Source organism: Pleurodeles waltl, chromosome 4_1 (assembly GCF_031143425.1).
Source record: "Pleurodeles waltl isolate 20211129_DDA chromosome 4_1, aPleWal1.hap1.20221129, whole genome shotgun sequence".
In the NCBI taxonomy this organism is placed as follows: domain Eukaryota; kingdom Metazoa; phylum Chordata; class Amphibia; order Caudata; family Salamandridae; genus Pleurodeles; species Pleurodeles waltl.
The window spans coordinates 134,426,143-134,714,500 of record NC_090442.1 but is presented as its reverse complement, the minus strand read 5'-3'; the positions used below and the strand labels follow the sequence as shown (position 1 = coordinate 134,714,500).

At 47.0% G+C, this 288,358-nt stretch overlaps 1 protein-coding gene across 7 annotated transcripts; it reads left to right on the top strand.

Annotated features, from left to right (window-relative positions):
- The first annotated feature begins 76,874 nt into the window (after positions 1-76,874).
- SLC37A3 (solute carrier family 37 member 3) lies at positions 76,875-218,001 on the top strand. 7 transcript variants are annotated; one of them, XM_069227890.1, is made up of 15 exons: positions 76,875-76,990; positions 80,642-80,935; positions 83,072-83,186; positions 90,604-90,696; positions 94,104-94,187; positions 95,237-95,382; positions 108,623-108,719; positions 109,217-109,301; positions 118,073-118,257; positions 159,739-159,880; positions 160,645-160,746; positions 165,180-165,227; positions 188,508-188,659; positions 190,272-190,337; positions 217,112-218,001. In XM_069227890.1, the coding sequence occupies exons 2-15, from the start codon at positions 80,856-80,858 to the stop codon at positions 217,202-217,204; spliced, it is 1,488 nt and encodes a 495-aa protein (XP_069083991.1). In that variant the 5' UTR covers positions 76,875-76,990; positions 80,642-80,855; the 3' UTR covers positions 217,205-218,001. The 7 variants fall into 7 exon arrangements, with proteins under 7 accessions (XP_069083991.1, XP_069083988.1, XP_069083989.1 ...); XM_069227887.1 differs by having other exon boundaries at positions 76,935-77,067; XM_069227888.1 differs by having other exon boundaries at positions 76,950-77,067; positions 80,655-80,935.
- The last annotated feature ends 70,357 nt before the right edge of the window (positions 218,002-288,358 follow it).

Sequence of the window (288,358 nt, the reverse complement as noted above, 5' to 3'; positions counted from 1 at the left end):
CTACTATTAAGTTAATCCCCCACAAAGAAACTCAAGTGAATGCATGGAAATATTTGCATGAACACACAAGACTTACCCCAATAACACTGGGCTAACCACAAACCTTGGGTTTTAAAGCAGCGCTCCCCAGGTGTACAGCGCTTCAACAACTTATCAGGGTTTTCAAGCACAATAGAAATGCATTAATGTTCCCCCACTAGTGCCTTGCTCATCGGCAGCCATTGCTGCAAAATATTCTTGTGAACCCTTCAGCTTCTGCACTGAGAATTATTTATAGTATGCCTTGACTTTGTACCTAATTGGGAACATGCCGCGTTCATGCTACGTTGCAACAAAAGGAGTACCTGGCAATCCCATGCCTTATCTTGGCCTCAAAAACTGCCAACCTTGGGAGCATTGACAAGTTAAAACCCCACAGCTCTGCTTCATATTAATGATGTAAATTTACTTTAAAATACTTTCTCTTGGCCATTTGTTTGGCATGTTTTGAGCAATATTAGCCTTGGTCCTAAAATAAGTAGGAAGATTGAAGCTCTCCATGAAGATCTCATGTCTGAAGCAATCTGCAGTGGCATGTTACCATAAAGCCGTCCAATTATGATAGGTTCTCGCTAGGGCTGTCCTCTCTCGCCTCTATTTTTATTATATTTAGGTGAATAGAAAATTAGCCACACCTTTTGTGGGTTGAATTACTTCAGGGCCAACCTCCTATTGGATGGCACCACAGTGGTTGTACGACATAATCAGTGATGTCACTAATTATGTGATTTGAGATGTCATTAGTGCCATTTTTTGATCATTTCCTTCTACTCCCTCACTGAGCAGAAAGTTTGATGGTACAATGGCCTGGCTCCACGTCCAACTCTCCGGGCAGACTCGCAACGCTCAACCTTTTGTGAGCTTCTGAAAATAAACATCCAAACTTCATAAATGTCCTCCATAAATAGAATTTTTCTAAAGCAGAGTATTAACACTATTTAATATGGGCACATGCCCAAATATTCACTCATCATGGATAATTGTGGATGATCTATTGCTAACAGAAGATCTGGCCTTTTGTACAGATTTTCCAGGATAGCCTGCGGCTTTAAGCCTCAACCCACTTTCAAATATATGTCTGTGACTCACAGTAGGTGTGCCCAGTCTTTATCTTGTGTAGCAGGGGGTAATACTTGCATCCCAACTTTAGAGATTTGTAAACAGTGCACCACATAATCTTCAACATGCACAAACATTCTTGCCTCCAGGGCTTAGACTATTTCCATGCTGTGGGCCCACACATGTACACCCAATAACTCTATGCTGTATATGGCTACAGTGTTATCAGTGAGGTCATCGATTATGTAATTTGAGATGTCACCAATGATGTCATTTAACATGTCCTGGGTGATGTAAGGTGAGGTCATAAGCATTGCAAGGTGAGGGTGCAAGTTATAGTTAGCTCAGTAAACTTTAACTGGTGAATTTCAGTGTTTTTTGTTTAAAAGAAATAGTTATTATATTATTACAATGCCCAACTATACCATCTCTTTAACCTTTTCAGTGAATTCAGCGAATTTCCAGGATTTTTGTTTTTAATATAAGCTAAAAGCTTAGTACCATATCTAACAATAACGTCACTGTAACCCTTGTTTTTTCAGTGAATATATATGTATTTGAATTGCCTCTAGAGACCTTCTGGATTTTATCCGAAGAACTGCATCACCTGCATGGTGTAAAATATAGCTATTCTTCAACTCTTAATTTAGGTTTGCATCTGCATTTTCCAGAAAGCCCTCCATGTCAGCAACCAACAAATTAATAAAATGGGTAGAAGAGAATGGAAAGACTTGCTCCAGGCCCCTATACACTTCAATTCTGCACCTTGCCGATTAAAGTGAGTGTTTTTAGCACAGTTATCCATCGAGAGGCGCATTAGCAGGCTTATCAGCAGATGAAAGAAACCTGCATTAAGACACTGTGCTACTATCTAATGCAACAACAAATCTATGTCAATAAAGTCAAAAGTAGACATAAGTGTAGACATATGTCAAATTACTCTTATATTCCTTTAAATACTGGAATTTAGCCAAGAAATCATACCACTGTGGTCCACAGTGCACATCAGTGGTTTGTACCTATTTGGGTATGTGATGAGTTTATGGATGACTCAATACGGGAGTGGATCAAATTTATCCATAATTTTACTGGTATCAATGTTAATTTGCTGAATTATCCCTAGAGCCTTTCTGAGACACAAACTGGCATACACTACAGAAACTTTGATGAGGTTTATGCCACATTTTATAAGTGTTTTTAAGATAAAAGTCTTTCCAGCTGTACATGCTCTTTTAGTTATGGCTGTGGTTTTGTTTCCTGCCTGTTTGTACAGCCGTTTTTTTCCAAATATGAAGTCTGTAATATTCTTTTTACTGAATGTACATGCCATGGGGTGTTGGCAGTCGATGCCTGTAACTCTTGGAAAAATTTGAATAAATAACTGATTGAAAACATTTATAAAAGTCTTTCTGGGGCACAAGACAGACATGCCCTCCTGAAATCTCTATACATTGTGTGCCACATTTTATAAGTGTATTTAAAATACAAGCCTTTCTGAAGACAGGACCGACAAACTCTTCCAGAAATATCTATAGATTGAATTTGAATTTGTATCAGTGTATTTAAAATAAGAGCATTTCTGGGGCACAAGACCAACATACTCTCCCGAAATCTCGACAGAGTGTATGCCACATGTTACAAGTGTATTTAAAATAAGACATAGGTGCCTGTAGGTAGAAGCGGGATGTAGTATGGTTGGAGAACTATATGAAGGAGAATTATTTCACTCCTGAGATAATATAAGGGAAATATATAGCATATCACCAGGCCACTCTATGACAGAGCCAGGATACCCTCCTGGGCGAGTTGTGCGCTATACAAGGACTCATGACATAACACATACCGCACTGATCCAAGAAGCGCAGTTGACCTGAGACATTAATGAACCTCAAAAGTCAAACTTTATACAGCACTAATGACACCTGGATCAGGTAGTCGGACAATCGCCCTGCTTTACCAAGAGCTGTTGTGCCAGACCCATGATGATGGAACTCAAACCAGAAAATAAAGTGGAAAATAAAGGCAGAGAGATAATGGATAACGGATGTGGGGTGTTGAAAAACACATATGAAAAGTGGCAAGATTAAAATGAACACAATTCAATGCAGATTTATTAGAGTATTGCATTGCTCTTGTGTCCCACATGGTGTCGCAAGGGCAACTCAATGCTAAAGTCAGATTTACCAAGCAACGCACGGTCACCTTGCATGGCCTTGCGTTGCTTGGTAGATCTGGAGTAATGCAAGTCGGTGCAAGTCGCTGCCTTGCGTTAATCTGCTCTGGGAAGGAGTTCCATGGATTTTGATGCATTCCCAGATTTACCAAGACTCGTAAACCTGGGGATGCGTCAAAATGCTACGCCTTCCCAGGAAAGGCACAATGAGAAGAAATACCTTTATTTCTCTTTGTTGTTTCCTCTTCCTAAGTTTGCTGCATTTTTCAGCATACTTAGAAAGAGGAAAAGGCCTCGGAAGTAACCCTTCCTGCACAAAAACAATCCTGCCTGCAACACAAGCACCACTGGGAAGGGTCCCTGCATTGGCTTTAGGCACCAGATTGTACGCAGCGCAGGCAGAGAGCAGGAATGTGCTACTTAGAGTACATGTTGACCAAAAGGAAAATAAGCATGGGCTAGAAAGCTCCACCAATCAACAAATGGAGAAGAGATTTGCAGAGATTTGGAGTTGCAGGGTCAGCAGCACTACGTAAACTGCAAGCACGAGGAGAAAAACAATGAAAGTCGGAACAAGCACAGGAAACATATGAGAGACTGCTGTGAAGGGGTCAATATTCTTAAAAAAAAAAAAAAAAAAACACTTTGACAACTTAAGGTGATAAGGCGGCTTCCAAAGATGAACATCAGAATATATACAGCTACCACTCTAAGACACATAAAATGTTTACTATGATTATAATGGTTTAACGGTTATAAGGGTTCTAAAGAACATTAGAAACTTGTACAAACTGAGATCTGTAATATGAAGTTGTTGAAAGATACTGCAAAGTTTGAACCAAATTGTAATAGGGAAAAATGGATAAAGAATGATTAGGAAAAGCCCTACAGTCTTTACTGTGGATGGGACATATTTACCTGGAACACCTGTGGCAAAACTTTCATCTAAACAATTGGTGAAAACAGTGTTGATAACGTATAACTCCATTGATCAAAAAGAGCAAAATAAGCCTCATCGGTTGCCCTTTTAAGGCCACCTGCCTTCTATCAAGTTCTTTAGGATTGTCATAACTTCTTAATGACCATCTGAAAACACCTTTGTTCAAATCTGTCCTGCATGTAAAGTTCCCTCTGTGTAAAGACCAGGTCAGCAAGATAGTCAGTTGCATGTCCTAACCTTGCAGGGATGCCCTGCTACCTTCCCTGTGAACTTTGAAGACCAAAAATCTTTTACTTTTATTATGATTTCTTTTATTGATAGATTTTTTAGATCAAGCTTTTGCATTTTCCATAAACTTCATTTTTTTACTTACTCTATAACATGATGATTTAAGGGAGATTTCATTTTTTTTTCTCTCTTCAAGACTTGTAAAACCTCAGCCGCGTGTGAATGCACAGTTTTCACTTCTTGCATTTTTTTTCATGCACTATGTTGCTATGCTTTCGAATGGGTAAACTATCTGTATTCTGTTTGAATGTAAACCTATGAAGACTGCTTCCAGTTTTAAAAAATCTGCTTCCATTCCTGACTTTTTGGAGCATTCTCCCTGTCATATTCTCTACCTTATCTTCGTAACTGTGTAGGAGGCTGGCCTGGTTTGTAGTGAGTACCAAGGGGTACTTACACCTTGCACCAGGTCCAGGTATCCCTTATTAGTGTAGAGGGGTGTCTAGCATCTTAGGCTGATAGAAAATGGTAGCTTAGCAGAGCAGCTTAGGCTGAACTAGGAGACGTGTGAAGCTCCTACTATACCACTGGTGTCATATGCACAATATCATAAGAAAACACAATACACAGTTATACTAAAAATAAAGGTACTTTATTTTTATGACAATATGCCAAAGTATCTCAGTGAGTACCCTCAGTATGAGGATAGCAAATATACACAAGATATATGTACACAGTACCAAAATATGCAGTAATAGCAATAGAAAACAGTGCAAACAATGTATAGTCACAATAGAATGCAATGGGAGCACATAGGGATAGGGGCAACACAAACCATATACTCTAGAAGTGGAATGCGAACCACAAATGGACCCCAAACCTATGTGACCTTGTAGAGGGTCGCTGGGACTGTAAGAAAACAGTGATGGTTAGAAAAATAGCCCACCCCAAGACCCTGAAAAGTGGGTGCAAAGTGCACCTAAGTTCCCCAGAGAGCACAGAAGTCGTGATAGGGGAATTCTGCAAGAAAGACCAACACCAGCAATGCAACAACGATGGATTTCCAGACGAGAGTACCTGTGGAACAAGGGGACCAAGTCCAAAAAGTCACGATCAAGTCGGGAGTGGGCAGATGCCCAGGAAATGCCAGCTGTGGGTGCAAAGAAGCTGCCACTGGATGGTAGAAGCTGTGGATTCTGCAAGAACGAAGAGGGCTAGAAACTTCCCCTTTGGAGGATGGATGGATGTCCACGTCGTGAAGAAGCTTGCAGAGGCATTTTCGTGCAGAAAGACTGCAAACAAGCCTTGCTAGCTGCAAGGGTCGCGGTTAGGGTTTTTGGATGCTGCTGTGGCCCAGAAGGGACCAGGATGTCGCCAATTGCGTGAGGAGACAGAGGGGGCGTCCTGCAAGACAAGGAGCCCACTCAGAAGCAAGCAGCACCTGCAGAAGTGCCGGAACAGGCACTATGAAGTGGAGTGAACCAGAGCTCACCCGAAGTCACAAAGGAAGGTCCCACGACGCCGGAGGACAACTCAGGAGGTCGTGCACTGCAGGTTAGAGTGCCGGGGACCCAGGCTTGGCTGTGCACAAAGGAAATCCTGGAAGAGTGCAAAGGAGCCGGAGCAGCTGCGAAACACGCGGTTCACAGCAATGCAGTCTAGCGTGGGGAGGCAAGGACTTACCTCCACCAAACTTGGACTGAAGAGTCACTGGACTGTGGGAGTCACTTGGACAGGGTTGCTGAGTTCAAGGGACCTCGCTCGTCGTGCTGAGAGGAGACCCACAGGACCGGTGAAGCAGGTTTTTAGTGCCTGCGGTTGCGGGGGGAATATTCCGTCGACCCACGGGAGATTTCTTCGGAGCTTCTAGTGCAGAGAGGAGGCAGACTACCCCCACAGCATGCACCACCAGGAAAACAGTTGAGAAGGCGGCAGGATCAGCGTTACAAGGTTGCAGTAGTCGTCTTTGCTACTTTGTTGCGGTTTTGCAGGCTTCCAGCGCAGTCAGCAGTGGATTCCTTGGCAGAAGGTGAAGAGAGAGATGCAGAGGAACTCTGATGAGCTCTTGCATTCGTTATCTAAGGAATTCCCCAAAGCAGAGACTCTAAATAGCCAGAAAAGGAGGTTTGGCTACCTAGGAGAGAGGATAGGCTAGCAACACCTGAAGGAGCCTATCAGAAGGAGTCTCTGACGTCACCTGCTGGCCCTGGCCACTCAGAGCAGTCCAGTGTGCCAGTAGCACCTCTGTTTCCAAGATGGCAGAGGTCTGGAGCACACTGGAGGAGCTCTGGGCACCTCCCAGGGGAGGTGCAGGTCAGGGGAGTGGTCACTCCCCTTTCCTTTGTCCAGTTTCGCGCCAGAGCAGGGCTGAGGGATCCCTGAACCGGTGTAGACTGGCTTATGCAGAGATGGGCACCATCTGTGCCCATCAAAGCATTTCCAGAGGCTGGGGGAGGCTACTCCTCCCCAGCCCTGACACCTTATTCCAAAGGGAGAGGGTGTAACACCCTCTCTCTGAGGAAGTCCTTTGTTCTGCCTTCCTGGGCCAAGCCTGGCTGGACCCCAGGATGGCAGAAACCTGTCTGAGGGGTTGGCAGCAGCAGCATCTGCAGTGAAACCCCTGAAAAGGCAGTTTGGCAGTACCCGGGTCTGTGCTAGAGACCCGGGGAATCATGGGATTGTCTCCCCAATACCAGGATGGCATTGGGGGGGCAATTCCATGATCTTAGACATGTTACATGGCCATGTTCGGAGTTACCATTGTGAAGCTACACATAGGTAGTGACCTATGTGTAGTGCACGCGTGTAATGGTGTCCCCGCACTCACAAAGTCCGGGGAATTGGCCCTGAACAATGTGTGGGCACCTTGGCTAGTGCCAGGGTGCCCACACACTAAGTAACTTAGCACCCAACCTTTACCAGGTAAAGGTTAGACATCTAGGTGACTTATAAGTTACTTAAGTGCAGTGAAAAATGGCTGTGAAATAACATGGACGTTATTTCACTCAGGCTGCAGTGGCAGGCCTGTGTAAGAATTGTCAGAGCTCCCTATGGGTGGCAAAAGAAATGCTGCAGCCCATAGGGATCTCCTGGAACCCCAATACCCTGGGTACCTCAGTACCATATACTAGGGAATTATAAGGGTGTTCCAGTATGCCAATGTAAATTGGTAAAATTGGTCACTAGCCTGTTAGTGACAATTTGGAAAGAAATGAGAGAGCATAACCACTGAGGTTCTGATTAGCAGAGCCTCAGTGAGACAGTTAGTCAGAACACAGGTAACACATACAGGGCACACTTAAGAGCACTGGGGCCCTGGCTGGCAGGGTCCCAGTGACACATACAACTAAAACAACATATATACAGTGAAATATGGGGGTAACATGCCAGGCAAGATGGTACTTTCCTACACAACCCCCCCCCCCCAAACGAAGGACAATAAGACTAGCCATGACCTGATGAGTCTTCATTGTCTATGTGGAAATATCTGGAGAGTCCATCTGCATTGGAGTGGGTACTCCCAGGTCTATGTTCCACTGTATAATCCATTCCCTGTAGGGATATGGACCCCCTCAACAATTTAGGGTTTTCACCTTTCATTTGTTTTAGCCAAAGTAGAGGTTTGTGGTCTGTCTGAACAATGAAGTGAGTGCCAAACAGGTATGGCCTCAACTTCTTCAGTGCCCAGACCACAGCAAAGGCCTCCCTCTCTATGGCAGACCAACGCTTTTCTCTAGGGGTCAACCCTCTGCTGATAAAAGCAACAGGTTGATCCTGGCCCTCAGAATTAAGTTGTGATAAGACTGCCCCTACCCCTAATTCAGATGCATCAGTTTGGACAATGAATTTTTTGGAGTAACAGGGGCTTTTCAGGACAGGTGCAGAGCACATGGCCTGCTTCAGCTCCTCAAAAGCGTTCTGACAGCTAGCTGTCCACAATACCTTTTTAGGCATTTTCTTAGATGTGAGGTCATTAAGAGGGGCTGCAATGGAGCCATAGTTCTTTATGAACCTCCTGTAATACCCAGTGAGGCCTAAGAAGGCTCTCACCTGAGTCTGAGTTGTAGGGGGAACCCAATCTATAATAGTTTGGATTTTCCCCTCAAGTGGTGCAATCTGTTCTCCACCTACCAGGTGTCCCAGATAAACCACTTTCCCCTGCCCTATCTGGCACTTTGAAGCCTTGATAGTGAGGCCTGCCTTCTGCAGGGCCTCCAAAACTTTCCATAGGTGGACCAGGTGATCATCCCAGCTGGAGCTAAAGACAGCTATATAATCTAGATATGCTGCACTAAAAGCTTCCAGCCCTTGCAGGACTGTGTTCACCAACCTTTGAAAAGTGGCAGGTGCATTTTTCAATCCAAAATGCATTACTGTGAATTTTTAATGGCCTCCAATGGTTGAAAATGCAGTTTTTGCTTTTGCATCCTCTGATAACTTGATCTGCCAATACCCTGCAGTCAAATCAAAGGTGCTCAGATACTTGGCAGATGCCAGTGTATCTATTAGCTCATCTGCCCTGGGTATAGGGTGAGCATCAGTTTTGGTTACCTGGTTGAGACCTCTATAGTCTACACAAAACCGCATTTCCTTCTTTCCATCCTTGGAATGAGGTTTTGGTACAAGTACCACAGGAGAGGCCCATGGACTTTCAGAGTGCTCAACCACTCCCAGTTCAAGCATTTTCTGTACTTCTTGCTTTATGCAGTCTCTGACATGGTCAGGCTGCCTATAGATCTTACTTTTGATAGGCAAGCTGTCTCCAGTATCTATAGTGTGCTCACACCAAGAAGTGGTGCCTGGCACAGTAGAGAAGAGTTCAGAAAACTGACCCAGGAGATTTATGCAGTGGTCTTTCTGCTCAGCAGTAAGACAATCTGCCAAAACTACACCTTCCACTAGAGCATCTTGTTCTGTGGAAGAGAAGAGGTCAGGGAGAGGGTCACTCTCTTCTTCCTGTCCCTCATCTGTTGCCATGAGCAGGGTGAGATCAGCCTTGTCATAGTAGGGTTTCAGGCGATTGACATGGAGCACCCTAAGGGGATTCCTGGCAGTGCCTAAGTCAAATAAGTAGGTGACTTCACCCTTTTTCTCAACAATAATGTGGGGTCCACTCCATTTGTCTTGGAGTGCTCTTGGGGCCACAGGCTCCAAGACCCACACTTTCTGCCCTGGTTGGTACTGAACCAAAACAGCCTTCTGGTCATGCCATTGCTTTTGGAGCTCTTGGCTGGCCTGAAGGTTTTTACTGGCCTTTTTCATGTACTCAGCCATTCTAGATCTTAGGCCAAGTACATAGTCCACTATGTCTTGCTTAGGAGCTTTTAAAGGTTGTTCCCAACCCTCCTTCACAAGTGTCAGAGGACCTCTCACAGGGTGTCCAAATAGGAGTTCAAAGGGGCTGAAGCCCACTCCTTTTTGGGGTACCTCCCTGTAAGCAAAAAGGAGGCAAGGTAACAGGATATCCCATCTCCTGCTGAGTTTTTCAGGGAGTCCCATTATCATTCCTTTGAGAGTTTTATTAAACCTCTCAACCAGTCCATTTGTTGTGGATGATAGGGTGTAGTGAACTTGTATGTCACACCACATTCCTTCCACATGGCCTTTAAGTAAGCAGACATGAAATTGCTTCCCCTGTCTGATACCACCTCTTTTGGGAAGCCCACCCTGGAAAAGATTCCCAGGAGGGCCTTTGCCACTGCAGGAGCTGTAGTGGTCCTTAGAGGAATTGCTTCAGGATATCTGGTGGCGTGGTCCACTACCACCAAGATAAACCTATTGCCTGAAGCAGTAGGAGGGTCAAGGGGGCCAACTATGTCAACCCCTACCCTTTCAAAGGGAACCCCAACCACAGGCAGTGGAATAAGGGGTGCCTTTGGAGTGCCACCTGTCTTGCCACTGGCTTGACAGGTTTCACAGGACATACAAAATTCCTTTGTGTCCTCTGACATTCTAGGCCAGTGAAACAAGGGGACAAACCTGTCCCAAGTTTTCATTTGCCCCAAATGTCCAGCTAAGGGAATGTCGTGGGCTAGAGTTAGGAGGAACCTTCTGTACTCCTGAGGAATCACCAATCTCCTGGCAGTTCCAGGTTTTGGATCCCTTGCTTCAGTGTACAAAAGGTTATCCTCCCAGTAAACTCTGTGAGAGTCACTGACATCCCCATTTGCTTGTTTGACAGCTTGCTGCCTTAGACCCTCTAGTGTGGGACAGGTATGCTGTGCCACACTCAGCATCTCCCTGGCAGGCCCCCCTTCACCCAAAAGCTCAGCAGTGTCTGCTTCCAGCTCCTCTGGTGTAGGTTCTGCACAGGGTGGAAATTCTTCTTCCTCAGAAGTTGAATTCACTGTAGAGGGAGGGATAGTAGGTAGTGTTTTACCTTTACTAACCCTAGCTTTAGGGGGCACTTGGTCCATTCTTCCAGGATCCAAGTCACCCTGTCCTTTTTGCTTTTTGGCCTGAGCCCTGGTTAAAGCAAAAATATGCCCTGGAATGCCCAACATTGCTGCATGGGCCTCCAACTCCACATCTGACCAAGCTGATGTCTCTAAATCATTCCCTAGTAGACAGTCTACAGGTAAATCTGAGGCAACCACAACTTTCTTTGGACCAGTAACCCCCCAAGTTGAGATTTACAACAGCCATGGGGTGGCTAAGTGTGTTGTTATGAGCATATGATACTTGGTACTGGTGACCAAGTAGGTGTTGTTCAGGGTGGACCAGTTTCTCTATTACCATGGTAACACTGGCACCTGTGTCCCTGTAGGCCTGAACCTCAACACCATTTATTAGGGGTAGTTGCTTGTACTTATCCATGTTAAGGGGACAAGCAACCAAGGTAGCTAAATCAATAGCCCCCTCAGAGACTAACACAGCCTCTGTGGTCTCCCTAACAAGACCAACCCCAACTAAATTACCAAACGTGAGCCCAGCTACTCCCTTGGATTGGCTATTAGTAGGTTTGCTCCCACCACCACTGCTATTACTAGGGGCACTAGGTGTAGCAGCAGGGGTTGTAGTGGTAGGAGGCTTGGTGCTTTTCTTTGGACAACTGGGATCTGTTGTCCAATGGCCTTTTATTTTACATAAATAGCACCATGGTTTCTTTTCTTTGTTTTGATTTGAAGAGGATTTGGACCCACCACCCCCACCAGAGTGTTTTTGTGGGCCTGATGAAGACTCATTTTTAGATTTGTCCCCACCCTTGTCAGAAGACTTACCATCCTTCTTCTTGCCATCCTTGTCACCCCTGTATGAACTTTTCTGTTCACCCTTGTTCTGACCCATTTGTCTGCCTTTTTTCCCAATTCTTGGGGAGAGGTCGCATCTGAGTCTACCAGGTACTGGTGTAACAAATCAGACAAAGAATTATTAAGTATATGCTCTCTCAGGATTTAAGTTATACAGGCTTTCATAGTCAGAAACTTTACTGCCATGTAACCACCCCTCCAAGGCCTTCACTGAATGGTCAACAAAGTCTACCCAGTCTTGTGAAGACTCCTTTTTGGTTTCTCTGAACTTCATCCTGTACTGTTCAGTGGTTAAGCCATAACCATCTAGGAGTGCATCCTTAAGAACTGTAAAATTATTGGCATCACTTTCCTTTACAGTAAGGAGCCTATCCCTACCCTTTCCACTGAAAGATAGCCATAGGATAGCAGCCCACTGCCTTTGAGGGACCTCCTGTACAACACAGGCCCTCTCAAGTGCAGCAAACCACTTGTTAATGTCATCCCCCTCCTTGTAAGGGGGAACTATCTTATGCAGATTCCTAGAATCATGCTCTTTTGCAGGATGACTATTTGGAATACTGCTGCTGCCACCATGGGGTCCTAACCCCAACCTCTGTCTTTCTTTTTCTAAATCTAAGGTTTGCCTATCTAAATCCAGCTGTTGCTTTTTGAGCTTCAGCCTGGATTCTTCCACTCTCAATCTATTGAGCTCCCTTTCTAACACTCTGTCATCAGGGTGGGTGGGTGGGGCATGCCTTGAAACAGAAGAATGGTGAGAATGAACGGTGGGAGACCTGGCCCTAACAGATGGCACTCTAACATTCTGGCCTACAGAAGTGACACTTCTACTGTGATGAGAAGCAACACTATTACTGTGATGTGAAGCAACACTCTTACTGTGACGTGAATTCACATCAGTACCAGCTATGCTAGGTGGCCTGCTAAGGGGCAGGTTGGAAAGATTCCCTCCCACATCTTTTGCTAGGGGTGCCCCAGAATCAGAGTGGGAACCATCAGCTAATTTCTCACCAGAAGTGCCAACTAAGGTCTTATCTTGTTCAATGAGCATATTAACCAACAGCTGTCTTGAGGGATTATTCCCTACCCCTAAACCTCTATCTATGCAGAGACTCCTTGCTTCCTTCCAGCTAAGGTTGTCATAAGCTACGCTGGACAGATCAAGAGTTTGGCCTGTACCCGACATGATAGACAAGAGTTTAAGGGACAGAAAAAGAAGAAAAAAAGTTTCAGTACTTTTTAAAGAACAGAAAAAACTTTTAAAACTTTTTAATAACTTTTTGAAAGTTTAGTGGTACTTTTCAGCACTTAGCAAAAAGAGTAAGAGAAGAAAAGCAAAACTTTTTGGTTAGGTGTACATACACTGAACTTGTTTTGTATATTTTTCTCTTATGAAAAGTACAAAATGACAAAGTGGTAAGTAGTTGCAAGTACTTATCCCACCGCTGCACAACCAATGTAGGAGGCTGGCCTGGTTTGTAGTGAGTACCAAGGGGTACTTACACCTTGCACCAGGTCCAGGTATCCCTTATTAGTGTAGAGGGGTGTCTAGCAGCTTAGGCTGATAGAAAATGGTAGCTTAGCAGAGCAGCTTAGGCTGAACTAGGAGACGTGTGAAGCTCCTACTATACCACTGGTGTCATATGCACAATATCATAAGAAAACACAATACACAGTTATACTAAAAATAAAGGTACTTTATTTTTATGACAATATGCCAAAGTATCTCAGTGAGTACCCTCAGTATGAGGATAGCAAATATACACAAGATGTATGTACACAATACCAAAATATGCAGTAATAGCAATAGAAAACAGTGCAAACAATGTATAGTCACAATAGAATGCAATGGGAGCACATAGGGATAGGGGCAACACAAACCATATACTCTAGAAGTGGAATGCGAACCACGAATGGACCCCAAACCTCATTGACCTTGTAGAGGGTCGCTGGGACTGTAAGAAAACAGTGAGGGTTAGAAAAATAGCCCACCCCAAGACCCTGAAAAGTGGGTGCAAAGTGCACCTAAGTTCCCCAGAGAGCACAGAAGTCGTGATAGGGGAATTCTGCAAGAAAGAACAATACCAGCAATGCAACAACAATGGATTTCCAGACGAGAGTACCTGTGGAATAAGGGGACCAAGTCCAAAAGTCACGATCAAGTCGGGAGTGGGCAGATGCCCAGGAAATGCCAGCTGTGGGTGCAAAGAAGCTGCCACTGGATGGTAGAAGCTGTGGATTCTGCAAGAACGAAGAGGGCTAGAAACTTCCCCTTTGGAGGATGGATGTCCCTCGTCGTGAAGAAGCTTGCAGAGGCATTTTCGTGCAGAAAGACCGCAAACAAGCCTTGCTAGCTGCAAGGGTCGCCGTTAGGGTTTTTGGATGCTGCTGTGGCCCAGAAGCGACCAGGATGTTGCCAATTGCGTGAGGAGACAGAGGGGACGTCCAGCAAGACAAGGAGCCAACTCAGAAGCAAGCAGCACCCGCAGAAGTGCCGGAACAGGCACTACGAAGTGGAGTGAACCAGAGCTCACCCGAAGTCACAAAGGAAGGTCCCACGACGTCGGAGGACAACTCAGGAGGTCGTGCACTGCAGGTTAGAGTGCTGGGGACCCAGGCTTGGCTGTGCACAAAGGAAATCCTGGAAGAGTGCACAGGAGCCGGAGCAGCTGCGAAACACGCGGTTCCCAGCAATGCAGTCTCGCGTGGGGAGGCAAGGACTTACCTCCACCAAACTTGGACTGAAGAGTCACTGGACTGTGGGAGTCACTTGGACAGGGTTGCTGAGTTCAAGGGACCTCGCTCGTCGTGCTGAGAGGAGACCCAGAGGACCGGTGAAGCAGTTTTTTGGTGCCTGCGGTTGCAGGGGGAAGATTCTGTCGACCCACGGGAGATTTCTTCGGAACTTCTAGTGCAGAGAGGAGGCAGACTACCCCCACAGCATGCACCACCAGGAAAACAGTCGAGAAGGTGGCAGGATCAGCGTTACAAGGTTGCAGTAGTCGTCTTTGCTACTTTGTTGCGGTTTTGCAGGCTTCCAGCGTGGTCAGCAGTCGATTCCTTGGCAGAAGGTGAAGAGAGTGATGCAGAGGAACTCTGATGAGCTCTTGCATTCGTTATCTAAGGAAGTCCCCAAAGCAGAGACTCTAAATAGCCAGAAAAGGAGGTTTGGCTACCTAGGAGAGAGGATAGGCTAGCAACACCTGAAGGAGCCTATCAGAAGGAGTCTCTGACGTCACCTGCTGGCCCTGGCCACTCAGAGCAGTCCAGTGTGCCAGCAGCACCTCTGTTTCCAAGATGGCAGAGGTCTGGAGCACACTGGAGGAGCTCTGGGCACCTCCCAGGGGAGGTGCAGGTCAGGGGAGTGGTCACTCCCCTTTCCTTTGTCCAGTTTCGCGCCAGAGCAGGGCTGAGGGATCCCTGAACCGGTGTAGACTGGCTTATGCAGAGATGGGCACCATCTGTGCCCATCAAAGCATTTCCAGAGGCTGGGGGAGGCTACTCCTCCCCAGCCCTGACACCTTATTCCAAAGGGAGAGGGTGTAACACCCTCTCTCTGAGGAAGTCCTTTGTTCTGCCTTCCTGGGCCAAGCCTGGCTGGACCCCAGGAGGGCAGAAACCTGTCTGAGGGGTTGGCAGCAGCAGCAGCTGCAGTGAACCCCCTGAAAAGGCAGTTTGGCCGTACCCGGGTCTGTGCTAGAGACCCAGGGAATCATGGGATTGTCTCCCCAATACCAGGATGGCATTGGGGGGGCAATTCCATGATCTTAGACATGTTACATGGCCATGTTCTGAGTTACCATTGTGAAGCTACACATAGGTAGTGACCTATGTGTAGTGCACGCGTGTAATGGTGTCCCCGCACTCACAAAGTCCAGGGAATTGGCCCTGAACAATGTGGGGGCACCTTGGCTAGTGCCAGGGTGCCCACACACTAAGTAACTTAGCACCCAACCTTTACCAGGTAAAGGTTAGACATATAGGTGACTTATAAGTTACTTAAGTGCAGTGAAAAATGGCTGTGAAATAACGTGGACGTTATTTCACTCAGGCTGCAGTGGCAGGCCTGTGTAAGAATTGTCAGAGCTCCCTATGGGTGGCAAAAGAAATGCTGCAGCCCATAGGGATCTCCTGGAACCCCAATACCCTGGGTACCTCAGTACCATATACTAGGGAATTATAAGGGTGTTCCAGTATGCCAATGTAAATTGGTAAAATTGGTCACTAGCCTGTTAGTGACAATTTGGAAAGAAATGAGAGAGCATAACCACTGAGGTTCTGATTAGCAGAGCCTCAGTGAGACAGTTAGTCATAACACAGGTAACACATACAGGGCACACTTATGAGCACTGGGGCCCTGGCTGGCAGGGTCCCAGTGACACATACAACTAAAACAACATATATACAGTGAAATATGGGGATAACATGCCAGGCAAGATGGTACTTTCCTACAAACTGTTGCTACAAAACTCTATAATTTGCTATAGACCAGCTCAGTACTTACTTCTTGTACTAGCAAAAGGATCTGAGGGCAATGGACACACACCAGATAGGTAACAATCTGGGAATCTTACGATACTTCAGGAATGTGCACCAACAAAGGTAAAATCAATCACTAAAGGTGTGCTATGCCCAAGCTTGGGGATTTGGTTGGGCTATCACTTGGAAAATGGCTATTTAGCATTATCAAGGTGCCTGACCTGGGCACATCCCCCATTAACATCAGGTTGCTTGGCTAAGGGGTATATCCCATGCTCCTATTCATGACAATTACACTTCTAGCCTCATCACCTTTTGTTCAAGCACAATTGGCCACAGTGGCAAGAAAATGGATTAATCAGTGACATTTTATATGCAGATTGCAGATTCTGGTAAAGCAATGCCTTGGGGAGGAAAGTAGAGTTCTTATTTAGATCCTTTCTTTTTGCTCACATTAAACCCCTCTTAGCCTTTCCACATCTCCCCAGTTTTAGGACCCCAAAACATAAAATCCAAGTAACAGAGGATCCAGTCACTACGTCTTCTGGAGTAGTGTGACATTAAGGGGGTCATTACGACCCCGGCGGTTGGCGCTAATGTGGCGGTAAGTACCGCCAACAGGCTGGTGGTACTTACCGCCATATTATGACATTGGAGGGTTGGCTGAAGCCAACCCGCCAATGTACCACTCCGACCGCCAGATATCCATCTCCAGGCCGGCGGCCGCCATTGTTCCACCTGCGGGATTATGACCCCGCCTACCACCATGGTTTTCGTGGCCTTATGAAAACCATGGCAGTAGGACATATCAGTGACAGGGAATTCCTTCCCTGTCACTGATAGGGGTCGCCCCCTTCCTTTCCAGTAACCCCCCCAATTCCCTACCGCTCCAGACCCCTCAACCCCCCCAACATTCACGCCCCCTTCACACACACACACACACATGCATACACACACCCATTCCCACATGCTCACACAAATGCATACATCCATTCACACACACATCCGCACACACTTTCCAACATACACGCAGACACTCATTCACATAACACAACATACACGCACTCGCACCTCCATACATGCACATACACATTCTACACGCAACACACACCCGCATCCACGCACACACAAACATTCACACCCCCCACACACACACACAACACCCCCAATCCCCTGTTGGAAACCCAACTCACCTGGATCCTGGGGTTCCTCCGGCAGGGAACGGGACGCGGCGCTGCTACCGCCAGCAGCACCTGCCAGCAGAACACCGCCAAGCCATATTATTGGTCATAATACAGCTGGCGGCGGTCTACTGGCGTGGCGCTACTGGCGGCAGCAGCACCACCTTACCGCCATCCACCCCCATTGCCACAGCAGGTTTTCCGCCCTTCTTGTGGTGGAAATCCGGCTGTGGTTAAAATATGGCGGACGGCTGGTAGCCGCAGCGACGGTCTTTTGGCGGCCATCGCAGTGGAGGTAGGCGCTTTTTACCGCCAATGTTAAAATAAGGGCCTAAATATGCTAAATATGTCATAAATTCATCATCCTACTGTTTTGACACCCATCTTGCAATATTTTAGGAAACTAACCTGCCCTATTCAACATACTTCCTTTGCTCCTCCCTTCACGTCTGTACCTTATAAATGTTGTAACTATACACTTTAGAGTTGTTCCTTAATTTACCCCAACAAATCAGCACCTATTTTTTGCCTAGATTCCCATAACCCTTCTCTTACTGTACAGTCATCAATGGTTGTGATTTAATGCAGACTTGCGGTGGATATTAGACAGATCAAGAACATATTCTTACGGGTGTGGCTTGGATGTTGTATAAGATGGCTAGCGTTTGAATAGGCTCCATTGCTGATGATTTAATGCAGAACAGTAGGTGACTCAGACATCGTCTGATGATTTAATGTAGATGCAGGATCCTTTTCAGAGGCTAGAGATGATGTCCCAACTGAAAGTGATGAGCATGATGCAGGGGTTTATCTCCACACCTATGCTTTTTCTGGCAGATTCACACCCAAGCTAACTTTGCCTTCGACCGCACCCATCATTTTGTGAGTCCTACAGTTAGTTTCTCCCCAATTGAAAGTTCCTCAGCATGGTTCTACTTCATGCCCACCTTACACACTTGTGTTAAAGCCAAGCACTCATCTATTTGAAATGCTTAATCTTCAACAGTGGCTCAGTGTTCGAATGGTCACACCCTTAGTGTTAAAGCGAGATGCAGCTATTGTAAAGCAACTCACTTTAAAATATACATGCAAATAAATGCTGCTGTTTAACACTGAACTGTGACCATTTTGCTATGCAACTTCCCTGTTTAGTTTAACTGTGAAGCAAGTGCGGAATATATTTATCACTCTGATTTAATCTTCACATGTTGGTGACTTTTAAAGACTTGTGACACAACATATAAGCTATCTGTTATGTAATTAGCTACTGGAAGAACCCCCTTTTGGTGATCATCAACTAGCTTTTCAACTTCTCAGAATTATTCTGGGGTTAATATCCTAATTTACAAGGCAATTCAAATGCTTTCTCTCATTGCAAATTGTACACGTATTGTTAGTTTGTTTGTTTGAGTTATTGCATGGAGAAAACAAGAAAAGTGAAATTAACAATTACGCCTTTAACCATCTTTCCAACTACCATTGCATTGCTCTCTGATTTCAACCTACACGACACATAAGAAGAATTCCGAAACAAGAATCTTCACCTTGGGTGACTCCTTCCAAAATGTCCTTGAGAAAAAGATAAAAAAGGCCTAAGAAAGACCCATCACCTCCAGTAAAACCATTTACACCTCTCTCTACGGAACTACCACTAGAAGAGGTCAGACCCCCGAGACCTTACCTGAAAGAAAAAACCTGATATTTACAGGAGCTTGGTGAAAAAATGTTTTTTATGGACCAAAGAATCTCAGAGATAGATCAGAAAGTAAGTGATTTACAGGACACAGCTACAAAAGTGGATAATATACAAACTGAAGTTGAAGCTCTTAAGAGGCATGCCGCAGAGAGCTCAAAAACATAAATCATAGAAACCATCTTCATTCCACTGTTTTAAATATCCAGATAAAAATCTTCCACAAAGACCAGAGGAGTAATTATTCTATTTCTGGAGTACACTATGGCCCTCATTCTGACCTTGGCGGGCGGCGGAGGCCGCCCGCCAAAGTCCCGCCGTCAGGTTACCGTTCCGCGGTCGAAAGACCGCGGCGGTAATTCTGACTTTCCCGCTGGGCTGGCGGGCGGTCTCCTTCAGACCGCCAGCCAGCCCAGCGGGAAAGAGGCTTCCACGATGAAGCCGGCTCGGAATCGAGCCGGCGGAGTGGAAGCTGTGCGACGGGTGCAGTTGCACCCGTCGCGTATTTCACTGTCTGCGCAGCAGACAGTGAAATACATGTAGGGGCCCTCTTACGGGGGCCCCTGCAATGCCCATGCCAGTGGCATGGGCACTGCAGGGGCCCCCAGGGGCCCCGCGACCCCCCCTACCGCCATCCGGATCTCGGCGGTCCGACCGCCGGGATCTGGATGGCGGTAGGGGGGGTCAGAATCCCCGCGGCGGTGCAGCAAGCTGCGCCGCCGCGGAGGATTCAATGGGGCCGCGGTACACTGGCGGGACCCCGCCAGTGGTGCCGGTCCGACCGCGGCTTTACCGCCGCGGTCGGAATCCCCATTGGAGCACCGCCGGCTTGTCGGCGGTGCTCCCGCGGTCCTCCGCCCTGGCGGTCAAAGACCGCCAGGGTCAGAATGAGGGCCTAAGTTACTGAAAGTAAGTAACACATAAAAGTTGAAGATGCACATACTCTGGTTTGGCAATAAACTCTTCTTTCTCCAAAATGTTGCTAAAGTGACAGGTGACAGAATCTAGCAATTTTTAGATTCAAGTCCAGCATGGAGAGCAATAAATCAAGACTTATCTTCATTCTCCCTTGCTACTTTACGATTACCTGCAAAGACATGACAACTACTTATGATGCTCCATCTAAGCTCATAAATTCCTACATGAAAGTAGGGTAGAGGTAATAAAACAATACGTCAGGAGACCCAAGCCTAAAATGCGTTTAATGAAAAAAAATAGAAAAGGCACAGCACATAATAATGTGACAATTGTCATTTAAGCTGACAAGAGCTCTCGCTCAAAAAGCCAGTTGGAGCATGCAATACTAAAATGCACGCAACTTTGAATGGGTATTATACACTTTTCTCTCAGTACAAGTCTATGGAGCATAAAAAGACAAAGGGCCTGATTTTGAACTTGGCGGATGATATACTCCGTCACAAATATGACGGATATCCCGCCCGCCATATTACAAGTTCCATTATATTCTAAGGAACTTGTAAAATGGCCGGCGGGATATCCGTCACATTTGTGACAGAGTATCCCATCCGCTGAGGTTGTAATCAGGCCCAAAAGTTCTACTTCAACAAAAATAGATAATGAGCAGGAGTCAGGGTCTTCTCACAGAGAGAATGTGAGTATTCCTAAAATTAATATAAAGATACATAAACATACTGCTGAATTCATTGTTTACCTAAAACTGTGTTTCTGTTTGCCAACACTGAAAGTGAAGCTACGCTTTACTTTAAGATGCAGGAAATACGCAGAAGTGCTGCCACAATAAAATGCCTTCTAGGCCTACAAGAGTCATCAAACTTACCATGCGTGTTAAGACTGATGAACAATTCAGGTTGGTATAAAAACAATATCTAGATTTCAATATGTAATATATCACTGCATGTTAAGTTATGCATGTGCAACAAGACATTAACATTCATGACAGCAATACATGGCTATGTTTTCTTACCTCAAAAACTTAATTTTTTCCATGCTGGTTAACCTTAAATTAAGACCTTCATGAGTATTACTGTTTTCTTATTGTTGTTTTTTCTTTCCACAGGATCTCTTCTTTGTTGTATATCATATCCCTGCATCATTATGCACACTCTTGATCTACCGGTCATCTAAAAGTAGGATGTGGCATCTTTGCATTTGTGTCCTCTCCAACTCCTCCACCCTCCTAACTATGCTTTTAGGTGGTCATATGTGTGACCTGCACTTTTATTTTTCATTTGTCTCTTTTATTGTCTATAGCATCATCCTTTCCCCCAATTGCAACTTTCTCTTTATTTCTAGCTCTTTGTTCTTTTTTCGTTTATTCTATTTACTTTTTAAAGTATTTTATACTTATGAGTATTTTGGTGTACACTTATGTCTTTAGTATGTCTAAGTGTAGGCATGTGTATTTTATTTATTTGTTAATGATTTTCCTTCAGAGTTTTTTCATGGAACGTTAAAGGATTAGGAAGCTCTTTTAAGAGTTTTTTTCACATTTATCCACACTTCAAATAGATATCACATTATTACAGGAATTCCATCTTTCAGAAGTTGCAAATTCATTTTTCACTTTTTATATTCCTCATGACAGCTGTTATCTGAAACTTACGCAAAGTAACTACATGAGGTTTTGTTATTAATCACATGGCCAAAAAAACAGAAGACAGAAAAAATGTAGAGTACATTTTGACAAAATTAAGAAACATTAATATCTTATAATTAAAAATATGAAGTATTATTAAATAACCACATAAAAACCAAATTACACTGCAATAGCATTTCTACTGGGGATACGTCTGCCTATCTTCCAGAGAGCTGTGCAAGGTATCATGGCAGACAGAACAAATCAGGAAAATTATTAGCAAGTTAACAAAAAGTAAAAAAATAAAAAATAAGGAAAATTGATTCTAAATAAAATAAAGATTGCCTTCCCCTACATAAGCATATTGTCAATGAGTTTGTAAGCTCTTACAAATATGTACACACTCAGAAAGCATCCGCTCAGAAAGTACTCATAACTTACAATTCATTGATCCAGACTAATTAAATTGGGTTTTCTTCCTTAGAAAAGCATATTCTAAGTGAATCAATAATCAAGACAGTTCAGTTAATAAATAGAGGAAAAGCCTGATGGTTTCACAGTTTACTTTTACTCCACTTTTTCTAGCTTTTATTCTATAAAAATTGATTTTAATAATTTTTCAAAGATTCTAGCTCTACATATCAACCCAATGTTACAGAAACATATTGGGATAGAAAAATCTGGTTTTGTGAAAGGTCGTCTATCTTCAGAAAACTCTAGAGCATTCTTCGATTTTTTAAGTAAAAGCTCTAAATTATCATACCACATAGCGGCAATTACGTTAGATGCAAAAAAAGTGTTTGAATGAATAGGATGGGATCTAATTTAAAAATGGTTTATTTTTGCTCATAAAATGATAGATCTCATTTCATTGCTATACAAATCTCTAAGAGCACATTTAATTTGAGGCAGTGGCTGCAGATGGGACTTACCAGCACTTATTCTTGGGGACCAGCACATATTTTTACCCATTAGGCTTACCTCGAGATCAATAGAGGGACAGGCACACATGGGGTGGAAAAGAGAGACAGAAAAACAGTGACAAAGGGAGAAAGAAGGAAGGAACCTCCATGAATGAGAAGTGGGCAGGGAGTGAGTGGTGGTGAATGAGGGATGCATGAGGAGGCAAGACTACTCAATTTTGGTATTCATCACTCTGACCATTGATAGTGCCGGCCACAAGCTTTTGAACAAAATTTTGGGCCTCAGCCCTTATTCTTTTACAAAGGTACTTCCTTTGCAAACTGTACTAAGTCTGACTTCTTTCCTCTGCAAGGGGAAGTCAGGCAGGGATGTACTTGATCCTCTTGTTTTTGTTATTGCCGTTGAATCCTTTCTCATTATGACATTGATTAATTTAAGTATACGGCTGATCATCTAAATATGTCAGTGCATGTGGAGGATATCCTTATTTACATTTCTGTTCACACCTGCACCCATCTCTTGATCTCCCTCTATGACTATTATTTTAGAGACCAGTTTGAATTTGGAAAACTAACATTTGCCTCTATACACAAGTACACTGAAAGTATACACATGGCGGGTTTTCAAATATGCATGTTGTTGTGAGTTTTTACATGGATCAAGTTCCATCATGATCAACTGAATCTCTTTCTACTTTCAATCATAAGTCGTGATCATGGATTCCTTTTTTCTGTCTCTCTGCTTTCTATTCTGTTTTCCAATGATTCTATTCTCTGATCTTTTTTCAAATATTCTAGTATTGGGACATAAAGAGGTATTCTAAAAAATAGATCTAGATATTTATCAATATAAATTTCAACATATAAATATTTATGAGAAAGATTGCAATGGTCTCATAATATAGGAAGTACAGTATTGTCATTAGGTACTTACTGAGTAAGTTTCAACTAATGCTGATTTAATAATACAAGTATACTACGATACTTGCTGAATATTAAAGATGCATGTAGAAAAATGCGGATTAAACAAAACATTAATGTCAAAATTGTGATTGTTTGATAATTGTCAGGTAATTCATTTTTGAACAGTTTGTCTGAGCTCAAGATTGTTAAAGTTTTACAATGGTTTTATAATTGTATTTTATCATCCTTGCGAAAGCGGAGATTGCACAAAATGTGTTAGCTGTTGAAAATTAAAAATTCATGTTTTTGATGTAGATGAATTATCATGACTTATCTTTCCTTGTCTGAATTGTTGATGAACTTAATGAATTCAAAAATAAATTTGGCTGGTCAATGCTATGATATAGTGCTTCTCTTATCACCTCCTGAACATAAATGTTGTTGGTTTGAGCATATGTGACATAGAGGGTGACTAGGTGTTTTGCTACACTGCTGACCGAGCTGAAATACACAAACACGGAAAGAATCTCTGGAATGCAACTCCTAGTCTAGGAAATACATTTAATAAATTACACATATTCTTGTAACCACAAGAAAGGTCAGGACACTTCCAGATGAATGTAAAAAAGTTTTACTATCACACCGATTCTTCCTCCCAACGCGTTTCAGCTGTAGCCTTGTTCACTGAAGTGTCCTGACCTTTCTTGTGGTTACAAGAATATGTGTTGATTTATTTGATGGTTATTCCTGAATCCATGGTCGGACCGCCACTTTTTGGAGCCTCAGTATTTCGGGATTTGTTTTTGGTTTCATATATATATATATACTGGAAGATGCAGGATCACAAGAAAACAACAGCCAGCCAGGGCAAAAATCTGGATCCCAAAGGATACAATGAGTCACAAGAAAATGTAATATCCAAGAAAGAAGTGACTCAAACAGATGGTCTCACTAAAGAACAAAAATATATATATTCATACGCAAAGCAAATTATTAGTTAAAATTTATCACCATGGACACAGTTGCTTCTTCATCTTTCTCTCAGTAGCATCAAGTCATAGACCTCCAAGATCGACTGACAGGAGAAAGAGAGATCTACCTTCATGGGAGATGTCAGGCATTGACATCTCAATCCTGAGGTCTCTGAATCACCCCACCGTCAATCCTGGGTCTCTTATATACCTCAAACGAGCCAGAGAGGAGATTTCTAGAAGAAAAAAAAATACTCCACAATTGATTGTTCACAAATGCTGGCTACTTCTGGTCAGTTTTGAAAGGATCACGTTGGACTTGGCCAAGATCCCAAGGTGCCCTCTCTCGAAACCAAACCGTTCCCTGCCGTACCATATACATCATCCTAGCACACTCTTATCAGCCTAAGCCCTTGGTGAGAAAGAACACGCAGACATGCAGAATAAAAACATGAGCAAAAAGCACATTGACAACATGAGCATGGAAAAATACTTGCAGCCTCTGCATTTCTAACATCTGAACCTCTAACGTGGCAGTGGCTAATGGTAAAATAAAGTCAATAGGCAAAGTGAAGCTGGTGGTCACTAATGTGACGGTGTGCTGCTAAGTGCAACGTGGAGTCATTGGTCAAAACACAAATATCATTACACTAGGGTGATAAGATGGTGTACCACTGGGCAACTTTCTTAGTTTACCCATATTTGTATATTTCACTATATTTATAATTAAACATTTATTACTAACACTTGTGCTATTGACAAATTGAATTTTGATATACAGGCTAATTGTTGGTCTTCTAATGAAATAAAAAGTTATTCCAAACCAGTGCCTAATTTGTGCTGGTTGTTTCCGGTGCTGAGCACCGGCACTTATTTTTGAGGGCCGGGGCTTATTCTTTTGCCTCAAGCATTTGCTGCAAATAAAAGACACATATGGGAAAGACAGAGAAAGGGAAAAACGAAAAAGCGTCACAAAGGGAGAAAGTAGAAAGCTGCTAGAGTCAGCTGAAGGGGCAGAGAGTGGCTTTATATGGATTGAAGAGGCCCGAGATGGTTTCAGGATTACGCCGCCTCAGTATTCCGTGTTCCCACATTTAATTGCAGAAGCTGCGTGTTTAAGAGGAGGGCTTTGGGCACCGGCACCTTTTTATTTACAAATTAAGCACTGTTCCAAACATATGTTATTATAGGCCCTTCTATAATAATTTTTGGAGAATGGTTTGCAAACAGATGACTGAAGTGTTTCTTTTTAACATACAATTTAATTTCATAAGTATTTTCTTAAGACGTTTATCTGTCGCTTGGATTAACCAGGCTCAGTGTAGCAAGTTGACCAACTTGTTACTAATAGGGCTTTTCAGCAGATCACTACTGCTGATTGGAAAAAAGCAGCAAATGTTAATTTCAAATTTCGGTGGTATGCTGTCTGTTTTAACCATAGATTACACAGAGCATTATAAAACCTTTATAACTTGCTGTAAAAAGAGAACATTTATGGCTTCCAGTTACAATATCTCTTAATAACACTAGTGTTTTTGATTAATTGATATGCCATTATTTATTAAGTAGCAGTTAAACCTTTGGATTTTTATTCTCTGTTTTTGATGCGTTCTCCCCAGAAATTTGCTAAATCAAATGTCTACACAGTGTTTGTGACTATTACTTTGTTAATATCGCCATTAGGCACTATATTTATCTATAATATTAAAAGAGTTTGTTTTCCCCTTTCTCTTCTTTCTTCCCTCTGCCTTAGCTTCATGCTTGAACCTCTATTTAAGCTTTGTTTTTGTACATTGTTCCTTCAGCAGCATATTCCATGGTTTACGTTTTTTGTTTAGATATGAACATTCTTATATATATGCCTTTGTTTGAAATTATCTTTATTAACTCATAGCCAGATCTTTAATGCAAACTTGTATTTATATAAATTACTTTTGTCTTCTTTGCATAAAGCTTTACACTTTAAAACAATCAGATTATTTACTGTTAATAATTCACTTAAACTTGCATTACTTTTGAACATCACATTTTAGTACATAGTATATGTTATGCAGCTTTTTAGAGCACACTATCACCTGGGAGGGATTAGCTAAATCTAGGGCTTAGTGTGACTACTCGAAAAGCCATATCTTCAGTTTCTTGCAGAATTCAGGAAGGGAGGAAGAGACTCTTGTGTAACTGCAGGTCCTTACACACTGTAGGAGCAATGGAGGAAAAGGCTCAACCACCGGATCTGGTTTTCCATATGCATGGGATATGTGCAAGTAGGAGTCCGGCTGAGCGGAGGTGTGTGGAAGTTTGTGAGAACAAATGAGATTGTTGAGATAAGCTGGGTCAGTGTTGTGTAGTGCCCTGAAAGCATGGCTGAGGAATCTGAATTGTGTTTGTTTGTGTATGGAAAGCCAGTGGAGCTCATCAGGTGTGGTGTAATGTGAGTGTGGAGTGAGAGGTTGAGATCGATTCTGGCCGTCGAGTATAGTATTCTTTTACATCATTACCAATGATCCCCAGCTGATCTGCCTAACATGAAACAAGATCTCATATTTTAGCTATCTTCAAGATACTCGTTGGAAATTACCCTTGCAGCAGGGTCACCCACAAATGTTTTGCCTTTTACCCTCCATTTTTTGCTGTATTTTCTTGTTCGCTTTAGGACTCTAGGCACTTTACCACTGCTGACCAGTGCTAAAGTGCATGTGCTTTCTTCTCTAAACATGGTAACATTGGTTTACACCTGCTTGGCCTATTTAGTTTACTTGTAAGTCCCTTGTAAAGTGGTATACCATATACCCAGGGCCTGTAAATGAAATGCTACTAGTGGACCTACCACCCACCTAGGTAGGCCAGCAAACATGTCTCGGGCCTGTCACTGCGTAGCCTGTGTGTGCAGTTTCGCTGCCACTTCGACTTGGCATGTAAAACCTCTTGCCAAGCCTTAAACTCGCCTTTTATTACATATGCCACCCCTAATGTAGGCCCCACGTAGCCCTAAGGGCAGGGTGCTATGTAAGTGAAGGATCAGACACATATTTTTAAGTTTTACATGTGCTGGTAGTGAAAAACTTCCAAAGTTGTTTTTCTCTACTGTGAGGCCTACTCCTCTCAAAGGTTAGCATTGGGAATTCCTTTATATACCTTAAAACTGTAATTCCTGATCAGAATGGAATAGCTTCCCCATGTTTCATATAATTTGAATGGTAATGATAAATTCTCTTTAACGGTAAAGTCAGATTTAACATTACTATTTTAGAATTGCAACTTTTAGAAAGTGGGTACTTCTCTGCTTTTACTGCTCTGAGTGCCTTGCAGCCTGTTTCCAATATGCATCGGGCTAGGTGACAAGTACACTTTGTGCATTCCCTCTAGACAGCCACAAACACAGGAAGGGTGGGTGTAACAAAGGATTCATCTGATAGGCATTCCTGGGCAAGAAAGGTGGAGGGGAGCTGACACTTGCACTTAAATAGAAAAGTGCCTGCCCCACACAAAGAGATGATTACCCCCTACTGTAAGTCTGGAGCCATGGAAGCGACGTATTGCCCTTTAACACCGATGCAGAAGCTGTTTGACAACAGCGGATCCATAGCCTGCACAGCCTGCAACGCATTGCATTCATCTGAACGGAGCTCGACGCCAATGCAGGACCGGACTGCAGGGAAAATATTGACGCGTTGCACTCAGCTTAATGGTGTTCAATGCTGACACAGGACCTGACTGCGAGACTCGGCAGCGAAGCAGTAATCAAACTGTGTGGGAAATTCCAACGCATCGCCTTCGCATCTGTTCCTTGACATCAACACTTGCTCCATCCAAGGTACTCCTTCAGCGGACTGTGCATGGGTTCTGTAGCCGGCCTACTCTCCATCGTGGTTGGTCTGAACTCTGGCTTTGCGCCGGACCCTTGCATCTTCAAGTAACTTTTTATACCGCTAGTGACTTCTAAGCACTATTTTTAGTTTATTCTTTAAAAATTCATCTCAACTTCTACCCATTAGATTTTTGGTGTTTTGGTCTCATTTTACTCAGATAAATATTGTCTATTTTCCTAAACCTGTGTGGCGTTTGCTTGTAGTATTTTCATTGTGTTACTGTGTGTGTGTTGCACAAATACTTTACACATTGCCTCTTAAGTTAAGCCTGACTGCTCTGTGCCAAGCTACCAGAGGATGAGCACAGGTTCATTTAGGGTCTGTATCTGACATACCTGACTGGGATTGTGGTCCCTACTTGGACAGGGTGCATACCTCTGCCATCTAGAGACTCAATTTCTAACAATACTCAACATACCCAGAGCTAATATTACCCTATTTAATATTATGAATGCACCTCTTTTCACCCAATTAGTCTTAAAGCACATAATTTGTGTTTGCTGAGTGCCTGAATGAACCATTCCTTATTTTACCTTCTCTATATATTTAATCCATTAAAGGTATAGTTCTTAACTTCCCCCAACACATGTCTTACAAATGCCCATAATGTGCCAATCTAATGTCCCATAATATGCAAAAGTCTGAATAACTGTATTTTAGTTAAGTGGAATACGCTTTGAATAAAATGCTGGTCAGGTAGGATGCTAATATTCAGTATCATGGTAGTAGTGACACCGTGCAAAATGACACCCCCTGGCCCTCTGTGAAATTGAATCAGGGGCCCAAAAAATATTGCTTAGCCAGGGCCCATAAGTTCTATAGTTTTCCGTAGGCTTGGGTGTAATTTTACCATGAGATGAGAGAGAAAGTATAAACGATCTGCTAGCCTGTCTCCCTTATTTTGAGTTGCTAATGATGCCGTTTTTCACAATTTATTAGTTAATGAATATGTATAATTATGTTTGACTTTTTGATTTAACTGTTGGGAAATAGACTTGCCGCTCAATAAAGTATTCACCATATGAGTAGAAACATGGATCGTGGCACCCCGACGCCCCTGACAATCATAGTGTTGCTCTCTATGAAACATTTCTCTATAGTTCTCTCGTGCTGTGCAGGATTTTAGGTTTAAATATTTTTGTCTGTTTAATACTGAAAATCACAAAGATCCATGTTATTTTCTGTTTGAGTTGGATCCATTGAGGGCTTTTTCAGCAAGGGTGTAATAATTGCCCTCTAAAAGGAGATATTGTTAATGCCTGTGCATAAGTACAGATTAAGGACCTTGGCTACAAATGGGGTCAGGATCTCTGAAGGAGGCTGGATTGGCTTGTAGTGAGTACCTAGGGGTATTTGCACCTTGCACCAGGCCCAGTTATCCCTTATTAGTGTATAGGGTGTCTAGCAGCATAGGCTGATAGATAATGGTAGCTTAGCAGAGCAGCTTAGGCTGAACTAGGAGACGAGTGAAGCTCCTACAGTACCACTTAGTGTCATATGCACAATATCATAAGAAAACACAATACACAGATATACTAAAAATAAAGGTACTTTATTTTTATGACAATATGCCAAAAGTATCTCAGTGAGTATCCTCAGTATGAGGATAGCAAATATACACAAGATATATGTACACAATGCCAAAATATGCAGTAATAGTATTAGAAAACAGTGCAAACAATGTATAGTTACAATAGGATGCAATGGAGACACATAGGGATAGGGGCAACACAAACCATATACTCCAAAAGTGGAATGCGAACCACGAATGGACCCCAAACCTATGTGACCTTGTAGAGGGTCGCTGGGACTATTAGAAAATAGTAAGGGTTAGAAAAATAGCCCACCCCAAGACCCTGAAAAGTGAGTGCAAAGTGCACTAAAGTTCCCCAAAGGACATAGAAGTCGTGATAGGGGAATTCTGCAGGAAAGACACAAACCAACAATGCAACAATGATGGATTTCCAGTCGAGGGTACCTCTGGAACAAGGGGACCAAGTCCAAAAGTCACAAGCAAGTCGGAGATGGGCAGATGCCCAGGAAATGCCAGCTGTGGGTGCAAAGGAGCTGCTACTGGACAGTAGAAGCGTAGGTTTCTGCAAGAACGACAAGGGCTAGAGACTTCCCCTTTGGAGGACAGATCCCTCACGCCGTGGAGAGTCGTGCAGAAGTGTTTTCCCGCCGAAAGACCGCCAACAAGCCTTGCTAGCTGCAAATCGTGCGGTAAGGGCTTTTGGATGCTGCTGTGGCCCAGGAGGGACAAGGATGTCGCAAATTGCGTCAGGGGACAGAGGGGACGTCGAGCAAGACAAGGAGCCCTCTCAGCAGCAGGTAGCACCCGGAGAAGTGCCAGAAACAGGCACTACGAGGATGCGTGAAACGGTGCTCACCCGAAGTCGCACAAAGGAGTCCCACGTCGCCGGAGAACAACTTAGGAGGTCGTGCAATGCAGGTTAGAGTGCCGTGGACCCAGGCTGGACTGTGCACAAAGGATTTCCGCCGGAAGTGCACGGAGGCCGGAGTAGCTGCAAAAGTCGCGGTTTCCAACAATGCAGTCTGGCGTGGGGAGGCAAGGACTTACCTCCACCAAACTTGGACTGAAGAGTCACTGGACTGTGGGAGTCACTTGGACAGAGTTGCTGGATTCAAGGGACCTCGCTCGTCGTGCTGAGAGGAGACCCAAGGTACGGGTGATGCAGTTCTTTGGTGCCTGCGGTTGCAGGGGGACGATTCCGATGCCTGTCTGAGGGGTTGGCAGCAGCAGCAGCTGCAGTGAAACCCCGGAAAAGGCAGTTTGGCAGTACCAGGGTCTGTGCTACAGACCACTGGGATCATGGGATTGTGCCAACTATGCCAGGATGGCATAGAGGGGGCAATTCCATGATCATAGACATATTACATGGCCATATTCGGAGTTACCATTGTGAAGCTACATATAGGTAGTGACCTATATGTAGTGCACGCGTGTAATGGTGTCCCCGCACTCACAAAGTCCGGGGAATTGGCCCTGAACAATGTGGGGGCACCTTGGCTAGTGCCAGGGTGCCCTCACACTAAGTAACTTAGCACCCAACCTTTACCAGGTAAAGGTTAGACATATAGGTGACTTATAAGTTACTTAAGTGCAGTGTAAAATGGCTGTGAAATAACGTGGACGTTATTTCACTCAGGCTGCAGTGGCAGGCCTGTGTAAGAATTGTCAGAGCTCCCTATGGGTGGCAAAAGAAATGCTGCAGCCCATAGGGATCTTCTGGAACCCCAATACCCTGGGTACCTCAGTACCATATACTAGGGAATTATAAGGGTGTTCCAGTAAGCCAATGTAAATTGGTAAAATTGGTCACTAGCCTGTTAGTGACAATTTGAAAGAAATGAGAGAGCATAACCACTGAGGTTCTGATTAGCAGAGCCTCAGTGAGACAGTTAGTCATAACACAGGTAACACATTCAGGCACACTTATGAGCACTGGGGCCCTGACTAGCAGGGTCCCAGTGACACATACAACTAAAACAACATATATACAGTGAAAAATGGGGGTAACATGCCAGGCAAGATGGTACTTTCCTACACAACCCCCCCCCCCAAACGAAGGACAATAAGACTAGCCATGACCTGATGAGTCTTCATTGTCTAAGTGGAAATATCTGGAGAGTCCATCTGCATTGGAGTGGCTACTCCCAGGTCTATGTTCCACTGTATAGTCCATTCCCTGTAGGGATATGGACCACCTCAATAATTTAGGATTTTCACCTTTCATTTGTTTTAGCCAAAGTAGAGGTTTGTGGTCTGTCTGAACAATGAAGTGAGTGCCAAACAAGTATGGCCTCAACTTCTTCAGTGCCCAGACCACAGCAAAGGCCTCCCTCTCAATGGCAGACCAACGCTTTTCTCTAGGGGTCAACCTCCTACTAATAAAAGCAACAGGTTGATCCTGGCCCTCAGAATTAAGTTGTGATAGGACTGCCCCTACTCCTAATTCAGATGCATCAGTTTGGACATAGAATTTTTTAGAGTAACAAGGGCTTTTCAGGACAGGTGCAGAGCACATGGCCTGCTTCAGCTCCTCAAAAGCTTTCTGACAGCTAGCTGTCCACAATACCTTTTTAGGCATCTTTTTGGATGTGAGGTCATTAAGAGGGGCTGCAATGGAGCCATAGTTCTTAATGAACCTCCTGTAATACCCAGTGAGGCCTAGGAAGGCTCTCACCTGGGTCTGAGTAGTAAGGGGAACCCAATCAACAATAGTTTGGATTTTCCCCTGAAGTGGTGCAATCTGTTCCCCACCAACAAGGTGTCCCAGATAAACCACCTTCCCCTGCCCTATCTGGCACTTTGAAGCCTTGATAGTGAGGCCTGCCTTTTGCAGGGCCTCTAAAACTTTCCATAGGTGGACCAGGTGATCATCCCAACTGGAGCTAAAGACAGCTAAATCGTCCAAATATGCTGCACTAAAAGCTTCCAGCCCTTGCAGGACTGTGTTCACCAACCTCTGAAAAGTGGCAGGCGCATTTTTCAACCCAAAAGGCATTACTGTGAATTGGAAATGGCCTCCAATGGTTGAGAATGCAGTTTTAGGTTTAGCATCTTCTGATAATTTGATCTGCCAATACCCTGCAGTCAAATCAAAAGTGCTTAGATACTTGGCAGATGCCAGTGTATCTATGAGCTCATCTGCCCTGGGTATAGGGTGAGCATCAGTTTTGGTTACCTGGTTGAGACCTCTATAATCTACACAAAACCGCATTTCCTTCTTTCCATCTTTGGAATGAGGTTTTGGTACAAGTACCACAGGAGAGGCCCATGGACTTTCAGAGTGCTCAACCACTCCCAGTTCTAACATTTTCTGCACCTCTTGCTTTATGCAGTCTCTGACATGGTCAGGCTGCCTATAGATCTTACTTTTGACAGGCAAGCTGTCTCCAGTATCTATAGTGTGCTCACACCAAGAAGTGGTACCTGGCACAGTAGAGAAGAGTTCCGAAAACTGACCCAGGAGATTTTTGCAATGGTCTTCCTGCTCAGCAGTAAGACAATCAGCCAAAACTACACCTTCCACAAGAGCATCTTGTTCTGTGGAAGAGAAGAGATCAGGTAGAGGATCACTGTCTTCTTCCTGTCCCTCATCAGTTGCCATGAGCAGGGTGAGATCAGCCCTGTCATAGTAGGGTTTCAGGCGATTGGCATGGAGCACCCTAAGGGGACTCCTGGCAGTGCCTAAGTCAACTAAGTAGGTGACTTCACCCTTCTTTTCAACAATTATGTGGGGTCCACTCCATTTATCTTGGAGTGCTCTTGGGGCCACAGGCTCCAAGACCCACACTTTCTGCCCTGGTTGGTACTGAACCAAAACAGCCTACTGATCATGCCATTGCTTCTGGAGCTCTTGGCTGGCCTGAAGGTTTTTACTGGCCTTTTTCATATACTCAGCCATCCTTGATCTGAGGCCAAGTACATAATCCACAATATCTTGCTTTGGAGCTTTTAAAGGTTGTTCCCAACCCTCCTTGACAAGTGTTAGTGGACCCCTAACAGGGTGTCCAAAGAGGAGTTCAAAGGGGCTGAAGCCCACTCCTTTCTGGGGTACCTCCCTGTAGGCAAAAAGGAGGCATGGTAAAAGGATATCCCATCTCCTGCGGAGTTTTTCAGGGAGTCCCATAATCATGCCTTTGAGAGTTTTGTTAAATCTCTCTACCAGTCCATTAGTTTGTGGATGATAGGGTGTAGTGAACTTGTAAGTCACACCACACTCCTTCCACATGGCCTTTAAGTAAGCAGACATGAAATTGCTTCCCCTGTCTGATACTACTTCCTTTGGGAAGCCCACCCTGGAAAATAGGAGGGCCTTTGCCACTGCAGGTGCTGTAGTGGTCCTTAAAGGAATTGCTTCAGGATATCTTGTGGCATGGTCCACTACCACCAAGATAAACCTATTGCCTGAAGCAGTAGGAGGGTCAAGGGGGCCAACTATGTCAACCCCTACCCTTTCAAAGGGAACCCCAACCACAGGCAGTGGAATAAGGGGTGCCTTTGGGGTGCCACCTGTCTTGCCACTGGCTTGACAGGTTTCACAGGACTTACAAAATTCTTTTGTGTCCTCAGACATTCTAGGCCAATGAAACAAGGGAACAAGCCTGTCCCAAGTTTTCATTTGTCCTAGATGCCCAGCTAGGGGAATGTCGTGGGCTAGAGTTAGGAGGAACTTTCTGTACTCCTGAGGAATCACTAACCTCCTGGCAGTTCCAGGTTTAGGATCCCTTGCTTCAGTGTACAAGAGGTTGTCCTCCCAGTAAACTCTGTGAGAGTCACTGACATCCCCTTTAGCTTGTTTGACAGCTTGCTGTCTTAGACCCTCTAGTGTGGGACAGGTATGCTGTGCCACACTCAGCTCCTCCCTGGCAGGCCCCCCTTCACCCAAAAGCTCAGCAGTGTCTGCTTCCAGCTCCTCTGGTGTAGGTTCTGCACAGGGTGGAAATTCTTCTTCCTCAGAAGTAGAATCCACTGTAGAGGGAGGGATAGTAGGCAGTGCTTTACTTCTACTGGCCATAGCTTTAGGGAGAACTTGGTCCATTGTTCCAGGATCCAAGCTTCCCTGTCCTTTTTGCTTTTTGGCCTGAGCCCTTGTTAAAGCAAAAATATGCCCTGGGATGCCCAGCATTGCTGCATGGGCCTCCAACTCCACATCTGACCAAGCTGATGTCTCCAAATCATTCCCTAATAGACAGTCTACAGGTAACTCTGAAGCTACCACAACTTTCTTTGGACCAGTAACCCCCCCCAGTTAAGATTTACAACAGCCATGGGGTGGCTAAGTGTGTTGTTGTGAGCATCGGTTACTTGGTACTGGTGACCAAGTAGGTGTTGTTCAGGGTGGACCAGTTTCTCTATGACCATAGTCACACTGGCTCCAGTGTCCCTGTAGGCCTGAACCTCAACACCATTTATTAGGGGTAGTTGCTTGTACTTATCCATGTTAAGGGGACAAGCAACCAAGGTGGCTAAATCAATAGCCCCCTCAGAGACTAACACAGCCTCTGTGGTCTCCCTAATCAGACCAACCCCAACTAAGTTACCAAAAGTGAGCCCAGCTACTCCCTTGGATTGGCTATTGGTAGGTTTGCTCCCACCACCACTGCTATTAGTAGGGACACTAGGTGTAGCAGTAGGGGTTGTAGTGGTAGGAGGCTTGGTGCTTTTCTTTGGACAACTGGGATCTGTTGTCCAATGGCCTTTTATTTTACATAAATAGCACCATGGTTTCTTTTCTTTGTTTTGATTTGAAGAGGATTTGGGCCCACCACCCCCACCAGAGTGTTTTTGTGGGCCTGATGAAGACTCATTTTTAGATTTGTCCCCACCCTTGTCAGAAGACTTACCATCCTTCTTCTTGTTGCCATCTTTGTCACCCCCTGTATGAACTGTTCTGTTCACCCTTGTTCTGACCCATTTGTCTGCCTTCTTTCCCAATTCTTGGGGAGAGGTCAGATCAGAGTCCACCAAGTACTGGTGCAACAAATCAGACACACAATTATTAAGAATATGCTCTCTCAGGATCAAGTTATACAGGCTGTCATAATCAGTAACTTTACTGCCATGTAACCACCCCTCCAAGGCCTTCACTGAATGGTCAATGAAATCAACCCAGTCTTGTGAAGACTCCTTTTTGGTCTCTCTGAACTTTATCCTGTATTGTTCAGTGGTTAAGCCATAACCATCCAGGAGTGCATTCTTAAGAACTTTGTAATCATTAGCTTCATTTTCTTTCACAGTAAGGAGCCTATCCCTACCTTTTCCACTAAATGATAGCCATAGGATAGCAGCCCACTGCCTTTGAGGGACATCCTGTACAACACAGGCCCTCTCAAGTGCAGCAAACCACTTCCTTATAAGGGGGAACTATCTTGTGCAGATTCCTAGAATCATGCTCTTTTGCAGGATGACTATTGGGAATACTGCTGTTGCCACCATGGGTTTCTAAACCCAGTTTCTGTCTCTCCTTCTCTACTTCTAAGGACTGTCTATCCAAATCCAGCTGTTGCTTCTTGAGCTTCAGTCTGGTTTGTTCCACTCTCAATCTATTGCGCTCCCTTTCTAACAATCTGTCATCAGGGTGGGTGGGAGGGACATTCCTAGACACAGAAGTATGATGAGAATGAACAGAAGGAGACCTGTCCCTTACAGAGGGCACCCTAACAGCTTGGCTGACAGTGTAATGTGAGAGCACACCATCTGTATGATGTGACTCCACCTCAGTACCAACTATGCTAGACTGTCTAGTAATGGCAAGGCTAAGAAGTTTCTTTCCTGAATCTTTTCCTGGGGGAGATTGGGAACCATTAGCTACTTTTTCAACAGATGGGGCACTTTTAGCCTTATCTTGTTCTCTAAGCATGTTAAGTAACAATTCCAAGGAAGGATTCTTCCCTACACTCAAACCTCTCTCTATGCAGAGACTCCTTGCTCCTTTCCAGCTAAGGTGATCATATGCAAGTTTGGACAGATCAACATTTTGGCCTGTGCCAGACATTTTTTAGAGAGAGTTAAAGTGATAGAAAAAGAGAAAAAAGTTTGTCAGAGCTTTTTAGAAAGACAGAGAAAAAAAAACTTTTAAAACTTTTTAGAACTTTTTGAAAGTTTAGAAGTACTTTTCAGTACTTTAGAAAAGAGTGAAAAGAGGAAATGCAAAACTTTTTAGTTATGTGTACACACACTGAACTTGTTTTGTATATTTTTCTCTTATGAAAAGTACAATGACAAGAGTGGTAAGTAGTCTCAAAACACTAATCCCACCGCTGCACAACCAATGTAGGAGGCTGGACTGGCTTGTAGTGAGTACCTAGGGGTACTTGCACCTTGCACCAGGCCCAGTTATCCCTTATTAGTGTATAGGGTGTCTAGCAGCATAGGCTGATAGATAATGGTAGCTTAGCAGAGCAGCTCAGGCTGAACTAGGAGACGAGTGAAGCTCCTACAGTACCACTTAGTGTCATATGCACAATATCATAAGAAAACACAATACACAGATATACTAAAAATAAAGGTACTTTATTTTTATGACAATATGCCAAAAGTATCTCAGTGAGTACCCTCAGTATGAGGATAGCAAATATACACAAGATATATGTACACAATACCAAAATATGCAGTAATAGTATTAGAAAACAGTGCAAACAATGTATAGTTACAATAGGATGCAATGGAGACACATAGGGATAGGGGCTACACAAACCATATACTCCAAAAGTGGAATGCGAACCACGAATGGACCCCAAACCTATGTGACCTTGTAGAGGGTCGCTGGGACTATTAGAAAATAGTAAGGGTTAGAAAAATAGCCCACCCCAAGACCCTGAAAAGTGAGTGCAAAGTGCACTAAAGTTCCCCAAAGGACATAGAAGTCGTGATAGGGGAATTCTGCAGGAAAGACACAAACCAACAATGCAACAACTATGGATTTCCAGTCGAGGGTACCTGTGGAACAAGGGGACCAAGTCCAAAAGTCACAAGCAAGTCGGAGATGGGCAGATGCCCAGGAAATGCCAGCTGTGGGTGCAAAGGAGCTGCTACTGGACAGTAGAAGCGTAGGTTTCTGCAAGAACGACAAGGGCTAGAGACTTCCCCTTTGGAGGACGGATCCCTCACGCCGTGGAGAGTCGTGCAGAAGTGTTTTCCCGCCGAAAGACCGCCAACAAGCCTTGCTAGCTGCAAATCGTGCGATAAGGGTTTTTGGATGCTGCTGTGGCCCAGGAGGGACCAGGATGTCGCAAATTGCGTCAGGGGACAGAGGGGACGTCGAGCAAGACAAGGAGCCCTCTCAGCAGCAGGTAGCACCCGGAGAAGTGCCAGAAACAGGCACTACGAGGATGCGTGAAACAGTGCTCACCCGAAGTCGCACAAAGGAGTCCCACGTCGCCGGAGAACAACTTAGGAGGTCGTGCAATGCAGGTTAGAGTGCCGTGGACCCAGGCTGGACTGTGCACAAAGGATTTCTGCCGGAAGTGCACGGAGGCCGGAGTAGCTGCAAAAGTCGCGGTTTCCAACAATGCAGTCTGGCGTGGGGAGGCAAGGACTTACCTCCACCAAACTTGGACTGAAGAGTCACTGGACTGTGGGAGTCACTTGGACAGAGTTGCTGGATTCAAGGGACCTCGCTCGTCATGCTGAGAGGAGACCCAAGGTACCGGTGATGCAGTTCTTTGGTGCCTGCGGTTGCAGGGGGACGATTCCGTCGACCCACGGGAGATTTCTTCGGAGCTTCTAGTGCAGAGAGGAGGCAGACTACCCCCACAGCATGCACCACCACGAAAACAGTCGAGAAAGCGGCAGGATCAGCGTTACAGAGTTGCAGTAGTCGTCTTTGCTACTATGTTGCAGTTTTGCAGGCTTCCAGCGCGGTCAGCAGTCGATTCCTTGGCAGAAGGTGAAGAGAGAGATGCAGAGGAACTCGGATGAGCTCTTGCATTCGTTATCTAAGGAATCCCAAGAGACAGAGACCCTAAATAGCCAGAAAAGAGGGTTTGGCTACCTAGGAGAGAGGATAGGCTAGCAACACCTGAAGGAGCCTATCAGGAGGAGTCTCTGACATCACCTGATGGCACTGGCCACTCAGAGCAGTCCAGTGTGCCAGCAGCACCTCTGTTTCCAAGATGGCAGAGGTCTGGAGCACACTGGAGGAGCTCTGGGCACCTCCCAGGGGAGGTACAGGTCAGGGGAGTGGTCACTCCCCTTTCCTTTGTCCAGTTTCGTGCCAGAGCAGGGCTAAGGGGTCCCTGAACCGGTGTAGACTGGCTTATGCAGAAATGGGCACCAAATGTGCCCATGAAAGCATTTCCAGAGGCTGGGGGAGGCTACTCCTCCCCTGCCTTCACACCATTTTCCAAAGGGAGAGGGTGTAACATCCTCTCTCAGAGGAAGTCCTTTGTTCTGCCATCCCGGGCCAGGCCTGGCTGGACCCCAGGAGGGCAGATGCCTGTCTGAGGGGTTGGCAGCAGCAGCAGCTGCAGTGAAACCCCGGAAAAGGCAGTTTGGCAGTACCAGGGTCTGTGCTACAGACCACTGGGATCATGGGATTGTGCCAACTATGCCAGGATGGCATAGAGGGGGCAATTCCATGATCATAGACATATTACATGGCCATATTCGGAGTTACCATTGTGAAGCTACATATAGGTAGTGACCTATATGTAGTGCACGCGTGTAATGGTGTCCCCGCACTCACAAAGTCCGGGGAATTGGCCCTGAACAATGTGGGGGCACCTTGGCTAGTGCCAGGGTGCCCTCACACTAAGTAACTTAGCACCCAACCTTTACCAGGTAAAGGTTAGACATATAGGTGACTTATAAGTTACTTAAGTGCAGTGTAAAATGGCTGTGAAATAACGTGGACGTTATTTCACTCAGGCTGCAGTGGCAGGCCTGTGTAAGAATTGTCAGAGCTCCCTATGGGTGGCAAAAGAAATGCTGCAGCCCATAGGGATCTCCTGGAACCCCAATACCCTGGGTACCTCAGTACCGTATACTAGGGAATTATAAGGGTGTTCCAGTAAGCCAATGTAAATTGGTAAAATTGGTCACTAGCCTGTTAGTGACAATTTGAAAGAAATGAGAGAAAATAACCACTGAGGTTCTGATTATCAGAGCCTCAGTGAGACAGTTAGTCACTACACAGGTAACACATTCAGGCACACTTATGAGCACTGGGGCCCTGACTAGCAGGGTCCCAGTGACACATACAACTAAAACAACATATATACAGTGAAAAATGGGGGTAACATGCCAGGCAAGATGATACTTTCCTACAATCTCCATGTGGGATTTGGCTGCTAAAGGTTAGCAGATACTCCTTACATTTATTAACATACATTTCTTAAATCGGCTGTAGAGGAACGTTATTTGTAGTCTCATAAGCAGTCATCCAATGTGATATTAATATTAATATACTTCTGAATGTCATTTACCATACTAACTTTAAAAATATCTAAATCTGATCATGAGAATCTTCATTCTCTGCCTGCAGTGTAGATGGGGAAAATATCTTAAATTTTCTTTCAAAGTTTGTTGATGGCAGCAAGATTTTACTGGAAAGAAAATGTTTGTTTTTGTATTTGGACACAACTTTTTATAGGCAGTGGAGGCCCACATTTGTAAGGTTCAGTCTTAAGAAGTCCCAGATGGTGCACTCTTTTCAAACTGTGTTCCAACATTAATGACACTATGGGACATTCTTCAACTTGCAAGCCATGATCTGTTAGAGACATGCAGATTACAGAATCCAGTTGACAGACCTGAACTGATTATGTTGCACAATTAAAGGAGCTATGAAAGTGGCTCAGAGTCAGAAACGTTTTTTTTTTGGGGGGGGGATCATTATTGGACAGAGGGGCCCTGCTGACTGCGAGCAAACCACAAAGTGTACTTCAAAGTCATCAGACCAAGATTGACGTAAACATTTTTGAAAAACATCAGACCTAAGCAATGGCTTAAATTCTGTACAGGTGGTCTTGAAAGTCCAGTTAGGTTTACTGCATTAGTTATCGAACAGTGTGGTAAAGAGGGGGGATGAGTGGGGAGGTCAACTAAACATTAACCAACCAAAAGGCTATGGGTGGCACCAAGAACCCAGGATGAGGTCAAGCCAGGGAATGGATCCATAAAGAGAGGCAAAACCAGACATTCTGACCATGCAGCACCCAATGAAAGGTAAAAGAAAAGTCTTAGGATAGCTAAAGCTGGGGAAATGGCAAACAGTGGGGTAGGTGGAAATGTTCAGCGAAAGCATCTACATTACACTCTTCTGCTAGTCCTGTTATAAACAAATTAACAATTAATCTCTTCTTTATCTACTGCAAGGGATTAAAAAAAGTTCTGGACAAGTGTTTATTTTTTTTATTTAGAGACCTATAAAGAGAACATGGCCAAAATGTGACGGAAGCTAAATAAAGAAAACAGCACGGGTAAATATGAAAAAAAATATTTAATTTTATTTACAAATTTTTGTAGCACTTGGGCAGGGCCTTCATTGTTTCAGTGCGTTGTACATCAAAGAGAAACATAGCAATGGACCAATAAAAAAGAAAACTGCATTTGAAAATAAGAAATACATGAGCATAATAGTAACGTGCAGAGGGATTGAAGAGAGAGAGATTCATGTCCATTAGCACATGATGGAGAATATGATAACAATTTCTGCAGGTGAATTTATCATACAAATTTCATGTAATGGAAGTACTCATGCAATTTGTCTTCACAATACAAAACATACAATCAAAAATGAGAAAAACAGAAAAATATTTATTTGACAAATACTGTAGCGGGTTTAAAAACAACTCTTCAAAGTGCAGCAAAAGGTTGGAAAATACTGAATGAAAAAGTATAATGGAAGCAAATTCCACAAATGTTGAACAGCTGCAGTGAGGGCCTGTTTTTTTAAAGCAATGAATTTCTAAACATTTGGTCCAGTCACCAATATGCATTTTACAACACAGTTTAGGTTAATGGTTGGCGCTGATTCTGTTGACTGTGAAGTAGCATCGTAGTGAGGGGAGGAGCATCAGAGCGCCAGGATGAAGGATCTCTGGAGGAGAGAGCGGGTGCGTGTAGCATCCTGCTGGACCACACGTGTCCTCTCGCATGTAGTTTGTCTCCAGCCACTCCCTGACAGCTGGCCTTTTTCACTCACCCACACACATCCACCAAAGGCTTCACAAGTGATGTGGGCCTGACAATAAAAGAGCCTGAGTGCACATGCTCTTGACCACCCGTGTCCATGTGATCATTTACTCTGCGTGAGGGCCTAGGTCCCGCAACCCTACAGCGCCTGGAGGGAAAAGTGCAGAAGCAGAGATTGGGGACCGGGCTTTGGTGAAGCGGGCAGGCTGGCAGCTGGTTGGATGGACAGTGGGCCATCTGCCCTGAGAGTAAGGAAGGACTTTTTTGTCCGGCTGTGCTGCCTATGACCCTGTGAGCCCCGGGTCACGGTTGGGGACTTGGGGTCTCGCCAGCTTGGTGCAGCAGTGGCCTTTGACAAAGTATCAAGGTCAGTCCTTCCATTTAGCCGCAACCTCTCCAGTTGCAGCCACTGTGCCCTTGCTGGCTCCCCCTCTGGTCCAGGCCCCCGATCACCCAAGAGCCATTTTCACTTGTGGGTGGGAGCCCTGGGGGCCTCTCTCCCAGCTCTAGTGCCTTGCTTCAGCTAGGGAACTGAAGAGGCAGAAAGGAGGCGGTGGAATTTTGGACTTCCGGATTCCCCTTCAGGAGTGCGGACGTCTGAGAGGTACCTGGCAGCTGGTCCTCTGGCCTGGAGAGAGGGAGAGTATTAGTGGTCTCATCTGCAGAAAGGGGAGATTGTTTTTAGTAACTAATTTTAAAACTTCGGGACCTCTGGACCGAGAACAGTCTTTAAATATAGTGTGGGAGACACCAGCGAGGTCACAGAATAAATGCAAATTGTATCTGTAAGTGTCGCTCACAATCATAACTATTTACAATGCTTGGGGGAAATAATAAATGCTGGTTGTAGGCACAAAGCTCACTCCAAGCAAGCCCTGTATGATCAGTGGAAAATAAGATCCGGGACGCAAAGAAGAGCCTGGGAACTACACATAGAACGCTCAGAGCACAAAGTGTACAAAGCTCATTCAAAGCAAATAAAAGTTCTGAGCTGAGTCAAAGAGTGCCAAGGCCTCTAAGGAAGCCTTCAAGGCTGGCAAAGCTGGCAGAGTTGAAAAAGCAGACGCCAACAATTTTCAACATCTTCATAAGCAAGGAGATTCAAGATGGAAAGGTTCCAGAAATGTCTGACAAGGCAGCCAATAAAAAACCTAAGCCCAAGCCCATCAGGAACCTCGGGTATTGTAAGGAAATGCCTCCTTGGCATGGTTGCCCCCTGACTTTTTGCCTTTGCTGATGCTATGTTTACAATTGAAAGTGTGCTGAGGCCTGCTAACCAGGCCCCAGCACCAGTGTTCTTTCCCTAACCTGTACTTTTGTATCCACAATTGGCAGACCCTGGCATCCAGATAAGTCCCTTGTAACTGGTACTTCTAGTACCAAGGGCCCTGATGCCAAGGAAGGTCTCTAAGGGCTGCAGCATGTCTTATGCCACCCTGGAGACCTCTCACTCAGCACAGACACCCTGCTTGCCAGCTTGTGTGTGCTAGTGAGAACAAAACGAGTAAGTCGACATGGCACTCCCCTCAGGATGCCATGCCAACCTCTCACTGCCTATGCAAGTATAGGTCAGTCACCCCTCTAGCAGGCCTTACAGCCCTAAGGCAGGGTGCACTATACCATAGGTGAGGGTACCAGTGCATGAGCATGGTACCCCTACAGTGTCTAAACAAAACCTTAGACATTGTAAGTGCAGGGTAGCCATAAGAGTATATGGTCTGGGAGTTTGTCAAACACGAACTCCACAGCACCATAATGGCTACACTGAAAACTGGGAAGTTTGGTATCAAACTTCTCAGCACAATAAATGCACACTGATGCCAGTGTACATATTATTGCAAAATACACCCCAGAGGGCACCTTAGAGGTGCCCCCTGAAACTTAACCGACTGTCTGTGTAGGCTGACTAGTTCCAGCAGCCTGCCACACTAGAGACATGTTGCTGGCCCCATGGGGAGAGTGCCTTTGTCACTCTGAGGCCAGTAACAAAGCCTGCACTGGGTGGAGATGCTAACACCTCCCCCAGGCAGGAGCTGTAACACCTGGCGGTGAGCCTCAAAGGCTCACCCCTTTGTCACAGCCCAGCAGGGCACTCCAGCTTAGTGGAGTTGCCCGCCCCCTCCGGCCACGGCCCCCACTTTTGGCGGCAAGGCTGGAGGGAACAAAGAAAGCAACAAGGAGGAGTCACTGGCCAGTCAGGACAGCCCCTAAGGTGTCCTGAGCTGAGGTGACTCTAACTTTTAGAAATCCTCCATCTTGCAGATGGAGGATTCCCCCAATAGGGTTAGGATTGTGACCCCCTCCCCTTGGGAGGAGGCACAAAGAGGGTGTACCCACCCTCAGGGCTAGTAGCCATTGGCTACTAACCCCCCAGACCTAAACACGCCCTTAAATTTAGTATTTAAGGGCTACCCTGAACCCTAGAAAATTAGATTCCTGCAAACAACAAGAAGAAGGACTGCCTAGCTGAAAACCCCTGCAGAGGAAGACCAGAAGACAACAACTGCCTTGGCTCCAGAAACTCACCGGCCTGTCTCCTGCCTTCCAAAGAACTCTGCTCCAGCGACGCCTTCCAAAGGGACCAGCGACCTCTGAATCCTCTGAGGACTGCCCTGCTTCGACGACGACAAGAAACTCCCGAGGACAGCGGACCTGCTCCAAAAAGACTGCAACTTTGTTTCAAGAAGCAGCTTTAAAGAACCCTGCAACTCCCCGCAAGAAGCGTGAGACTTGCAACACTGCACCCGGCGACCCCGACTCGGCTGGTGGAGAACCAACACCTCAGGGAGGACCCCCGGACTACTCTACGACTGTGAGTACCAAAACCTGTCCCCCCTGAGCCCCCACAGCGCCGCCTGCAGAGGGAATCCCGAGGCTTCCCCTGACCGCGACTCTCTGAAACCTAAGTCCCGACGCCTGGAAAAGACCCTGCACCCGCAGCCCCCAGGACCTGAAGGACCGGACTTTCACTGGAAAAGTGACCCCCAGGAGTCCCTCTCCCTTGCCCAAGTGGAGGTTTCCCCGAGGAAGCCCCCCCTTGCCTGCCTGCAGCGCTAAAGAGATCCCTTGATCTCTCATAGACTAACATTGAAAACCCGACGCTTGTTTCTACACTGCACCCGGCCGCCCCCGCGCTGCTGAGGGTGAAATTTCTGTGTGGGCTTGTGTCCCCCCCGGTGCCCTACAAAACCCCCCTGGTCTGCCCTCCGAAGACGCGGGTACTTACCTGCAAGCAGACCGGAACCGGGGCACCCCCTTCTCTCCATTATAGCCTATGCGTTTTGGGCACCACTTTGAACTCTGCACCTGACCGGCCCTGAGCTGCTGGTGTGGTAACTTTGGGGTTGCTCTGAACCCCCAACGGTGGGCTACCTTGGACCAAGAACTGAACCCTGTAAGTGTCTTACTTACCTGGTAAAACTAACAAAAACTTACCTCCCCCAGGAACTGTGAAAATTGCACTGTGTCCACTTTTGAAATAGCTATTTGTGAATAACTTGAAAAGTATACATGCAATTGAAATGATTCAAAGTTCCTAATGTACTTACCTGCAATACCTTTCAAACAAGATATTACATGTTAAATTTGAACCTGTGGTTCTTAAAATAAACTAAGAAAATATATTTTTCTATAACAAAACCTATTGGCTAGATTTGTCTCTGAGTGTGTGTACCTCATTTATTGTCTATGTGTATGTACAACAAATGCTTAACACTACTCCTTGGATAAGCCTACTGCTCGACCACACTACCACAAAATAGAGCATTAGTATTATCTCTTTTTACCACTATTTTACCTCTAAGGGGAACCCTTTGACTCTGTGCATGCTATTCCTTACTTTGAAATAGCACATACAGAGCCAACTTCCTACATTGGTGGATCAGCGGTGGGGTACAAGACTTTGCATTTGCTGGACTACTCAGCCAATACCTGATCACACGACAAATTCCAAAATTGTCATTAGAAATTGATTTTTGCAATTTGAAAAGTTTTCTAAATTCTTAAAAGACCTGCTAGGGCCTTGTGTTAGATCCTGTTTAGCATTTCTTTTAGAGTTTAAAAGTTTGTAAAAGTTTGAATTAGATTCTAGAACCAGTTTTAGATTCTTAAAAAGTATTCCAACTTTTAGAAGCAAAATGTCTAGCACAGATGTGGCTGTGGTGGAACTCGACACCACACCTTACCTCCATCTACAGATGAGAGAGCTAAGGTCAATCTGTAAACTAAAGAAAATAGCAATGGGCCCCAAACCTACCAAAGTACAGCTCCAGGAGCTTTTGGCAGAGTTTGAAAAGGCCAACCCCTCTGAGGGTGGCAACTCAGAGGATGAAGATAGTGACTTGGAGGGAAATTCCCCCCCTCCAGTCCTACTTAGGGAGAGCAGGGCTTCTCCAGCCCTGACTCCACAAATAATAGTCAGAGATGCTGGTTCCCTCACAGGAGGGACCAACAACTCTGAAATCACTGAGGATAACCCCAGTGAAGAGGACATCCAGTTAGCCAGGATGGCCAAAAGATTGGCTTTGGAAAGACAGATCCTAGCCATAGAGAGGGAAAGACAAGAGATGGGCCTAGGACCCATCAATGGTGGCAGCAACATAAATAGGGTCAGAGATTCTCCTGACATGTTGAAAATCCCTAAAGGGATTGTAACTAAATATGAAGATGGTGATGACATCACCAAATGGTTCACAGCTTTTGAGAGGGCTTGTGTAACCAGAAAAGTGAACAGATCTCACTGGGGTGCTCTCCTTTGGGAAATGTTCACAGGAAAGTGTAGGGATAGACTCCTCACACTCTCTGGAAAAGATGCAGAATCTTATGACCTCATGAAGGGTACCCTGATTGAGGGCTTTGGATTCTCCACTGAGGAGTATAGGATTAGATTCAGGGGGGCTCAAAAATCCTCGAGCCAGACCTGGGTTGACTTTGTAGACTACTCAGTAAAAACACTAGATGGTTGGATTCAAGGCAGTGGTGTAAGTAATTATGATGGGCTGTACAATTTATTTGTGAAAGAACACCTGTTAAGTAATTGTTTCCATGATAAACTGCATCAGCATCTGGTAGACCTAGGACCAATTTCTCCCCAAGAATTGGGAAAGAAGGCGGACCATTGGGTCAAGACTAGGGTGTCCAAAACTTCCACAGGGGGTGACCAAAAGAAAGGGGTCACAAAACCTCCCCAGGGGAAAGGTGGTGAGACAGCCAAAAATAAAAATAGTAAAGAGTCTTCTACAGGCCCCCAAAAACCTGCACAGGAGGGTGGGCCCAGAGCCTCTTCACAAAACAATCCTGGGTACAAGGGTAAAAACTTTGATCCCAAAAAGGCCTGGTGTCGAAACTGTAGTCAGTCTGGACACCAAACTGGAGACAAGGCCTGTCCCAAGAAAAGTTCCACTCCAAGCTCCAATCCAGGTAACACTGGAAAGGCTAGTCTCCAAGTGGGATCAACAGTGTGCCCAGAGCAAATCAGGGTCCACACTGAAGCTACTCTAGTCTCTGAGGGTGGGGTGGATTTAGCCACACTAGCTGCCTGGCCGCCTAACATGCAAAAATACAGGCAGCAGCTCTTTATTAATGGGACAAGTGTAGAGGGCCTGAGGGATACAGGTGCCAGTGTCACCATGGTGACAGAGAAACTGGTTTCCCCTGGCCAATACCTGACTGGAAAAACATATACAGTCACCAATGCTGACAATCAAACTAAAGCACATCCCATGGCAATGGTAACTTTAGAATGGGGAGGGGTCAATGGCCTGAAACAGGTGGTGGTCTCCTCAAACATCCCAGTAGACTGTCTGCTTGGAAATGACCTGGAGTCCTCAGCATGGGCTGAGGTAGAGCTAAAAACCCATGCAGCCATGCTGGGTATCCCTGAACTGGTGTGTGTAAAAACAAGAGCACAATGCAAGGCACAGGGTGAAAAAGTAGAGCTGGAGTCTGGAAAAATGGCCCAGCCTACCAAGAGAAAAGGAAAGTCAGTTGGGAAACCAACTGCAACACAGTCAGAAAAAGAGAACCTCTCTTCTCAGGAAGAAGTTCTGCCCTCTGAGGGAACTGAGCCTTTGGAGCTTGAACCTTATCAGGTTGAGCTCTTAGGCCCAGGGGGACCCTCAAGGGAGGAGCTGTGTAAGGGACAAGAAGCCTGTCCCTCTCTTGAAGGCCTTAGGCAACAAGCTGCTGAAGAGTCCAAGGGCAAGAAAAATGGAACACATAGGGTCTATTGGGAAGATGGACTCCTGTACACTGAGGCCAGAGACCCCAAACCTGGTGCCACTAGGAGAGTGGTAGTGCCTCAGTCGTTCAGAGAGTTTATTCTGACCTTAGCCCATGATATTCCCCTTGCTGGGCATTTGGGACAAACCAAGACGTGGGAGAGGTTAGTCAACCACTTCTACTGGCCCAATATGTCCCAGAAGGTTAAGGAGTTTTGCCTCTCCTGCCCCACCTGTCAATCCAGTGGTAAGACAGGTGGGCACCCAAAGGCCCCCCTCATTCCACTTCCAGTGGTGGGGGTCCCCTTTGAAAGAGTGGGTGTGGACATAGTTGGTCCACTGGAACCTCCCACAGCCTCAGGAAATATGTACATCCTAGTAGTAGTGGATCATGCTACTAGGTATCCTGAAGCTATTCCCCTTAGGTCGACTACTGCCCCTGCAGTAGCCAAGGCCCTCATTGGTATCTTTACCAGAGTGGGTTTCCCTAAGGAGGTGGTGTCTGACCGAGGTACCAACTTCATGTCAGCATACCTAAAACACATGTGGAATGAGTGTGGAGTGACTTACAAATTCACTACACCATACCATCCACAAACTAATGGCTTAGTTGAGAGATTCAACAAGACATTAAAAGGCATGATCATGGGGCTCCCAGAAAAACTCAAAAGGAGATGGGATGTCCTCTTGCCATGTCTGCTTTTTGCTTACAGAGAGGTGCCACAGAAGGGAGTAGGATTCTCACCCTTTGAACTTCTGTTTGGTCATCCTGTAAGGGGACCACTTGCTCTTGTTAAAGAAGGCTGGGAGAGACCTCTTCATGAGCCTAAACAAGACTTAGTGGACTATGTACTTGGCCTTCGCTCTAGAATGGCAGAGTACATGGAAAAGGCAACCAAAAACCTTGAGGCCAGCCAACAGCTCCAGAAGTTTTGGTATGACCAAAAGGCTGCAATGGTTGAGTTCCAACCAGGGCAGAAAGTCTGGGTTCTGGAGCCTGTGGCTCCCAGGGCACTCCAGGACAAATGGAGTGGCCCTTACCCAGTGCTAGAAAGGAAGAGTCAGGTCACCTACCTGGTGGACCTGGGCACAAGCAGGAGCCCCAAGAGGGTGATCCATGTGAACCGCCTTAAGCTCTTCCATGACAGGGCTGATGTAAATCTGTTGATGGTAACAGATGAGGATCAGGAGGCAGAGAGTGAACCTCTCCCTGATCTTCTGTCATCAGACCCAAAAGATGGCTCAGTAGATGGAGTGATCTACTCAGACACCCTCTCTGGCCAACAGCAAGCTGATTGTAGGAGAGTCCTACAACAGTTTCCTGAACTCTTCTCCCTAACCCCTGGTCAGACACACCTGTGTACCCATGATGTGGACACAGGAGACAGCATGCCTGTCAAAAACAAAATTTTTAGACAGTCTGACCATGTTAAGGAAAGCATCAAGGTGGAAGTCCACAAGATGCTGGAATTGGGAGTAATTGAGCGCTCTGACAGCCCCTGGGCTAGCCCAGTGGTCTTAGTCCCCAAACCTCACACCAAAGATGGAAAGAAAGAGATGAGGTTTTGTGTGGACTACAGAGGGCTCAACTCTGTCACCAAGACAGATGCTCATCCAATTCCTAGAGCTGATGAGCTCATAGATAAATTAGGTGCTGCCAAATTCTTAAGTACCTTTGACTTGACAGCAGGGTACTGGCAAATAAAAATGGCACCTGGAGCAAAAGAGAAAACAGCATTCTCCACACCTGATGGGCATTATCAGTTTACTGTTATGCCCTTTGGTTTAAAGAATGCCCCTGCCACCTTCCAAATGTTGGTGAATCAAGTCCTTGCTGGCTTGGAGTCCTTTAGCACAGCTTATCTTGATGATATTGCTGTCTTCAGCTCCACCTGGCAGGATCACCTGGTCCACCTGAAGAAGGTTTTGAAGGCTCTGCAATCTGCAGGCCTCTCTATCAAGGCATCCAAATGCCAGATAGGGCAGGGAACTGTGGTTTACTTGGGCCACCTTGTAGGTGGAGGCCAAGTTCAGCCACTCCAACCCAAGATCCAGACTATTCTGGACTGGGTAGCTCCAAAAACCCAGACTCAAGTCAGGGCATTCCTTGGCTTGACTGGGTATTACAAGAGGTTTGTGAAGGGATATGGATCCATTGTGACAGCCCTCACTGAACTCACCTCCAAGAAAATGCCCAAGAAAGTGAACTGGACTGTGGAATGCCAACAGGCCTTTGACACCCTGAAACAAGCAATGTGCTCAGCACCAGTTCTAAAAGCTCCAGATTATTCTAAGCAGTTCATTGTGCAGACAGATGCCTCTGAACATGGGATAGGGGCAGTTTTGTCCCAAACAAATGATGATGGCCTTGACCAGCCTGTTGCTTTCATTAGCAGGAGGTTACTCCCCAGGGAGCAGCGTTGGAGTGCCATTGAGAGGGAGGCCTTTGCTGTGGTTTGGTCCCTGAAGAAGCTGAGACCATACCTCTTTGGGACTCACTTCCTAGTTCAAACTGACCACAGACCTCTCAAATGGCTGATGCAAATGAAAGGTGAAAATCCTAAACTGTTGAGGTGGTCCATCTCCCTACAGGGAATGGACTTTATAGTGGAACACAGACCTGGGACTGCCCATGCCAATGCAGATGGCCTTTCCAGGTTCTTCCACTTAGAAAATGAAGACTCTCTTGGGAAAGGTTAGTCTCATCCTCTTTTGTTTGGGGGGGGGTTGTGTAAGGAAATGCCTCCTTGGCATGGTTGCCCCCTGACTTTTTGCCTTTGCTGATGCTATGTTTACAATTGAAAGTGTGCTGAGGCCTGCTAACCAGGCCCCAGCACCAGTGTTCTTTCCCTAACCTGTACTTTTGTATCCACAATTGGCAGACCCTGGCATCCAGATAAGTCCCTGGTAACTGGTACTTCTAGTACCAAGGGCCCTGATGCCAAGGAAGGTCTCTAAGGGCTGCAGCATGTCTTATGCCACCCTGGAGACCTCTCACTCAGCACAGACACCCTGCTTGCCAGCTTGTGTGTGCTAGTGAGAACAAAACGAGTAAGTCGACATGGCACTCCCCTCAGGGTGCCATGCCAACCTCTCACTGCCTATGCAAGTATAGGTCAGTCACCCCTCTAGCAGGCCTTACAGCCCTAAGGCAGGGTGCACTATACCATAGGTGAGGGTACCAGTGCATGAGCATGGTACCCCTACAGTGTCTAAACAAAACCTTAGACATTGTAAGTGCAGGGTAGCCATAAGAGTATATGGTCTGGGAGTTTGTCAAACACGAACTCCACAGCACCATAATGGCTACACTGAAAACTGGGAAGTTTGGTATCAAACTTCTCAGCACAATAAATGCACACTGATGCCAGTGTACATATTATTGCAAAATACACCCCAGAGGGCACCTTAGAGGTGCCCCCTGAAACTTAACCGACTGTCTGTGTAGGCTGACTAGTTCCAGCAGCCTGCCACACTAGAGACATGTTGCTGGCCCCATGGGGAGAGTGCCTTTGTCACTCTGAGGCCAGTAACAAAGCCTGCACTGGGTGGAGATGCTAACACCTCCCCCAGGCAGGAGCTGTAACACCTGGCGGTGAGCCTCAAAGGCTCACCCCTTTGTCACAGCCCAGCAGGGCACTCCAGCTTAGTGGAGTTGCCCGCCCCCTCCGGCCACGGCCCCCACTTTTGGCGGCAAGGCTGGAGGGAACAAAGAAAGCAACAAGGAGGAGTCACTGGCCAGTCAGGACAGCCCCTAAGGTGTCCTGAGCTGAGGTGACTCTAACTTTTAGGAATCCTCCATCTTGCAGATGGAGGATTCCCCCAATAGGGTTAGGATTGTGACCCCCTCCCCTTGGGAGGAGGCACAAAGAGGGTGTACCCACCCTCAGGGCTAGTAGCCATTGGCTACTAACCCCCCAGACCTAAACACGCCCTTAAATTTAGTATTTAAGGGCTACCCTGAACCCTAGAAAATTAGATTCCTGCAAACAACAAGAAGAAGGACTGCCTAGCTGAAAACCCCTGCAGAGGAAGACCAGAAGACAACAACTGCCTTGGCTCCAGAAACTCACCGGCCTGTCTCCTGCCTTCCAAAGAACTCTGCTCCAGCGACGCCTTCCAAAGGGACCAGCGACCTCTGAATCCTCTGAGGACTGCCCTGCTTCGACGACGACAAGAAACTCCCGAGGACAGCGGACCTGCTCCAAAAAGACTGCAACTTTGTTTCAAGAAGCAGCTTTAAAGAACCCTGCAACTCCCCGCAAGAAGCGTGAGACTTGCAACACTGCACCCGGCGACCCCGACTCGGCTGGTGGAGAACCAACACCTCAGGGAGGACCCCCGGACTACTCTACGACTGTGAGTACCAAAACCTGTCCCCCCTGAGCCCCCACAGCGCCGCCTGCAGAGGGAATCCCGAGGCTTCCCCTGACCGCGACTCTCTGAAACCTAAGTCCCGACGCCTGGAAAAGACCCTGCACCCGCAGCCCCCAGGACCTGAAGGACCGGACTTTCACTGGAAAAGTGACCCCCAGGAGTCCCTCTCCCTTGCCCAAGTGGAGGTTTCCCCGAGGAAGCCCCCCCTTGCCTGCCTGCAGCGCTAAAGAGATCCCTTGATCTCTCATAGACTAACATTGAAAACCCAACGCTTGTTTCTACACTGCACCCGGCCGCCCCCGCGCTGCTGAGGGTGAAATTTCTGTGTGGGCTTGTGTGTCCCCCGGTGCCCTACAAAACCCCCCTGGTCTGCCCTCCGAAGACGCGGGTACTTACCTGCAAGCAGACCGGAACCGGGGCACCCCCTTCTCTCCATTATAGCCTATGCGTTTTGGGCACCACTTTGAACTCTGCACCTGACCGGCCCTGAGCTGCTGGTGTGGTAACTTTGGGGTTGCTCTGAACCCCCAACGGTGGGCTACCTTGGACCAAGAACTGAACCCTGTAAGTGTCTTACTTACCTGGTAAAACTAACAAAAACTTACCTCCCCCAGGAACTGTGAAAATTGCACTGTGTCCACTTTTGAAATAGCTATTTGTGAATAACTTGAAAAGTATACATGCAATTGAAATGATTCAAAGTTCCTAATGTACTTACCTGCAATACCTTTCAAACAAGATATTACATGTTAAATTTGAACCTGTGGTTCTTAAAATAAACTAAGAAAAGATATTTTTCTATAACAAAACCTATTGGCTGGATTTGTCTCTGAGTGTGTGTACCTCATTTATTGTCTATGTGTATGTACAACAAATGCTTAACACTACTCCTTGGATAAGCCTACTGCTCGACCACACTACCACAAAATAGAGCATTAGTATTATCTCTTTTTACCACTATTTTACCTCTAAGGGGAACCCTTGGACTCTCTGCATGCTATTCCTTACTTTGAAATAGCACATACAGAGCCAACTTCCTACAGGTATGTTGATCCTCTTGGGACATCAAGACAGTGAGGCAACGAAGGATCAATTGGCAGATCCTGAGGCAACAAACAATCCAACCCTGAAACAACTACGCGGCTCTCAGACCCTTGGTCACCATTATAAGGTGACTAGCCATTTGAACAATTCCAATAGGCGTTTGTCGAATGAGAACAGTGCTCAGAGCACAAAGGCTGAGGCACATAGAAGCTGGCTAGTTGTTGGCCCCTTTGGGCGCAGACACAAGTAAAGACGAGAGATTAAAAGTGGTATTAGAAGAAACAAAGAGAGGTTAGACAGACGGTAGAAACGACAAGAAGAAGGATAAATATTGGCTGATGCTACTTTCTACTCTTGAAGCAATGGCAAATCCATTAAACATATCATTCCGATAAACTAGAGGTACAAGTTGACCTTTTGAACACTTCAGCAATGTTCGGCTCAGGGACCGACGCCAAGATAAGGAGCCTCCAACAAGTTGATTAACCGAGTCCAGGGGCACCAAACAGAGAAATGTGGACCTAAGAAACTCAATGTTCTTGCTCTACTGCTATAGAGCAAATTAGGACACTACCAGAGACATGTCTAAAATAACTGTAGACTTAAAACAACAAATTACTGTGCACTCCTCTAAAACATCTTTCCTCAAAGAACAACTAGGGCCTTCTTTCAAGACGGATGCATCAACGAAAACGTGTGCGTCCCTTGTTAATCATAGGGTGGCTGTGTTAAGCAAGACATTTACTCAAAAACAAAAACTCATTGAGCATATTGCACCCGAAATAACAATCAAACAAATATTGCAACAAACTGGCCCAATCCTCCCAATAGATAAAGATCAGCAAGACCAAGAGAGAAGGCATCCACTGCCTGAAAAACCTCTTCCAAAATGCAAGTGAAAGAGACAAAGAAAGTCGAAAAACAAGCGCATTAAACAACCAAGCATAATGGTAAATAAACCTAGAAAAGTCCACCCTACCTTTGGATCAAGAAAGGAGCAGCTGGAAGAGCCAGTAAGCACTCAAATCATCTACAACCTTGAGGAGGGAGAAATGCAGACTGGGATTGCTGCAAACTGGGTTGTAAGTTTGGAAACAACCATATTATCCCCTAAAGAAAATCTGAGTGCCATCTCAGTGATTGATGTGCACTATGAACTCTTGCCAGACAGGCTGATAGAAAGAAAGTAGGGCACAGATATAGAGGTAGAAGAAAGGCCTTGCTGTCAAAGTCCAGCAGAAAGGGCAAACAAAGGCATTGCTGGAAATGCGTGCCCAATAAAGATTGGCCAAGAGGTTGAATATACGGACAGGGCTTTTTTAAGACCTAGCCAACCCTCTGCAAACTCAATTGGAAATTGTACCTAGGTAAACAGGCACACAAAGGCTTAAAACTTCCATAGCTGCACAGGAGCATGCCACAGTATCAAGGAGGCACGCTCATGCAAAACACCAAAGTCCCAAGTATAGAAGAATGATGACATTGGAAACTCTAACGAATATAAATCTAAACCGTGTACTCGCAGAAAGACACAAGGAGAACAGTAATACCCCCAGGACAATAAGTTATTATTTTGTCCTGAATGCGCCTCCAAAGTATTGACTATTTAAACAGGGGCAACATACTAAATTTGCAGACTATTTTCCCAATATTGGCACATTTGACAAATGGGGACTTAGAAATAATAGAGCTCCTTGCCCCACAGGCTATGCAAATAAACCAGCCAACACTAACAACATGGCATAGGACTAAGAAAGCAGCCCAAATCCTTCACGAAACAGAAACTTTCAGAAAGTGGGGAATCAAGGACACAGTTTACAGGCAAGATGCAAATCCAAAGCAGTTACTGGAAGATCTCTCTATGGAGTGAAAACAAACAAGTGACCAGTGGAATCTACTCAATATTGAAAAACCTCATTGGAGGAAATTTAACCCAAAGAAATGTAAGTGGTCAAGCATCAGAGATTTAGGGAACACAAACAAATTATGAGGAGCCTCAAGGAGTTCAACAAGGAAACAAGCAAACAAAATATCAAAGGTCTGACTGGTCGCGGTAACCATCAGTCTTAGGAACCAGGTCTGGAACTTGATACATAAAGGAGCAAAAGTTGCAATCTCATGCTATGGGATTAAAAGTATGCTCTTGGAATGTGAATGGCTTAAATACCATAATAAACGATTTGGATGGAATAAGCTACTGGCGTGACTTCAAAATCATGTTTTTTGCAAGACACCTGAGCTTGGGTCCCGATACCACTTATCGGCTACATTGAATTAAAAACTTTGGCGCAGAAAATGACAACAAGGGGCAAGCTAAAAGGGGGAGCTGGCAATCTATATTGCATCAGACTTAGGCACCAAGGCAAATCGAATTGACTTGGAAGAATCATGGGCCTTAGCGATAAACTTGGAAAACTCGTCACAGGGATACCAGGAGCCCCTTGTCATAGTAAATATTTGTATTAATCCACGCCCAAAAAGACAAGTGCAAGATCCTACTGTAGTTGGAAGAATTCATCCTAAATTTAGTTCAAAATATGAATTTATTTTATGCTCCTCGCAAAGACCAGCTCAGAATGCTACAGGACGACCAGTGGAACATCTAAGAACAACAAAAGCCACCCCTTAAGAAAAGCAACTTATTAGGTGAAAGGGCCCTAAGCCTATACATTAAAGCAGGCCTACGTGTTTTAACCGGGAGCGTGAAAGAGGACAATCTGCCAGCCGGTACACAAATCTCAATAAAATCCAAATCCATCATAGATTACACGTTACTCAGCCTTTCCTTATTTAGTTGCATAAAAGTTTCAAAGATAGACCAACGCTAAGAAAGTGCCAGTTTCCAACAGCACTTAGAGTCAGATAACAAAGGAAGCACCAATGAAAGCAAAGGCTCCTGGAGATATAATTAATACCTATAATCTAAAAGAGTTGAAGTGGAGTGGACAGATTGACGAAGGTATTATGGAGAACAGCCAAAAGCTTCTGGATAGCCCGGCTGGAGGTCTGGATTGCCCAATAAAGGTGTGGGAGGCGGCAACAGAAAGAATAGTAAATGAATTGATACCCAAGTTGAAGCAGGTCGCGCCCCGGCCGCCAAGGGTAATCGTCCTGGTTGGTTTAGCAAAGAATTAAGTGGAATGAGAAAGGAATGTGGTAGACATTTGCGACTTCTGAACAGCTCACCAAGGGACCTTACCTTGTGTGGTGTCATTAAGAACCTAAGGAAAAAGTACAAAAATCAGATATGGACTGCAAGGCAAGAAGAGAATGGCAATTTCTGAGCCCGACTGCTCCACACCACTAAAGCCAGGAACTCGAAGGCATTCTGAGGTATAACAAACAACCAGAACGTAGGTAACAACGCAAACATCTCAGGGGCCTAATGGGTGGCCTTCCTGGCTGTTAATCACAAGGAGGGATAACAATTCCCCAAAAGACTATGGAGATGTACAGGAAAATAAAGCAGTCCATCCAATTTCGCATACAGGAGAAAACCCATTTATACAAAAAAGAAGACTCAAGGTCATTACCAACTCTTGGCAGAGGGCAAACATTCATCATGTCTACAAAGGGGGAGGCCTGCAAACCCAGCAAATTACTGCCTTACTTCACTTTTAGATAATGAAGCTAAATACTTTGCATGGCTGTGCCTGAAAGATTTGGAGAAATAAGCAAATGAACCACTGATTGTTCCTTCATATCAAACTGGCTTCAGAGAAGGGAGTGGAACTGCAGCCTGTTTTTGACACCACTCACACTTATGGACTCGGCAATCTCAGCCAAATCAATGCTCTACTTTTGCTTTTTGTACTTAAAAGCTGATTTTCACTTCGTAACCTGAGTGCATTATTGGCAGAAACCCAGCACAAGGAGGAATTCTGTCAGTGCTCCTAAAAAACATAATGCTGCTTCACGCTGGCACTTTCCACCGGGTAAGATTGGGGATAGTAGCACAGTTACACGCTAAATCTATACATCTATTGGGGTGAAGCAGGGTTGTGTCTTGGCGCCAACACATTTAACATCTATGGTTCACATTTATGTATGGATCTGGAAAGCATCCGAAGCTTGGCTCGGAAATTCATTTTCGGGTAATTTTTGTGCAGATAATGCTTTGTTGATATCACGTACGAGGACTGAGTTACAAAAGCTTCCAAACAAGATCCATGACTACAATGAACTTAATGGATTAACTATGAATATAGACAGAACTAAAATCATGGTCACGAGATGGAAAATTCCGAAGCCAGGTGCTTGGAATATAAATGGTACACCAGTTAAAAGAGTGACATAATACAAGCACTTGAGTTGGAGGACTTGGGGGGTGTTTGACAGTCGTGGAACGTTCTTGCCACAGAAACAGCTGACAAAATCAAAGGCTTCTGCCTGGTTCCTTGCATTCCTAACACTTCACAAAGGACTTCAGGACCAACATTAGATGCAATGATAAAATTCATCCACGCCAAACTATTGCCAACCATTGCATATGGGTCAGAAGCATTTTTGGGAGTCCGCGCTCCTAGATCAACTTGTCATCAACATCTATAGGCTAATCGTTTGGCTTCTGAAGCATATGCCAGATGCCCAGATTACGCTGGAATTCGGCCTAACAGAACTAGCTATTGAAAGCCAAGGAAGGTTAATAAAACGAGCAGCCAAGGAGAATATGTTACAACATCAATTATGGTCAGAAATTTCGAACTCAAGCAAGAAGACAGCTGCACGTACCTACCCGAATAGGACTCTCATCAACCTGAAGATGGAGAACTTGTGGTCTACCCCAATGTCCTTTCAGACCTTCAAAAGGTATTCAGTGATAATCCTGGGCAGGGGACAAGCAGCTGTTGGCAAAATGCATACTCGACTGGATGATCTTGAATGACTATATGAAGATAGACTCCCACCCAATCCGCAGCTGTACTTTCCTAAAACAAAATGAAATATAAACGGTTGCCTTTCCAGGTGGGAGGGCTGCCAATACATGACTGCATCCCAAGAGGGCTGCAGACCAGCACGTTGGGGTCATGAAGACCTTGGAATAGCTACAAGGAAACTGTTGTTTACATAGTTTATTTTTTTGTACCCAGAGTTACTACTTGAAAGGTGTGCCCTTTTGAAACCACTTTTAAAAAAACCTGGGGCTCGGCTCACGTAGACAAGCAGTGATTACATGTCTACAGGTCACACAACTACCCTTGGCAGTGCGCTTTGTGAAGTCCACGAGTCTTAGAAAGAAAGATGTCGACGTCCTCTGCCTCAAATGTATCATGGCTCTTTAAAGGACCTGGCACTCTCTTACCGCACTGACTTTTTCAGATAGGATCACAGTTGAACTATAAGTGGATACTGTATTTTTTAGATAAAGGCACAATTAATTTTCCACCACACACTTTGGACGTTTTTTTGTAGTCTCCAGTTTTTTTATTCAAGCATGTCGATAATAATACATTTTATATATGAATTTGTTATGGTGGGTCATTCTCATTCTTAACAATGTTAACTTTGCACAGATTGCTCTCTTTTGACGTAAACCTATGTTTTGATTTTGTCATCATCACTAAAAATCCTTCATTGTCTGCAGATTGATTAAAACGTTTTAGTCGCCTCTCCTCCTTACTGTGGCCATACTAAGGTCAAGTAGCTCTTTGCTGGTCGACAACTAGCATTTGCATTTTTTTAATATGAGGGTTTGGTTCTATCTGTGTTTTGGATAGAGAGTTATGTGATTTTAACATTTTATTCATATACAGGTTTAATTAACGATGTCATGATATAAATAATAAAAAAGAAGACATTCTTATAGAATTTTAAAACAATCATTTGTAGTTTACTGGTATATGCAACAAATAATTGTGCAGCAGGGTTATTTAATGAAGCATACAATAAAACGAGGCACCAACTAAACTAAACTAAAAAGTATTGGATTAATACAATATTTCGGTAAGGGAGAAGATGACTTTAAGTTTGGGGTCAGTTTAATAGTGTAACACTCTTTCCTCATAAGTGAAGAACAAATTAAAATGTAAAAGAGCAATGAGCCCCAGCGTAGACAACCAGTGCTGTGATGTACAAGTAAGGCCTAAGTCCAACAAAGTTTTGCCATAATACTAGTAAGTGTGGATTTAGAAACTAGAGATCTTCCAAAGCCACTTATGTGCGTCAATGTTTCAACCTGGCAGGTTGAGGGTCATCATCAGGATTGTTATCTAGTTAAGAGTGCAGCTCAGAGATTACTCTGGAAAAATATGGTGATACGGGTGAGGTTCTGAAAAATTACCACAGTGGTTCATGTCAGAAAAACTTAACCAGGACTTACTTCTAAGATAAACAAAGGGGTCAAAGAGGTCCCGGAGAACTGAGCTTGGTGTATTCATATGGTAAGGTAACCAGTTGGTGACATACTAGGAAGGCAAACAAAAAAGCAATAAGCACTGGCAAAGCAAATAGGTCTGACTTGCTTTTTCAGTTGTAAGATGGCTCTATTAACTTTGCCATAGCTGCTAGGCTACGAGCATCCCTCGTAGGATGCTCTGGCTTTCACCCAGGGAGGTGGCATGCTTCATCATCAGGCCATACTCCTCATTGGGCAGTCCTTGCAATGTCCAACAGGCCCTGCAAGGGGGCTCTTTTCCGGAGATGTTTCAATCCATCTAAATGACCTTCAGTCGTCTGACATGAGCCCTACGTAATTCCCTGGCTGAACTAGAGAAGACGGGAAGAAAAACTAAAATTAACTAAGGATATCCACATTTATTTTAATATCAGTGGATGCCCTTGTTAAGATTAACATTCTCGGTGTGTGAGGACTAGTGCATCCTAAGAGGGATACTCATGAGGCCAATGACAAGTCCTGAGGCCCAACTAGGTTCCTTTATTATTCTTTTTCAGAACTTCACACCTTACTGTTTTGATGTTGTTTAGGGAGGATGTGTGCTGAACCGATCTCTCCTCTAATACCCCTTTTTTAGTATCAATTGTCCTTGAGAGGTTCCAGTGTGGAGTCTCATAGGCTATGGAGCAGGGCATAACCACCATCCAGAAGCAATACACAAGGACTTGAACATCAGTACTGAAGTTGCTTTCTGGAAGGAAATGTTTCACTTTTTTTCTAAGAGAAAGCAGGTCTTCTTTGTTTTTTTTTGGGCAATGCGTTCCTTGAGGGTGAGGTTGGTGTCCAGGGTGAATCCAAGTGACATAGCACTGGGTGATTGTTAGAGTTAGAAGGCGCCATGGTTCCTGTCATTGAGTCAGTCTATTTTTTCTTTTTCTTGGCATATTACAGGAATTCTGTCTTAGTTGGGTTGAGCTTCGGGCAGAAGTGGGACATCCATGTTTGGATGATGTTCAGGCAGTGTTTGGATGTCTTAGGTAGAGAAAACCTCCAAGTAGAGTTGTGCATCTTCAACATATTGGTGAATCTTTTTGATGTTGTCTGTGAGTAGAGCACCAAGCACCTTCATGTATAGGCTGAAGATGAGAGATTACAGTACAGCACCCTGGGGCACTCCGAGGTTTCCATCTGAACTAGCTGGTGTTGGTTGGAAAGGTAGGACGAAAACCAGTGAAGGACACTGCTGGTGAAACCCATTCTAGACATCAGGGTGCATAAGAAGGTGGGATGGGCGAATGTGTTTATGGTAGTCGAGAGGTCTAGCAATATCAAGAGGCAGGGGTCATCTTTGTTTGTGGTCAGGAGTCCGTCATCTACAATGTGTAAGGTAGCAGTCTCCGTGCTAAAGTGTGAACTGACGCCAGCCTGGTAGGCTTGTAGCATTAATTCTCTTGATGCCAACTCTGCAAGATTAAATGATACTTAAAGTATGGACTTCATACTCTTATAGCCTCATTTTGTGACTTCTGCATGGTTGCAATAACAAATATTTTCACAGAACTGACTGCATATGCAGTCACATTCACAACAATCTTTGAATTGTGCACTCTAATTCAAGAGTTGTAAGTACCTGCAATCCCTGTACCAAAGCATTTCTATAATTTCCTTATATTACAGTCAAATTGTGATATCTCAAGGACCTGTAATAAGAAAATTCTGTAGCTGCTCAACTGTAATACAATATTATAGATGAGATGTAACATCACAATGCTTGCTGCCAGACAACAGCTGCGAAGGTGAAAGGCAGGTCATAGAACATCATTGCAATAGCATTTTAAACATTAAAAATGAGAACTGGATTTTAGTTTTTATGATCGATTTTCCTAAAATGAAAAGTGATCAACAGAAAGGAGATATTTGTGGTGACAAGTTTATTTTTTGCACTGTAGGTCTTTACATCAAAAACTGAAATACCACTGTATGTGTCTACACATTCTGAGCTACAGTGTTCATGTAATTGGATTTACATTAAACGGATTCCAGTATCTTCTTGCAAAAAATTATTAACCGCTTATTGGTGTGTTTCGCCTACAGATTTCACTTTTATTCTTTATGTTTGAAACCATACAGAATCTTTTACATAAAAGTGATAGTATAACCATGTGCTATAGGAAATAAAATACTGCCTGCTGTATGTTAAAATGATATTTCTAGACACCTTGGAGTTCCTTTACCTTTTAAAGAAACTCTGCCTTAAGCCTCAATGCGCTATATCATCATGGAACTACTCAGTAACTTGCAATATCCGCATAATGTATGGCAAGTGTACTTTATCACACATATATTATAAAGGAACTATAGGTACCTGTTTTGCTCTCATTTGGACTTATTATTAATTCATCTATTATTGACTTTACCAGAAGCCTACGCAGTTCTTAAACTTCAGTGACTTATATGAGTGTTTTGTTTATCCTAAAAGTAAGTCAGCTTCAATTTTTCTGTGATGCAAACCACACTAGTACTGTTTCATTCAGAGAAGCAGTCTGATGGCACGTCTCCTTATGAGATGCACCCTGCCGATCTAACAATCCTGATGATGGACCCAGGATTAACACCCCCAGGGTGGAATGTTAACTCACAACAAGGGGCTTAACAAGACACTAGGATCTAAATGCTGACCTACTATTATCACAACAAGATTTTGTGTTGCTAAGCCCCTTACAAATATGTATGGCCAATTATTGTTCACATTCAGGAGTGTGAAATGTTTTTAATAATCCACTTGTCCCTGGGACAAATGTAACAGAAATCTTCGTGTCCTGTAAGTCAATCAATGTATCCCACCTATTCTCAAATCAATTATGTGGGCGGAAACATTAATGGATTTTTGTTTGATCTTTGTTTTAGTAAAACTGACCGGCGATATCAATGATTTGCGAAAATGTGAAAAACTTGACTTTATTGTTCGGAAAAGAGATGTTTTCCTTAAGTACTGAAACACAACAATAAGTGATAGTGGATAAGTGACTTCAGGTGCGGTAGTTTGGATATACTGGTCCAAAAAGCAAGCTGCAGCATATTTACACACCCTTTCATTTTGGCTATACTGTATGTGGAAATATCTACTATAGAAAAATCATGCTGCCAAAATACTCAGGACCAAAATATAGAGTCTGGAGTTAAGACTAGTAAACCTTTACTTACCAATTAACTTCTCAATATTTCGGTCTCCAATATTTTGTATATAATACTCTGGTAGCATGATATTCTGAACTCAAAATTAAGGGGGAGTATATTACTGTTTCAGTAAAAAATAAATTCTGTGCAGTTGGGGAGGTGCGGTCTGTCATGAGTTGCCTGGCCTGCTTCCAGCCTAATTGGTTCTTCCTCTTTTGTCTTGCCTTACTGACATACTCACTGTACATACACCCAATTCAAGGGTAAGGACACACACTCCTGGGACAGGCAAACACATCCACTGCACACTCAAACAGCCCCATTGCACAGACACATCACTACACTGCAAATGCATAGACTGATATATCTCTTACTGCACATACACACAACTCCATGCAGGCACACATCCATAGAAACATACCCCCCACGCAGACATGAACACACTCACTTTAGATAGACCCAAACACTCTCTATTGACAGGTACCCCTCCCCTCCCAAAAAACACACCCTGGGTATACAGAGACAAACGCTTGGCAGACACACAACCTCTGTGCAGACACCCACCCACTGCAGATACACATGCCCTGCACAGACACACAAACATCCTGCAGAGGCATGTCTACACCATGCACAGACACAGAACTCCTGTAGACACACAACACATCCCTTTTAGACTGACAGAGAGAGAGCCACCCCAAGCACAGAGATTCTTCCCTCACATAAACATGCTTGCACACACTGGTGAGACTCACGTGCTCTGCACACAAACACACTCCACCCCATGAGCAGCAATTACCTGCACCAGGTTCACTCTCAAGCAAACCAACCCCCTATACACTTCCCAAACAGTAGAGTTGGTGCCAGGCTTAGGGGATGGCATGACACAGTTGCACAAAGTGCTGTTACAAGGATGGGCTGGCCTGCCAGAATGTGGATGAACATTTAAGAAAAAGAGGAAGGGTCTGTCAGGGTCAATCTCTGCAGGTGGTGGACTGACCAATACCTCAAACCAGCTAATGTGGGATGGACCAGGCTGCACCAGAGGTTTTGGGGCCAGTACACAGCTGGCTGATAGTCGGGCCATTGCTAGTGTGGGGGGTGAGGGCTGCTATACTATGCATTCCTCCTTTTTAACAGCTTAAAAATAAAACAAATTTGCTTCTAAAACTGCTTTGAGCAAAACATCTCCTGTGATTCATCTCTTCACCCCCATATACATTGTAAACAAACCCAGCCCCATCACAGATGCTACTGCACAGTTCACAGTTCCTGTAGAAAGTTTGCAGTGTTGCAGGGAACATCTCACTTGCCAATTCCCATTGTGTCACAGTCTGCTCTGGCCAGTTCCTGATGCTGTTTTATACCAAAGTAGGCAGAGATGACTGTGCTAATTGAATAGTCACAAAGCTTACTGACAGGCTGGTGTCCTTTATCTTCTCGACAGCATGGGCAAAGTCATTTCTGCATTAGGCAGTCCTAACAGGAAAGGTTTGCATAACGTGCCTAACTAGGCCTTGACTAGAGCACAGATACTGCCTGCAAAGAAACCCACAGATTTCCAAAAAGGCTGGATGAAGCCACTCATTTTCTATTCTAAGGAGGGACATTTACAAATGCATGAGAAATACAAATGTATGTTGCACAAGGGGAAGGCTTCCAAGGAAGTTTTGGATTATGTGGCAGAGATGTCTAGTGTGGGACCATGAGGCCAGGTAAGATTCCATGGCAAGACTTAGAATTACCACTGACTATCCAAATGAGTACCAAAGAGATTAAATGAGTATTTGTTTATTTTATGTGATAATCTGTAAACTCTAGTATGGGCTTGTCCCTCCTTGGCACACATTAGACACCCCTAGTCTTTGTTTGTTTAAGGCTCGGTAGTTTGCCAATGCTTGTTTCAACCTCAGTTTACAAACGGCACAGCTTTTCAGTTTGTTAGCCTCAAAGTGTAGATGTGCACTTGTAAAAAGATAAACTTACAACTAGTTTTTCTTATGAGTAAATATTTTCTGAAGTGTGAGAAAGGGGTGTTTCAGGGTAGGAATGCCCTAGGAAGTTTGTTCACACCCACAAAATAATGCATTTGGGAGTATTCACAAATCTGCCCAAGCCCATTTTCAACATGGACATGGCCAAATATTTACTCATATCAAAGGTCAGACTAAATCTGTGTCCAGTGGGGGCAGTGGGCGAGAAAACACCACCTACTATGGTGGTATTGTATGGAAAGATATTTTTCCACGTGGCTAAAGAAGAAATAAGTTTTAAAGTGCAGCTGCCTTTAATTTACACTAGTCATCGAAGAGCAAAAGTGGGGGTAGGCATCAATACAGGTGCAACGGCCAAGTTATTTGTGACTCTGATTATAGAAAAAAGCAGAGCATTCTTTACTCAGATTTTAGGTGTATTGTCAGAGCTGTTTGTGGTTTCCAGTACTTCAATATGTGAGTACAGGACTGAGGTGCGTTGGAAGAGCTCTTGTCAATATTCGCCTTCATATTTGTTAGTGCATTTTTCTGAACTGCTGACTTTCGGTTAGGCCAACCACTTTTTGTTCAATCCATACATGTGCAATTCATTACAAAAGTATTTTCCATACTTGGAAAATGCATGGAATTTGCCTACTTTCACACAGGAATTCTGTCCGATCTCTTACTAGGCAGCCTACGTGTGTGGGCAAATATACCCATTTCCTGTTTTTGGCTGTGAGCACAAAGGTGTTGCAACTTTGTACCAGTTTACTTTGATTTAATGTCTAGATGTAAGTTGGACAAAACAGACTTTAAATCTTCTAGCCCCTGACAGATATCAAGATGTCTCAGGGCGACAGGAATTCCCTAGCCCTGGCATTGCAGTTCACTGTCTTTTTTTATTATAATATGTTCCTTGCGTTTCACAAAAGTATGTTACACTATTGCACTGAGCACTGTGCCACCCACGCTTGTGGTCACCAAATACTGCACCAAAAGACTATGGGAATCTAACACATTGTTGATTTTTCAAATGGGTCTAAGTCTCTTTGGGCCAGATGTACGAAATTCCGGGTTTGCGACTCACAATTTGCGAGTCGCAAACCCAGATGCAGGATGGTGTCCCTGACACCATCTGCGAGTCGCAAAGGGGTCGCAAAGACCCACCTCATTAATATTAATGAGGTGGGTCGCAGTTTGCGACCCCATTGCGAGTCGCAGCACTCACAGGGATGGTGGCCTGCTGGAGACAGCAGACCACCATGTCTGTGACTGCTTTTAAATAAAGCAGTTTTTTTTTTTTGTAATGCAGCCCGTTTTCCTTAAAGGAAAACGAGTTGCAATACACACGAAAAAATGAAACGTTTTTGTTTCATTTTTTCAGAGCAGGCAGTGGTCCATAGGACCACTGCCTGCTCTGAATAAATGTTTTCTGGTTCCCTTCCCTTTTGTGAATGGGTTACCACCAGTATGACACTGGTGGTAACTGCGAATTGCTTTGCGACCGCATTCGCAGTCACAAAGCAATTCTGCATTGCGATGCGAATCGCAAATAGGAAGGGGAACACCCCTTCCTATTTGCGACTCGCATTCCCATTTTGCGAGTCGGTAACCAGGTTACCGACTCGCAAAATGGGAATGGGCATCGCGATGTGCTTTTTGCATGTCACAAACAGCGAAATTCGCTGTTTGCGCCAAGCAAAAAGTTTCCTACATCTGGCCCTTGATCTAGTAAACTTAATTTATTGGGCTTGCTCATCAATTATGTGTTGCTTATATTCCCAAACACTGTTAAGTTGACCCAATGTTTTTTTGTTTATTGCAACAATGCTCAGGTTCTGCTAGGATTAGAGTTACCTCTTGCTTTTTGAGTGGGTAGAGATACCGTGCATCTTCTAGATGGTGACCCACTTTACTTCTAGCCTCCAGTGAGCCACCTTTGATCCTCTCGTAGCTGCTAATATGGCTCATCTATTTAAATGTTTGCATGCAGTGATCTCTAGGGTAGGGCTTTGATTCAGCCTTCTATTTGTCCGAGTTCAGTAAATGGCATATGGGGACAAGAATGTTGCCTGCATCAGAAATGGGTGTGTACTTCTGCCTGTGATGAAAGAGGTATTGGCCCATTTAAAGTGCTAGTCCACCATGTGTGCTGTAGACTAGGCTTGCCCATGGTGTTTCGCCGTTCAGAACCCATTCTGTGCTGTGCCCCCTATCCTGGTGTAGGACTACTACCCATGTTCTGGCTTGTCGGCATAAAGCAGTGGTGGCAGGATACTGGTTTTTGTGCAATGTAGTGCTGAAGATACCTTTTCTCTAGTTCAGGTGGACTGCCATGCCTACTGGTCCCACTTATGTAAAGAACGTCCTACCTGTGACACCCTGAACTTAGATATTCTATGCCTTGAGTGTGTCAATAGACAGTGTGTATTTGTGGTATGGTATGATTGATAGTACAAATGTGTGTTGCTAATGGTTGCTAATACTGGAAGGATCCTTTATGGATTGCCGCTGGTATCACACAGCCCAAGATGGAGGTGGTAGTAGAGCTTCCCTAGACAGTGGATGTGGATTGCCTGCATTCCTGGAGTTGAAGGTGGGCACCCAGACACTGAAGTATTAGAGAATGGAGACAGGGCATCTTTAGGACCTGTTAGCAGAGGTGTGCTAATTAGTCCTTCCTGAGCATTGCCATTAAGTGTATGGTATGCAAATACAAGTGAGTCAGCAGAGTCTTTTGTTAGGAAGATAGGGATGTTATTGTCTTTCCCCAAGGGCTATTTCGGAAAGGCTGATGGCAACCAAGTGCAGATTGTTCCCGCTCCATTTGGTTCATGCCTTGGATACTTGTGATGGAAGCCAGTATGGTTACTGCCTGCTGCGAGAGGTCACCTTTCACAAAGACAATGTCTGCACTGCAGCCAGAAAATGAACTATGAAAAGGAACCACTGCAAACTGGGTCCTAAGCTTTTGACAGTGGCCCACCACCAAATTAATATAAAGGTTGGACCCAAACCAACCCACTTTAATCTGTTTCCAAGTTCTTTTGCACCAAGAACGGGAGGGCACCACTGTGTATTCAGAAAGCTACTGGGAGCCAGGGCTGGTGTCCATTCAAAAGCCGGTCTCCCAGAGGAGAGGGGAAAGAGCCTGAAGTCTGTGCAAGCTGAGCGTCTGACGCCTGTGCAAACCGCTGGAGAGCTGTAGGTTATCCTAGTGCCTAGAAGCCAGCCTGCTTAAAGAAGGAAGGAATGTGCTTGGGCCTGCACCAGAAAAGACTGCGAAGGGAAGCAGCCCAGTCATGCTCTCAGAATATGGTGATCCCAGAAAAGAGGATTTGTTACTGGGACTGTAATCAGTGCTGACTCGAGCTGTGAGGGGTCCATCAAGTCTCCCTTGAGGTTCATATAGCAAAGTATGTTATGTATTGATAAATCACCAAGCAGCAGCATGGCAACCGGCATCACCACAACGTGACCAGTGGGACTCGCCTACTGCTGCCCTGACAGGTTGCAAGCCCTTACAACAACGTTATAGACGAGAACCCCCATCGGCCTGGATACTGCAACCGCCAAAGATGCACGACCACAGCTGAGGGTCGCCACACTGTTCTTCCCCAGCAGCGGGGTCCAAGAGGGTGGCCACGGCCCACTATCCTGCAACCGAAGTGTAAGCCGGGATTGAATCCTGAATATTAACTACGGTAAATTGTGGAACACAAATACTGCAGACAGAATATCGAGGGACAAAATATCAAAAGCTAAATATGCATAGATTTTCTATACTGAACTCCACATCTGTGTTCCTTGAGGTTAATGTATATTGTCAAGGTACATAAATGTAGAGTTAAGAATAGTGATATATGTCTCTATGTGCTCTCATCTTTGGTATTTTGTCCACAATATTAGTGGCACAATATTCTTGTACTTGATATTCCAGAGTCCAATCGGTTGAGGCACAGACTGTAACATAACATAAAATGGGTACTTGTAAAGTGCATGTTCACCCATGGCATCTTGGCACTGAATTACAGATGTTTATTGTTACCCAATTCAATGGTACTAATTTTACTGACCTCAGATCGATGAAAGGCTGAGTGGACCCACCAGGATTTGAACCTGTGACCATGAGGTCAAACACAGAACATTACAGTGGATGCATTAGTCCACTAAGCCACCACAATTGGTGCACAACCATTCTCCACTCCAAACTGTATCTCAGCGAACAGGTAACATGAGGCTTGAAGTGAGAGACTGTGTCTTGGACTCAAAGATAATCCTACATAATATGGAGACTAACGATTGCCGGTGTGAACTCCTGTTCAAGATGCATAATAAAATAAATTATGGGTTACCAGGCAGAATCACTGCTCGCCTGGGCCTAATTGAGAGTTTGCACTTGTGTCTGCTTCATGCTTATAATCTTTTTGTCACTACTAGATCTCCATAGTTGGTGTGAGAACTTAGATACAACCCGGTACCCCTGAAGCTGAACCACCAATATTGAGCATTTCATTTTTCTGTGTTATTAAAGTATTTCTTTGTTTACTAAGACAAGCACTGGGCTTAGCAGTGAATCATGTCAGCTGGCTGACTGCTGGATTCTGTGTCCTTAACCCCCCACGTCCCACAATACCGCCCTGAGAATCCTTTGATTGTTTGCCTTTGCAACCATGACAGTCAAGTGTGGAAGGTGTGTACTTGGTGTAGTTTGCACAGCAAGTGTATAATGGACACCCAGGCACCAGAGGCAAATGGCCCCAACCATAACGGATGTGGCCCAGTATCCCCTGCCATCCTCTTAACCCCCACTGAATGTGATCTCACAAGTACCATTAAGCTGGCTAAAAGTGACACCTGTTATTTACAATGCTTAGAAACATCTGACCCAGCCACACACCCTTAAGGTTCAGTAAATTGAGTACTGTTGCGCCACGGCTGCGCTCATGTGGCTATGAGGCATGCATGCTGGTAACAGCAGTTTGAGGCTGCAGCACCCGTGCCATTTGTCTATACAGGATCTTCCGCCATGTTGGAGATTAACTTCTCTGTGGAAGGGAGTGACAATGTCAGGCAAAGAAGTTCTGAGGTATGGGAGGCAGACCTCAAAGAATTGTGAGTGGCCACCGACAGCAGACCCTGGTTGGCCATGAAACCCTGCACCAGCTGTCGCATTCTGATATGTGTGGGTTTGGGGATGTCTACCCAAAGGTACCATGCTGTACTGTGCTGCACTGTGCCTGGCTGCACAGTGCGAGACCCCTCCCACACCCCCCGAGCTACCCAATGAGCAGTTTGACATGCATGGGGCAAGAGAAGCCCAAGGGGAACAATGACAGATTCAACAATGTGCTGTCCCATCCCAGAGAGCCGCTGCGACTCACTAAGTGTGAACTTTGGCAACACCAGAATGCTCAGCCAGCAAGCACCACCCACATGTGGTGCTTCACTGTTTCCCATCCCACGACATCTTACTGTGATGTGTTTGTGACTCCACAGCTTCAACAAACCTCCTTTGTGCCCTGCATTTTGCCTTCACCTGTTGTGACCCTTCCCAGTCCTTGTGCAGCAGCAATAACTGAACAGCCCACACTTAGTAGCTCATCTTATCCACACTCTTCACTCTGGAGCAAAAGGGGAATAAAGACACAAAACAACAGGGGCAGGAAGCAGTGATGGAGGTCCTGGCTACCTTGTCTCCTGGCCTAGATACTTGTGGCCCCTAAAGGGCACAAAATAACAAGGGGGAGAACCAATGGGACCCAATGGGCACAAAATACCAAGAGAGAGAACCAATGGGACCACCATCAGCACCACTAAAAGCTTTGCGACTCCGGTTTCACAAATCCTACACCAGCAAGCCGCGCCACATTTACTGCCAATTGTTTTTCCAGAAAAGCAGTCCCACTGGGTCTAACACAAAATGTATCCCAAATCGAATTTATTGCAGAATCACAAAGCAAGAGATACTACTATGACTACTACTAAATACATTGACATAGCACCTAAAACCATAAGGTCTCTAGGCGCTGTTCACCATGTCCTTAAGTAAGAAGCCAGAGTAGGAGAACAGAGGCAGGAAGGTTTTGTATTTCATCTTACATTTCTCCAGATTCGTCCTTCTTGAGATCCGCGGGAAGACTGCTTCACAATTTAGGGGTCAGGACAGAAAAGCGCAGATCACCCGCAGACGACTCTTCAAGGCGTGGGGTGGTTTATAAAGACAAAGTGCTGAGATCAGATTGGCTGGGTGGTGTTTTTGTATGCACGTGCGCACCAAGTAGCAGAGCTCTAAGAGGGCACGCGGCTTACTAAGGCGCTAACGTAGGGCTGTGAGATGAAAGATGTTATGGTTTGTTTTCTCAAACAGAAATCTCTGTTGAACTGCAGCATCCTGCATTGTGGTCAAATTCCACATTCCCCTACCTGGAGCCAGCAAAGCAGGAGAAAAGGCCGGCGAAACATCCAGCCCCAAAGGAGACAAAAGTGTCAGAGGGGAACCTCTGCATTCAGGGGGAAGTGACATCACCCACGTGCAGTGGGTGGTTAGCGAACACCGGCAGCTGCGCTCAAGAGGACATCGGTAACGCAGCTGCACCCACAAGCCTTAAAAACTCTAGATTTGCCACCTCGTCAGCATTTTAATGGCATGGCCTGTATTTTTAAGTCAGTTTTGGTCAAATATTGGGGGAATTATTAAAGGCAGAAACGGATTACCTTGTGAAATATAAACTTAAGACAACAAATATAAACAAGCATTTACAATGCAACGGGTCTCGCGTTTGCTCATGTTAGAGCTGATCGCGTTGTAAACTCCTAACCCGACTTTTCACCTATCGGGCAAAAGTGCATTTATATACGTAACTGAAAAAGTGCAATTAACTATGTAAAGCGCTCGACTTCTGCCAAGCGAGATCGCGCTCGTAAATTAGAGAAAAAGAAGTCCACGAGCCCGATGGAAAACAGCGAGCCTCGCATGTTTTCTGTTCTTGGTCGCTGCGCTCGAGGAGGGCTAGCCACCGGAAAAGGCATGACATATGCGTGCCTTCGACTAATGAAAGCAAGCAGATTTTATTAGGCAAGCCCACAAACCAATACAAAACACTGACGTGATGTTGACAGGGCTCCGAGCCCTTTTCTAAACACTAAAGAGTCTCGCTGCGATACGCATGCGCGAGCGCATGCAACACAGGCTCGACCCTAAAAAACAAATCACATCAAAAGTAATTTAGATCTCTCCAAACTGCTCGATTATTAAAGCAGACTGGGGCAGGGGAGCCACACTAAAACAGAACCCGGTGGATTCGCTGCTCAAGAACACGATCCCTGCCCTTACGGAATCCCAAGACATGAACAAATGGCTGATCTGTTTCTCTCAGCTTCGAGGCAGCCCAGAGGTCACATAGCACGAATGTGACTCCCACCGGGTCCCCGATGAAAATCGTAAAATGAATAAGACTGGATAGCCGAAGGGAAGTATATGTCTACTGAAAAAACTAAACTCCTGTGTCTGAACCCGCACTAAGGATGCGGGCGCAGGTCAGAGTTGCCTAACTGTGAGCTGCAGAAAGAAATGCTTGGAATGAAAATAATTCCAGAGGCAGAAAGTGAGGTGTGAGGTACACGGAAGAGCGACACAGTCCACACCCAAAGAGAATCTGACCCTAACCTGCAGGACGAGCCTCCTCCTGCTGCAACCGATCCAGACTGTGTCACCGTGCAGGACCCAGGCCCGGCAGCTACCACCCCAGACAACCACACCAAGTCACCGAGAACGAAGGGTGCTTTACCCCCCCCGTGGCGCAGTGCCAGTAAGTTACGGAGTGATACTGTGAAGCCTAGGGTGGCAATGCCCCAGTAATGTGCAGCAGGTGCAGCAGGGTGCCTTCCCTGGTCGAGGGTGAGACATCAGAATCATAAAGCATTAACGAGATGCCCTGGTAAACAAGGGTGGCACCATACTTTCACGTACTACCTCATGACTTTGATTCCCAATTCTTCGACCCAGAGTCTGCTTTTTGGGTGCAGTAGGCCTGGCATTTGTATGCAGCTATGTTACCCCATAGGTAATGTAGGAAGCTGGCCTGGTGTGTGGTGAGCACCTATGGTGTTATCACCTTATACCAGATCCAGGTATCCCCTATTAGTGAGGTGTAGGCAGTGTCTAGGAAGCCAGGGCTCTCTAGAGGTAGCTGTGGATGAGCAGCCAAGACTTATCTAGGAGACATGCAAAGCTCATGCAGTACCACTGTAATCACACAGCACTTACACACATGATGGATCCACACAGTGTTACAAAAATAAAGGTACTTTAATATGGTAACACAAATACTAAAATACTGTATAGGCAATACTCCACTAGCAGGTGAGTAAACACACAATTCTATGCACATTAGAAACCATTAATTAGCATAAAAGGCAATAGAAAACAGTGAAAGCAATAGCAAGTACTGAAGGCCCTGGGGGGACCAAAACATATACTAAAAAAGTGCAATGAGAAAGTCGGGCCCCCACCCAAGGAAGTGGAATTGATAGAGGGGAGCTGGAGGAACTAAGAACACCAAAAGGTAAGAACCAGAGTGCCCCCCAACGACCAGGAGAAAAGAGGTAAGCACCTGGTTCTCCACAAAACCACCAAAAGGACTTCAGAAGGGTATTTTGAAAGACTCAGACAAGACTACAAGAAACCAGAGGTGGATCCTGGTAGAGGAAGACCTGTAAAGGAAGGGGACCAAGTCCAGTTCATGTTGGAGTGTATGATCGTGACAAGAGCCACACATCTGTGGATGAAGGGCCAGGTCGATGGTGAATGAAGACAGTCAGCAGTGCAGCACTGGAGCAGCTAAAGACTTCCTGAAGTGATGCAGTCGATGTCCCATGCCGGAAGGAATATTGCAGTTGGTCAGTGGTGTGGAAAACCACCGACAAGCCTTTGCAAAGGCAAATGTAGTTGGAGAAGAAATGCGGAGCTGCCGGGGACCAGCAAGGTCCAGGGGGACTCAACCCACAGAGGGAAGACCCGGGTGACACTCAGCAGTGAGCACAGTCACAGGAAGAGGAGGCAGCCCCCACAGGTGAACTACAGGCAGCAAGCAGGGGAGTTGTGGTGAGGCCCACGCAGCACACTTAGAAAGGAGTCCCACATCGCTTGAAAAGCATGTAGAGGGCTATGTGTCCTAGGGAAGAGTGCTGGGGGCTGGGGCTACATGTAGCCTGAAGATCCTTTGGAGGAGATGTCAATAAGCCTTGGTAGCTGCAAGAGACCCAGTGCAGAGGGTACTGTCCTGCGTGGGGAGGCAGGGGTTTACCATTTCCCAAGTTGGTCAGTTGGTAGAAAAGGACCAAGGGGACCACTCCAGACTACCACCCGTGATACATGATCCACGCAGCTCTGGAGGAGAGAAGATCCATGCAGCTAGTCGTCGTTGCAGTTGGTGCCTGCGGATGCAGGGGAGTGACTCTTTCACTCCAAGGTAGATTCCTTCTTGTGCAGACTAAAGACACATCGCTCTCAGAGTATGCACAGCTGGGGAAATGTTGCAGTTGCTGGAAGGAGCCGGAGAAACAATGTTACAGAGCAGAGTCGTTGCTGTAGATGCAGATTGTCGGTTCATGGAGGGCCCAGTTCCAGTTGCCAGAAGGTTAAGTAAACATTATAGAGGAATCCTGCTGGAATCTTGCACGTCGAATCTGAGGCCCCACCAAAGAGGGAGACCCTAATAGCCCAGAAAGCGGGATTGGTCACCTAGCAGGGTAACCACCTATCAGGAGGAAGGGGGGGTGAAGTCACCAGCCTGACCTGGCCACTCAGATGATCCCAGGGGCCTCTGCCCACCTTGGATTCAAGATGGCAGAATCAAGTTGCAACGTGAAGGAGCCCTGGGCACCACCTTTGGGGTGGTGATGGACAGGGGAGTGGTTACCCGCCTTTCCATTGTCCAGTTTTGCACCAGAACAGGGTACTGGGGTCCCTGGACTGGTGCAAACTGGTTTATGCAAGGAGGGCACCAAATGTGCCCTTCAAAGCATACCAGTGGCTTGGGGAAGCTACCCCTCCCAAGCCATGAAACACCTATTTCCAAAGAGGAGGATGTTGCCTCCCTCCCCCAAAGGAAATCCTTTGTTCTGCCTTATTGGGCTTAAGCTGGTCAAGCAGCAGGAGGGCAGAAACCTGTCTGCAGGATGGCAGCAACGCAGGCTGCCTGGGAAAACCCTGCAAACTGGAAGGAGCAATGCTGGGGGTCCTCTAATGAGCTCCCAGAGTGCATGGAATAATACAACCAATACTGGCAACAGTAATTTGGTATGATTCCGATATGTTTGATACCAAACGTGCCTAGGTTCGGAGTTACCATTATGTAGTTGGACAAACCTGTGTCCAATACATGGGTAAAATGGTTTCCTCACACTTACGAAGTCCGGGAAAATGGAGCTAGAGTTGGTAGGGGCACCTCTGCTCATGCAGGGGTGCCCTTACAAACAAGTACTTGCACCTTGCCCTCTGGCCTGCCATAGAAATGACTTATCACTATAACCTGCAGTAACCTGTAGTGAAAGGGTGCATGCACCTTTTCAAGCAAGCTGCAATGACAGACCTGCAGACACATTTTGCATGGGCTCCACGGGCGGCATAATACATCCTGCATCCCATGGGGAACCCCTGGTGCCCCAATTCCCTGGGTACCCAGTTACCATATACTAGGGACTTACATGGGGGTACCAGTATGAAAATTGTGGGGTGTACAAGTCAGGAACAACTAAATTTAGGGGGACAAAGCACAGTCGCTGGGGTCTTGGTTAGCAGGATCCCAGTGAACACAGTCAAAACACACTGACAGCAGGCAAAAAGGAGGTACCTTACCTACAGGTAATACCCATTGCATACATCATGGTTCACCAGATATGGGAAACCACACTCGCATCGTTCATGTTTTTTGCTCCTACAGATGTCCCATCTCATCGGTTTTAATATCAGCTCCTTTAGTCACATTGCTTTGTTGAGTGAAAGCACTTCTTTTTAATACTTCCAACGCGTGACTTTTTAATTGTTGCAATTTTCTATAGCGCAAACTCAAGCCGAAGACAATTGAGCTCGTGACACATGAGCACTCTGTCGCAATCATTAAGTCAGGCGAGTGAAGAACAACTGATTCCCTCAGAATCACAAGATGCCGAGCCGCCGCCACCCAAACCTGCTTCCCTGAGTTACAAAGTCGGCAGCTCTGTTCGTTAACACCACTTTCTCTCCCGTTTATTAGGTTTGTACAATTGTATAACAATATACTGGTTAATATGAACGTATGTAGTTCATGGTGTCTAGAAACACCAATGCAGTGCGAGGCGCTATATAAAAAACAATGTATTATTATAACATAAGCAGCTTGAAAAACACGAATGAGCTTCGCTACTGTGTACAAAAAATTGGAAGATAGCGATTTAAACAAAGTGCAACCGCAAACCACAGTGTTACACAACGTAACAGTGATTCAAGCCACTTGCCACGCTCAGAACAGTAAGTCTTAAAGGTCCACTATTCTTTACATGTAGGAATCCTAACTCCTGGTGGGACCGCAGCAGCTGCTGGGGTTGGCTGCGTGTTTTGTTCGCTGAACACTGGTTCACGAGAGGTCGTGCGGTGATGGCCTGCGGGCCAGTCACGCTCTTGTGCACGCTGCTTGGTTTCTGAGACTTGCAATTGTGTCACCGAGACTTTTTTTAAAGCTGGACCGCGCGATAAATATTACAGGCTGCCATGTTGGGTGTGGGGTTCGATAGGGGATTGACGTAGATTAACGTTTAAGGCCCCTGCTCGCTCAGCCATTCTTGTTACTTGGAATGAACAGGTCACTCCGCTCAGGAATCTACCACCGGCCGCTTGGTGACTACGACCCCCAGCGTGCAATGGGGTGAACCGGAAGTACTCGGCTCGAAACCAGGTAGCCGGTTACGTGGCTGGGAATGTTATTTTATTTGGATGGTGCCGGAGGGAGGAACGGAGCAGGAGGAAGGGACGGTGAGTAGGACAAGGGGGTTCGTCTCCGCCGGGAGAGCAGTGACAGCTGGAGGAGAAGGTGCGAAGGGGGCAGCTGTGGAGGCACGTGATACCAAGCAGCGCTCAGCAGCTGGGCGGCCGCCAACATTAAGGTTCCTGCGGCAAATGCTACATTTTGATGGGCGTTTTGGAGTCAGGTTAAGGAGTGGTCGATCAGGGCCGGGGTTGATGAGGAAGAGGTAAACAGAGACAGGGTTGAGAAGAGGTGGGAATAGCCATCAAGTTCGGACGGTCGAGCCGAGCCAGCTGTTCTGGCTTGGCTCCTGGAGCCCTGAACTAACCGAGCCCTGAGCATGTTTGCCATGGGAATTAGCATCACGTAAGATATGGTAAAGTCTCTTCAAAACAAGAAAATATATGTTTTTAACATATGGAAGCTTTGGCATTAATACATAGCATTTTATCAGTGCACTACGAGGTACTTATTAAAACTGATTTTTTGAACAGGAACTTGGAGCCGTTCCTGGCCCCGCTCTGGCGACAATGGATGTGATGACCTAAGAGGCAAAACAGCTGTCATGTAAACCCCTTATGTGGCTTAGGTTCTTATTGATACAGCCACATTATAGTCTGTTAAATCAGGCAATAGGTTCTATACAGCTGGTAGTCTGAACTCATGTATTTGAAAGTGCTTTTATTGCGATTATGAGGAAAAAGGAGATCGCTCAGTTTGGTTAAGCAGGGAAGCAGAAATAAATCCAGGTTTTCCTGTTTCACTTTCTGTGTCTCTCCTTTTTACCTGTTAATCCTTTGCTTTTTACCTCTTTGTCTATGAGGGTAGAAGGAGGATGGCAGGCAGAAGCCACAAGAAAGCTTGGCTTGTTATGGGCTTAAGGTTCCAACAGGATCTCGAGCTGAGCCTAGAGCCAGGCTTCACCCTCGAGCCTGGCTCGATCTTGGAGTTGCTCGCCCACCTCTCCGGTTGATGAATGGGCTAATTGGAGGCAGGGTTGAGAAACGGGGCAACTAAAAGACTTGATTTATTTATTTATGCATTTTTATTAGCGCAGACATCACTCAAAGGTGCTAGAGTTACAAGAATAGTTACATAGAGTTCAAAATTACCAAATATAGTAATATAATGCCAATAACTACAACAACAAAAAGAATAGGAGGCCTAGGAGCCACTGCCTGTAAGAGCCAGAGTTCACCATAGAGCATTACTTAATCGGAAATGGGAACTTAAGGACAGGGATGAAGAGGGATGTTTTGGGCAGCAGAAGTGGACAGCTCTGACTGGGCAGGTAGTTTGAGGAAGGGCTCAGACATGTCAAATAGTTAGAAGCTGGGGCTATTTATAGGTAAGGAGAGGGCAGTTCAAGGCAGAACTTTTCCAGTTAGGATTAGCTATAGCGAACTGATGCTTAAGTAAGAGAAATCCTTTTTAAATATTTGTTTGAGCGAGATTGTAATTGGAGTGTGGTGGAAAATGGGTGTAGTACTTGGGAGCTGGTATAAGAAAGAGGGAGTAGCTGCTAGGTTCAAAACGGGGGGTAGTTGAGGGATAGATTAGGGTGCCATAAAGGTGGAAAGGGCGTTGCAGGAGTTGTTTTTTGAATTGTAGGTGGCGAAAGTAAGGGGACAAGGTGATGCAACTTAAACCGGCATGTCTATCTCTCTGACTCTTTCCCTGTCCCCCCTTTCCCCCCCACACCATATCACTAAGCTCTGGGTCCCAAGACAAGAAAAGATGACCTCTCTGGTCACTTCCACATGACAAAACAACAATTACCACCTAGGCTCACAACTAAGGGCCTGATAATTATCTTGGCAGATGGCATACTCCGTCACAAACTTGACTAATATCCTGTCCGCCGTATTACAAGTTACATTATATCCTGTGGAACTTGCAATACTGGGGATGGGATACCCGTCGCGTTTGTGACTGAATACCCTCTCTGCCAAGATCGTACTCAGTCCCTAAGACACCACTTTCCCCACTATTGTTGAACACACAAGTAGCTTGTTGCTAGTCTGGGAAGGTGCTTTGGCACCCCACAGAGGGGAATGAAGCAGCTTGTAAATTCCTCAGTCAATCACCTGTTGGAGATAAAACAAAAAAGGCACAACGGGTGAGGCAGCCCCAAGTTGGCGTAAACAGCATAACTGTTGAGCGACTCAATATTTATGAAACCTTTAGCTATTAATGACTTTCTAATTATCAGGGGTATGCATGCTAGGACATTAAAAGCGAAACTTCAGGTTGCCAAACACTGTGTGTTCTACACATAGGTCAGTTCAAGATGAAAATGTGACGTGGGGCCGATTGTCAGCTGTAAGACAATTGATAGACTATAGATAGAGAAAGAGGTGAATATTGAATTTTGGTGGTTAGTGAGTACCAGTGTTTGGGTGGTAAAGTGCAGGAGCTAAAAGGCTGTGGTACTTGGTAATATTTACATTTCATGGTGATGGCGGACTGATATGTGATTAATTTGACTGTACGCTGCCTAGGATGTGTTCAGTAGTAGGCCAATTCTTACCCACCCAATATCAAAATTTGCAAGTGTTTACAAAAAGAAAAGGGGGTACCTTTGTGAGGACTTGGAGGTATCTGTCCTTTTACAGATCTGACTGCGGTGACACCACTCTTCTATCAAGAAGGCCCAATATTCCGGATCACTGGGAGGCTAAGCAGACTTGAAATTTCTGCTGTAAAGAATTCCATCAAATGCACTCACATGCTCTTTTCAAAGTGTTTGCTTTGATGTTTATATATCATTAAAATTACAGTAGAAATGTTACTAGCAAAAATAGTACAAATAATCAGTAAAATACTGTGTTCGCTGCACAAATATTGTCTAAAGAAACATGCCAGCCACATTAATAGGGCCTTTTTAAATAGCCAGATCATTAGATGGAGCAATAGAGTTCCCAAGGTGTACAAAATGTACCCATGAAGTTCAAATATTCTTTTCTAAATTGAGCTGCTTGTCAATAAATCAGAGTCTTTAATAGGTTTTTGAACAATACGAGCAATTCATGTATACAGAACTAAAAATATTTGTCACTCATTTAATATATATTATTGTCGGGAACAGAAACCGAAATGTTAGTTGTCAATAAACTTTTTCCATTGCTTTTCATTCGGACATTTGTAACTTTCTAAAATCCCATATTTTGCATTATGATTTTTCTGCGCAGGCTTTCTTTATATTCAGGTAACTTTCCACCAGAAGGATAACATAATTGAGATACCTTTCACTAATTTAATTCTTTGCACAACATTTTAGTGTGCATTCTTGTGCTTGGAAGTAAAGATCACATAAAATAAAACATGAAAACTTTTCACTTCTACCAAAACACACTGCAGCGTCGTCCTTGTACTTCTACATTTGAAATATACAACAGTCCAGCAAGACAGAAAAATATCATGGATTAGTTGAAACTGCCTATTTTATAGAGAAAAAAACTGTGCATATTTATTTGTCCTGCACATTTACGTCCTACTGTGTTAGCAACTATAAAACAATGACACCTACGTTTTTGATTTGTTAATTGACTTTCTCATGTGTAACTAACGAACCATTTTAAGTTCCCGTTTTTAGCCCACATTGTGAATGCTGACCCCTACGCCATACAGATGAGGACAGCTGTGGTCCGGTAATGGCGCTGACTGAAGAATCCCCGTGGTATTAGTAGCAGGTGAGGACCTGCCCAGCGCTGATCCGGGCTGACGAAGGACTAGCCTCTGTGAGGCTCTGCCGGATGGTGCGCGTTGATGACACGAAGCGGCCTCTCCTTGGAAGATGGCAAATCCTGATGTGCGCGGCTTCCTGGCGACCTATTCCCACCATCACATAGCAGTTTTCCTTCTTACTTTCTTCAGGTATCTTGAATGTACTGTTGTTTTGTTGTTGCAGAGGGTGTATAACACGTTGTGCACTTGTATGGCTTTGCAGTGAGAGCTGGGGTGCCTTCATGGCCTGGTATTAAAGACCGCAGTTTCATTTCGGTTGTTGGGAGTGGGCAATCAGTACTGTGGCTTTGAATCGAACAGTGTTTTTTAGCATATGGGTGGTCATAGGTGCCTTATAGTGCTTAGTAGTGATTGGTTTGTGTATTGGAGGACTTTGCTAATTCAGGTGTGTTTCACATGAGTACATTGGGCCTGTTGCAACTGAGAGTTTGGTGTCTTATTAGGATTGACAGCATTCCTTCATCCACAGTACCTCTGGGTCGTGGGCTAATATGTTATGACTATGGGGTGTGGTTCATTGATTACGGAGAGTGAGGTGATCGTGCAAATTCAGTGAGTTCCAACTACTGTTAGTGCCTCTAAACTGTGTTGGATGGACGTGTACTGTTGGTTGCAGGCTGTGATTGGCCATTATGGTTAGTACAGTTCCAGACTCACTGATTTTAAAAAAAATAATACAATAAAAAAAAAAAAAAAAAAAAATACTGCATTCAGTGTCAGAACTTTGTTTGTTTGGTACGTTGTCAGGATTCACATTTATGTGTGATGTTGGGTGTTGTTTCATAGTGAAAGCAGCGACCTTGCTAACTGGTTATCCAAGAGTGTATTTGGAGGTTAGAGCATGCCTCAGGTATGAGAGTACCACCAAAAGTGGCAGGCGTGAAAGAATATCCTTGTTCAGGAGCTTGGCATGTGTCTGAATTGAAAAATAAATCATTAATGGTGGGGGGGGGGGGGAAGCTTGGGGAGCTACATGCAGTATCCTTCCAGACTGGATTGACCTGCATTTCCTTACTCTATACAGCCTGCCTTGCGGTGTTTCGTGTTAATTTCCAAAGCTTTAGTGTGTGTGTGTGGGGGGGGGGGGGGAAGTCCGATACAGTATGTGGAGAGTGTTGGGAATCGCCGTTCATTTCAGATCATGAGCTCTTCCTTCTGACTACTGTGCTTGCATCCCTCATATGAGCTCCAGTTCAAGTCTCTTCCACTGCGTGGAGACGAAAACTGACTTCTGTCTTATTCTACTAAATGTTGTTCTTTGGTGTCCTTTAAAGGAAATGGGGTATTCTCTTTTATTTCTTGATTGGTTTAGGCCATATTGCACTAGTGCTTGTTCTGAAGTCAGCGTAAGGTTACAAAAGTGTTCTATATTATGAACTTTGTGTTTTATTCACATTGATAAATTAACATGCAAATGTATGAAAATAAAATCAACGCTCAGAGAAGCATTTGTAAAATGCATAAGCTAGTGAAGGCTTGGGTTGTGGTTACTGGAGGTACAGACCGCGCAGAAGAGCCGAATGCATAGCTGCCACCACTGAGGACTGCCTTTTAGTGGCCCTGTGGAAGGACCTACGAAGTAGGTTGTGGTTCCTTCACCACACTCGCCTTATTCCCCAGCACTTGCCTGTTGTGCCTCTGAAATCTTAGGTGTTCGCACATGGATAATATAAGTACAGTTCATGGCCGCACGCCAGAAAGTGTAGACATATGCATGATTTTAGTTCATTGATGTGCTTTGTTGTACATTAATTTATTAGACATATATCACCAGTTGTACTGTGCTTGTTCATGATTAAAATATAAACTAGTACTGAATATGTTCACAACAGGAAACACTTGCGTTTGTAAAATAACATTGTTATCTTAATGCAAAATATTTGTTAATTGAAGAGATTAATGGTTTCCACAAGTTTGCTATTGTGTTACACGTGGCATACGCATGTTCACATGTTTTAGATTGTAAGAGATGTGGAGGGTTAAGGGATGAGAGGAAAGTGGAACTGTGAGTCAAACTGACGCCCTTTTAATTGTTAACCATGACTTCGCAGAGGAGCTGATTTTCAGTGGTTGTACCCTTTCCCCCTGTTTTTACTCTTCTGTTGGTGTTTGCATGCTTGTTTCTATTGCTGAATATAATGTTTCACTGCTCTACTGCTTGTTTGTGGTGCTGAGTGCACGGTTTCACTTCCCTACTGCTTCTTTGCGTTTTCAAATAATTTTTTGTATGTGAGTTGTGTGACTTATTTTGCTTCTTTGTTTTAGTTACGCATTGCTTCATGCGTCCAGGAAAACATTTAGTAATGTGAAGGTCAGCATCTCTAGCCAGTGGACTCCTTCGTGCCTAAATACCTCAGTCTTCGTTCTTCAACCAAATGACGTAAGTATAGTTTACTACAGTTAAACACTAATGTTGTCTATTACCAAGGTTGAGAGCCCTCCTGCTTCAGGTGCAGGCTTCGTTGAATCGCAGCCAGAGCCTACAGTGCATAAAGTGTGGAGCCCTCTTGACACCACTGTTACTTGAGTTGAGGTAATGCCAGAGCATTTATCAGGCTAGTTTTATTTAAAGTGGCTTAGGTCTGAAGTCTTACTTGGATTGCATTTGGTTGCATGCCCTCTTGCAGCCAGTGGTATCTAGCTTAGATTAGAATAGGAGTATCCTTCATGATGCCATTTTTAACTGGCTTGGGATAGCAAGATAGCGAACATCTGGTGGCAGATGTTACTATAGAAGGATGTAGTCATCTTTGTGCCATCGTTACCTAGATTTAGCCTGAGTCAAGGCGGCGCTAGCGTTTCCTGTGTTTGGTTAGGGAAGCTGTTCTTAAGGTTGTCAGTACTATTGCTTCAGGGTTGTGACTTCACAAGGTGCTCGATGTTGATTGCCTTCATCTGACTCGTGGCTGAAACCCTCAGACTAATTTTGTTTTTCAAATTACAGTCTGTAATTTCCCAGGTTAACAGTGATTTTGGAAACCTCGCTTTGTATTGTCACCTGCCAGATTTATGAGAGGCTAATATACTACATTGTTTTAATCTGGTTGCTGCATCGATCCAATTGTGCGCACACTTCATGTATGATGTAGGTCCAGTATAAAGTATGTGGTAATAATTATGTATTTGTTCTGACTGAAATCTGGCACCCCATATTGAAGGTTGCTTCTTGTTTTTTTTTATTGTTGAAACAGTGCCGTCCCTGAGCAGCACTGAGGTTAAGGTGGTAGCCCTTTAATTTGTTTCTTTCTTTTCTTTTAATGTCTATCACTAGATCGATTTTCATGTATACTCACAGCTCTGAATCATGTTTAGATTTTTCAAAACCACATGGTCCTCTCTAAATCTTTCAGGGTTTCAAAAGGATAGATCAGAAGACCTCACTCCCCCTGAAGGCCTACCAATATAAACTCGTGCTAAGAGACATCTTTTCCTTTTATGGCAGAGACCAGATGTCTTAAAATATTCCTAGCAAAGATTGGCAATTCACGTATATTTCTGTTAACCTCTCTTCTCTCAGATACCTGCCAGATTTTTAGGATTCCGTACAAGATAGATTTACTAACTATAAATCTAAACGCAAATGAATTATATAGTCAGTGTTTACCATGCAAAAACAATAAGTTGTCCCATCTGTACACTCATGCATCATTTCTTAAAATGAGACATCACTTGTCAGCATCATCTCAGGAGTCTAATATCTACAAATCAGATAATGTCATATGGAATAAAGCTGGAATCTGTTGTTGAGTTGGAGGTAGTACCCGTTTGGCTTTTTGTTTTGAAGCTCTACAGCCCTGACCTCTGGCTTGGTCGGGAGATCCCCATTGAATTTAAAAAGTCATATGCCACAAATTAGAGGAATGGCTAGAACGCGAAAATCCTTCTTTCATGACAAATGTAAGGCGAACCTGAACGCTGTGTTGCTGGAATAGGAGCTGTGGAAAGGAAATCATTTTATGTGGAGAAAACTGCAGTAAATGGAAAAAAGAAGCATTACTGTTTGCCATAGAAATGATTGGTGCTGCACAAAGCTAAAATGAGGGCACATTCACAAATATCTTCCTTATCCATATGGAATAGAAATTGTTGAATTTGAAGCCTTTCTTATGGTGCAGGTTGAAATAGAAGAGCATTGAGGTGTTAAGTATATATCAAACTAGATGGTTTAAAAAAGGAGGCATCGTATTTTGTTTTAGTAATTTATGGCATAATATGTTTTTCAGTGGCTAGAAATAGTGAGATCTCTACCCTAGTCCCACATCCTCTTTCCACTTCTGTTTCTTGAGATTATCCATACTCTGTTGCATACTTTTAAAATAGACATAGAATGTTTTTTCTTTGTCCATCTGAATGAATGGTAGTAGATGTTTTTATTGGTGGAGTAATCTATTTGCCCGCTGATCTCACTTTAAAAATGAATAGACTTGTGCTCTGGTGGGTAGTGAGACCCTTTAAATGAGTTGCTGTTCGGACATTTAATATTTCTTTTGACTTTTTCCCCCTTCTCTGTTTGTCAATAGTTGCATCTCCTTGCATCAATACACAGTGGCTGCAAATTCATTTTTAAAGTGAATTAAATATAGGATGTGGTGAGCACATTACAAATATATTTATTTTTCTTTAAATGTAGTTCTGAATACACCCTGAATGACTGCACTCCAAGGCAATCAAACATTTTAAAGTAACGTTGTAAATCAGACCGAACAATGAAGGTACTATTTTAAAACTCGCTCAAAAAGTCATACATAGACTACACATTTTTCCGAGACTAGGAATATTTTAAATGTACAACTAAAGCGAGTGGAAAGGAATGTTTTCAGGGACTCGCTTGTTTCCGGAACTTGTAGCAGTGCAGGTGAGAACCATTTTTCATGTACATTGTACAGGAAAGTGAATGATTCTAACGCTGCTTCTCCAGCAGTATGTTTTTCGATTGCAAGCACATTCTGAGTGAAGTCGACGTTCTAGTTCTTTATTAATGGTTTGTGATGTTCACCAGCAGCTGTTCTGAAAATAAAGCATGGTGATATATTGCTCGAAATACTACCTGTCAATCTCCTGGGTAGACATCGACTAGCTAAAGCCAATCGTAGTGCAGTATTTCTGTAGTTTTGTTACATGGTAGACAAACCCTCCCAACTCAAATAAACAAGCAGACTCTTCTTGGCAATCCAAAGACCATATTTACTAACTGTCGCGACAGGGAGAAAAACACTGCAGAGGGCACGTCAGCCCTGCTCAAGCTTCCTCTGTGGTTTTTCTCCAATGCCTGTCCACAGACAGGCCTTTTAATACAAATCAATACAATGCTTTATTACACATAGTAAATAATAGTTAATTTGCAAGTTACAGATTTAAGATGGAAAAACACTTAGACATGGGACCCCATAATCCTAAATTCCTGAACTAAACCATTACACATTCTTCATTTGACAATGCTTTATGGCAGGTCATTCGTTGGCCTAAGAATGCGCGGGCGTTTCATGGTTTCCTTAGAGTGTGTGCTGGGAGCATTGTGTGCCCGAGGCCTTCATGTGCTCAGAATTTAGTTTCTTCCCTGCACCCATTGTTAAAGCAAGCACCTGTGTGCTGTGGGCTAATTTGATTATGAACCTATTGTCTAAATCAGCCCACAGTCTGTTTGAAGGCGCGGAGTGTGGCTTTTAACTAAGAACAGCTGTGTGATTTCTGCTTCGGCTTGATGTTGCACAATATTTTTGTGTTTCATATTTTCTACATTGTGTTTATTTTTTACATTTCCTACAACAGTTTACAGCTGTCTGATAAACAGTTATGAATAATACATTTGAGTTTAGATTTGAATTAAAACTATCTGGTATGCAGTCATTCTGTTATCTGCCTGTTTGGACCTCCGCTCTTTCAAAAGAAGCCGTCTCAGCTCACACATAACTATGGTAGTTACGTGATGGGTGACTTGAAATTTTGCTCCCTAGGTGGGTGCAGTCTTACCTGTCCGGTGTGCCTGGCACATGATTATATTGGACTTTCACTCGTTCTTGAGGTCTTTGGTTCTAGGGTAGATTAAGTAACTCCACCAGTGTGGAGCAGTCCTTCAGGACGCTGCAGCGTAAGCCGGGCACTGAATGCCTCCATTCATTCGCTTCTTGGAATCTTTCTGCTGAATGCTTCTTTATCAGCGCTGCTAGACTGCTAGACAGCATTACTTGCAGATCTGTCAGAAGGTTCTAGCCTGGATAATGTATGTGAACATAGGGCACTGATTAGCTTCCTTTCGGGCAAGTACTCCTACAGTGTTGTTGTGAAGGTTTGACACTACCCAATGTCCCTTATTGTTAGGCATGTCTCCCACATTTTTCCTCGGTTCCTAATATGTGTAGAATATAAATGATTACGCATTCACTGCTGTACATTATAAGGATATTTCAAGTCACAGAGGAGGTCAAGAGGAGTGCAAGTCACAGAGGAGTTCCATAACCATATAGATGAACGAGGCAAAAGGCAGAGTTCCTTTATAAGGCTATGGAACTCCAAGATGACTTGCAGTATCTTTATCATGTATGCCAGGGGTTCTTTATACCCTATAACGTGTGGTCACACAATCACCTTTCCCACTTGAAACCTTGATGGGAAGCTCTTTCGTATGAAAGAGCAAGCATGTCTGCAAGAATGAAGAATAACAATATAACCCCTGTTGCAAAATTAAAGACATCAAAAACCTGTTAGATATTTGTTGCGAACCTATATTAGAAACAGTTTAATACAAGTCCATTTTTTAAAACAAAAAATGGACGCTGTAGCTTGGAATGTGTAGAAACATGCAGATTCCCGCTTGTTATATCTAAGAAGTGAGAAAAATAAATAGGTTATTTCTGTTTGTCACTGTAAACTATTGAAATACAGCAGAAGAAGGAAAAGCAGCGTTCGCTTGTTTCTTGAAGCAGCTGCTTCAGCTAGGCTCCTTGACCTAGCCGGACTGTCACCCGGCTGCTGGCTCTGGCAGCAAGCATTGTTACAGCAGAACTTGACACTCATAACTTACAGTACTTGAACTCTAATGTCTTTTCTTTATAATCCGTGACTGAGTGCATCACAACTCGATGATTATCAAGAAATTAGAACTTTATACAGGGATTACAGAATTGTATGGATTATATAAACATTGTAGCATATTGCACCAGTTAGTATGCTTGCACAGGAATGCACAGTGTTTCACGAGGTGTATTTGAATGTGAGCCACTCTTTTCATTGTTCCTGATTATCTTCTTACAGAGTCTCTCAATGCATTGTTGCTTGATACATTCTGGAAATCATTCCTTTGGTTCACGAACAATCCCCAAATTCGGTATGTGTGAGAGTGTGGCAGTATGTATTGTTCTGGATACAAATCTCCTCTCTGAAGATAATGTATTTCTAAAGCATTTAAGAACCAGCTAAATCTAGTATAGAGTATGGAAATGGATGGCATTTGTATTTGAGCCAAGGGTACCCATACCAACATTCAATTTAAAGGCACTAAATGTGTTGACCTCCAAAGCATGAAACGTATGTGTGCTACGATTCATACTCTGTTGTAACATGTGAAACCTTGGAGTCTTGAACTTCTCCTGTTCCGTGGCTGTCCCAGCCACTAGGAAGACTTGACAGCGACCCGCTGTTTTGGATATCTGGGCATCCAAAATTCAGTACAATCTGTGGACCTCAGAGTAAAAGCTCAGTCCTCGATTAGTCCTCACTGGAATATGGCAAGACCAGTTAGGCCCCGAGCTGGTCTTCAAAAGTGTAACTGGCTCCCTCAGTTATCTTCCTATATTCCAATTTTACCTGCCTTTTTACTTTACCTGTAAACGAAATGTGTTTTGTCTGGATACATAGTACTGGCTGGATACTGAACGTGGTACTTTTTTTATGTTCCATTTATTTACTTTTTGTATGGAATCTGTAATGAAAACGTTGCCCATCATAGGTAAATTAGCACTGAAGAGAGTATTTGCAAACTACATGCGTATCACAGCGACATCATTGTTTATATTCCACTGGTTCTACAAGGAAATAAATTGACCCAAATTAATTTGCAAAAATCAGCCATAGTTCTGGGTGACTCTGATTAAAATCGTGTAATCCATTTTTTTCATGCAAATACGCTGACCTACAGCTAGAACCTGACATGCGTTATTTTTGCTCACAGCTGTTGTACTGGCTACAGTGCGAATAGCGCTGGGTATTTATTCACTTTCAGACTGCTACGTTTTTTGACTGTGCTATGTTTTCGGTCTTTAATAATATCAGCCACCTTTTGACCCTCCACTTTATTTTTTAGTTTGCTACTCCGTTTAATCTCTACCCTCTTTAGTGATTTAACCAACACCTCCACACCATTAATGTTTTGAAGAAGACTTTTTGTTATACTGCTTCATGCAGATGAAAAGTGTTTGATGACATGCTTAGGTAGCCTACTGATTCTTACTGTGATGGTTGCTTGATGTTTCAGAAGTAGATCAAAGTTGGAACAAAAGCCAATGTTTATCACTTTGTCCATCATTTTCTGAGAAATGTCACAAAATAGAGTGACAGGGAATGTCATTGTTATGTGTTTCTGCTTGAGCTTTCAAGGAGATATGTGCTGTTTCAGTGTAGGCTGAATCTTTTTGAATACACCTATTTTTTTTTGTCAATTGATAGTGTGTAATTGAAATGGCATTTGTGTACAAATGAAATCGGGTGACCAGACATTCAAGATAATATGAGCAATGATTGAACTATCTGTTTGAAAGAACCAGTGATAGAGGTGGCTGACTTGCAAGCATTGGCTTCAATATTGGGCCCAGGCCAAGGCACTTCTAATTTATTGAGATGCTACATCAATGTAATAAGCTATGCAGGCAGAGCAGTTTTTGGTTGGTTGCTGTTCTTGTAGTGGTCTTAATTTTGCCCCTGAAAGATATTAGAGAGGTGCTAATTGGTGAAACATGGGCCTAGGGGCAGTCCTGTGGATCTGAGCTCCTCACGCTGAACTCCTTTCCTTCTGTCCAAATGAGGCTTACAATTTACAGATTGTAACGCTAAGTAAGTTTTGATTCGGACTAGCAGCCTAATGAATGTGGTGCCCAGTACTTCCAGGATTACATAAAGAAGTTTACAATCACAGGATCTTGGATAAAGTTTGGTGTAGAACCCTCATGCTGTCCAGGGTTTTGGGTCAAACAGAACACTACATTGTACCTGTGTTATCTGGACTGTTTTCTAGCTCCTAGTGGTGCTTGGAGAGTGCCTACGACACTGGATAGTGTCAGGATTAGAGACCACATGATACCCCACTGAAACTGGATTTGGTCTAGAACATTGTAAATTTGAGATTTTTGTAAAGCGCTGTTGATTTTTTGTGGTCTCTGTGCGCTCTCCGGATTTGACTTGATACTGGAAGTTTGCAACCATTTGTAACCTGAATTTCGTCAGGCTTTGGGATTTGCTTAGATTGCATCATACGTCTGCAGTGCCTACGCTGCTTGCTTTGCTAAGCTATAAAAAAACATGGCATTCAGTTTATCTGGAGAGTGTAACTGTGGTTGCCTTCAGTCATATATAGGTGATGCATGTCTGTATCTGCAATTTTCTTCTCTAAGTGCTAAGGTGGCTGGTCGTTTTGTTGAGGGATTCATATTCCAACTAACTAATTTTATGAGTCATTTTAGCCCATGCAACTTCTGAAGATGTGAAGCATCGTTGTTGCACCCCGATGCATGATACGTCAAAGTGTTTGTCCATTAGTTGGGTGAAGGGCAGAAACTATGCTTAAACTTCTGTTTTTTCTGTTCTAGGTCTGGAATAGTAGCCATTTGTTTCCAGATGCCGATGCTGCTACCCTCTTCTTGGGGCTGTTGGACACCATCTTTCTGTTTTCCTACGCTGTGGTGAGTCAAAAAAGTGAGACGGTATTCTACGTATGGATCGCTGTATGTGTATGAGATCACGTTAGAAGGAGGCTCTGTTTTATAGGCATACCCTTGTTCGTTCTGATCCTGGATTACTCCATTCAGTAGTGACCATTTTGTCTTCTCATGGGTATTGTAATGGTGAAATCCTTCTCTTCTGAGTATCTGTATCTTTGAGGGAGGGAGACTGATTGCTTGTGAAGTCAGCTCTGTGTGACTGGTGTCGTTACCCCCAAACGTACATCCACTCCAGCACGGATGACCTCATAATCTTTTTTTCCAATATAATCGGGGTCACTGGAATTATGTGGTGAGAGAACACCAAACTATGTGGAAGGGTTTCCTAAATTATGCAGCAAGAAAAGACAAATAATGTGGCATAATGCAGCACATTTTTAGATAGTAATTCTTATTTTGTAATTTGTACACATAGTAATACTGTTTGGAGAAAGATTAGATTTCACCTAACTAGTAACAGTTTAACAACCAAATACAGAAATAAGCAACTGAAGGATGACCAGTTAACCTTTGTGAAGGGCCTTCCACTACGCACACATACATGCCACTACATTTAGTACTTTTGGTCCGTTTGAGCTAGAAATATTTTTTTGTTGAAATGTGCAGATTATGTGGCAAATGCGGCAAATTCATAATTGTGCAAAAAAAGCCGTGGCCGCATAATCTCATAATTCCTGAGGCCCTGTGTAAAAATGAAGGCCTGTGTGGTGAAGGGTTTTCGCCAGTTTGGGTGAGCAAAGTGAGTATTTTCACTGAGGTTCTCAGATAGTGTAGTTTGTTTGGTGGAGAGATGGAAGGAAACCAAGACAAGATTCTTTTCTCTTTTTGCCTATGAAGCCACTTGTGTACTGAGGTGTCCCCACTTTAATAACCTGATTAAGCCCCAAATTTTGCTTTGAGCCTGTAACACATGGGCAGTTCAGGCATGGCTGGTGGAATTATGCTCATCTATGGACATAGTTTGTGGTGCTGCTCCGTTTTCTTACAGCTGCAGCTCACCCAGGACAATTCAAATGGATGTTGCACATTTTTACTGTGTTTTAAAATGTGTTCTTTCTAGAGTCCTGCTATTTTAAACTTTGTGGATAAATGGATTAATGCACCTTAATTTTTAGGACCAGCATTTCCGTTTTTAGGAATATATTTAACTGAGACTGATTGCAGGCCATTTTTTGTTGTATATTTTCTTTGCTTATTTATTCATTTTCTGTTTTTCATATTGTTGTGTGATATAGGACAAAAGCTAGCAGCCTGGGACTAGGTACAGGAAGGTGGGATTTACATGTATGTTACCTATGTAGCATATATGAAATATGCTGGCAATCAACCTTTGCCCGGCTGCTGTCCATTCATGGCCATAGTATGAGATGGGTTTTTTATATGCTGAATACTGGAGTGATCTCATGCAGGCTTCTATGTTTATTTTTGGGTTGCTTTAAATGGCTATGACGTTATTTTTCTGAAGTGGCCCATTGGTTACTACTCTACATTCCTCTAAACTCCCCTAAATTGACCCCAGGAACTCAGAGCTGACCAGCGCAAGAACCGAGGACCAGCTAAGGACTTTAGCTCCAAACCCTGCCTACCTGTTCTAGTCCTTACAATTGCAAAGACCCGACTTGTCCTGCAGCTGTGCATCCTCCAAAAGCCTCAGAGGCCTGCAAGAACTTTGCCAACCAGCCAGTATCTCCCTTGGAGTGGACGATCCACTTCCCTGCAGCAGCAGACACCAACCACCACTGTTCGGTTCGCCATTTTGCTGACCATCGGGTCCACCGAGGGAGCATCTCGCCAGAAAGAGAATCTTGAGTAACCAGGAGCGCAGCCCCGTTGACCCATCCAATCTTCAATGTGCTGAGCCTGCCCAGAGCCTCCCTGCACCAATACCTGGAGAACCACCGCCAGTTGCAAACACCAACACCGCCAAAACGTACCTGCACATCAAGGGACTTCAACGGAGGCCAGCTCCATGCCAGAAGTCGTTCTGCTGTATTTCTTTCCTCTCTTCTGCAAGTGATCCAAGAACTGTGAGAGCCTCTAACTTGTTGACCCGCTGGACAAAACCCCCTATGCACCCGATTTTCCACCCAAGCCCAAGGTCATTGAAACCAACGGTGTCTCTGCGGAGCTGAGACCCTAAAGAACCAAGCCCCCCCCTTTGGGTTCAACCGGACTGGTCACCCAGTCCCCACTTGAAGATCTTTTCCTCCATTGTGTGTGTGTCTCATTTGACTGTGTTCAACAAATGCTTAGCACTACCCTCTGATAAACCTAAACTGCTCACCCACACTACCACAAAAGAGAGCATTTAGGGTTATTACTTTAACCTTGGCCAGCCAGTAAAGGCCACCTTACTATCTGCATAGTGTGCAGCTGCATAGGTACACTGTCTAAGTAGCCACTTTCCTAAAGAGTAGCCCTGTGGAGGAGCTGAACTTGGGTGGTACTGGGATTAGAGCAAATACAGTTTTTAGGCAGTGGCATGAAAGTGTTTGAGTAATGTTACCTGCTCTAAGAGACTTGTCCTGGAATCAGTATTAAAAGCTCTCTTTTACAGTTTACTCATACAGCACCCAATTCACAAACTGTTTCCTATGACCAGTTTTGCCTTATTCCTGCCCTGGGTATAAGTTACTGGTGTCCTTTAGGAAAATTAGTCAAACATCTTTTTCTTCATGAAGCTACGTGAGTAAGTTGTACCTAACCATGGAGGTAAGACACATTTACTTGCAGGAAATGGTTTGTGAATCCGTGCTGCATTTTCAGGAGATCAAAACTACCCATAGAAAAAAACTTTGCCAATTGCCTCAGTGATGGAATGGTGATGAAAGCATTCCGATTTCTTGTTTGCCTGGGCACACTGGGTTGAGAGTGGTGTTGTGAGCATGTATGTTTTTCCTTTTTTATAGTCTCAATGTGAGCGAAGGCAAGAACATGGGGTGTCAAGTGCACCAACCTTTGTTTTATTTTGAATTTCAACATGCTAAAAAGTAAGCTCTGTTTTACATATTCCAACCCTGGGGACTGACCACTGTGGCAACTAGCAAGCCCTTATTTGTAAGCTGCAACCCTGACCTGCAGGGGGCAATTGCAAGCCCATTCTTAGGAAGCTTAGGTGCCTGCAGACATCAGATGTGACTACAACAAGGATAAGTACAAACAGAGACTAGAATATATGCATTATTTATAATGGATTAAAATTCATAGGCTTTGTACTCCTCTCCCCAAAACCACTCTGACCGCATTCCGATTACCAGACTAGTTATGTGATGGCATAATTATTGTACAGGAGAATGTTGACCTGCTTCAAGCTGTATTTGTTTGGCAGATAATCTAACCACTGTTTTTTGTTCTTATGCTTATTCTAGGGGCTGTTTATCAGTGGCATTGTTGGCGATCGATTGAACATGCGCTGCGTGCTGTCATTTGGCATGTGCTCCTCTGCTGTCGTGGTGAGGCCGGTGTAGCAAGGGTTGGGGCTGGTCAACCACTGTGGGCTGAAACTATGAAGGATGAATCAAGGATGTCTGTGTGTGGTTTGCTTCCGCTTTCTGTGCTTTCCTCTATTTTTCATAATTCTTGCCATTTTGTTTTATTTTTCCTTTTCTCTTCCCTCTCTTAATTCTTATGTCAGTCTCTGTTCTTCTGTCTGTCAAACTGCACTATTTTTGGGGTTGAGCGCAAAGCGCTCTGTCCCTGGTGTAATCTCCCTGTGGGCTTCTAACAACACCCATGTCACTGACATCAGTTTGGTTGGTTCGTGGGCTTTCCTTCTAAAATTTGCTTGATTTCATTAGTGAAAGGCATGCATACATTATGCTTTTTCTGGTGTTTAGCCCTCCTCGAGCACTCCAACCAACTACTGAAAATATACGAGGCTCTATTTTCCGTATGGTTTCTGGATTACTTCTCTATTTCGCAGCGTGAGCTCTCTGGGCAGTAGTTGAGCGCATTGCATGACATCGACCCTGCTACATGGATATTTGCACTTTTGCCGGTTACATGGATAATTGCACTTTTGCTGATAAGTTTCACTGCGAGCAAACTTGTTTCCTTTTGTATGTCTGTTTTGTGCTGATGGCGGCTGTCGGGTCGCTTATGTGAAACTCTCACTTCTCAGTTTATGTGGCAAGAAAAGTCTGGTTAGTTATGTGAAACTGTTATACTTCTCATTTTCAATTTATGTGGCAAGAAAAGTCTGGTTCGGAGTTTAAAATACTTGTAGCTAACTCGAGCAATTGCAAGACCCATTGCATTGCAAATGCTTGTTAACGTTTGCCACTGTTTCTGTTTAACTTAGTCTTTCTGTATCTGCCAATTGAACCTGTCACCCTTTTCCCCACTAATTTTCCTTGCTACCTTTTGTGCCACTTTTCTCATCCTGTTTCTTATTACGTTTTTCACTGTGTATTTTGTCTGTTTCTTCCCACCTTTGTTCTTGCACCTTTATTTCGCTTTAATTTGTCCAGAGCTCACCCTTTTTCTCATAATGTCATTTCAGGTATTTTTGTTTGGCACTCTGACAGAATGGCTGCATTTTTATAACAAGATTTACTACTGTGCTCTCTGGATCTTGAATGGTTTGCTGCAGTCCACTGGCTGGCCCTGTGTGGTTGCAGTCATGGGAAATTGGTTTGGAAAAGCTGGGTGAGTCATTCTGTTATATTCTGTATATTTCCTGGTACGTGAGCAGTGACAACTCCAATAATGAGTGAGAAGAGGCTGCAACTTCTCTTTTTTTTTTTTTTAACTTTCATATGAAATATTCACATTCCCAATCCCTCCAAAGCCCCTTTACGAATGGGAGTTTTTTTCTTCCTTTGGTCTTGGAGGAAAACTTTTTCATAATGATTGCCACGGTCCTTCACTATATGCTGCCATTCAGTCTTGTAATACACCTCACCTTGACAGGCGCTGCAAGAGAATCCTGCACTGTCTTTCACTGCTACCAGTGTCCCTGGGTTTAAAATCTATGTGTAGCATGATCAGTGATGTGTCTGAGCACTCCCCATACATTACTTACCGGTGTCACACGAGGTAGGCAGACTATAGTTAACTATCCTGCAAAGATCTGTGTGATTTAATTTGTACCAAGCTTATTTGTTCCCTTAGCTGCTCTTTACCTTGTCCAGTTTCCATTGGAATCCTGAGTCCCATCCAGCGTGACCAGGGTAGAATTCTGATCTAAGGATTAACGATCAACTAGTTTTTTTGTTTTGTTTTGTTGTTAAATTGCTGTTGATGTACTTTGTGAATAACACACCCAAAAGTGCTGTACAGAGGACAGTTAAAATGCTGCGTAGGATTCTTGCTTGATGTAGGAAGCTGGCCTGGTGTGTGGTGGTTACCTATGGTACTTACACCTGATACCGGGTCCAGGTATTCCCTCTTAGCGAAGTGTAGGCAGTGTCTAGAAGCCAGGCTCTCTAGAGGTAGCTGTGGATGAGTAGCCAAGACTTATCTAGGAGACATGCAAAGCCCATGCAATACCACTGTAATCACACAGCCCTTACACACACATGAAAGAAAATACTCAGTTGTACAAAAATAAAAGTACTTTTATTTTTGGCACAAATCACCACAAAATACTAGAAAGGTGATTTACCCTAAGGAGGTAAGTAATACACTAAATATATACACTAGCAATCAGAGATAGGCATAGAAAAGATTAGAAAACAGTGCAACTAGTAATAACTAATAGCGACCCTAGGGGGAGCACAAACCATATACTAAAAAAATGGAATGCGAACAAGGTACCCCCCACCTAGTTAAGTAAACTGTGTAGAGGGGAGCTCAGGGTATTAGAAAACCACAAAGGTAAGTAGCACAGTATCCCCTAGCGACCAGGAATGCAGGAGTAAATCACTGGATTTTCCCCAAACCACCCAAAAGGAGGAAAAGAAGAAAAAGACACCCAGAGAAGACGGCAAGAAAACCATCGGTGGATTTCTGAAGAAAGAAGCCCTGTGGAGAGAGGGGACCAAGTCCAAGAGACACAGTTGGTCGACGGTACTGAAGAACAGGTCAGCACTGCAGCCTTGGAGCCGGAGAAGAGTTCCTGATGGATGCAGAAGATGTCCCACGCCGGAAGGAAGATTGCAGACGGTTGTCGGTGCAGGATTTCCACCAACAAGCCTTAGCAAAGGCAAAATCGCGGTTAGTGGAAAAGAGATGCTGCAGGGGACAGCAAGGTCTAGGAGGAATCAAACCAGGAGGGAGAGTGTAAGGAAATGCCCCTTGGCATGGTTGCCCCCTGACTTTTTGCCTTTGCTGATGCTATGTTTACAATTGAAAGTGTGCTGAGGCCTGCTAACCAGGCCCCAGCACCAGTGTTCTTTCCCTAACCTGTACTTTTGTATCCACAATTGGCAGACCCTGGCATCCAGATAAGTCCCTTGTAACTGGTACTTCTAGTACCGAGGGCCCTGATGCCAAGGAAGGTCTCTAAGGGCTGCAGCATGTCTTATGCCACCCTGGAGACCTCTCACCCAGCACAGACACACTGCTTGCCAGCTTGTGTGTGCTGGTGAGAACAAAACGAGTAAGTCGACATGGCACTCCCCTCAGGGTGCCATGCCAGCCTCTCACTGCCTATGCAAGTATAGGTCAGTCACCCCTCTAGCAGGCCTTACAGCCCTAAGGCAGGGTGCACTATACCATAGGTGAGGGTACCAGTGCATGAGCATGGTACCCCTACAGTGTCTAAACAAAACCTTAGACATTGTAAGTGCAGGGTAGCCATAAGAGTATATGGTCTGGGAGTTTGTCAAACACGAACTCCACAGCACCATAATGGCTACACTGAAAACTGGGAAGTTTGGTATCAAACTTCTCAGCACAATAAATGCACACTGATGCCAGTGTACATTTTATTGCAAAATACACCCCAGAGGGCACCTTAGAGGTGCCCCCTGAAACTTAACCAACTATCTGTGTAGGCTGACTGGTTCCAGCAGCCTGCCACACTAGAGACATGTTGCTGGCCCCATGGGGAGAGTGCCTTTGTCACTCTGAGGCCAGTAACAAAGCCTGCACTGGGTGGAGATGCTAACACCTCCCCCAGGCAGGAGCTGTAACACCTGGCGGTGAGCCTCAAAGGCTCACCCCTTTGTCACAGCCCAGCAGGGCACTCCAGCTTAGTGGAGTTGCCCACCCCCTCCGGCCACGGCCCCCACTTTTGGCGGCAAGGCTGGAGGGAACAAAGAAAGCAACAAGGAGGAGTCACTGGCCAGTCAGGACAGCCCCTAAGGTGTCCTGAGCTGAGGTGACTCTGACTTTTAGAAATCCTCCATCTTGCAGATGGAGGATTCCCCCAATAGGGTTAGGATTGTGACCCCCTCCCCTTGGGAGGAGGCACAAAGAGGGTGTACCCACCCTCAGGGCTAGTAGCCATTGGCTACTAACCCCCCAGACCTAAACACGCCCTTAAATTTAGTATTTAAGGGCTACCCTGAACCCTAGAAAATTAGATTCCTGCAACAACAAGAAGGACTGCCCAGCTGAAAACCCCTGCAGAGGAAGACCAGAAGACAACAACTGCCTTGGCTCCAGAAACTCACCGGCCTGTCTCCTGCCTTCCAAAGAACTCTGCTCCAGCGACGCCTTCCAAAGGGACCAGCGACCTCTGAATCCTCTGAGGACTGCCCTGCTTCGACGACGACAAGAAACTCCCGAGGACAGCGGACCTGCTCCAAAAAGACTGCAACTTTGTTTCAAGAAGCAGCTTTAAAGAACCCTGCAACTCCCCGCAAGAAGCGTGAGACTTGCAACACTGCACCCGGCGACCCCGACTTGGCTGGTGGAGAACCAACACCTCAGGGAGGACCCCCGGACTACTCTACGACTGTGAGTACCAAAACCTGTCTCCCCTGAGCCCCCACAGCGCCGCCTGCAGAGGGAATCCCGAGGCTTCCCCTGACCGCGACTCTCTGAAACCTAAGTCCCGACGCCTGGAAAAGACCCTGCACCCGCAGCCCCCAGGACCTGAAGGACCGGACTTTCACTGGAGAAGTGACCCCCAGGAGTCCCTCTCCCTTGCCCAAGTGGAGGTTTCCCCGAGGAAGCCCCCCCTTGCCTGCCTGCAGCGCTGAAGAGATCCCTTGATCTCTCATAGACTAACATTGCAAACCCGACGCTTGTTTCTACACTGCACCCGGCCGCCCCCGCGCCGCTGAGGGTGAAATTTCTGTGTGGGCTTGTGTCCCCCCCGGTGCCCTACAAAACCCCCCTGGTCTGCCCTCCGAAGACGCGGGTACTTACCTGCAAGCAGACCGGAACCGGGGCACCCCTTTCTCTCCATTATAGCCTATGCGTTTTGGGCACCACTTTGAACTCTGCACCTGACCGGCCCTGAGCTGCTGGTGTGGTGACTTTGGGGTTGCTTTGAACCCCCAACGGTGGGCTACCTTGGACCAAGAACTGAACCCTGTAAGTGTCTTACTTACCTGGTAAAACTAACAAAAACTTACCTCCCCCAGGAACTGTGAAAATTGCACTAAGTGTCCACTTTTAAAGTAACTATTTGTCAATAACTTGAAAAGTATACATGCAATTGAAATGATTCAAAGTTCCTAATGTACTTACCTGCAATACCTTTCAAACAAGATATTACATGTTAAAATTGAACCTGTGGTTCTTAAAATAAACTAAGAAAAGATATTTTTCTATAACAAAACCTATTGGCTGGATTTGTCTGTGAGTGTGTGTACCTCATTTATTGTCTATGTGTATGTACAACAAATGCTTAACACTACTCCTTGGATAAGCCTACTGCTCGACCACACTACCACAAAATAGAGCATTAGTATTATCTATTTTTACCACTATTTTACCTCTAAGGGGAACCCTTGGACTCTGTGCATGCTATTCCTTACTTTGAAATAGCACATACAGAGCCAACTTCCTACAGAGAGTCACAGGGGACCCTCAGCGTCGCGGAGTGTCCATAGGAGCAGAGGCAGCACCCGCAAGAGTCCCACAGGACGGGGACACAGGAGTCTCAGAAGGAGCCCACTCAGCACTACAAAAGTGGATTCTGTGCCGCAGGAGAACCACGCAGGAGGCTGTGCTTTGCAGGGTGGAGTGCTGGGGGTTGGAGCTACATGTCGCCCGAAGATTCCTTGAAGGAGATGCACACAAGTCTTGGCTGCTGCAAGAGACGCAGTGCATGGGGGTACTGTCCTGTGTGGGAAGGCAAAGGCTTACCTCCACCAGAGTTGGACAGCTGGCAGAGGGAACTACTCTGGACCACCACACGTGAAGCAGGATCCATGCAGTTCAGCAGGAGGGGGATCCACACAGCCGGTCGTTGCTTGTCGTCTGTGTCTGCGGTTGCAGGGGAGTGACACCTTCACTCCAAGGGAGATTCCTTCTTCTTGTGCAGGCTGAAGAGTTGCAACAGTATTGGGGAATGATTCAGACATGTTTGATACCAAACATGCCCAGGTTCGGAGTTATCATTATGTAGCTGGACATATGTAGTGACATATGCCCAGTGCACAGATAAAATGGCATACTCGCACTCACAAAGTCCAGGAAAATGGATCTTGAGTTTGTGGGGACAACTCTGCTAGTGCAGGGGTGCCCTCACACACAGGTACCTGCACCCTGCCCTCTGGGCTGAGAGGGCCTACCATAGGGGTGACTTGTGACCTGGTGTAGTGCCCTGCAGTGAAAACAGGTGCATGCACCTGTTTCATGCAGGCTGCAGTGGCAGGCCTGCAGAACTCTTTGCATGGGCTCACTATGGGTGGCAGAATAACTGCTGCAGCCCATAGGAATCCCTTGGAACACCAATGGCCTAGGTACCATATACTACGGACTTACATGGTGGGACCAATATGCCAATTGTGGGAAGAAAAGGTTAGTAGCAACCAAATTTAGAGAGAGCATAATCACTGGGTTCCTGGTTAGCAGGATCCCAGTGAACACAGCCAAACACACTGACAACAGGCAGAAAATAGGGGTAACCATACCAAGAAAGAGGGCACTTTCCTACACTTGATTACAAAAAATACGTGGAGATGGTGACTAGTGAGATAATGGAAGGTCATTTTTCTATTTTTCAAGGTAATCCTATTGAATGGATCTAGCTCCAGGTAGCAATCTTTCTTTAAAGAGACAGAAATAACACAAAATGTCTGACACCTGGTACAGGAGCATAGGGGATACATTTATACACAGGAATTGACTTTGTAGTAACTGTTAAGATAATTGTGACTTATTTTAATCAGTTGATGCCAGCTTTGGGGCTAGAGTGGGGAGGAGGAAGAGTTGACAGTCTGTTCCTTCAGGTTGAAGGAGTTTGGATCAACAGTTGTTGGACTGTCTTAAGTTTGCCCTTGGGGGTCTGGTGGAAGAAGAAGGGTGATAGTTTTGGTGAGTTAGTACATGACCTGTTTAAGCTGTTTAAAGATTGGGCAGTCTCGGCAACTGAATTGTAGAAGGCCAGCAGGTTTATTTTGTTGAGGGATTATGTGCTCAAGTGATTTGGATTTGAGTCTGGCAGTGGTGGTAAAAATGGACTTGGGGAGGTTGTGCCCAGTCCACATTTTCATTCTTTTTATTCTTTCTTTGTAATTGGTGCTGGTAGAGTGGGGCGAGTGTACAGTTGGTGTGAAGAATTGCTGGTGTTGCCATATTATTCGGTTAGATCCACGTTCCAGTGCTCGTGATAAATTCACATAAGGGAACAGTTGAGTGACCAGTGATGTAAGGAGGCCTGTTACAGATTTTTGGAGAGTATTCTGGTGTTCTTGGTCTTGGAGATCACCATTTTATTAACGAATTAGGATGAATAGGCGCATGGTGTCTTAGGCATGTGGTATAATGAAGTCATTGATGTTGATGGCAGGAGAGAGGGGCACAATTGGTATATGGGCAATAAGAGGCAGGGGTTTGGAATTCCCATAACCCCCAACTACCAGGACCTATTGTTTTGGGTCAAGGACAACAAGATTTATAGTACATTTTGCCCTTCTGACAAGTAGGCCCAACCCCCGGCAGCACAAACCCTTTGGCTGCCAGTTTACTGTAACACATTATGGAGCAGGGAAGGGCATTGTCTGCAGTTAAGGTAATATTTGTGTTCACATGTTAATGCTGTTTGAACTTGTGTTTCTGGTTCATTAACTCAAAGCCTTTATTATTAGTGTGAATGTTCTAAGGAAATGTTATAAGCTCCGACTGCATTACTGACAGGGGTTCCAGTAAACAAATGTGTACACGTTTCCAAAGTTTATATGTAGCCTCATATTTTTAATGTTCCCAGAAAACACTCTCATTATATGCAAATATTTGCAGATGCTGTTACATGGCAAGTAGATTTATGAAGCAACCTGTCCCATGGACATGTAGCTATTTTATGAAGTTCCACACCCCTGAAAAGGAGCGTGAGTAAGGCAGTAGAGAATGTTATAAGGCTGAACACATCGTCCAAAGATTGTATCCAAGGTACCCAAGCTACTTTGAAGAGGGGACTCCTGCTAACCTACGAAGGAGTGCATGCAAATTTAGCCATGGTTATTAGGTCAGCTTCTGGGGGCAAACATGAGATGCTATGTGGAAAGAGAAGAAATAAGGATGCTGGTTAAGTAGAATATGGGGGGATGATTCTGTGCCATGGATACGGTTGATGATGTGTGTAAGAAGTTGGCTCTGTATGCACTATTTCAAAGTAAGGAATAGTATGCACAGAGTCCAAGGGTTCCCCTTAGAGGTAAGATAGTGGCAAAAAGAGATAATACTAATGCTCTATTTTGTGGTAGTGTGGTCGAGCAGTAGGCTTATCAAAGGAGTAGTGTTAAGCATTTTTTGTACATACACACAGGCAATAAATGAGGAACACACACTCAGAGACAATTCCAGGCCAATAGGTTTTTGTATAGAAAAATATCTTTTCTTAGTTTATTTTAAGAACCACAGGTTCAAATTCTACATGTAATACTTTGCATGAAAGGTATTGCAGGTAAGTACTTTAGGAACTTTGAATAATCACAATAGCATATATACTTTTTACATAAAACACATATAGCTGTTTTAAAAGTGGACACTTAGTGCAATTTTCACCGTTCCTGGGGGAGGTAAAGTATTGTTAGTTCTTGCAGGTAAGTAAACCACCTACGGGGTTCAAATTGGGGTCCAAGGTAGCCCACTGTTGGGGGTTCAGAGCAACCCCAAAGTCACCACACCAGCAGCTCAGAACCGGTCAGGTGCAGAGTTCAAAGTGGTGCCCAAAACGCATAGGCTTCAATGGAGAGAAGGGGGTGCCCCGGTTCCAGTCTGCCAGCAGGTAAGTACCTGCGTCTTCGGAGGGCAGACCAGGGGGGTTTTGTAGGGCACCGGGGGGGACACAAGTCCACACAAAAAGTACACCCTCAGCAGCGCGGGGGCGGGCGGGTGCAGTGTGCAAACAAGCGTCGGGTTCGCAATGTAAATCAATGGGAGACCAAGGGGTCTCTTCAGCGGTGCAGGCAAGGGGGGGGGGGGCTCCTCAGGGTAGCCATCACCTGGGCAAGGGAGAGGGCCTCCTGGGGGTCACTCCTGCACTGAAGTTCCGATCCTTCAGGTCCTGGGGGCTGCGGGTGCAGGGTCTTTTCCAGCCGTCGGGATTTTAGAGTCCGGCAGTCGCGGTCAGGGGGAGCCTCGGGATTCCCTCTGCAGGCGTCGCTGTGGGGGCTCAGGGGGGACAACTTTAGTTACTCACAGTCTCGGAGTCGCCGGAGGGTCCTCCCTGAGGTGTTGTTTCTCCACCAGTCGAGTCTGGGTCGCCGGGTGCAGTGTTGCAAGTCTCACGCTTCTTGCGGGGATTGCAGGGGTCTTTAAATCTGCTCCTCTGGATACAAAGTTGCAGTCTTTGTTGAAGAGGGCTGCTGTTCTCTGGAGTTTCTTGGCCTCTTGGAAGCAGGGCAGTCCTCTGAGGGTTCAGAGGTCGCTGGTCCTGGAGAAAGCGTCGCTAGAGCAGGTTTCTTTAGAAGGCAGGAGACAGGCTGGTAGGACTGGGGCCAAAGCAGTTGGTGTCTTCTTTCTTCTTCTGCAGGGGTTTTTCAGCTCAGCAGTCTTCTTCTTCGGTAAGTTGCAGGAATCTGTCTTGCTGGGTTCTGGGAGCCCCTAAATACTCGATTTAGGGGTGTGTTTAGGTCTGGGAGGGCAGTAGCCAATGGCTACTGTCCTGGAGGGTGGCTACACCCTCCTTGTGCCTCCTCCCTGAGGGGAGGGGGGCACATCCGTATTCCTATTGGGGGAATCCTCCTTCTACAAGATGGAGGATTTCTAAAAGTCAGAGTCACCTCAGCTCAGGACACCTTAGGGGCTGTCCTGACTGGCCAGTGACTCCTCCTTGTTTTTCTCATTATCTCTCCTGGACTTGCTGCCAAAAGTGGGGGCTGTGTCCAGGGGGCGGGCATCTCCACTAGCTGGAGTGCCCTGGGGCATTGTAACACGAAGCCTGAGCCTTTGAAGCTCACTGCTAGGTGATACAGTTCCTGCAGGGGGGAGGTGTGAAGCACCTCCACCCAGAGCAGGCTTTGTTTCTGTCCTCAGAGAGCACAAAGGCTCTCACCGCATGGGGTCAGAAACTCGTCTCTCAGCAGCAGGCTGGCACAGACCAGTCAGTCCTGCACTGAACAATTGGGTAAAATACAGGGGGCATCTCTAAGATGCCCTCTGTGTGCATTTTTTTAATAAATCCAACACTGGCATTAGTGTGGGTTTATTATTCTGAGAAGTTTGGTACCAAACTTCCCAGTATTCAGTGTAGCCATTATGGAGCTGTGGAGTTCGTTTTTGACAGACTCCCAGCCCATATACTCTTATGGCTACCCTGCACTTACAATGTCTAAGGTTTTGTTTAGACACTGTAGGGGCATAGTGCTCATGCACCTATGCCCTCACCTGTGGTATAGTGCACCCTGCCTTAGGGCTGTAAGGCCTGTTAGAGGGGTGACTTACCTATGCCATAGGCAGTGTGAGGTTGGCATGGCACCCTGAGGGGAGTGCCATGTCGACTTAGTCTTTTTCTCCCCACCAGCACACACAAGCTGGCAAGCAGTGTGTCTGTGCTGAGTGAAGGGTCCCTAGGGTGGCATAAGAAATGCTGCAGCCCTTAGAGACCTTCCTTGGCATCAGGGCCCTTGGTACCAGGGGTACCAGTTACAAGGGACTTACCTGGGTGCCAGGGTTGTGCCAATTGTGGAAACAATGGTACATTTTAGGTGAAAGAACACTGGTGCTGGGGCCTGGTTAGCAGGGTCCCAGCACACTTCTCAGTCAAGTCAGCATCAGTATCGGGCAAAAAGTGGGGGGTAACTGCAACAGGGAGCCATTTCTTTACAATGTGTGAATGGGAGAGAGAGTCTCTGGCTGCACATGAGTGGTATGCAGCATATGTGGTCCTATGGTCTTGGAAAATAGTGATTCTTTTTCTTCTTAGTTGCTGGAGAGCTGTTGGAAATTGTGATTTTGGTATATCTGTAGGATGGTTTTGCAGTGCTACACAGATATAATATTGATCTTTGCTTAAACTTGGCTTGGAACATGCACATTTGTCATTGAACAAGGAACTTGCAGGATGCCGTTTTTTTTATTTTTTTTTTATTTTTTTTTTTTTAACTACGGAGCGTCCTTTTATCACCTTTTAGGAAGCCTGGTTTCATTTTTAACATTGTTTGTGTCTAAGATTCAGCTAGAATTTGTTGGACGCTGTGCCATGGGGCCTCTCCAGGCTTTAGTTCATATGTATTGTTGTAAGTTGCTGAGAGCTGAATAGTGTGTAAAGTCCAGACTGTGTCTTTGGAGATCAGATTCTTTAGTGTTCTAACTATAGTGTTTGTGGGAGTTGCAGTGTTATTTTAAAAGTAGCGCATGACCTGTTAAACAAAGAAGTTACAATGTGTCAAATTTTCTAACAAAAGATGACATAGAGAGCAGAACTGAATCGAAACTTCAGCCCTTCAGCCCAGAGCCTCATTAAGACACCCTGCTGTTTCAGTTACCCCACATTTTTATTTGATTTATCTACATCAGTGCTCTTCATCACTTGATGGCCCGTTAGATTGACCACTTTGAAGACAGGCCAGTTCTTCAGCTTCCTTTTTGCTTGTCGGTGGCATTACTTAGTTTGAGTTGGCACTGTTTTTTGGTTTGACTGGACCCTATTATTTTATTTATTTATGGAATAGCTAGAGTGCTATCAGCCAGAATGCTTTAAAAATTAATCTGACAGTACAATTTTAAGATGGAAAAAGAACAAATGTAGAGAAAAGAAAAGACTGTGAACACCAGGGGAAAATCCAAGGTGAAAACACTGGAAATGACAACATATTCAAATCTCTGTCTGTCCATACTTTTGCCATATGTCAAAACAATCATAAGCAATGGGTCTCACATTTACTCAAGTTAGAGCTATTAGCGTGGTTAACTCCTAACCGAACTTTTCTTGCCACATAAATTAAAAATGAAAAGTAATACAGTCTCATATATGTGAGCAGATTCATAGCGTCAAGGCATCAGCGTGAAGCAGCACACAAAAGGAAAAAGATGTTCACTCACAGGCAAACGTATTGGCAAAAGTGCAATTAGCCATGTAACAGGGGCAATGCCCAACGCGATAACTAGACTGCCCGAGGTGGGACGAACGTCAAGTATTTACCAGCAAAAATACAGGATTTTTGAAGCGCAAGCCCATGAACGAGTGATAGTGATGGGTGGGCGTGGGTAAAGCCCAGATACATACCAACACTTTGGAAAAGCAGAGCGTGTGCACTGCTGTGCTCTACTTAATGAATGCCCCTTTTAGAAGAACAAGCGCCAAGAGCACAGGGAACCCTGAGGTCCTGTATCCAGAGGCGTGCTTTGTCTGGTGAAGAAAATTGCTGGATGAAATAGCCAGCTTAAGGCGCCCACAGGAGCTGTCGGAGTGCCATTTGAGAACTATGACAAACCCCAAGAAATGTCACATAAACCGAGGGCAGTAAAAGGAGCATATACTTGTGACCCACTTCCCTGTTCCCTATGATGGAGCCAAAGGGTAGAGGAGGGGCAGCCCCATTGGGTAGGTGAAGCAGCTCCCTTCCCAGCGGAAGCATGAGGTATGAGCCGCTAAGCGGCTGAAGCTGATTACCCCCTCGCCGGAGGTGATGAGCTGCAAGTGCCTCGGCAGTGACGCCACTGCAGAGTCCGTCTCACTGCAGGAATAGCTTTAGGTATGCTTTCATTACCAGTATCCGACATTGCACCTGTAGTTTTTAGTTGTGTTCAGTTTTAACTGAACTGTATGAAACTGCAGTTGTCTCAAGGCCGTTGTAACTATGAAGAAACCTTTTAATGTCACAATAGCATTTGCCACAGCTATGAACAGGCCCTAGTTTTAAAGCCATAAGTGAAGTGCTTAAGCAAAGTATAAATAATGTTATAACAATTAAAAGACAAACACAATTGTTGCCACTCGTGTTTTGGTTCTCTGATTACTTGTAGCTTGTTAGAGGGACATGTTCAGCCTTCAAGTCATACATAAAACATTTTTTTTTTAAGGCATTATGAAAGGAAAGATGCATATTGGTATTACAGCTATGCAGCCTGAATAAAAACTGCAACATTTGTGTGTAGTCCCTGAAACAGAGAATATCCAGGGATCACTGGCGATAGGCCTTAAGGTATGGGTCACAATCAACCTGGTGAGTTTTTGGCTTGAAGAACCGTTGACCACAGCCATTAGCAGCCTGGTCGGCTGCAGGCGATTCTGAAGCAGTGCTCGGTGAATCCTGCTGCCATTTGAGAGCGGAGGGAGATCATGAAACAAAGCTCTGGCTAACCAAACGTGGGTTGCTAAGAAAACCTCTGCCATATAAGTTCCACCTGCTGAAAGAAGGTGGACGACTTCAGCCTGGTCTTTTTCGAGACAAAGTTGCAAAATCTGTGTTTGCATTGGAATTCCCTCATGAACAAACCTAGAAACATTCAGTAAAAGAATGGCTGTATTACTAGAGATTGGTGTGTGAGTTCCATGAGAGGGAAGCCCATGAGCAATGACAGGGAATACTATTTGTGAGAAGGTACACATGAATAAAACAACTTCTTAGAAAGAATGCTGCAGGCACACATGCCGTGACCTGAAAACTGGTCTGTGTGCCAAGAACACACCAGAACGTGGATGACTAAGTAGGTTGGTAGCTTATAAGATATCAGCGTGGAGGTTTCAGTGTTGCTGTAAGTGGCAGTCAATTTGAGCCTGCACTTACAATCTCTCCCCATTGCTGCTGTTGAGTCACCATCCAATTATTTGAAAGATACATGCCCATCTTAATTAGTTTCGATTTTCGTGCCATCCAGTGTGAGCACTTGCATCACCATTCAGTATCAAGATGGAGATATTCAACACTGCCTGTTGGAGGGGTCAAAGCTTCCACATGGTTGTGTGGCAAGTGAGAGATCAACGCCCCCTTGCCATCTTCCAGGTTACTTAGAGGTTAGAGGGGCACTCTAATGTCACATGTCCGGCAAGTGAAGCCGCCTCTTGAGTGAATTTGGACTGGCTTGTCTCCACAAGTGAGAGGGAGAGGTGCAGCATTGTTATTGGTCGCAGAAGTGGTGGGTGCCTTATTGCTGTCTTTTGGGTGATTTGAAGTTGCTTGATTAATCCTCTGCTACTAGTGGGCATTAGTATCATCTACCTGGATGCTGCAGTCAGGTGATGTGCTGCAGCTCAGGCTCCACCTTTTTGAGCAAAGCAAGGTTGACTTGTGGCCAACTTTGATCACCATTTGAATCATGATTTAGAATATTTTTTAAATTGAAATATATCTATTTACCGTTTGTATTCATAACTGTGTGGTCAAGAATTTGACAGCCCACTTGTGATATTTATTTTTTTGTATGCCCTCACTGTTTTTAGGAGAGGATTTGTATTTGGACTCTGGAGTGCCTGTGCATCAGTGGGGAACATTTTGGGTGCCTTCCTGGCTTCATCTGTACTAGAGTATGGCTATGAGGTGAATGTATCAACATCATCATTACCTTTTACAAAGCAAACGATCCCTTCACAGTGCAGAAGCATGTGCCTTCCTTCCAGTCCATCCACACACCATTCTTCCACTTGGCTATTGTTCTGGTCTTCCGTTAAAGACAGCCCGTGAAATCTGCTCTTCTTTGCTTTTCTGTCCTTCCCTATAGCTATTATTCACTAACTTTTTCTCCTTTCTCATCTTATCTAAGTGACGTGTGCTGTTTCCAAAACTAGTCCAGTACTTTTACATCTTCTGCCACCATTCCACTAGGTCATCTTTTCTTTGCTCCCACTAAACACCTCTTTTTCTCAAATGTATTACTTTAATGATTTCTGGCCCCACTTTTTTTTTTTTTTTTTTGTCTGTAACCTCGTCTGTTTTTCTTGTCTGCCCCTATTCACTTTGTTTCAGTCCTTTTTCAGGCTCTGCTTGTGTTTATATTACTAAGTGCTGATGGTAGACTCTTGTGCTCTTGCTTTCAGTATGCTTTCCTGGTGACATCATCTGTGCAGTTTGCTGGTGGGATAATTATCTTCTTCGGACTTGTGACTTCTCCCAAAGAACTGGGTATGTGCTTTGTCTACCACTATTAAATGATGCTCGAGCAACATCAGCAGTCTCTGGCAATGTCAAGTCTTTCTCAGTAACGTTTACAAAGAGGATATTTTGGATTAGCACTCATGTATTTTGTTTGTTTTGTGAGTATTATCCTGGATTGTTTAGTTGTAGTGAAATGTTTAGTTTTTGCAGGTCTTAAAAGCGAAGGGTCATGTTGGTATTGGGCACAAAGACTGACTGTTGAAGTACCATCCCACATGATACCCGGTTGTTTTTCCTTTCGATTACAAACTAGCAAATATTTTTGCACGCCGTATTTATCCCCCCCCGCCCCCCCCCCCCCACATTATTTTGCATGTCCAGTTTTCTCCAGGTAGAGCCTGTAGCAAATTGCCCAGGCAAAACCCGTGTTTCTGATGTTGTGCCCAATTCAGAAAGAGAGTTGTAAAGTTATGTAGCAGCCATCAAATTCCCATTGACATGGTGCGTGGTAAAGAGAATTCCTGTTCTGCGTTCTTCATGTAACAGTCCTCTGACTAGGATTAGGACAAGGATTGATGTCCCTTTTAGAGGCTCAGTCCCCATCTTTGCATATGGAATGAAGTACTCCTTGACAGTAGAGGTGGAGAGGACCCTGAGTCGGTGTCCTGGTTTATGACAGTGTTAGGACACCCCCAGCTGTGTGGTGGGGCTCATGTCACCAAAGTATTTTGTGAGATTAGCCATTTTGCTGACAAACAGAAGCATCATAAGAAGTGCAGGAACATGCCCTTTTTTTACATGGTCACCCCCACATTTTACCTGTTATCTGATGCAATTTTGACAGAAGTGCACTGGGGTCCTGCCAACCAGGTTCCCCATGCCAGATCTCTTTCCCTAAAACTGTACAATTGTTCCCCATCTGGCAAGACCTCTAGCACCTTTGTAAGTACTTATTAGATGGTATGCGTGGTACGTTCCTAAGGACTGCAGCATATATTGTGCCACCCTAAGGGACCCGCACCACAAGCTGTGTGAAAAAGGGGTAGATAAAAGTGAAAACACAACATGGCACACACTGTGTGTGCCATGCCTGCAAACACTTCATGCAAGATATGTAAGACACCCCTACAGCCGGCCTTACAGCCCTAAGGCAGGGTGCATTATGCTACATGTATGGACATGAGCAGATATGCCCCTGCGATGTCAGACAGGATTATACATAAGATGGCTTCCCTGTTCTGTGTACTGGGTACTTGTGACTAAGAGTTCCCCAACTACATGATGGCTTCACTGAAACCAAAGGGGTTTGGTATCAAACACCTTATATTAATAAACCCTCACTGATTCCAGTGATGTATTTATTAGTGCATGCACCCAAAGGGTACCTTAGAGGTATCCCCTGAAACATATTAGTCCTCTACTGTGCTGGCTGACTGGTACAATCCAACCTGCCACCACAGATGAGTCTGTGACCCCCCTGGAGGTGGCAGCCCTTGCTCTCAGAGGCCAGAAACTATGCCTGCCCTGAGGAAGGTGTTATCACCTCCTGTAGAAGGATGGCTAGTGAGTCTGCATATCAAGGCCAGGGACTTCAAAGTCCCTGCCACCTTTGATATGAGATCCCTGGCTTCCAGCAGACCTGGGAGATGCCATCCCCTGCCCTGATGCTCATTTGGCACCAGGACAGGTGGGAATGAGTTGGGCAGTAGGCATATTGCACCTTCAGGCCAGCCACATCCCTAAGGTGGGTATCCTGGTGTGCTCTACGAAAGATGGGTTCGACCATCTTGTTTTTGGTAAAATTAGGATTTCTGGGACAAGGTTATGCCCACTCCCACGTGAAGCAGTGGAGTGACCCCAAGGGTTCATTGCCAATTGGCAACTACCCTTCAGACCCCCTAAAACCCCTAAATTTAGTATTTAAGAGACCCCTGGCACCAGGAACTCGGATTCGACTAACTTAAGAAGGAAAAAGGACACCAAAGAGCCGCAAGAACTGAGGAGCTGCAACTGACTTGGCACCAGCCCTGCCGACTTTCCTGCTGTCCCCGACAGTTGCAACAAAGACGACTCGTCCTGAAAGGGCTGCCAGCACTTCACAAACAGCCAGCATCTCCTGTGGAGTAGCAGAGTTACTTTCCTGCAGGCACCGAGACGCAAGCTCCAGCTCACCAAACTGCTGACCTCCCAACCTCATTGATGCAGCAGCCACCCAGGAACAGGTGTTCCGTGCTCACTAATGTCTCCAGAGCGAGTCACTAGACCTGCCAGGAGCACCCTAGCACCAATATTTGGGGTACTGGTCTCCTTGCAGCAGCCAAGACTTGTCGGTGGTCCAGTCTGGACACTGACCCCACAGAGATCAAACAACCGAAGAGGGACGTCAGCACTGCAGAAGCTATCATCCAGAGTGGCCCAGCTGCCCTATTGTGTCCCCAGCTCCAGGTCGTCCCCTGAGACAAGTGTCTCTGACTGCCGTGGCCCAACACGTCAAAGCACCTCTGTACCCGAGCCCCACATCCTGAGTCCAAGGGTATAAGCAGTGTCTCTAGCACCCAGAGACCCCCGAGACTTGAGCTGACCCTTTATTTCTGCAAGACAGACTCCAGTCCCTGCCTGGAGCCTTTTTCTGTTGGCTCACAAAACCGAGTGCCTCTTACTGCCGCAACCCGCTGGACCAAGGACCACTGCCCTCGAGCCCCACTGCCCAGGTCCAGATCAACCGACAGTGCATCCCAGCTCCCTTCACAGACACTAAGAACTCGAGCCCCACTTTGAGTTTGAACATGTAAGGGTTGCCTGAACTCTCTTCTTGGTGTACCTCATTTTAGTGCAGCATATCGCGAGCCAGCTTCCCACAAGAAGCGCTTGCAAAATAATGTAGAAATGTAAACTGGTGTGATAATTTAGATTACAAGGTTTGTAGTATTGCACATTCTTAGTTGCAGAGGTTCCATGTACCACTATTTGTATCAAGAGACTGTGTAGTTTTTGATTATTTCATCAAGATCAAGGAAAATATGTACTATGACTTTACTAATATCTTGACTAGTTCCTAAACAAGTGAGAGCCCTCTGAATACAATACTGGGTCTACAGCAAAAATAGAATGCCAATAAACACCAGAATACTTATTGGCCAGAGCTCCCAAGGGCAAGTGGGGAATTCTTAAAAACCAAACTTTCCCAAAACCGCTTCCTAATTTGTAAATGCTGCTATGGTATATTTAGATAGCTACAATTTAAGGGAGCACCGTTTCTCATGGCACTATTTTTTAACAGAAACACTCTGCTCAATGAGCTGGTTGTTTCCCTACTGGAGCTATTGATCAGTTTATTTATTTATTTTTTGTCATTGACTTATTCTCTCTGGAGCCAGCAAGGAGGCTAGTTGGAACCACCTATTAAAAATGCTACACAAATTTACCTTTTTCTGTATGGTCACCCCAGATTTTGTCATTTTTCTTTTTTATTGGCTTTCAAGGTGCCTGTGCTTTCTCTCTAAAACATGTGCACAGAAAAATACATTCTTGGCATGGTAGTTGGATATGGGAGCCATGAGTTGGGTCTGCTTTATTTGTATTTTTCTCAGCATTCTCATTTCACTAATGGAAGGGTGTAACTTGTCCTTTTTTTATTTTTTATTAGAAACTTGAAGATATATGAGGACTGATTTAAAATTTGGTAGAGAGGGTAATACGTCGCAAAGGCAATGGAGTACTGTAGGAGACTGGGCTTTTGTTGCAGTAGTCCGCCTACTTTTTTGCCTGGTATTTGATGTAACACAGGCCCAGCCTACCTCAATGACAGACTCACCTTCCACACCCCCACCCGCAATCTTCGCTCCGCCAGCTTCGCCCTCGCCTCCATCCGCCGCACCACCGCAGGAGGAAGATCCTTCTCTCACCTGGCCGCCAAGACCTGGAACTCCTAACCGCTCCACCTTCGCCAGACCCAAGACCTCTTGACATTCAATAAATGCCACAAGACATGGCTCTACGACCAGTAGCCCCCCCTCCCCCCCCCCCCACCCCCCCCAGCGCCTTGAGACCCTAACGGGTGATTAGTGCACTCTATAAATCCTTGATTGATTGATGCGACTTTGACTGAAGTGCAGTGGGTTCTTGCTAACCAGGTACCCAGTGCCAGTGTTCTCTCCCCAAAACTGCGCTATTGGTCACCAATTGGCAATACTTTTGACACCTGTTTAAGTCCCTAGTAAATGGTACCCCATGTCTCTGAGGGCTGCAGCACATATTGTGCCACCCTAAGGGACCCTTCACCTAGCTCATGCAGACTGCTGCTGCAGGCTGGGTGTCTTGGTGCAGATAAATATGAAAACATGACATGGCACACTGCCTGCATGCAATATATGTGAGTCACCCCTACAGCAGGCCTTCCAATCTAAAGGCAGGGTGCATTATATTAAAAGTGTGGACGTTTTTGCAAGAGCAGATATGCCCCTGCTATGTCTTTGTCAATTCTTAGACCTAGTAAGTGATCAGGGGAGCCATTCTAAGTACATGTGGTGAACACTGGTCAGTATGAGTTCCCCAGCTACATGATGGCTTCACTGAAAATAGGGATGTTTGGTATCAAACATATTGTATTAATAAACCCTCTCTGATTCCGGTGATGGATTTATTAATACTTGCACTCAGAGGGCACCTTAGAAGCTCCCCCTGAAAAAACCTACCAACTACTAGTGTGCTGGTTAACAGGTCTTAAATACAGAATTTAGGGGTGTGTTAAGGTCTGGGAGGGCAGTAGCCAATGGCTACTAGCCCTGAGGGTGGCTACACCCTCTTTGTGCCTCCTCCCAAGGGGAGGGGGTCACATTCCTATCCCTATTGGGGGAATCCTCCATCCAACACTGGCATCAGTGTGGGTTTATTATTCTGAGAAGTTTGATACCAAACTTCCCAGTATTCAGTGTAGCCATTATGGAGCTGTGGAGTTCGTTTTTGACAGACTCCCAGACCATATACTCATATGGCTACCCTGCACTTACAATGTCTAAGGGTTTGCTTAGACACTGTAGGGGCATTGTGCTCATGCACATATGCCCTCACCTGTGGTATAGTGCACCCTGCCTTAGGGTTGTAAGGCCTGCAAGAGGGGTGACTTACCTATGCCACAGGCAGTGTGAGGCTGGCATGGCACCCTGAGGGGAGTGCCATGTCGACTTAGTCATTTTCTCCCCACCAGCACACACACGCTGGCAAGCAGTGTGTCTGTGCTGAGTGAGGGGTCCCTAGGGTGGCATCGGGGCCCTTGGAACAAGGGGTACCAGTTACAAGGGACTTATCTGGATGCCAGGGTTGTGCCAATTGTGGAGACAATGGTACATTTTAGGTGAAAAAACACTGGTGCTGGGTCCTGGTTAGCAGGGTCCCAACACACTTCTCAGTCAAGTCAGCATCAGTATCAGGCAAAAAGTGGGGGGGTAACTGCAACAGGGAGCCATTTCTTTACAACCAGCCTTCGCCAACAGACCTAGTTTCTGACCCCAGGTGCTAGTGCCTTCGCTCTCGGGCAGTCAGGAATAAAACCTGCTCTGGCAGGGGTGTTACACAACTTTCCCAACAGGATGACCTGTGAATTAGCATTTCAAGGCAGAGGCTTTCAAAGAGCCCACTGCCTTTGGTATGCAAATCTGGCTTTCCTCAGAGGTGGGGAGATGCTGACCCCCATACCCTATGGGCCTATTCTGCACCTGGACAGGTGGGAAAATTAGGTCTGTTCGAACCCTAAGGTGAACTACCTGATGTCGACACGGAATTTGAAAGTGATCTTGATGATGGCAGAACAGGAGCTCTCGGACAAGGTTATGCTTACTTCCCACAGGAAGTGATCATATAAAAGGCATAGTGACCCCAGTGGTAAGTAGCCCAGTAGCTACATCCGTGTTCATGGTGGGGACCGGGATGCTGGCAGCTGACATGGCTTTGACGGCCACAACGCAGGTAGCGGATGTAGCTTCAACAGCCCTGCTCAGCTCGTTTCCTCCATTAGCTCTGCCCACCCTCTTTACTCTCTGTGGCCAAGTGAAATCCAGATCTCCGGTTGATTTACTTGAGCCAGATATTTTAGTTAAACTTCAGGAACAGCTTTTTACCCCTAGTCCTGACGTGATTAATCTTTGTTCATCTCCTTCGAACCAGGCTCTTAAAAACATGCTCAAGTAATTCCGCTACTTAAACAGTCTCTAGATGCTTCTAAGCCTAAAAATGTTGTCCTATTTCTCTTCTTCCCTTTCTTGCAAAAGTTAGAGCGACATTCTAACTAGCTTTGTAGAGGAGAGTTGCATCTTGGATACCTCTCAAAATGGCTTCCAACCTGTGCACAGCATGGAATCTGCACTTTCTCTGGGCTTCTTCGTAGTGCCCTGAATGAACGCAGATCAGCCTTGATTATACTCTATCATGGCGCTGCATTTGTTACAATGTCCCATCAAATCTTACTCGCTTGGTTTCAAAACATTGGCATAGGAGTCGTTGGCTTTCTTGGTTTGCCTCCTTTCTCTCTGAGCACTTTTTCCAGGTTGTTTCCCCTCCGTACAGTTCTCAATCCCATGTGCTCCGGTATGGCGTCCCTCAGGCTCATTGTTAAACCCCACATTGTTTAACATATATGTTCAGCCTCTATCTCAGGCGGTGAAATCTGCTGGGCTCACACTGATTTCAAATGCAGACGATACTCTGCTTGCACTTTCTATGTCAAGCAATCCTTCTCCAGACAAGGCAAGGCCAAATTGCAATGGCTCAGTGGATGACTGACAACTGCCTTTGCCTTAACGACAATAAGACTGAGATTCTTCTCCTAGGCAAGCACTCTCTCTTGGGACGATCACTGGTGGCCCTCTTTTCTAAGGCCTCCAACTAAACCCAAGACTTGTATTAAAAAAACCTTGGTGTATGGATGGACAACACCCTGGCTTTTGAGGCTCAAACCAAATCGGTGTCTGGCTCTTGTTTCGGTCCCCTGAGATGCCTCAGACCAATTCTTTTTATTTTTTTTATTTATTTATTTATTTATTTATTTTTACTTTCTATCCCGCCAAACCATCGTCCAGGCTGTCATACTGTCCTGCCTGAAGTATTGTAATATTCTTTATTTGGTTGCCAATAAATCCGTCATAAAAAAATTACAGCTTTCTCAAAATGCAGCTGCCAGACTGCTCTCCCGCCCTGAATCATGCTCTGCGTCTGGTCTTTGGTGCAGGTTCACTGGCTACCGTTGAAGTGCATCCAGTTTAAAACCCTGACGCTGAAAAGCGCCTCTGCACCCGGATCCCCAGTACTTCCTGAGGTGATCTCTTGGTGCTGCCTTGGACCCTGCCCCATTCTCACCCTAAGTCCAGAAGATTGGTCCTGTAAGTTGCTGTAAAGTCCCTCTATGTAGTATATGCCTTTCCTCCATGGGATAACATTACCACTTCAGAAATTGTACTGGTTATTTTTCAAACCTGTAAAAATTCTTAACTCGAAATGTACTTAAACCTGATCGTGATCTTGGTGCCTAAAATTATATAAAGAAAAGTGTTATATTTATAAATTGGTGTGGATCTCCTTATTGACTTGTGTGTATCATTTATTGACTTCATGCAGCAAATGCCTAATACTCCTCCTTGACAAGCCTAAGGATGCGCCACCACACTACCCCCTAAGAGCACCTTGGGATCGCTAGAACAAGCGTCTGTCCACTTACAAGGGAATCCCTGGACTCTTGCATAGTATGCCTCATTTTGGTACACCATATCAAAAAGCCATCTTCCTAGAAGTATCCTCCTGGCCAACTCCAGGTCTGCCTGCCCAATTTAGAGGTGGGCAGACCGCTAGTTTGATACTGACTAAGTAAAATTCACTCTGTCAGCGCAGACCTTCCTCCAGGTAAGGGACTGGGTTGTATCAGCAGCAAAACTATGAAACAGATTTGCGGATTAGCAGTTTATTTGATCGCACAATTTCCCAAAATATTTATTGGATTAAAATCCACGTGTCCAAATTTTAAAAAATAAATAAAATAAAATTCAGAGAGATGCACCATCAAGGTTTTAACCTCTCATGGGTGCTGTGCCACATAGTCATCAATCCCCTCCAAGTCCAAGACCCAAGTCTCGCTGATTAAGCTGCACCCCTGCACAGGTTGAGCTTTGGGCCACCCTAGTCAACATATTTAACTTCCCTATAAGTTCCTTATAAATAGTGTCTAAAGTGCACATATCAACAAAGAAGAAAAATGAGCCAAAGCTGAAACCAATTTCATAACAATTTTTTTTTTTTTTTAACATTTGTGGTAGCGCAAATGGATTACCGTTCCCACCATTTAATTATCAAATGTCATGAGAATTCAATCAAATATTTACATCAAATTGTCAAACATAAAAAGACTAACAGATGTTGTACAAAAGAACAATTTGAATGGTTGCCACCACCTAAACCCTTTTTGTGACGCATATCACATACATAAAATGACACACAATAATAAAATGACACACAATAATAAAATATTGCATCCAGGTTCTGAAAATTTTAGGGGGCAAGGGGTGAGGAGCTGGAGTCGACTCAAGTCTATAGCAGCTTTTAGTTCTAGAGCCTAGCCCAGAGGCGCACAGCCTGAGTCCTACGTGTGGCCAGAACAGGGATGATGTACATTCAGAAACATAAATTTTAATTATCCTTGTTTGGCCATCCCGCTTTACATGCGCTTTCTGGGTGCTGTATGTATGCCTCTTCACTTTCAGTATTTGTAAGAAGACTTATTCCTGCTGTTGAGTAATAGTGGTTGTCTTCAAAAGGTCTCGCTGTACCAGGAGAGGAGGAAAATACCAGTCCTGATGAGGATGCTCACAGACCGCTAATCAGCAACTCCGATATAGAAGATGAAGATGACAGAAGTTACTCCATTCAGGCACAGGATCATGTCCGAGAACCACGGGCAATTGGCTTCTTCCAGGCTTTCTGTTTACCAGGAGTGATTCCAGTGAGTATTGTCTGAAAGAAGATGTGTGATGTTGTACTCTTCAAAATGCTTGCAGAGGAAATGCAAACCCTGTGAATGTAATGGTGTGATATTTGTCGGTGGGGAGGTCTAAACATATTAGCCTGCCTACTCTGTGGCTGACTGTTGTGGCTGTTCTCAGTGTTCAATTGTAGGTAGTGTTGTTTGTAGCATTTCCCTCAACATGTGGAAGTGAGATTATTTGATTGTGATAAGAAACTCTCAGTGCAGTGTTTGTCTATTCTTTTTCTATGCCCTCGTTAAGGGATTTTGGCTCGAGTGTTGGTGTGAGACCTACAGGTTTGGCAAATGAAAAAGATTACCCAAGGTAAACATAGTATTGATTGTGTAAATTCCAAAAAGGTGACCACTCATTGTTTCTCTCCTATGGGAGCCTTACAATAAGTAAAACCTTGAACCCAGTTGTCTGTACCCATAATGGATGAAGAGTTGAATCATACTGTGTAAAACCAGGCTTATCATTTGTCCAGAGAATCCATCTAAATCAACTGAATATTGGTGCTGGCTTCAGAAATGGGGAATAGTTAAACATATTGGCATGGTTTTCAGATGAACCTATTTGCTTAAAGTTAATACAGGGCATGTGTTTCATTCGTAAACTGTCAAACTCTAGTACCTTTCATTACCTAGCTTTCCAAAACACTTTTTCCAATTAAGAAAGTACGAATAACAGGAACTCCAGAGTTGATAAGATTTGTTTTGATTTGTTTTTTTTTTTACATTTCAGAATCTTAGCAGTAAACCTCTTAACACAGATCCTACTACTTTCTTTCATAAACGTCTGGTATTGGTCCTTCGTGATGTACTACTCCTGTTACTGTGCCATGTACTGGGCTTCCCAAACAGTCTTTTAGTGTTGATGTTCAATTGCAGTGTTTGTTGGCCTGTGATGACACACACACACACACACACACACACACACACCAGCTGACTTTGCCAACAAGTGCCCTATACTTCTGCATGTAATGACCGACAGCTATGCTGACTGTCCCATGACAGTATGAAATAGCGTGTGCAGGCCCATGTTGAGTAATTCTACTTACTCCGTACCATGACCGTACTCTCTAATCTCTGCATGCCCATACCTGTATGAGTAGTTAAACAATCTCCACATGTACCTGTTCGAGTAATTCTGCTGACATTTCGTTACTCACTGATCCCTGTATACATATATGTAAATTCACTGAAAAAACTGAAAGTTACACGGACGTTACAGTTAAGATTTTAATCACAAAAAACTGTAGAAATTCAACAGTTATCTCAAGAAACTAAAACTTGTGGCCTAAGGTAGCTATAACTTGCGCCCCGCCATGCAGTTTTCTCATCAATGTCATAGAAGATGTCATGGCTGATGTAATATGTGGGGTGATAAAGCAGTGCATGGCGAGGGCAGGAGTTAGTTTCTTGATATAAGGGTAACTAACTGCTGAATTTCTATGGTTTTGTGTGTAAAACTTGAACCTAAGTAACATCCTTGTAACTTGTTTTGTTCAGTGAATTTCTAGTTTTTTTTTTTTTTTCTATTTTAAACATTATGTAATATTTAATTGCCATATGTTAATCCAACCACCGCCAATCACTGTCTTTGGCCGTGAGCAGCAGGGGGTTGACCGCAGGGACTGGTGACATGCCAAGCCTCTGCATGCAGCCAACCTCATACTACACATAACCTTCTGCTTGTGTGGCGTAGGGCTGGCCGCATGGCCTGACCAGCTGCCAAGCCCTGCGGCCAATCTTTCCCTGCAGCCAAACCTCCTTCTCTCTCCCCCCCCCCCCCCCCCCCCCAAACACCCTCTTCCCACCCCCCACCTCCTAGTCCTATGCTGTGGGTCTGTGATTGTGTGTGAATGGGTTTGTCAGTGGGGGTGCGAGTGGCTATGTGGGTGGATGAGTGGGTCAGTAGGGGTAAAAGTGGGTATGTGATCAGCCGAGCGGGTCTGTCTTGGTATGGTAGTGGTTTTGTGGGTCTGTGAGTGGGTGTATTTTTAATTGGGGTCTGGATTTGCGGATCTGTCACGTATTCACACAGTTGCCACACTGAGTACTGTTGAGGATCCACAGATCCGGCACCTTTTTTCTCTCCTCTGATGCCGTTGCCCACCTCCCTACCTGCAGTTTGGTGCAGGGAGCACAATCTGCTGACCATGAGGTTTAGGACGAGTTCTGCTTCCCTGCAGCTATCAACTTCACGGATACAGAGCTCCAGATTGAAGGTCGATGTGAAATTTTGTAGGATGATGGGACACTATAGGAGTGTACATCATGCTGGCCATCAAAACCACAGTATCCAGTGCAGAATGCAAAAGATTCAAGAATCTGAACAAATTGGGCTACAGAGAGCCTAAATAGGTTGGGAATCAAGTAGCTAAGAGGAAGAGTGCTGCCAAATATACATATCAAATGTCGGTTCCTGTTTAGTAAGCATGGATTGGTACATTTCTCCTGGTTCCCCTTGCTTCTCAGTATAGGAAAGTGCCCCTTGTTGACCTGGTCACCCCCACCTTTTGACTGGTACACGATGCAATTTTGACTGAAAGTGCATTGGGTTCCGGCTAACCAGGTTCTCAGTGCCAGATCTCTTTCCCTAAAACTGTACAATTGTTCTCATGTTTGCAAAGCCTGTGCCCCCCCTAAGTCCTTAGTAAATGGTATCCCTGGTACCTAGGGCATGGGTACCAAAGAGGGTCCCAAGGGCTGCAGCACGTATTGTGTTACCCTCAGGGACCCCTCACATAGCACATGCGGACTACCATTGCAGGCTGCAAGTCTTGGTGCAGCTAAAAGTGAAAACACTGTGTGCCCTGTCACCTATCACTGCGTGGATTATATGTCAGTTACCCCTACAGCAGGCCTTGCAGCCCTAAGGCAGGGAGCATTATATTACATGTGTAGACATGTCTGCCCTAGCAGATATGCCCCTGTGATGTCAAGGGTCGATTCTTAGACATTACGAGTAAACTGGGAAGCTATCGTATGTATATGTACTGGGTATTGATGATTAAGAGTTCCTCATCTTCGTGATGGCTTCACTGAAACCAAAGGGGGTTGATATCAAACCCCTCATATTAATAAACCCTCACTGATTCCAGTGATGGATTTATTAATGCATGCACCCGGTGGGCATCTTAGAGGTACCCCTTAAAACCTAGTAGTCGTCTGCTGCACTAGCTGACTGGTAGAGTCCAGCCTGCCACCACAGACGAGTCTTTGATCCCCCTGGAGGTGAGAGCCCGTGTTCTCAGAGAGCAGAAACTATGCCTTTTCTAGAAGAAGGTGTTATCACCTCGTCCAGCAGAATGGCTAGTAAGTCTGCATATCAATGCCAGGCACTTCAAAGTCCCTGCCGCCTTTTGATATGCGATCTCTGGTTTCCAGCAAACCTGGAAGATGCCGCCCACCGCCCTGAGGCCCATTTGGCACCAGGGCAGCCAGAACATTAGTTGGGAAGTAGAGGTGTTGCACCTTCAGGCCAGCCAAACCCCTAAGGTGGGCAGTCTGATGTGCTCCATGAAAGAAGGATTCCACCATCTTGTTTTTGGTGAAACTAGGCACTCTGGGACAGGTTATGCCCAGTCCTTCAGGACGTGGTCATATAGGGGTGTAGTGACCCAAAGGTTAGTAGTACATTGGCTACTACCCTTCACTCCTCTTAACTCCTCCAAGTTTGGTATTTAGGTGGCCCCCCTGGCACCAGGAACTCCGATTCAACTGACTCGAGAAGAAAAAGGACACTAAAGAGCTGCAAAAACTGAGGAGCAGCAACTGATTTGGCACCAGCCCTGCCAGCCTGCCAGATGTCCCCAACAACTGCGACAGAGACTACTCGTCCTGGAGCTGTTAATCCTCCAAAAGCCTTGAAGTAGCAGAGCTACTTTCCTGCAGGCACAGAGATGCATGCTTCAGTTCACCAAAATACTGCCCACCCCAGCCAGGAGGAGGTGTTCCATGCACTCAGAGGTCATCCCTGTCTCCCCAACGAAACACTAAACCTGCCAGGAGCACCCCAACACCAATATCTGGGGTACCGGACCCCTTGCAGCAGTGAAGACTTGGCAGTGGTCCAATCGGGACACTGAACCCACAGAGATTGACCAACCGGCAAGGGACGTCAGCACTGCAGAAGCATCATCCAGAGTGGCACAGCACCACATTTAGAAATCTGTAATCTTGGTGTTGGCAGAATTAGGAACTCTGGGACAGGGTTATGCCCACTTCCCACAGGAAGTGGTCATATAGGGGTGTAGTGATACCCAAGAGTAAATAGCCCATTGGCTACTACCCTACACTCCCCTAACATCCCTAAGTTCAGTATTTAAGGGAGCTCCTGGCACCAGTACAGCAGATTCCTGCTGACCTACGAAGGAGGAGGGCACTTGAGAGCTTCAAAAGCAAAGATTGAGTAAGAAGGGCATATCCTGGACCCAGCCCTGCTGGCCTGTCTGCTGCTCCTGTCAAACTGTGCGAAAGTCTTCTCATTCTGCAAGCTGTTGTGCATCCAATAGCCTGGGAGGACTGCCTGCCTTCAACAAACACCCAGGAACTCCCATGGAGCAGTGGAGCTGGTTCCCTGCATCTTGCAGGCACCTCAAGAGAACTACGAGAACTCCGGACCGCTGGAAACCTACAATTGAAAGCACCACTACACCCGTGCTGCTTAGCCTGAGCTCCAGTGGGCCAACAGTGCCTGCTTGGTTCCTCGGCCCTCCAGAGACAAAGCCCACCTTGGACTTGCCCACTGTGGACTCACCGACCCACCTGCAGCATCTGCCTGCAGGCCCCCTCAACCCTGAGTGCTCCCAGTTAAGAAAATACAATGCCTCAAGATCTTGCATCTGTCACCCCTGGCCTGTGGAGAAGTGGACCCAAGGTGTCCCCACTTCCCCAAACATCTCAAGATTGAAACCCACTTGTTGGTTCACCTTGACTGGACTCCCAGTCCAACCCTGCAGCCTTTTTTCAACCGGACAGATCCCCTTTGACTTGCATTAGGCACCTGAAGCCGTTCTACGCCTCTGCACCCAGCCGCCCGGTGTGACCTGTTGGTGTGGCCTTGACCCTTGCTCAATACTTACCTTAAGTCCAGGAGATTGGTCTCGTAAGTCGCTGTACTATGTCTGTATGCAGTACTTGTTTTTCCTTCATAGGATAACATTGCCACATCTGAAAAATGCACTGTGACTGGTTTTGAGACATGTAAAGATTTTTTCCTGCAAAATGTACTTACCTGGTCATATTTATTCTGGTGCCTAAACATATATAAAAATTCAGGTCTGGTCGTGAATCAATCAATCAATTTGTAAAGCGCGCTACATACCGGTGAGGGTTTCAAGGCGCTGGAGGGGGGAGGGTGCTGCTACTGCTCGAAGAGCTAGGTCTTGAGGAGTTTTCTGAACGAAAGAAGGTCTTGGGTCTGTCGTAGACCCGGCGGGAGGATGTTCCAGGTCTTGGCGGCGAAGTACGAGAATGATCTGCTGCCGGAAGATTTGCGTCGGATGCGGGGGAAAGGGGAGAGGTTAGCGGAGCGGAGATGCCGAGTGGGGGTGTAGAAGCTGAATCTGCTGTTCAGGTATGATGGTCCGGTGTTGTGGAGTGTGAGAAAGTAGCCTCTTTCTAGCCTTGTTACCCCCACTTTTGGCCTGTTTGTGAGTGTATGTCAGAATGTTTGTCACTGTTTTCACTGTCTCACTGGGATCCTGATGGCTAGGCCCCAGTGCTCATGGTGAAAACACTATGTTTTCAGTATGTTTGTTATGTGTCACTGGGACCCTGCTGGTCAGGACCCCAGTGCTCATAAGGTTGTGGCCTATATGTATGTGTCACTGGGACCCTGTCACACAGGGCCCCAGTGCTCATAGGTGTGCATGTATGTGTTCCCTGTGTGGTGCCTAACTGTCTCACTGAGGCTCTGCTAACCAGAACCTCAGTGGTTATGCTCTCTCATTTATTTAAAATTGTCACTAACAGGCTAGTGACGAATTTTACCAATTTACATTGGCTTACTGGAACACCCTTATAATTCCCTAGTATATGGTACTGAGGTACTGTAGGAAGTTGGCTCTGTATGTGCTATTTCAAAGTAAGGAATAGCATGCACAGAGTCCAAGGGTTCCCCTTAGAGGTAAAATAGTGGTAAAAGAGATAATACTAATGCTCTATTTTGTGGTAGTGTGGTCGAGCAGTAGGCTTATCCAAGGAGTAGTGTTAAGCATTTGTTGTACATACACATAGACAATAAATGAGATACACACACTCAGAGACAAATCCAGCCAATAGGTTTTTGTATAGAAAAATATCTTTTCTTAGTTTATTTTAAGAACCACAGGTTCAAATTCTACATGTAATATCTCATTCGGAAGGTATTGCAGGTAAGTACTTTAGGAACTTTAAATCATAAAAATTGCATGTATACTTCAAGTTATTGACAAATAGCTACTTTAAAAGTGGACACTTAGTGCAATTTTCACAGTTCCTGGGGGAGGTAAGTTTTTGTTAGTTTTACCAGGTAAGTAAGACACTTACAGGGTTCAGTTCTTGGTCCAAGGTAGCCCACCGTTGGGGGTTCAGAGCAACCCCAAAGTCACCACACCAGCAGCTCAGGGCCGGTCAGGTGCAGAGTTCAAAGTGGTGCCCAAAACACATAGGCTAGAATGGAGAGAAGGGGGTGCCCCGGTTCCGGTCTGCTTGCAGGTAAGTACCCGCGTCTTCGGAGGGCAGACCAGGGGGGTTTTGTAGGGCACCGGGGGGGACACAAGCCCACACAGAAATTTCACCCTCAGCAGCGCGGGGGCGGCCGGGTGCAGTGTAGAAACAGGCGTCGGGTTCGCAATGTTAGTCTATGAGAGATCTCGGGATCTCTTTAGCGCTGCAGGCAGGCAAGGGGGGGATTCCTCGGGGAAACCTCCACTTGGGCAAGGGAGAGGGACTCCTGGGGGTCACTTCTCCAGTGAAAGTCCGGTCCTTCAGGTCCTGGGGGCTGCGGGTGCAGGGTCTCTCCCAGGCGTCGGGACTTTGGATTCAAAGAGTCGCGGTCAGGGGATCCTCGGGATTCCCTCTGCAGGCGGCGCTGTGGGGGCTCAGGGGGGACAGGTTTTGGTACTCACAGTATCAGAGTAGTCCTGGGGTCCCTCCTGAGGTGTTGGATCTCCACCAGCCGAGTCGGGGTCGCCGGGTGCAGTGTTGCAAGTCTCACGCTTCTTGCGGGGAGCTTGCAGGGTTCTTTCAAAGCTGCTGGAAACAAAGTTGCAGCCTTTCTTGGAGCAGGTCCGCTGTCCTCAGGAGTTTCTTGTCTTTTCGAAGCAGGGGCAGTCCTCAGAGGATGTCGAGGTCGCTGGTCCCTTTGGAAGGCGTCGCTGGAGCAGGATCTTTGGAAGGCAGGAGACAGGCCGGTGAGTTTCTGGAGCCAAGGCAGTTGTCGTCTTCTGGTCTTCCTCTGCAGGGGGTTTTCAGCTAGGTAGTCCTTCTTCTTGTAGTTGCAGGAATCTGATTTTCTAGGGTTCAGGGTAGCCCTTAAATACTAAATTTAAGGGCGTGTTTAGGTCTGGGGGGTTAGTAGCCAATGGCTACTAGCCCTGAGGGTGGGTACACCCTCTTTGTGCCTCCTCCCAAGGGGAGGGGGTCACAATCCTAACCCTATTGGGGGAATCCTCCATCTGCAAGATGGAGGATTTCTAAAAGTCAGAGTCACCTCAGCTCAGGACACCTTAGGGGCTGTCCTGACTGGCCAGTGACTCCTCCTTGTTGCTTTCTTTGTTCCCTCCAGCCTTGCCGCCAAAAGTGGGGGCCGTGGCCGGAGGGGGCGGGCAACTCCACTAAGCTGGAGTGCCCTGCTGGGCTGTGACAAAGGGGTGAGCCTTTGAGGCTCACCGCCAGGTGTCACAGCTCCTGCCTGGGGGAGGTGTTAGCATCTCCACCCAGTGCAGGCTTTGTTACTGGCCTCAGAGTGACAAAGGCACTCTCCCCATGGGGCCAGCAACATGTCTCTGGTGTGGCAGGCTGCTGGAACTAGTCAGCCTACACAGACAGTCGGTTAAGTTTCAGGGGGCACCTCTAAGGTGCCCTCTGTGGTGTATTTTACAATAAAATGTACACTGGCATCAGTGTGCATTTATTGTGCTGAGAAGTTTGATACCAAACTTCCCAGTTTTCAGTGTAGCCATTATGGTGCTGTGGAGTTCGTGTTTGACAGACTCCCAGACCATATACTCTTATGGCTACCCTGCACTTACAATGTCTAAGGTTTTGTTTAGACACTGTAGGGGTACCATGCTCATGCACTGGTACCCTCACCTATGGTATAGTGCACCCTGCCTTAGGGCTGTAAGGCCTGCTAGAGGGGTGTCTTACCTATACTGCATAGGCAGTGAGAGGCTGGCATGGCACCCTGAGGGGAGTGCCATGTCGACTTACTCGTTTTGTCCTCACTAGCACACACAAGCTGGCAAGCAGTGTGTCTGTGCTGAGTGAGAGGTCTCCAGGGTGGCATAAGACATGCTGCAGCCCTTAGAGACCTTCCTTGGCATCAGGGCCCTTGGTACTAGAAGTACCAGTTACAAGGGACTTATCTGGATGCCAGGGTCTGCCAATTGTGGATACAAAAGTACAGGTTAGGGAAAGAACACTGGTGCTGGGGCCTGGTTAGCAGGCCTCAGCACACTTTCAATTGTAAACATAGCATCAGCAAAGGCAAAAAGTCAGGGGGCAACCATGCCAAGGAGGCATTTCCTTACAGGTACCCAGGGTATTGGGGTTCCAGGAGATCCCTATGGGCTGCAGCATTTCTTTTGCCACCCATAGGGAGCTCTGACAATTCTTACACAGGCCTGCCACTGCAGCCTGAGTGAAATAACGTCCACGTTATTTCACAGCCATTTTACACTGCACTTAAGTAACTTATAAGTCACCTATATGTCTAACCTTTACCTGGTAAAGGTTAGGTGCAAAGTTACTTAGTGTGTGGGCACCCTGGCACTAGCCAAGGTGCCCCCACATTGTTCAGAGCCAATTCACTGAACTTTGTGAGTGCGGGGACACCATTACACGCGTGCACTACATATAGGTCACTACCTATATGTAGCTTCACCATGGTAACTCCGAATATGGCCATGTAACATGTCTATGATCATGGAATTGCCCCCTCTATGCCATCCTGGCATAGTTGGCACAATCCCATGATCCCAGTGGTCTGTAGCACAGACCCTGGTACTGCCAAACTGCCCTTCCTGGGGTTTCACTGCAGCTGCTGCTGCTGCCCACCCCTCAGACAGGCAACTGCCCTCCTGGGGTCCAGCCAGGCCTGGCCCAGGATGGCAGAACAAAGAACTTCCTCTGAGAGAGGGTGTGACACCCTCTCCCTTTGGAAAATGGTGTGAAGGCAGGGGAGGAGTAGCCTCCCCCAGCCTCTGGAAATGCTTTCTTGGGCACAGATGTGCCCAATTCTGCATAAGCCAGTCTACACCGGTTCAGGGACCCCTTAGCCCCTGCTCTGGCGCGAAACTGGACAAAGGAAAGGGGAGTGACCACTCCCCTGACCTGCACCTCCCCTGGGAGGTGTCCAGAGCTCCTCCAGTGTGCTCCAGACCTCCGCCATCTTGGAAACAGAGGTGCTGCTGGCACACTGGACTGCTCTGAGTGGCCAGTGCCACCAGGTGACGTCAGAGACTCCTGCTGATAGGCTCCTTCAGGTGTTAGTAGCCTATCCTCTCTCCTAGGTAGCCAAACCCTCTTTTCTGGCTATTTAGGGTCTCTGTCTCTGGGGAAACTTCAGATAACGAATGCAAGAGCTCATCCGAGTTCCTCTGCATCTCCCTCTTCCCCTTCTGATAAGGAATCGACTGCTGACTGCGCTGGAAGCCTGCAAACCTGCAACATAGTAGCAAAGACGACTACTGCAACTCTGTAACGCTGATCCTGCCGCCTTCTCGACTGTTTTCCTGCTTGTGCATGCTGTGGGGGTAGCCTGCCTCCTCTCTGCACCAGAAGCTCCGAAGAAATCTCCCGTGGGTCGACGGAATCTTCCCCCTGCAACCGCAGGCACCAAAAAGCTGCATTACCGGTCCCTTGGGTCTCCTCTCAGCACGACGAGCGAGGTCCCTCGAATCCAGCGACTCTGTCCAAGTGACCCCCACAGTCCAGTGACTCTTCAGTCCAAGTTTGGTGGAGGTAAGTCCTTGCCTCACCTCGCTGGGCTGCATTGCTGGGAACCGCGACTTTGCAGCTACTCCGGCCCCTGTGCACTTCCGGCGGAAATCCTTTGTGCACAGCCAAGCCTGGGTCCACAGCACTCTAACCTGCATTGCACGACTTTCTAAGTTGGTCTCCGGCGACGTGGGACTCCTTTGTGCAACTTCGGCGAGCACCGTTTCACGCATCCTCGTAGTGCCTGTTTCTGGCACTTCTCCGGGTGCTACCTGCTTCAGTGAGGGCTCTTTGTCTTGCTCGACGTCCCCTCTCTCTTCAGGTCCAATTTGCGACCTCCTGGTCCCTCCTGGGCCCCGGCAGCGTCCAAAAACGCCAAACGCACGATTTGCGACTAGCAAGGCTTGTTGGCGTCCTTCCGGCGGGAAAACACTTCTGTACGACTCTCCAAGGCGAGAGGGATCCGTCCACCAAAGGGGAAGTCTCTAGCCCTTTTCGTTCCTGCAGAAACCTCAGCTTCTTCTGTCCAGTCGAAGCTTCTTTGCACCCGCAGCTGGCATTTCCTGGGCATCTGCCCATCTCCGACTTGCTTGTGACTTTTGGACTTGGTCCCCTTGTTCCACAGGTACCCTAGATTTGAAATCCACAGTTGTTGCATTGCTGGTTTGTGTCTTTCCTGCATTATTCCTCTAACACGACTATTTTGTCCTTAGGGGAACTTTAGTGCACTTTGCACTCACTTTTCAGGGTCTTGGGGAGGGTTATTTTTCTAACTCTCACTATTTTCTAATAGTCCCAGCGACCCTCTACAAGGTCACATAGGTTTGGGGTCCATTCGTGGTTCGCATTCCACTTTTGGAGTATATGGTTTGTGTTGCCCCTATCCCTATGTTTCCCCATTGCATCCTAATGTAACTATACATTGTTTGCACTGTTTTCTAAGACTATACTGCATATTTTTGCTATTGTGTATATATATCTTGTGTATATTTCCTATCCTCTCACTGAGGGTACACTCTAAGATACTTTGGCATATTGTCATAAAAATAAAGTACCTTTATTTTTAGTATAACTGTGTATTGTGTTTTCTTATGATATTGTGCATATGACACTAAGTGGTACTGTAGTAGCTTCACACGTCTCCTAGTTCAGCCTAAGCTGCTCTGCTAAGCTACCATTATCTATCAGCCTAAGCTGCTAGACACCCTATACACTAATAAGGGATAACTGGGCCTGGTGCAAGGTGCACGTACCCCTTGGTACTCACTACAAGCCAGTCCAGCCTCCTACATGGAGTGCCTTGTGTGCGTGGGTGAGGAGCTTGAAGGTGATCCTCTTGTTGACGGGAAGCTAGTGAAGGTCTCTTAGGTGGGGGGGTGATGTGGCAGTGGCGAGGGATGTTGAGGATGAGTCAGCAGAGGCGTTTTGGATGCGTTGTAGGAGTTTGGATGAGATGCTGGTGTAGAGGGCGTTGCCGTAGTTGAATCTGCTGCTGACTGTTTTTCTTGTTTCTGTTGGGATCCATTTGTAGACTCTTCGAAGCATGCAGAGGGGGTTGTAGCAGCAGGAGGAGGAGATGGCGCTGACCTGTTTTGACATGGAGAGTGAGGAGTCGAGGTTGAAGCCGAGATTTCGTGTTCTGTCGGTGGGTGTTGCGGAGGACCCAGTGTGGACTGCCACCATGAGTTGTCCCAGGTGGAGGGGGAGCGTCCAAGGATGAGGACCTTTGTTTTGTCAGTTTTAGCCGGCTGTCTCTCATCCAATCGGCGATGGCTTTTAGTCCCTCGTGGAGGTTGGTTTTGGTGGTGTGCGGGTCCTTGGTGAGGGAGAGGATGAGTTGGAAGTCGTCGGCGTAGGAGATGATGTTGAGGTTGTGCTGACGGGCCAATTGTGCAAGGGGGGCCATGTAGATGTTGAACAGCGTCGGGATGAGCCCTGGGGTACGCCGCAGATGATGTTGAAGGCTTTGGATTGGTACGGGGGAAGGCGGACTCTTTGTGTTCTGCCAGTGAGGAAGGACACAGTCCATTTGAGGGCCTGGTCCTGGATTCCTGCTGCGTGGAGGCAGGGTTTTAGGGTGTGGTGACAGACGGTGTCAAAGGCGGCTGATAGGTCTAGGAGAATGAGGGCTGATGTCTCTATTGTGGAGGTGGCTTGTGATGTCGTCTGTGGCGGCGAGGAGGGCGGTTTCGGTGCTGTGGTTGCGTCTGAAGCCGGACTGGGAGGGGTCGAGGATGTTGTCTTCAAGGTACCGAGTGAGCTGAGTGTTTATGATTTTCTCTATGACCTTCGCCGGGAAAGGGAGCAGAGAGATGGGCCGGATGTTTTTCAGATCCTTGGTGGTCCGCCTTTGGTTTCTTGAAAAGGGTGTTGATTTCGGCGTGTTTCCAGCTTCCAGGCAACGGACCTAGGCTAGATGAATAGATCAAAATGGGTGATCTTCCCTCTTAACGGCTACAATGGCTCCCAATCAAGGGCGTCAGGCGCACGCATGTCAGAGGGGGGGGTCTCAAATATCTGGACATCCATGTCTCGCTGAATAGGGAATGGTTACAGTCCTGCAGTATTGAACCGATCTTCACCCGTAATAGAGAACATATAAGGGTATGGTTATTCCTCCCTTTGTCGATAACTGGTTGATCCACCATCTTTAAGATCATTTCTTTCCCTAGACTATTGTACCAATTCCAAAACTACCCTTACACAATCCCCCAGTATTTGATCAAGTAGGTAAACTCCCTCCTATTGGGCTTCATTTGGAATGGCCATGCCCATAGCAATGCTGTAAGGAAATGCCTCCTTGGCATGGTTACCCCCTGACTTTTTGCCTTTGCTGATGCTATGTTTTGAATTGAAAGTGTGCTGAGGCCTGCTAACCAGGCCCCAGCACCAGTGTTCTTTTCCTAACCTGTACTTTTGATTCCCCAATTGGCACCCCCTGTAATCCAGATAAGTCCCTTGTATGTGGTACCCCTGGTACCAAGGGCCCTGATGCCAAGGAAGGTCTCTAAGGGCTGCAGCATGTCTTATGCCACCCTGGAGACCCCTCACTCAGCACACACACTGCTTGCCAGCTTGTGTGTGCTGGTGAGAACAAAACGAGTAAGTCGACATGGCACTCCCCTCAGGGTGCCATGCCAGCCTCTCACTGCCTATGCAGATATAGATAAGTCACCCCTCTAGTAGGCCTTACAGCCCTAAGGCAGGGTGCGCTATACCATAGGTGAGGGCACCAGTGCATGAGCACTGTGCCCCTACAGTGTCTAAGCAATACCTTAGACATTGTAAGTGCAGGGTAGCCATAAGAGTATATGGTCTGGGAGTCTGTTTTACACGAACTCCACAGCACCATAATGGCTACACTGAAAACTGGGAAGTTTGGTATCAAACTTCTCAGCACAATAAATGCACATTGATGCCAGTGTACATTTTATTGTAAAATACACCACAGAGGGCACCTTAGAGGTGCCCCCTGAAACCTTAACCAACTATCTGTGTAGGCTGACTGGTTCCAGCAGCCTGCCACACTAGAGACATGTTGCTGGCCCCATGGGGAGAGTGCCTTTGTCACTCTGAGGCCAGTAACAAAGCCTGCACTGGGTGGAGATGCTAACACCTCCCCCAGGCAGGAGCTGTAACACCTGGCGGTGAGCCTCAAAGGCTCACCCCTTTGTCACAGCACCGCAGGACACTCCAGCTAGTTAAGTTGCCCGCCCCCTCCGGCCACGGCCCCCACTTTTGGCGGCAAGGCCGGAGGAAACCAAGAAAACAACAAGGAGGAGTCACTGGCCAGTCAGGACAGCCCCTAAGGTGTCCTGAGCTGAGGTGACTCTAACTTTTAGAAATCCTCCATCTTGCAGATGGAGGATTCCCCCAATAGGATTAGGGATGTGACCCCCTCCCCTTGGGAGGAGGCACAAAGAGGGTGTACCCACCCTCAGGGCTAGTAGCCATTGGCTACTAACCCCCCAGACCTAAACACGCCCTTAAATTTAGTATTTAAGGGCTTCCCTGAACCTAAGAATTTAGATTCCTGAAACTACCTGAAGAAGAAGACTGCTGAGCTGAAAAACCCCTGCAGAGGAAGAACAGAAGATACCAACTGCTTTGGCCCCAGTCTTACCGGCCTGTCTCCTGCCTTCCAAAGAAACCTGCTCCAGCGACGCTTTCCAAGGGACCAGCGACCTCTGAATCCTCTGAGGACTGCCCGACTTCGAGAAAGACAAGAAACTCCAGAGGACAGCGGTCCTGCTCCAAGCCTCCGGCGACTCCGAGACCGTGAGTAACCAAAGTTGTCCCCTCTGAGCCCCCACAGCGACGCCTGCAGAGGGAATCCCGAGGCTCCCCCTGACCGCGACTGCCTGAACTCCATTTCCCGACGGCTGGAAAAGACCCTGCACCCGAAGCCCCCAGCACCTAAAGGAACGGAACTCCTGTGCAGGAGTGACCCCCAGGAGGCCCTCTCCCTTGCCCAGGTGGTGGCTACCCCGAGGAGCCCCCCCCTTGGCTGCCTGCACCGCTGAAGAAATCCCTTGGTCTCTCATTGAAAACCATTGAAAACCCGACGCATGTTTGCACACTGCACCCGGCTGCCCCTGCGCTGCTCAGGGTGTACTTTTTGTGCTGACTTGTGTCCCCCCCCGGTGCCCTACAAAACCCCCCTGGTCTGCCCTCCGAAGACGCGGGTACTTACCTGCTGGCAGACTGGAACCGGGGCACCCCCTTCTCTCCATTGAAGCCTATGTGTTTTGGGCACCTCTTTGACCTCTGCACCTAACCGGCCCTGAGCTGCTGGTGTGGTAACTTTGGGGTTGCTCTGAACCCCCAACGGTGGGCTACCTTGGACCCAAACTTGAGCCTTGTAAGTGATTTACTTACCTGACAAAACTAACAAAAACTTAACTCCCCCAGGAACTGTGAAAATTGCACTGTGTCCACTTTTAAAACAGCTATTTGTGTTTTATATGAAAAGTATATATGCTACTGTAATTATTCAAAGTTCCTAAAGTACTTACCTGCAATACCTTTCAAATTAGATATTACATGTAGAATTTGAACCTGTGGTTCTTAAAATAAACTAAGAAAATATATTTTTCTATAACAAAACCTATTGGCTGGATTTGTCTCTGAGTGTGTGTTCCTCATTTATTGCCTGTGTGTATGTACAACAAATGCTTAACACTACTCCTTTGATAAGCCTTCTGCTCGACCACACTACCACAAAATAGAGCATTAGTATTATCTCTTTTTGCCACTATCTTACCTCTAAGGGGAACCCTTGGACTCTGTGCATACTATTCCTTACTTTGAAATAGTGCATACAGAGCCAACTTCCTACAGTAGGTCAGCAGGAATCTGGTGTCAGGAGCTCACCTAAATACTGAATTTAGGGGCTTAAGCGGGGGGCGGTGTATGGTAGTAGCCAATGGGTTACTTTCTCTTGGGTGCCACTATGCCCCCAAATGACCACTTCATGTGAGAAGAGGATTACCTCTACAGTACAACCGTGATAATGTCCTTGCCTCCAGCCACACAGGTGGTGATCCGGCAATGGCAAACTGCCCTGCGGCGCATAGGTTGGAGGGAGCGGCTGATGGAGATGTCACTATTGCAGGGCACGCGGCTGCCCCAGGTGGCTAGTCTTGAATGATTCAGCAGATGGGACCCTATAGGGATTTCCTCTCTGGGCGACATAATGTGCAACACAATGCTTATATCTTTCCAGGACCTACAGAGAAGCCAGTTCCATAGGTATCTCCAACTCTGGCATGCTATTGCACTTTATATCAGGAAGCTAGTTTCACTCCCTGAATACAGTCCACTGGAGGGCAAGCTTCTCTTTGAGCTCCTGGGAGCCCACAAAGTGACACAGATTTATCGCACCTTAGTAGTCCACAGCACTCGCACCCTATTGGCCCTGCGTGGCACCTGGGAGGCGGACCTAGGTTAGATGGACAACAATGATTGGGTGGACGCTAGGCACTCCCCCGGAAGGCAGCCATTTCAGCCTGCCTCCTTCTCATACAATTAAAATACCTGCACTGGGCATATTACACGGGGCACCAACTAAGGAGAATGGGTCTTCTAGCCTCCCCCGCAATGCCTCTGCTCTCAATCTGAAGATGGCATTTTCTTACACGCTGTCTGGAGCTGTTGCATTTCTGAAGGGGTGTTGCTGCTTATCTGGGGGAGATACTAGCGTGGAGCACACCCCTAGACCTCAAGCTAACTCTCCTTCATATACAGTAGGCTTTAGTGGAAATATATATATAGCTCGGAGTGTTACAAGTTGTTTTTCTTCGAAGAAGTCTTTTTGAGTCACGAGATCGAGGGACTCCTCCCCTTTCGGCTCCATTGCGCATGGGCGTCGACTCCATCTTAGATTGTTTTCTTTCCGCCATCGGGTTCGGACGTGTTCCTTTTCGCGCTGCGTTTCGGTTCGGAAAGATAGTTAGAATCTCTGAAAATTCGACGGTATTGTTTGCGTTCGGTATCGGGTTAGTTACAACAGATCGACACAGAATTTTGAAGAGCTCCGGTGGCCCTTTGGGGTTTTTGATCCCCCATCGGGGCCTGGTCGGCCCGACCACGTGTCTCTTCAAGGCTAATGGAACGGACCCCATTCCGCTTCTGCCCCAAATCTCACAACAAGTATTCTTATACAGATCAGCATCTGGTCTGTAACTTGTGTTTGTCTCCAGAACACAAAGAAGATACTTGTGAAGCCTGTCGAGCGTTTCGGTCGAGGAAGACATTAAGAGACCGAAGAGCGAGAAGACCACAGATGGCGTCGGCGCCGACAGGACAAAAACACCTGGAGGAGGAAGAAGAAGAAACCTTCTCCATCGAGGAGTCGGACTCGGACGAGGTCGATCCCGAACAGATGCCGAAAACCGTGAGTAAGACGTCGACTCACGGAAAGACCGCTAAAGCCCAGGGGACGCCACCGCCAGCAGGCCATGGCTTAACCCGAAAAATAGGTGACCGATCATCGGAACCGAAAAAGGGCACGCACGTGTCGAAGACATCCGACTCCGGTCGAGATACCGGCACAGAGCAGACTCGACCCCGAGACAGCTGGTCCGAGCAAGTTCGCCACCGAGAGGGCGGCACCGAAACGAGTCGCCACCGAGAGACCAGAACGCCCAAAATTTAAAAAGTGTTGTCTGAGCCGAAAAAGACTGCAGAAAAAGTTTCCATTCCGAAACATGCGGCCTCGGAACCGAAAATAAATTCCTACACAGAGGAACAGGGGCTGTCCTCACAAATGCAAGGACATAGGTTCGGACAAGAACTAGAGTCAATGGAGCCAGACTACACTCAGAGAAGGCTCCACATCCAAAAGGACACAGGGAAGGTAAGTACTCTTCCCCCAAGACCGTCGCCACCTGAGGACAGTACAGCCTACACACAGGTGGTGTCAAGAGCAGCGGCGTTTCATAATGTCACTGTAGGAAGTTGGCTCTGTATGTGCTATTTCAAAGTAAGGAATAGCATGCACAGAGTCCAAGGGTTCCCCTTAGAGGTAAGATAGTGGCAAAAAGAGATAATACTAATGCTCTATTTTGTGGTAGTGTGGTCGAGCAGTAGGCTTATCCAAGGAGTAGTGTTAAGCATTTGTTGTACATACACATAGACAATAAATGAGGTACACACACTCAGAGACAAATCCAGCCAATAGGTTTTGTATAGAAAAATATCTTTTCTTAGTTTATTTTAAGAACCACAGGTTCAAATTCTACATGTAATCTCATTCGAAAGGTATTGCAGGTAAGTACTTTAGGAACTTCAAATCATCAAAATTGCATGTATACTTTTCAAGTTATTCACAAATAGCTGTTTTAAAAGTGGACACTTAGTGCAATTTTCACAGTTCCTAGGGGAGGTAAGTATTTGTTAGGTTAACCAGGTAAGTAAGACACTTACAGGGCTTAGTTCTTGGTCCAAGGTAGCCCACCGTTGGGGGTTCAGAGCAACCCCAAAGTCACCACACCAGCAGCTCAGGGCCGGTCAGGTGCAGAGTTCAAAGTGGTGCCCAAAACGCATAGGCTAGAATGGAGAGAAGGGGGTGCCCCGGTTCCGGTCTGCTTGCAGGTAGGTACCCGCGTCTTCGGAGGGCAGACCAGGGGGGTTTTGTAGGGCACCGGGGGGGACACAAGCCCACACAGAAATTTCACCCTCAGCAGCGCGGGGGCGGCCGGGTGCAGTGTAGAAACAAGCGTCGGGTTTGTAATGGAAGTCAATGGGAGATCTAGGGATCTCTTCAGCGCTGCAGGCAAGGGGGGGGTTCCTCGGGGAAACCTCCACTTGGGCCAGGGAGAGGGACTCCTGGGGGTCACTTCTCCAGTGAAAGTCCGGTCCTTCAGGTCCTGGGGGCTGCGGGTGCAGGGTCTCTCCCAGGTGTCGGGACTTAGGATTCAAAGAGTCGCGGTCAGGGGAAGCCTCGGGATTCCCTCTGCAGGCGGCGCTGTGGGGGCTCAGGGGGGACAGGTTTTTGTACTCACAGTCTTAGAGTAGTCCTGGGGTCCCTCCTGAGGTGTTGGATCGCCACCAGCCGAGTCGGGGTCGCCGGGTGCAGTGTTGCAAGTCTCACGCTTCTTGCGGGGAGCTTGCAGGGTTCTTTAAAGCTGCTGGAAACAAAGTTGCAGCTTTTCTTGGAGCAGGTCCGCTGTCCTCGGGAGTTTCTTGTCTTTTCGAAGCCGGGGCAGTCCTCAGAGGATGTCGAGGTCGCTGGTCCCTTTGGAAGGCGTCGCTGGAGCAGGATCTTTGGAAGGCAGGAGACAGGCCGGTGAGTTTCTGGAGCCAAGGCAGTTGTCGTCTTCTGGTCTTCCTCTGCAGGGGTTTTCAGCTAGGCAGTCCTTCTTCTTGTAGTTGCAGGAATCTAATTTTCTAGGGTTCAGGGTAGCCCTTAAATACTAAATTTAAGGGCGTGTTTAGGTCTGGGGGGTTAGTAGCCAATGGCTACTAGCCCTGAGGGTGGGTACACCCTCTTTGTGCCTCCTCCCAAGGGGAGGGGGTCACAATCCTAACCCTATTGGGGGAATCCTCCATCTGCAAGATGGAGGATTTCTAAAAGTCAGAGTCACCTCAGCTCAGGACACCTTAGGGGCTGTCCTGACTGGCCAGTGACTCCTCCTTGTTGCTTTCTTTGTTCCCTCCAGCCTTGCCGCCAAAAGTGGGGGCCGTGGCCGGAGGGGGCGGGCAACTCCACTAAGCTGGAGTGCCCTGCTGGGCTGTGACAAAGGGGTGAGCCTTTGAGGCTCACCGCCAGGTGTCACAGCTCCTGCCTGGGGGAGGTGTTAGCATCTCCACCCAGTGCAGGCTTTGTTACTGGCCTCAGAGTGACAAAGGCACTCTCCCCATGGGGCCAGCAACATGTCTCTAGTGTGGCAGGCTGCTGGAACCAGTCAGCCTACACAGATAGTTGGTTAAGTTTCAGGGGGCACCTCTAAGGTGCCCTCTGTGGTGTATTTTACAATAAAATGTACACTGGCTTCAGTGTGCATTTATTGTGCTGAGAAGTTTGATACCAAACTTCCCAGTTTTCAGTGTAGCCATTATGGTGCTGTGGAGTTCGTGTTTGACAGACTCCCAGACCATATACTCTTATGGCTACCCTGCACTTACAATGTCTAAGGTTTTGTTTAGACACTGTAGGGGCACAGTGCTCATGCACTGGTACCCTCACCTATGGTATAGTGCACCCTGCCTTAGGGCTGTAAGGCCTGCTAGAGGGGTGTCTTACCTATACTGCATAGGCAGTGAGAGGCTGGCATGGCACTCTGAGGGGAGTGCCATGTCGACTTACTCATTTTGTTCTCACTAGCACACACAGGCTTGTAAGCAGTGTGTCTGTGCTGAGTGAGGGGTCTCTAGGGTGGCATAAGACATGCTGCAGCCCTTAGAGACCTTTCTTGGCATCAGGGCCCTTGGTACTAGAAGTACCAGTTACAAGGGACTTATCTGAATGCCAGGGTGTGCCAATTGTGGATACAATGGTACATTTTAGGTGAAGGAACACTGGTGCTGGGGCCTGGTTAGCAGGGTCCCAGCACACTTCTCAGTCAAGTCAGCATCAGTATCAGGCAAAAAGTGGGGGGTAACTGCAACAGGGAGCCATTTCTTTACAGTCACCCTGCATGCAGAGCCTATTGAGGATGACTTTTATTTAACACACTATCCTCCACACATAGCCAATACCAAAGCCTCCCTATGCTACCTGGAATGCTAAAACACTCCAAACAGGTGTTTCAGGAGCCTGTGAAGGGCAGGGCCATAACTCCAAGGGTGGAGAAGAAATACAAGCCACCGCCAACAGACCCTGTATACATCACGCAGCAATTAGCACCAGACTCTGTGGTAGAAGGGGCAGCTCGCAAGAGAGCGAACTCACACACCTCGGGAGACGCACCACCTCCAGACAAGGAGAGTCGCAAGTTCGACGCTGCAGGGAAAAGGGTTACAGCACAAGCGGACAACCAATGGCGCATTGCCAACTCACAGGCATTGCTGGCGAGATATGATAGGGCTCATTGGGACGAAATGCAACATTTCATTGAACACTTACCTAAAGAGTTCCAAAAAAGGGCACAACAGGTGGTGGAAGAAGGACAGAGTATCTCGAACAATCAGATACGCTCGGCAATGGATGCAGCAGATACAGCTGCTAGGACAGTAAATACAGCAGTGACCATAAGGAGACACGCATGGCTGCGTACATCAGGATTCAAGCCGGAAATACAACAAGCTGTGCTGAATATGCCATTTAACGGACAGCAGTTGTTTGGGCCGGAGGTGGACACTGCTATCGAAAAAAGGACCCTGATACGGCCAAAGCCATGGGCGAACTCTACTCCCCACAGAGCAGAGGCACATTTCGTAAAACACAGTTTCGAGGACAAAGCACAGAACCCACAACCTCACAAACAAGGCCCACTTATCAGAGCCAGTATCAGCGGGGACGTTTTTGGGAACAATATAGAGGGGGGCCAATTCCAAAAAAGTAGAGGGAAGTTCCAAAGTCCCAAAACTCCTCAAAACAAACAGTGACTCCGACGTCACAAATCCCCAACACATAACACCTGTGGGGGGGAGACTAACCAAGTTTTACAATCATTGGGAGGAAATAACAACAGACACTTAGGTCCTAGCAATTATCCAGCATGGTTATTGCATAGAATTTCTCAAATTCCCTCCAAATGTCCCAACGAAAACACACAATATGTCAAAACAACACATGGATCTTCTAAAACTAGAGGTCCAAGCGTTGTTACAAAAAGATGCAATAGAACTAGTACCAATTCATCAGAGAGGAACAGGAGTTTACTCGCTGTACTTTCTCATACCCAAAAAGGACAAAACTCTAAGACCTATATTAGATCTCAGAACATTAAATACCTACATTAAATCAGATCACTTTCACATGGTGACACTACAGGACGTAATCCCACTGCTCAAACAACAAGACTACATGACAACACTAGACCTAAAGGATGCATACTTCCATATACCGATACATCCTTCACACAGAAAGTACTTAAGGTTTGTATTCCAAGGGGTACATTACCAATTCAAAGTGTTGCCATTCGGGATAACAACTGCGCCAAGAGTTTTTACAAAATGCCTGGCAGTAGTGGCTGCACATATCAGGAGGCAGCAAATACATGTGTTTCCGTACCTAGACGATTGGTTAATCAAAACCAAGACGCAAGAACGGTGTTCACAACACACAAAGTACGTCATAGAAACCCTCCACAAACTAGGTTTCTCACTCAACTACACAAAGTTACACCTTCAGCCGTGTCAAACACAGCAATACTTAGGGGCGACAATCAACAAAAGGGATTGCCACTCCAAGTCCACAAAGGGTACAGGCGTTTCACAATGTAATACAGGCCATGTATCCAAAACAAAAGATACAAGTCAAGATGGTGATGAAACTACTAGGCATGATGTCCTCATGCATAGCCATTGTCCCAAACGCAAGGTTGCACATGCGTCCCTTACAGCAGTGCCTAGCATCACAATGGTCACAGGCACAGGGTCAACTTCTAGATCTAGTGTTGATAGACCGCCAAACATACACCTCGCTTCAATGGTGGAACAATATAAATTTAAACCAAGGGCGGCCTTTCCAAGACCCAGTGCCTCAATACGTAATAACAGATGCCTCAATGATAGGGTGGGGAGCACACCTCAATCAACACAGCATCCAAGGACAATGGGACACTCAGCAGAGACAGTTTCACATAAATCACTTAGAACTACTGGCAGTATTTCTAGCGTTGAAGGCATTTCAACCCATAATAAGCCACAAACACATTCTTGTCAAAACAGACAACATGACAACGATGTATTATCTGAACAAACAAAGAGGAACACACTCAACACAGTTGTGTCTCCTGGCACAAAAAATATGGCATTGGGCGATTCACAACCACATTCGCCTAATAGCACAGTTTATTCCAGGGATTCAGAATCAGTTAGCAGACAATCTCTCTCGGGATCACCAACAGATCCACGAATGGGAGATTCACCCCCAAATACTAAACACTTACTTCCAAAGATGGGGAACACCACAAATAGACCTATTTGCAACAAAAGAAAACGTAAAATGCTAAAATTTCGCATCCAGGTACCCACAAGATCAATCTCAGGGCAATGCGTTATGGATGAGTTGGTCAGGGATATTTGCATACTCTTTCCCCTCTCTCCCACTCCTTCCGTATCTAGTAAACAAATTGAGTCAAAACAAACTCAAACTCATACTTATAGCACCAACCTGGGCAAGACAACCTTGGTTCACAACACTACTAGACCTCTCAGTAGTGCCTCATGTCAAGCTTCCAAGCAGACCAGATCTGTTAACTCAACGCAAACAACAGATCAGGCATCCAAATCCAGCATCACTGAATCTAGCAATTTGGCTCCTGAAGTCTTAAAATTCGGACACTGTAAGGAAATGCCTCCTTGGCATGGTTGCCCCCTGACTTTTTGCCTTTGCTGATGCTATGTTTACAATTGAAAGTGTGCTGAGGCCTGCTAACCAGGCCCCAGCACCAGTGTTCTTTCCCTAACCTGTATTTTTGTATCCACAATTGGCAGACCCTGGCATCCAGATAAGTCCCTTGTAACTGGTACTTCTAGTACCAAGGGCCCTGATGCCAAGGAAGGTCTCTAAGGGCTGCAGCATGTCTTATGCCACCCTGGAGACCTCTCACTCAGCACAGACACACTGCTTGCCAGCTTGTGTGTGCTAGTGAGGACAAAACGAGTAAGTCGACATGGCACTCCCCTCAGGGTGCCATGCCAGCCTCTCACTGCCTATGCAGTATAGGTAAGACACCCCTCTAGCAGGCCTTACAGCCCTAAGGCAGGGTGCACTATACCATAGGTGAGGGTACCAGTGCATGAGCATGGTACCCCTACAGTGTCTAAACAAAACCTTAGACATTGTAAGTGCAGGGTAGCCATAAGAGTATATGGTCTGGGAGTCTGTCAAACACGAACTCCACAGCACCATAATGGCTACACTGAAAACTGGGAAGTTTGGTATCAAACTTCTCAGCACAATAAATGCACACTGATGCCAGTGTACATTTTATTGCAAAATACACCCCAGAGGGCACCTTAGAGGTGCCCCCTGAAACTTAACCGACTATCTGTGTAGGCTGACTAGTTCCAGCAGCCTGCCACACTAGAGACATGTTGCTGGCCCCATGGGGAGAGTGCCTTTGTCACTCTGAGGCCAGTAACAAAGCCTGCACTGGGTGGAGATGCTAACACCTCCCCCAGGCAGGAGCTGTGACACCTGGCGGTGAGCCTCAAAGGCTCACCCCTTTGTCACAGCCCAGCAGGGCACTCCAGCTTAGTGGAGTTGCCCGCCCCCTCCGGCCACGGCCCCCACTTTTGGCGGCAAGGCTGGAGGGAACAAAGAAAGCAACAAGGAGGAGTCACTGGCCAGTCAGGACAGCCCCTAAGGTGTCCTGAGCTGAGGTGACTCTGACTTTTAGAAATCCTCCATCTTGCAGATGGAGGATTCCCCCAATAGGGTTAGGATTGTGACCCCCTCCCCTTGGGAGGAGGCACAAAGAGGGTGTACCCACCCTCAGGGCTAGTAGCCATTGGCTACTAACCCCCCAGACCTAAACACGCCCTTAAATTTAGTATTTAAGGGCTACCCTGAACCCTAGAAAATTAGATTCCTGCAACAACAAGAAGAAGGACTGCCTAGCTGAAAACCCCTGCAGAGGAAGACCAGAAGACAACAACTGCCTTGGCTCCAGAAACTCACCGGCCTATCTCCTGCCTTCCAAAGAACTCTGCTCCAGCGACGCCTTCCAAGGGACCAGCGACCTCTGAATCCTCTGAGGACTGCCCTGCTTCGAAAAAGACAAGAAACTCCAGAGGACAGCGGACCTGCTCCAAAAAGACTGCAACTTTGTTTCAAGAAGCAGCTTTAAAGAACCCTGCAACTCCCCGCAAGAAGCGTGAGACTTGCAACACTGCACCCGGCGACCCCGACTCGGCTGGTGGAGAACCAACACCTCAGGGAGGACCCCCGGACTACTCTACGACTGTGAGTACCAAAACCTGTCCCCCCTGAGCCCCCACAGCGCCGCCTGCAGAGGGAATCCCGAGGCTTCCCCTGACCGCGACTCTCTGAAACCTAAGTCCCGACGCCTGGAAAAGACCCTGCACCCGCAGCCCCCAGGACCTGAAGGACCGGACTTTCACTGCAGAAGTGACCCCCAGGAGTCCCTCTCCCTTGCCCAAGTGGAGGTTTCCCCGAGGAAGCCCCCCCTTGCCTGCCTGCAGCGCTGAAGAGATCCGTTGATCTCTCATAGACTAACATTGCAAACCCGACGCTTGTTTCTACACTGCACCCGGCCGCCCCCGCGCTGCTAAGGGTGAAATTTCTGTGTGGGCTTGTGTCCCCCCGGTGCCCTACAAAACCCCCCTGGTCTGCCCTCCGAAGACGCGGGTAATTACCTGCAAGCAGACCGGAACCGGGGCACCCCCTTCTCTCCATTCTAGCCTATGCGTTTTTGGCACCACTTTGAACTCTGCACCTGACCGGCCCTGAGCTGCTGGTGTGGTGACTTTGGGGTTGCTCTGAACCCCCAACGGTGGGCTACCTTGGACCAAGAACTGAACCCTGTAAGTGTCCTACTTACCTGGTAAAACTAACAAAAACTTACCTCCCCCAGGAACTGTGAAAATTGCACTGTGTCCACTTTTAAAATAGCTATTTGTGAATAACTTGAAAAGTATACATGCAATTGAAATTATTCAAAGTTCCTAATGTACTTACCTGCAATACCTTTCAAACAAGATATTACATGTTAAATTTGAACCTGTGGTTCTTAAAATAAACTAAGAAAAGATATTTTTCTATAACAAAACCTATTGGCTGGATTTGTCTCTGAGTGTGTGTACCTCATTTATTGTCTATGTGTATGTACAACAAATGCTTAACACTACTCCTTGGATAAGCCTACTGCTCGACCACACTACCACAAAATAGAGCATTAGTGTTATCTATTTTTACCACTATTTTACCTCTAATGGGAACCCTTGGACTCTGTGCATGCTATTCCTTACTTTGAAATAGCACATACAGAGCCAACTTCCTACATTGGTGGATCAGCGGTGGGGTACAAGACTTTGCATTTGCTGGACTACTCAGCCAATACCTGATCACACGACAAATTCCAAAATTGTCATTAGAAATTGATTTTTGCAATTTGAAAAGTTTTCTAAATTCTTAAGACCTGCTAGGGCCTTGTGTTAGATCCTGTTTAGCATTTCTTTTAGAGTTTAAAAGTTTGTAAAAGTTTGAATTAGATTCTAGAACCAGTTGTAGATTCTTAAAAAGTATTCCAACTTTTAGAAGCAAAATGTCTAGCACAGATGTGACTGTGGTGGAACTCGACACCACACCTTACCTCCATCTTAAGATGAGGGAGCTAAGGTCACTCTGTAAAATAAAGAAAATAACAATGGGCCCCAAACCTACCAAAATACAGCTCCAGGAGCTCTTGGCAGAGTTTGAAAAGGCCAACCCCTCTGAGGGTGGCAACTCAGAGGAAGAGGATAGTGACTTGGAGGAAAATTCCCCCCTACCAGTCCTATCTAGGGAGAACAGGGTCCCTCAAACCCTGACTCCAAAAATAATAGTCAGAGATGCTGGTTCTCTCACAGGAGAGACCAACACCTCTGAAATCACTGCGGATAACTCCAGTGAAGAGGACATCCAGTTAGCCAGGATGGCCAAAAAATTGGCTTTGGAAAGACAGATCCTAGCCATAGAGAGGGAAAGACAAGAGATGGGCCTAGGACCCATCAATGGTGGCAGCAACATAAATAGGGTCAGAGATTCTCCTGACATGTTGAAAATCCCCAAAGGGATTGTAACTAAATATGAAGATGGTGATGACATCACCAAATGGTTCACAGCTTTTGAGAGGGCTTGTGTAACCAGAAAAGTGAACAAATCTCACTGGGGTGCTCTCCTTTGGGAAATGTTCACAGGAAAGTGTAGGGATAGACTCCTCACACTCTCTGGAAAAGATGCAGAATCTTATGACCTCATGAAGGGTACCCTGATTGAGGGCTTTGGATTCTCCACTGAGGAGTATAGGATTAGATTCAGGGGGGCTCAAAAATCCTCGAGCCAGACCTGGGTTGACTTTGTAGACTACTCAGTAAAAACACTAGATGGTTGGATTCAAGGCAGTGGTGTAAGTAATTATGATGGGCTGTACAATTTATTTGTGAAAGAACACCTGTTAAGTAATTGTTTCAATGATAAACTGCATCAGCATCTGGTAGACCTAGGACCAATTTCTCCCCAAGAATTGGGAAAGAAGGCGGACCATTGGGTCAAGACAAGGGTGTCCAAAACTTCCACAGGGGGTGACCAAAAGAAAGGGGTCACAAAACCTCCCCAGGGGAAAGGTGGTGAGACAGCCAAAAATAAAAATAGTAAAGAGTCTTCTACAGGCCCCCAAAAACCTGCACAGGAGGGTGGGCCCAGAGCCTCTTCACAAAACAATCCTGGGTACAAGGGTAAAAACTTTGATCCCAAAAAGGCCTGGTGTCGTAGCTGTAATCAGCCTGGACACCAAACTGGAGACAAGGCCTGTCCCAAGAAAGGTTCCACTCCAAACTCTAATCCAGGTAACACTGGAATGGCTAGTCTCCAAGTGGGATCAACAGTGTGCCCAGAGCAAATCAGGGTCCACACTGAAGCTACTCTAGTCTCTGAGGGTGGGGTGGATTTAGCCACACTAGCTACCTGGCCCCCTAACATGCAAAAATACAGGCAGCAGCTCTTTATTAATGGGACAAGTGTAGAGGGCCTGAGGGATACAGGTGCCAGTGTCACCATGGTGACAGAGAAACTGGTTTCCCCTGGCCAATACCTGACTGGAAAAACTTATACAGTCACCAATGCTGACAATCAAACTAAAGCACATCCCATGGCAATGGTAACTTTAGAATGGGGAGGGGTCAATGGCCTGAAACAGGTGGTGGTCTCCTCAAACATCCCAGTAGACTGTCTGCTTGGAAATGACCTGGAGTCCTCAGCATGGGCTGAGGTAGAACTAAAAACCCATGCAGCCATGCTGGGTATCCCTGAACTGGTGTGTGTAAAAACAAGAGCACAATGCAAGGCACAGGGTGAAAAAGTAGAGCTGGAGTCTGGAAAAATGGCCCAGCCTACCAAGAGAAAAGGAAAGTCAGTTGGGAAACCAACTGCAACACAGTCAGAAAAAGGGAACCTCTCTTCTCAGGAAGAAGTTCTGCCCTCTGAGGGAACTGAGCCTTTGGAACTTGAACCTTATCAGGTTGAGCTCTTAGGCCCAGGGGGACCCTCAAGGGAGGAGCTGTGTAAGGGACAAGAAACCTGTCCCTCTCTTGAAGGCCTTAGGCAGCAAGCTGCTGAAGAGTCCAAGGGCAAGAAAAATGGAACACATAGGGTCTATTGGGAAGATGGACTCCTGTACACTGAGGCCAGAGACCCCAAACCTGGTGCCACTAGGAGAGTGGTAGTGCCTCAGTCGTTCAGAGAGTTTATTCTGACCTTAGCCCATGATATTCCCCTTGCTGGGCATTTGGGACAAACCAAGACGTGGGAGAGGTTAGTCAACCACTTCTACTGGCCCAATATGTCCCAGAAGGTTAAGGAGTTTTGCCTCTCCTGCCCCACCTGTCAATCCAGTGGTAAGACAGGTGGGCACCCAAAGGCCCCCCTCATTCCACTTCCAGTGGTGGGAGTCCCCTTTGAAAGAGTGGGTGTGGACATAGTTGGTCCACTGGAACCTCCCACAGCCTCAGGAAATATGTACATCCTAGTAGTAGTGGATCATGCTACTAGGTATCCTGAAGCTATTCCCCTTAGGTCGACTACTGCCCCTGCAGTAGCCAAGGCCCTCATTGGTATCTTTACCAGAGTGGGTTTCCCTAAGGAGGTGGTGTCTGACAGAGGTACCAACTTCATGTCAGCATACCTAAAACACATGTGGAATGAGTGTGGAGTGACTTACAAATTCACTACACCATACCATCCACAAACTAATGGCTTAGTTGAGAGATTCAACAAGACATTAAAAGGCATGATCATGGGGCTCCCAGAAAAACTCAAAAGGAGATGGGATGTCCTCCTGCCATGTCTGCTTTTTGCTTACAGAGAGGTGCCACAGAAGGGAGTAGGATTCTCACCCTTTGAACTTCTGTTTGGTCATCCTGTAAGGGGACCACTTGCTCTTGTTAAAGAAGGCTGGGAGAGACCTCTTCATGAGCCTAAACAAGACATAGTGGACTATGTACTTGGCCTTCGCTCTAGAATGGCAGAGTACATGGAAAAGGCAACCAAAAACCTTGAGGCCAGCCAACAGCTCCAGAAGTTTTGGTATGACCAAAAGGCTGCACTGGTTGAGTTCCAACCAGGGCAGAAAGTCTGGGTTCTGGAGCCTGTGGCTCCCAGGGCACTCCAGGACAAATGGAGTGGCCCTTACCCAGTGCTAGAAAGGAAGAGTCAGGTCACCTACCTGGTGGACCTGGGCACAAGCAGGAGCCCCAAGAGGGTGATCCATGTGAACCGCCTTAAGCTCTTCCATGACAGGGCTGATGTGAATCTGTTGATGGTAACAGATGAGGATCAGGAGGCAGAGAGTGAACCTCTCCCTGATCTTCTGTCATCAGACCCAAAAGATGGCACAGTAGACGGAGTGATCTACTCAGACACCCTCTCTGGCCAACAGCAAGCTGATTGTAGGAGAGTCCTACAACAGTTTCCTGAACTCTTCTCCTTAACCCCTGGTCAGACACACCTGTGTACCCATGATGTGGACACAGGAGACAGCATGCCTGTCAAAAACAAAATCTTTAGACAGTCTGACCATGTTAAGGAAAGCATCAAGGTGGAAGTCCACAAGATGCTGGAATTGGGAGTCATTGAGCGCTCTGACAGCCCCTGGGCTAGCCCAGTGGTCTTAGTCCCCAAACCTCACACCAAAGATGGAAAGAAAGAGATGAGGTTTTGTGTGGACTACAGGGGGCTCAATTCTGTCACCAAGACAGATGCTCATCCAATTCCTAGAGCTGATGAGCTCATAGATAAATTAGGTGCTGCCAAATTCTTAAGTACCTTTGACTTGACAGCAGGGTACTGGCAAATAAAAATGGCACCTGGAGCAAAAGAGAAAACAGCATTCTCCACACCTGATGGGCATTATCAGTTTACTGTTATGCCCTTTGGTTTAAAGAATGCCCCTGCCACCTTCCAAAGGTTGGTGAATCAAGTCCTTGCTGGTTTGGAGTCCTTTAGCACAGCTTATCTTGATGATATTGCTGTCTTTAGCTCCACCTGGCAGGATCACCTGGTCCACCTGAAGAAGGTTTTGAAGGCTCTGCAATCTGCAGGCCTCTCTATCAAGGCATCCAAATGCCAGATAGGGCAGGGAACTGTGGTTTACTTGGGCCACCTTGTAGGTGGAGGCCAAGTTCAGCCACTCCAACCCAAGATCCAGACTATTCTGGACTGGGTAGCTCCAAAAACCCAGACTCAAGTCAGGGCATTCCTTGGCTTGACTGGGTATTATAGGAGGTTTGTGAAGGGATATGGATCCATTGTGACAGCCCTCACTGAACTCACCTCCAAGAAAATGCCCAAGAAAGTGAACTGGACTGTGGAATGCCAACAGGCCTTTGACACCCTGAAACAAGCAATGTGCTCAGCACCAGTTCTAAAAGCTCCAGATTATTCTAAGCAGTTCATTGTGCAGACAGATGCCTCTGAACATGGGATAGGGGCAGTTTTGTCCCAAACAAATGATGATGGCCTTGACCAGCCTGTTGCTTTCATTAGCAGGAGGTTACTCCCCAGGGAGCAGCGTTGGAGTGCCATTGAGAGGGAGGCCTTTGCTGTGGTTTGGTCCCTGAAGAAGCTGAGACCATACCTCTTTGGGACTCACTTCCTAGTTCAAACCGACCACAGACCTCTCAAATGGCTGATGCAAATGAAAGGTGAAAATCCTAAACTGTTGAGGTGGTCCATCTCCCTACAGGGAATGGACTTTATAGTGGAACACAGACCTGGGACTGCCCATGCCAATGCAGATGGCCTTTCCAGGTTCTTCCACTTAGAAAATGAAGACTCTCTTGGGAAAGGTTAGTCTCATCCTCTTTCGTTTGGGGGGGGGGTTGTGTAAGGAAATGCCTCCTTGGCATGGTTGCCCCCTGACTTTTTGCCTTTGCTGATGCTATGTTTACAATTGAAAGTGTGCTGAGGCCTGCTAACCAGGCCCCAGCACCAGTGTTCTTTCCCTAACCTGTATTTTTGTATCCACAATTGGCAGACCCTGGCATCCAGATAAGTCCCTTGTAACTGGTACTTCTAGTACCAAGGGCCCTGATGCCAAGGAAGGTCTCTAAGGGCTGCAGCATGTCTTATGCCACCCTGGAGACCTCTCACTCAGCACAGACACACTGCTTGCCAGCTTGTGTGTGCTAGTGAGGACAAAACGAGTAAGTCGACATGGCACTCCCCTCAGGGTGCCATGCCAGCCTCTCACTGCCTATGCAGTATAGGTAAGACACCCCTCTAGCAGGCCTTACAGCCCTAAGGCAGGGTGCACTATACCATAGGTGAGGGTACCAGTGCATGAGCATGGTACCCCTACAGTGTCTAAACAAAACCTTAGACATTGTAAGTGCAGGGTAGCCATAAGAGTATATGGTCTGGGAGTCTGTCAAACACGAACTCCACAGCACCATAATGGCTACACTGAAAACTGGGAAGTTTGGTATCAAACTTCTCAGCACAATAAATGCACACTGATGCCAGTGTACATTTTATTGCAAAATACACCCCAGAGGGCACCTTAGAGGTGCCCCCTGAAACTTAACCGACTGTCTGTGTAGGCTGACTAGTTCCAGCAGCCTGCCACACTAGAGACATGTTGCTGGCCCCATGGGGAGAGTGCCTTTGTCACTCTGAGGCCAGTAACAAAGCCTGCACTGGGTGGAGATGCTAACACCTCCCCCAGGCAGGAGCTGTGACACCTGGCGGTGAGCCTCAAAGGCTCACCCCTTTGTCACAGCCCAGCAGGGCACTCCAGCTTAGTGGAGTTGCCCGCCCCCTCCGGCCACGGCCCCCACTTTTGGCGGCAAGGCTGGAGGGAACAAAGAAAGCAACAAGGAGGAGTCACTGGCCAGTCAGGACAGCCCCTAAGGTGTCCTGAGCTGAGGTGACTCTGACTTTTAGAAATCCTCCATCTTGCAGATGGAGGATTCCCCCAATAGGATTAGGGATGTGACCCCCTCCCCTTGGGAGGAGGCACAAAGAGGGTGTACCCACCCTCCGGGCTAGTAGCCATTGGCTACTAACCCCCCAGACCTAAACACGCCCTTAAATTTAGTATTTAAGGGCTACCCTGAACCCTAGAAAATTAGATTCCTGCAACAACAAGAAGGACTGCCTAGCTGAAAACCCCTGCAGAGGAAGTCCAGAAGACAACAACTGCCTTGGCTCCAGAAACTCACCGGCCTATCTCCTGCCTTCCAAAGAACTCTGCTCCAGCGACGCCTTCCAAGGGACCAGCGACCTCTGAATCCTCTGAGGACTGCCCTGCTTCGAAAAAGACAAGAAACTCCCGAGGACAGCGGACCTGCTCCAAAAAGACTGCAACTTTGTTTCAAGAAGCAGCTTTAAAGAACCCTGCAACTCCCCGCAAGAAGCGTGAGACTTGCAACACTGCACCCGGCGACCCCGACTCGGCTGGTGGAGAACCAACACCTCAGGGAGGACCCCCGGACTACTCTACGACTGTGAGTACCAAAACCTGTCCCCCCTGAGCCCCCACAGCGCCGCCTGCAGAGGGAATCCCGAGGCTTCCCCTGACCGCGACTCTCTGAAACCTAAGTCCCGACGCCTGGAAAAGACCCTGCACCCGCAGCCCCCAGGACCTGAAGGACCGGACTTTCACTGCAGAAGTGACCCCCAGGAGTCCCTCTCCCTTGCCCAAGTGGAGGTTTCCCCGAGGAAGCCCCCCCTTGCCTGCCTGCAGCGCTGAAGAGATCCGTTGATCTCTCATAGACTAACATTGCAAACCCGACGCTTGTTTCTACACTGCACCCGGCCGCCCCCGCGCTGCTGAGGGTGAAATTTCTGTGTGGGCTTGTGTCCCCCCCGGTGCCCTACAAAACCCCCCTGGTCTGCCCTCCGAAGACGCGGGTACTTACCTGCAAGCAGACCGGAACCGGGGCACCCCCTTCTCTCCATTCTAGCCTATGCGTTTTTGGCACCACTTTGAACTCTGCACCTGACCGGCCCCGAGCTGCTGGTGTGGTGACTTTGGGGTTGCTCTGAACCCCCAACGGTGGGCTACCTTGGACCAAGAACTGAACCCTGTAAGTGTCGTACTTACCTGGTAAAACTAACAAAAACTTACCTCCCCCAGGAACTGTGAACATTGCACTGTGTCCACTTTTAAAATAGCTATTTGTGAATAACTTGAAAAGTATACATGCAATTGAAATGATTCAAAGTTCCTAATGTACTTACCTGCAATACCTTTCAAACAAGATATTACATGTTAAATTTGAACCTGTGGTTCTTAAAATAAACTAAGAAAAGATATTTTTCTATAACAAAACCTATTGGCTGGATTTGTCTCTGAGTGTGTGTACCTCATTTATTGTCTATGTGTATGTACAACAAATGCTTAACACTACTCCTTGGATAAGCCTACTGCTCGACCACACTACCACAAAATAGAGCATTAGTATTATCTATTTGTACCACTATTTTACCTCTAAGGGGAACCCTTGGACTCTGTGCATGCTATTCCTTACTTTGAAATAGCACATACAGAGCCAACTTCCTACAGACACTTAGACCTTACACAGGAATGTATGGAGGTCATAAAACAAGCTAGGAAGCCAACCACAAGACATTGCTATGCAAATAAGTGGAAAAGATTTGTTTATTATTGCAATAATAATCAAATTCAGCCATTACACGCATCCGCTAAAGACATCGTAAGCTACTTACTACATTTGCAAAGTCAAAGCTAGCTTTTTCATCCATTAAAATACATCTTACCGCAATTTCAGCTTATCTGCAAATTACGCACTCAACTTCATTGTTTAGGATACCAGTCATAAAAGCATTTATGGAAGGCCTAAAGAGAATTATACCACCAAGAAAACCACCAGTTCCTTCGTGGAACCTCAACATTGTCTTAACACGACTCATGGGTCCAAGCACTCATGTGAGATGCAATACTTAAGATGGAAAGTTGCATTTCTAATTGCCATCACATCTCTAAGAAGAGTAAGTGAGATACAAGCATTTACCATACAAGAACCATTTATTCAGATACACAAGCATAAAGTAGTTTTACAAACAAATCCAAAATTCTTACCAAAAGTCATATCACCGTTCCACTTGAATCAAACAGTAGAACTACCAGTGTTCTTCCCAAAGCCAGATTCTGTAGCTGAAAGAGCACTACATACATTGGACATCAAAAGAGCGTTAATATACTACATTGACAGAACAAAACAAATTTGGAAAACAAAACAATTCTTTGTAGCTTTCCAAAAACCTCATACAGGAAATCCAATTTCCAAACAAGGCATTGCTAGATGGATAGTTAAATTCATTCAAACCTGTTATCTCAAAGCAAAAAGAGATCTGCCTATTACACCAAAGGCACATTCAACTAGAAAGAAAGGTGCAACCATTGCCTTTCTAGCAAACATTCCAATGACTGAAATATGTAAGGCAGCCACATGGTCTACGCCTCATACATTTACTAAGCATTACTGCGTGGATGTGCTAACAGCACAACAAGCCACAGTAGGACAAGCAGTACTACGAACTTTGTTTCAAACAACTTCAACTCCTACAGGCTGAACCACCGCTTTTGGGGAGATAACTGCTTACTAGTCTATGCAAAGCATGTGTATCTACAGCTACACATGCCATCTAAAGGAAAATGTCACTTACCCAGTGTACATCTGTTCGTGGCATGAGATGCTGCAGATTCACATGCGCCCACCCGCCTCCCCGGGAGCCTGTAGCCGTCTCGAAGTTGATCTTGAACATTTGTAAATTTGTAAATATATCACTTTAAACTACATTATGTACATACATATTTACTCCATTGCATGGGCACTATTACTATAATACACAACTCCTACCTCACCCTCTGCGGGGAAAACAATCTAAGATGGAGTCGACGCCCATGCGCAATGGAGCCGAAAAGGGAGGAGTCCCTCGATCTCATGCCACGAACAGATGTACACTGGGTAAGTGACATTTTATATATATATATATATATATATATATATATATATATATATATATATATATATATATATATAAGGAAATGCCTCCTTGGCATGGTTACCCCCTGACTTTTTGCCTTTGCTGATGCTAAGTTTTGATTTGAAAGTGTGCTGAGGCCTGCTAACCAGGCCCCAGCACCAGTGTTCTTTCCCGAACCTGTACTTTTGTTTCCACAATTGGTACACCCTGGCATCCAGGTAAGTCCCTTGTAACTGGTACCAAGGGCCCTGATGCCAGGGAAGGTCTCTAAGGGATGCAGCATGTCTTATGCCACCCTGGGGACCCCTCACTTAGCACAGACACACTGCTTGCCAGCTTGTGTGTGCTAGTAAGGACAAAACGAGTAAGTGGATATGGCACTCCCCTCAGGGTGCCATGCCAACCTCACACTGCCTATGCAGTATAGATAAGTCACCCCTCTAGCAGGCCTTACAGCCCTAAGGCAGGGTGCACTATACCATAGGTGAGGGCACCAGTGCATGAGCACTGTGCCCCTACAGTGTCTAAGCAAAACCTTAGACATTGTAATTGCAGGGTAGCCATAAGAGTATATGGTCTGGGAGTCTGTCATGCACGAACTCCACAGCACCATAATGGCTACACTGAAAACTGTGAAGTTTGGTATCAAACTTCTCCGCACAATAAATGCACACTGATGCCAGTGTACATTTTATTGTAACATACACCCCAGAGGGCACCTTAGAGGTGCCCCCTGAAACCTAAACCGACAATCTGTGTAGGCTGACTAGTTCTAGCAGCCTGCCACACACCAGACATGTTGCTGGCCACATGGGGAGAGTGCCTTTGTCACTCTGTGGCTAGTAACAAAGCCTGTACTGGGTGGAGGTGCTTCACACCTCCCTCTGCAGGAACTGTAACACCTGGCGGTGAGCCTCAAAGGCTCACCCCCTTTGTTACAGCACCACAGGGCACTCCAGCTAGTGGAGTTGCCCGCCCCCCTCTGGCCATGGCCCCACTTTTGGCGGCAAGGCCGGGGGAGATAATGAGAAAAACAAGGAGGAGTCACTGGCCAGTCAGGACAGCCCCTAAGGTGTCCTGAGCTGAGGTGACTCTGACTTTTAGAAATCCTCCATCTTGCAGATGGAGGATTCCCCCAAGAGGGATAGGAATGTGACCCCCTCCCCTTGGGAGGAGGCACAAAGAGGGTGTAGCCACCCTCAGGGCTAGTAGCCATTGGCTACTAACCCCCCAGACCTAAACACGCCCTTAAATTTAGTATTTAAGGGCTCCCCAAAACCTAGGAACTCAGATTCCTGCAACCTAAGAAGAAGAGGACTGCTAAGCTGAAACACCCTGCAGAGAAGACGGAGACACCAACTGCTTTGGCCCCAGCTCTACCGGCCTGTCTCCCCACTTCTAAAGACACTGCTCCAGCGACGCTCTCCCCAGGGACCAGCGACCTCTGAAGCCTCAGAGGACTGCCATGCATCTAGAAGGACCAAGAACTCCCGAGGACAGCGGCTCTGTTCACCCAAGACTGCAGCTTTGTAACAAAGGAGCAACTTTAAAACAACTTGCGTTTCCCGCCGGAAGCGTGAGACTTGACACTCTGCACCCGACGCCCCCGGCTCGACTTGTGGAGAACAAACACTTCAGAGAGGACTCCCCGGCGACTGTGAGACCGTGAGTAGCCAGAGTTGCCCCCACAGCAACGCCTGCAGAGGGAATCCCGAGGCTCCCCCTGACCGCGACTGCCTGCTTCTAAGAACCCGACGCCTGGTAGGGACACTGCACCCGCAGCCCCCAGGACCTGAAGGATCCGAACTCCAGTGCAGGAGTGACCCCCAGGAGGCCCTCTCCCTTGCCCAGGTGGTGGCTACCCCGAGGAGCCCCCCCTTGCCTGCCTGCATCGCTGAAGAGACCCCTTGGTCTCCCATTGATTTCAATTACAAACCGACGCGTGTTTGCACACTGCACCCGGCCGCCCCCCTTGCTGCTGAGGGTGTACTTTCTGTGTGGACTTGTGTCCCACCCGGTGCCCTACAAAACCCCCCTGGTCTGCCCTCCGAAGACGCAGGTACTTACCTGCTGGCAGACTGGAACCGGGGCACCCCCTTCTCCATTGAAGCCGATGCGTTTTGGGCACCACTTTGACCTCTGCAACGGACCGGCCCTGAGCTGCTGGTGTGGTAACTTTGGGGTTGCTCTGAACCCCCAATGGTGGGCTACCTTGGACCCAAACTTGAACCCTGTAGGTGGTTTACTTACCTCCAAAAACTAACTAACTCTTACTCCCCCCAGGAACTGTTGAAAATTGCACTGTCTAGTTTTAAAATAGCTATGTGATTTATGTGAAAACTGTATATGCTATTTTGCTAATTCAAGGTTCCTAAAGTACCTACCTGCAATACCTTTCATTTGAAGTATTACATGTAAATCTTGAACCTGTGGTTCTTAAAATAAACTAAGAAAATATATTTTTCTATACAAAAACCTATTGGCCTGGAATTGTCTGAGTGTGTGTTCCTCATTTATTGCCTGGGTGTGTACAACAAATGCTTAACACTACTCCTTTGATAAGCCTACTGCTCGACCACACTACCACAAAATAGAGCATTAGAATTATCTCTTTTTTGCCACTATCTTACCTCTAAGGGGAACCCTTGGACTCTGTGCATACTATTCCTTACTTTGAAATAGTGCATAGAGCCAACTTCCTACAATATATGGGTGGACTATAGAGGTATCACCCTAGCTCCTCTACAATCACACACCTCCTCCATAGACCAAATACGTACCTATGGGTTGTCCATTTCCTGAGGTAACATATATAACACCGTGGTCATTCTCATATTGCTTCGGATAATTACATTGGGCAGATTCCTTGGGTGGGTGTGTGGATGTGACCTAATCATGTCAACCTTTAGGTTTTGGTTCTTTCAGTGTGCTAATAAATGGCCTCCCAGCCATGTTGTCTGTGATAACTGCTAAAATTCCAATAACATATTGTAGGAAGTTGGCTCTGTATGCACTATTTCAAAGTAAGGAATAGTATGCACAGAGTCCAAGGGTTCCCCTTAGAGGTAAGACAGTGGCAAAAAGAGATAATACTAATGCTCTATTTTGTGGTAGTGTGGTCGAGCAGTAGGCTTATCAAAGGAGTAGTGTTAAGCATTTGTTGTACATACACACAGGCAATAAATGAGGAACACACACTCGGAAACAATTCCAGGCCAATAGGTTTTTGTTATAGAAAAATATATTTTCTTAGTTTATTTTAAGAACCACAGGTTCAAATTCTACATGTAATATCTCATTTGAAACGTATTGCAGGTAAGTACTTTAGGAACTTTGAATAATTACAGTAGCATATATACTTTTTACATAAAACACATTTAGCTGTTTTAAAAGTGGACACAGTGCAATTTTCACAGTTCCTGGGGGAGGTAAAGTATTGTTAGGTTTTGCAGGTAAGCAAACCACCTACGGGGCTAAGATTGGGGTCCAAGGTAGCCCACCGTTGGGGGTTCAGAGCAACCCCAAAGTCACTACACCAGCAGCTCAGGGCCGGTCAGGTGCAGAGTTCAAAGTGGTGCCCAAAACACATAGGCCTCAATGGAGAGAAGGGGGTGCCCCGGTTCCGGTCTGCCAGCAGGTAAGTACCTGCGTCTTCGGAGGGCAGACCAGGGGGGTTTTGTAGGGCACCGGGGGGGGACACAAGTCAGCACAAAAAGTACACCCTCAGCAGCGCGGGGGCGGCCGGGTGCAGTGTGTAAACAAGCGTTGGGTTCTCTGTAGGTTTCAATGGGAGACCAAGGGGTCTCTTCAGCGGTGCAGGCAGGCAAGGGGGGGGGGGTCCTCGGGGTAGCCACCACCTGGGCAAGGGAGAGGGCCTCCTGGGGGTCACTCCTGCTCAGAAGTTCCGTTCCTTCAGGTGCTGGGGGCTGCGGGTGCAGGGTCTTTTCCAGCCGTCTGGAAAGGGAGTTCAGCCAGTCGCGGTCAGGGGGAGCCTCGGGATTCCCTCTGCAGGCGTCGCTGTGGAGCTCAGGGGGGACAACTTTGGTTACTCACGGTCTCGGAGTCGCCGGATGGTCCTCCCTGAGGTGTTGGTCCTCCACCAGTCGAGTCGGGGTCGCCGGGTGCAGTGTTGCAAGTCTCACGCTTCTTGCGGGGAGTTGCAGGGGTCTTTAAATCTGCTCCTTTGAAACAAAGTTGCAGTCTATTGGAGCAGGGCCGCTGTCCTCGGGAGTTCCTTGTTTTTCTTGAAGCAGGGCAGTCCTCTGAGGATTCAGAGGTCGCTGGCCCTTTTGGAAAGCGTCGCTGGAGCAGGTTTCTTTGGGAGGCAGGAGACAGGCCGGTAGGACTGGGGCCAAAGCAGTTGGTGTCTTCTGTTCTTCCTCTGCAGGGGTTTTTCAGCTCAGCAGTCTTCTTCTTCTTGTAGGTTTCAGGAATCTAAATTCTTAGGTTCAGGGAAGCCCTTAAATACTAAATTTAAGGGCGTGTTTAGGTCTGGGGGGTTAGTAGCCAATGGCTACTAGCCCTGAGGGTAGGTACACCCTCTTTGTGCCTCCTCCCAAGGGGAGGGGGTCACATTCCTATCCCTATTGGGGGAATCCTCCTTCTACAAGATGGAGGATTTCTAAAAGTCAGAGTCACCTCAGCTCAGGACACCTTAGGGGCTGTCCTGACTGGCCAGTGACTCCTCCTTGTTTTTCTCATTATCTCTCCTGGACTTGCCGCCAAAAGTGGGGGCTGGGTCCAGGGGGCGGGCATCTCCACTAGCTGGAGTGCCCTGGGGCATTGTAACACGAAGCTTGAGCCTTTGAAGCTCACTGCTAGGTGTTACAATTCCTGCAGGGGGGAGGTGTGAAGCACCTCCACCCAGAGCAGGCTTTGTTTCTGTCCTCAGAGAGCACAAAGGCTCTCACCGCATGAGGTCAGAAACTCGTCTCTCAGCAGCAGGCTGGCAGAGACCAGTCAGTCCTGCACTGAACAATTGGGTAAAATACAGGGGGCATCTCTAAGATGCCCTCTGTCTGCATTTTTTAATAAATCCAACACTGGCATCAGTGTGGGTTTATTATTCTGAGAAGTTTGGTGCCAAACTTCCCAGTATTCAGTGGAGCCATTATGGAGCTGTGGAGTACGTTTTTGACAGACTCCCAGGCCATATACTCTTATGGCTACCCTGCACTTACAATGTCTAAGGTTTTGCTTAGACACTGTAGGGGCATAGTGCTCATGCACATATGCCCTCACCTGTGGTATAGTGCACTCTGCCTTAGGGCTGTAAGGCCTGCTAGAGGGGTGACTTACCTATGCCACAGGCAGTGTGAGGTTGGCATGGCACCCTGAGGGGAGTGCCATGTCGACTTAGTCATTTTCTCCCCACCAGCACACACAAGCTGGCAAGCAGTGTGTCTGTGCTGAGTGAGGGGTCCCTAGGGTGGCATAAGACATGCTGCAGCCCTTAGAGACCTTCCCTGGCATCAGGGCCCTTGGTACCCGGGTACCAGTTACAAGGGACTTACCTGGATGCCAGGGGTGTGCCAATTGTGGAGACAATGGTACATTTTAGGTGAAAGAACACTGGTGCTGGGGCCTGGTTAGCAGGGTCCCAGCACATTTCTCAGTCAAGTCAGCATCAGTATCAGGCAAAAAGTGGGGGGTAACTGCAACAGGGAGCCATTTCTTTACACATATATAAAGATACTTGTTGTTTTTTTTTTTTTTTTAATTGCGGTGGATCTCCTTATTGAGTTGTGTCTCATTTATTGCCTACAAATTTGCAGATGTCTAACACTACTCTCTGATAAACCTAAGGCTGTTCGACAACACTAACCCCTAAAAGAGCACCTTGGGATTGCTAGAGCAAGTCCCTGTCCACTAGAAAGGGTACCCCTGGACTCTCTGCACGATATATCTCATTTGATATATCATATAACGAGCCAGCTTCCTACACTCGGCTGGCAGTTTTCATGCAAGTAAAACCTACGTCTCTTGTTTCTGTGGTTCAGATTCATGTAATTTCATAGGCCCAACATGTTCCAGGAATATATCTCCTCACTACATTATGCAGCATCATATTGAAACAACACATTTGTTCCTTTCTTTCTTTGTAACACTCAGTCCTTTCACCTGCAAATAATGCTGCAAATGTTGCCCCCCTTCAGTGTTACCTGACCTCTTCATGCTCCTAAATCTCCATGTAATGCTCAGATTGGTCCCTTGCAATTGTGTGCTTTGCCTTTTCATACACCAGTAATGAGGCTGTCCCTTGAAGTGCTCTCTGCTGTCCCACCCACAGAGGTAATTCTGCTGACTCCACTGCCATGCAGTGATCCTGTTTCCCTGCATGCATATACACCGTACAATATGACTGCCTGTATTAGGCCCATTAGTATTGCTTATTTGGTCGGCAGTAATCTCACATGTGGTGCTCTGTGCATGCTAAAAGTAATACTGTGTATGCTGTTGCCTTGTAGTACTCTCTGGCCTATGCCTGCCTGAAGTTGGTGAATTACTCCTTCTTCTTCTGGCTCCCTTTCTACCTCAGCCATAAATTTCAGTGGAAGGAGGCTGAAGCTGACCAACTCTCCATCTGGTATGACGTTGGAGGAATCATCGGTATGTTTAACTATGCATGTCCTATGAAGAAATGTTGTGCTCACATTCGCTCTGATATAAATTACATTACATACTTGTGCTATAATAACAAAACTGATACATGCAGAGAAAGACAGGTCTGTTGGAGCCTTCGGCTTCCCATATTGCCTCACACTTGAACCTCAGTAGTAACTATATGGGCACACTCAGTGCTTCTGTACAATCAAGTAAAGACTACCCTCAGTTTAGAACCTGCCCCATGATTCTTTCATGGGTTGTGCTTCCATGCTACCTGTCTGAGAGCATGAGAATAGGTGTCCTACACTGCACCAAAGTCTGCCGTCTTACTTTGTCCCACAGTGATGATAACCTTAAGCGGTCTTCCTTTTTAGTACCCCATACCATCCCTTTCGCTGTGGTTCCTTAAGTGAAGTCCTCCCCATTGCATGTCACGGTGTATACAAATGAAACCCTTTGACCCGCTTCCCTCAGTGGGTAGAGTCCAAATACTTTCCATCTAACCACTCCTGTGTGGGCAGTGCTCCGCTCTACCTTGCCTTCTTTTGATATTTGCACTGTTTGTATTCTTGTTAGATGTTCAGATGCAGGGAATGTCGGCTATGTACCTCCTTACAGGACTCTACTAGATCAAATGTATAGTTCTGCTAGACACTGCATCAAGGGTATTAGTGCAGAGTGAGAAAATTGTATTAATTCTTGTGTGGGTCTGCTGTCTTTTGCTGTATTGTTCTGATTGTGTTATTTTTTTTATTTTTTTTTTGCAGGTGGAACAATCCAAGGCTTAATCTCAGACCTGTTGCAAAATCGTTCTCCAGTACTGGCGGTGAGCCTTATATTGGCTATAGGCTCTCTCGTCGGATACAGCCGTGAGTGTAGAGTGGGGTACTTCATTATTTTCTGGAATGTACCCTGTTAAACAGGGTTTGAAAATGCATTATCAATTATCTGAACAAAATTGTGATTCCTGCTTTTGAATCATTGGCAGCATTTCAAACTTATGATGCAATGCGACTTGGTGAGGAAAAAGTATCCCGTTCAGATCAAAGGTTTTGTTTGCAAATGGTTCAAAATACTCATTTATATTGAAATGGATATTAGTTCCAATCACTTGATTGGAAAGTTTGGCTCATTTATTTTTCTTTCACTTCCTTCACACTCAAACCTAAACATCAAACTTACTCTTCATTAATTGAAACTCCTTCCACATCCTTACTCTGTCCCTCACTCTAACCGTAATTATATCTCTAGGCCTAACCTGCGTTTTGATCCTATTCTTTATCCATACTTGTACACTAACCCTAATCCAAACTTAAACTCTATAACTACATCTATCAGCTTTTTACCAGCTGATCTCCCTGAAGGCGGAGGAGGACGTGTGTAATTACCACATCGCATGCAGGGCTTGCGGTTGGACAGCATCCTTACTTTGAGCATGCTGCCTTGTTGGTGTTGTGGATGTTGAGCTGCGCCCCTTGGGGGGGATTGCCATGGGCCATGTTACAGGACATTGGGTTTTGATCAAGCCTCACCATTACAGACTACAGTTCAATTGTGTGCCGCCATCTTGTGTCTCCTCTTTCACTCTCTTGGAGTGAACATTTAGATTGCCCATCTCTCTGCCACAGTAGCAAGCCCTGGGGTAGTTAACAGGTTCCATCAAAATAGTGGACTTTACAAGGTTTTAATTTGATCTTTGCGGTCTCCTCACCGGCAGTTTAAGTTAATCCTTTCACTGCAGCCTCCTTTTAGCTCATCAGTGTAACTGCTGAAGGTTTTTCTTTTATCAGGGCTGCCACTATTCTTTTTTTCCTCTGTCCTGTTGGTTAGATGCCAAACAGATGTGCATCTGTTTATCCTACAAACTTTCAAGCAAACCTTTACCACCTTTCTTTCAGGGTGCATGGTTGATGCATTTCTGCAGTTGAAACAACTCCAGCTGATCCTAACTAATTATTAAGAATTTATTCCATGGTCTCTCTTCAATTTACCTTTTTAAAATTCTCTGAATTCCAGTGCTCTACAAAATTGATATATAATAACTGCATTTAATTCAAACTAAACCATTCCAACTAATCGCTAATAATTGACATATACCATGCTCTTTGTCTCCTCTCTCTGACATTTCCCAGGTGTCCCTTGTAGAAATCCTACTGAGGGCTGTGTTAGAGTGGTTATGTGGGAATACAATTCTGTGTTATCTGTAGGTGGCAATACATCTTTGTGGTAGGTTAAAGAGCAGGAAATTAAAGTAGTCTTGCATGTTGGTGATGATAGATCCTGCTACTATTGTTTAGTCAGGCAGCATGAGTAACATCCTTTATTTCATGATGTTTGCTTGGATGTGGTAACTTAGGGCCATGTGTTATCCTTTTGTTAGCTTGGTGTGCGAGTAACCTAATTAAAATGTTTCACTGAGTACAGTCATCAAGGTCTCGGGCATGTGTGTATAGATTACTGGTGGGTCAAAGACAATGTTTAACAGCAGACAAAACAGTGGACCCTAGCTGAGTTATTTTTAACCATTTCAGTTCTTTGAGGCGAAATCTAGGAGAATGGATGATGTTGTTTCAGATGTAGGAAGTGAGCTTCTATGAAGACTTTTGTAACACCAAATATTTGGGTTTGTATGATTTTGGTTTTAAAAGCTGACAAAACTGCCTTGTTCTCAGGAGGCCATTGGATTCCGATCCCTGCGTAACCCTCTTTGTGGGGTAAATTCTCCAACACCCCACCAAGAAGTAATTTGACAGAGTTTCCCTGGTTTGTGGTGTTGGGAGTGATGAGTTTCTGGGCTGCTACTATATTATGGATCATGAGACTGCTGGTGTTTGCATGTAGAGATTACCTGTTGGAATATAACAAAGTAGTGGCAAGAGCATTGATTGTGTATGAGGAATTTGCTTTTGGTTTCTTACTCTCAGGTGCGTGGTGTATAATGTGATGCAGAAGGTGGGTACCCACCTCCTAACCTATGAATATTGCAGTAGATTATTGGCCCCTGTGTAAATGTTCTTTTTCTGGATCGCTCTTCTCCTAATTCATGCAGTGTTGTTCTGAAGTTGAGCTAGGTATAAAACCATGTTATTGTGGAATTCTTTACAGACATGTTTGATGCATGTGGTTGGTTGGCTGTGAGGCACAGAGCAGGTGTTCATGATTTTGATGGGCTAACATTGGTCCGTGTGTTGCTGACTGTTGAAGAGGGAGAATGTGAAGTGAAGCAACTTTATTCTTCTGTTGTGAAAGATGTTAGCATGTGCTTTTCTGTATAGTGATAGGTGCATGCAGACAATTTGGATAGGCATTGACCAACAGCACACTACAAAGGCAAATTAGTTTTCAGATGTAACATTCCTTCAGTGGTCTCTTGTGTACATTGCAGTTTCCAGGCATTAATTGGAATACTTTAGATGTGGCAGCGAGGAAATGTTCAAGTTTTACTTGCAGTTAGTATCATTTAATTTACTAGACAAGAACAAAAAATAAAAAAAATCTTTTTGGTTTTGCGTTTCTGCTGTATACCTTTTTAAAACAATAACGGCTGTATAATTCATTAGATATCAGTAAAGCTAGATTGGAACATCTTTAAAATGTTATATATGGAGGCCTGGGAAGAATAGACAGCATCTAGTGTTAGTGGTTAATGGTCTGGATTTGAGTCCATACACTGGCGACTGAATGTGGCCACATACTTTGACTGTAGGCATGCATAAGCAAAATAAGTACTTTTTCTGTCTGTGTGGTAATTGGTGTAAGGCTTTGTCTTTGGGTGTGTCAGAGCCATGATAAATAATTTTTACCCAGCAGGCTTGGACTCTTCTCTTTTATGGATCTCAGCAGGGTACATTATGAGGTCTCTGTGTGTGCTGTCCTGATTTGTGAACGTGATGTAGTCTTAAACTAAAAGTGTTTATTTTTTTCAAAATATTGGACTAGTCAAATTTTTATAAATAAATGTAGGTGATAAAGGAATGTTCTTTCCCAGACTGGATGGGAAGGAAAAATGCCACCTCCAGGAGAGTATCCAAACATTTAGGGCTAGCAGTCTTCGTCTGAGGAGTTTTAACCAACAATACCTTGGACATGATATCCTTTGAGGTGTATGGAAGCCCTCTTTGAAGAACCAAGCAACAGAGAAATACAAGCCCCTTAGCGTACCGATTGTAAGGGGACACTGTGCAGATAGTCCAGGAGACCCGTATTGGTTTACATGGATTAAAATAATATTAATCCCAAAGTCTCTGTTGTAGTAGTGTGGGCGAGCAGTTTAGGCTTATCACACGACTGGAGAAGGTAGGCAGGAAGGGTTTTGTACCAAAATCCACCAGCCCTCCTTAGTTCTCGTTTCTTTGTCCTCTTCTTTCTTCATTCACTCGAATCTGCTCTTCTGATGTTGGGGTGGCCACCTAAATACTCAATTTAGGGGATTTTTGGGGAGGTTAGGGTGGTAGTCAATGGACTACTTACCCCTGGCGTGCCTACACCCCCTATTTGGCCACTTCCTGTGGGGAGTGGGCATAAATCTGTCCCAGAATTCCTAATTCCACCAAAAAACAAGATGGTGGAACCCTTCTTTCGTGGCACACAATAGGTTTACCACCTTAGCAGTGTGACTAACCGGATAGTGCAACACGCCTACTTGCATGATTAATTTCCCGCCTGTCCTAGTGCCAAATGGGCATCGAGGGATGGGGCGGCAACTCCCATGTCTGTGGGAAGCCAGAGTTACATATCAACGGCGGCAGGGAAGTCCCTGGCCTTAGTATGCTGATTCACTAGCCATCCGGCTGGATGAGGTGATAACAACATCCCCCAGAGCAGGCATTGTTCTGGCCTCTGACCACAGGCTATCACCTGAAGGGGTTCAGAAACTCGTGTGTGGTGGGAGGCTGATCGATACCAGTCAGCCAGCACTCTAGAGAACTAGTAGACGTATTATGATGAGGTGTTTCATACCAAGCACCGTAGGTTTCAGTAAAAGCATTATATAGCTGGGTAACTCGTATTGACCAGTGCCCAGCCAGGCTTCTCTGTTCATTTGTAATATCTAGTAATCGAACTAGACATCACAGAGGCCTATAGACCGCATCTAGTGTTAGTGGTTAATGGTCTGGATTTGAGTCCATACACTGAATCAGTGCTGTGTATCTGCAAATCAAGTGATGGGTGGACTGTGTGAGCCAGATTGTATGCAGTCTGGTCAGCAATCTAGCAGTTTGTCTCACAATCCTGTGTCCGTTTCTCTCAAAACACGTGAATGCTAATGCTACTCTCATTTTTGTGTTTTTTGCCTTTGTAGGATCCCCCAACAACAAACCAATCAACGCCCTTATCATGGCTATCACAGGTATGTGCTTTGGTCTGTGTCTGGTAAAGAAATCTAAATTTGTTAATGGCTAATGAGCTCATTAAGTGAGTTTGTTTTGTTCTAGTTTTATTTGTTGAAGTTTAATAGAGAGTGAGTTAAACACCCATTGTTACGTTTCCTGGCTCTTTACAGTGGTGTCAGTTTGTTTATTGGCCCTACTTTAATGGGATGAATTCACTAATGTCGCCACATTTGACTGTAGGCCTGCCTAAGCAAAAGAAGTGCTTTTTCTGTCTGTGGTAATTGGTGTAATGGTTTGCCTTTGGGTGTATCAGCCAAGATAAATAATTTTTACCCAGCAGGCTTGGACTCTTCCCTTTTATGGTTCTCAGCAGGGTACATAATGAGGTCTTGGTGTGCTCTGTCCTGATTTGTGAAAGTGATGTAGCCATAAACTAAAAGTATTTCTTTCAGTCAAATTGTACTGTTCGGAGTTTTATAAATAAATGTAGGTGTCAAAGGAATGCTCTTGCCCAGAATGGATGGGAAGGGAAAATGCCACCTCTGGGAGAGTATCCAAACATTTAGGGCTAGCAGTCTTTGTCTGAGAAGTTTTAACCAACAATATTGTGGACATCATATCTTTTGAGGTGTATGGAAGCCCTCTTTGAAGAACCAAGCAACAGAGAAATGCAGACCCCTCTTAGCGTACCGATTGTAGGGGTCACTGTGCAGATAGTCCAGGTGACCCGTATTGGTTTACATGGATTAAAAAAATTATAATCCCAAATTCTCTTTTATGGTAGTGTGGGCGAGCAGTTTAGGCTTACCAGAGGGTAGTCCTAGGCATTTGTTGAACACACAGTCAATAAATGACACACACAGTGAAACTTGTAACCAGTGTTTAGAAAAATACAATCACTTTAATGTTTCAACACCAGGAAATCTGTAAAAGAAGGTAAGCAGAGTTGCAGAGAATTCTTCAGTGGGGTAAGTAAATACACCAAAGTACTTTTACTGCACTGGGGTCTTTGCAGATGGATCTCAGGGGTCCCCTTTAGTTTGAAGTGTGATAGGGGCTCAAGGCCACGAACACCAGCAGTTCAGTTTTACCTGCCCTTGGATGTCCGGGTGCAGAGATGCTGGGTGTGTCGAGTGCCTCGCGCACCGCACGCTTGGCGAAGAAGTGGGGGCCACCTAGAAACCGGATGCAGAGGGATACTTGGGGACATGTTCTGGAGTTCCTAATGGGGAAAGGTGGGGTTTGGTCTGTGGGGTTCCTGGGAGCAGGGGAGCACCATTGGTTGTCGGGGACCTTGGCTGGGGAGCTTGGGTGCAGAGGGTTTAGGCGGTGGGTGCGCTTGCATCGGACGCCCCCACAGTTCTCAGTTGTACCTGCAAGAGGGGGACAAAACAGGACAGCTGGGCTACTCTTGGTGTAGGCCTCTGTGATGCTGACGTCCCCTGTTGGTCGGTCTTCGTGGCGCTGGAATCTGAATTGGATCAAACAAGCTTTGGTTGCTGCAAGGGGTCTGGTACCCTGGGTATCTGTGCAGGATGGCCCCGGTGGGTCGTGGCATCTTCCCACTTGGTGGGGAGATAGATCTGATGTCTGGAACACAGTAACTTACTCCTGGGAGGCTTCTGCTTCGAGGAGCAGGTGGTTAGCAGAAAGGTTAACAGGACGTTGCTTTTGGTGCCTGCAGGGAACTAGCTCCTCCGCTTCAAGGAAGATGCTGATGGCTTTGTGAAGTGCTGGAGGCCCTCTGAGGCCTGTGGAGGATACACAGCTGCAGGAGAGTCGGGTTGTCGCGATTGTCAGGACTGGAGCAGGTAGGCGGGCAGGGTTTTGTACCAAAATCTGCCAGCAGTCCGCAGTTCTCACTTCTTTGCCCTCTTCTTTGCCCTCTTCTTTCTTCTGCCATTCAATTCTGCTCTTCTGATGTCGGGTGGGGCACCTACTCAATTTAGGGGAATTTTAGGGGAGTCTAGGGTGGTAGTCAATGGGCTACTTACGCCTGGGGTGACTACACCCCCTATTTGGCCACTTCCTGTGGGGAGTGGGCATAACCCTGTACCAGAAATTCTAATTCCACCAAAAAAAAGATGGTGGAACCCTTCTTTCGTGGTGCATATTAAGCTGCCCACCTTAGCAGTGTGACTAACCTGATAGTGCAACACGCCTACTTGCATGATTAATTTCCTGCCTGTTGTAAGGAAATGCCTCCTTGGCATGGTTGCCCCCTGACTTTTTGCCTTTGCTGATGCTATGTTTACAATTGAAAGTGTGCTGAGGCCTGCTAACCAGGCCCCAGCACCAGTGTTCTTTCCCTAACCTGTACTTTTGTATCCACAATTGGCAGAGGTAAAACAGTGGTAAAAAGAGATAATACTAATGCTCTATTTTGTGGTAGTGTGGTCGAGCAGTAGGCTTATCCAAGGAGTAGTGTTAAGCATTTGTTGTACATACACTTAGACAATAAATGAGGTACACACACTCAGAGACAAATCCAGCCAATAGGTTTTGTATAGAAAAATATATTTTCTTAGTTTATTTTAAGAACCACAGGTTCAAATTTAACATGTAATATCTTGTTTGAAAGGTATTGCAGGTAAGTACATTAGGAACTTTGAATTATTTCAATTGCATGTATACTTTTCAAGTTATTCACAAATAGCTATTTTAAAAGTGGACACAGTGCAATTTTCACAGTTCCTGGGGAGGTAAGTTTTTGTTAGTTTTACCAGGTAAGTAAGACACTTACAGGGTTCAGTTCTTGGTCCAAGGTAGCCCACCGTTGCAGTCGGGTGCAGTGTAGAAACAAGCGTCGGGTTTGCAATGTTAGTCTATGAGAGATCAACGGATCTCTTCAGCGCTGCAGGCAGGCAAGGGGGGGCTTCCTCGGGGAAACCTCCACTTGGGCAAGGGAGAGGGACTCCTGGGGGTCACTTCTCCAGTGAAAGTCCGGTCCTTCAGGTCCTGGGGGCTGCGGGTGCAGGGTCTCTTCCAGGCGTCGGGACTTAGGTTTCAGAGGGTCGCGGTCAGGGGAAGCCTCGGGATTCCCTCTGCAGGCGGCGCTGTGGGGGCTCAGGGGGGACAGGTTTTGGTACTCACAGTCGGAGAGTAGTCCGGGGGTCCTCCCTGAGGTGTTGGTTCTCCACCAGCCGAGTCGGGGTCGCCGGGTGCAGTGTTGCAACTCTCACGCTTCTTGCGGGGAGTTGCAGGGTTCTTTAAAGCTGCTTCTTGAAACAAAGTTGCAGTCTTTTTGGAGCAGGTCCGCTGTCCTCGGGAGTTTCTTGTCTTTTTCGAAGCAGGGCAGTCCTCAGAGGATTCAGAGGTCGCTGGTCCCTTGGAAGGCGTCGCTGGAGCAGAGTTCTTTGGAAGGCAGGGGACAGGCCGGTGAGTTTCTGGAGCCAAGGCAGTTGTCGTCTTCTGGTCTTCCTCTGCAGGGGTTTTCAGCTAGGCAGTCCTTCTTCTTGTAGTTTGCAGGAATCTAATTTTCTAGGGTTCAGGGTAGCCCTTAAATACTAAATTTAAGGGCGTGTTTAGGTCTGGGGGGTTAGTAGCCAATGGCTACTAGCCCTGAGGGTGGGTACACCCTCTTTGTGCCTCCTCCCAAGGGGAGGGGGGTCACAATCCTAACCCTATTGGGGGAATCCTCCATCTGCAAGATGGAGGATTTCTAAAAGTCAGAGTCACCTCAGCTCAGGACACCTTAGGGGCTGTCCTGACTGGCCAGTGACTCCTCCTTGTTGCTTTCTTTGTTCCCTCCAGCCTTGCCGCCAAAAGTGGGGGCCGTGGCCGGAGGGGGCGGGCAACTCCACTAAGCTGGAGTGCCCTGCTGGGCTGTGACAAAGGGGTGAGCCTTTGAGGCTCACCGCCAGGTGTTACAGCTCCTGCCTGGGGGAGGTGTTAGCATCTCCACCCAGTGCAGGCTTTGTTACTGGCCTCAGAGTGACAAAGGCACTCTCCCCATGGGGCCAGCAACATGTCTCTGGTGTGGCAGGCTGCTGGAACTAGTCAGCCTACACAGACAGTCGGTTAAGTTTCAGGGGGCACCTCTAAGGTGCCCTCTGGGGTGTATTTTGCAATAAAATGTACACTGGCATCAGTGTGCATTTATTGTGCTGAGAAGTTTGATACCAAACTTCCCAGTTTTCAGTGTAGCCATTATGGTGCTGTGGAGTTCGTGTAAAACAGACTCCCAGACCATATACTCTTATGGCTACCCTGCACTTACAATGTCTAAGGTTTTGCTTAGACACTGTAGGGGTACAGTGCTCATGCACTGGTACCCTCACCTATGGTATAGTGCACCCTGCCTTGGGGCTGTAAGGCCTGCTAGAGGGGTGTCTTACCTATACTGCATAGGCAGTGAGAGGCTGGCATGGCACCCTGAGGGGAGTGCCATGTCGACTTACTCATTTTGTTCTCACTAGCACACACAGGCTTGTAAGCAGTGTGTCTGTGCTGAGTGAGGGGTCTCTAGGGTGGCATAATACATGCTGCAGCCCTTAGAGACCTTCCCTGGCATCAGGGCCCTTGGTACCAGAGGTACCAGTTACAAGGGACTTATCTGGATGCCAGGGTGTGCCAATTGTGGAAACAATGGTACATTTTAGGTGAAAGAACACTGGTGCTGGGACCTGGTTAGCAGGGTCCCAGCACACTTCTCAGTCAAGTCAGCATCCGTATCAGGCAAAAAGTGGGGGGTAACTGCAACAGGGAGCCATTTCTTTACAGGTACACACACTCGGAGACAAATCCAGCCAATAGGTTTTGTATAGAAAAATATCTTTTCTTAGTTTATTTTAAGAACCACAGGTTCAAATTTAACATGTAATATCTTGTTTGAAAGGTATTGCAGGTAAGTACATTAGGAACTTTGAATTATTTCAATTGCATGTATACTTTTCAAGTTATTCACAAATAGCTATTTTAAAAGTGGACACAGTGCAATTTTCACAGTTCCTGGGGGAGGTAAGTTTTTGTTAGTTTTACCAGGTAAGTAAGACACTTACAGGGTTCAGTTCTTGGTCCAAGGTAGCCCACCGTTGGGGGTTCAGAGCAACCCCAAAGTGACCACACCAGCAGCTCAGGGCCGGTCAGGTGCAGAGTTCAAAGTGGTGCCCAAAACGCATAGGCTCCAATGGAGAGAAGGGGGTGCCCCGGTTCCAGTCTGCCAGCAGGTAAGTACCCGCGTCTTCGGAGGGCAGACCAGGGGGGTTTTGTAGGGCACCGGGGGGGACACAAGCCCACACAGAAATTTCACCGTCAGCGGCGCAGGGGCGGCCGGGTGCAGTGTTAGAACAAGCGTCGGGTTCGCAATGGAAGTCAATGAGAGATCAGGGGATCTCTTGAGCGCTGCAGGCAGGCAAGGGGGGGCTTCCTCGGGGAAACCTCCACTTGGGCAAGGGAGAGGGACTCCTGGGGGTCACTTCTGCAGTGAAAGTCCGGTCCTTCAGGTCCTGGGGGCTGCGGGTGCAGGGTCTTTTCCAGGCGTCGGGACTTAGGTTTCAAAGAGTCGCGGTCAGGGGAAGCCTCGGGATTCCCTCTGCAGGCGGCGCTGTGGGGGCTCAGGGGGGACAGGTTTTGGTACTCACAGTCGTAGAGTAGTCCGGGGGTCCTCCCTGAGGTGTTGGTTCTCCACCAGCTGAGTCGGGGTCGCCGGGTGCAGTGTTGCAAGTCTCACGCTTCTTGCGGGGAGATTGCAGGGTTCTTTAAAGCTGCTCCTTTGGATAAAGTTGCAGTCTTTTTGGAGCAGGTCCGCTGTCCTCGGGAGTTTCTTGTCGTCGTCGAAGCAGGGCAGTCCTCAGAGGATTCAGAGGTCGCTGGTCCCTTTGGAAGGCGTCGCTGGAGCAGAGTTCTTGGGAAGGCAGGAGACAGGCCGGTGAGTTTCTGGAGCCAAGGCAGTTGTTGTCTTCTGGTCTTCCTCTGCAGGGGTTTTCAGCTAGGCAGTCCTTCTTCTTGTTGTTGCAGGAATCTAAAATCTTAGGTTCAGGGAAGCCCTTAAATACTAAATTTAAAGGCGTGTTTAGGTCTGGGGGGTTAGTAGCCAATGGCTACTAGCCCTGAGGGTGAGTACACCCTCTTTGTGCCTCCTCCCAAGGGGAGGGGGTCACATCCCTAATCCTATTGGGGGAATCCTCCATCTGCAAGATGGAGGATTTCTAAAAGTTAGTCACCTCAGCTCAGGACACCTTAGGGGCTGTCCTGACTGGCCAGTGACTCCTCCTTGTTATTCTCATTATTTTCTCCGGCCTTGCTGCCAAAAGTGGGGGCCGGGGCCGGAGGCGGCGGGCAACTCCACTAGCTGGAGTGTCCTGCGGTGCTGTGACACAGGGGTGAGCCTTTGAGGCTCACCGCCAGGTGTTACAGCTCCTGCCTGGGGGAGGTGTTAGCATCTCCACCCAGTGCAGGCTTTGTTACTGGCCTCAGAGTGACAAAGGCACTCTCCCCATGGGGCCAGCAACATGTCTCTAGTGTGGCAGGCTGCTGGAACCAGTCAGCCTACACAGACAGTCGGTTAAGTTTCAGGGGGCACCTCTAAGGTGCCCTCTGTGGTGTATTTTACAATAAAGTGTACACTGGCATCAGTGTGCATTTATTGTGCTGAGAAGTTTGATACCAAACTTCCCAGTTTTCAGTGTAGCCATTATGGTGCTGTGGAGTTCGTGTAAAACAGACTCCCAGACCATATACTCTTATGGCTACCCTGCACTTACAAGGTCTAAGGTTTGGCTTAGACACTGTAGGGGCACAGTGCTCATGCACTGGTACCCTCACCTATGGTATAGTGCACCCTGCCTTAGGGCTGTAAGGCCTGCTAGAGGGGTGTCTTACCTATACTGCATAGGCAGTGAGAGGCTGGCATGGCACCCTGAGGGGAGTGCCATGTCGACTTACTCGTTTTGTTCTCACTAGCACACACAAGCTGGTAAGCAGGGTGTCTGTGCTGAGTGAGGGGTCTCTAGGGTGGCATAATGCATGCTGCAGCCCTTAGAGACCTTCCCTGGTATCAGGGCCCTTGGTACCAGAGGTACCAGTTACAAGGGACTTATCTGGATGCCAGGGTGTGCCAATTGTGGAATCAAAAGTACAGGTTAGGGAAAGAACACTGGTGCTGGGGCCTGGTTAGCAGGCCTCAGCACACTTTCAATTTAAAACATAGCATCAGCAAAGGCAAAAAGTCAGGGGGTAACCATGCCAAGGAGGCATTTCCTTACAAACTGCGACTTTGTTTCAAGGAGCAGATTTAAAGACCCCTGCAACTCCCCGCAAGAAGCGTGAGACTTGCAACACTGCACCTGGCGACCCCGACTCGACTGGTGGAGAACCAACACCTCAGGGAGGACCCTCCGGCGACTCCGAGTCTGTGAGTAACCAAAGTTGTCCCCCCTGAGCCCGCACAGCGACGCCTGCAGAGGGAATCCCGAGGCTCCCCCTGACCGCGACTGCCTGAAACTCCATTTCCCGACGGCTGGAAAAGACCCTGCACCCGCAGCCCCCAGCACCTAAAGAAACGGAACTCCTGTGCAGGAGTGACCCCCAGGAGGCCCTCTCCCTTGCCCAGGTGGTGGCTACCCCGAGGAGCCCCCCCCCTTGCCTGCCTGCCTGCAACGCTGAAGAGATCCCTTGATCTCTCATAAGAAACCATTGAAAACCCGACGCTTGTTTCTACACTGCACCCGGCCGCCCCAGTGCCGCTGAGGGTGTACTTTTTGTGTGGACTTGTGTCCCCCCCTGTGCCCTACAAAACCCCCCTGGTCTGCCCTCCGAAGACGCGGGTACTTACCTGCTGGCAGACCGGAACCGGGGCACCCCCTTCTCTCCATTGAAGCCTATGCGTTTTGGGCACCTCTTTGACCTCTGCACCTGACCGGCCCTGAGCTGCTGGTGTGGTAACTTTGGGGTTGCTCTGAACCCCCAACGGTGGGCTACCTTGGACCCAAACCTGAGACTTGTAAGTGATTTACTTACCTGACAAAAACTAACAAAAGCTTACCTCCCCAGGAACTGTGAAAATTGCACTGTGTCCACTTTTAAAACAGCTTATTGTGTTTTATGTAAAAAGTATACATGCTAATGTAATGATTCAAAGTTCCTAAAGTACTTACCTGCAATACCTTTCAAATGAGATATTACATGTAAAAATGTAACCTGTGGTTCTTAAAATAAACTAAGAAATATATTTTTCTATAACAAAACCTATTGGCTTGGATTTGTCTCTGACTGTGTGTTCCTCATTTATTGCCTGTGTGTATGTACAACAAATGCTTAACACTACTCCTTTGATAAGCCTACTGCTCGACCACACTACCACAAAATAGAGCATTAGTATTATCTCTTTTGCCACTATCTTACCTCTAAGGGGAACCCTTGGACTCTGTGCATACTATTCCTTACTTTGAACTAGTGCACACAGAGCCAACTTCCTACATTGGTGGATCAGCGGTGGGGTACAAGACTTTGCATTTGCTGGACTACTCAGCCAATACCTGATCACACGACAAATTCCAAAAATTGTCATTAGAAATTGATTTTTGCAATTTGAAATTTTTCTAAATTCTTTAAAGTCCTGCTAGGGCCTTGTGTTAGTCCCTGTTAGCATTCCTTTTAGAGTTTAAAAGTTTGAATTAGATCCTAGAACTAGTTTTAGTTTCTTAAAAAGTATTCCAACTTTTAGAAGCATAATGTCTACTACAGATGTGAATGTGGTGGAACTCGACACCACACCTTACCTCCATCTTAAGATGAGGGAGCTAAGGTCACTCTGTAAAATAAAGAAAATAGCAATGGGCCCCAGACCTTCCAAACTACAGCTCCAGGAGCTGTTGGCAGAGTTTGAAAAGGCCAACCCCTCTGAGGATGGCAACACAGAAGATGAGGATGGTGAATTGGAGGATGATTCCCCCCTACCAGTCCTATCTAGGGAGGACAGGGCCTCTCAAGCCCTGACTCCAAGCATAATAGTCAGAGATGCTGGCTCCCTCACAGGAGGGACCAACCTCTCTGAAATCACTGAGGATAACTCCAGTGAAGAGGACATCCAGTTAGCCAGGATGGCCAAAAGATTCGCTTTGGAAAGACAGATCCTAGCCATAGAAAGGGAAAGACAAGAGATGGGCCTAGGACCCATCAATGGTGGCAGCAACATAAATAGGGTCAGAGATTCTCCTGACATGATGAAAATCCCTAAAGGGATTGTAACTAAATATGAAGATGGTGATGACATCACCAAATGGTTCACAGCTTTTGAGAGGGCTTGTGTAACCAGAAAAGTGAACAAATCTCACTGGGTTGCTCTCCTTTGGGAAATGTTCACAGGAAAGTGTAGGGATAGACTCCTCACACTCTCTGGAAAAGATGCAGAATCTTATGACCTCATGAAGGGTACCCTGATTGAGGGCTTTGGATTCTCCACTGAGGAGTATAGGATTAGATTCAGGGGGGCTCAAAAATCCTCGAGCCAGACCTGGGTTGACTTTGTAGACTACTCAGTAAAAACACTAGATGGTTGGATTCAAGGCAGTGGTGTAAGTGATTATGATGGGCTGTACAATTTATTTGTGAAAGAACACCTGTTAAGTAATTGTTTCAATGACAAATTGCATCAGCATCTGGTAGACCTAGGACCAATTTCTCCCCAAGAATTGGGAAAGAAGGCGGACCATTGGGTCAAGACTAGGGTGTCCAAAACTTCCACAGGGGGTGACCAAAAGAAAGGGGTCACAAAACCTCCCCAGGGGAAGGGTGGTGAGACAGCCAAAAACAAAAATAGTAAAGAGTCTTCTACAGGCCCCCAAAAACCTGCACAGGAGGGTGGGCCCAGAGCCTCTTCACAAAACAATTCTGGGTACAAGGGTAAAAACTTTGATCCCAAAAAGGCCTGGTGTCGTAGCTGTAGTCAGTCTGGACACCAAACTGGAGACAAGGCCTGTCCCAAGAAAGATACCACTTCTAACTCCAATCCAGCTAAAACTGGAATGGCCAGTCTCCAAGTGGGATCAACAGTGTGCCCAGAGCAAATCAGGTGTCACACTGAAGCTACATTAGTCTCTGAGGGTGGGGTGGATTTAGCCACACTGGCTGCCTGGCCCCCTAACATGCAAAAATACAGGCAGCAGCTCTTAATTAATGGGACAAGTGTAGAGGGCCTGAGGGATACAGGTGCCAGTGTCACTATGGTGACAGAGAAACTGGTTTCCCCTGGCCAATACCTGGCTGGACCAACTTATCCAGTCACCAACGCTGACAATCAGACTAAAGTACATCCCATGGCTATGGTAACTTTAGAGTGGGGAGGGGTCAATGGCCTGAAACAGGTGGTGGTCTCCTCAAATATCCCAGTAGACTGTTTGCTTGGAAATGACCTGGAGTCCTCAGCATGGGCTGAGGTAGAACTGAAAACCCATGCAGCCATGCTGGGTATCCCTGAACTGGTGTGTGTCAAGACAAGGGCACAGTGCAAGGCACAGGGTGAAAAAGTAGAGCTGGAGTCTCGAAGAAAGGCCCAGCCTACCAAGAGAAAAGGAAAGTCAGCTGGGAAACCAGCTGCAACACAACAAGAAAGAGAACCTCTCTTCTCAGGAAGAAGTTCTGCCCTCTGAGGGAACTGAGCCTATGGAGCTGGAACCTTATCAGGTTGAGCTCTTGGGCCCATGGGGACCCTCAAGGGAAGAGTTGTGTAAGGGACAAGAAACCTGTCCCTCTCTTGAAGGCCTTAGGCAGCAAGCTGCTGAAGAGTCCAAAGGCAAGAAAAATGGGACACATAGGGTCTATTGGGAAGATGGACTCCTGTACACTGAGGCAAGAGATCCCAAACCTGGTGCCACTAGGAGAGTGGTAGTGCCTCAGAGTTTCAGAGAGTTTATTCTGACCTTAGCCCATGATATTCCCCTTGCTGGGCATTTGGGACAAACCAAGACGTGGGAGAGGTTAGTCAACCACTTCTACTGGCCCAATATGTCCCAGAAGGTTAAGGAGTTTTGCCTCTCCTGCCCCACCTGTCAAGCCAGTGGTAAGACAGGTGGGCATCCAAAGGCCCCCTCATTCCACTTGTGGGGGTCCCCTTTGAAAGAGTGGGTGTTGACATAGTGGGTCCACTGGAACCTCCCACAGCCTCAGGAAATATGTACATCCTAGTAGTAGTGGATCCTGCTACTAGGTATCCTGAAGCTATTCCCCTTAGGTCGACTACTGCCCCTGCAGTAGCCAAGGCCCTCATTGGTATCTTTACCAGAGTGTGCTTCCCTAAGGAGGTGGTGTCTGACAGAGGTACCAACTTCATGTCAGCATACCTAAAACACATGTGGAATGAGTGTGGGGTGACTTATAAATTCACTACACCATATCATCCACAAACTAATGGCCTTGTTGAGAGATTCAACAAGACATTAAAGGGCATGATCATGGGGCTCCCAGAAAAACTCAAAAGGAGATGGGATGTCCTCCTGCCATGTCTGCTTTTCGCTTACAGAGAGGTGCCTCAGAAGGGAGTAGGATTCTCACCCTTTGAACTTCTGTTTGGTCACCCTGTAAGGGGACCACTTGCTCTTGTTAAAGAAGGCTGGGAGAGACCTCTTCATGAGCCTAAACAAGACATAGTGGACTATGTACTTGGCCTTCGCTCAAGGATGGCAGAGTACATGGAAAAGGCAAGTAAAAACCTTGAGGCCAGCCAACAACTCCAGAAGTTGTGGTATGACCAAAAGGCTGCACTGGTTGAATTTCAACCAGGGCAGAAAGTCTGGGTTCTGGAGCTTGTGGCTCCCAGGGCACTTCAGGACAAATGGAGTGGCCCTTACCCAGTACTAGAGAGGAAGAGTCGGGTCACCTACCTGGTGGACCTGGGCACAAGCAGGAGCCCCAAGAGGGTGATCCATGTGAACCGCCTTAAGCTCTTCCATGACAGGGCTGATGTAAATCTGTTGATGGTGACAGATGAGGACCAGGAAGCTGACAGTGAACCTCTCCCTGATCTCCTCTCATCAGACCCTAAAGATGGCTCAGTGGATGGAGTGATCTACTCAGACACCCTCTCTAGCCAACAGCAGTCTGACTGTAGGAAGGTCCTGCAGCAGTTTGCTGAACTCTTTTCCCTAACCCCTGGTCAGACACACCTGTGTACCCATGATGTGGACACAGGAGACAGCATGCCTGTCAAAAACAAAATATTTAGACAGTCTGACCAAGTTAAGGAAAGCATCAAGGTGGAAGTCCACAAGATGCTGGAATTGGGAGTAATTGAGTACTCTGACAGCCCCTGGGCTAGCCCAGTGGTCTTAGTCCCCAAACCTCACACCAAAGAAGGAAAGAGAGAGATGAGGTTTTGTGTGGACTACAGAGGTCTCAACTCTGTCACCAAGACAGATGCTCATCCCATTCCTAGAGCTGATGAGCTAATAGACAAATTAGGGGCTGCCAAATTCTTAAGTACCTTTGACTTAACAGCAGGGTACTGGCAAATCAAAATGGCCCCTGGAGCAAAAGAAAAGACAACATTCTCCACACCTGATGGGCATTATCAGTTCACTGTTATGCCCTTTGGTTTAAAGAATGCCCCTGCCACCTTCCAAAGGTTGGTGAATCAAGTCCTTGCTGGGTTGGAATCCTTTAGTGCAGCTTATCTTGATGATAATGCTGTCTTCAGCTCCACCTGGCAGGATCACCTGGTCCACCTGAAGAAGGTTTTGAAGGCCCTGCAATCTGCAGGCCTCTCTATCAAGGCATTCAAATGCCAGATAGGGCAGGGAACTGTGGTTTACTTGGGACACCTTGTAGGTGGAGGCCAAGTTCAGCCACTCCAGCCTAAGATCCAGACTATTCTGGACTGGGCAGCTCCAAAAACCCAGACTCAAGTCAGGGCATTCCTTGGCTTGACTGGGTGCTTTAGGAGGTTTGTGAAGGGATATGGATCCATTGTGACAGCCCTCACAGAACTCACCTCCAAGAAAATGCCCAAGAAAGTAAACTGGACTGTAGAATGCCAACAGGCCTTTGACACCCTGAAGCAAGCTATGTGCACAGCACCAGTTCTAAAAGCTCCAGATTACTCCAAGCAATTCATTGTGCAGACTGATGCCTCTGAGCATGGGATAGGGGCAGTTTTGTCCCAAACAAATGATGATGGCCTTGACCAGCCTGTTCCTTTCATTAGCAGGAGGCTACTCCCCAGGGAGCGGCGTTGGAGTGCCATTGAGAGGGAGGCCTTTGCTGTGGTTTGGTCCCTGAAGAAGTTGAGACCATACCTCTTTGGGACTCACTTCCTAGTTCAGACTGACCACAGACCTCTCAGATGGCTGATGCAAATGAAAGGTGAAAATCCCAAACTGTTGAGGTGGTCCATCTCCCTACAGGGAATGGACTTTATAGTGGAACACAGACCTGGGACTGCCCATGCCAATGCAGATGGCCTTTCCAGGTTCTTCCACTTAGAAAATGAAGACTCTCTTGGGAAATGTTAGTCTCATCCTCTTTCGTTTGGGGGGGGGGGGGGGTGTGTGTAAGGAAATGCCTCCTTGGCATAGTTACCCCCTGACTTTTTGCCTCTTCTGATGCTATGTTTTGAATTGGAAGTATGCTAAGGCCTGCTAACCAGGCCCCAGCACCAGTGTTCTTTCCCTAAACCTGTACTTTTGTATCCACAATTGGCACACCCTGGCATCCAGATAAGTCCCTTGTAAATGGTACCCCTGGTACCAAGGGCCCTGATGCCAAGGAAGGTCTCTAAGGGCTGCAGCATATCTTATGCCACCCTGGAGACCCCTCACTCAGCACAGACACCCTGCTTGCCAGCTTGTGTGTGCTGGTGAGAACAAAACGAGTAAGTCGACATGGCACTCCCCTCAGGGTGCCATGCCAGCCTCTCACTGACTATGCAGGTATAGATAAGTCACCCCTCTAGCAGGCCTTACAGCCCTAAGGCAGGGTGCACTATACCATAGGTGAGGGCACCAGTGCATGAGCACTGTGCCCCTACAGTGTCTAAGCAATACCTTAGACATTGTAAGTGCAGGGTAGCCATAAGAGTATATGGTCTGGGAGTCTGTTTTACACGAACTCCACAGCACCATAATGGCTACACTGAAAACCGGGATGTTTGGTATCAAACTTCTCAGCACAATAAATGCACACTGATGCCAGTGGACATTTTATTGTGAAATACACCCCAGAGGGCACCTTAGAGGTGCCCCCTGAAACCTTAACCGACTATCTGTGTAGGCTGACTAGTTCCAGCAGCCTGCCACAACCGAGACATGTTGCTGGCCCCATGGGGAGAGTGCCTTTGTCACTCTGAGGCCAGTAACAAAGCCTGCACTGGGTGGAGATGCTAACACCTCCCCCAGGCAGGAGCTGCCACACCTGGCGGTGAGCCTCAAAGGCTCACCCCTTTGTGCCAGCACCGCAGGACACTCCAGCTAGCCCCCTCCGGCCACGGCCCCCACTTTTGGCGGCAAGGCCGGAGAAAATAATGAGAATAACAAGGAGGAGTCACTGGCCAGTCAGGACAGCCCCTAAGGTGTCCTGAGCTGAAGTGACTCTAACTTTTAGAAATCCTCCATCTTGCAGATGGAGGATTCCCCAATAGGATTAGGGATGTGACCCCCTCCCCTTGGGAGGAGGCACAAAGAGGGTGTACCCACCCTCAGGGCTAGTAGCCATTGGCTACTAACCCCCCAGACCTAAACACGCCCTTAAATTTAGTATTTAAGGGCTCCCCTGAACCTAAGAATTTAGATTCCTGCAACTTACCGAAGAAGAAGACTGCTGAGCTGAAAACCCCTGCAGAAGAAGAAAGAAGACACCAACTGCTTTGGCCCCAGTCCTCCCGGCCTGTCTCCTGCCCTCTAAAGAACCCTGCTCCAGCGACGCTTTCTCCAGGACCAGCGACCTCTGAATCCTCAGAGGACTGCCCTGCTTCCAAGAGACCAAGAAACTCCCGAGGACAGCGGCACTGCTCCAAAAGAACTGCGACTTTGTTTCAAGGAGCAGATTTAAAAACCCCTGCAACTCCCCGCAAGAAGCGTGAGACTTGCAACACTGCACCCGGCGACCCCGACTCGACTGGTGGAGAACCAACACCTCAAGGAGGACCCTCCGGCGACTCCGAGTCCGTGAGTAACCAAAGTTGTCCCCCCTGAGCCCCCACAGCGACGCCTGCAGAGGGAATCCCGAGGCTCCCCCTGACCGCGACTGCCTAAAACTCCATTTCCCGACGGCTGGAAAAGACCCTGCACCCGCAGCCCCCAGCACCTAAAGAAACGGAACTCCTGTGCAGGAGTGACCCCCAGGAGGCCCTCTCCCTTGCCCAGGTGGTGGCTACCCCGAGGAGCCCCCCCCCTTGCCTGCCTGCAACGCTGAAGAGATCCCTTGATCTCTCATAAGAAACCATTGAAAACCTGACGCTTGTTTCTACACTGCACCCGGCCGCCCCAGTGCCGCTGAGGGTGTACTTTTTGTGTGGACTTGTGTTCCCCCCGGTGCCCTACAAAACCCCCCTGGTCTGCCCTCCGAAGACGCGGGTACTTACCTGCTGGCAGACCGGAACCGGGGCACCCCCTTCTCTCCATTGAAGCCTATGCGTTTTGGGCACCTCTTTGACCTCTGCACCTGACCGGCCCTGAGCTGCTGGTGTGGTAACTTTGGGGTTGCTCTGAACCCCCAACGGTGGGCTACCTTGGACCCAAACCTGAGACTTGTAAGTGATTTACTTACCTGACAAAAACTAACAAAAACTTACCTCCCCAGGAACTGTGAAAATTGCACTGTGTCCACTTTTAAAACAGCTTATTGTGTTTTATGTAAAAAGTATACATGCTAATGTAATGATTCAAAGTTCCTAAAGTACTTACCTGCAATACCTTTCAAATGAGATATTACATGTAAAAATTGAACCTGTGGTTCTTAAAATAAACTAAGAAAATATATTTTTCTATAACCAAACCTATTGGCTTGGATGTGTCTCTGACTGTGTGTTCCTCATTTATTGCCTGTGTGTATGTACAACAAATGCTGAACACTACTCCTTTGATAAGCCTACTACTCGACCACACTACCACAAAATAGAGCATTAGTATTATCTCTTTTGCCACTATCTTACCTCTAAGGGGAACCCTTGGACTCTGTGCATACTATTCCTTACTTTGAAATAGTGCATACAGAGCCAACTTCCTACACCCAGTCACTTCAGTGGGAAACTGTCCGGTCTGGAAGTTGCTGCAGGCTGAGACTGGAAGGTCAGTCTGGGGGAACACACAGGGAGGTTCGACCCTTGAGGCCCTCGGGCATGTGGGGGCACCATTAGTCCACTTCCCCTCGGGATGTGGGGCTCTGGTGCAGAGATGTCTTTTGGTGTCTGGTCTGGTGCTGGAGTTACTCGCAGTTGAAGAGGGGGGCCTGCAGAAAGAGGCTGGAGGTGGTGACTGGAAATCCAGTCTGGCCGAACACAGGGATCAGCTCAGCACCAGAGGGTCTCAGGACTCCATGGGCACCGTCGACTCCCTCAAGCTTGGGTTTTGGTGCTTGGGTGCAGAGGTGCTTTGACGCGTTGGGTTGGGAGGGTCAGGGACGTGCTCTGTGTCTTGGTGAACTGGTGAAGGAAGAGGGGAAACGGGGCAGTGGGGGCCACTCTCCTGAATAACCTTGTGGATCCTGACATCCCTAAACATTCTGTCTGCTTTGGTGCTGTTGGAGTCTAGATTGAATCACCAGCAAGCCTTGGTTGCTTTAAGGGGCCCAGTACCCCAGGAATAGGTGCAGGGGACCTCCGGAGTCCGCATCTCTGGACTTCGGTGAAGTGGCGGGCTGACCTCCTGGGCTCCAAACAGTCTTCTGTTGGCACATTTATCGCTCAGAGGGCCCAATGGGCAGTGGGGCAGAGTACCGGGTGTTACATGCGGTGCCTGCTGATGCAGATAAGCAGCTCCTATGCTCCAAGGGAGTTCTTCTTGGCAATAGGTGAAGCGCTGTCAGCTCTCCTGGGTTCTTGGAGCCAGCAGGAGCAGGACTGGTCAATTGCTCCACAAGAGTCAGATTCAGCAGGCAAGCTTGCAGGGTTTGCGCCAAGTCAGTTGTGCTCCTCAGGTTGGTAGGATTCTTGTCCACTCCTATAGGGGTGTTAAGGGGGGTGAAGGGTAGTAGCCAATGTGCTCCTTACCCTTAAGATCACTTCCTTTGGGGAGTGGGCATCACCCTGTCCCAGAATTCCTAATTCCACTACACACAAGATGGCGGAATTCTCAAGGCTGTGTTTGCTTTAGGCTGGTCACCTATGGGGTGTGTCAAGCCTGCAAGTGCAACATGCCTCCTGCATAGCTAATTTTCCCGCTTGTCCAGGTGCCAGAGCAGGCTTTGTTCCTGACCTCCAATGAGCGAAGGCCCTTACCCTTGGTGGTCAGATCTTGTCTGTTGGTGGCAGGCTGGCTAGAACTAGTCAGTTAGCCCACCAGCAGTTAGTGGACTTCCACAGGCATCTCTAAGGTGCCCCCCGGGTGCATCTCTAAGGTGTCCTCAGGGTGCATCACTCAATGAAACCAGTGAGGGTTAATTAATACGAGATGTTTGATAGCAAGCATCCCTAGTTTCAGTGAAGCCGTTATGTAGCTGCGGAACTTGTATTGACCAGTGTACACCACATGCATTTAGAATGGCTGCCCTAATCACTTACTGTGTCTTAGAATCGACAACGATATAGTAGGGGCATTTGCTCAAGCATATATGCCCTCACCTATAATATAGTACACCGTACCTTAAGGCTAGAAGGCCTGCTGTAGGGGTGACTTACAAATACTACAGCAGTGTTAGTGGACCTGGCACACAAGTGTGTTCCATGTCGTGTTTTCACTTTTTGGAGCACCTGGTCACGCAGCTTGCAATAGCAGTCTGCGTGAGTTTGGTGCTGGGTCTCTTAGAGTGGCACAAGTTATGCTGCAGCTCTTAGGGACCCTCTTTAATAGGGACTTACAGAGGTGCTAAAGGTCAAGTGACCCAGTGTCTTGTTTTGGGGAAGGAACACAGGCACCGTGGGCCAGGTTAGCCAGGACTTTGTGCACATCATTTGATAAACATCAGTACCCGTGTCAAAAAAGTGGGGGTGACCATGTCAAAAAAAGGCACCTTCCTGCACTTCTGTACTCTATGCCAATACTCTCTACACCACTCTGCTGCACTGCACTTTAAGACTCTCCGCCTCAACACCACACTCGCAACTAAACTCTGCGCTTCCCTACTGTGCACTACTGCACTACGTGCCAATGCGCTCTACACCACTCTACTCTACATCACTCCGCTCTAAACCACTGCACTCTGCATCATTCCACTCTGACACTGTGCCCTGCATCACTCCACTCTACACCATCAGTCCTCTCTGTGCCTCTCCACCTCACTCTACTATGTACTACTCTAATCCGTGCCACTGCATTCTGTGACGCTGACATGTACACCACTGAATTCTGTCGCCGCACTCTACGCCGCTTCACTCTTGAACACTCTCAGCAAATGCACGCTACCCCAGTCCACTCTTCCCCTATGTCACTGCACTCTACCCAACTGCACTATACCACTCTGCACCACTACTCAACTCCAATGGGCTCTGTGCCACTCTACCCCACTGTACTCTTGACACTATTCTGCAACGCTACACTGTATGCAACTGCACTCGGCAGCACTCTATGCCACTTTACTCTATGGCACTATATTCTACTCTGCACCACTCTACGCCACACTACTCTACTCCACTGTGCCCTAGGCCACTCCACTCTGCATGAATTTGATGCCGCTGCACTCTACACCTCTATACTCTTCACCACTGTACACCAGCCAACTCTATTTTACTACACTGCTTGCCACTCTACACGTTTCTAATCTATGCCACTCTAATACACTACACTCTATGCCACTCCACAAAACTCTACTTCACTCTTCGACACACTTCTGTTCTCCATTCCACTCTTTTGGCCGTGCTGGTTTACAATATGGCTAAAACACATTGGCAAAGCCAATAGCTCTTGCATAAGCAATGTAAGGTTATAAGGTTTATAAATGCCCGTCATGCAAGTCCAGCCTGCGCATTCAACCAAAACTCATGAAAATTGCTCCCCTGCTGGTCCACGCTACAAAAATACCCCAATAAAAATGTCTTTAAAAAACAACAACTCTTGAATACCAACCTAGCATGATATGTTCTGAAGATGCTGTTAAGTGACCGAGCTTGTGATGATGATCTGTTGGTAACTGACATTGGTATTGCATCCAAGGCGCTACTGTTCTGGCACCGAAGCACTTTCCGGTAGTTTAGGACTGACTGTTCTGAGGGCTCCAACACAGACTAGGGGAGATGGTCCTCAGTCCCTGCCATCAGATGTATTGTGTAGGAGTGGACTCAGTGCACTAAAATGAGGCAGTCTTGGTTTTTTTTGGTACCGCAAACTCCTTTCCTTAAAGGACTGGGAGAATTTGTCAGGTGTATAACACAGTAAAGGCCCACCAGCAGTATAAATTGGTTCACATAAAATACCCAGGCAGTTGTCTGGTCAGCTCCTTCCAAAAGTTTTGTTTGGGAATCCTACAAGGGGACTGAGAGGTGGATTACACATCAAGGCATAACTAGGGACCCTGGAATTATGCAGCGGGAAAGACCACATTATGCAGCAAAGTTGACTAAGTTACGTTGCAAGAAAAAGCAAACTCTGCGGCTCGTTGCAGCATATCTTGTGGCAGTATTACTTTATTATTTTGTCATTTTTGGGTCTCTCCTGGTTACAAAAGACCATTTGTGGACCTTTTAAAAAAAAAAAAAAAAAAAAAAAAACAAAGCGGGTTTAGTCTGCTTGTTGTTTAGCATTGGTTGGCTTTATTGTTTACTGTCGTGTTTGCTTCTTATTCAATGGTTTGCATTTCTCGGCTTGTGCTTGTCCCTTCTCTCGAGCGTAGCCTCTATACCATCCTTTCGCTTGGCCGACTTTTATCCTTCTATTGCCATAATTTAGTAAACAATTTTTTTCTTTCTTTTTATCACTTTGTGAGTGTTCATGTTTTCTTCCTTTTTCTCAGTGTGCTTCTTCTCCCCAAACATGCTGCCTTCCCCATGCGCATTCGTGTTGCTCCCTCATTCCGCTCCCAAGTTCACCTATTGCTTTAACCCAGTGGTTCCCAAACTGTGCGCCGCGGCTCCCTGGTGCGCCCTCAAAACTAGCCAGGGGCGCCGCACACAGTCTGGAAACCACTCGGAGGTGCTTTGAATCAGCAGCTTTTCATCGTGGTATTGGAAACAAAACCCCCTGCATTAATTATTGTGAGCAGCGGAGGGCGCCAAAGTACCATTAATAATATCCCTATGACCAAAGAACAAAAATAGTTTCCAATAAATTGCTTTCAGCAACCTGAAGGAGAGAATAAAGAAGACAAACTGTAAATAGTGTAGGTACAAGTACAGGCTGGGATTACGTTCCCCCACCTGCCAAAAAAAAGTAACATAATGGGGAGCCGTGGCCAATAGGTCAAAGGAGCCGGGGATCGAAAAAGTTTGGGAACCACTGCTTTAACCCATCGCCCCCCCCCCCCCCAGCCTGGCTTTTCTTTTTTAATTATTTTCTTCTCCTGCCTCAAGCACCTTTATTGCATGTTCACTCGATGCCCACTCCCTGTTGCTTTCCTCTCGCCCATATTTCTCTCTTGCTCCTATGTTGCTACCCCACTCCTCCTGGGCATTTAAAACGTATTTAAGTTTAAGGTTTTTAGCTAGTCCGGCAGCTGCAATTTGCTGCTGGCCGATCCGCGCATCAAATGCTCTTTCATGGAAGTAAAATGATTTCTTGCCAATGGAAGTGGGCCCAGCCATCTTGTACTGGTAAATAAAAATAGAAAAAGATGGCCTCAACATTCCGTTTGTCAGCATGCATGCACATGCCTACACAATGACATAGGCCCGTCCTTGGGCCTTTTATTTTATTTTTTTGTTTTTTTTTGTTCTGCACAGCAGCATCAAAAAGACGTTGGCAAAGCCATTCGGTTAAAAAGGTGAGACCTAGTGGCTTAACCAATGCTTGTCCTGCCAATTCCCTTCTGGCAACGTGAGTCCACGTAGCAGCATGAATCTTTTCTGGGTTCCCATGATTTACTCTATGCTGCCATCTAGTGGTTGGGTCTGGAATTGTCCATTTTATTTTTTTCCGTGGTTTGTTTTCTTTTTTTTTTTTTTTCTTTTTTTTTCTTGGGGGTGTCGACCAGTAGGCGGGTAGAGGAAGGCTCCCTCAGATCCATTCTGGGCCTCAGCCCCCTCAACATAAACATTCTCTCAGAATATTTTCATACGGTGACACAGCATGATGTCATTACTCTGAACAAAGTGTCTGCATGGTGCTATTAGACCTCATGGATGCCAACTTCCACATGCCCATCCATCCCCCTCACCGGCGCTACCTGTGCTCTGTGGTAGCTGGCAATATCAGTTCAAAGTACTTCCCCTCGGTGTCACCACTGCCCCCAAGGGTCTGCACCAAGTGCCTGGCAGTGATTGCTGCCAACGTAGGGGAAGATGTGAGTGCCCCCTCTCCTTATCGCGACGACTAGCTGATCAAGAGTGCAAATAGGCAGCAGTGCCTGGAGTACACAAAACCGCAGTCTCTTCTCCACAGCCGTGGGTTCACCATAAATCCCAAATACAACCTCTCCAAATAAGGACTGGTTTGAGCTTGGTTACTGGGAAAGCCTACCCGAGCTTATATGGGTCGCAGCCTTTGGCCGCCTTGTACCTCTTTTTCAGCCAGACCGTCACCGCACAGTGAGAATGGTAGTGCTCCTACTGGGCATGATGGCATTGTACATCGCCACTTTACCCCGGCTACACATTTGCCCACGTTGCAAAAGTGCCTTTTAGCAGAATCGTCGCAGGTGGAGGTTCAGATGGAAGATCTCGTGTTTGTAAAGGTCAGCATCCATTACTTTCTGCTGTGGTGTAACAGCAACAGCATACTGCAAGGCAAGCCTTTCTATGGCCCATTCCTCAAGTCACCATTACTATAGACGCCTCTTCAGCTGATTGGGGAACTCCTCTCAATCGGACCACACTGCAGGGTGTTGGGGCCCCATAGCATGAGGCCCACCACTACTTCATGTACCTGGCAATACGCCTTGCTCTGAAAGCTTACCTTCCACTCATCCAAGGCAAAATAGCCCTAGTCGGGGTGGACAACAACCACCATGTACTACCTTCAAACAAGGGGGGGCGCTCACTCCCTCTACCTACTAGCTCACACAATCGGGCATTTTCTGCTCCTCCACCAGATTTGCTTCATGCAGAGTACCTTCCGCGGGTGGACATAGATCTAGAGGACCTTCTCAGAACAACACATCAACAAGTCCAGGAGTGGGAACTTGACATGCAGGTCCTGTACTGGGGCAAGCCAGGCGAAAAGCTTTTCGCTATTCCCCAGACTTCGCCTTCAGGTACCCACAGTCCATGGACAATGTACTACGAATCAACTGGTTGGGGACCTCTGCTTGCGCTTTTCCGTCTCTCCCGCATAAACCTACCATACATGTCTCCTCTGCAGCAGTGTGGAAAAGATTGAGAACATCCGAAATGTCAAATCATTTACATTCTGAAACCGTTATAAATTTAGGTCGGGTGCTTCCTTATATATCCCAGGCTTTGGGCCGCAGGTACAAAGACCGTTTCCAATTACTAATATGTTTTATTGGGCAGTGACTTCCTCAGCCAGGCTTCTATGGTTATTGTCTTATTCCCAGGTCACCACATGAAAGAGGGGAGGGGCAGTGTAAATTATAGCTAGAGAAACTGGCTTGGCAGGGGGAGACTCTTTTCTGTTTGAGATTTGGGGAACACTCCTTCTGGATCAAAGAATATGCAGATTGCCACATTCAAAGCAGGATGAAGGCAGGCTGCAGGGCATCCGCAATGTTGTGCACTTTCTGCTGACACTCAAACTGTGTCATTCATAGGTACCATTCACTTTGCACATGGTTTTCTGCTCACTCTCACCCACACATCTAACCCAGTTCTTGGGGAAATATAGGATTGACTTTGCTAACTTTACACAGGAAGAGCTAGTAAACTACCTTCCCTCCAAGTTTACTGGTAATAGACATGCACCGCTGAACTGCACTTTCGATGCTACCGACCTCGACTTGTCCCATGGCGTGATGAGTGGTGAAATGAGGCTGAAAAAAAAATAAGGTTATAGCACACCGTTTAAGGAATCCACAGGCAAATCCCCTTTCTGCTTCTTTTTTCTTGATGGTCCATATACTTTCTGCTGCTAGCGTTGCATTCCTCATCCAGATGTTTCTCTCACCAGGGTTCTTCATTGGTGGCCCATCCAACATGATCAGCTCCGCAATATCTGCTGACCTCGGGCACCAGGAGGCGATCAAAGGAAGCAGCGAGGCGCTGGCCACTGTCACCGGCATTGTGGATGGCACTGGCAGCATTGGAGCTGCTGTGGGACAGGTGAGTCCAGTGGAATCAGAAATAATGTGCAAATAGCATTTTAATTGAGCAGGTAGCACCTAGAAGCTCTCTTCCTAGCAGTGTGGCACTTTATAAATTCTATTTCCATGCTGGCAAATTCATCCATTTATGAAATATATTGAATTGTTTAGGAACAATGAAATTTGTCTCAAACATTTTATAAAAGCAACACTGATAGTACATAGAACAGGAAAAGAAAGGTAGTTTACATACATTTAAAAAAAAAAAAACAGCTATGGTATTAATTGCACCGGTTGTGTGATTATTTCTAGCAAAGCCGGGCGTACATGTACGACATATGCAGTCTAGTTCACTTAACTATAAAGGTGTGAAATGTACACATCGCATCAGTCTGAGTAGAGATCAGTACTCATTCATGTCCTTCTGATTGCATTTGATGAAATTTAAATGCCACTTTTGAAACTCTGAAGAGCTGGGCAGAGCCCAAATGCTTGGTGGAAGGGAGTTACCAGGGAAAGTTTGTGATAGATGGAAGGCCCACAGTTTGGGTCCAAAACTGCATAGGATCACGCTCGGTCTTTAAACAAACAAGTGTTATGTTGGCGAACTTAATTTCTTCTTTCTAGAATTGAACTAGAATGAAGATTTGGCCACCTGACTGCAGACTAGTGATTCCCAGAGAGAAACCAATGACTGTACTAACATGTCTGAACACTGACCTAGAGTGATATTTCAAAAAAGGTTTCAGGGCTGAATGAACTCCTCTCCTGCCCCTTGAATGGCTAAGCAATTGAGAAGGGATGCACTGTCGCAGCCTTTACTGTTATATATACATAGATCTGTTGAGGTTTTTATTTCACAGTTTAGCAGCTTAAACTAGTGCAGAAAATATTACCATAAAACTTCTGTTATTGAGAAACCTGCAAATATACGCTGGTTGCCAATAGCATTTCAAGGGTACAATGAAACATGGTTACAGGTTAAAACAAGTTTTGTCAGTTTGCTCATGGGCTGTAAGCAGCGAAGTACACACGATTTGAGGCTGCCTAAGTATCCGGGAATACTGGGACAGGGGAGGAAACGAGGTCTTAGCAGTGATGGGCTTGATGGCGGATCTCATCCCCACAACTAGTGGCGTTGGTAATTTGGGGGTGGGGGGTCAAACATTAGACTGATACATGCCCCTCTTCTTTGATGTCGTTCTGATGGTTGCTCGACGGGATGTGATTTTGGTACTCCTTTAAAAATATTTTTTAAATATTTAAAAATTTCAATAAAAATATGTTTTAAAAATGTTTTCCTAAAGACCTCTTGCAGTGAAAACTTGTACCTTTGTACACATCTGACTAAATTGAGACTGTGGGCAGATGTAGAGTTTGGCGGAGGCGGTTACTCCATAACGAACATGCCGGAGATCCCTTAGGCCTCATTACAGTTCCATTATAGCTTATGGAGCTTGTAATCCTGCAGACAGGATATCCGTCACTATTGGGACGTATTCACCCCTCTGCAAACTCTAAATTGGTCCCTATGTTTGGAGTCTCTAATCTTGTCTGTTTTACAATCTTCCTTTTGCTTGTATGTTTCTCTTAGAAGTCTTGTTCTAATTTGTCTCTCTTTGATATTTCAGTATCTCGTGTCTTTGATTCAGAACAGCCTGGGCTGGATGTGGGTCTTCTATTTCTTCATTCTTATGGTAAGAAGCATTGTACATCTACATTTTAGAGGAAAATAACCAGTGAATGGAGGTTGAAACGAGTGGAGTTTGTTGAAGGAAGGCATGAGAGGGCTGCCTGTGGGAACAAGTGAGCAAAAGAATGATGGTGACCAAAGGCGCAGGAGAAGGAAGGGAGAACTTCTAGAAATAAAGCACCAGAGGATTGAGTACTAACATTATTAGTCTTTGAAAACCTTGGTAATCATGTTCTCATATATGAGGATAGCGACTCGAAGGTTGGGCAGCTATCATGAGACCTGATAATGCACGCTTAGATATCTACGCTATTATATAATGTGAGCGTTAAGAAAGAAATATAAGTGGAAGTAGCAGTGGAGAGAGATGTTGGTGGTGCTTTGTCATTTTGCTTTCTGTCCTGCCAAAGGCTTCTGAGTGTCTTAGGTTTGTCGGGCAAAAGCAGAAAGCATCTCTAGAAGAACACGGTTTCTGTAAAACTGCACTGTTCACTCCACTATGAAGATTTTCTGCATATGAGCCCTGCTCCATGTAACCAACACATAACATCTCTTTCCTGTTTTATTCTGCCTATTGGGCTGTATTTAAGACTTAGCTTCGCTTGCAAACTCCTTATGCTTCTTTAATCGTTTTTGTTCCAAGCTGTTTTAATTTGTCATCCAAATTTGATATGACCACGTGTTGTTGATAAACCAGCACAATAATAAACCAAAGAACTTGAGTTAACCTAGAATAAGTCCCCGTGTGCCAGCAATACAGGACTTGCAAAGAGAAGGTAGCAGGTGGATTACAAAATAAAGGTTCCAGATTGCTATGTCACAACACATCTCAGCCCTTCCTGTTTCCTTCCCAGTTCTGCATGTCAGTAAAGCAGCAGCCCTCATATCGTTCATCGTCTTTCGTAGAGGTCGCCAGGTAAAGAGGTGGGCCCAGTGGGATTTTTTTTGGTGACTATCAGAATACAGCAGGGCTCTTCCTCTGTCCTATTTTATTGTTTTGGAGTGATTTTGTTTGTTTTCATCATAAACCGTACTAAGTGAAGCTAGACAATAAATGTTACAAATCATTATAATGACTAGCAACAGCAACGTAAACATGCAAACGGAAAGAAGAATGGTAAAAGAAAGGAGAGTGATTAGCAATTAGAAACTGGGCACAAGCAACTGCCATGAAGATGTACAGAACTCCACTACTCATTTGTCATCCCAAACGGAACCATTTCCTCATGTCCGAGACAGCCATTCTGTCATCAGTTTGTAGTCTGGTGAGATAACTGACCCATTGGTCGGGTACCGAACTTTGTTATGCATTGTTTTGCTATCTCCCCTTTCTGAAGTGGCTGGTACCTAATATTTTACATTTGCCTCTTTCATAGCTGCTTAAAGCAATGCATTTGCTGCAGCAAGCAGCTGTCTGTGGTTTAACCAACGCACAGACTGTTTCTGTAGGTTCTTCCCCATTTCATTTCATTCTGCTGCTCCAAGGTCACTGAAAAGCAGGCTCCTGTGAAGGCACTGGTGCCCAAAAGAGGCCCTGGACTTCATATCTCATAGCTTGGTGGAAGCTGTCACTTTTATGTAAGAAGGATTCAGTATTGGGAGTGGTCGGTTTCTCAGGAGCTCCTCGGTGCTGGTCAGTCTCCCATCCCGTACCAGGGCCTTTGATCTATCCTTGTTCGAGGAAAAACTGTGGGCGCTTGCATGTGTGTGCTGCTTGAGAGAGAAGAATACAGTTGAAAGGCATGAAGTTTAATGGTACTGGATTACCTTTTCCATCACATCTGGCATGTTAGATACCACAAATTAGTGCTCCTTTCCTGGACCTCAGCAAATTGAATGTTGGCATCCCACTATAGAGCCAAGTCCACCAAGGATGTTGTGCAGTAATTGGTCTAATGCCAGAGTTGGGTGTTGCATCCGTTTCCCTGCAACAACATGCTACTGACTCATCAGTGCCAGTGTTGCCTGGGTCTTTTACACAGACCCGGAGAATCCACAGAATGCCTGATTTTACACCTATTCCACATAAGGCAACTGCAAGGAGCTTAGGAGCAAGGCTTTGCAAGTGAAACTGGGACCCAACCCAGTACTTTGACAGTACTTTCTTCAATTAGCAAACATGAAAAGGATGAGGAGTCCAAGAAAAGTAATACATCAGTGTTGGTACTAGACACTATTGCCCTGGATACCAATCAAGTCAGACATGTTGTCTTATCCAGTTCTTAAGGTTTTAACCCAACCTTCGGTCCCGCTCCTCGAGTCCATAAACATTTCTGATTTTTGAGGAGAAAATGAATATTAAGGTTTGTTCTTTGCAACATGACCTAATTTTGTGTGTGTGTAAAGGAGATTTGATTTCCAACTCCTGCATTTTCCATTAGTGAGTCATCACCAAAACAGTAGCTGAGACTTTCATCTTCCCATCCAAACTTGACACATCATCCTACATTCCAGTCTTTTTATCTTAATGTTGAGGTGCATAGGCCTGTCATTTTGATAAGTATCATGATGCAGTGGACATGTTCTTTTCTTTGACTGCTTTATGAACAGAGCTTCCAGCAGCTACTTAGGGCTCCCTTACTTCCTTCAGTGCCTTCTGGAGAACAGGAGATTCCTATAGGTCCCTCTCACGTTACAAAGGTGGAAGTGCTCTCTAAAGGCAGGTCAGTTTCTATACAAGACCTCGTTCTTGGTAGAGAATATTTAGTTCCGTTGCCAAAGTCTGAGCCTGTTTTGACTCCTACTGAAGAGTCTTTGAACACTTAACCGAGCATGAAGCAAATACAAATCTAGACCAGCCGTCCTGCCCTACGCGACCAATGAAAGCAATATTTGTGCAAAGGTGGACACAGATAAAGATTTACTTAATTAAGAAGTAGTTGGCGAATCCTTGACTCCTGCAAAGCAATTTCATGCTGCTTTGACCCAAGGCGTTCTTAGATCTTCTTCCCACTTCTAAGCCTACCTTTTCAGCTGCGTTTTGCAAAACTCGCTTTTTTTTCTGGTGAAAACTGCATACGGCATGGAATAATTTTTAACTGATCAATCTGTTCCTATTGTGAGCCTTTTATTCCTAAAGCTTTAAACAGTGGCTGTTAGACACTCATAGTTGAATCCTTCATTGCTAGGGACAATTAACCTGTGCAGTCTGCTGTTGTCACAGCAGCAGTAGGTCAACAGAAAGGATCAGCTTATGCATCTCCTCTGCTTGCTTAAGGTGGGAAGCTGAAAACGTATTTTTTTATTTTTATGTCTTCCATCCATCTCTCTGGCACATCAGTGCAGCATATGCCGCGATGAGCTATAGCTTGCAAAATTGGGATATGGTAGGCAAACTTAAAGCATATCTGCCTTTTGATGCAGAAGAGGAATAACCATGTTCGCGCTCTCGTAGTGAACGTGAGCAGTCTTAAAGGGGCGGCAAATGAGCAAAGACTTGGCAGCCACTGCAGCTTCAGCCATGGGCTGGTCTGTGTGCATAGACCTCATGGAAGTTCACATTCTTGCTCGTTACACATTGCTATTCAGGACAAAGTCATGGACTATTTTCTGAGTCTAAAACTTTTTTTTTGTTAAGACGCCCACCAATAGCACTCAAATATTCTACCGTCATAATGTTGGCAAAATCTTATCCATAGAAAAAGAAAATAAAGGTCCTACCGTCTTTCTTGATCCTTTAAAAACCAAAACAACTGAAAGGCCATTTATCTGCTGCTGGTATATATTTAAAAAAAAATGTGAGTTTGTATGAATCCAAATCAGTTCCAGCGTTGTACAACTGCAAATCAGGGCTGAGGAAAATCAGGTTAACTTCATCTCTGGTGTGCAGGAAGCACACCTAGGCATCCTAGAAGACTGGGTAGCATCTGTGGATCTTCACAAAATTTTAAATGTCAATCAATGAAGTACATTGGCTGTCCTTGTGATCTGCCATCGAAATTGTTGTTTGACAGACTTTATTTGTGGCAGTCCATCTCGCTTGTAAAGTAATTCTCTTTTCCCCTTGCGGTGGTTGTTTAGTCACTCCACCAAAATAAGCTCAAATGCTGAGACAAACATTTTAGCTCGTAAGAACAGTTGTCTGGTTTTGCCTCTTCTTCACAATCGGGGACCAGCATACATCAGCCACCGCCCGAACTTCCAACAGCCTGAGCTCTGCTTGCCTCTGTCTTCCCTCACCCTCCCTCCCAGTGCATCTGCCCAAGCAACAGTGGAGGATGCTCTTTCTCCTACCTCGCTGCAAAATCCTGGAACAACCTTCCCCTTCGGACCTCATTCTCTCTTCTGGAATTCAGAAAAGGACTCCAGGACTGGCTGTTCAACTGAACCCCTTAGCAGCTTTGTTCTCAGCGCCTGGATACCCTTGTGGGTGATTAACTGCACTCTATAAATCCTGATTAGTTGATTGAGCATTCCAGCCACAAGTGAGTTTTGGACCTGGGCCAAGAACATGTGCTGAACTTGTACAGGTATTGAGACGACTACCTATTTACAGCCATGCTATACAAAAGAATGTCAACTGAGTGTAGGAGGCTGGCCTGGTACTTACACCTTGTGCCAGGTCCAGTTATCCCTTTATTAGTAGATTAGTAGTGTTCTAGCAGCTTAGGCTGATAGAGGTAGCTATAGCAGAGCAGCTTACGCTGAACTAGGAGACATGCAAAGCTCCTACTATACCACTTATATCATATAACACTATATCATAAGAAACACAATACTCAGAGTTACTAAAAATAAAGGTACTTTATTTTAGTGACAATATGCCAAAAGTATCTCAGAGGATATACTCCCTTAGGAGGTAGTAAAATACACAAAATATACACACAAACCAAAATCAGGTAAGTAAACAGTTAGATAAGTAGTGCAAACACTGTAGAATACAATAGGATGCAATAGGACACAATAGCCCTAGGGGCAACACAAACCATATACTCCAAAAGTGGAAGGCAAACCACGAATGGACCCCAGGCCTAGTGTAGTGTGTGGAGGGTCGCTGGGAGTGTAAAAAAACATTAAGGGTGTCCAAGATACCCCACCCCAAGACCCTGAAAAGTAGGAGTAAAGTTACCCTACTACCCCAGAAAGACAGTAAAGTCGAGATAGGGGATTCTGCAAAGGCAACAACTGACTGCAAAGCACTGAAGATGGATTCCTGGACCTGAGAACCTGCAAAGGAAGGGGACCAAGTCCAAGAGTCACGCAAGTGTCCAAGGGGGGGGCAGGAGCCCACTAAACCCCGGATGAAGGTGCAAAAGGGCTGCCACCGGGTGGAAGAAGCCAAAGATTCTGCAACAGTGGAAGGTGGTAGGAACTTCTCCTTTGGCCAGAAGATGTCCCACAGCGTGCTGGAGGATGCAGAGTTGTTTCTACGCAGAAAGACCACAACCAAGTCTTGCTAGCTGCAAGAGTTACGGTTGAAGATAATGGGTGCTGCCCGGGCCCAGGAAGGACCAGGAGGTCGCCCCTTGGAGGAGGAGACAGAGGGGGCGCTCAGCAACCGAGAGAGCCCGCAGAGAAGCAGGCAGCATCCGCAGAAGCACTTGAACAGGTGTTCAAGAAATCTGAGCACGGCGGTCGTCTCAACACAACAAAAGAGTCCCACGAAGCCGGTGATCAACTCTGCGAGTTGAGCAATGCAGGACGGAGTGCTGGGGACCTGGGCTGTGCTGTGCTGTGCATGAAGGAATCCTTGCAAAAGTGCAGTAAGTACAACATACATAACTCTCCTGTTCATTCAATAAGTCGACTTCATCTCAATAAAACATCATATCTGGCATTCCCAAAAACATTTATTTTTATAATTTATGCAAAAAAAAATATGTGTATATATACATTGATATTCAAAACCATAATATTCGAAAATAGAACAAAAACCCTCCTTTTTTTTTTTTTTTTGTTTTGTTTTTTTCTCCAAAAACCACCCTAACAGCTCAAGCCCGTAGCTACCAAGATAGACAAACAAAGACCAACCAAACAAAAGACACACATAAATACAGCACCAAGACACCGGACCAACAAAAGATTTCATGCATCAGAATATCTCAATACACAGTCTGCACATCAAATATCACATATCCTTACTCAAAAATATTGTCTAAATCGCATAAACACAGTTTAGATATCAAACTGATATATAGTTCATCTCCACATTATCTCCAGCTATTCGCTCTGAAGATGTCCTTTTCAATCAATACAGTTCTTGATGTCCAAACTGCAAATGCCAATAATATGCAAGCAAGTTCTAACAAATGTAGCTCAATCCGGCTTGTCCTTGGAGTGAAAATTGGATCAATAATTCTCATCCATATATTCATGGATCATCATCCTTGCCGACGCGCGTTTCGGTGGGCTTACACCTTTAGGTTGAATCACAATACTAACAGCCACCTTCATCAGGGCACTACAAAGTGCACAGAAGCCCTAGCAGCTGCAGATCACGCAGTACACAGGCTTACTGTCTGGCGTGGGAAGGCACAGCCTTACCTCCATCAAATTTGGACAGAAGGACCACTGGACTGTCGGGGTCACTTGGATCCAGCTCCTGTGTTCCAGGGACCACGCTCGTCAAGATGAGAGGGGACCCAGAGGACCAGTGATGCAGAAGTTTGGTGCCTGCATTAGCAGGGGGAAGATTCCGTCGACCCATGGGAGATTTCTTCTTGGCTTCCAGTGCAGGGTGAAGGCAGAGACCCCTCAGAGCATGCACCACCAGGAAACAGTTGAGAAAGCCGGCAGGATTATGCGCTACAATGTTGCTGGTAGTCGTCTTGATACTTTGTTGCAGTTTTGCAGGTGTCCTTGAGCAGTCAGCGGTCGATCCTTGGCAGAAGTCGAAGAGGGAGATGCAGAGGAACTCTTGTGAGCTCTTGCATTCATTATCTGAAGAGGAACCCACAGGAGAGACCCTAAATAACCCTCAGAGGAGGATTGGGTACCTAACCAGGTAAGAGCCTATCAGGAGGGGTCCCTGACGTCACCTGCTGGCACTGGCCACTCAGAGGCCTCCATTGTGCCCTCACACCTCTGCATTCAAGATGGCAGAGGTCTGGGACACACTGGAGATGCTCTGGGCACCACCCCCGGGGTGGTGATGGACAGGGGAGTGGTCACTCCCTTTTCCTTTGTCCAGTTTCGTGCCAGAGCAGGGGCTGGGGGATCCCTGAACAGGTGTTGACTGGTTTATGCAAGGAAGGCACCATCTTGCCCTTCAAAGCATTCCCAGAGGCCAGGAGAGGCTACTCCCATCAGGCCCTTAACGCCTATTTCCAAAGGGAGAGGGTGTAACACCCTTTCTCAGAGGAAATATTTTGTTCTGCCTTCCTGGGACTGGGCTGCCCAGACCCCAGGAGGGGAGAAAACTGTCTGAGGGTTGGCAGCAGCGGTAGCTGCAGAGATAACCACAGAGAGTTAGTTTGGCAGTACCCGGGGTCCATGCAGGAGCCCCGGGGGTGCATGGGATTGGCACCCCAATACCAGATTTGGCATTGGGGGACAATTCCATGATCTTAGACATGTTACATGGCCATATTCGGAGTTAACAATTGTGAAGCTACATATAGGTATTGACCTATATGTAGTGCACACATGTAATGGTGTCCCCGCACTCACAAAGTCCGAGGAAATTGCCCTGAACAATGTGGGGGCACCTTGGCTAGTGACAGGGTGCCCTCACACTTAGTAACTTAGCACCTAACCTTCACCAAGTGAGGGTTAAACATATAGGTGACTTATAAGTTACTAAAGTGCAGTGTAAAATGTCTGTGAAATAACTTGGGCGTTATTTCACTCAGGCTGCACTGGCAGTCCTGTGCAAGAATTGTCTGCGGTCCCTATGGGTGGCAAAAGAAATGCTGCAGCCCATAGGGATCTCCTGGAACCCCAATACCCTGGGTACCTAGGTACCATATACTAGGGAATTATAAGGGTGTTCCAGTGTGCCAATGAGAATTGGTGAAAATGGTCACTTGCCTGCAGTGACAATTTTAAAAGCAGAGAGAGCATAAACACTGGGGTTCTGGTTAGCAGAGCCTCAGGGATACAGTTCGGCACCACACAGGGAACACATATAGGTCACAACTATGAGCACTGCGGTCCTGGCTAGCAGGAACCCAGTGACACAGGCGAAAACAAACTGACACACAAGTAAAAATGGGGGTAACCTTCCAGGCAAGATGGTACTTTCCTACACTGAGTTTAAGATCTTGTGTTTTTAGTTTGTTCACTTCTTGATTGCTTATTGAACACAATTCGTCCATCTGTCTTTCAGGTATCAGAAAAAGGATGAAACCCAACACATAACCATTGTATCATATAAAACTAAAATTACAATGAAAACTAGCGTTGTTGTCATACGCAGAAGGAATAAAACAGCATTCCTATGTACATGCAGAACTAAAATGTACATTTTAAAGTGGGCTTCCTAGAACCTGATATATGATGTAGCAGCAGAGGCGTATTTACAAGACCAAAAGCCTTACACAGATTGGCTTTTTGAGTAGATGTTAAATTGGGCCCTGAAAACATAAGGAAGGGAAAAGAGAACTGTAAGGAAATGCCTCCTTGGCATGGTTGCCCCCTGACTTTTTGCCTTTGCTGATGCTATGTTTACAATTGAAAGTGTGCTGAGGCCTGCTAACCAGGCCCCAGCACCAGTGTTCTTTCCCTAACCTGTACTTTGTATCCACAATTGGTAGACCCTGGCATCCAGATAAGTCCCTTGTAACTGGTACTTCTAGTACCAAGGGCCCTGATGCCAAGGAAGGTCTCTAAGGGCTGCAGCATGTCTTATGCCACCCTGGAGACCTCTCACTCAGCACAGACACACTGCTTGCCAGCTTGTGTGTGCTAGTGAGAACAAAACGAGTAAGTCGACATGGCACTCCCCTCAGGGTGCCATGCCAGCCTCTCACTGCCTATGCAAGTATAGGTCAGTCACCCCTCTAGCAGGCCTTACAGCCCTAAGGCAGGGTGCACTATACCATAGGTGAGGGTACCAGTGCATGAGCATGGTACCCCTACAGTGTCTAAACAAAACCTTAGACATTGTAAGTGCAGGGTAGCCATAAGAGTATATGGTCTGGGAGTCTGTCAAACACGAACTCCACAGCACCATAATGGCTACACTGAAAACTGGGAAGTTTGGTATCAAACTTCTCAGCACAATAAATGCACACTGATGCCAGTGTACATTTTATTGCAAAATACACCCCAGAGGGCACCTTAGAGGTGCCCCCTGAAACTTAACCGACTGTCTGTGTAGGCTGACTAGTTCCAGCAGCCTGCCACACCAGAGACATGTTGCTGGCCCCATGGGGAGAGTGCCTTTGTCACTCTGAGGCCAGTAACAAAGCCTGCACTGGGTGGAGATGCTAACACCTCCCCCAGGCAGGAGCTGTAACACCTGGCGGTGAGCCTCAAAGGCTCACCCCTTTGTCACAGCCCAGCAGGGCACTCCAGCTTAGTGGAGTTGCCCGCCCCCTCCGGCCACGGCCCCCACTTTTGGCGGCAAGGCTGGAGGGAACAAAGAAAGCAACAAGGAGGAGTCACTGGCCAGTCAGGACAGCCCCTAAGGTGTCCTGAGCTGAAGTGACTAACTTTTAGAAATCCTCCATCTTGCAGATGGAGGATTCCCCCAATAGGGTTAGGATTGTGACCCCCCTCCCCTTGGGAGGAGGCACAAAGAGGGTGTACCCACCCTCAGGGCTAGTAGCCATTGGCTACTAACCCCCCAGACCTAAACACGCCCTTAAATTTAGTATTTAAGGGCTACCCTGAACCCTAGAAAATCAGATTCCTGCAACTACAAGAAGAAGGACTGCCTAGCTGAAAACCCCTGCAGAGGAAGACCAGAAGACGACAACTGCCTTGGCTCCAGAAACTCACCGGCCTGTCTCCTGCCTTCCAAAGATCCTGCTCCAGCGACGCCTTCCAAAGGGACCAGCGACCTCGACATCCTCTGAGGACTGCCCCTGCTTCGAAAAGACAAGAAACTCCCGAGGACAGCGGACCTGCTCCAAGAAAAGCTGCAACTTTGTTTCCAGCAGCTTTAAAGAACCCTGCAAGCTCCCCGCAAGAAGCGTGAGACTTGCAACACTGCACCCGGCGACCCCGACTCAGCAGGTGGCGATCCAACACCTCAGGCGGGACCCCAGGACTACTCTAAGACTGTGAGTACAAAAACCTGTCCCCCCTGAGCCCCCACAGCGCCGCCTGCAGAGGGAATCCCGAGGCTTCCCCTGACCGCGACTCTTTGAATCCTAAGTCCCGACACCTGGGAGAGACCCTGCACCCGCAGCCCCCAGGACCTGAAGGACCGGACTTTCACTGGAGGAGTGACCCCCAGGAGTCCCTCTCCCTTGACCAAGTGGAGGTTTCCCCGAGGAACCCCCCCCTTGCCTGCCTGCAGCGCTGAAGAGATCCCTAGATCCCTAGATCCCCCATTGACTTCCATTACAAACCCGACGCTTGTTTCTACACTGCACCCGGCCGCCCCCGCGCTGCTGAGGGTGAAATTTCTGTGTGGGCTTGTGTCCCCCCCGGTGCCCTACAAAACCCCCCTGGTCTGCCCTCCGAAGACGCGGGTACTTATCTGCAAGCAGACCGGAACCGGGGCACCCCCTTCTCTCCATTCTAGCCTATGCGTTTTGGGCACCACTTTGAACTCTGCACCTGACCGGCCCTGAGCTGCTGGTGTGGTGACTTTGGGGTTGCTCTGAACCCCCAACGGTGGGCTACCTTGGACCAAGAACTAAGCCCTGTAAGTGTCTTACTTACCTGGTTACCCTAACAAATACTTACCTCCCCTAGGAACTGTGAAAATTGCACTAAGTGTCCACTTTTAAAACAGCTATTTGTGAATAACTTGAAAAGTATACATGCAATTTTGATGATTTGAAGTTCCTAAAGTACTTACCTGCAATACCTTTCGAATGAGATATTACATGTAGAATTTGAACCTGTGGTTCTTAAAATAAACTAAGAAAATATATTTTTCTATATAAAAACCTATTGGCTGGATTTGTCTCTGAGTGTGTGTACCTCATTTATTGTCTATGTGTATGTACAACAAATGCTTAACACTACTCCTTGGATAAGCCTACTGCTCGACCACACTACCACAAAATAGAGCATTAGTATTATCTCTTTTTACCACTGTTTTACCTCTAAGGGGAACCCTTGGACTCTGTGCATGCTATTCCTTACTTTGAAATAGCACATACAGAGCCAACTTCCTACATTGGTGGATCAGCGGTGGGGTACAAGACTTTGCATTTGCTGGACTACTCAGCCAATACCTGATCACACGACAAATTCCAAAATTGTCATTAGAAATTCATTTTTGCAATTTGAAATTTTTCTAAATTCTTAAAAGTCCTGCTAGGGCCTTGTGTGTTAAGTCCCTGTTTAGCATTGTCTTTTAGAGTTTAAAAGTTTGTTAAAAGTTTGAAATTAGATTCTAGAAACAGTTTTAGATTCTTTAAAAAGTCTTCCAACTTTTAGCAAAATAATGTCTGATACAGAGATGAATGTGGTGGAACTCGACACCACACCTTACCTCCATCTTAAGATGAGGGAGCTAAGGTCTCTCTGTAATATCAAAAAAATAACCATTGGCTCCAGACCTACCAAAATTCAGCTCCAGGAGCTGTTGGCAGAGTTTGAAAAAGCCAACCCCTCTGATGATGACATCACAGAGGAAGAAATTAGTGACTTGGAGGCCAATGTCCCTCCTCCAGTCCTAAATAGGGAGAACAGGACCCCTCAAGTCCTGTCTCCAACTGTGTTAGTCAGAAATGGTGAGTCCCTCACAGGAGGGTCCCACATTTCTGAAATCACTGAGGATGCTCTCAGTGAAGATGACCTCCTGTTAGCCAGGATGGCCAAAAGATTGGCTTTAGAGAGACAGCTCCTAGCCATAGAAAGGGAAAGACAAGAGATGGGCCTAGGACCCATCAATGGTGGCAGCAATATAAATAGGGTCAGAGATTCTCCTGACATGTTAAAAATCCCCAAAGGGATTGTGACAAAATTTGAAGATGGTGATGACATCACCAAGTGGTTCACAGCTTTTGAGAGGGCTTGTGTAACCAGAAAAGTGAACAGATCTCACTGGGGTGCTCTCCTTTGGGAAATGTTCACTGGAAAGTGTAGGGATAGACTCCTCACACTCTTTGGAAAAGATGCAGAATCTTATGACCTCATGAAGGGTACCCTGATTGAGGGCTTTGGATTCTCCACTGAGGAGTACAGGATTAGGTTCAGGGGGGCTCAAAAATCCTCGAGCCAGACCTGGGTTGACTTTGTTGACTACTCAGTGAAAACACTAGATGGTTGGATTCAAGGCAGTGGTGTAAGTAATTATGATGGGCTGTACAATTTATTTGTGAAAGAACACCTGTTAAGTAATTGTTTCAATGATAAACTGCATCAGCATCTGGTAGACCTAGGACCAATTTCTCCCCAAGAATTGGGAAAGAAGGCGGACCATTGGGTCAAGACAAGGGTGTCCAAGACTTCAACAGGGGGTGACCAAAAGAAAGGGGTCACAAAGACTCCCCAGGGGAAGGGTGATGAGACAACCAAAACTAAAAATAGTAAAGAGTCATCTACAGGCCCCCAAAAACCTGCACAGGAGGGTGGGCCCAGAGCCTCTTCACAAAACAATGGGTACAAGGGTAAAAACTTTGATCCCAAAAAGGCCTGGTGTCATAGCTGTAAACAGCATGGACACCAAACTGGAGACAAGGCCTGTCCCAAGAAAGGTTCCACTCCAAACTCCCATCCAGGTAACACTGGTATGGCTAGTCTCCAAGTGGGATCAACAGTGTGCCCAGAGCAAATCAGGGTCCACACTGAAGCTACTTTAGTTTCTGTGGGTGGGGTGGATTTAGCCACACTAGCTGTCTGGCCGCCTAACATGCAAAAATACAGACAGCAACTCTTAATTAATGGGACTAGAATAGAGGGCCTGAGGGATACAGGTGCCAGTGTCACCATGGTGACAGAGAAACTGGTTTCCCCTGTGTAGGAAGTTGGCTCTGTATGTGCTATTCCAAAGTAAGGAATAGCATGCACAGAGTCCAAGGGTTCCCCTTAGAGGTGAGATAGTGGCAAAAAGAGATAATACTAATGCTCTATTTTGTGGTAGTGTGGTCGAGCAGTAGGCTTATCCAAGGAGTAGTGTTAAGCATTTGTTGTACATACACATAGGCAATAAATGAGGTACACACACTCAGAGACAAATCCAGCCAATAGGTTTTTGTATAGAAAAATATCTTTTCTTAGTTTATTTTAAGAACCACAGGTTCAAATTTAACATGTAATATCTTGTTTGAAAGGTATTGCACGTAAGTACATTAGGAACTTTGAATCATTTCAATTGCATGTATACTTTTCCAGTTATTCACAAATAGCTGTTTTAAAAGTGGACACAGTGCAATTTTCACAGTTCCTGGGGGAGGTAAGTTTTTGTTAGTTTTACCAGGTAAGTAAGACACTTACAGGGTTCAGTTCTTGGTCCAAGGTAGCCCACCGTTGGGGGTTCAGAGCAACCCCAAAGTCACCACACCAGCAGCTCAGGGCCGGTCAGGTGCAGAGTTCAAAGTGGTGCCCAAAACACATAGGCTAGAATGGAGAGAAGGGGGTGCCCCGGTTCCGGTCTGCTTGCAGGTAAGTACCCGCGTCTTCGGAGGGCAGACCAGGGGGGTTTTGTAGGGCACCGGGGGGGACACAAGTCCACACAGAAATTTCACCCTCAGCAGCGCGGGGGCGGCCGGGTGCAGTGTAGGAACAGGCGTCGGGTTCGCAATGTTAGTCTATGAGAGATCTCGGGATCTCTTCAGCGCTGCAGGCAGGCAAGGGGGGGATTCCTCGGGGAAACCTCCACTTGGGCAAGGGAGAGGGACTCCTGGGGGTCACTTCTCCAGTGAAAGTCCAGTCCTTCAGGTCCTGGGGGCTGCGGGTGCAGGGTCTCTCCCAGGCGTCGGGACTTTAGGTTCAAAGAGTCGCGGTCAGGGGAAGCCTCGGGATTCCCTCTGCAGGCGGCGCTGTGGGGGCTCAGGGGGGACAGGTTTTGGTACTCACAGTATCAGAGTAGTCCTGGGGTCCCTCCTGAGGTGTTGGATCGCCACCAGCCGAGTCGGGGTCGCCGGGTGCAGTGTTGCAAGTCTCACGCTTCTTGCGGGGAGCTTGCAGGGTTCTTTAAAGCTGCTGGAAACAAAGTTGCAGCTTTTCTTGGAGCAGGTCCGCTGTCCTCGGGAGTTTCTTGTCTTTTCGAAGTAGGGGCAGTCCTCCGAGGATGTCGAGGTCGCTGGTCCCTTTGGAAGGCGTCGCTGGAGCAGGATCTTTGGAAGGCAGGAGACAGGCCGGTGAGTTTCTGGAGCCAAGGCAGTTGTCGTCTTCTGGTCTTCCGCTGCAGGGGTTTTCAGCTAGGCAGTCCTTCTTCTTGTAGTTGCAGGAATCTAATTTTCTAGGGTTCAGGGTAGCCCTTAAATACTAAATTTAAGGGCGTGTTTAGGTCTGGGGGGTTAGTAGCCAATGGCTACTAGCCCTGAGGGTGGGTACACCCTCTTTGTGCCTCCTCCCAAGGGGAGGGGGTCACAATCCTAACCCTATTGGGGGAATCCTCCATCTGCAAGATGGAGGATTTCTAAAAGTTAGTCACTTCAGCTCAGGACACCTTAGGGGCTGTCCTGACTGGCCAGTGACTCCTCCTTGTTTTTCTCATTATTTTCTCCGGCCTTGCCGCCAAAAGTGGGGCCTGGCCGGAGGGGGCGGGCAACTCCACTAGCTGGAGTGTCCTGCTGGGTTGGCACAAAGGAGGTGAGCCTTTGAGGCTCACCGCCAGGTGTGACAATTCCTGCCTGGGGGAGGTGTTAGCATCTCCACCCAGTGCAGGCTTTGTTACTGGCCTCAGAGTGACAAAGGCACTCTCCCCATGGGGCCAGCAACATGTCTCGGTTTGTGGCAGGCTGCTAAAACTAGTCAGCCTACACAGATAGTCGGTTAAGTTTCAGGGGGCACCTCTAAGGTGCCCTCTGTGGTGTATTTTACAATAAAATGTACACTGGCATCAGTGTGTATTTATTGTGCTGAGAAGTTTAATACCAAACTTCCCAGTTTTCAGTGTAGCCATTATGGTGCTGTGGAGTTCGTGTAAAACAGACTCCCAGACCATATACTCTTATGGCTACCCTGCACTTACAATGTCTAAGGTTTTGCTTAGACACTGTAGGGGCACAGTGCTCATGCACTGGTACCCTCACCTATGGTATAGTGCACCCTGCCTTAGGGCTGTAAGGCCTGCTAGAGGGGTGTCTTACCTATACTGCATAGGCAGTGAGAGGCTGGCATGGCACCCTGAGGGGAGTGCCATGTCGACTTACTCATTTTGTTCTCACCAGCACACACAGGCTTGTAAGCAGTGTGTCTGTGCTGAGTGAGGGGTCTCTAGGGTGGCATAATACATGCTACAGCCCTTAGAGACCTTCCCTGGCATCAGGGCCCTTGGTACCAGAGGTACCAGTTACAAGGGACTTATCTGGATGCCAGGGTGTGCCAATTGTGGAAACAATGGTACATCTTAGGTGAAAGAACACTGGTGCTGGGGCCTGGTTAGCAGGGTCCCAGCACACTTCTCAGTCCAGTCAGCATCAGTATCAGGCAAAAAGTGGGGGGTAACTGCAACAGGGAGCCATTTCTTTACACCCTGGCCAATACCTGACTGGAAAAACGTACACAGTCACCAACGCTGACAATCAGAGAAAAGTACATCCCATGGCAATGGTTACTTTAGAATGGGGAGGGGTCAATGGCCTGAAACAGGTGGTGGTCTCCTCAAATATCCCAGTGGACTGTCTGCTTGGAAATGACCTGGAGTCCTCAGCATGGGCTGAGGTAGAACTAAAAACCCATGCAGCAATGCTGGGTATCCCTGAACTAGTGTGTGTGAAAACAAGAGCACAATGCAAGGCACAGGGTGAACAAGTAGAGCTGGAGTCTGGAAGAATGGCCCAGCCTACCAAGAGAACAGGAAAGTCAGTTGGGAAACCAACTGCAACACAGCAAAAGAAAGGGAACCTCTCTTCTCAGGAAGAAGTTCTGCCCTCTGAGGGAACTGAGCCTTTGGAGCTTGAACCTTATCAGGTTGAGCTCTTAGGCCCAGGGGGACCCTCAACGGAGGAGCTGTGTAAGGGACAAGAAATCTGTCCCTCTCTTGAAGGCCTTAGGCAGCAAGCTGCTGAAGAGTCCAAAGGCAAGAAAAATGGAACACATAGGGTCTATTGGGAAGATGGACTCCTGTACACTGAGGCCAGAGACCCCAAACCTGGTGCCACTAGGAGAGTGGTAGTGCCTCAGCTGTTCAGGAAGTTCATCCTAACATTGGCCCATGACATTCCCCTTGCTGGACATTTGGGACAAACCAAGACGTGGGAGAGGCTAGTCAACCACTTCTACTGGCCCAATATGTCCAACATGGTTAAGGAGTTTTGCCTCTCCTGCCCTACCTGTCAAGCCAGTGGTAAGACAGGTGGGCCTCCAAAGGCCCCCCTCATTCCACTTCCAGTGGTGGGGGTCCCCTTTGAAAGAGTGGGTGTGGATATAGTTGGTCCACTAGAACCTCCCACAGCCTCAGGAAATATGTATATCCTGGTAGTAGTGGATCATGCTACCAGGTATCCTGAAGCTATTCCCCTTAGGTCGACTACTGCCCCTGCAGTAGCCAAGGCCCTCATTGGTATCTTTACCAGAGTGGGTTTCCCTAAGGAGGTGGTGTCTGACAGAGGTACCAACTTCATGTCAGCATACCTAAAACACATGTGGAATGAGTGTGGAGTGACTTACAAATTCACTACACCATACCATCCACAAACTAATGGCTTGGTTGAGAGATTCAACAAGACATTAAAAGGCATGATCATGGGGCTCCCAGAAAAACTCAAAAGGAGATGGGATGTCCTCTTGCCATGTCTGCTTTTCGCTTACAGAGAGGTGCCACAGAAGGGAGTAGGATTCTCACCCTTTGAACTTCTGTTTGGTCATCCTGTAAGAGGACCACTTGCCCTTGTTAAAGAAGGCTGGGAGAGACCTCTCCATGAGCCTAAACAGGACATAGTGGACTATGTACTTGGCCTTCGCTCTAGAATGGCAGAGTACATGGAAAAGGCAACCAAAAACCTTGAGGCCAGCCAACAGCTCCAGAAGTTTTGGTATGACCAAAAGGCTGCACTGGTTGAGTTCCAACCAGGGCAGAAAGTCTGGGTTCTGGAGCCTGTGGCTCCCAGGGCACTCCAGGACAAATGGAGTGGCCCTTACCCAGTGCTAGAAAGGAAGAGTCAGGTCACCTACCTGGTGGACCTGGGCACAAGCAGGAGCCCCAAGAGGGTGATCCATGTGAACCGCCTTAAACTCTTCCATGACAGGGCTGATGTGAATCTGTTGATGGTAACAGATGAGGATCAGGAGGCAGAGAGTGAACCTCTCCCTGATCTTCTGTCATCAGACCCAAAAGATGGCACAGTAGATGGAGTGATCTACTCAGACACCCTCTCTGGCCAACAGCAAGCTGATTGTAGGAAAGTCCTACAACAGTTTCCTGAACTCTTCTCCTTAACCCCTGGTCAGACACACCTGTGTACCCATGATGTGGACACAGGAGACAGCATGCCTGTCAAGAACAAAATCTTTAGACAATCTGACCATGTTAAGGAAAGCATCAAGGTGGAAGTCCACAAGATGCTGGAATTGGGAGTAATTGAGCGCTCTGACAGCCCCTGGGCTAGCCCAGTGGTCTTAGTCCCCAAACCTCACACCAAAGATGGAAAGAAAGAGATGAGGTTTTGTGTGGACTACAGAGGGCTCAATTCTGTCACCAAGACAGATGCTCATCCAATTCCAAGAGCTGATGAGCTCATAGACAAATTAGGTGCTGCCAAATTCTTAAGTACCTTTGACTTGACAGCAGGGTACTGGCAAATAAAAATGGCACCTGGAGCAAAAGAGAAAACCGCATTCTCCACACCTGATGGGCATTATCAGTTTACTGTTATGCCCTTTGGTTTAAAGAATGCCCCTGCCACCTTCCAAAGATTGGTGAATCAAGTCCTTGCTGGCTTGGAGTCCTTTAGCACAGCTTATCTTGATGATATTGCTGTCTTTAGCTCCACCTGGCAGGATCACCTGGTCCACCTGAAGAAGGTTTTGAAGGCTCTGCAATCTGCAGGCCTCTCTATCAAGGCATCCAAATGCCAGATAGGGCAGGGAACTGTGGTTTACTTGGGCCACCTTGTAGGTGGAGGCCAAGTTCAGCCACTCCAACCCAAGATCCAGACTATTCTGGACTGGGTAGCTCCAAAAACCCAGACTCAAGTCAGGGCATTCCTTGGCTTGACTGGGTATTACAGGAGGTTTGTGAAGGGATATGGATCCATTGTGACAGCCCTCACTGAACTCACCTCCAAGAAAATGCCCAAGAAAGTGAACTGGACTGTGGAGTGCCAACAGGCCTTTGACACCCTGAAACAAGCAATGTGCTCATCACCAGTTCTAAAGGGATAGGGGCAGTTTTGTCCCAAACAAATGATGATGGCCTTGACCAGCCTGTTGCTTTCATTAGCAGGAGGTAACTCCCCAGGGAGCAGCGTTGGAGTGCCATTGAGAGGGAGGCCTTTGCTGTGGTTTGGTCCCTGAAGAAGCTGAGACCATACCTCTTTGGGACTCACTTCCTAGTTCAAACTGACCACAGACCTCTCAAATGGCTGATGCAAATGAAAGGTGAAAATCCTAAACTGTTGAGGTGGTCCATCTCCCTACAGGGAATGGACTTTATAGTGGAACACAGACCTGGGACTGCCCATGCCAATGCAGATGGCCTTTCCAGGTTCTTCCACTTAGAAAATGAAGACTCTCTTGGGAAAGGTTAGTCTCATCCTCTTTCGTTTGGGGGGGGGGTTGTGTAAGGAAATGCCTCCTTGGCATGGTTGCCCCCTGACTTTTTGCCTTTGCTGATGCTATGTTTACAATTGAAAGTGTGCTGAGGCCTGCTAATCAGGCCCCAGCACCAGTGTTCTTTCCCTAACCTGTACTTTGTATCCACAATTGGCAGACCCTGGCATCCAGATAAGTCCCTTGTAACTGGTACTTCTAGTACCAAGGGCCCTGATGCCAAGGAAGGTCTCTAAGGGCTGCAGCATGTCTTATGCCACCCTGGAGACCTCTCACTCAGCACAGACACACTGCTTGCCAGCTTGTGTGTGCTAGTGAGAACAAAACGAGTAAGTCGACATGGCACTCCCCTCAGGGTGCCATGCCAGCCTCTCACTGCCTATGCAAGTATAGGTCAGTCACCCCTCTAGCAGGCCTTACAGCCCTAAGGCAGGGTGCACTATACCATAGGTGAGGGTACCAGTGCATGAGCATGGTACCCCTACAGTGTCTAAACAAAACCTTAGACATTGTAAGTGCAGGGTAGCCATAAGAGTATATGGTCTGGGAGTCTGTCAAACACGAACTCCACAGCACCATAATGGCTACACTGAAAACTGGGAAGTTTGGTATCAAACTTCTCAGCACAATAAATGCACACTGATGCCAGTGTACATTTTATTGCAAAATACACCCCAGAGGGCACCTTAGAGGTGCCCCCTGAAACTTAACCGACTGTCTGTGTAGGCTGACTAGTTCCAGCAGCCTGCCACACCAGAGACATGTTGCTGGCCCCATGGGGAGAGTGCCTTTGTCACTCTGAGGCCAGTAACAAAGCCTGCACTGGGTGGAGATGCTAACACCTCCCCCAGGCAGGAGCTGTAAACACCTGGCGGTGAGCCTCAAAGGCTCACCCCTTTGTCACAGCCCAGCAGGGCACTCCAGCTTAGTGGAGTTGCCCGCCCCCTCCGGCCACGGCCCCCACTTTTGGCGGCAAGGCTGGAGGGAACAAAGAAAGCAACAAGGAGGAGTCACTGGCCAGTCAGGACAGCCCCTAAGGTGTCCTGAGCTGAAGTGACTCTAACTTTTAGAAATCCTCCATCTTGCAGATGGAGGATTCCCCCAATAGGGTTAGGATTGTGACCCCCTCCCCTTGGGAGGAGGCACAAAGAGGGTGTACCCACCCTCAGGGCTAGTAGCCATTGGCTACTAACCCCCCAGACCTAAACACGCCCTTAAATTTAGTATTTAAGGGCTACCCTGAACCCTAGAAAATCAGATTCCTGCAACTACAAGAAGGACTGCCTAGCTGAAAACCCCTGCAGAGGAAGACCAGAAGACGACAACTGCCTTGGCTCCAGAAACTCACCGGCCTGTCTCCTGCCTTCCAAAGATCCTGCTCCAGCGACGCCTTCCAAAGGGACCAGCGACCTCGACATCCTCTGAGGACTGCCCCTGCTTCGAAAAGACAAGAAACTCCCGAGGACAGCGGACCTGCTCCAAGAAAAGCTGCAACTTTGTTTCCAGCAGCTTTAAAGAACCCTGCAAGCTCCCCGCAAGAAGCGTGAGACTTGCAACACTGCACCCGGCGACCCCGACTCGGCAGGTGGCGATCCAACACCTCAGGCGGGACCCCAGGACTACTCTAAGACTGAGAGTACAAAAACCTGTCCCCCCTGAGCCCCCACAGCGCCGCCTGCAGAGGGAATCCCGAGGCTTCCCCTGACCGCGACTCTTTGAATCCTAAGTCCCGACACCTGGGAGAGACCCTGCACCCGCAGCCCCCAGGACCTGAAGGACCGGACTTTCACTGGAGGAGTGACCCCCAGGAGTCCCTCTCCCTTGACCAAGTGGAGGTTTCCCCGAGGAACCCCCCCCTTGCCTGCCTGCAGCGCTGAAGAGATCCCTAGATCCCCCATTGACTTCCATTACAAACCCGACGCTTGTTTCTACACTGCACCCGGCCGCCCCCGCGCTGCTGAGCGTGAAATTTCTGTGTGGGCTTGTGTCCCCCCCGGTGCCCTACAAAACCCCCCTGGTCTGCCATACGAAGACGCGGGTACTTACCTGCAAGCAGACCGGAACCGGGGCACCCCCTTCTCTCCATTCTAGCCTATGCGTTTTGGGCACCACTTTGAACTCTGCACCTGACCGGCCCTGAGCTGCTGGTGTGGTGACTTTGGGGTTGCTCTGAACCCCCAACGGTGGGCTACCTTGGACCAAGAACTAAGCCCTGTAAGTGTCTTACTTACCTGGTTAACCTAACAAATACTTACCTCCCCTAGGAACTGTGAAAATTGCACTGTGTCCACTTTTAAAACAGCTATTTGTGAATAACTTGAAAAGTATACATGCAATTTTGATGATTTGAAGTTCCTAAAGTACTTACCTGCAATACCTTTCGAATGAGATATTACATGTAGAATTTGAACCTGTGGTTCTTAAAATAAACTAAGAAAATATATTTTTCTATATAAAAACCTATTGGCTGGATTTGTCTCTGAGTGTGTGTACCTCATTTATTGTCTATGTGTATGTACAACAAATGCTTAACACTACTCCTTGGATAAGCCTACTGCTCGACCACACTACCACAAAATAGAGCATTAGTATTATCTATTTTTACCACTATTTTACCTCTAAGGGGAACCCTTGGACTCTGTGCATGCTATTCCTTACTTTGAAATAGCACATACAGAGCCAACTTCCTACAAGAACTGGTACAAAAATCGGTATAAGCATAAGAGATATTGAGAAACTGGATGGGTGTATTAATATGCCTGTGGCAGATAAAATGTGCTGAAAACTCTCTCGTCATTGATAGAAATGATGCAGTTTAGTGATGTTAGTACTCTCTCTGCAGCCCTAGTGCCAACTTCCCAATAATTTTGGAAATAGTTTGTGGCTTCTGCTGGAGCGAACCGGAAAAGGGGCATCACAGTGGAGGAGTCAAGGCAATTAACATTTAAAGAGTAATTGGCTGCTTGGGTCTTTCATTTCCTTTATTAGTTTCAGAAAAGTATACTAGATGCTGGGAGATTATGTAGGTGTCTTCCAGTCAGGAAGCAGTCTGTCTGTCCCGGTCTTGGATGCAAATTCTCCAACAGATTTTATATCTTGGACACAAACATTACTAGGGCCTCCTTTATATTTAAGACTGACAAAGCATCCATTGTTTTATTTTTTTTGATGGCACGTGGTGCATATTTAATTATCCTACTATGATCAATGACATTGATGTTTTTCAACGCACAGCATGGTAATTTGAAAGGTTAGGACATTTATCCTTTTCTAAGTGGTGTCTGACAGGTGTTTGACCCATAACTTACTGATGAGTCTTAGATATATACCCTGTGTAGGTTTGAATCATTTAGCTCATCTGGATCAATGTTCTCAATTTGTGTAACACAGTTTGTAGGAAGTTGGCTCTGTATATACTATTTCAAAGTAAGAAATAGTGTGCACAGAGTCCAAGGGTTCCCCTTAGAGGTAAGATAGTGGCAAAAAGAGATAATTCTAATGCTCTACTTTTTGGTAGTGTGGTCGAGCAGTAGGCTTATCAGAGGGTAGTGTTAAGCATTTTTTGTACACACACACAGGCAATAAATGAGGAACACACACTCAAAGACTTACTCCAGGCCAATAGGTTTTTATATAGAAAAATATATTTTCTTAGTTTATTTTAAGAACCACAGGTTCAAGATTTACAAGTAATACTTCAAATGAAAGGTAATTCACTCAGGTATTCTAGGAACTTTGAATAATCACAACAGCATGTACAGTTTTGACAAAAATGCCAATAAGCTATTTTAATAGTGGACACACTGCAAAAATCAACAGTTCATGGGGGAGGTTAGTAAATGTTAAGTTCACAGGTAAGTAAAACACTTATAGGGTTCAAAGTTGGGTCCAAGGTAGCCCACCGTTAGGGGTTCAAGGCAACCCCAAAGTTACCACACCAGCAGCTCAGGGCCGGTCAGGTGCAGAGGTCAAAGAGGTGCCCAAAACACATAGGCTTCAATGGAAACAGGGTGCCCCCGGTTCCAGTCTGCCAGCAGGTAAGTACCCGCGTCCTCGGAGGGCAGACCAGGGGGAGTTTGTAGGGCACCGGGGGGTACACAAGTAGGCACAGAAAGTACACCCTCAGCAGCACAGGGGTGGCCGGGTGCAGAGTGCAAACAGGCGTCGGGTTTTGTATTGAAAGCAATGGGGAGACCCGGGGATCTCTTCAACGATGCAGGCAGGCACAGGGGGGGCTCCTCGGGGTAGCCACCACCTGGGCTAGGCAGAGGGTCACCTGGGGGTCGCTCCTGCACTGGAGTTCGGTTCCTTCAGGTCCTGGGGGCTGCGGGTGCAGTGTTGGTTCCAGGTGTCGGGTCCCTTGTTCCAGGCAGTTGCGGTCAGGGGGAGCCTCTGGATTTCCTCTGCAGGCGTCGCTGTGGGGGCTCAGGGGGGGTCGTCTCTGGTTACTCACGGGCTCTCAGTCACCGGGGAGTCCTCCCTGAGGTGTTTGTTTTCCGCAGGTCGAGCGGGGGGCGTCGGGTGCAGAGTGAAAAGTCTCACTCTTCTGGCGGGAAACGTGGAGTCTTTAAAGTTGGTTCTTTGTTGCAGAAAGTTGCAATTTGTTGAAGAGAGCTTCTTGGTCCTTTGGATGCAGGGCAGTCCTCTGAGGCGTCAGAGGTCGCTGGTCCCTGTTGGATGCGTCGCTGTTGCAGTTGTCGTCAAAGTAGGGAGACAGGCCGGTGGGGTTGGGGCCAAATCAGTTGTCGTCTCCGTCTTCACTGCAGGGCTTCAGGTCAGCTGTCCTTCTTCTTTAGGTTGCAGGAATCTAGTTTCCTAGGTTCTGGGGGGCCCTAAATACTGAATTTAGGGGTGTGTTTAGGTCTGGGAGGGCAGTAGCCAATGGCTACTGTCTTTGAGGGTGGCACACCCTCTTTGTGCCTCCTCCCTGTGGGGAGGTGGGTCACATCCCTAATCCTATTTGGGGAATCCTCCTTCTACAAGATGGAGGATTTCTAAAAGTAAGAGTCACCTCAGCTCAGGACACCTTAGGGGCTGTCCTGACTGGGGGGTGACTCCTCTTTGTTTTTCTCATCATCTCCTTCAGCCTTGTCGCCAAAAGTGGGGGCAGTGGCCGGAGGGGCGGGCATCTCCACTAGCTGGGATGCCCTGTGGCGCTGTAACAAAGGGGGTGGGCCTTTGAGGCGCACCGCCAGGTGTTACAGTTTCTGCAGGGGGAGGTGAGAAGCACCTCCACCCAGTACAGGCTTTGTTCCTGGCCACAGAGTGACAAAGGCACTCTCCCCATGTGGCCAGCAACAGGTCTGGTGTGTGGCAGGCTGGTAAAAACTAGTCCGCCTACACTGGAAGTCGGTTATGTTTTCAGGGGGCATCTCTAAGATGCCCTCTGGGTGTATTTTACAATAAATTGCACACTGGCATCAGTGTGCATTTATTGTGCTGAGAAGTTTGATACCAAACTTCCCAGTTTTCAGTGTAGCCATTATGGTGCTGTGGAGTTTGTGTTTGACAAACTCCCAGACCGTATACTCTTATGGCTACCCTGCACTTACAATGTCTAAGGTTGTGCTTAGACACTGTAGGGGCACAGTGCTCATGCACCTATGTCCTCACCTGTGGTATAGTGCACCCTGCCTTAGGGCTGTAAGGCCTGCGAGAGGGGTGACTTACCTATACCACAGGCAGTGTGAGGTTGGCATGGCACCCTGAGGGGAGTGCCATGTCGACTTAGTAATTTTCTCCCCACCAGCACACACAAGCTGAGAGGCAGTGTGCATGTGCTGAGTGAGGGGTCCCCAGGGTGGCATAAGACATGCTGCCACCCTTAGAGACCTTCCCTGGCATCAGGGCCCTTGGTACCAGGGGTACCAGTTACAAGGGACTTAACTGAGTGCCAGGGTTGTGCCACTTGTGGAGACAAAGGTACAGTTTAGGGAAAGAACACTGGTTCTGGGGCCTGGTTAGCAGGGTCCAAGCACACTTTCAAATCATAACTTAGCATCAGCAAAGGCAAAAAGTCGGGGGGTAACCATGCCAAGGAGGCATTTCCTTACACAGTTATATGTGTGTGTACAGGCTTATGGTCAGAGCTAAAAGCATCTGGAAGCCCCACTTATATTACAGTTCTGTACCTGTGCGTTTGGTCAGGTATAGAAGGTATTTGATTCGGCTAAGAGTGTTTTTTGAAACCGAGCTAGTCTTAGAAATAAATGCTGCACATTTGGCTTCTTCTGCCTTGCAATAGAAGTGCTTTTTCTCCTAAGTCTAGCTGTAAACTTTCTATTAATCTACAATAGGAGCTTATTATGGTCAGTAACATTTCCTGGGATGATTGAATGGTCAGCGCCCACAAGCTCTCCTAACACTTCTCCACCACATTGCTGCAGTGAATGATTGAGATGCTCTTTCCCACCATATAATAAACCATTATGCATCGCTTTGCCAAATGCCATCATCCTTGACTGTATTCTCTGGCATGAGTAACACCCAAGAGGCTAAGGCAGCTTTAGATTGACAATTCACACCTGAGGTCAGTGCTTGGTGTGAAACTGGCAGAAGGTCTTAAACCATCCTGGGCGTCTAGTTAGGCAGTTGTCGTTCTTTTTTTGCAAATAGACTTTCCAGAAGAGTCTTGGACTTCTGATCCACCCCCAAATGTCACTTTATGTTAAATCTTCCAATTCAAGCAACCTCACCACTGTCCAGGAGTGTATTGGTTTTGACTGACAAATGTAGTAAACCGTGTCTTTGTTTTCCCCCCTCCCTTTCTGCTGTCCTTGGTAATGAGGGGAGGTGTTTGGAAGTGGTTTGATATGAAAAGGGAAGAAAGGAAAATTTGTTTATTTGAAAACATGTCCAAAAGCATTTCTGTGATCCATATTGTGCAATATTGTCATCCACTGGTACTGTATTACATTTCTGAATGAATTTTGCCTTGTGTGTTGGAGCAAATTCTGCCTCACCCCTTGAAACTACACTAGTTTCTAGTCTTTTAGATGTCATAGGATGGTTTATGTTTTATTTCTTTTGGCTACGTTTGGAAATAACCAGCAGCTGCAGACAGGCCCTATGTAGCAACTGCCCAATATCTCCGAGGTAGAAGCAGAACTGAAGTAATAACGGCACAAATTCAGTAGATAACTGTACATGTTTCAAAGCAGGGAGTATAAAGCATAGGGAAGTGCCATCTTTTTTTGTACGGTATGTCTGACTGCATCACACCCATTTTAATTGATTTCAACTCCTCAGCTGAAGGTCGGGAGCATAGGAGTGGCAACAGTCCCATCTATAGCTGCCCACCAATAGCATTCTTCCAGGCAGTCCAACATGTCCTCTTTTGGGAGGCTTCCCTCACTAAGGTGCCATGTAATAACTGCGGCCCCAGCTTCACCCAATGCTATTGTTCCCTAAACTTCCCCCAACAGTCACAGCATGAGGCTGGCTGCACAGGTTAATAGACTAGCCACGTGCTCTCAAATATGCAGATCCTCCCCCAACAGGAACAGGCTGTAGTCTAGCATCATAACATCCTCCCGTCAGAACCCTTCCTAAACTAACTAATTGTAATAATACATTTCTGTTAACCCATGTTCCTCTCCTGGAATGTGTCTTGCTTCCAGATACAAGTTCTTGGATTACTTTAGCACTTGTTAAAGACTTTGAGGAGGAGAACTATGACATGAAACTTAGTGACCTCATTCTTTTACAGAAGCAAGTTCTGCTCCAGCTTGTGATATATAAGCAACTCCAAACTAGTTTTGTAGAAGAAAGGACTATAACCTTTACCATAAATCTATGCAGCTGCATGTTACTAAAGTGTATTTACTCTTTCCACAGACAAGCCTCACAGTTGTGTTCATCTCTCCATTGATTGTACGTGAATTACGAACACTTGTGCAACAAAGACGTTCTCGAACAGTCATAGAGTAACTGTCCTCCTGAGTAGGCTCAAGTAAGGCATGTGGCCCCATCTGAAGAAAACACTACAGACTAATGGTAAAGAAGGGACCCGGCATCAGAGGCTAACCAATCATTTTCTCAGGAGCAGTCTGATTTGTTTAGCTCATGCACTTGGCCATCATAGCTCTTGAAGCCAAAAGCCAGCACACCTGACCATAGTTTCTGTGCTGCAATGTGAAGGCCTTGTCTGACTTATGTACTGTAATGAAGCTTCGGTTTCATCTGGAGTTTCCCCCTGCCATGCACCTGCATGTATAATCATCATTCCTCTTGCTATTTCTGAGCATTCGATCAAATGACAATTTAATTTTTTTGCTGATTTCTTAAAGAACAAAATGATGTATTGACAATTTGAAAAATGCAATTGAAAGACAAATTGTGCTGTATGTAGGTGATTTGTTGCGCACTCACTACACCATCAGGACAGCTGTGCCTTCTTGTTAAAGTGATGGTATTGTTAGAGGTTCATTGGCAGCATGGATATTAAGTTGCTATAATGGTACAGTAGTTGCTGACTTGTAGGTGTAAAGAGATAGAGAGGGCTTGTAAGGTTAATTAACAGTAGGAACATTAAGTGGCATTAACTATTGACTCTGAAAGTTCAACCAGGTAATTTTGATTGCAGGGAAAACAACAGTTGGTGTAAGAGAATATATGTGAAGCGTCATGCTTTGTAAACAGGTGGTACAAATGCTGTGTGGTTTGTCTTTTGCCTAGGTGAATTTGAGCATGTCAAAGTATTAGTAAGGGGGGGAGGGGAAGGTGTGTGTGTGTGTGTGTGTGTGTGTGTGTGTGTGTGTGTGTGTGTGTGTGTGTGTGTGTGTGTGTGTGTGTGTGTGTGTGTGTGTGTGTGTGTGTGTGTGTGTGTGTGTGTGTGTGTGTGTGTGTGTGTGTGTGTGTGTGTGTGTGTGTGTGTGTGTGTGTGTGTGTGTGTGTGTGTGTGTGTGTGTGTGTGTGTGTGTGTGTGTGTGTGTGTGTGTGTGTGTGTGTGTGTGTGTGTGTGTGTGTGTGTGTGTGTGTGTGTGTGTGTGTGTGTGTGTGTGTGTGTGTGTGTGTGTGTGTGTGTGTGTGTGTGTGTGTGTGTGTGTGTGTGTGTGTGTGTGTGTGTGTGTGTGTGTGTGTGTGTGTGTGTGTGTGTGTGTGTGTGTGTGTGTGTGTGTGTGTGTGTGTGTGTGTGTGTGTGTGTGTGTGTGTGTGTGTGTGTGTGTGTGTGTGTGTGTGTGTGTGTGTGTGTGTGTGTGTGTGTGTGTGTGTGTGTGTGTGTGTGTGTGTGTGTGTGTGTGTGTGTGTGTGTGTGTGTGTGTGTGTGTGTGTGTGTGTGTGTGTGTGTGTGTGTGTGTGTGTGTGTGTGTGTGTGTGTGTGTGTGTGTGTGTGTGTGTGTGTGTGTGTGTGTGTGTGTGTGTGTGTGTGTGTGTGTGTGTGTGTGTGTGTGTGTGTGTGTGTGTGTGTGTGTGTGTGTGTGTGTGTGTGTGTGTGTGTGTGTGTGTGTGTGTGTGTGTGTGTGTGTGTGTGTGTGTGTGTGTGTGTGTGTGTGTGTGTGTGTGTGTGTGTGTGTGTGTGTGTGTGTGTGTGTGTGTGTGTGTGTGTGTGTGTGTGTGTGTGTGTGTGTGTGTGTGTGTGTGTGTGTGTCTTAATCCACCATCAGAGAAAAAGCAGGCCTCGAAAAATCATAAAAATGTAACTAGACCTGCAGGTCAACTAACTTGAATAATCTACTCAACCTAACTGTAATGTACTTGACCCGTAAAAGGGCCTCAAACTGTGTGATCCTAGGTGAATATTTTAGTTTACACAGTCACCTTTTTCTTCATTCTCACACATAAGAGCACCTTTAAATATGTGAGCTCAGCATCTCTGCTTTACAGACAAATCTCTTTATTTTGATTAAATGGACTAAATGCTTGCTCCTTCTATAAAAACAAATTCAGCCCACATACAGGGGACACATGATCCATGACTTGCCTCTTAGTTTACCAATACCATTCCATCGGGGCACGAGCGTTTTTCAGTTTGTTTAAAAACTCACTTTTAATAAATATATCACTAAAGCATGATGTGGTGGCACACTGTCATTTCCAAGAAATGCCCAAAAACCTTCCCACTAACTTGCAGCTTTACTGATAAAACTGTATGGTGTAATAACCATCTGTAAACATATTTCAGAAAACCTATTTATCCTTTGCACATCACCAAGTAAAGTGTTCTGATTTGTTTTCACAAAAGTAGAAAAACTGGGCTTTCACAACTACTGAAATATATTTTGAAATGTTTACACAGTTGACTTAGTCATTTAAGTGTTGTGTGTCTTTGTATAGCAGATCAGACAATTAACCTTACAAAATCATGGAACTTTGCAGTCAGAAGGAAAATTACTTGTAAGAAGACAAAGTGACTTTTGACTTCTGAACACAGAGTAAACGTCATAAGATAAGAACAAGATTTAAAGGCATCTTTATTGCTCCTTCACTTTGTGACCTAACAGAATACCTGTTCTTTCCCAACTCACCAGAAGGGGTGAGTAAGTCCTAAAAATAGCTCGACCTGATAAAATATGACTCTCCATAGTGAGTGGGCGAGTGGAATTTTCGAGGCCTGAAAGAGTACCGTGCGAGAGAGATGAACAATTAAATAATTTGTTCAGAAATGAATACTAGTTGCATGAAATGTGGTGCACCAGGACTGAATGTCTATAATTAGCCCTGCCGATGAGTGGTTCCTGTTGAGAGCCGTTGTGTATGTGTTTGTGATGGAAGCATGAAAGTGTAGTCTGCTGCCAGTTGATTGGTGTAATTAACTTAAGGCTGCAGTTCCCAGTTGGCTAAGAAATCCATTGCACGTTTAAAATATTCTGGCACTGCACATGATCAAAATGATGATAAGTTCTAAAGTGGGATCTGATTGAAATAGGGAGCTCTGTGTTGAAGTCTGGTTTGTTTCACACAGGTTCAGTGACAATTATGGAGTAGTTGCGCAAGAGTGGTGTCATGTGCGGTTGAGGAAAAGGGAGGCTTTGTCAAGATTCTTTACCTTTTGCTGACGTATCCTTGTGGCTCTGATTTTACAGGTTATGAATTTTATGCGTGGCTTATTTATTTTTTAAAATCTAGCCTATTTCTAATTGATTAGGGAAATTTAGGCACTGCTTTAATTTGAAGCCTTACAGATCTTTACTAAGAGGATAAATAAGTTGCTGCCTTTTTTTTTTTTTATACCATAACAATATGATGGAACGTTTTTTTACTATGTGTGTCCACTTGATGTAAATGTTTCCTATCATTGGAACTATTAAAAAACAGAAGTGGTGAAAATGGCTTGTATGTTTGGTGAAAACTAGTCTGTGGACTTTTTTGTACCGACTCAATAAGCACAACTTTGATATACACAAACTAAAAGCAAATTGCTTTCCTGACCACAGTGAACCCAGTGTGGAGGTTGTGTTCTCAGAGAAGACACTAACTATGCATTGTTACCCTATAGCTGGTTTTCAGGCTGCTCCTTCCTCAATGTCTTGAATGATCCGGTCAGTGTGAAGCACAGCAGAGGTGCAGCTCCAGCCATCAATATCCTGAGGCTCTTGGAAAAACAATAGAAAATCATTTTGGTGTAGAATTAAGGTCACAATGTACATTTAATGTATAGAAACCATCATATTCCGAGACTGCCTTGATGAAAACAGCGTTACCAGTACAATTTGTAATTGTTTGTAACATTTCCCAGTGCACTAACCTTTTAAAGATGTGGTGATAACATTTTATCCTTAATAGCATTTGTCGCTTTGGCGTTTTAGAAATATTGCTAGATGATTCATTTGTGTAAACGACATTATACATCAAAGACAATGTTGATTTCACACCCCCTAGTTATAGTAAACTCAAGATTGAGAGTTGTGGTATTGAGAAATGCATCCAGTTGATTCAGTTTATGAAGTATGCCATCTGAAACATGGCCTAGTTGATAAATACATCCTCTATAAGGTTAAAGACGGTTACAGAAGTAATTCAACTGGTGTACTTCCTCCCTCCCTCCCACACGAGCCATGAAAATTTTCACATAGGAGGCTGCACATATGATTATCTTCTTTTCACATTGTTCTTTTAATTGAAAATGAGCACATTGTAAATCAGTGTGAAACTCAGTTATGCACAGCATACTGCAGTACACAAGCAAACGTAACTTTAAGTATGAATAAGTTATCACAGTTTGAATGCCTTTTTAACTCTGGGAGGCTAGTGGGCGGGCGGTGCAGATGGGTAGGGGTCAAGCCACCTGTTATAAGTGCTTGGTCATTGATTGTAAGGGGGGATGTTTCACTGAGTGGTGGGATCTGTTGTAGATATCTTGAGCATTTAAAAAAAAAAAAAATTGCCCGTGTTAATTGAGCGAAGGCCTTTTAACTAGCTCCTGTACTCTACAGGCAGCCAGTGGAAACATTTATTATGGGGTTCCATGTGTTTGCTTATTCATTTTAAGGCACCATCTTATTTTGTGCTGTGTTAATGATATCTTATAAAGCTTGCGTTTACGGAAGTAGGGCAGTCCCACACTTACTGAAGCAGGTAAGTTTTTTTCTTGGCCTCTAAAACAATTGTGATCTTCTGTTTTCAGAGTTGGGGAGAGTTTTCACAATCTGGATGATAACACAGTAAAATATCATCCTTCCCAGCGTGCTCGTGTAACATTAAAACGTGAAACTGGGGTAATGACTGTGTAACTAAATGCAATGCGCTAGACAAATTGTATATTTTAAAACAATGCAGAAAAAACATTGGACTTCTGCTGGATGCCACAAAGAGAGACATACACTTAATTTTCTGGATGATTTTCCCATCATCTCTCGCATGAAGTGGCACCACTGGTTTTCTCATCATCCATTTGCACAGTAAGTGACATCACTGGATTTCCATTCATCCATCTGCACAGGAAGTGACCTCACATCCTGCCTTCTCCCTGCTTCAGTCAACTCTTCAAGGTATCCTATCACCTGGATGTCTCCATCACAGGGTGAATACCGACAAGGATATTGCCTGTTTGGGCCTGTCAGGGCCAGATATCACCTTGGGCCAGAGCCCCAGTTCTAGTGAAACGTACAAGGTAAGATAAAATCATGTGCCTCACTCAGCACCCCATGCTGCCAGTCACAACCAGATGTAGACCTAAACTCTCGCATAGCATTCTCAAAGCTCATAGAGCCAACCTAGTCCCCATCCTACTAATTACCACACATCCTCAAACTACAGAACACAAATTCAAAGCATGCTCACCTGTTAGAGGGCGTACAGATGTGCTGCGCACACAAATTAACACATTACACTGCACCGCGGCTACTTAGCAGTCACTTGGGTTGCAAGCCCAAAAGCTTCCCCTTTATGCTCCTCACCCTATACCATCATCCTGCCTTATCAGTCACTCAGGAAGCAGGAGCACTCGCTGTTTTCAAGAAAGTGGGGGTGGAGATGGTGAATGATGTGTACCCCGAAGTGCACTTTTTTTTTTCTTTTTTTTTTTTACCTTGCGGACTCGACACACACAGAATGAGTCACAACTCTTTACATTGACATACTATCGCCTTAGATTAGCTATCTGGGAATTATACCCTTCGTTCCTGGGAGAACCCCCTACACTCTTTATTGAGTAGCCTCACACTCGAACACACAAACTATATAATGCTGCTCAGGATGACAAGCCGTCTCTCCCGAACTCTGCGTTAGACCGCTGGAACAATACCCTAGATGCATCGTTAACATTGGAAGACTGGGAATTCTGCTGTACACTGGCCGGGATGCTCAGTCTAACTGCAATTTATGAATAATCCAATTCAAATATTTGCAGCAAATGTATTATACCCGTGCTAGGTTGTTCAGTTACAGGTTGTGGGACGATGCATGAGATGTGGGACACCAGAAGCAGACTTTACGCATCTTGCCTGCAAATGTAACCTGGTCTGGCTGCACTCCCAGACCCCCCCCCCCCCCCCCCAAACCAAATGTGCCTGCTTGGCCTGATCAAGAAGCTTCAACCCTCAAGCCGCAGGTCTTTGGCGGTGGTGTTATTAGCAAAATGACAAGTGGCCATTCACTGGGGAAAGCGTTCTGCACTAAACCATGGCTGATGGACATGCTTTATTTTAAATACAAATTAGAGACCTATGCTGAGAAGCTACCAACGCCATTGCACCCCAGAGACATTTGGGCCCCCTAATACCTCACCTACAGTCGAACCCTGACATAGTTCAACATATTGTGTAATATGGAAGTGTGCCCGGGTGGTGAGGATATCGCAATTGTGGTATAGACAGCATTTCTAATATATTAGAACTGTAATGTGTGTTTTCGATATGAGACAGCTGATGGCACGTTGTTTCTTTTTATGTTATATGCTGAAAAATCAATTTAAAGAACCCACAATGCTCATCTGATAGACATCTGGCTACAGATACCTTACTTGAGAATGTTCCCCAAGCCTTAGACTGGAATTAGACATTTTCCAGCATTACCCCTGCATGCCGGTAGATGGTGTATTTTGGCTCTGTGCCTATGCTGGATGTGACGTGTAGTGCCTCGATAGGCACCACCCAAAAGTGCTGACGTCAACACTTTTCTTTCCATTCCAGTCCGCTCAGATTTGGAGACCGCTACCCCCCTCCCCCCCCCCCCAAGTCTTTTTTGACTGAATTTTCTATCAACATTTTGTTGAGGCCTTTCTCAGTATTTCATCTCCTGGTGTGCTAGTGTCAATATTGGAGTAATTGATGCAGATGCATTCAATGACACATTCACATACAAGAACAAAGTTGCATCACCACTATTAGATTCACCTGTTGTGAGCTCTCCATCAACCCTGGCATGTAGATGGTCAGGCAGGCTCTGAGACATAGGACCGAGGTTCCTGACTGACAGGTCACAAGTGGGGTGGTGTGTAGCTGGCAGACAAACTCTCAATAAAGATCCTATCCCACAGATAGGCGCATCAACACCACCAGGAGATTAGCCCCAATAAAAAATACATGGCCAAAGGTGTGCATGCATTCCAAAAAGCACAATAAGGTTAGATGCTGCTTCCAGTTAGGAACACTTAACCAATCAGAACACAGCACATGCAGCAACCACGCACCCCTCAGGTCAGAGACATGGACACATTACTGACTGGCCCACATTGTGTCCACGCAAAGTCGAGGCCCCCTGTTTATATTATCAGGACCTTCTTTATGACTCCATGACAACTGTTCACATTCTTAACCAAGAAAGGAATGTTTTAATTATTTTATGGTACTCACAGAAATGTGTAAGACACCACTCTGAACTGATGTACATTTAGAGTCAGTCCTCAGGCCCCAGTTCTGTAACTGCTGTCCCGGCTGTAATGTTTAATTAAACAAACTGTTTCTGCTTTGCCAGACGCATCTTGCCTTTTGTTTTTCTGAAGGTAAATTCACATTTGAACAACACTGGGGATGTTTCCCAAGAACCTACAGGCTTCAAAACCTGTGGTGCCTGTCACAGCCAGAGGTCTGTGACAGACCTGCATCTGGTTTGCCTCTGCATTTTGGAATGGGGCCACAGGTCCAAGCGAGGATTGCCATGCCATGAACCCAAAGGTGCTGAGTGAATTTTTCCCTCAAGCTCCTTGTCACCTGATGTTGGATGACCTAGCGACGCTCTCTATTCTGGCTGTGGAGATGGTCCTGGGACCGTTCACAGAGCCGCTCCAGACAGTCATGGTCTCTATTCTGGTTGTTGTGCAAGTAAAATAATAAGTCTAAGAAGTCCTCTTTGACTCCTCTGTGCTGGTTCACGTCATTGGACCTAATGCAGGACTGCCTGCAGACTTGGCCTCGCTCCATGGTGGAGCCTGTGCCAGTATCGGCTCCGCACCTCCCATAGTTCCCAGGAGCTGGATGACCCCACCCAATTTAAGGGGTTTTATGAGGCTGTGGACCTCATATTTGGGTGCCATGACCTTTTTGGAGTGCCTTTGGGGCCCCATGGACACGGAAGGGGTCCCCTCAGTGCCAGTCAGGCCTTTTGGATCTGGAGTGGCACCACCAGCAAAACTGCAACCTTCCCCGGTGTCTGCTCCAGTGCTGTTGCTCCCGATGCCTCTTATGCCTCTTGGTGGTGCAGGTGCCATCATTATACCAGACTCTGACACTGAGCTGGATGGGCATCGTCTGATGCCAGCACAGATCTGTACTGTGCTCTCCGAGCCAGAGCTAGTGCCTTTTTCTCTTGACAGACTTGGAGAAGGTGACGATTAGGAGGGGGCTGGAGGACACCTATAGTTACCATCACCTCCTGGATGATAGAGAGAACAACTGGTATGAGAAACTGGTGGATGCCAGTGGTTTGTATACCTCACCAGACACTGGCCTGGTCTCTTCCCATGCTGTGGCTTGGGAGCAGGGAGACTCATTTGCAGTGGTGGTGCTGAGGACAGCTGAGGACCTGGACCCTTCAGCTACCCATAGTGGCAGTTGAAACAAAAGTCTTGACAAAGGTGCTTCAGTCGTGAGTCGCTCCTTCAGAAACCTTACTCCCATTCAATGAAGCCCTTACAGATACCCTCCTTGGGGCTGGTCTAAACCCTACACAAGGGCTATTGTGCACTGGACAATTGCCCGCCACCATCTCCCCACTCCTAGGGACCCAGTTTCCTCATCCAGCACCCCCCACCCCAGAGAGCTTGGTGGTCCCAGCCTCCACTTCTAAGATCAGTCCTGGTGTGTTCCTTATCACTCCACTGCATAGGGAATCCAAAAGTCTGGATACCTTTGTATACCTACTGTGTGTGATTTGGTTGATCAGTTGCTGCCCCTGGTCTCTGAGGAAGCCTGAGCCATACTCTTCCAAGCACTTGCTGATGGGCCATCAGATGTGGCTTTGACATAACTAATTTGCTGGGCAGAGCGATTTCATCATCAATAGCACTGAGACAATACATCTGGCTGAGAACTACTGGCTTCTTGGGAATCTCCAAGCTTCGCTCATGTACATGTCCTTTGATGGCTCTTTAGTTATAAGGCAGACTCATGCTGGAGCACTTTAAGGATAGTAGAGCTATGGCCAAGTTCTTGGGCCCATCCGTGGCCCCTGGTGAATATCATTCTGCCTTTTGCGGCTACAGTAGGGGCTCCAACCACATCCTTACCTGCCCAGCCACCAAGGCCAACAGGGTTCCCAGCCCTTTCGTGGCTGTGGTTCCCACAGATCACGTGGGACCACCAGCCAGAGGTCGGATCAGTCTGCCAGCAACCTCCAACCCTCTTTAGTTTGCCCTTATACCAACATGGGCACACAGTGGGAGGCAGGATCCGCCATCATGTGCTCCATTGCAAGTCAATTTACATATGACAACTGGATTTTGCTAATAATCACGAAGGGCTTCCATCCCTTTCCTGGAAACCCCTCTACTTACAAACTGCTGATGGAGGACCAACGCCTCTTGCTCCGCCAGGAAGTATTGGCTATTTTGACCAAAAGAGGCAATCCATTAAGAGGTTGCCAGCTTCAGAAGTAGGTCGTGGTTGCTATTACTGCTGCTTTCTGGTGCCCAAAAAGGACGTAGGCCTTCGTCTTATCATAGACCTGCGCCTTCTCAACTTCTTCCTGAAAAAAGAGAAGTTCAAAATGCTCACCTTAGCTCAGGTCCTGCCATCTGGGAGAGGTGACATCAGAGGTCTCTGGTGGAGTCTGGACTTCACCTCAACCTGCTTGAGCTGTAGGTGATCCAGTTGGCATTGAAAGCCTTTCTTCCTTGCATCAAGGGAAGGCTGGTGTAGGTGTTCATGGACAACACCACTGCCATGGGGTACTGCAAAAACCAGTTTGGGCGGAGTCATGGACCTTTTGTGGGGATTTGGGAGAGCCTTGGTTAGATCTGTTCGCCACTGCTTAGAGCGCGCAATGTCAGCAGTTTTGCACTCCAGAATTTCCAAAGCAGTCCAGGCTCTGGGACACTTTTTGTCTTGAGTAGAACTCTGACCTCCTGTACACCTTTCTGCCAATACCACTCCTGCCCAGAGTTCTCAAGAAGAGCAGGAATGACTGGGTCCAGGTCATTCTTGTGACCCTGGATTGGGCATGGAGAGTTTGGTACTGTTGGACCTGGCTTTTTGACAGGGTCATCCCCAAACTTTTTGCCTTCCTCCTTTTCTTTTTCTGACCTCATTTTTGCTGGTTTTTAGACTCTGCGCACTTTACCACTGCTAACCAGTGCTAAAGTGCATATGCTCTCTCCCTTGAAACATGGTAACCTTGAATCATACCTGATTGGACTATTAATTTACTTATAAGTCCCTAGTAAGGTGCACTTTATGTGCATAGGGCTGGTAAATTAAATGCTACTAGTGGGCCAGCAGCACTGGTTGTGCCACCCACTTAAGTAGCCCCTTTTCCTTGTCTCAGGCCTGCCATTGCAAGGCCTGTGTGTGCAGTTTCACTGCCACCTCGACTTGGCATTTAAAAGTACTTGCCAAGCCTAGAACTCCCCTTTTTCTACATATAAGTCACCCTTAATGTGTGCCCTAGGTAACCCCTAGAGCAGGGTGCTGTGTAGGTAAAAGGCAGGACATGTACCTGTGTAGTTATATGTCCTGGTAGTGTAAAACTCCTAAATTCGTTTTTACACTACTGTGAGGCAAGCTCCCTTCATAGGCTAACATTGGGGCTGCCCTCATACACTGTTGAAGTGGCAGCTTCTGATCTGAAAGGAGCAGGAAGGTCATATTTAGTATGGCCAGAATGGTAATACAAAGTCCTGCTGACTGGTGAAGTCGGATTTAATATTACTATTCTAGAAATGCCACTTTTAGAAAGTGAGCATTTCTTTGCACTTAAATCCTTCTGTGCCTTACAATCCACGTCTGGCTGGGCTTGGTTGACAGCTCCTTGTGCATTCACTCAGACACACCCCAAACACAGGGTACTCAGCCTCACTTGCATACATCTGCATTTTGAATGGGTCTTCCTGAGCTGGGAGGGTGGAGGGCCTGATCTCACACAAAGGACTGCCACACCCCCTACTGGGACCCTGGCAGACAGGATTGAACTGAAAGGGGACCTGGTGCACTTCTTAGCCACTCTTTGAAGTCTCCCCCACTTCAAAGGCACATTTGGGTATAAAACAGGGCCTCTGCCCTACCTCATCAGACACTTGCTGGAGAAGAAACCTGAACCAGAAACTACATCCTGCCAAGAAGAACTGCCTGGCTGCTCAAAGGACTCACCTGTCTGCTTTCTACAAAGGACTGCTGCCTTGCTGTTGGCCTGCTGCCTTGCTGAACTCTTGTCTGGCTGTGAAAGTGCTCTCCAAGGGCTTGGATAGAGCTTGCCTACTGTTCCCTGAAGTCTCAGGACCAAAAAGACTTCTCTCTTTCACTTGGACGCTCGGTGCACCGAAAATTTCGACGCACAGCTTGTTCCGCGGCGAGAAAAACGCCGCACACCGACGCTGATCGACGCGACGCTCTTGGGACGACCGAAAATCCGACGCACGGCTTTGCAAGGACAACGCCGCCCGACCTCTCGAGGAGAAATCGACGCGACGCCTGCCGTGAGATCATAATTTCGACGCGCAGCCCCGCAGAACGATGCGCAGCCGGAAAACAAGCAGGAAAATCCACGCACAGACCCGGGACATCTGGTAATCCCCGCGATCCACGAAAAGAGACTGTCCTCGCGCCGGAAAACGACACACGACTTCCCCGCGTGGAAAATAACGACGCAAGTCCGTGTGTGCTGGGGAGAAATCGACGCACACACCCTTTTTCCACGCACCTCTTCTTTTGTGGCCCTCTGAGGAGATTTTTCCACTCCAAACCAGGTACTTGTGCTTGAAAGAGACTTTGTTTATATTCTAAAGACTTAAGACACTTTATATCGCTTTTCAGTGATATCTTTACAAATTCATATTACAACTTTGATCGTTTTGACCTGAAGATACCCAGATAAGTATTATATATTTTTCTAAACCCTGTGTGGTGTATTTTTGTGGTGTTATGCTATGGTGTTGTATGATTTATTGCACAAATGCTTTACACATTGCCTTCTAAGTTAAGCCTGACTGCTCGTGCCAAGCTGCCAGAGGGTGGGCACAGGCTGATTTTGGATTGTGTGTGACTTACCCTGACTAGAGTGAGGGTTCTTGCTTGGACAGAGGGCAACCTGACTGCCAACCAAAAACCCCATTTCTAACAGGTACCCTGAACTTCTGAACATGAGCATCAGTCCTCTGATCTGGCTGACCCTTGGGGAGGATCTTCTGTCACAGCAGCAGGAGAGGTTTTTGTACCCTAACCTGCGCACTCTCTGCTTTCATTAATTGAGATTGAACAGTGGCTTTTGGCCTTTCTCTTGAAGTCTGTGATCTTATTCTGACAACCAGGCACCCCTCCAACAAGATGGTATATGCCTGCTTTTGGGGCCAATTTGTGGGTAAGTGTGCATCGGGAAACATTCCCCCCCCCCCCCCCCCACCCCTTCCCCTTTTCTGCACCCTTATCTGAGTTTCTACTATTTGTTCTTTGGCCCAGTAGGGCTCTGCTCTGGGCACTGTTAAAGGTTATCTGTCTGCCATTTCAGCATTATTTTGGTTGCCAGGCCAACCTTTTTTTGTTCAAGGCGTCTGTTGTGGCTAGGTTCCTAAAAGGGCTTCAACACATTTCCCCCATCTGGCCACTCATCATGCCCCAGTGTGAATTTACCCTGGTTCTTACCTTCCTCATATGCGCTCCATTTCAGCCGTTACACAACTGTCCACTTCACTTGCTGACTACTAAAACAGCCTTTCTAGTGGTCATGTTGTTGGTCATGAGGGTCAGCGAACTGCAGGCCCTCTCGGTACACCCTCCTTTTACCATCCATTACCCAGACAAGCTGGTTCTGAGAACCTGTGCCTCCTTCCTTCTGAAAGTTGTGATACCTTTTTTATGTAGGTGAAACATCACTTTGCCTACCTCTTTGATCTGCCTTATCCTTCTAAAAAAGAGAAATGTTTCCACCGTTGGGACACAGAAAGAGCGTTGCCATTCTACAGTGACTGAACAACAGAGTTCCTGATGGACGATCAACTCTTTGTGGGATATGTTGGAGCTAAGAAACGGAAGGCAGTGCAGAAACGGATCATCTCACCTTGACCAAAAAGCACTCCCCTGAGAGCTTGTGTGCTTATTCTACCAGAACCAAGACTTCAGCAACTGTGTTAGCTCACGGAGTCCCTATCCTGTATGTCTGCCAGGCAGCAATGGGGATTGCCTAGAATCATGACTGGCACCGTGTCTGTTCGGTCCTCAAGGACTTTTTGGTTTAATTTGTTTGCAGACACACCTCTGGGGAAGTATTGCTTGGGTTTCTTAAGGTAAGGAATCTGTGGCTAGAAGTCTCAGTCAGATGAGCAGGTTACTTATGTTTGCTAAGGCTATATCTGGTAGAGACTATCTAGCCACAGATTCCTAACCCATTGTTCACTGAACTGGCTGCTGATCTTTGTGGAATCTTTGAGTGCTCACCTACATAATAGTGCTGTGCAGTTCACAGATCCTCTGGCCCTTTCCTTCCTCATTGTTCCAGCTCATGCTAATATCCACAGCTTTAAATGGCACATAATACCATTATGATGTCTGATATTAACTTTATATCTTGGAGTGTGCCAGGCCTGAGTGACCCGCGGAAAAAGCAGAAAGTACCAGCTTATTTGATGTCAATATATTCATATCGCACTGCTACAAGACATGCATCTAAAGCCCAAGACAGATGTGACTTTTGCCAGTAACTGGGCCTCCCATAGAATTTTTGCCAATTACTCTGTGTATGCCGGGGTGGTCCTATTGGTTAAGAAATGACTCGCCTATACACTTGCTACCAGACATATCTGACCGTAAGGGAAGGCTTGTTATTCTGAAGCTTTTAATACAAGGAAAAAATCTCACCATTATCAACACCTATGGGCCAAATGCAGAGGACCCAGAATTTGTCGGGGCAATCTGGAAGCACAGTTTGACTCTTTCCCACAGCAGTGTTCTTTGGGGGTGGTGATTTTAATCTTCTACTGGACTGGGACACCGATTGTTCTAACCCACTTCCCAAGTCCACCATGCCACTGCATTGTGTGACCTTATGAATATTACTGATCTACTTGATATCAGGAGAGTTTGACATCCTGGAATTAAAGAGTACACACATTTCAATGGTCCATGAGTCTTGGACTGGATTGGACTACTGGTTAGGCATCCTTGATGTTTGCAGTTGGGTCAAGCGCATAGAACGTTTGCCAAGGAACTTTTCAGATACTCTCTCGTGTTAATAGTCCTTGCCCTTCCAGCCTCTAAATACACTGCATTTACATGGAAACTCTCTTCCCAGGCACTGATGGATCCAGCATTTCGCTTAGATCTTCAACTTGACATAACTGAGTTTTTTTGTGACAAATGAGAGTTCGGTGGGTACAGTAAGGGAAATGTTTAAAGTGTACATAAGGGGGCTAAATGATTCTCAATCCAAAAAGCCCTTCAGCACCAGTTAGACTTACTGGAACAACAACTTTGTCAACTGGAACACAACATAGAGACAGTTTATCATCCACATTTGGTAGAGGAGCTTCAAACTGCCCTAGCTGAATACTACACCCTGGCCGAAAGCAAAACCTTGAAACAATATGCTAAAGCGTGTGCATATGGGGAATGTGATAGGCCCGGCAGGACTTTAGCCCACCTGTTGCAATAGTGGTTCGGTTCCCAGGTCATCACTCAGTTGACTTGCAATGATGATACTGTATTTGACTCTTAGGACTTGATGACAGAATTTGCAGCCTACTATACTCTCCTATATACGCCTGGCAATCTCACACTCTGGAGGAGTATACTGCCTATCTCAATCATCTGACTCTGGCTGAAGAGACATCGTAGTGTGTTCCTAGTGAAGACGATGGCCCTAGATGAGATCACTTGAGCAGTAAATGGACTGCCTATCTGGAACTATCCAGGGAGTGACTGTCGTCCCTCTAAGTTTTACAAGACCTTTTCGGTTCTCCTTGCTTTTTGTCTTTTACAGTTATTTGCGGAGGTGTCACAGATGGGCGCTTTGCCTCCCTCCTTACTGGAAAGTATCCTTATAATGCTTTTGAAACCAGACCAATCTCCTGATCACACAGATTCTTACCACCCCACTCTAATCAATACCGTTTCTAAAATACTTGCAAAGTTGTTGGCTAACTGGCTGATCTTCTTCCTCTCTGACTGAGTCCTTCTTGACCAGGCTGGTTTCATCCTCAACCATTCCATTTCCCATAACATCAGGATGCTTATTGCCCTCCTACACCAACTGAAGCCAAACGAAGAAGCAGAGGCTGTCTTCCTTGACGCCAGTAAAGCTTTTGACTCTACTGAATTTTTTTTTTTTTTTTTTTTCGGTCCTCTGCTGAATCAGGATACCTGATCCTTTCTCATGAATTCTGAAGCTGCTGTACACGGCCCCACTGTCACCGAACCATGTAAATGGCTTGCTGTTGGACCACAACCCAATTGGCGGAGGCATTTACTAGGGTTGCCCTCTGTTGCCTTTATCCTCTGGCGACTGAGCCACTGGCCTCGGCCATATATCAACTTTCTGGCCATAGGGGCCTTGCCTTCCCTCAATGTAAAATTGAAATATCGCTCTATTTGAATAGCCCGGGAATGAACAGTGATCCGGTTATACATGAATTCTCACTGTTCTGAGTGGTGTCTGGTATAGCAATCAATTGAACCAAATCATATATCTTTCCTCTCACCTTGGCTACTACTATTTGAGACACTTGAACTGTCTTTGCGATGGGTGACTGACTCCCTTAAATGCGTAGGGATCCAGATAAGTGCCAGTAAGCCGGATGACTTGCTTGAGAACTGTGGAGTAGTGATAGCCACATTGGAGGACCAGATCCGAGGGTGGAATAAATTGCCCCTTTCCTTTGTAGGATGCACAGCCATAATGAAAATGGTCATACTTCTGTGTCTACTGTCTACTCTCTGTATGAATGTAGCAATTCCTCCACCTCGTCACTTTCTTAGTGGGGGGTCATTTTTGTGTCCCGATAGAAATGCCTCATGCCAATAAAAAAGCTTCTTGCCTCGGCGCTGCTTCTTGCTAAGCACTAGGTGACAAGCATATGGTGCCAGGGACATGCACCCGCCATCTAGGACTGGTTGTTGGATTTGGCACTTTGGCAGGAGCAGCTGAAAGTATACTATTTCATGCTACCTCCATCTAGAAGTCCTATGGTCCCTTGCAGTATTATTTATTAACAATCTCTGGATCTGTCAACCTGACTTCCCGGACTTTTATGTTACACCTAGGCAATCCTCTGGCACTTGAGGCTCTTTATTGTCCTCCTTTCCTGTTTTTTGTCCCCTCATCCCACTGCGTTGTCCACATTCTGCCAATGCCGAAATCAACTAGGGATGGTCTTTGCACTATTGAAATGAATTTTGTCTGTATATTATCATTGGTTCAACATGCCAAGAATGAATTGCAGTATAGTTAACACTCATGTTCATGTGGCACCTGGCTGATTCCATACTATTGAGTTTATTTTATGTGCAGACACAACTGTTTCTTACTGTTGTAATGGTTTTAGTTTGAAAAACATAAAATAAAAAAGTGTCTTAAATCAAACCTTCGTTTTCATAAGACTTAGTTGATGTCATAGATACAAATATTGTTGATTTGGCGTTGGAGGAAGTTGGTGGTGGAAGAGAAGTTGCTGGAGAGAATGGTGCGGAAAGCGGAGATGATGATGCAGATGGTATTTTCTCTAGTGTCGGCGATGATTTCAGGAGTGATGAGAGGAGTCATGAACCAGTGTAATGGAGACACAGAAGTGCTAGAAGTGTGAATAAACAGACTATCCTAATGAATGTCATATTCTGATTTCAGTATTAATCTGATGTTGTTCTGAAATGCCTCTGGGTTATATTATTGTTACTGTAAGGAAATGCCTCCTTGGCATGGTTGCCCCCTGACTTTTTGCCTTTGCTGATGCTATGTTTACAATTGAAAGTGTGCTGAGGCCTGCTAACCAGGCCCCAGCACCAGTGTTCTTTCCCTAACCTGTACTTTTGTATCCACAATTGGCAGACCCTGGCATCCAGATAAGTCCCTTGTAACTGGTACTTCTAGTACCAAGGGCCCTGATGCCAAGGAAGGTCTCTAAGGGCTGCAGCATGTCTTATGCCACCCTGGAGACCTCTCACTAAGCACAGACACTCTGCTTGCCAGCTTGTGTGTACTAGTGAGGACAAAACGAGTAAGTCGACATGGCACTCCCCTCAGGGTGCCATGCCAGCCTCTCACTGCCTATGCAGTATAGGTAAGACACCCCTCTAGCAGGCCTTACAGCCCTAAGGCAGGGTGCACTATACCATAGGTGAGGGTACCAGTGCATGAGCATGGTACCCCTACAGTGTCTAAACAAAACCTTAGACATTGTAAGTGCAGGGTAGCCATAAGAGTATATGGTCTGGGAGTTTGTCAAACACGAACTCCACAGCACCATAATGGCTACACTGAAAACTGGGAAGTTTGGTATCAAACTTCTCAGCACAATAAATGCACACTGATGCCAGTGTACATTTTATTGTAAAATACACCCCAGAGGGCACCTTAGAGGTGCCCCCTGAAACTTAACCGACTATCTGTGTAGGCTGACTAGTTTTAGCAGCCTGCCACAAACCGAGACATGTTGCTGGCCCCATGGGGAGAGTGCCTTTGTCACTCTGAGGCCAGTAACAAAGCCTGCACTGGGTGGAGATGCTAACACCTCCCCCAGGCAGGAATTGTCACACCTGGCGGTGAGCCTCAAAGGCTCACCTCCTTTGTGCCAACCCAGCAGGACACTCCAGCTAGTGGAGTTGCCCGCCCCCTCCGGCCAGGCCCCACTTTTGGCGGCAAGGCCGGAGAAAATAATGAGAATAACAAGGAGGAGTCACTGGCCAGTCAGGACAGCCCCTAAGGTGTCCTGAGCTGAGGTGACTCTAACTTTTAGAAATCCTCCATCTTGCAGATGGAGGATTCCCCCAATAGGGTTAGGATTGTGACCCCCTCCCCTTGGGAGGAGGCACAAAGAGGGTGTACCCACCCTCAGGGCTAGTAGCCATTGGCTACTAACCCCCCAGACCTAAACACGCCCTTAAAATTTAGTATTTAAGGGCTACCCTGAACCCTAGAAAATTAGATTCCTGCAACTACAAGAAGAAGGACTGCCCAGCTGAAAACCCCTGCAGCGGAAGACCAGAAGACGACAACTGCCTTGGCTCCAGAAACTCACCGGCCTGTCTCCTGCCTTCCAAAGATCCTGCTCCAGCGACGCCTTCCGAAGGGACCAGCGACCTCGACATCCTCTGAGGACTGCCCCTGCTTCGAAAAGACAAGAAACTCCCGAGGACAGCGGACCTGCTCCAAGAAAAGCTGCAACTTTGTTTCCAGCAGCTTTAAAGAACCCTGCAAGCTCCCCGCAAGAAGCGTGAGACTTGCAACACTGCACCCGGAGACTCCGACTCGGCTGGTGGAGATCCAACACCTCAGGAGGGACCCCAGGACTACTCTGATACTGTGAGTACCAAAACCTGTCCCCCCTGAGCCCCCACAGCGCCGCCTGCAGAGGGAATCCCGAGGCTTCCCCTGACCGCGACTCTTTGAACCTAAAGTCCCGACGCCTGGGAGAGACCCTGCACCCGCAGCCCCCAGGACCTGAAGGACCGGACTTTCACTGGAGAAGTGACCCCCAGGAGTCCCTCTCCCTTGCCCAAGTGGAGGTTTCCCCGAGGAATCCCCCCCTTGCCTGCCTGCAGCGCTGAAGAGATCCCGAGATCTCTCATAGACTAACATTGCGAACCCGACGCCTGTTTCTACACTGCACCCGGCCGCCCCCGCGCTGCTGAGGGTGAAATTTCTGTGTGGACTTGTGTCCCCCCCGGTGCCCTACAAAACCCCCCTGGTCTGCCCTCCGAAGACGCGGGTACTTACCTGCAAGCAGACCGGAACCGGGGCACCCCCTTCTCTCCATTCTAGCCTATGTGTTTTGGGCACCACTTTGAACTCTGCACCTGACCGGCCCTGAGCTGCTGGTGTGGTGACTTTGGGGTTGCTCTGAATCCCCAACGGTGGGCTCCCTTGGACCAAGAACTGAACCCTGTAAGTGCCTTACTTACCTGGTAAAACTAACAAAAACTTACCTCCCCCAGGAACTGTCAAATTGCACTAAGTGTCCACTTTTAAAACAGCTATTTGTCAATAACTTGTAAAGTATACATGCAATTTTTATGATTTGAAGTTCCTAAAGTACTTACCTGCAATACCTTTCGAATGAGATATTACATGTAGAATTTGAACCTGTGGTTCTTAAAATAAACTAAGAAAATATATTTTTCTATATAAAAACCTATTGGCTGGATTTGTCTCTGAGTGTGTGTACCTCATTTATTGTCTATGTGTATGTACAACAAATGCTTAACACTACTCCTTGGATAAGCCTACTGCTCGACCACACTACCACAGAATAGAGCATTAGTATTATCTATTTTTACCACTATTTTACCTCTAAGGGGAACCCTTGGACTCTGTGCATGCTATTCCTTACTTTGAAATAGCACATACAGAGCCAACTTCCTACAGTTACCTATAGTGTAGTGACCAGACCGGAGTCACGAATACGTTGAAAGGGGTTTATTAATCCAAAGAGCTACATGGCAGCAGATGACAGACACGCTGGAGCTCCTCCGCTGTCAACACCAGTTCAACTGCCACATATCATAACCAAACCTTCCTAAGGCACCACATCACCACATTCTAATCAGGAACACTAAAATCACCAGATTTGTGGTACACAGTATTGCACATCATCCCTTTTCCCAGAATAAAACAAAAACCAGCACCAGACAACAAAGAGATAACACAGACACCTTCAACACTACATAATCTAACTGAAGAAATAAAAGAACAAGAAACTTTTAGGTGCAAAATCTGCTTGGCTTAATTATGGTTCTAGAACTCTTTTGTCTACTGGCGACCTGAGATGCATTGCCATCATTTTGAACTCCACTATTTGTTTTACACTTATTCTCCAGTGCCTCGTTGTTTGAAACATGTTCACACTCATTACAGTCATCAGGCATATTGCTAACCTTAACACCTTTTGCCAGATTCCACCAGGGACCGTCACTAATATTGATGGCATTACCACAGACTTTCTCCACCCTGACAGGACTGCTGAACAGCAGACTTAGTACGAACCATATCACCAATTTTAACAGCAACCAATTTGACTCTATTTTTTTTTTTTTTTGTCATACCAGTTTTTAAAAGTTTCTTGTTTGAGTCCCACATTTTTCTTCACCAAGCTCATCAGCTGTGCCACGTCAGACTCACTTCTAATCCATCTCAACCTCCATGCATGATGGAAACTGATATTAGCCTTCCTGCCTCAGAGAAGTTCAAAAGGGGCAACTTAGGTGGTAGAGTGAGGTGTACAGAAGCACAGCATGCTGCACACAGTTTTCAGTACATCAAGATTTGCACTGTTGCCCCACCTGATGCACTCGCCCACCACCCTGTTCATCCTCTTTACAAGGCCATTGGTTTGTGGGTGCTACAAGGAACTTTTCAGGTGCTTGACACTGCCTGACTGAAGAAAAGACTGCAGTTCTTTACTAATTAAATGCGTACCATTATCGGAGACCATATACTCAGGAAAACCCTCCCTTAGAAATATTTCTCTAAGAGAATCAACAATAGTACCTGTATTTTTTTTTTGTGTGTATCTGACCTTTTTGAGCAATAGTCAACGAAAACAACTATGAATCCGGTACCTCCCGATAAAGAGTCATATGGTCCCATAATATCTGTACCCAGCTTGACCAATGGTCCAGCTGGACATTCAATAGGTATGAGGGGCGGGGTAGTCACATTTCAACTTTTGTGACCAGAATTACGTACCATGAAATAAAAATGTTCATAACCTCATGTAAATCAGTGTCCATTCTTGGCCACCAAAAAAATTCACAAACGCGCCTGTTGGTAAAGGAAGAACCAAGATGACCCTCACGAGCATTTCTGATTATCCTACCGCTCATGGTCTGCAGGGGAATCAACTTGCCTCATGTTAACACAAGACCATCCTCAACAGAAATTTCATCCCTCACTTTACAATATGGGAATACTATGGTGATCGAACTTTCTCCCTAAGCCAACCTCCTTTGGCTAGGTCTATAATTTGCTGCGGAACCTGGTCCTTTGACATAACTTCCCTACATTCTTCCTCAGAACAGAACTTTTAACTGCTATTTTAGGGAGGCTACTCGGCAATCTTCAAAATCTTCATCCAACAAATCAGGCAATTTTACAATGCCATCACTATCATCATCATTCTTACAAAAGAAGGGGGTAAAAAAAAAATTGCTCTGCTGTTCCTTCCTCCAGTAGTATGGGTTACATTAAACTGGAATTGCATAAACTTTGTAGAAAACCTTAAAATACGAGGAGACCAACTCGGAATGTTTACCAAAGGCTTGTATTTGGTTTGCACTTTAAAATGTCTTCCTCACACTAAAGTGGGGAATTTCTCTATGGCCCAGCAGCAAGCCAGCAATTCTCTCTCAATAACTAATATTGAAGTTCTGGCTTCCGAAGCTCCTTAGACACAAAAGCTATGGTTATTTCGCTGCCTCCATCCTTCTGTGTAAGAGTAGCCCCAAGTCCTACTTGGCTGGCATTGACAGTGATGCAACGGGGCAACCTTTGGGCAAAAGGCCTGAGAGCCACACTTTGGCTCAATACAGTTTTAATCTGTTGAAATGCCAAATCCTACTTGTCACACCACATAAATGTTGTCCCTTTTTTGTGTAAATTACCAATGAACCTCACCTTGGTGGTAAAGTCAGGAATAAAATACCAGTAAAACTTGCTCTGGCTGAGGAACAATTTGACTCCTGCCTTGTCAGAAGGAGGTGGAGCCCCAACAATGGAGTCTACCAAACCAGGCCTGTGTCTAAAAACCTTCCTTCAAGATTACATGACATTGAAGATCCTTAGTACATATTGGAGAATGGTATTGTGGACCTCAATGTGTTTTGTGAACACCAACACATTGTCCTGGAATACCAGGACCACCCCCCTCCCCTCAAAATCCTTCAGCAGAATATACATAAGGCTTCCAGTTTTTACAGATAAATACAGACAGAAAACAACCTGTTTCCTGTCTATTTATTTTTAGAAGTGGAAAAGTACAGAAAAGTGTACTTCATCTGAGTGACTCTCCCTGTCCTTTATGAATTCCAGACCAACTGCTAAGCAGATAAGACACCATGGGGATTTGAAAACAGGATGCAATCCTCTTAAATGCAGGCATATGTTTACATATATTTCTTTATAATGCTAACATTTATCTGTCGGTGTAGTGTTTTGGTTATGCTTAATTTGCTAAAACCAGACAGGCATCAAAATATGAGTGTATGTTTATCAGTTAAATAAATGTGGATATATACCATTTTACAACACCATCTAATCTGAAAACAGAGAATAAATATGGATAAATACCAATAAAGTAGCTAAAAGGTAAATATACCTAAATAGAGACTGCAGTGTTAAAAAAAAAAACAAATACCATAAAACTGAGAGCCCTAATTATACATGACCCTCTGAAATACAGAGGCCTATCCGAAAGGCGTCCTACGGTACTAAAAGTGCCAATATGAGAAATTAAGGCAGTCAAGTGTCTTGAATCTGGATAGAGTTCCACCTGATGACAAGTCCTTGGCAGATCAAGTTTGGAGAATACAGTGGCTCCTGTGGTGCATGCAAAATTATCAAGAATTTTGGACAAAGGATGGGAATCCACCAGAATCTCTTTACTAAAAGATCTAAGATCCACACACACATGCAACTGGCCACACCTCTTATGTGCCACAACTAAAGAAGAAAGCCAAAGTGAAGCCCCTGCTGGCTCTATGATTCCCCTTTCACACAGACTTCTGAGTTATTTTTCAAGATCCTGCCTAACACTGAAAGAAACTCCTCGTAGCTTGTATTTAACAGGCAAAACCCCTTCTTTTATCCTGACTTTGTGTTTGAAACCATAAAGTCTGCCCAGCTCCTTTCCAAAAACAGCACCACATCCTAGCAATCCACCAGATGAGCCTGTTCTTTAGCACCTGGTTTAAAGATCATACCGAAAAGCCCTTGATAGAACTAGCCTAAGATGTTAAGACCCTTTACTTCCACATAAACCTTGCCTGTGATTTTCCTCCCTTTGAATTTCAAAATATCTTCAATATAGCCCAAAAGTTCAACCCTACAGCCTTCATAAGAAACAGGAGACCAGTCCGGAGGCAGTAAGGGCCTACCACCACACATTTCTGGGAATAAGTGATGTGTGATCATGGTGAGTCTTTAGGGTCATCAGTGGTCAAGTCTGGGGTGTATTTTGTCGCTGGGGAATCACATTGGCACTGTTTGTATACTTGGACTTGAGCTGTGCGGCACAGGTGCAGTGGTGCTTCGAGGTGCTTAGGTTTTTGGTGGTCTGGAGTCCTTACAGGTTGTCTTTGGGTGCTTTCAGATGCAGGTAAGCAGCTCTGCTGCTCCACAGGAGTTTCTGGGTCTTTTTTAAAAGGACAGCAGTCCTCCCAGGCTTGGGGGCACACTAACTGCAATTCGGCAGGAGCAGCAGCCAGGCTGGCAGGTCTGGGTCTAGGTCAGGTGCTTCTTCCTTTGGAGGCTCTTCAGTGTCCTTCATAGGTAAGCAGGAGTCTGAGCTCCTGGTGGCAGAGGCTTCACTAAATACTGCAATTAGGAGTGCTTAGGGAAGTGTAGGGTAGTAGCCAATGGGCTACTTTCCCCTACAGTCACTAAACCCCCAATGTAACCACTGTAGGACAGTGCCCCTTTTGGCATGGTTACCTCCCCACTTTTTGGCTTGGTATTGATGAGAACTTGACTGTGTGTGTGCTGGGATCCTGCTAACCAGGCCCCATCACCAGTGTTCTTTCCCTAAACTGTGCTATTGTTTTCACAATTGGCACACAGCTAAGTCTCTTGTAAAAGGAACCAATGGTACCACGGACTCTGTGGCCAGGGAGGGTCCCTAAGGGATGCAGCATGTATTGTGCCACCTTAAAGGACCCCTCACAAAGCACATGCACACTGCCATTGCAGATTGTGTGTGCTGGTGGAGTGAAAAAGGTAAAGTCGACATGGCACCCCTTCCAGGGTGCCATGCCCCCAAACCACTGCCTGTAGCATAGGTATAGGTAAGTCACCCCCCTAGCAGGCCTTACAGCCCTAAGGCAGGGTGCACTAAACCATGGGTGAGGGCTTGGCTGCATGAGCAATATGCTCCTACAGTGTCTAAGTCCATTCTTGGGCATTGTAAGTGCAGTGTGGCCATATTAAGTACATGGGCTGGGAGTTTGTCATTACGAACTCCACAGCTCCATGATGGCTTCAGTGAAGACTGAGAAGGTTGGTATCAAACTTCTCAGCACAATAAACCCACACTGTAGGAAGTTGGCTCTGTATGTACTATTTCAAAGTAAGAAATAGTGTGCACAGAGTCCAAGGATTCCCCTTAGAGGTAAGATAGTGGCAAAAAGAGATAATTCCAATGCTCTTTTTTGTGGTAGTGTGGTCGAGCAGTAGGCTTATCAGAGGGTAGTGTTAAGCATTTGTTGTACACACACAGGCAATAAATGAGGAACACACACTCAAAGACTGATTCCAAGCCAATAGGTTTTTATATAGAAAAATATCTTTTCATAGTTTATTTTAAGAACCACAGGTTCAAGATTTACAAGTAATACTTCAAATGAAACGTATGTCACTCAGGTATTCTAGGAACTTTGAATAATCACAATAGCGTGTATAGTTTTGACAAAAATGGCACTAAGCTATTTTAAAAGTGGACACTGTAAAAATCAACAGTTCCTGGGGAAGGTAAGTAAATGTTAAGTTCACAGGTAAGTAAAACATTTACAGGGTTCAAAGTTGGGTCCAAGGTAGCCCACCGTTGGGGGTTCAATGCAACCCCAAAGTTACCACACCAGCAGCTCAGGGCCAGTCAGGTGCATAGGTCAAAGTGGTGTCCCAAACACATAGGCTTCAAAGGAAATAGGGGTGCCCCGGTTCCAGTCTGCCAGCAGGTAAGTACCCGCGTCTTTGGAGGGCAGACCAGGGGGGACACAAGTAGGCACAGAAAGTACACCCTCAGCGGCACAGGGGCGACCGGGTGCAGAGTGCAAACAGGCGTCGGGTTTCTAATAGGAATCAATGGGGAGACCCGGGGGTCTCTTCAATGATGCAGGCAGGCACAGGGGGGGCTCCTCGGGGTAGCCACCACCTGGGCTAGACACAGGGTCGCCTGGGGGTCGCTCCTGCACTGGAGTTCAGTTCCTTCAGGTCCTGGGGGCTGCGGGTGCAGTGCTGGTTCCAGGCGTCGGGTTCCTTGTTACAGGCAGTCGCGGTCAGGGGGAGCCTCTGGATTTCCTCTCCAGGCGTCGCTGTGGGGGCTCGGGGGGGGTCAACTCTGGCTGCTCACGGGCTCGCAGTCGCCGGGGAGTCCTCCCTGTAGTGTTAGTTTTCTGCAGGTCAAGCCGGGGGCGTTGGGTGCAGAGTGGAAAGTCTCACGCTTCCTGCGGGAAACGTGTGATCTTTAAAAGTTGCTTCTTTGTTGCAGAAAGTTGCAGTTTGTTGAACAGGGCCGCTGTTCTCTGGAGCTTCTTGGTCCTTTAGATGCAGGGTAGTCCTCTGAGGCTTCAGAGGTCGCTGGACCCTGTTGGATGCGTCACTATTGCAGTTTTCTTCGAAGTAGGGAGACAGGCCGGTGGGGCTGGGGCCAAATCAGTTGTCGTCTCCGTCTTCACTGCAGGGCTTCAGGTCAGCAGTCCTTCTTCTCCTTTAGGTTGCAGGAATTTATCTTCCTCGGTTCTGGGAGCCCCTAAATACTGAATTTAGGGGTGTGTTTAGGTCTGGGAGGGCAGTAGCCAATGGCTACTGTCCTTGAGGGTGGTACACCCTCTTTGTGCCTCCTCCCAGTGGGGAGGGGGGCACATCCCTAATCCTATTGGGGGAATCCTCCTTCTACAAGATGGGGGATTTCTAAAAGTAAGAGTCACCTCAGCTCAGGACACCTTAGGGGCTCTCCTGACTGGGGGGGGTGACTCCTCCTTGTTTTTCTCATTATCTCCCCCAGCCTTGCTGCCAAAAGTGGGGGCAGTGGGGCCACTACCTGGGATGCCCTATGGCGCTGTAACAAAGGGGGTGAGCCTTTGAGGCTCACTGCCAGGTGTTACAGTTCCTGCAGGGGGAGGTGAGAAGCACCTCCACCCAGTACAGGCTTTGTTCCTGGCCACAGAGTGACAAAGGCACTCTCCCCATGTGGCCAGCAACATGTTTGGTGTGTGGCAGGCTGGCAGAAACTAGTCAGCCCGCACTGGAAGTCGGGTATGTTTTCAGGGGGCATCTCTAAGATGACCTCTGGGTGTATTTTACAATAAAGTGCACACTGGCATCAGTGTGCATTTATTGTGCTGAGAAGTTTGATACCAAACTTCCCAGTTTTCAGTGTAGCCATTATGGTGCTGTGGAGTTCGTGTTTGACAAACGCCCAGACCATATACTCTTATGGCTACCCTGCACTTACAATGTCTAAGGTTTTGTTTAGACACTATAGGTGCATAGTGCACCTTGCCTTTTGGCGGCAGGTCTGGCAGGAAAATTAGGTAAAACAAGGATGAGTGACCACTGCAGCTAAAGTGTCCAGGGCTGACCCACTCCTTACAAAATCGTCCATTTTGGTTTGGAGGAAAGGGATCAAATAGTGATAGGAATGTGTCCCCTCCCCAAAGAGAGTGGGCACAGAAAGAGTGCAGCCACCATAAGGGACAGGAGCCATTAGATACTGTGCTCTGACCCCTGTAACACTCCTAAACCTAGTATTTAGGGGCACCCCTTAACCTTACTCACCAGATTCCTGGCAACCTGAAGAAAGAAGGACTGCAAAACCAACCCACAACAGTGAAGACTCCAGACGACTACTGACTTGGCCCCAGCCCTACCGGCCTGTCTGCAGCTTCAAGACTCTTGCTCCAAAAAGATGACATCCTGCAGGACCAGAGACCTCTACAATCCCCCAGGGGACTGCTTGCTCAGCAGAGGACCACAGACTCCAAAGGACAGCGGCCCTGTCCAGAAGAAACCCTCCAAAAGGACTCCAGAACCACCCTGGATCCATGAGCCCTGCCCACTCTGCACCCAACACCCAGGGCCCAAGTCCTGGTGGTCCAATGGTCCAGCGAAGGTCCCCAGGCGATTCCAACCTCGAGTCCACCCTGGGTTGACCCCTCCTGACCAATACAATGGTGCCTGCAGCCTGAATCCAGAGGACCCCTCCTGATCGTGACCGGATCTGACGAAGATTCCCGATGCCCAAGGAGACCCCTGCACACGCAGCCCCATGGTCTTGTGGAGTCCGACTGATGGTCCAGCAACATCCAGTGGGCATCTCTCCTACTTGTCCAGCGTTTGGTTTTCCGGAAAGACCCCTGGACCCAGCCTGAAGCATCTTTTGTGACCAACGGGGTTCCCCCGTTGAAAAAGCATTGGATGCCCAGCTCTGTGTTTGCACCCGTCCGCCACTGTGCCGCAGAGAGTGTGTGTTTGGTGCTGACCTGTGGCCCCCCAGGTGCTGACCTGAACTCCCCCAGGCCTGTGTCCTGAAACCACAGTATCCGCAATCTGTTTGCTACTGAGCACAATAAAGACCTGGCGCCAACTTTGACCTCTGCACCCAGCCAGCCCTGTGCTGACTTTTGGGGTCAAACTGAATTTTGACCTGTGGACATCCTAACCCCTGAAGACTGGAATCGTAAGTTGTGTACTTGCCTGTTAAATGTGTTAACACTTCCCCTCCCCCCAGGACTCTATTGACCCCTATGGAAAATTGCAATAAGTGTCAACTTTTTAAATTGAAAAGTGTTACTTGTAAACTACTTTATCTGCAAAACCAAAACAAAGTACATTTGATACATATGCCTTTTACTTACTTACAACTGTACCTACCTGCAACAAAGACCTTTTAGTTCTATTAATAAAGTAACAAAATATATTTTTGCTATATAAAAATCAATTAACCTGGAGTTAGTCATTGAGTGTGTGCCTCATTTCTTGACTGTGTGTGTATAACAAATGCTTTGCACTACCCTCTGATAAGCCTAACTGCTCGACCACACTACAACAAAAGAGAGCACTTGTATTACGTACGTTACCCTCTGTTAAGCCTCTGGGTAACCCCTGGACTCTGTGCACACTATATCTTATTTTGGTATAATATATACAATCAATCAATCATTGAATTTGTAGAGCGCTCTATGTACCCGTGAGGGTTTCAAGGTGCTGGGGGGGGGGGGGTAAGTTGGAGTTACTGATCGAAGAGCCAGGTCTTGAGGAGTTTTCAGAAGGTGAGTAGGTCTTGGGTCTGTAGCAGGTTGGTCGGGAGCGTGTTCCAGGTTTTGGCGGCAAGGTAAGAGAAGGATCTACCGTGGAGGTTTTTCGTTGGATGCGGGGGACGACGGCGAGGGCGAGGTTTGCGGAGCGGAGCTGACGGGTGGGGGTGTAGAAGGTGAGTCTGTCGTTCAGGTAGGTTGGTCCGGTGTCGTGGAGTGCTTTGTGAGCGTGGGTGAGAAGCTTGAAGGTGATCCTCTTGTCCACGGGGAGCCAGTGAAGGTGTCTCAGGTGGTGGGAGAGGTGGCTGTGGCGGGGTACGTCGAGGATCAGCCGGGCGGAGGCATTTTGGATGCGTTGGAGGCGTATTAGGTCTTTTGCTTGGATGCCTGTGTAGAGTGCATTGCCGTAGTCTAGCCTGCTGCTGACAAGGGCTTGTGTCATTGTTCTTCTTGTTTCTATTGGGATCCACTTGAAGACCCTACGGAGCATGCGGAGTGTGTTGTAGCAGGAAGAGGAGACTGCGTTGACCTGTTTAGACATGGTGAGGGAGGAGTCGAGGACGAAGCCCAGGTTGCGTGCGTGCGTGGTTGGTCGGTGTCGGTCGGGTTCCTAGTGCGGTAGGCCACCAGGAGTCGTCCCAGGCGGAGGGGGTGGGTCCTAGGATGAGGACCTCCGTCTTGCCCGAATTGAGTTTCAGACGGCTGTTTTTCATCCATTCGGCAGTGGATTCCATTCTCTCGTGGAGGTTGACTGACTTGAGTTTCAGACGGCTGTTTTTCATCCATTCGGCAATGGATTCCATTCCCTCATGGAGGTTGGTTTTGGCTGTGCGCGGGTCTTTGGTGAGCGAGAGGATGAGCTGGGTGTCGTTGGCGTAGGTGAGAATGTTGAGGTTGTGTTGTTGGGCTACTTGTGCGAGGGGGGCCATGTAGATGTTGAACAGCGTCGGGCTGAGGGATGAGCCTTTGGGGACGCCACAGATGATGTCGGTGGCTTCGGAGCGGAAGGGGGGGAGGCGGACTCTCTGGGTTCTCCAGAGAGGAATGAGATGATCCAGTTGAGGGCTTTTCCTTGGATTCCGATTTCGTGGAGGCGAGTTTTCAGGGTGTGGTGGCAGACTGTGTCAAAGGCGGCAGATAGGTCCAGGAGGATGAGGGCTGATGTTTCGCTGTTGTCCATTTGACGTCTGATGTCGTCTGTGGCGGCGAGCAGGGCTGTCTCAGTGCTGTGGTTTCTTCTGAAGCCGGATTGGGAGGGAGCCAGGTTGTTGTCTTCGAGGTGGCTGGTTAGTTGTGTGCTGAGAATTTTTTCAATCACCTTCGCTTGGAAGGGGACTAGGGAGATCGGTCGGAAATTCTTGAGGTCGTTGGGGTCTGCTTTGGGCTTCTTGAGGAGGGCGCGGATTTCGGCGTGCTTCCAACTTTCCGGGAAAGTCGCTGTTTCGAAGGAGATGTTGATGACCTTCCGTAGTTGGGGATGATGGTCGAGTCGGCCTTGTTGTATACGTGGTGGGGCAGGGGTCTGACGGAGATCCTGAGTGGGTGGAGTTCATGATCTTGCGTGTCTCTGTGTCGTTGACGTTGGTTCAGGAGGAGCTTTCGGGGGTGGGGTCTGGCGTGGGAGTGGCGTTGAAGCTGTTGTGGATGTCGGTGATCTTTCGGTGGAAGAAGATGGACAGTGCGTTGAAGAGTTCTTGGGATGGAGGGATGTCGTTGACGTTGGCACTGGGGTTGGAGAGTTCTTTTACGATGCTGAAGAGCTCTTTGCTGTCATGTGCGTTGTTGTCCAGGCGGTCTTTGAAGTGGGATCATTTGGCTTGTCTGATGAGTTGGTGGTGTCTGCGGGTGGTGTCCTTGTGGGCTGTGAGGCTGTCAGGTGTGCGTTTGAGGAGCCATACCTTTTTTAGTTTTCGACAGTCGCGCTTGGAGTTTAGGAGTTTGTCTGTGAACCAAACGGCTTTTCTTCTGGTTTGGTTGTTAGTGGGTTTCTTGAGTGGTGCGAGGATGTTGGCGCAGTCGTCGATCCACTGTGTGAGGTTGTGGGCGGCGGTGTCTGGGTCGGTGGGGTCGGAGGGTGGGTTCTGGGCGAGGGTGTTGGTAAGCTGGTCTTCAGTAACTTTGCTCCAGCATCGGCGGGGTGGTTGTTGGGTGCGATGGTGCTCGGTATGTTTCTTGTATGTGAAGTGGATGCAGTGGTGGTCGGTCCAGTGGAGTACGCTGGTGTGGTTGAAGGTGACGTGGGCGCTTGAGGAAAAGATGGGATCAAGCGTGTGATTGGCGATTTGGGTTGGTGTGTTTACGAGTTGTCTGAGGCCGTGGTTTGTGAGGTTGTCGATCAGAGTCGTGGAGTTGGTGTCGTTGTTGTTCTCCAGGTGGAAATTTAGGTCCACGAGGAGGATGTAATCCGTTGAGGTGAGTGCATGGGTGTTGGTGAGATCGGCTATGGATTCGCTGAAGGGTGCTCGTGGTCCGGGAGGTCTGTAGATGAGCGTTCCTCTGAGAGTGGTGTTGGGGTTGGTGTGGATGCGGACGTGTAGGTGTTCGGCGGTCTTGAGGGTGTCGTCAGTGTGGGTGTAGACCTTGAGGGTGGATTTGTGGGCAATGGCTATTCCTCCTCCGATTCCGTTGGTGCGGTCCCTTCGGATGATCTTGTAGCCGTTCGGGATGGCTATTGTGATGACTGGCGCCGAGGAGTCGTTCCACCAGGTCTCGGTCAGGAATGCTACGTCTGGGGCGGTGGAGTCGAGCAGGTCCCAGAGCTCAATGGCGTGCTTGCGTGCGGAGCGGGTGTTGAGGAGTATGCAGTGGAGGTGATTTGTTCCGGTCTTTGTAGGTTTTGTTGTTCTGTTGCAGGTGAATCTGCAGCTGTGGCATGCAAAGGGTCCGTGGGTGTTCCTTGGTGAGGACTGGAAGCATGCTGTGATGCGGCCGGGATTGAGGGCGTTGAGTTGGTCGGGCCTGTAGCGGTGTCTGGAGATGCAGGGGTCTCGCGGACCAGGGGGGGTGGTGCGGGCACGGTCCAGGCACGGACGGGCGCAGATGGGCTTGCCTCTGGCGCGCCAGCAGTGCAGATGTGCAGCGACCGCCATTAAAAAGGGAGGGGGGAGGAGCAGCTGGGAGGCGGGAGGGAGCGGCGAATTGGGCGCGGGGGGCGGGGCCACAGGGAGGCAGCGGCGGGGAAAGCGGCTCAAGGAGAGCCGACAAGGGGACGGGGGGGAGCGCACAAGGGGCAAAAAGCGGCAGAATAGCCGAGGAAACTGCAAAAGTGAACGGCACAGAAATTCAGAGGAACAGAACACGAATCACAAATAAACAAAGGCACAACAATTCAAGGCACAGAACGGGAGTCACAATCACTTTAAGACGGTACAAAGCACAAGTCTAGTGAAGCTTACCAGAGCCCACTAGACACCAGGGATGAGGCGCAGGTGGATGCCTGCGGGTGGAGGAGGACCTCGAACGCGCGATTGGCAGCGCGTGCAGGGTCAAGGACAGGGGGACAGCTTGGTGGTGCTACGGGCGTGGGGGAGCGGTCTCCTGACCAAAATCAGGTCAGAGGTCGCTCACCCTTGACGCGCAGCGACCGCCATTAAGAAGGGGCGGAGGAGCAGCTGGGAGGCGGGAGGGAGCGGCGAATGGGGGCGCGAGGGGGGCGGGCCGCAGGGAGTCAGCGGCGGGGAAAGCGGCTCAAGGAGAGCCAACAAGTGGACGGGGGGAGCGCACAAGGGGCAAAAAGCGACAAAAAGTGGCAGAATAGCCGAGGAAACTGCAAAAGTGAACAGCACAGAAATTCAGAGGAACAGAACACGAATCACAAATAAACTAAGGCACAACAATTCAAGGCACAGAACACGAGTCACAAATAAACGCAAGGCACAATAATTCAAGGCACAGAACGCGAGTCACAATCACTTTAAGACGGTACAAAGCACAAGTCTAGTGAAGCTTACCAGAGCCCACTAGACACCAGGGATGAGGCGCAGGTGGATGCCTGCGGGTGGAGAAGGGCCTTGAACGCGCGATTGGCAGCGCGTGCAGGGTCAAGGGCAGGGGGACAGCTTGGTGGTGCTGCGGGCATGGGGGAGCGGTCTCCTGACCAAAGTCAGGTCAGAGGTCGCTTTCTACAACCACTTCCTGTGGGAAGTGGGCATAACTCTGTCCCAGAGTTCCTAAATCTGCCAGCACCAAGATGGCAGATTTTTAAACATTGTGTCCACGTCAGGCAGTACACCTTAGGGTGGGACTGACCTGAGAGGTGGACACACCTCCCTGAATACTACATTTTCCACCTGTTCTAGTACCAAATGGGCCCAGGGCAGGAGGGTTGGCATCTACCTTGTGAGGGGACGGGCCTCTTTGAACCCCCTTGCTTTGGAATGCAGATTTGCAGGCCATCCTGTTGGGTAGGATGTTTATAACATCTCTCCCAGAGCAGGCTTTGTGGTCAACTGCCTGAGAGCAAAGGCTCTCAATCTAGGAGGTCAGACTCTTGTCTGGTGATAGCAGGCAGGCTCAGACTAAATAGTCTGCACGTGGGTAGCTTGTAGGGTTTCAGAGTGTACCTTTAAGGTGCCCTCTGAGTGCATGTATTAATACATTTATCACTGACATCAGTAAGGGATTAATATGACATGTTTGATACCACACATCCCTAGTTTCAGTGAAGCCATTATGTTGCTGGGGAACTCATTATGACCAGTTTCCAGCACATGTACTTAAAATTGCTTTCCTATTCACTCTAAGGATTCACTCTAAGCAGTATCTGTGGAATTATAGATGGTCACTGTGAAAATCTTATTGATTTAAAGTATACAAGCACAGCTTGTGGATAACCAACGTTGTGAAAACATAATATTTAAATAAGAACTGAAAACAAAACCGTATTTCACAAAAAGAGATATCACATTTAAAATTAACCATCAGAGGTTAATTGCGAAACAGAGAAACAGAGCTGTGTTGGTTATGTAATTAATTATGTCACAGTATAGCTAGAAGCCCCAGGTGGGTTATATTGACAACTACAAATCCCACAATACTTCTGCGCATATAAAAGTCATGTGCGAGGAAACAACGTGAGAGCACAGATCAAAACCACTTGATGAAGACAGAGTCGAAACACGTCTGGTTCATGCTGTTTAATTAGTTAATAAAACTGAAAAGAGAAGCCTCCGGGAGTGCAGCATTTTTCTTTGGTGGACAATATATATAAATATATATATATATATATATATATATATATATATATATATATATGTTCGATGGCATGTGTAGCTGCAGATACACATGCTGTGCATTATCCTGCCATCTAGTGTTGGGCTCAGAGTGTTACAAGTTGTTTTTCTTCGAAGAAGTCTTTTCGAGTCACGAGACCGAGGGACTCCTCCCTTTCGGCTCCATTGCGCATGGGCGTCGACTCCATCTTAGATTGTTTTTTTTCCGCCATCGGGTTCGGACGTTGTAGGAAGTTGGCTCTGTATGTGCTATTTCAAAGTAAGGAATAGCATGCACAGAGTCCAAGGGTTCCCCTTAGAGGTAAAATAGTGGTAAAAAGAGATAATACTAATGCTCTATTTTGTGGGAGTGTGGTCGAGCAGTAGGCTTATCCAAGGAGTAGTGTTAAGCATTTGTTGTACATACACATAGACAATAAATGAGGTACACACACTCAGAGACAAATCCAGCCAATAGGTTTTGTTATAGAAAAATATCTTTTCTTAGTTTATTTTAAGAACCACAGGTTCAAATTTAACATGTAATATCTTGTTTGAAAGGTATTGCAGGTAAGTACATTAGGAACTTTGAATCATTTCAATTGCATGTATACTTTTCAAGTTATTGACAAATAGCTACTTTAAAAGTGGACACTTAGTGCAATTTTCACAGTTCCTGGGGGAGGTAAGTTTTTTTTAGGTTAACCAGGTAAGTAGGACACTTACAGGGTTCAGTTCTTGGTCCAAGGTAGCCCACCGTTGGGGGTTCAGAGCAACCCCAAAGTCACCACACCAGCAGCTCAGGGCCGGTCAGGTGCAGAGTTCAAAGTGGTGCCCAAAACACATAGGCTAGAATGGAGAGAAGGGGGTGCCCCGGTTCCGGTCTGCTTGCAGGTAAGTACCCGCGTCTTCGGAGGGCAGACCAGAGGGGTTTTGTAGGGCACCGGGGGGGACACAAGCTCACACAGAAATTTCACCCTCAGCAGCACGGGGGCGGCCGGGTGCAGTGTAGAAACAGGCGTCGGGTTCGCAATGTTAGTCTATGAGAGATCTCGGGATCTCTTCAGCGCTGCAGGCAGGCAAGGGGGGGATTCCTCGGGGAAACCTCCACTTGGGTAAGGGAGAGGGACTCCTGGGGGTCACTTCTCCAGTGAAAGTCCGGTCCTTCAGGTCCTGGGGGCTGCGGGTGCAGGGTCTCTCCCAGGCGTCGGGACTTAGGATTCAAAGAGTCGCGGTCAGGGGAAGCCTCGGGATTCCCTCTGCAGGCGGCGCTGTGGGGGCTCAGGGGGGACAGGTTTTGGTACTCACAGTATCAGAGTAGTCCTGGGGTCCCTCCTGAGGTGTTGGATCTCCACCAGCCGAGTCGGGGTCGCCGGGTGCAGTGTTGCAAGTCTCAAGCTTCTTGCGGGGAGCTTGCAGGGTTCTTTCAAGGCTGCTGGAAACAAAGTTGCAGCCTTTCTTGGAGCAGGTCCGCTGTCCTCGGGAGTTTCTTGTCTTTTCGAAGCAGGGGCAGTCCTCAGAGGATGTCAAGGTCGCTGGTCCCTTTGGAAGGCGTCGCTGGAGCAGGATCTTTGGAAGGCAGGAGACAGGCCGGTGAGTTTCTGGAGCCAAGGCAGTTGTCGTCTTCTGGTCTTCCTCTGCAGGGGTTTTCAGCTAGGCAGTCCTTCTTCTTGTAGTTGCAGGAATCTAATTTTCTAGGGTTCAGGGTAGCCCTTAAATACTAAATTTAAGGGCGTGTTTAGGTCTGGGGGGTTAGTAGCCAATGGCTACTAGCCCTGAGGGTGGGTACACCCTCTTTGTGCCTCCTCCCAAGGGGAGGGGGTCACAATCCTAACCCTATTGGGGGAATCCTCCATCTGCAAGATGGAGGATTTCTAAAAGTTAGTCACTTCAGCTCAGGACACCTTAGGGGCTGTCCTGACTGGCCAGTGACTCCTCCTTGTTGCTTTCTTTGTTCCCTCCAGCCTTGCCGCCAAAAGTGGGGGCCGTGGCCGGAGGGGGCGGGCAACTCCACTAAGCTGGAGTGCCCTGCTGGGCTGTGACAAAGGGGTGAGCCTTTGAGGCTCACCGCCAGGTGTCACAGCTCCTGCCTGGGGGAGGTGTTAGCATCTCCACCCAGTGCAGGCTTTGTTACTGGCCTCAGAGTGACAAAGGCACTCTCCCCATGGGGCCAGCAACATGTCTCTGGTGTGGCAGGCTGCTGGAACTAGTCAGCCTACACAGACAGTCGGTTAAGTTTCAGGGGGCACCTCTAAGGTGCCCTCTGTGGTGTATTTTACAATAAAATGTACACTGGCATCAGTGTGCATTTATTGTGCTGAGAAGTTTGATACCAAACTTCCCAGTTTTCAGTGTAGCCATTATGGTGCTGTGGAGTTCGTGTTTGACAGACTCCCAGACCATATACTCTTATGGCTACCCTGCACTTACAATGTCTAAGGTTTTGTTTAGACACTGTAGGGGTACCATGCTCATGCACTGGTACCCTCACCTATGGTATAGTGCACCCTGCCTTAGGGCTGTAAGGCCTGCTAGAGGGGTGTCTTACCTATACTGCATAGGCAGTGAGAGGCTGGCATGGCACCCTGAGGGGAGTGCCATGTCGACTTACTCGTTTTGTCCTCACTAGCACACACAAGCTGGCAAGCAGTGTGTCTGTGCTGAGTGAGAGGTCTCCAGGGTGGCATAAGACATGCTGCAGCCCTTAGAGACCTTCCTTGGCATCAGGGCCCTTGGTACTAGAAGTACCAGTTACAAGGGACTTATCTGGATGCCAGGGTCTGCCAATTGTGGATACAAAAGTACAGGTTAGGGAAAGAACACTGGTGCTGGGGCCTGGTTAGCAGGCCTCAGCACACTTTCAATTGTAAACATAGCATCAGCAAAGGCAAAAAGTCAGGGGGCAACCATGCCAAGGAGGCATTTCCTTACACAACCCCCCCCCCCAAACGAAAGAGGATGAGACTAACCTTTCCCAAGAGAGTCTTCATTTTCTAAGTGGAAGAACCTGGAAAGGCCATCTGCATTGGCATGGGCAGTCCCAGGTCTGTGTTCCACTATAAAGTCCATTCCCTGTAGGGAGATGGACCACCTCAACAGTTTAGGATTTTCACCTTTCATTTGCATCAGCCATTTGAGAGGTCTGTGGTCAGTTTGAACTAGGAAGTGAGTCCCAAAGAGGTATGGTCTCAGCTTCTTCAGGGACCAAACCACAGCAAAGGCCTCCCTCTCAATGGCACTCCAACGCTGCTCCCTGGGGAGTAACCTCCTGCTAATGAAAGCAACAGGCTGGTCAAGGCCATCATCATTTGTTTGGGACAAAACTGCCCCTATCCCATGTTCAGAGGCATCTGTCTGCACAATGAACTGCTTAGAATAATCTGGAGCTTTTAGAACTGGTGCTGAGCACATTGCTTGTTTCAGGGTGTCAAAGGCCTGTTGGCATTCCACAGTCCAGTTCACTTTCTTGGGCATTTTCTTGGAGGTGAGTTCAGTGAGGGCTGTCACAATGGATCCATATCCCTTCACAAACCTCCTGTAATACCCAGTCAAGCCAAGGAATGCCCTGACTTGAGTCTGGGTTTTTGGAGCTACCCAGTCCAGAATAGTCTGGATCTTGGGTTGGAGTGGCTGAACTTGGCCTCCACCTACAAGGTGGCCCAAGTAAACCACAGTTCCCTGCCCTATCTGGCATTTGGATGCCTTGATAGAGAGGCCTGCAGATTGCAGAGCCTTCAAAATCTTCTTCAGGTGGACCAGGTGATCCTGCCAGGTGGAGCTAAAGACAGCAATATCATCAAGATAAGCTGTGCTAAAGGACTCCAAGCCAGCAAGGACTTGATTCACCAACCTTTGGAAGGTGGCAGGGGCATTCTTTAAACCAAAGGGCATAACAGTAAACTGATAATGCCCATCAGGTGTGGAGAATGCTGTTTTCTCTTTTGCTCCAGGTGCCATTTTTATTTGCCAGTACCCTGCTGTCAAGTCAAAGGTACTTAAGAATTTGGCAGCACCTAATTTATCTATGAGCTCATCAGCTCTAGGAATTGGATGAGCATCTGTCTTGGTGACAGAATTGAGCCCCCTTGTAGTCCACACAAAACCTCATCTCTTTCTTTCCATCTTTGGTGTGAGGTTTGGGGACTAAGACCACTGGGCTAGCCCAGGGGCTGTCAGAGCGCTCAATTACTCCCAATTCCAGCATCTTGTGGACTTCCACCTTGATGCTTTCCTTAACATGGTCAGACTGTCTAAAGATTTTGTTTTTGACAGGCATGCTGTCTCCTGTGTCCACATCATGGGTACACAGGTGTGTCTGACCAGGGGTTAAGGAGAAGAGTTCAGCAAACTGTTGTAGGACTCTCCTACAATCAGCTTGCTGTTGGCCAGAGAGGGTGTCTGAGTAGATCACTCCATCTACTGTGCCATCTTTTGGGTCTGATGACAGAAGATCAGGGAGAGGTTCACTCTCTGCCTCCTGATCCTCATCTGTTACCATCAACAGATTCACATCAGCCCTGTCATGGAAGAGCTTAAGGCGGTTCACATGGATCACCCTCTTGGGGCTCCTGCTTGTGCCCAGGTCCACCAGGTAGGTGACCTGACTCTTCCTTTCTAGCACTGGGTAAGGGCCACTCCATTTGTCCTGGAGTGCCCTGAGAGCCATAGGCTCCAGAACCCAGACTTTCTGCCCTGGTTGGAACTCAACCAGTGCAGCCTTTTGGTCATACCAAAACTTCTGGAGCTGTTGGCTGGCCTCAAGGTTTTTGGTTGCCTTTTCCATGTACTCTGCCATTCTAGAGCGAAGGCCAAGTACATAGTCCACTATGTCTTGTTTAGGCTCATGAAGAGGTCTCTCCCAGCCTTCTTTAACAAGAGCAAGTGGTCCCCTTACAGGATGACCAAACAGAAGTTCAAAGGGTGAGAATCCTACTCCCTTCTGTGGCACCTCTCTGTAAGCGAAAAGCAGACATGGCAAGAGGACATCCCATCTCCTTTTGAGCTTTTCTGGGAGCCCCATGATCATGCCCTTTAATGTCTTGTTGAATCTCTCAACTAAGCCATTAGTTTGTGGATGGTAAGGTGTAGTGAATTTATAAGTCACTCCACACTCATTCCACATATGTTTCAGGTATGCTGACATGAAGTTGGTACCTCTGTCAGACACCACCTCCTTAGGGAAACCCACTCTGGTAAAGATACCAATGAGGGCCTTCGCTACTGCAGGGGCAGTAGTCGACCTAAGGGGAATAGCTTCAGGATACCTGGTAGCATGATCCACTACTACCAGGATATACATATTTCCTGAGGCTGTGGGAGGTTCTAGTGGACCAACTATGTCCACACCCACTCTTTCAAAGGGAACCCCCACCACTGGAAGTGGAATGAGGGGGGCCTTTGGATGCCCACCTGTCTTACCACTGGCTTGACAGGTGGGGCAGGAGAGGCAAAACTCCTTAACCATGTTGGACATATTGGGCCAGTAGAAGTGGTTGACTAGCCTCTCCCACGTCTTGGTTTGTCCCAAATGTCCAGCAAGGGGAATGTCATGGGCCAATGTTAGGATGAACTCTCTGAACAGCTGAGGCACTACCACTCTCCTAGTGGCACCAGGTTTGGGGTCTCTGGCCTCAGTGTACAGGAGTCCATCTTCCCAATAGACCCTATGTGTTCCATTTTTCTTGCCTTTGGACTCTTCAGCAGCTTGCTGCCTAAGGCCTTCAAGAGAGGGACAGGTTTCTTGTCCCTTACACAGCTCCTCCCTTGAGGGTCCCCCTGGGCCTAAGAGCTCAACCTGATAAGGTTCAAGCTCCAAAGGCTCAGTTCCCTCAGAGGGCAGAACTTCTTCCTGAGAAGAGAGGTTCCTTTTCTTTTGCTGTGTTGCAGTTGGTTTCCCAACTGACTTTCCTGTTCTCTTGGTAGGCTGGGCCATTTTTCCAGACTCCAGCTCTACTTTTTCACCCTGTGCCTTGCATTGTGCTCTTGTTTTCACACACACCAGTTCAGGGATACCCAGCATTGCTGCATGGGTTTTTAGTTCTACCTCAGCCCATGCTGAGGACTCCAGGTCATTTCCAAGCAGACAGTCCACTGGGATATTTGAGGAGACCACCACCTGTTTCAGGCCATTGACCCCTCCCCATTCTAAAGTAACCATTGCCATGGGATGTACTTTTCTCTGATTGTCAGCGTTGGTGACTGTGTAAGTTTTTCCAGTCAGGTATTGGCCAGGGGAAACCAGTTTCTCTGTCACCATGGTGACACTGGCACCTGTATCCCTCAGGCCCTCTATTCTAGTCCCATTAATTAAGAGTTGCTGTCTGTATTTTTGCATGTTAGGCGGCCAGATAGCTAGTGTGGCTAAATCCACCCCACCCTCAGAAACTAGAGTAGCTTCAGTGTGGACCCTGATTTGCTCTGGGCACACTGTTGATCCCACTTGGAGACTAGCCATACCAGTGTTACCTGGATGGGAGTTTGGAGTGGAACCTTTCTTGGGACAGGCCTTGTCTCCAGTTTGGTGTCCATGCTGTTTACAGCTATGACACCAGGCCTTTTTGGGATCAAAGTTTTTACCCTTGTACCCATTGTTTTGTGAAGAGGCTCTGGGCCCACCCTCCTGTGCAGGTTTTTGGGGGCCTGTAGAAGACTCTTTACTATTTTTAGTTTTGGTTGTCTCATCACTCTTCCCCTGGGGAGTCTTTGTGACCCCTTTCTTTTGGTCACCCCCTGTTGAAGTCTTGGACACCCTTGTCTTGACCCAATGGTCCGCCTTCTTTCCCAATTCTTGGGGAGAAATTGGTCCTAGGTCTACCAGATGCTGATGCAGTTTATCATTGAAACAATTACTTAACAGGTGTTCTTTCACAAATAAATTGTACAGCCCATCATAATTACTTACACCACTGCCTTGAATCCAACCATCTAGTGTTTTCACTGAGTAGTCTACAAAGTCAACCCAGGTCTGGCTCGAGGATTTTTGAGCCCCCCTGAATCTAATCCTATACTCCTCAGTGGAGAATCCAAAGCCCTCAATCAGGGTACCCTTCATGAGGTCATAAGATTCTGCATCTTGTCCAGAGAGTGTGAGGAGTCTATCCCTACACTTTCCTGTGAACATTTCCCAAAGGAGAGCACCCCAGTGAGATCTGTTCACTTTTCTGGTTACACAAGCCCTCTCAAAAGCTGTGAACCATTTGGTGATGTCATCACCATCTTCATATTTAATTACAATCCCTTTAGGGATTTTCAACATGTCAGGAGAATCTCTGACCCTATTTATGTTGCTGCCACCATTGATGGGTCCTAGGCCCATCTCTTGTCTTTCCCTCTCTATGGCTAGGATCTGTCTTTCCAAAGCCAATCTTTTGGCCATCCTGGCTAACTGGATGTCCTCTTCACTGGGGCTATCCTCAGTGATTTCAGAGGTGTTGGTCTCTCCTGTGAGGGAACCAGCATCTCTGACTATTATTTTTGAAGTCAGGGTTTGAGGGACCCTGTTCTCCCTAGATAGGATTGGTAGGGGGGAATTGTCCTCCAAGTCACTATCCTCTTCCTCTGAGTTGCCACCCTCAGAGGGGTTGGCCTTTTCAAACTCTGCCAAAAGCTCCTGGAGCTGTATTTTGGTAGGTTTGGGGCCCATTGTTATTTTCTTTATTTTACAGAGTGACCTTAGCTCCCTCATCTTAAGATGGAGGTAAGGTGTGGTGTCGAGTTCCACCACAGTCACATCTGTGCTAGACATTTTGCTTCTAAAAGTTGGAATACTTTTTAAGAATCTACAACTGGTTCTAGAATCTAATTCAAACTTTTACAAACTTTTAAACTCTAAAAGAAATGCTAAACAGGATCTAACACAAGGCCCTAGCAGGTCTTTTAAGAATTTAGAAAACTTTTCAAATTGCAAAAATCAATTTCTAATGACAATTTTGGAATTTGTCGTGTGATCAGGTATTGGCTGAGTAGTCCAGCAAATGCAAAGTCTTGTACCCCACCGCTGATCCACCAATGTAGGAAGTTGGCTCTGTATGTGCTATTTCAAAGTAAGGAATAGCATGCACAGAGTCCAAGGGTTCCCCTTAGAGGTAAAATAGTGGTAAAAAGAGATAATACTAATGCTCTATTTTGTGGTAGTGTGGTCGAGCAGTAGGCTTATCCAAGGAGTAGTGTTAAGCATTTGTTGTACATACACATAGACAATAAATGAGGTACACACACTCAGAGACAAATCCAGCCAATAGGTTTTGTTATAGAAAAATATCTTTTCTTAGTTTATTTTAAGAACCACAGGTTCAAATTTAACATGTAATATCTTGTTTGAAAGGTATTGCAGGTAAGTACATTAGGAACTTTGAATCATTTCAATTGCATGTATACTTTTCAAGTTATTGACAAATAGCTACTTTAAAAGTGGACACAGTGCAATTTTCACAGTTCCTGGGGGAGGTAAGTTTTTGTTAGGTTAACCAGGTAAGTAGGACACTTACAGGGTTCAGTTCTTGGTCCAAGGTAGCCCACCGTTGGGGGTTCAGAGCAACCCCAAAGTCACCACACCAGCAGCTCAGGGCCGGTCAGGTGCAGAGTTCAAAGTGGTGCCCAAAACACATAGGCTAGAATGGAGAGAAGGGGGTGCCCCGGTTCCGGTCTGCTTGCAGGTAAGTACCCGCGTCTTCGGAGGGCAGACCAGGGGGGTTTTGTAGGGCACCGGGGGGGACACAAGCTCACACAGAAATTTCACCCTCAGCAGCACGGGGGCGGCCGGGTGCAGTGTAGAAACAGGCGTCGGGTTCGCAATGTTAGTCTATGAGAGATCTCGGGATCTCTTCAGCGCTGCAGGCAGGCAAGGGGGGGATTCCTCGGGGAAACCTCCACTTGGGTAAGGGAGAGGGACTCCTGGGGGTCACTTCTCCAGTGAAAGTCCGGTCCTTCAGGTCCTGGGGGCTGCGGGTGCAGGGTCTCTCCCAGGCGTCGGGACTTAGGATTCAAAGAGTCGCGGTCAGGGGAAGCCTCGGGATTCCCTCTGCAGGCGGCGCTGTGGGGGCTCAGGGGGGACAGGTTTTGGTACTCACAGTATCAGAGTAGTCCTGGGGTCCCTCCTGAGGTGTTGGATCTCCACCAGCCGAGTCGGGGTCGCCGGGTGCAGTGTTGCAAGTCTCACGCTTCTTGCGGGGAGCTTGCAGGGTTCTTTCAAGGCTGCTGGAAACAAAGTTGCAGCCTTTCTTGGAGCAGGTCCGCTGTCCTCGGGAGTTTCTTGTCTTTTCGAAGCAGGGGCAGTCCTCAGAGGATGTCGAGGTCGCTGGTCCCTTTGGAAGGCGTCGCTGGAGCAGGATCTTTGGAAGGCAGGAGATAGGCCGGTGAGTTTCTGGAGCCAAGGCAGTTGTCGTCTTCTGGTCTTCCTCTGCAGGGGTTTTCAGCTAGGCAGTCCTTCTTCTTGTAGTTGCAGGAATCTAATTTTCTAGGGTTCAGGGTAGCCCTTAAATACTAAATTTAAGGGCGTGTTTAGGTCTGGGGGGTTAGTAGCCAATGGCTACTAGCCCTGAGGGTGGGTACACCCTCTTTGTGCCTCCTCCCAAGGGGAGGGGGTCACAATCCTAACCCTATTGGGGGAATCCTCCATCTGCAAGATGGAGGATTTCTAAAAGTTAGAGTCACTTCAGCTCAGGACACCTTAGGGGCTGTCCTGACTGGCCAGTGACTCCTCCTTGTTGCTTTCTTTGTTCCCTCCAGCCTTGCCGCCAAAAGTGGGGGCCGTGGCCGGAGGGGGCGGGCAACTCCACTAAGCTGGAGTGCCCTGCTGGGCTGTGACAAAGGGGTGAGCCTTTGAGGCTCACCGCCAGGTGTCACAGCTCCTGCCTGGGGGAGGTGTTAGCATCTCCACCCAGTGCAGGCTTTGTTACTGGCCTCAGAGTGACAAAGGCACTCTCCCCATGGGGCCAGCAACATGTCTCTGGTGTGGCAGGCTGCTGGAACTAGTCAGCCTACACAGACAGTCGGTTAAGTTTCAGGGGGCACCTCTAAGGTGCCCTCTGTGGTGTATTTTACAATAAAATGTACACTGGCATCAGTGTGCATTTATTGTGCTGAGAAGTTTGATACCAAACTTCCCAGTTTTCAGTGTAGCCATTATGGTGCTGTGGAGTTCGTGTTTGACAGACTCCCAGACCATATACTCTTATGGCTACCCTGCACTTACAATGTCTAAGGTTTTGTTTAGACACTGTAGGGGTACCATGCTCATGCACTGGTACCCTCACCTATGGTATAGTGCACCCTGCCTTAGGGCTGTAAGGCCTGCTAGAGGGGTGTCTTACCTATACTGCATAGGCAGTGAGAGGCTGGCATGGCACCCTGAGGGGAGTGCCATGTCGACTTACTCGTTTTGTCCTCACTAGCACACACAAGCTGGCAAGCAGTGTGTCTGTGCTGAGTGAGAGGTCTCCAGGGTGGCATAAGACATGCTGCAGCCCTTAGAGACCTTCCTTGGCATCAGGGCCCTTGGTACTAGAAGTACCAGTTACAAGGGACTTATCTGGATGCCAGGGTCTGCCAATTGTGGATACAAAAGTACAGGTTAGGGAAAGAACACTGGTGCTGGGGCCTGGTTAGCAGGCCTCAGCACACTTTCAATTGTAAACATAGCATCAGCAAAGGCAAAAAGTCAGGGGGCAACCATGCCAAGGAGGCATTTCCTTACAGACGTGTTTCTCTTCGCTCCGTGTTTCGGTTCGGAAAAGTTAGTTAGCAATCGGAAAATTTGACGGTATTGTTCGCGCTCGGTACCGGGTTAGTGATAGCACATCGACACCGAAGAAAAGAAGAGCTCCGGCAGCCCTTCGGGGCTTCCACTCCTCGGCGGGGCCTGGTCGGCCCGACTGCGTGCGTCTTCAAGGCTCATGGATCGGACCCCATTCCGCTTCTGCCCCAAATGCCACGCTAAGTATCCTTATAGAGACCAACATTTGTTCTGTAATATGTGTTTGTCCCCCGAACACAAAGAGGACACGTGCGAGGCCTGTCGGGCATTTCGGTCCAAGAAGACACTGCGGGACCGTAGAGCTCGAAATCTTCAAATGGCGTCGACACCGGCCGGACACCCCGACGTCGAAGAAGAGGAGACATTCTCCATTCCAGATTCGGACTCGGACGAGCCCGAGAGTGAGCAGCCGACGAGGCAACAAACCATGAGTAAACCAGCCCCGGCAAAATCTCACTCGAAAATCATGAAGGCCCAGGGGACGCCACCGCCAACAGGCCATGGCTTTACCCGAAAGCACGGTGACCAAACATCGGCACCGAAAAAGGCCTCACAGCAGCCGAAGACATCCGACTCCGGTCGAGATACCGGCTCCGAACATACTCGGCACCGAGATACCGGCTCCGACCAGACTCAGCATTGAGAGATCGGCACCCCGAAATCCAAAAAGGTTTCTTTGGGGCCGAAAAAGACTGCTGAAAAGGTTTCGGATGCTGAAACACGCAGCCTCGGAGCCGAAACAAAGCTCCTATACAGATGAACAGGGCCTTTCCTCACAATTACAAGGCCACAGGTTTGAACAAGAACTGGGCATGGGAGAGCCAGACGATACCCAGAGGAGGCTCCATATACAAAAAGACACGGGGAAAATCAGAACTCTTCCTCCAATTAAGATGAAGCGGAAGTTGGCATTCCATGAGGCAGAAATGCAGCCAAAAGCAAAAGTGGCTAAGGAAAAAACACCACCACAGTTTTCTCCACAGCCATCGCCACCGCACTCGCCACATCTGTCCCCAGTAGCAACACCCCCAATGATGCAGTCACCAACGCACACAGGGATGAGCCAAGATGACCCGGATGCATGGGATCTGTATGATGCACCAGTCTCAGATAATAGTCCGGATTGCTAGCCGGCAAGGCCATCACCACCAGAGGCCAGTACTGCTTACATGCAGGTGGTTTCCAGGGCAGCTACTTTCCATAATGTACCATTCATTCAGAGCCTATAGAAGATGACTTCTTGTTCAATACCCTGTCATCAACGCACAGCCAATACCAAAGTTTGCCAATGTTACCAGGCATGTTAAAACACGCCAAACAGGTGTTTCAAGACCCAGTCAAGAGCAGAGCCATCACACCTAGGGTGGAGAAGAAATATAAACCTCCCCCTACGGACCCTGTGTACATTACACAACAGCTAACTCCTGATTCGGTGGTAGTAGGAGCAGCCCGGAAAAGGGCCAACTCACAAACTTCTGGAGACGCACCACCACCCGACAAAGAAAGTCGGAAATTCGATGCAGCAGGCAAAAGGGTGGCAGCACAGGCAGCCAATCAATGGCGAATTGCCAATTTGCACGCTCTACTGGCAAGATACGACATGGCACATTGGGACAAAATGCAACATTTCATTCAACACCTTCCCAAAGAGTTCCAGAAGCGTGCCCAACAGGTTGTAGAGGAGGGCCAAACTATCTCCAACAACCAAATAAGGTCGGCTATGGACTCAGCAGACACGGCGGCCAGAACAGTAAACACGGCGGTGACCATTCGGAGACACGTGTGGCTATGTACCTCCGGATTTAAGCCAGAAATCCAGCAGGCTGTGCTGAATATGCCTTTCAACGGACAACAATTGTCTGGGCCGGAGGTGGATACAGCAATAGACAAACTGAAGAAAGACACTGACACGTCCAAAGCCATGGGCGCACTCTACTCCCCACAGAGCAGAGGCACTTTTAAGAAGCCGCACTTTAGATGGGGGTTTCGGGCCCAAACCACAGAGCCTTCCACCTCACAAGCCAGACCCACATACCAGGGCCAATATCAAAGAGGAGGTTTTCGGGGACAATATAGGGGTGGATAGTTCCCTGAAACAAGAGGGAAATTCCAAAGTCCAAAAACCCCACAAACTAAACAGTGACTCCAACGTCACAAACCCCCACCACACAACACCAGTGGGGGGGAGGCTCACAGATTATTACCAAAATTGGAAACACATAACTACGGACTTGTGGGTCCTAGCCATTATCCAACATGGTTATTGCATAGAATTCCTACATTTACCACCAAATGTGCCTCCAAGAGCACACAACATGTCCAAACAACACTTAGGGGGTCATTCCGACCCCGGTGGTCAAGGACCGCTGGGGCCGGGGATGCGGGAGCACCGCCAACAGGCTGGCGGTGCCCCGCTGGGCATTCTGACCGCGGCGGTTTGGCCGCGGTCAGAACAGGAAAACCGGCGGTCTCCCGCCGGTTTTCCGCTGCCCTTGGAATCCCCCATGGCGGCGCAGCTTGCTGCGCCGCCATGGGGGATTCTGACACCCCCTACCGCCATCCTGTTCCTGGCGGTTCGCCCGCCAGGAACAGGATGGCGGTAGGGGGTGCCGCGGGGCCCCGTAAGAGGGCCCCACTGTGTATTTCAGTGTCTGCAATGCAGACACTGAAATACGCGACGGGTGCAAACTGCACCCGTCGCACATACCCACTCCGCCGGCTCCATTCGGAGCCGGCTTCCTCGTGGGGTGGGGTTTCCCGCTGGGCTGGCGGGCGGCCTCCTGGCGGTCGCCCGCCAGCCCAGCGGGAAAGCCTGAATGGCCTCCGCGGTCTTTCGACCGCGGAGCGGCCATATGGCGGTTCCCGCGAGGCGGGCGGCGGCTGTTACAACTAGAAGTCCAAGCATTGTTACAAAAAGAAGCAATAGAACTAGTACCCAACCATCAAAGAGGAACAGGTGTTTACTCCCTGTATTTCCTAATTCCAAAAAAGGACAAAACACTGAGACCCATATTAGACCTGAGAACACTAAGGGCCTCATTCTGACCCTCGGCGGGAGGACCGCCAACAGGCTGACGGTGCTCCTAAGGGCATTCTGACCGCAGCGGTTTGGCCGCGGTCAGACACGGAAAACCGGCGGTCTCACTCCGGTTTTCCGCTGCCCTGAGGAATCCCCCATGGCGGCGCAGCTTGCTGCGCCGCCATGGGGGATTCCTACCCCCTCACCGCCATCCTGTTCCTGGCGGTTTCGACCGCCAGGAACAGGATGGCGGTGAGGGGTGTCGTGGGGCCCCTGGGGGCCCCTGCAGTGCCCATGCCAATGGCCACATGCCAATGGCATGGGCACTGCAGGGGCCCCCGTAAGAGGGCCCCACTTTGAATTTCAGTGTCTGCTTAGCAGACACTGAAATTCGCAACTGGTGCTACTGCACCCGTCGCACACCTTCCACTCCGCCGGCTCCATTCAGAGCCGGCTTCCTCGTAGAAGGGTGTTTCCCACTGGGCTGGCGGGCGGCCTTTTGGCGGTCGCCCGCCAGCCCAGTGGGAAACCCAGAATGACCGCCGCGGTCTTTTGACCGCAGTACGGTCTTCTGGTGGTTCCCGCTTGGCGGGCGGCTCCCGCCGCCCGCCAAGCTTGGAATGACCCCCTAAATCTTTACATCAAATCAGATCATTTTCACATAGTGACACTTCAAGACGTGATTCCCTTGCTCAAACAACAGGACTACATGTCAACATTAGATCTCAAGGATGCTCTGTAGGAAGTTGGCTCTGTATGCACTATTTCAAAGTAAGGAATAGTATGCACAGAGTCCAAGGGTTCCCCTTAGAGGTAAGATAGTGGCAAAAAGAGATAATACTAATGCTCTATTTTGTGGTAGTGTGGTCGAGCAGTAGGCTTATCCAAGGAGTAGTGTTAAGCATTTGTTGTACATACACATAGACAATAAATGAGGTACACACACTCAGAGACAAATCCAGCCAATAGGTTTTGTATAGAAAAATATATTTTCTTAGTTTATTTTAAGAACCACAGGTTCAAATTTAACATGTAATATCTTGTGTGAAAGGTATTGCAGGTAAGTACATTAGGAACTTTGAATCATTTCAATTGCATGCATACTTTTCCAGTTATTCACAAATAGCTGTTTTAAAAGTGGACACTTAGTGCAATTTTCACAGTTCCTGGGGGAGGTAAGTTTTTGTTAGTTTTACCAGGTAAGTAAGACACTTACAGGGTTCAGTTCTTGGTCCAAGGTAGCCCACCGTTGGGGGTTCAGAGCAACCCCAAAGTTACCACACCAGCAGCTCAGGGCCGGTCAGGTGCAGAGTTCAAAGTGGTGCCCAAAACGCATAGGCTTCAATGGAGAGAAGGGGGTGCCCCGGTTCCAGTCTGCCAGCAGGTAAGTACCCGCGTCTTCGGAGGGCAGACCAGGGGGGTTTTGTAGGGCACCGGGGGGGACACAAGCCCACACAGAAATTTCACCCTCAGCGGCGCGGGGGCGGCCGGGTGCAGTGTTAGAACAAGCGTCGGGTTCGCAATGGAAGTCAATGAGAGATCAAGGGATCTCTTCAGCGCTGCAGGCAGGCAAGGGGGGGCTTCCTCGGGGAAACCTCCACTTGGGCAAGGGAGAGGGACTCCTGGGGGTCACTTCTGCAGTGAAAGTCCGGTCCTTCAGGTCCTGGGGGCTGCGGGTGCAGGGTCTTTTCCAGGCGTCGGGACTTAGGTTTCAGAGAGTCGCGGTCAGGGGAAGCCTCGGGATTCCCTCTGCAGGCGGCGCTGTGGGGGCTCAGGGGGGACAGGTTTTGGTACTCACAGTCGTAGAGTAGTCCGGTGGTCCTCCCTGAGGTGTTGGTTCTCCACCAGCCGAGTCGGGGTCGCCGGGTGCAGTGTTGCAAGTCTCACGCTTCTTGCGGGGAGATTGCAGGGTTCTTTAAAGCTGCTCCTTTGGATAAAGTTGCAGTCTTTTTGGAGCAGGTCCGCTGTCCTCGGGAGTTTCTTGTCGTCGTCGAAGCAGGGCAGTCCTCAGAGGATGCAGAGGTCGCTGGTCCCTTTGGAAGGCGTCGCTGGAGCAGAGTTCTTCGGAAGGCAGGAGACAGGCCGGTGAGTTTCTGGAGCCAAGGCAGTTGTTGTCTTCTGGTCTTCCTCTGCAGGGGTTTTCAGCTAGGCAGTCCTTCTTCTTGTTGTTGCAGGAATCTAAATCTTTAGGTTCAGGGAAGCCCTTAAATACTAAATTTAAGGGCGTGTTTAGGTCTGGGGGGTTAGTAGCCAATGGCTACTAGCCCTGAGGGTGAGTACACCCTCTTTGTGCCTCCTCCCAAGGGGAGGGGGTCACATCCCTAATCCTATTGGGGGAATCCTCCATCTGCAAGATGGAGGATTTCTAAAAGTTAGAGTCACCTCAGCTCAGGACACCTTAGGGGCTGTCCTGACTGGCCAGTGACTCCTCCTTGTTATTCTCATTATTTTCTCCGGCCTTGCCGCCAAAAGTGGGGGCCGGGGCCGGAGGGGGCGGGCAACTCCACTAGCTGGAGTGTCCTGCGGTGCTGTGACAAAGGGGTGAGCCTTTGAGGCTCACCGCCAGGTGTTACAGCTCCTGCCTGGGGGAGGTGTTAGCATCTCCACCCAGTGCAGGCTTTGTTACTGGCCTCAGAGTGACAAAGGCACTCTCCCCATGGGGCCAGCAACATGTCTCTAGTGTGGCAGGCTGCTGGAACCAGTCAGCCTACACAGATAGTCGGTTAAGTTTCAGGGGGCACCTCTAAGGTGCCCTCTGTGGTGCATTTTACAATAAAATGTACACTGGCATCAGTGTGCATTTATTGTGCTGAGAAGTTTGATACCAAACTTCCCAGTTTTCAGTGTAGCCATTATGGTGCTGTGGAGTTCGTGTAAAACAGACTCCCAGACCATATACTCTTATGGCTACCCTGCACTTACAATGTCTAAGGTTTTGCTTAGACACTGTAGGGGCACAGTGCTCATGCACTGGTACCCTTACCTATGGTATAGTGCACCCTGCCTTAGGGCTGTAAGGCCTGCTAGAGGGGTGTCTTACCTATACTGCATAGGCAGTGAGAGGCTGGCATGGCACCCTGAGGGGAGTGCCATGTCGACTTACTCATTTTCTTCTCACTAGCACACACAAGCTGGTAGGCAGTGTGTCTGTGCTGGGTGAGGGGTCTCTAGGGTGGCATAATACATGCTGCAGCCCTTAGAGACCTTCCCTGGCATCAGGGCCCTTGGTACCAGAGGTACCAGTTACAAGGGACTTATCTGGGTGCCAGGGTGTGCCAATTGTGGAATCAAAAGTACAGGTTAGGGAAAGAACACTGGTGCTGGGGCCTGGTTAGCAGGCCTCAGCACACTTTCAATTCAAAACATAGCATCAGCAAAGGCAAAAAGTCAGGGGGTAACCATGCCAAGGAGGCATTTCCTTACACAACCCCCCCCCCAAACGAAAGAGGATGAGACTAACCTTTCCCAAGAGAGTCTTCATTTTCTAAGTGGAAGAACCTGGAAAGGCCATCTGCATTGGCATGGGCAGTCCCAGGTCTGTGTTCCACTACAAAGTCCATTCCCTGTAGGGAGATGGACCACCTCAACAGTTTTGGATTTTCACCTTTCATTTGCATCAGCCATCTGAGAGGTCTGTGGTCAGTCTGAACTAGGAAGTGAGTACCAAAGAGGTATGGTCTCAGCTTCTTCAGGGACCAAACCACAGCAAAGGCCTCCCTCTCAATGGCACTCCAACGCTGCTCCCTGGGGAGTAACCTCCTGCTAATGAAAGCAACAGGCTGGTCAAGGCCATCATCATTTGTTTGGGACAAAACTGCCCCTATCCCATGTTCAGAGGCATCTGTTTGCACAATGAACTGCTTGGAGTAATCTGGAGCTTTTAGAACTGGTGCCGTGCACATAGCTTGTTTCAGGGTGTCAAAGGCCTGTTGGCATTCTACAGTCCAGTTTACTTTCTTGGGCATTTTCTTGGAGGTGAGTTCTGTGAGGGCTGTCACAATGGATCCATATCCCTTCACAAACCTCCTGTAGTACCCAGTCAAGCCAAGGAATGCCCTGACTTGAGTCTGGGTTTTTGGAGCTGCCCAGTCCAGAATAGTCTGGATCTTAGGCTGGAGTGGCTGAACTTGGCCTCCACCTACAAGGTGTCCCAAGTAAACCACAGTTCCCTGCCCTATCTGGCATTTGGATGCCTTGATAGAGAGGCCTGCAGATTGCAGAGCCTTCAAAACCTTCTTCAGGTGGACCAGGTGATCCTGCCAGGTGGAGCTGAAGACAGCAATATCATCAAGATAAGCTGCACTAAAGGATTCCAGCCCAGCAAGGACTTGATTCACCAACCTTTGGAAGGTGGCAGGGGCATTCTTTAAACCAAAGGGCATAACAGTGAACTGATAATGCCCATCAGGTGTGGAGAATGCTGTCTTTTCTTTTGCTCCAGGGGCCATTTTGATTTGCCAGTACCCTGCTGTTAAGTCAAAGGTACTTAAGAATTTGGCAGCCCCTAATTTGTCTATTAGCTCATCAGCTCTAGGAATGGGATGAGCATCTGTCTTGGTGACAGAGTTGAGACCTCTGTAGTCCACACAAAACCTCATCTCTCTCTTTCCTTCTTTGGTGTGAGGTTTGGGGACTAAGACCACTGGGCTAGCCCAGGGGCTGTCAGAGTACTCAATTACTCCCAATTCCAGCATCTTGTGGACTTCCACCTTGATGCTTTCCTTAACTTGGTCAGACTGTCTAAATATTTTGTTTTTGACAGGCATGCTGTCTCCTGTGTCCACATCATGGGTACACAGGTGTGTCTGACCAGGGGTTAGGGAAAAGAGTTCAGCAAACTGCTGCAGGACCTTCCTGCAATCAGACTGCTGCTGGCTAGAGAGGGTGTCTGAGTAGATCACTCCATCTACCGAGCCATCTTTAGGGTCTGATGAGAGGAGATCAGGGAGAGGTTCACTCTCAGCTTCCTGGTCCTCATCTGTTACCATCAACAGATTTACATCAGCCCTGTCATGGAAGAGCTTAAGGCGGTTCACATGGATCACCCTCTTGGGGCTCCTGCTTGTGCCCAGGTCCACCAGGTAGGTGACCTGACTCTTCCTTTCTAGTACTGGGTAAGGGCCACTCCATTTGTCCTGGAGTGCCCTGGGAGCCACAGGCTCCAGAACCCAGACTTTCTGCCCTGGTTGAAATTCAACCAGTGCAGCCTTTTGGTCATACCACAACTTCTGGAGTTGTTGGCTGGCCTCAAGGTTTTTACTTGCCTTTTCCATGTACTCTGCCATCCTTGAGCGAAGGCCAAGTACATAGTCCACTATGTCTTGTTTAGGCTCATGAAGAGGTCTCTCCCAGCCTTCTTTAACAAGAGCAAGTGGTCCCCTTACAGGGTGGCCAAACAGAAGTTCAAAGGGTGAGAATCCTACTCCCTTCTGAGGCACCTCTCTGTAAGCGAAAAGCAGACATGGCAGGAGGACATCCCATCTCCTTTTGAGTTTTTCTGGGAGCCCCATGATCATGCCCTTTAATGTCTTGTTGAATCTTTCAACAAGGCCATTAGTTTGTGGATGATATGGGGTAGTGAATTTGTAAGTCACTCCACACTCATTCCACATGTGTTTTAGGTATGCTGACATGAAGTTGGTACCTCTGTCAGACACCACCTCCTTAGGGAAACCCACTCTGGTAAAGATACCAATGAGGGCCTTGGCTACTGCAGGGGCAGTAGTCGACCTAAGGGGAATAGCTTCAGGATACCTAGTAGCATGATCCACTACTACTAGGATGTACATATTTCCTGAGGCTGTGGGAGGTTCTAGTGGACCAACTATGTCCACACCCACTCTTTCAAAGGGGACCCCCACCACTGGAAGTGGAATGAGGGGGGCCTTTGGATGCCCACCTGTCTTACCACTGGATTGACAGGTGGGGCAGGAGAGGCAAAACTCCTTAACCTTCTGGGACATATTGGGCCAGTAGAAGTGGTTGACTAACCTCTCCCACGTCTTGGTTTGTCCCAAATGCCCAGCAAGGGGAATATCATGGGCTAAGGTCAGAATAAACTCTCTGAAACCCTGAGGCACTACCACTCTCCTAGTGGCACCAGGTTTGGGATCTCTTGCCTCAGTGTACAGGAGTCCATCTTCCCAATAGACCCTATGTGTTCCATTTTTCTTGCCTTTGGACTCTTCAGCAGCTTGCTGCCTAAGGCCTTCAAGAGAGGGACAGGTTTCTTGTCCCTTACACAACTCTTCCCTTGAGGGTCCCCCTGGGCCCAAGAGCTCAACCTGATAAGGTTCCAGCTCCATAGGCTCAGTTCCCTCAGAGGGCAGAACTTCTTCCTGAGAAGAGAGGTTCTCTTTTTGGTGTTGTGTTGCAGCTGGTTTCCCAGCTGACTTTCCTTTTCTCTTGGTAGGCTGGGCCATTTTTCCAGACTCCAGCTCTACATTTTCACCCTGTGCCTTGCACTGTGCCCTAGTCTTGACACACACCAGTTCAGGGATACCCAGCATGGCTGCATGGGTTTTCAGTTCTACCTCAGCCCATGCTGAGGACTCCAGGTCATTTCCAAGCAAACAGTCTACTGGGATATTTGAGGAGACCACCACCTGTTTCAGGCCATTGACCCCTCCCCACTCTAAAGTTACCATTGCCATGGGATGTACTTTAGTCTGATTGTCAGCATTGGTGACTGGATAGGTTTGTCCAGTCAGGTATTGGCCAGGGGAAACCAGTTTCTCTGTCACCATGGTGACACTGGCACCTGTATCCCTCAGGCCCTCTACACTTGTCCCATTAATTAAGAGCTGCTGCCTGTATTTTTGCATGTTAGGGGGCCAGGCAGCCAGTGTGGCTAAATCCACCCCACCCTCAGAGACTAATGTAGCTTCAGTGTGACACCTGATTTGCTCTGGGCACACTGTTGATCCCACTTGGAGACTGGCCATTCCAGTTTTAGCTGGATGGGAGTTAGAAGTGGTATCTTTCTTGGGACAGGCCTTGTCTCCAGTTTGGTGTCCAGACTGACTACAGTTTCGACACCAGGCCTTTTTGGGATCAAAGTTTTTACCCTTGTACCCAGGATTGTTTTGTGAAGAGGCTCTGGGCCCACCCTCCTGTGCAGGTTTTTGGGGGCCTGTAGAAGACTCTTTACTATTTTTATTTTTGGCTGTCTCACCACCTTTCCCCTGGGGAGGTTTTGTGACCCCTTTCTTTTGGTCACCCCCTGTGGAAGTTTTGGACACCCTAGTCTTGACCCAATGGTCCACCTTCTTTCCCAATTCTTGGGGAGAAATTGGTCCTAGGTCCACCAGATGCTGATGCAGTTTATCATTGAAACAATTACTTAATAGGTGTTCTTTCACAAATAAATTGTACAGCCCATCATAATCATTTACACCATTTCCTTGAATCCAACCATCTAGTGTTTTTACTGAGTAGTCTACAAAGTCAACCCAGGTCTGGCTCGAGGATTTTTGAGCCCCCCTGAATCTAATCCTATACTCCTCAGTGGAGAATCCAAAGCCCTCAATCAGGGTACCCTTCATGAGGTCATAAGATTCTGCATCTTTTTTAGAGAGTGTGAGGAGTCTATCCCTACACTTTCCTGTGAACATTTCCCAAAGGAGAGCACCCCAGTGAGATTTGTTCACTTTTCTGGTTTCACAAGCCCTCTCAAAAGCTGTGAACCATTTGGTGATGTCATCACCATCTTCATATTTAGTTACAATCCCTTTGGGGATTTTCAACATGTCAGGAGAATCTCTGACCCTAGTTATGTTGCTGCCACCATTGATGGGTCCTAGGCCCATCTCTTGTCTTTCCCTTTCTATGGCTAGGATCTGTCTTTCCAAAGCCAATCTTTTGGCCATCCTAGCTAACTGGATGTCCTCTTCACTGGAGTTATCCTCAGTGATTTCAGAGGTGTTGGTCTCTCCTGTGAGGGAACCAGCATCTCTGACTATTATTTTTGGAGTCAGGGCTTGAGAAGCCCTGTTCTCCCTAGATAGGACTGGTGGGGGGGAATCACCCTCCAAGTCATTATCATCTTCATCTGTGTTGCCATCCACAGAGGGGTTGGCTCTGTCATACTCTGCCAACAGCTCCTGGAGCTGTAGTTTGGTAGGTTTGGAGCCCATTGCTATTTTCTTTAGTTTACAGAGTGACCTTAGCTCTCTCATCTGTAGATGGAGGTAAGGTGTGGTGTCGAGTTCCACCACATTCACATCTGTATTAGACATTATGCTTCTAAAAGTTGGAATACTTTTTAAGAAACTAAAACTAGTTCTAGAATCTAATTCAAACTTTTAACAAACTTTTAAACTCTAACAGAAATGCCAACAGGGACTAACACAAGGCCCTAGCAGGACTTTAAAGAATTTAGAAAAATAGTTCAAATTGCAAAAATCAATTTCTAATGACAATTTTTGGAATTTGTCGTGTGATCAGGTATTGGCTGAGTAGTCCAGCAAATGCAAAGTCTTGTACCCCACCGCTGATCCACCAATGTAGGAAGTTGGCTCTGTATGCACTATTTCAAAGTAAGGAATAGTATGCACAGAGTCCAAGGGTTCCCCTTAGAGGTAAGATAGTGGCAAAAAGAGATAATACTAATGCTCTATTTTGTGGTAGTGTGGTCGAGCAGTAGGCTTATCCAAGGAGTAGTGTTAAGCATTTGTTGTACATACACATAGACAATAAATGAGGTACACACACTCAGAGACAAATCCAGCCAATAGGTTTTGTATAGAAAAATATCTTTTCTTAGTTTATTTTAAGAACCACAGGTTCAAATTTAACATGTAATATCTTGTTTGAAAGGTATTGCACGTAAGTACATTAGGAACTTTGAATCATTTCAATTGCATGTATACTTTTCCAGTTATTCACAAATAGCTGTTTTAAAAGTGGACACAGTGCAATTTTCACAGTTCCTGGGGGAGGTAAGTTTTTGTTAGTTTTACCAGGTAAGTAAGACACTTACAGGGTTCAGTTCTTGGTCCAAGGTAGCCCACCGTTGGGGGTTCAGAGCAACCCCAAAGTTACCACACCAGCAGCTCAGGGCCGGTCAGGTGCAGAGTTCAAAGTGGTGCCCAAAACGCATAGGCTTCAATGGAGAGAAGGGGGTGCCCCGGTTCCAGTCTGCCAGCAGGTAAGTACCCGCGTCTTCGGAGGGCAGACCAGGGGGGTTTTGTAGGGCACCGGGGGGGACACAAGCCCACACAGAAATTTCACCCTCAGCGGCGCGGGGGCGGCCGGGTGCAGTGTTAGAACAAGCGTCAGGTTCGCAATGGAAGTCAATGAGAGATCAAGGGATCTCTTCAGCGCTGCAGGCAGGCAAGGGTGGGCTTCCTCGGGGAAACCTCCACTTGGGCAAGGGAGAGGGACTCCTGGGGGTCACTTCTGCAGTGAAAGTCCGGTCCTTCAGGTCCTGGGGGCTGCGGGTGCAGGGTCTTTTCCAGGCGTCGGGACTTAGGTTTCAGAGAGTGGCGGTCAGGGGAATCCTCGGGATTCCCTCTGCAGGCGGCACTGTGGGGGCTCAGGGGGGACAGGTTTTGGTACTCACAGTCGTAGAGTAGTCCGGTGGTCCTCCCTGAGGTGTTGGTTCTCCACCAGCCGAGTCGGGGTCGCCGGGTGCAGTGTTGCAAGTCTCACGCTTCTTGCGGGGAGATTGCAGGGTTCTTTAAAGCTGCTCCTTTGGATAAAGTTGCAGTCTTTTTGGAGCAGGTCCGCTGTCCTCGGGAGTTTCTTGTCGTCGTCGAAGCAGGGCAGTCCTCAGAGGATGCAGAGGTCGCTGGTCCCTTTGGAAGGCGTCGCTGGAGCAGAGTTCTTCGGAAGGCAGGAGACAGGCCGGTGAGTTTCTGGAGCCAAGGCAGTTGTTGTCTTCTGGTCTTCCTCTGCAGGGGTTTTCAGCTAGGCAGTCCTTCTTCTTGTTGTTGCAGGAATCTAAATCTTTAGGTTCAGGGAAGCCCTTAAATACTAAATTTAAGGGCGTGTTTAGGTCTGGGGGGTTAGTAGCCAATGGCTACTAGCCCTGAGGGTGAGTACACCCTCTTTGTGCCTCCTCCCAAGGGGAGGGGGTCACATCCCTAATCCTATTGGGGGAATCCTCCATCTGCAAGATGGAGGATTTCTAAAAGTTAGAGTCACCTCAGCTCAGGACACCTTAGGGGCTGTCCTGACTGGCCAGTGACTCCTCCTTGTTATTCTCATTATTTTCTCCGGCCTTGCCGCCAAAAGTGGGGGCCGGGGCCGGAGGGGGCGGGCAACTCCACTAGCTGGAGTGTCCTGCGGTGCTGTGACAAAGGGGTGAGCCTTTGAGGCTCACCGCCAGGTGTTACAGCTCCTGCCTGGGGGAGGTGTTAGCATCTCCACCCAGTGCAGGCTTTGTTACTGGCCTCAGAGTGACAAAGGCACTCTCCCCATGGGGCCAGCAACATGTCTCTAGTGTGGCAGGCTGCTGGAACCAGTCAGCCTACACAGATAGTCGGTTAAGTTTCAGGGGGCACCTCTAAGGTGCCCTCTGTGGTGCATTTTACAATAAAATGTACACTGGCATCAGTGTGCATTTATTGTGCTGAGAAGTTTGATACCAAACTTCCCAGTTTTCAGTGTAGCCATTATGGTGCTGTGGAGTTCGTGTAAAACAGACTCCCAGACCATATACTCTTATGGCTACCCTGCACTTACAATGTCTAAGGTTTTGCTTAGACACTGTAGGGGCACAGTGCTCATGCACTGGTACCCTTACCTATGGTATAGTGCACCCTGCCTTAGGGCTGTAAGGCCTGCTAGAGGGGTGTCTTACCTATACTGCATAGGCAGTGAGAGGCTGGCATGGCACCCTGAGGGGAGTGCCATGTCGACTTACTCATTTTCTTCTCACTAGCACACACAAGCTGGTAGGCAGTGTGTCTGTGCTGGGTGAGGGGTCTCTAGGGTGGCATAATACATGCTGCAGCCCTTAGAGACCTTCCCTGGCATCAGGGCCCTTGGTACCAGAGGTACCAGTTACAAGGGACTTATCTGGGTGCCAGGGTGTGCCAATTGTGGAATCAAAAGTACAGGTTAGGGAAAGAACACTGGTGCTGGGGCCTGGTTAGCAGGCCTCAGCACACTTTCAATTCAAAACATAGCATCAGCAAAGGCAAAAAGTCAGGGGGTAACCATGCCAAGGAGGCATTTCCTTACACAACCCCCCCCAAACGAAAGAGGATGAGACTAACCTTTCCCAAGAGAGTCTTCATTTTCTAAGTGGAAGAACCTGGAAAGGCCATCTGCATTGGCATGGGCAGTCCCAGGTCTGTGTTCCACTACAAAGTCCATTCCCTGTAGGGAGATGGACCACCTCAACAGTTTTGGATTTTCACCTTTCATTTGCATCAGCCATCTGAGAGGTCTGTGGTCAGTCTGAACTAGGAAGTGAGTACCAAAGAGGTATGGTCTCAGCTTCTTCAGGGACCAAACCACAGCAAAGGCCTCCCTCTCAATGGCACTCCAACGCTGCTCCCTGGGGAGTAACCTCCTGCTAATGAAAGCAACAGGCTGGTCAAGGCCATCATCATTTGTTTGGGACAAAACTGCCCCTATCCCATGTTCAGAGGCATCTGTTTGCACAATGAACTGCTTGGAGTAATCTGGAGCTTTTAGAACTGGTGCCGTGCACATAGCTTGTTTCAGGGTGTCAAAGGCCTGTTGGCATTCTACAGTCCAGTTTACTTTCTTGGGCATTTTCTTGGAGGTGAGTTCTGTGAGGGCTGTCACAATGGATCCATATCCCTTCACAAACCTCCTGTAGTACCCAGTCAAGCCAAGGAATGCCCTGACTTGAGTCTGGGTTTTTGGAGCTGCCCAGTCCAGAATAGTCTGGATCTTAGGCTGGAGTGGCTGAACTTGGCCTCCACCTACAAGGTGTCCCAAGTAAACCACAGTTCCCTGCCCTATCTGGCATTTGGATGCCTTGATAGAGAGGCCTGCAGATTGCAGAGCCTTCAAAACCTTCTTCAGGTGGACCAGGTGATCCTGCCAGGTGGAGCTGAAGACAGCAATATCATCAAGATAAGCTGCACTAAAGGATTCCAGCCCAGCAAGGACTTGATTCACCAACCTTTGGAAGGTGGCAGGGGCATTCTTTAAACCAAAGGGCATAACAGTGAACTGATAATGCCCATCAGGTGTGGAGAATGCTGTCTTTTCTTTTGCTCCAGGGGCCATTTTGATTTGCCAGTACCCTGCTGTTAAGTCAAAGGTACTTAAGAATTTGGCAGCCCCTAATTTGTCTATTAGCTCATCAGCTCTAGGAATGGGATGAGCATCTGTCTTGGTGACAGAGTTGAGACCTCTGTAGTCCACACAAAACCTCATCTCTCTCTTTCCTTCTTTGGTGTGAGGTTTGGGGACTAAGACCACTGGGCTAGCCCAGGGGCTGTCAGAGTACTCAATTACTCCCAATTCCAGCATCTTGTGGACTTCCACCTTGATGCTTTCCTTAACTTGGTCAGACTGTCTAAATATTTTGTTTTTGACAGGCATGCTGTCTCCTGTGTCCACATCATGGGTACACAGGTGTGTCTGACCAGGGGTTAGGGAAAAGAGTTCAGCAAACTGCTGCAGGACCTTCCTGCAATCAGACTGCTGCTGGCTAGAGAGGGTGTCTGAGTAGATCACTCCATCTACCGAGCCATCTTTAGGGTCTGATGAGAGGAGATCAGGGAGAGGTTCACTCTCAGCTTCCTGGTCCTCATCTGTTACCATCAACAGATTTACATCAGCCCTGTCATGGAAGAGCTTAAGGCGGTTCACATGGATCACCCTCTTGGGGCTCCTGCTTGTGCCCAGGTCCACCAGGTAGGTGACCTGACTCTTCCTTTCTAGTACTGGGTAAGGGCCACTCCATTTGTCCTGGAGTGCCCTGGGAGCCACAGGCTCCAGAACCCAGACTTTCTGCCCTGGTTGAAATTCAACCAGTGCAGCCTTTTGGTCATACCACAACTTCTGGAGTTGTTGGCTGGCCTCAAGGTTTTTACTTGCCTTTTCCATGTACTCTGCCATCCTTGAGCGAAGGCCAAGTACATAGTCCACTATGTCTTGTTTAGGCTCATGAAGAGGTCTCTCCCAGCCTTCTTTAACAAGAGCAAGTGGTCCCCTTACAGGGTGGCCAAACAGAAGTTCAAAGGGTGAGAATCCTACTCCCTTCTGAGGCACCTCTCTGTAAGCGAAAAGCAGACATGGCAGGAGGACATCCCATCTCCTTTTGAGTTTTTCTGGGAGCCCCATGATCATGCCCTTTAATGTCTTGTTGAATCTTTCAACAAGGCCATTAGTTTGTGGATGATATGGGGTAGTGAATTTGTAAGTCACTCCACACTCATTCCACATGTGTTTTAGGTATGCTGACATGAAGTTGGTACCTCTGTCAGACACCACCTCCTTAGGGAAACCCACTCTGGTAAAGATACCAATGAGGGCCTTGGCTACTGCAGGGGCAGTAGTCGACCTAAGGGGAATAGCTTCAGGATACCTAGTAGCATGATCCACTACTACTAGGATGTACATATTTCCTGAGGCTGTGGGAGGTTCTAGTGGACCAACTATGTCCACACCCACTCTTTCAAAGGGGACCCCCACCACTGGAAGTGGAATGAGGGGGGCCTTTGGATGCCCACCTGTCTTACCACTGGATTGACAGGTGGGGCAGGAGAGGCAAAACTCCTTAACCTTCTGGGACATATTGGGCCAGTAGAAGTGGTTGACTAACCTCTCCCACGTCTTGGTTTGTCCCAAATGCCCAGCAAGGGGAATATCATGGGCTAAGGTCAGAATAAACTCTCTGAAACCCTGAGGCACTACCACTCTCCTAGTGGCACCAGGTTTGGGATCTCTTGCCTCAGTGTACAGGAGTCCATCTTCCCAATAGACCCTATGTGTTCCATTTTTCTTGCCTTTGGACTCTTCAGCAGCTTGCTGCCTAAGGCCTTCAAGAGAGGGACAGGTTTCTTGTCCCTTACACAACTCTTCCCTTGAGGGTCCCCCTGGGCCCAAGAGCTCAACCTGATAAGGTTCCAGCTCCATAGGCTCAGTTCCCTCAGAGGGCAGAACTTCTTCCTGAGAAGAGAGGTTCTCTTTTTGGTGTTGTGTTGCAGCTGGTTTCCCAGCTGACTTTCCTTTTCTCTTGGTAGGCTGGGCCATTTTTCCAGACTCCAGCTCTACATTTTCACCCTGTGCCTTGCACTGTGCCCTAGTCTTGACACACACCAGTTCAGGGATACCCAGCATGGCTGCATGGGTTTTCAGTTCTACCTCAGCCCATGCTGAGGACTCCAGGTCATTTCCAAGCAAACAGTCTACTGGGATATTTGAGGAGACCACCACCTGTTTCAGGCCATTGACCCCTCCCCACTCTAAAGTTACCATTGCCATGGGATGTACTTTAGTCTGATTGTCAGCATTGGTGACTGGATAGGTTTGTCCAGTCAGGTATTGGCCAGGGGAAACCAGTTTCTCTGTCACCATGGTGACACTGGCACCTGTATCCCTCAGGCCCTCTACACTTGTCCCATTAATTAAGAGCTGCTGCCTGTATTTTTGCATGTTAGGGGGCCAGGCAGCCAGTGTGGCTAAATCCACCCCACCCTCAGAGACTAATGTAGCTTCAGTGTGACACCTGATTTGCTCTGGGCACACTGTTGATCCCACTTGGAGACTGGCCATTCCAGTTTTAGCTGGATGAGAGTTAGAAGTGGTATCTTTCTTGGGACAGGCCTTGTCTCCAGTTTGGTGTCCAGACTGACTACAGTTTCGACACCAGGCCTTTTTGGGATCAAAGTTTTTACCCTTGTACCCAGGATTGTTTTGTGAAGAGGCTCTGGGCCCACCCTCCTGTGCAGGTTTTTGGGGGCCTGTAGAAGACTCTTTACTATTTTTATTTTTGACTGTCTCACCACCTTTCCCCTGGGGAGGTTTTGTGACCCCTTTCTTTTGGTCACCCCCTGTGGAAGTTTTGGACACCCTAGTCTTGACCCAATGGTCCACCTTCTTTCCCAATTCTTGGGGAGAAATTGGTCCTAGGTCCACCAGATGCTGATGCAGTTTATCATTGAAACAATTACTTAATAGGTGTTCTTTCACAAATAAATTGTACAGCCCATCATAATCATTTACACCATTTCCTTGAATCCAACCATCTAGTGTTTTTACTGAGTAGTCTACAAAGTCAACCCAGGTCTGGCTCGAGGATTTTTGAGCCCCCCTGAATCTAATCCTATACTCCTCAGTGGAGAATCCAAAGCCCTCAATCAGGGTACCCTTCATGAGGTCATAAGATTCTGCATCTTTTTTAGAGAGTGTGAGGAGTCTATCCCTACACTTTCCTGTGAACATTTCCCAAAGGAGAGCACCCCAGTGAGATTTGTTCACTTTTCTGGTTTCACAAGCCCTCTCAAAAGCTGTGAACCATTTGGTGATGTCATCACCATCTTCATATTTAGTTACAATCCCTTTGGGGATTTTCAACATGTCAGGAGAATCTCTGACCCTAGTTATGTTGCTGCCACCATTGATGGGTCCTAGGCCCATCTCTTGTCTTTCCCTTTCTATGGCTAGGATCTGTCTTTCCAAAGCCAATCTTTTGGCCATCCTGGCTAACTGGATGTCCTCTTCACTGGAGTTATCCTCAGTGATTTCAGAGGTGTTGGTCTCTCCTGTGAGGGAACCAGCATCTCTGACTATTATTTTTGGAGTCAGGGCTTGAGAAGCCCTGTTCTCCCTAGATAGGACTGGTGGGGGGGAATCACCCTCCAAGTCATTATCATCTTCATCTGTGTTGCCATCCACAGAGGGGTTGGCTCTGTCATACTCTGCCAACAGCTCCTGGAGCTGTAGTTTGGTAGGTTTGGAGCCCATTGCTATTTTCTTTAGTTTACAGAGTGACCTTAGCTCTCTCATCTGTAGATGGAGGTAAGGTGTGGTGTCGAGTTCCACCACATTCACATCTGTATTAGACATTATGCTTCTAAAAGTTGGAATACTTTTTAAGAAACTAAAACTAGTTCTAGAATCTAATTCAAACTTTTAACAAACTTTTAAACTCTAACAGAAATGCCAACAGGGACTAACACAAGGCCCTAGCAGGACTTTAAAGAATTTAGAAAAATAGTTCAAATTGCAAAAATCAATTTCTAATGACAATTTTTGGAATTTGTCGTGTGATCAGGTATTGGCTGAGTAGTCCAGCAAATGCAAAGTCTTGTACCCCACCGCTGATCCACCAATGTAGGAAGTTGGCTCTGTATGCACTATTTCAAAGTAAGGAATAGTATGCACAGAGTCCAAGGGTTCCCCTTAGAGGTAAGATAGTGGCAAAAAGAGATAATACTAATGCTCTATTTTGTGGTAGTGTGGTCGAGCAGTAGGCTTATCCAAGGAGTAGTGTTAAGCATTTGTTGTACATACACATAGACAATAAATGAGGTACACACACTCAGAGACAAATCCAGCCAATAGGTTTTGTATAGAAAAATATCTTTTCTTAGTTTATTTTAAGAACCACAGGTTCAAATTTAACATGTAATATCTTGTTTGAAAGGTATTGCACGTAAGTACATTAGGAACTTTGAATCATTTCAATTGCATGTATACTTTTCCAGTTATTCACAAATAGCTGTTTTAAAAGTGGACACAGTGCAATTTTCACAGTTCCTGGGGGAGGTAAGTTTTTGTTAGTTTTACCAGGTAAGTAAGACACTTACAGGGTTCAGTTCTTGGTCCAAGGTAGCCCACCGTTGGGGGTTCAGAGCAACCCCAAAGTTACCACACCAGCAGCTCAGGGCCGGTCAGGTGCAGAGTTCAAAGTGGTGCCCAAAACGCATAGGCTTCAATGGAGAGAAGGGGGTGCCCCGGTTCCAGTCTGCCAGCAGGTAAGTACCCGCGTCTTCGGAGGGCAGACCAGGGGGGTTTTGGAGGGCACCGGGGGGGACACAAGCCCACACAGAAATTTCACCCTCAGCGGCGCGGGGGCGGCCGGGTGCAGTGTTAGAACAAGCGTCGGGTTCGCAATGGAAGTCAATGAGAGATCAAGGGATCTCTTCAGCGCTGCAGGCAGGCAAGGGTGGGCTTCCTCGGGGAAACCTCCACTTGGGCAAGGGAGAGGGACTCCTGGGGGTCACTTCTGCAGTGAAAGTCCGGTCCTTCAGGTCCTGGGGGCTGCGGGTGCAGGGTCTTTTCCAGGCGTCGGGACTTAGGTTTCAGAGAGTGGCGGTCAGGGGAATCCTCGGGATTCCCTCTGCAGGCGGCACTGTGGGGGCTCAGGGGGGACAGGTTTTGGTACTCACAGTCGTAGAGTAGTCCGGTGGTCCTCCCTGAGGTGTTGGTTCTCCACCAGCCGAGTCGGGGTCGCCGGGTGCAGTGTTGCAAGTCTCACGCTTCTTGCGGGGAGATTGCAGGGTTCTTTAAAGCTGCTCCTTTGGATAAAGTTGCAGTCTTTTTGGAGCAGGTCCGCTGTCCTCGGGAGTTTCTTGTCGTCGCCGAAGCAGGGCAGTCCTCAGAGGATGCAGAGGTCGCTGGTCCCTTTGGAAGGCGTCGCTGGAGCAGAGTTCTTCGGAAGGCAGGAGACAGGCCGGTGAGTTTCTGGAGCCAAGGCAGTTGTTGTCTTCTGGTCTTCCTCTGCAGGGGTTTTCAGCTAGGCAGTCCTTCTTCTTGTTGTTGCAGGAATCTAAATCTTTAGGTTCAGGGAAGCCCTTAAATACTAAATTTAAGGGCGTGTTTAGGTCTGGGGGGTTAGTAGCCAATGGCTACTAGCCCTGAGGGTGAGTACACCCTCTTTGTGCCTCCTCCCAAGGGGAGGGGGTCACATCCCTAATCCTATTGGGGGAATCCTCCATCTGCAAGATGGAGGATTTCTAAAAGTTAGAGTCACCTCAGCTCAGGACACCTTAGGGGCTGTCCTGACTGGCCAGTGACTCCTCCTTGTTATTCTCATTATTTTCTCCGGCCTTGCCGCCAAAAGTGGGGGCCGGGGCCGGAGGGGGCGGGCAACTCCACTAGCTGGAGTGTCCTGCGGTGCTGTGACAAAGGGGTGAGCCTTTGAGGCTCACCGCCAGGTGTTACAGCTCCTGCCTGGGGGAGGTGTTAGCATCTCCACCCAGTGCAGGCTTTGTTACTGGCCTCAGAGTGACAAAGGCACTCTCCCCATGGGGCCAGCAACATGTCTCTAGTGTGGCAGGCTGCTGGAACCAGTCAGCCTACACAGATAGTCGGTTAAGTTTCAGGGGGCACCTCTAAGGTGCCCTCTGTGGTGCATTTTACAATAAAATGTACACTGGCATCAGTGTGCATTTATTGTGCTGAGAAGTTTGATACCAAACTTCCCAGTTTTCAGTGTAGCCATTATGGTGCTGTGGAGTTCGTGTAAAACAGACTCCCAGACCATATACTCTTATGGCTACCCTGCACTTACAATGTCTAAGGTTTTGCTTAGACACTGTAGGGGCACAGTGCTCATGGACTGGTACCCTTACCTATGGTATAGTGCACCCTGCCTTAGGGCTGTAAGGCCTGCTAGAGGGGTGTCTTACCTATACTGCATAGGCAGTGAGAGGCTGGCATGGCACCCTGAGGGGAGTGCCATGTCGACTTACTCATTTTCTTCTCACTAGCACACACAAGCTGGTAGGCAGTGTGTCTGTGCTGGGTGAGGGGTCTCTAGGGTGGCATAATACATGCTGCAGCCCTTAGAGACCTTCCCTGGCATCAGGGCCCTTGGTACCAGAGGTACCAGTTACAAGGGACTTATCTGGGTGCCAGGGTGTGCCAATTGTGGAATCAAAAGTACAGGTTAGGGAAAGAACACTGGTGCTGGGGCCTGGTTAGCAGGCCTCAGCACACTTTCAATTCAAAACATAGCATCAGCAAAGGCAAAAAGTCAGGGGGTAACCATGCCAAGGAGGCATTTCCTTACACAACCCCCCCCAAACGAAAGAGGATGAGACTAACCTTTCCCAAGAGAGTCTTCATTTTCTAAGTGGAAGAACCTGGAAAGGCCATCTGCATTGGCATGGGCAGTCCCAGGTCTGTGTTCCACTACAAAGTCCATTCCCTGTAGGGAGATGGACCACCTCAACAGTTTTGGATTTTCACCTTTCATTTGCATCAGCCATCTGAGAGGTCTGTGGTCAGTCTGAACTAGGAAGTGAGTACCAAAGAGGTATGGTCTCAGCTTCTTCAGGGACCAAACCACAGCAAAGGCCTCCCTCTCAATGGCACTCCAACGCTGCTCCCTGGGGAGTAACCTCCTGCTAATGAAAGCAACAGGCTGGTCAAGGCCATCATCATTTGTTTGGGACAAAACTGCCCCTATCCCATGTTCAGAGGCATCTGTTTGCACAATGAACTGCTTGGAGTAATCTGGAGCTTTTAGAACTGGTGCCGTGCACATAGCTTGTTTCAGGGTGTCAAAGGCCTGTTGGCATTCTACAGTCCAGTTTACTTTCTTGGGCATTTTCTTGGAGGTGAGTTCTGTGAGGGCTGTCACAATGGATCCATATCCCTTCACAAACCTCCTGTAGTACCCAGTCAAGCCAAGGAATGCCCTGACTTGAGTCTGGGTTTTTGGAGCTGCCCAGTCCAGAATAGTCTGGATCTTAGGCTGGAGTGGCTGAACTTGGCCTCCACCTACAAGGTGTCCCAAGTAAACCACAGTTCCCTGCCCTATCTGGCATTTGGATGCCTTGATAGAGAGGCCTGCAGATTGCAGAGCCTTCAAAACCTTCTTCAGGTGGACCAGGTGATCCTGCCAGGTGGAGCTGAAGACAGCAATATCATCAAGATAAGCTGCACTAAAGGATTCCAGCCCAGCAAGGACTTGATTCACCAACCTTTGGAAGGTGGCAGGGGCATTCTTTAAACCAAAGGGCATAACAGTGAACTGATAATGCCCATCAGGTGTGGAGAATGCTGTCTTTTCTTTTGCTCCAGGGGCCATTTTGATTTGCCAGTACCCTGCTGTTAAGTCAAAGGTACTTAAGAATTTGGCAGCCCCTAATTTGTCTATTAGCTCATCAGCTCTAGGAATGGGATGAGCATCTGTCTTGGTGACAGAGTTGAGACCTCTGTAGTCCACACAAAACCTCATCTCTCTCTTTCCTTCTTTGGTGTGAGGTTTGGGGACTAAGACCACTGGGCTAGCCCAGGGGCTGTCAGAGTACTCAATTACTCCCAATTCCAGCATCTTGTGGACTTCCACCTTGATGCTTTCCTTAACTTGGTCAGACTGTCTAAATATTTTGTTTTTGACAGGCATGCTGTCTCCTGTGTCCACATCATGGGTACACAGGTGTGTCTGACCAGGGGTTAGGGAAAAGAGTTCAGCAAACTGCTGCAGGACCTTCCTGCAATCAGACTGCTGCTGGCTAGAGAGGGTGTCTGAGTAGATCACTCCATCTACCGAGCCATCTTTAGGGTCTGATGAGAGGAGATCAGGGAGAGGTTCACTCTCAGCTTCCTGGTCCTCATCTGTTACCATCAACAGATTTACATCAGCCCTGTCATGGAAGAGCTTAAGGCGGTTCACATGGATCACCCTCTTGGGGCTCCTGCTTGTGCCCAGGTCCACCAGGTAGGTGACCTGACTCTTCCTTTCTAGTACTGGGTAAGGGCCACTCCATTTGTCCTGGAGTGCCCTGGGAGCCACAGGCTCCAGAACCCAGACTTTCTGCCCTGGTTGAAATTCAACCAGTGCAGCCTTTTGGTCATACCACAACTTCTGGAGTTGTTGGCTGGCCTCAAGGTTTTTACTTGCCTTTTCCATGTACTCTGCCATCCTTGAGCGAAGGCCAAGTACATAGTCCACTATGTCTTGTTTAGGCTCATGAAGAGGTCTCTCCCAGCCTTCTTTAACAAGAGCAAGTGGTCCCCTTACAGGGTGGCCAAACAGAAGTTCAAAGGGTGAGAATCCTACTCCCTTCTGAGGCACCTCTCTGTAAGCGAAAAGCAGACATGGCAGGAGGACATCCCATCTCCTTTTGAGTTTTTCTGGGAGCCCCATGATCATGCCCTTTAATGTCTTGTTGAATCTTTCAACAAGGCCATTAGTTTGTGGATGATATGGGGTAGTGAATTTGTAAGTCACTCCACACTCATTCCACATGTGTTTTAGGTATGCTGACATGAAGTTGGTACCTCTGTCAGACACCACCTCCTTAGGGAAACCCACTCTGGTAAAGATACCAATGAGGGCCTTGGCTACTGAAGGGGCAGTAGTCGACCTAAGGGGAATAGCTTCAGGATACCTAGTAGCATGATCCACTACTACTAGGATGTACATATTTCCTGAGGCTGTGGGAGGTTCTAGTGGACCAACTATGTCCACACCCACTCTTTCAAAGGGGACCCCCACCACTGGAAGTGGAATGAGGGGGGCCTTTGGATGCCCACCTGTCTTACCACTGGATTGACAGGTGGGGCAGGAGAGGCAAAACTCCTTAACCTTCTGGGACATATTGGGCCAGTAGAAGTGGTTGACTAACCTCTCCCACGTCTTGGTTTGTCCCAAATGCCCAGCAAGGGGAATATCATGGGCTAAGGTCAGAATAAACTCTCTGAAACCCTGAGGCACTACCACTCTCCTAGTGGCACCAGGTTTGGGATCTCTTGCCTCAGTGTACAGGAGTCCATCTTCCCAATAGACCCTATGTGTTCCATTTTTCTTGCCTTTGGACTCTTCAGCAGCTTGCTGCCTAAGGCCTTCAAGAGAGGGACAGGTTTCTTGTCCCTTACACAACTCTTCCCTTGAGGGTCCCCCTGGGCCCAAGAGCTCAACCTGATAAGGTTCCAGCTCCATAGGCTCAGTTCCCTCAGAGGGCAGAACTTCTTCCTGAGAAGAGAGGTTCTCTTTTTGGTGTTGTGTTGCAGCTGGTTTCCCAGCTGACTTTCCTTTTCTCTTGGTAGGCTGGGCCATTTTTCCAGACTCCAGCTCTACATTTTCACCCTGTGCCTTGCACTGTGCCCTAGTCTTGACACACACCAGTTCAGGGATACCCAGCATGGCTGCATGGGTTTTCAGTTCTACCTCAGCCCATGCTGAGGACTCCAGGTCATTTCCAAGCAAACAGTCTACTGGGATATTTGAGGAGACCACCACCTGTTTCAGGCCATTGACCCCTCCCCACTCTAAAGTTACCATTGCCATGGGATGTACTTTAGTCTGATTGTCAGCATTGGTGACTGGATAGGTTTGTCCAGTCAGGTATTGGCCAGGGGAAACCAGTTTCTCTGTCACCATGGTGACACTGGCACCTGTATCCCTCAGGCCCTCTACACTTGTCCCATTAATTAAGAGCTGCTGCCTGTATTTTTGCATGTTAGGGGGCCAGGCAGCCAGTGTGGTTAAATCCACCCCACCCTCAGAGACTAATGTAGCTTCAGTGTGACACCTGATTTGCTCTGGGCACACTGTTGATCCCACTTGGAGACTGGCCATTCCAGTTTTAGCTGGATGGGAGTTAGAAGTGGTATCTTTCTTGGGACAGGCCTTGTCTCCAGTTTGGTGTCCAGACTGACTACAGTTTCGACACCAGGCCTTTTTGGGATCAAAGTTTTTACCCTTGTACCCAGGATTGTTTTGTGAAGAGGCTCTGGGCCCACCCTCCTGTGCAGGTTTTTGGGGGCCTGTAGAAGACTCTTTACTATTTTTATTTTTGGCTGTCTCACCACCTTTCCCCTGGGGAGGTTTTGTGACCCCTTTCTTTTGGTCACCCCCTGTGGAAGTTTTGGACACCCTAGTCTTGACCCAATGGTCCACCTTCTTTCCCAATTCTTGGGGAGAAATTGGTCCTAGGTCCACCAGATGCTGATGCAGTTTATCATTGAAACAATTACTTAATAGGTGTTCTTTCACAAATAAATTGTACAGCCCATCATAATCATTTACACCATTTCCTTGAATCCAACCATCTAGTGTTTTTACTGAGTAGTCTACAAAGTCAACCCAGGTCTGGCTCGAGGATTTTTGAGCCCCCCTGAATCTAATCCTATACTCCTCAGTGGAGAATCCAAAGCCCTCAATCAGGGTACCCTTCATGAGGTCATAAGATTCTGCATCTTTTTTAGAGAGTGTGAGGAGTCTATCCCTACACTTTCCTGTGAACATTTCCCAAAGGAGAGCACCCCAGTGAGATTTGTTCACTTTTCTGGTTTCACAAGCCCTCTCAAAAGCTGTGAACCATTTGGTGATGTCATCACCATCTTCATATTTAGTTACAATCCCTTTGGGGATTTTCAACATGTCAGGAGAATCTCTGACCCTAGTTATGTTGCTGCCACCATTGATGGGTCCTAGGCCCATCTCTTGTCTTTCCCTTTCTATGGCTAGGATCTGTCTTTCCAAAGCCAATCTTTTGGCCATCCTAGCTAACTGGATGTCCTCTTCACTGGAGTTATCCTCAGTGATTTCAGAGGTGTTGGTCTCTCCTGTGAGGGAACCAGCATCTCTGACTATTATTTTTGGAGTCAGGGCTTGAGAAGCCCTGTTCTCCCTAGATAGGACTGGTGGGGGGGAATCACCCTCCAAGTCATTATCATCTTCATCTGTGTTGCCATCCACAGAGGGGTTGGCTCTGTCATACTCTGCCAACAGCTCCTGGAGCTGTAGTTTGGTAGGTTTGGAGCCCATTGCTATTTTCTTTAGTTTACAGAGTG

Coding starts and splice junctions, on each gene's coding strand:
- SLC37A3 (XM_069227890.1), top strand. CDS start 80,856: ATGGCAAATCCTGATGTGCGCGGCTTCCTGGCGACCTATTCCCACCAT. Junction 109,302..118,072: donor GACTTCTCCCAAAGAACTGG/GTATGTGCTTTG, acceptor TGTCTTCAAAAG/GTCTCGCTGTACCAGGAGAG. Junction 188,660..190,271: donor TTGGAGCTGCTGTGGGACAG/GTGAGTCCAGTG, acceptor TTGATATTTCAG/TATCTCGTGTCTTTGATTCA.